General features: G+C 41.6%; 3 protein-coding genes across 3 annotated transcripts in view; 2 read left to right on the top strand and 1 right to left on the bottom strand.

Annotated features, from left to right (window-relative positions):
- LOC137340241 (cytochrome P450 26C1-like) overlaps positions 1-5,624 on the top strand; it is a 19,381-nt gene extending 13,757 nt beyond the window's left edge. The window contains exons 5-6 of the mRNA XM_068002663.1: positions 1,673-2,344; positions 5,256-5,624. Of these exons, the coding sequence (XP_067858764.1) occupies positions 1,673-2,344; positions 5,256-5,624 (1,041 nt within the window). The remainder of the gene's footprint in view (positions 1-1,672; positions 2,345-5,255) is intronic.
- An 11,551-nt stretch (positions 5,625-17,175) lies between these two features.
- On the top strand, positions 17,176-22,943 carry cyp26a1 (cytochrome P450, family 26, subfamily A, polypeptide 1). The gene is made up of 7 exons (XM_068002456.1): positions 17,176-17,708; positions 18,262-18,486; positions 18,877-19,161; positions 19,325-19,474; positions 20,617-20,751; positions 20,938-21,093; positions 21,978-22,943. The coding sequence occupies exons 1-7, from the start codon at positions 17,520-17,522 to the stop codon at positions 22,320-22,322; spliced, it is 1,485 nt and encodes a 494-aa protein (XP_067858557.1). The 5' UTR covers positions 17,176-17,519; the 3' UTR covers positions 22,323-22,943.
- Positions 22,944-22,946: 3 nt separating this feature from the next.
- LOC137340126 (myoferlin-like) lies at positions 22,947-235,184 on the bottom strand. The gene is made up of 56 exons (XM_068002457.1): positions 234,872-235,184; positions 230,181-230,236; positions 229,479-229,570; positions 200,928-201,033; positions 197,958-198,060; positions 187,595-187,761; positions 187,106-187,234; positions 184,935-184,997; positions 184,795-184,845; positions 183,673-183,703; positions 179,975-180,090; positions 178,352-178,478; positions 174,984-175,087; positions 174,815-174,883; positions 165,610-165,653; positions 161,601-161,683; positions 159,329-159,364; positions 156,183-156,307; positions 148,689-148,802; positions 147,536-147,713; positions 144,745-144,869; positions 143,366-143,472; positions 142,203-142,395; positions 140,656-140,811; positions 139,093-139,224; positions 137,672-137,835; positions 135,122-135,236; positions 133,589-133,691; positions 130,819-130,961; positions 130,225-130,398; positions 129,617-129,707; positions 128,773-128,850; positions 125,657-125,838; positions 125,393-125,551; positions 123,557-123,658; positions 122,928-123,089; positions 121,560-121,725; positions 121,120-121,193; positions 120,433-120,489; positions 117,667-117,723; positions 116,888-116,896; positions 115,300-115,398; positions 111,556-111,681; positions 109,592-109,747; positions 107,494-107,585; positions 105,827-105,997; positions 105,203-105,345; positions 83,552-83,691; positions 75,075-75,163; positions 73,700-73,795; positions 50,510-50,651; positions 49,411-49,510; positions 41,566-41,756; positions 39,452-39,561; positions 37,624-37,771; positions 22,947-23,722 (listed from the first exon to the last, which is right to left on the bottom strand). Exons 1-56 carry the CDS (start codon positions 234,957-234,959, stop codon positions 23,687-23,689), a joined length of 6,270 nt encoding a protein of 2,089 aa, XP_067858558.1. The 5' UTR covers positions 234,960-235,184; the 3' UTR covers positions 22,947-23,686.
- Positions 235,185-254,392: the final 19,208 nt, after the last annotated feature.

Consider the following 254,392-nt stretch of genomic DNA (forward strand, 5'->3'; position numbering starts at 1 on the left):
ATGTAGGTCAGCAAGCATGGGGTGATGGGTGAATAGGATTTGCAAGGATTGGGGGGGGAATCAAGGGAGTTTTTTTTGAGGAGGGGGTGATGATGGCAGATTTGAAGGGGGGGACAGTACCTGAGGAGAGGGAACTGTTAACAACATCAGCTAACAGGGGTACAGGAAGGGAAGTTGGGTGGTCAGCAATTTTGGTGGGAATAGGTTTGAGGGAATAGGAGGTGGGTCTCATGGTCAAGATGAGCTCAAAGAGGGCATAGGAGAGAAACTAGAGAAAGATGCGAGGGCTAGGGCATGGGGGAACAGTAGGGAAGTCTGGCTAGGTGGGCTAGGGGAAGGCAGAGGCAGCTGAATGGATGGTCTCAATCTTAGTGATAAAGAAGTCCATGAGCTCCTTGCACTTATTGTTGAGGGTGAGAGTGGAGGAGGCAGGGGAGAGGGGTTCAAGAAGATTTGTAGTGAAGAGAAGCCAGGGGTTATTTTTGCATTTCAGGATGATCCTGGAATAGTGAGCAGTTTTGGCAGAGGAAAGCAGATAATGCTTTGTATGTGGTCCATCACACTTGAAGCCATCTTCATAAAACCTACATACAAAAATAAATCAAGCTTTAATTAGCATTAATGTACTTGTTGTGGAAATGGAATATAAAAGGGTGGGGAGCAAAGAAGCTAACTTTTAAAATAAATTAAAACCAAGATGAGGAACCAAGGCCCGAGTACAGGGCATCACCACGGTTGAAAAGCGTATGGCAGGAAGTTGTGATTGTGATTATGTTAGATGATGCCAACCATGGGTTTAAAAGCCTAAAGGTTGTTTCAGGAAGGCAAGACTGAAGGAAGCCAGGAGTTGTATGGTTTTGAGGTTGTAAGAATGAGTTAAAGTAGGAGACTGTGCCATGAGTCTTGATTTTGATCTGAGGAGGAGGAAGAGTATGTAGCAACTTAGAAGGGACATTCAGTGGAAAACTGGCCATAGTAGTGCCAATAAAATAGAGACAGGAAAGATTACAATGGAGAGAAGTTAGAGGCGAGTCTGTCAATTGCATCAATTAGATTGCACATTTGGTATCAGAGTGTTTTTTAAATCTCAAGTGATCCACAATATCACCATTCGACTGCTAATGATACTGGAGCGGTGACAACTCCGTCAGTTCTTTACAATCCTTCGAGATTTCACTGGTATCACCTTGTCTTGCTCAACCTTCCTTCCATTGGCCGGCCATTATAAAGGCAGCTTCCTACTTGAATTAATAATCGGAGGGTAACATAGAAGGGAGACTTTAATAAATTCCCTATAACTTCGTCAATCTGGGGTTGTCGGGTCTGCTGAATAAATAGTTTCCCGGTGAACGGCCACTAACTACAAACACTGCCCCTTAAATGGGGAGGCATTTCAATATTTTAGACTAATACATTTATATTACATAAACACGTTTTAAAAGGGTTTAGAATTAACCTGTTGAGTCTCCTTTTACTTTATATTGACTTATTTTTCTGCATTGTCAAGTTTTTGGCAATTTTCCAAACGGGGGAAAGTTCAAGGATGAATTGTGCACAAAAGTAGGTAATCGTTTTTGGTTTTGTGCAAGTGTCTGCGGTGGAATTAAAGCCCTCTGCTCTTTCCAGCAGTCTGCGATTCATCTCATCACGTCTCCTTTTTTTATATATCCAGGAATCTGCGGTTGAGTTGATCTTCGCCGCTTTCTCCACCACGGCGAGTGCCAGCACGTCTCTGGTGTTCCTCTTGCTCCAGCACGGCCAGGTCCTGGAGAAGGTAAGACAGGAGCTGGAACAGCACGGTTTGATCCGCAATTGCCAATGCAGTCAGCTCCTTACAACCCGGGATAAAATCCCTCCCCACACGGACAGCCAGCACACCTCCTGCATTGAAAACAAGGCGGCAACTCGGGACAAGGGCGATCAGCAAGACACGGTAACCCGGGACAAACAGACTCGGGCAGAAGGCAGCAAGCGGTCTTTCATCCAAGAGAATTTAACCCGGGACAACGACTGGCTTCAATCCACTACCTCCATAGATAAACCGGTCCGGGACGAAGACTACCAACAAATCCGCATCAGCCAAGACAGAACATTCCAAGATAAAGAATACTTTCAGCCCCTTGTCACTCGAGATAGTGAGTGCCCAGAAGCTCAGTCCCCCAAGGCGACAGTGACAGAGTGTGAGACGGGTCAGCTGTCCCGGGACTGCGACTGCCAGCGCTGCCTGAGCCTGGACACACTCAGCCGCCTGCGCTATCTCGACTGTGTGGTCAAGGAGGTGCTGAGGTTACTTCCCCCGGTCTCTGGGGGCTACAGGACAGCGCTACAGACCTTTGAACTGAATGTAAGTAGCACTTAACGCCGTGAAAGGAGCGCTTCCATCCCGCCAGTTATTTATAAAATCGTAGAACACAGAAGGAGGCCAGTAGGCCCATCGTGCCCGGGCCTGCTCTTTGAAAGAGCTGTCCAATTAGTTCCACTCCACTCCCCTGCTCTTTCCCCATGGCCCTGCAAATGTTTCCTTTTCAAGTTATATCCAATTCCCTTTTGAAAGTTACTATTGAATCTGCTTCCACCACCCTTTCAGGTAGTGCATTCAACATCATAACAAATCCCTGCTTAAAAAAATTCTCTGCACCAAACCGATGGACACAGCATTTTAGGAAAGATGTGAAGGCCTTAGAGAGGGTGCAGAAGAGATTTATTAGAATGATTCCAGGGATGGGGGACTTTAATTACGTGGATAGACTGGAGAAGCTGGGATTGTTCTCCTTGGAACAGAGACAGTTGCGAGGAGATTTGATAGAGGTATTCAAAATCATGAAGGGTCTAGACAGAGTAGATAGAGAGAAACTGTTCCCATTGGCAGAAGGGTGAAGAACCAGAGGGCTTGGATTTAAAGTGATTAGCAAAAGAACCAAAGGTGACATGAGGAAAAACTTTTTTACACACAGTGAATGGTTAGGATCTGGAATGCACTGCCTGAGGGGGTGGTGGAGGCAGATTCAATCATGGCCTTCAAAAGGGAACTGGATATGTACTTGAAAGTAAAAAAAAATGCAGGGCTATGGGAATAGGGCAAGGGAGTGGGACTAGCTGGATTGCTCTTGCATAGAGCTGGCGCGGACTCGATGGGCTGAATGGCCTCCTTCCATGCTGTAACCTTTCTATGATTCTATCTCCCCTCTGGTTCTTTTGCCAGTTACTTTCATTTTAACTCTCCTTTTACATTTGAAAAATCATCCAGTATCACGGCATCAGGCCGATTGTGAGCTCGGTGTCATTCAGTTCAATTTTTAATTTCAGTAATAATTAGCCTTCTCCATTATTATAAAAGGTCTCCGCTTCCCCCACGCCCCAATGAGCAGAGGCGGCTCCCGTTCATTGGGACTGAGGGAGAGTAGAGTCTAGGGCCCACAACTAAACTGAAAGGGTAAACCGTGCACCGTTTGGTGAGACGGATGAAGCTAAAACAAAGAGCTAAAGATGAACACATTTAAACGCGCCAGTCTGCTCGAGATATCTTATCCTGAACTGGAACCATGAACAGGAAGCATAGCCATGTCAGCCAAAATAAAGAAGTTTTATATTTTTAAGAGTTGACAGCGTGTATAAAAGAGGGATTCCAGCAAAGAGAAATCATTTGGACCCTAGATTTTCCCCCAGATCTTAAATGTAGCAAAATCTCTTCCTACTGGGTACTTGGAGGCGCAGACGCCGCCACAAACTTAATCAGAGCTTTGTTGGGTATTTAAACTACACTCATAAATACACACCATAGGCTCTCCCGCTGGTCCACTGTAACTTCGGCGGATGAGCCATGGAAACCCTGGAGAGTTGCACTGCTAAGGATGCCTCTCAAGAAGAGACCCCGGTACCTGCTGTCTGTCTGTCAAGGGTTTAGCCCCCTGCTTGTCAGTTTCCTAATGAATATGTGGGGGGGGGGGGGGAGAGTAAGAAGGATTTCTGTTGATCCAAGGTGACCCACATAGTAATGAGATTAGAACTAAGTTGATCTTCTATAATGGACTCCTTAATCTGATATTGAGCCAGATAGTTCACGGTCCTCCAAGGTGCTATTGATGTTTGACCAACACGTCTAGCACCTTGATAGGACCTGTGTATGTAGATGTATCAGTGGGGGCTGGGATTCCTTCCGCTCATCTCTAGCTTGGCTTGAAGAGTTACTAATGAGTAGGGTGGTTCTTACCGGACAACCAGGGAAAGGGTAATAATGTTCTGAGCTGAATGTCTTCAGGAGTGGAGAGGGAGAAAGGGGAAGAATATTGATAAAGAAACAATCATTTTCAAATATAAATAGGATTACCCTTGATGAACTGCTGGACCAAAAGCTCAGTCTCCACCCCCACAGCTGATCAATTATCAAGTTTGCTTTCTTCCATCTCTTAAACATGATTGGTCTCCATCCTCACTGTTCCCTCACTGCTGTGGAAACCCGAATCCACTTTTTCATCGCCTCAAGCTTGACCTCTCAATTCTAATGCTTTTCTTGAAGGCCTCCCCTCTTCCATCTTCCACAAGCTACACTTCATTCAGAATGCCAGAGGCTGTGTCCTCGGCTTCACACAGTCCAGCCAGCACTGCTATCATCCCCTTTTCTTGGCAAACTCCGTTGGCTGCCCCAGCAAATTGATTTCAAAACTCCCATGCCTCCCTCCCACCATCACCCAGTGATCTCCTCTAGCCCTCGGCTTCTCTGACTCTGGTTCACTCCTCCTTGTTTGCTTCCTGCACCCTGCCACAAGTGGGCATTCTTTCAGCCACTGTGTGCCTGTAGTTTCAAACCCAGTCCTTAAATCCCTCAGCCGTTCAACCTCCTTCTCTGCTTTTTAACGTCTCAAAGTACTTCTCTTGGGTGGTATTGTTGCCCTCTCTCTCCCCTTTTCCCAGATCCTTCTCCCTTCTGCTGCGTGTCCATGTTTTCCTTTGTCCTATAAAACCTTTGAAACGTTTCTCTCTCCACCAGGAGCAGTACTGAAATGTAAGTGGTTGATTGCGTTCATCAATATTACTTCGTATTATCCGCAATAACTGCTGGTTAGTAGCGGAAACTGAACACTAGCAGGAGTTTTAATGAAACATGTTATTTGCAAGTAAAGGAAAAAAGTCACTGCATGTTAGCGTTTAGTTGGATGTACCTTTCATTCAATTGAAGTTTTTAATTTGTACTTGAGTTATGTCATTTGAAATTACACTAAGTTGTCTGCAACTAACGTGCTTCGTCTGATTCCCAGGGGTGCCAGATTCCCAAAGGCTGGAGTATTATATACAGCATTCGTGATACACAAGAGACAGCTGCTGTCTATCTGAACCCAGACACTTTCGACCCCGATCGGTTTGGACCCGAGCGGGACGAAAGCAAAGCGGGGCGATTCAATTATTTACCCTTCGGAGGGGGCGTTCGGAGCTGCATTGGAAAAGAGCTGGCGCAAGTGATCCTCAAAACCCTGGCGATTGAACTAACCAGCACAGCGCGCTGGGAGCTGGCCAGCGCCGCCTACCCCAAGATGCAAACTGTCCCAGTTGTGCACCCTGTCGATGGGCTGAAGGTTCGGTTTCGTCGCGTGGATGGAAAAGGGAATAACGGGTCCACACCAGAATAATAAGAATAATAGGATAAAGTGAAATGTCTCGCAGTCTGCGGGCGGTAGTTGGCTGATGCCCACTCACCGTGACTTCAAACAACATGGTCAATTCTATGCCAGACTATTTTTTTCACGAAAGGTAAATGCCAATCGCTACTTAGTTTGAGTGGCACCAAAGCTCTCTAAAATGGTCACTGCCAACCCATTTTGAGTATAGCAACGAATAGACTTTTCTGACGGCCCAGGTATTATCGAACCTTTTCATCGGTTCTTCCAATAATTCAAGAATAACAATGCATTTGAACAGTGGGATCCGCATATAAACCATTGCAAAACACTGTACTTAATCTATGCACTTAAAATCAGATTATACTAATCTTCTGAAGGTACAATTACAAAAGACCAGATCCACAGTTTTCCATCACAATTATACAGCAATTGGCTAATAGCTTGAGGATACATTCCTCCTCACATTGAAATTCGGTATTGCTGCTCGGTTTCACCGTGGTAACAGATGCTTATTAAATCGCGGACTTTACCAGGTTGTCTTTTTTTGTTCAGCTTTTCAGAATGTATGTCGGTTAATTGTTCAACTAGCAGAAAAAGGGTTGATGAGTACTGTAATCAAAATGTAGTGGGATGAACCTTTTGGACAGTGGGTGTCGCTCGGGTCGGGTTATAGCAGCTATCAATGAAACGGAATTCTGTGAAGCAAAGGTTGAGATAAGCGGGAGGCAGAGCATGGACTGTGAGGATTGTGAAAGGGGAGCGAGGTGAAGGGATGGACTGTGTGAGGATTGTGAAAGGGGAGCGAGGTGAAGAGATGGACTGTGTGAGGATTGTGAAAGGGGAGCGAGGTGAAGAGATGGACTGTGTGAGGATTGTGAAAGGGGAGCGAGGTGAAGAGATGGACTGTGTGAGGATTGTGAAAGGGGAGCGAGGTGAAGAGATGGACTGTGTGAGGATTGTGAAAGGGGAGCGAGGTGAAGAGATGGACTGTGAGGATTGTGAAAGGGGAGCGAGGTGAAGAGATGGACTGTGTGAGGATTGTGAAAGGGGAGCGAGGTGAAGAGATGGACTGTGAGGATTGTGAAAGGGGAGCGAGGTGAAGAGATGGACTGTGTGAGGATTGTGAAAGGGGAGCGAGGTGAAGGGATGGACTGTGAAAGGGGAGCGAGGTGAAGAGGATGCGAGGCAGACGGACGTGCTTTATATTTAAAGTCAACCGCAGCATTTAACAGAACGTTGAATGGAATTTAGGTTTAACGCATTTGCTTTTAGAACAATGAAAGGACTGTGATATAATGCATGGACCAGTATATATGTACGGCGCACAGACAAATTAAACTGATAGATATGCCAAAAATTCGCAAAATACCATCACCGAGAATCACCCGGGAATCTGAGATACCCTATTAGTTTTTTTATTCCTACTGCCAGCCATTTATTCCCGTGCTATTTCACTGCCACATGTTCTCCATTTAACTTCGGGCTAAAATACCCTGTCCGCAATTCCTAAACGATAAATATAATTCTCCAGTCGGACAGTTGTAGATACAGACTTATCTGTACTATGTATAATAAATCGTCACGTGTTATCAAAAGTCTTTTTGACATGTGTGATAGCTTTCTCTATTCACATATTGTGACAATGTGGTTGTGATGTTGCAAATGCTGTCTGTGTGTGTGTTGTGATATTTCATGAATAAATGTAAGAGAATAGGATTAAAGCACTGCTTGAGACCCTGTTGGGACAAGACGTTGCAGTTTTAATATTGTATGTTGAATCTTTTGATCTGAAAAAGAGATGTTACTTTTTATTTACAAAATGGAGACTAATTTTATTTCAAACGTAATGGAATGATACTGTGTGAAATCCGATATGGAGACATTAAAGTCGATAGCTAAGGTAAATGAAACTGATAGTCCCTTTGTGGTGGTTTTTGTATCTGAAATTCTGCGAATATAATATTTCCACATCCTTCATCTCTATCATTCACTCGCTGGTGAGTTGTAAAAGCACTTTATGAACAGAACCTTCACCTTCTCATGTGACTGCAACTCCAAGAGGAAATTGGGACTATTTATTTTCCTATTTCCCTCTTCCTGTTCAATAGCAGCCCTCTGTCACCTCAGTCAAGTGATGGTTCTTTATCTGTGTGCCGAGCTACCTAATGCCAGTGCCATGAGATATAACCGTCCATAACACATCCGCCGCGCATATGCAGCAGGGGAATGCATCCCAATACAGAGTCACCCCTGCCTTGAAATGTACTCTCTTCCCGTCAATAAAGTAAAATTACCCTTAATCGTGAACTGAACCTTAACTCAAACGAATCCAACGTTTAACCATAAACCTAACCCTGATCTGAAAGTTTTTACTTAATTCCGCGAAGATGGACAGTCGGAGGAGGAAGGGAAGGGTTATTTCATGTGACCATATGTCTATTGCACTCTGGAAGGTATCTCAGCCAAGCTTGGCCCTGTCCTCACTCTATTTACACATAAGTACACTTTCCAGCAGGGGTCACTGGATAATGATCAATAGCTGAAATCCTAACTGATTTTCCTCCTCCTTAGCCCGGGGACCTGCGGCCAATTGTAGCCTCTCTGAGATCTGCTAACTGCGCAAATATCGAACCTGGGACTCTCTCGCCTACATGGCACAGGATCAGATCAGGCCACACACAGCCATCGGGGGCTACAACGACTCATGTGGTTACTCTTAATATGTCAGCCCAGCGATTGTCGGTGGACCATGTTGACACGACTGACCTCACTGGATCCCAATAACGAGACATGCGTGCAGGATCTCTGGCCCATTCCCCCATCCAAGGATCATACCCCTGAGGCCAGTTATAGCAGGGCCACTCCCACTGGGTTTAGGTGAGCTAATTGAACATGGACAAGAGGTCCGCCCTGGTCTGTGCGGTACCAAACCAATTGGTGCGTTTTCCCACTGAGGAGACAGCGGGGGCAATTGGGGAACAGTAATTTTAATTTGGATGGAAACAAAGTCAGAGGCGAAATTGGGCCAGGCCTGTACTCAGACTCTCAACTATATAGTAATGTTACTTGCAGTTCCATGGGACGTTTATCCTACATGTAATTGTCCAACTGCCCAACAAGCATGAGTATGTTATTAAAGTGTAACGATCAAATCTACAGTGAATGTATTGTCCTTGCTTTGACTGCCAACTGATTTGTTATATAATTCCACAATATTTCAGTGACGGGATCCAAAAGTAACACCCGCTTTCAACCCTATTCGCTGTGATTTGTCGGGAACTTCACTTTTGTTGCTACAATAATAAATTTGTTTAATTTTTGTAACTGACGTTCTTGATGTTATCTGACATTCATTATTTAAATAATGCATTGGTGTAAAACATTACGGAGTTTTAGAACCGTAATTACTACAATGATTTTCCTTAAGTTTCAGAAACCTGCAACATCAGTACGGTTGAATTAACATTGATTTACTCATCTGTTGTCGCCTAGATAACCTGTATCTGTTGGTACTGGAATTGTTTTTTCTTTAAAATGTTATTATTTACCAATGTCACTTAAACAATTGCATGGGGTAAATAACAGTTGGAATGTACAGCATAGGCTTTGCTAAGATTTGTCAGACCTTTCCTCTAATCTTTGTTTTGAACCCGCAATGAAGTGTCCAGTATTCGAATCATTAACTTCCTGTTAAATGCCGCAGTTTATTCCTTATAATTGACCTTTAACATTCCATGCGTGACCCTGGACGGTGGTTGTTGGACTATTGGATGATGGGAATTTCGCCTTTCAAAGTCACCAGTGGAACTATGACGAATATGTTTAACACACTTTCCTCGCAATACCGCTGATACATCATTCTATCATTTGTCCAGGTGTATTTTACATTTTAAAATATTTTTAATAAAAAGACCACTAAATATCATGCCGATAATATTTTATAGTTACTTAAACAAACTGAAAATTCCGCATTTGCAATTTTGGGATGATACAACACAGACTGTTCAAACATGCAAAAATATTGATCATCTTTGGGGAGCAAAGGGAAATTGGTTTCCGTACGTTCCGCCACCAATCACCTTTTTAAAAAAACGTATATCGTAAGACAGCACCCAAGACACATTCATCTAGCTTTGGATTTACTTCAAACCTGTAGATAACCGGACAGCACCTTTATGTTTTAATATATAATGACACAATTTGGAATCATCAAACGACTGTCATTTAGTTTGAATTTATCACAATATCAAACAAGGGAAAGATAAATGTGACCCCGTACTTACACTTAGCGCTCAAAAGTAAAATAAATTAAGATCGAATTAAAATAGGAACCGTTGTTTCTGTTTAACAGCCACAGGTAATCAATCCCTCTACTAGAATTTACCTAACTGCCAATTTGTTCAAGAGGTAAATGGGATTATTTTTCTGTTTAGCGCATGCATTGTGTTTTCTTTTTTAAAAAAGGTACTTACAAATGTATCACCAATCCTTCTACTCACAGTACAGTGTTAAAATTGTGTTTGGAATTAAAGAAAGAACTTGCATTAATATTTCACGACCTCTGGATGTCTCGGAGCGCTTTACAGCCAATAAAATACTTTTGACTAGTCACTGTTGTAATGTAGGGAAAAGCAGCAACCAATTTGCGCACAGCAAGCTCCCACAAACAATGAAATAAATGACCAGATAATCATTTTTTAGTGATGTTAGTTGAGGGATAAATATTGACCAGGAGATGGGGAAAAACTCCCCTAAGAAGAACTCTTCTTCAAATTGTGCCATGGGGTCTTTTACATCCACAGTGCAGCACTCCCTCAGTACTGCTCTGAGTGTGACTCTAGATTATGTACTTAGGCCTCTAGAGTGGCGCTGGAACCCACAATCTTCTGATTCAGAGGTGGGAGTGCTCCTAGACAAATACAATTGCGAAATTAGTGCATTAAAAGCCTTTTGATTGAAACTTCCCATTCCATGTGTGATACAGTAGTGATAGCCCATCAGTGGAAGCATAAATATAAAACCCTGAACATGTCATTTCAAGTTCCAAGGCTGACACCTGTCACTGAACAGTATCTGAAGAATTTGCCAATGGCCTATTGTAAAGTAAAGAGCATTCCGTAAAGTGTAAAGTATGAAAGAGTATAAGGATTCAATGGACATCGGACTAGCAGTTGATGCATTTGTGAAAGTAGTAAGCAAAACAAACATCTTAATCACTGATGTACGAACCTGATGACTTCTCGCGTGAAGGACTGCCACAAAGCAGAAGGAGGGGTTGCATTATTTATTATTAATTTAACAAATATTTGTAAAAAAAATAACGTTTTACTGACCAGAGAACTGGGTCAGTAATGCGGGAGCTATTTTCTCAGGTGCCTTCTGCTTTTTGCTGTCTTTGGTCTCGGCTAGTTTGGTACTGTAGACCTTGTTTGTCCGAGTAGTTTACATTGTCTGTATTATTGGCTGACCCTTCAATGAACTAGCAGCACGTGTCTTTGTGACCTTGCCATTAAGGTGAATCCTCATGGTCAGCAAGACAGTATATTAGTACTTGGTAGAAATGAATCGGCGAGTGGTTTGTAATGCCGGCTCCTGAAACCTTTAGCCGTGTGAGTGGTTTACATCGGGCCCAATAGCGGTGAGAAGCAGAATGAAAATAAAATTGAATAGGTTGAGTGTGAGTATTTTGAAAAAAAACATAAAATACTGTTATTGTGTTCGTGCACATTACCCAGCAAGCCGCCGGCCCGGCTATATCTATGTAAACAGACATATATGTGTTGAGTTAGGTTATCCTTTTAGTTTCCTATACATTCACATTCGGTAGAGAAGTACCATGGTTATTATGTTTACTTTAGCATGTGCTGAAAGCTGAGGCATGATTTTCACTGTGAAGTGCCTTTTCAACAGCACGATAGGAAAGCTGAGTTGATACATGGTATAAACCCCCCAAAAATCTCCATCAGATCGACTGCCCCACAGCTCACATTACAACTTTCAAAAGGTGTCTGCGATTCCCAGCACAGCATCCACACATTTTTCTTGGTAGACTTCAACGTATAAAATCTACTAAGTAATTACAGTACTGTAGGAAACCAATAAATCATTTCATTTCGCTTTTTAATAATTGTTTAATATTAAACGTAATTGCCAAATAAGGCGAATGAAACATCACGGTTTGTTTGTCTGCAGAAAATGGGAAAGTTTACAATCCAGATAAAGACAATCCCATCGCGGATTTGGTCTGTTCGACGCATTAAGACTCAGACTTATCGACGCATTAAGACTCAGACTTATCTTCTGATAAGCGACGATTTCAGATCAGTGCGGGCAACAGATAATAAGGAATTTCGGTGCTGTCTTGCGTCCAACACCCCCTCTCGCGGATCTGTTTATTTGACGGACAGTGAACTTGACGAAGTTTCTTCCAAAGTTCACGCAAATGTCACGGTCCGTCGTTTAGGTCAGATTCCGGTCAGCTCTGGCTGAGAACGGGAACAAGCCTCGGGGCCAAAAACAGCCACGTGATCCCCTGCTATGGGGAGCAAATAGGAGCGGCCATTCAGTGACAATCCACAGGAACCCCGGCATCAAACTACACTTCACACATTATTGTAAACTTTTATAGACTGAAAAGTCACCCACCTCACCTCTAGGCTAACCCAGGTCAGAGAGGAGCAAACACAATACATCATCGAGCTGAATTCAATAGGTTCACCTGCAACTAATGGGCTCAGAAAATACACATCATCTGTCATTAATACAATCCCATGAATCAAAATACTTGTTTTTATTATACTGCAGATTACCGCGTGTTGTGACAATCCCTATGAACACCGCACGGCACTTTTTAAATGACAAACTCTAATTTCATTCCATATCAGTCCACTAAGGAAGCGACTGCCTTTAGAGATCATCATTGTTATGAATTGTCGCTACAACCCATAATTACGCCATCTGCTGGGACCCAACAAACAAACGACCATAACTGAATGAGCATAACATTGATTAATAAATAACTGGTCCATTCCGCTCTGTAAAGAGAGCAGCCTTACCGCTCGAATGCCGAACAATGAGACGTCTGTATACCTTTTTAAAGACAGATTTGACTAACTATGGTAGGCAGACATTTATAAATTACAGTTTGAGGATCTGCAATCGAATCCCGGCGAACGCATTACCAACTATGCTTGGTTTAAAGTTGTTACAGTTAAATGTGAAAGTAACATTTATAATATGGCCATCTCATTCCATTAGCCATTGATAATTAAATATAAACGAAAGAAGTTTCTAACATATCACCAAAATACGGTTGCTATGTGGCGCACGGAAATCATTGGCCTTTGGGAAGGTTATGCTTGAAGAATCCTGCATTTTCAGTGTTAGTCTAAATAATGTGAAATGAGTTACTACATTGGAATGCTATACTTGGATCAGGTATACGGCGCATAGTAAATATATCATTTTGAAAGAGACGTATTGCGGCGTTAGCGCAAGAGGAACACTAACTGCACCGTGACCCTGCCGTGTCTTACTGCTCTTAACCACACAAATCCCGTGCCGAACCAGATTTTTACAGCGACAAACATATTTCAAAAGATACCTCACTGTGATACTATTTTACTGAGCAATAAATAAGGATTAAATTGTCATTTTTCTTGAATGTGCAATCGAAATCCTTGTGGTGTCCGAGGCACACCATACAACATGGATAAGACTCAGGAAAGCACAAAAAAATGAATTTCAACTAGCAGAATGCGCTTATATAATCATACTGCCCAGAAGGAGGCCATTCGGCCCACCATACTAGTGCCAGCTCTCTGAAGGAGCTATCCAATTAGTCCGACTCCCGTGTTCTTTCCCCATAGCTCTGCAAATGTTTCCTTTTTAAGTATATCTCCAATTCCCCTTTGAAAGTTACTTTTGAATCTGCATTTAGAGCACTGTCTGAAGCTCAAATTTCTGATTTCTTTGATACGGTGTAACTGGTATTTAATGATGTATTACAGTAAACAAGAGATGCAGCATTGTGTATCGTTTTGTGTTAACTTCCAGTCATTCGCAAAGAGTTGGATTCTGTCTGAAGCCTTCCATAGTCATCTTTATTCTTCAGACAATCGGAACTTGGTGATAATGGGCGAAGCACAATCAGAGGTATTTTGGTGCATATTGTGAAAGGCTCATCTATAAGACCATCCCTACTGCTGAATATTCACAGAGCACAACAGCCATTCCTGCTTGAATCTTGAGTACTACTCTTACACAGAGACTGCGCGTATCATTTTATAACATTTTAGCATAGGTGAAAACATGTCAGCCGTGGTGAACCGTGCACTATAAATGACAATAAAAGATATTTTCTGTCATGATTTTATAAAATGCTAATTATTATATGCTTCAACAATAAATGTAGCAATTTCATTAACTTCTCGTTGTCTGTGTTTTGATGTAAAATCGGTCACACCGTTTCCCACACACTAGCCGAGTCCATCCCTCGCTGAGTGTCTCTGAGTCACATCTTCTACATTCAATCACCTTCTCTGCAATTATTAGATTTGCAGAATGGTAAAATATAACAATTGTATTTGATTTGAATAACGGATTGAATAATTGTCCAGAAAGGTGTAACAGTGGGTGTAACTAAAGGATTAATTGGGATGTTTAGTAAGACACTGCATCTGCTGCGCAAACAGATTGATCTGGACTCGTCTTCTCACTGAAACGGAACTCAAACCGACAATTAGCAACTGAATAGCGCTGTAAGTATTGTTACCTCCCTCCCCATCAGCGGTGCAGGTAGCAATATTCATTATTTATTAGTCTGCACACAATTATAATTTGCATTGTAATGGCTGGAATGTGATGGCTGAATGTTACCCCCTGAATACAGAGAGTGATCTGCAGTACACGGTATGTAAGGAATCTTACAACACCAGGTTATAGTCCAACAATTTTATTTTTAAATCACAAGCTTTCGGAGATTATCCCCTTCGTCAGGTGAGTGAGTGAATAAGAGGTTCTCAAATCGCATATCTTATATTAGGCTGGGACACCATCACACCAATCAAAAGGTGTCGTTGGTGTTCAGACAGGTTAGCCACGGAAAACAGTAGGTCCCAGCATGCTGAATACACATTGTGTCAAATTACACACAGAGAGAAAGAGACCCAAAAGGCAGAGAGAGAGAGAATATTAAAAACAGATAACTTTTTTCCCCTTGCTGGTGGGGTTATGTGTAGCGTGACATGAACTGGGACCTACTGTTTTCCGTGGCTAACCTGTCTGAACACCAATGACACCTTATGATTGGTGTGATGGTGTCCCAGCCTAATATAAGATATGCGATTTGAGAACCTCTTATTCACTCACTCACCTGACGAAGGAGATAATCTCCGAAAGCTTGTGATTTTAAAATAAAATTGTTGGACTATAACCTGGTGTTGTAAGATTCCTTACATTTGTCCACCCCAGTCCATCACCGGCATCTCCACATCATGCAGTACACAGTGATCGAGACTTGAACTTCAGGAAGAAAAGCACCTGTTTATGGATGTGGATGGACTGGAAACAGCTGGCCGTGTAATACTGGACACTTTTACATTAACCACTTCCAGCTAAAAGTCCAAACAGCTCTTCTTTCACTGTATCGCAATAGTACATAGTGACTCACTTTAATATCCCGTCACCGTAAATGAGATGTGGTTTCTGCTCAATTATATTTCGGGACCCGCTTCCTGTAAAGCGATCCCTTCCTTTGCCACTCGGCAATGGGAATCCGTGTGCTTAAATACCGCCAGAGAAATACTAATAAAGTGGTTAGGAGTTTTATAAAACAGATGTAAAGCTTCAATAAACCCCCGGGTGTGGGCCTTATTTGGGCTGTGTCTTGATTAAGTTAACTATTTGCAACATCGCTTTTGGTTCAAATAAGCAGACCATCCTTGAAAGGGGTCCACAGAAAACACGATGGTATGTCGGTGCCCGGGAAGCTGATGTGACCTGTTCCGGTAGATAGCACCGGGTCGGCAAGAGTTAACATCTTGGAGCCGTAGAACTAGCGGGAAGTAGAGGATATCTGTCCATCACTGTCTTAATATGTGACAAGATGTGACAAAATATTAACTGATCAGTGGGTTTATTTGGAATGGATTGTAATAACCTGGCACTGTATCGATTAAACAGACTGGGGCGGCTCTCGGGCTCATTGCTCAGTGTGCACACGCTCGAGTTGCTGCAAAGGGTCCGAAGTATTTGTGGCTCTGTAATTAAATTTAAAAGCAATCAGATTAGAATTAAATAAATGCAGCAGTTCAAACAAGGGGCAGCGGAGTTGTATTTTGCCTGCACATTTCGATCATTTCGAGGAACCCAATACCTCCCTTAAAGAGCAGCAACTCGGATTCTCATTCCGCGTTGCAGACGAGTAACCGCGCATATACTTTGCGCCGGGTTATAGCTGCTGTAAACGTATCTATAAAACTGTGGGTGGCAACGGCGGCCGTGTTTACTTTCTGATATAACCTTGCTTTTCCACTGCTTTGCCTGGCTGACCTGGGTTTGAACCTAGGGCTAGCACGGGATCATAATTTTAGGAATTCACATCTGAATGACGTTGTAGTTATTTCTCACAGTTACCCAAAGGCGCGGTTTAATCTGCAGTCGGGGGTGAACGGCAGGCCAGGCTGTTATTTTAGATAACTGTCACTCAGCCCCTGCGCCACGTCAATGCGAAGCTTGGCTCTACAACAATGACATAATTAATCTTTGCATCAGGGCCCTTCTGACCATGGAGTGGTGGGACGAGGAACCAATCCAGAACAAAACTCAACTACTTGGAATCTCAGCCCGGCTTTTTACCGGAAATCATGCAAGAATACTTTTTGAAAAATTGTATTTCTTCATCCTGATTAATGTGTTAGTTAATCTCAGGTCCAGCCTATAGATCACAGCGCGTAATCCTCATGGAGACGAGCGAGTCGAGGTGACCACGGGGAATAAGCAATTTATTGAAATCATAACTTTTTAACTATATTAAACACACTATCGATATGAACAGATTTCAGCTCTGGTAAATTGCCTTTCAGATATATATTCTTAAATATCCAAAGATATTACGTTGCTCATGTGTTGATATTAGATTTCATTAAATGTTTAGGTGCGGCCGGGATCAACGTGACAAGTTTAGTATAATCTTAAATTTAAGACATCATGCTGTTATGAAAAGGTTCCTTAAACTGAGGTTCTATACAACCCACTCTGTGCAATAAATACAACACGTCAGTGGGGTAAATGTAAATGTGACCCACAGTTTATGGACCAGTTGCCAATATCAATTTGCGGGTTATGTACTTTATAGGGAACAAATTACAGACTTAATAAAACAATTAAATTTGCCCGCGGGAGCACTATAAAGAATGGAATATATTTCCCCCAAAGGCAGATATCTCTGTCCTTACATTTATGAGCTCCAATGTGCTCGCCTCCCTTCTGACTTTAATGATCCTTTTCAAACACTTGAGCTCCTCCTTCCAAAAGATTTGATAAAGTGTCTCCGAAGCCACGTATCACGAGAGTAGAGGAGCTCGATCATAAATCTAGGCGATCATAAACCGACTTCCTTTATGGATAGCTCCACTTCTGGCTAACAATGGGTTAAAGATTTTTGGGCAGCGTCACTGAAACAGGCGGAGTCAGAGGGATGGCACAATCTACACAATTAAAGATGAACTTTGTGTGAACTAATTTAACTGACCAAGGTAAGAGAGGCTGAGACCTGGAGTAGTTATAAGGAGGATTGAACCTGGAGTGTGAGCATTTGGGAAACTCACTAGCCTCACTCGCCTCATCCTGAGAACAACAATACTTGCAGGTTGAGACCTGGAAGGACGTCCTGCTGCTGTTAAAATGGTCTTATTTACACTTTGTGCCACTTTCCTGTGCACTTTCGTGCTGCCGTTGTCGCTCTTCCTCGCTGCCGTGAAGCTGTGGGAAGTTTACTGTATAAGTGGAAGGGACCCGAGCTGTGAAAAACCCCTTCCTCCGGGGTCCATGGGGCTGCCCTTCCTGGGAGAGACTCTCCAGCTGGTCCTGCAGGTGAGACCCTCACTTACTTCAAAATAACCCCATTTTTCAAATCTAGGGGCCATATCAAATCCGCGACTCCGTCTGAGAGAAACCGAGAGCAAAACGGTAAACTTGGCAATAAGAGTAGAATTTTTTTAAAGTTTTGAGACGATGAGAACAAATTGCGAACTTGGAGCGAGAACACTTGTACCAACAGGTAGGCACTGCCCAGCTCTGATAGAGGCGCATAGTAATTTTTGAGAATTGCATTACAGTGTGTCGTCATTAATAAGAGCACAGGAATTTAACAGCAAGCGTCGCTGTGCAAAAACCAACAACCCGGTTTGTTTGAATATTTGCCAAACTGATTTATTTTGCACGGTGCGCCAGGTTAACCTTGCTTCAGTTTGATTCGGTTTTGTCTCTTTTATCAAGCTACAACGGAAGTATTCTAAAAGCAGTTTAAAGTTTTTTTTTCCTGCGGTTTAGGAATCGCACAAATTAACTAGCAACCTGTAAACTAAACCCAGAAAGGTCTCTGAGTATTAATCGCAGCTAACCGATAACATGCGTCCATTTACAGAGATATAAGTTCCTCAAGATGAAAGTACGAAAGTACGGCCACATCTACAAGACTCATCTTTTCGGGAGCCCGACCGTGCGGATCATGGGAGCTGAGAACGTGAAGCAGATTTTATTGGGGGAACATAAGCTGGTGTCTGTGCAGTGGCCCGCCTCCGTGAGGACGATCCTGGGAGCCGGCTGCCTGTCCAGTCTCCACGATTCCCAGCATAAACACAGGAAGAGGGTAAGTGCGCACTCTGAACAACGGCCCCACATCTGATCCATTAACTGGGAAATGTTGGAGTCTAAAAGATTTTGTGTATAAAAAGTCTTTCGGAAAGCAAACTTCGTGCCTGAATCTCAAGCTAAACTAACAGTATTAACAGGAAACCCCACAGAACCAGTTGCGTTAACCCATGGTTAGTAAAGTCCAATTGCACTCATTTCTGGAGCTAATTTCCCCCCAAATATAATTAGTTGCCTATTACATAATTTTTTAAAAGTGCCTTCTTTTAAGTAGTGTTTTTAAATACACAACTGTGGTGGTTTGAGTTTATGTTCAGTATAGAAAGGGGGCAATAAGTGCCGGTTTCCAGTTGCAGGGTTAATCGGATGCATTTATTTTTTCCCCCAGGTGATTTTGAAAGCTTTCTCTCGAGAAGCTCTGGAAAACTACATCCCAGTGATGGGCGAGGAGATCAGGGCCGGGGTGAGACGATGGCTGGAGAGCGGCTCCTGCGTACTGGTTTACCCCGAGATGAAGCGGCTGATGTTCGGGATCGCGATGCGGATCCTGCTGGGCTTCGAACCAGCACAGACCAACCGGCAGACACAGCAGCAGCTCATCGAGGCCTTCGAGGAAATGATTCGCAATCTCTTCTCCCTACCCATCGACGTGCCGTTCAGCGGTTTATACCGGGTAAGATCGGGAGTAAAGGTTAGAGAAAGGGAGGGGGGGGGGGAATTAGGGCCGTATAAATGGAGTGCAGGATTTTGCACCCACAGTAACTAAAGGACGGGGAGACTGAAGAATTTCACCTTTAAATCCCGGGGTAACAGGCTGTTCCTTTATTTGGTGACAGGGACTGAAGGCTCGGAATGTAATCCACGCGAAAATCGAAGAAAACATAAGGAAAAAGGTGGCGAAACGTGAAGCCACCGGTCAGTTCAAAGATGCTCTGCAGCTTCTGATTGAACACTCAGAAAAGAGCGACCAACCTCTACGTTTACAGGTAAAGCTACTGCCCCTGCCTCTGCCCCAGCCCCGGGTGAACACGGTCCAGACCCAGGCTCAACCCCAGCAGAACACTAGCCCAGCCCCAGTGCCGGGAGAACATTGTCCAGACCCAGGAGAACACTGACCCAGGCTCAGCCCCAACCCCGGGAGAACACTGACCCAGGCTCAGCCCCAACCCCGGGAGAATACTGACCCAGGCTCAGCCCCAACCCCGGGAGAATACTGACCCAGGCTCAGCCCCAACCCCGGGAGAACAATGACCCAGGCTCAGCCCCAACCCCGGGAGAACAATGACCCAGGCTCAGCCCCAACCCCGGGAGAACACTGACCCAGGCTCAGCCCCAACCCCGGGAGAACACTGACCCAGGCTCAGCCCCAACCCCGGGAGAATACTGACCCAGGCTCAGCCCCGGGAGAACACTGTACAGACCCAGGAGAACAATGACCCAGGCTCAGCCCCAATCCCGGGAGAACACTGACCCAGGCTCAGCCCCAACCCCGGGAGAACACTGACCCAGGCTCAGCCCCAACCCCGGGAGAACACTGACCCAGGCTCAGCCCCAACCCCGGGAGAACATTGTCCAGACCCAGCAGAACACTAGCCCAGCCCCAGTCCCGGGAGAACACTGACCCAGGTCCAGTCCCGGGAGAACATTGACCCAGGTCCAGTCCCGGGAGAACATTGACCCAGGTCCAGTCCCGGGAGAACACTGACCCAGGCTCAGCCCCAGCCGAACGCTGCTCAGTCCCAGCAGGTCTATCCCAAACTCAGCACAACACCGTCCCAGCCCAAGGACACTGCCCAATAGCTCATGCAACTCTTGATTTTATACATCATTTGAACAAACCTAACATACACAGGTTTTCCTTTCTTTCGATGTTTAAAGCCCAGTGACGAGGCTCACTCCGGCTTCCTTCACCCTGCGGCAGCGTGCAATGTCCAGATGAGAAACACACATTACTTTGCGCACCTGGGACCCGTCGGGTTTACGGGTGCAGTTCGCACCAATTCTTTACACAACATTTGCAAACCGGATCATTCACGATCTTCAAGCTGAGTTTCTCTGATACAGGAGTAGAATACCAGCACTCCTGGGACGTGTCTGATGTGTGGGTTTCCCCCCCTCTTTATTTTAGGAGCTGAAGGAATCGGCTACCGAGCTCCTGTTTGGAGGACACGAGACAACAGCCAGCACGGCCACCTCCCTGGTCACCTTCCTGGCCTTACACCCTGAAGTGCTGCAAAAAGTCAGACGGGAATTGCAGGAGCAGGTAAGGCATGGCATTCCACTCAAAGGTCACTTAGCACATTCCCCGCCTCACATCGATCCCCTTGATCGGATTTCTCGTTTTGTGTTGTACTAACGAAAATCCATTAGCAGCAAATTGAGAGTAATTTAAGCGCCAATCCCGGGTTTTGTTTTTGGTTTTAAATGTGGTTTCTCAATGGATTTGCAGGGATTACTGAACAGCGACGCTAAAGAGAACAAACAAATCACCATTGAAGTCCTGGAACAACTTAAGTATACCGGAAGCGTCATCAAAGAAACTCTTCGACTGAGTCCCCCAGTCCCTGGAGGATTCCGCGTGGCCCTAAAGACCTTTGTGTTAAACGTAAGCTGAAATTTGACGGTCATAAATAAGGGTTTTGTACAAATATTGAGCCGTTTGAAACTATCAAAACAGTCACCCCTAAAACAATTTTGTGCATATTTAGAAACCGATTCAAAACTATCCCACAATTATTTATAATACCGCCAGATGTTGTAATGTTTAATAATCGTAAATGTCCCTAAATCAGAAACCATACTCAATAGGTTTTAAGTGGGTATTTAACGTCACCATACAACACTTAAGAATCACGTGTCATGCAACTGTTGCAAACTACAAAGGATTTTCCTTCTGGACTTATCAAGCAACATGAGAAAATAATTAAAGCTTTCATAGTTCAGCCACTAAGATTACACCAAGTGTCCAGGAGGAATCACTGGCTGCATTATGGGATGGCACTGGTAGTCAAGTTCCAATCCCTTGCGCTTTTAGGTCCAGATATAGGGAAAATATGTCTGCAAATGTGTTGTGATTTAACTCATTTATGTTTAAACGACAGACTGGGTGATGAAACGCGGGTGGGTTGGGGAGATTCTGAATAGCAACATTTAACAAGGTCATTTACATAAGAGGCCAATAACACTGGATAATTTGCAGCTCATTTCATGCCCATCGTTTAAACCCACAGCCTTCTAATGGGGACTATACATGGCTCAAATAAGAAATGAGGTATTAGGAATGACTTGGATTCAGTAGTCTCAGACTTTTAAAAGGACATGATATTTAGAAAAGTGAAAAAAAATCATCCCTTCAATTACAAGGTGTATGATAGTATGGATACTAATATCACCACAAACAACTTCAAAATACAATAATTATAGATTGTTAAGTTCTGTATTGTAGATAAATATATTACTTTAAAATAATGAAACCAATTTTATTTCCAGGGATATCAGATACCAAAAGGCTGGAATGTCATTTATAGTATCTGTGACACACATGATGTAGCAACAAATTTCTCTAAAAAGGACGAGTTTAACCCGGATCGCTTCATGGAGGGCTGTCCGGAAAAGGATTCCTGCCGATTCAGCTACATCCCTTTTGGCGGAGGCTCCAGGAGTTGTGTGGGTAAAGAGTTCGCCAAGATCCTTCTCAAGATCTTCACGGTGGAGCTGGTCAGGGCTTGTGACTGGGAACTTTTAAATGGACCTCCTACAATGAAAACCAATCCTACCGTATACCCAGTGGACAACCTGCCCACAAAATTCATACCGTTTCCATACAAAATCTGACCTTTTCACACCCACCAGAACTCTGCAGACCCCACCACCTCAACATTAGCAGGACCCAGATTTTGTAAAGAGTCCACTCTTAGCCACTATAGCAATAAGTATGGGGGGGGGTGGTGGGTGGAAATATCCTTCAGGAAGTCAGTTGGTAGGTTCATGAAACTGGCAGAAGCTTTAATCTCATTTTTAAGATATAAAGTTTCATCCGGATCTTGTAGAGTTGAAAACATTTCCCCCACAATTTATTCAGCTGTTTTTCGCAGTGATGAGAATCAAACTGTTTTACACAGCTCATTTATGTTTTTTTTTAATTAATTCTGTAAATAATAAGCTATTTTATACTGCCAGATTTGTAATCTTCTCAAACCACTGCTTTTAGATTATGAATTATTTAAATACATTGTAGTTTTGTAATGCAACTGCTAATTTATGTTAAGCCTCAGAGTGTAAATATTATAATTTAAAGTACCGGCTGCCTGCCTTGCAAGTACGTTTCAAGCACTAGGCTATGAATCAGGAGGATATATGGGGGGGGGGGGAAAGAGAATGAGAATGTGTGCGCCTGTCCCTATATCAAGAATTTTTAAACAAGGTTACACTCAATAAAAAAGGAGATAAACCATAGAGCACTGGTGAAATGATTTATTAGCAACTAACATTACATTTGTTAAAGGGTATAGGAATACACATTGATTAATAATGCTTTAGTTTGCATTTAAATTACACTTTTTTTGGTCCAAACTCTTATGCAGCAGAATTGGAATGAAAAAACAAACAGGAGCTTTTGCTTAATGCAATACTGCGACACTTTAGATAGTCCTCGGAATGTTAACCGCTGGTTTCTTCGATTCCAGCAGGATACATGCAAACCAAGTGGAAGCATTTGTGCTTTTTCGATTAAGTTCTACTTTAGAAAATATTATTCTATGAAAATCCCATAATCTGCACGTCATGTGTGTTTTAAACCTATACTGTAACAGATTAGCAAACCGACCACCTTGAAAAGCTATGCTTTAAAACACACTTTTCAGCAAAGTTCACCATTCCAAATACACAAAAAACCTGGTATTTCATAACTAGAGAGGCACCTGCTAAACAAACAGCCAATTGCATAAACCCTGGGATAAAACCAGCAGGGTCCTGGTCAGCAGGGTCAGCACATTAACATGGAATCACTGATAAACGGCCCAGTCATGACCCCATGAACCTTGCCTAACCTTGGTAAATGTAGATCTTGTCACCCGCCTAACCTCACTTCATTTCCACCCTTAAGGCCACGAGGTTGTAGACATACAAAATGAATGTTCCTGGACCAGAGCTATACAACAGTGTCGCTGGTGCGGGAGGACCGGCCAATCTTAAGCACCTTAGACAGGATTCACAATTCGCATGGACAGATAGTTCTGTGGAAGACAACACAAGATTATTAAGAGTGAACACTATGAAAGTACTATTTCAATTTGAACTCAAACATCTCATCTTCATTTAATATTTCTCAAACCAGTAACACATTTTCCAGCATATCTGCAGGTCATCTGTTAATTTGACAAGCTCAGACAAAAGCTTATCTAAGACCTGGGTCAAGAATTACACAACAGAACACTATCAGCTGTAGATTGTTATCTGAAGTACTCCTCAGTGGAATTTTTTTTTAAAAAATGAAGAAATAAAGAGAAACATGTAGACTCACCCACAATAAAAGGAATATAGATTCTGGATTCAATTTTACCTTTCTATGACCTCACTGTTGTGGTCAAACAGCATCTTCTCAGCCACTTAGCTCTTTGCCCCTACTCACATTCAAAGTGTGCAGTGGACACTTGGCATTAAGGGTGCACTCACACAGGGCCAATTTCTCTCTGAATTGCACCCACATATGCCCATTTCTGGGGTGCAATGGTGGAGAAAGGGGCAGAGACCCACCACACCTGGTTACCTCTGCTTCACATGTATTTCCAGGTTACAGTTTGGAAAATGATATTTACCAGACCTTGACATCATTCTGGCCCACGTGTTGCTTTCCTCCATTTCTGCTGGTAGCAGGCAGGCACCAAATAAAGTGGCCATTTTTAAAAAACGCAGCATTTTACATAAATGAAGACTTTAAATGGGACAAGCAAGTATTGTAAAAGAGCAAGGAATCTATTTCTGTCTGGTGACTTGAGAAAACTTAAAATTTGCTGTTGCAGTAGAACCTCACTGTGGCCAACAGTTTCTAAGGCCGCCTGGGAGTTTTGTGCTCCCAGCACCCCCTTACTACAACAGGGAGTCCCATTTAGAATCCCTTGTATGCTACTTGGAGGAAGAGAAAGCAGCAGCACTTTTGGATGTCAGGAAAGTCAAAGGACACCTAACCATCATTACTCTGCCATCCTACTATAATGTGACCCATAGAAATTTCTACAGGTTTTTGAGGTGCTCATGTTAACGGGGCGTCTAGAGGACTGGAGTACAAGGGGGCAGAAGTTATGCTGCAGCTATACAAAACCCTGGTTAGACCGCACCTGGAGTACTGTGAGCAGTTCTGGGCACTGCACTTTCGGAAGGACATATTGGCCTTGGAAGGAGGGCAGCGTAGGTTTACTAGAATGATAACCAGACTTCAAGGGTTAAGTTACGAGGAGAGATTACACAAATTGGGGTTGTATTCTCTGGAGTTTCGAAGGTTAAGCGGTGATCTGATCGAAGTTTATAAGATATTAAGGGGAACGGATAGGGTGGATAGAGAGAAACTATTTCCGCTGGTTGGGGATTTTAGGAGTAGGGGGCACTGTCTAAAAATTAGAGCCAGACCTTTCAGGAGTGAGATTAGAAAACATTTCTACACACAAAGGGTGGTAGAAGTTTGGAACTCTCTTCCGCAAACAGCAATTGATACTAGCTCAATTGCTAAATTTAAATGAGAGATAGATAGCTTTGTATCAGCCAAAAGGTATTAAGGGATATGGGCCAAAGGCAGGTACATGGAGCTAGATCACAGATCAGCCATGATCTTATCAAATGGCAGAGCAGGCACGAGGGCTGAATGGCCTACTCCTGTTCCTATATTCAGAAGTGATTCACTCAGAGGTGACAGAGGATGATGCAGTGTTAGACGATAGGAGAAGCAGCACTACCACCAGCCCCAGCACAGCCCTGGAACACAGCACAGACTCTACAGCAAAGCTGCTACCGAGATCAAAGATGCCACTGTTAATAAGAGTATGGAAACCATAGGTAGAGGGAAGAGAAAAAGCAAAGAAAGACTTGTGGGAGGAGGAATGAAAGATAGGGAAAGAGAAATAGGAAAGTTTACAAAATATTTAAGGCAGTGCCCCTTAAGGGTTAGTGTGGTTTTAAAACTTTTACAAATAATCCATGTGAAAATAAGGCAATGTTAACTTACTAAAGCTACAAATGACACCTTCAAATACTTGTGTACACTTTTCAAGTAAAACCAGAGATTATTAGTCCCCATTTTGAAGTTACTTCATATTCTCCCATTGGGCAGGTAGCTGGCCTGCTCCCACTACCAATGCTGCTCTATGAATGGCCACTGGCAGGTACAAGAAAGCAGCCAGGAGCAATTCACCTGTTCAATTTATTTTACACTCTATGGGGGTAATACATTTCTTCATTCAGTATCTAACCCTCTGATAAGAACGATCAGAAAATTCCCACCATGGAATCACTGGAAAAATCTACACTTACCACTCCATGCCAGAGCTTTGGGTCATTAACATGGCAAACTAAGAAATTAAAGTACTGCAGTTCAAGCAAGTCAAATTAGTTGACAGAACAGTACAGTTGTCCCAGGACATACTTAAAATCAGTATCTCACTTATTTAATAGTTCAGTAACTTTGAACCAATAAAATGTATTCATAAGAGCTTGGCAACCTTGATCATCTGACAATTCAAGCAATGCTTGCAGAAAGAAATATTGGTTTTTATATGGAAAAGAAATGAAAAAAAGCCTAGCCTCTGGACGAAAAGGCACAAAGTACAGGATTATAGCATGGACACTATAAGCCAGAGACCAGGAAGATTTGAGAATCAATTCTTGGCCAGTGCCAAGTTAGCTGATAGTGTGGGTAACAATAGAGCATTGCAATTGTCCACAGTGTTTATAGATTAAGGAGATTGAAAAAAGTTCTCACTACAAATCACTTTGCTGTGACTGCTGTCCAGAAAGTGTGCAGATATGGGTCTTAAATAAAGTCAGGACCAAACCCGGCTGTGATGCCTCCCAGAGTCACATAGCATGCCAACACTCACTGTTTAGGCAGAAACATGAATGACAACTGCCTGGGTGAGGTACTGAGGGCTGTTGGCACCCATGGAACTGTACCCCAGCATAAGTCACCACTTTAAGGTAGGAAGAAAATTGGAAAGTTAGTCTTTAGTTGGGTACCAGTGAGCTTTTTGGAAAATACCTCAAGGCAAGTCCTTATCCAGGTGATTTTTTGATGCACAGGCTTCAACCAGAAGATCAGGTGCTGTCTGACAGTGGAAAAGATTCATCAACAGAGAATTTATTAGCACCTCTCATTGTAATCTGCAGAGATCCATGGCACGTTCCACCACACCAGCCTCTACATCCACCAGATCAACTTCTGCCATTTCCTCCGCCATACACATTTTTACCTCCCCTTCCAACTAGTCCCTTCAGGTTACCTTTGTTCAATTTTCCACCACCCCAAATTCCATCTGGGCTTCTCTTGGCCCTTTCCAGTGCAACTGCACCAGATTATAACACCTGTCCATCCATCACTGTCCAGAATCCCAAACACTCCTTTCATGCAAGGCAACAATGTGTATATTTCCTTTGATCTAGTATATTGTATTCACTGTTCGTGGTGTGATCACCTCTACATTGTGGAGGCCAAACTGAGATTAGTGCTCATTTTATTGAACACATCTCTTCTGTCTGCAAGTATGACCCTGACCAGTCTGTGACTTGCCACTAACTCTCCTTCTCATTTTGACCTTAGTCATTGGCCTCCTATCCCATTCTAACCAAGTTCAACATGGGCATCAAAAACAGTATTTAATCTTTCTCCTGGGCACTCTAATCATCTGGTCTGAAGACTGATTTTAATAAGTGTTCAGACTACAGGACTTTATTTTAGGCCTTACATCCCCAATTTTATTAGCAGCAAGAAATGTTGGGAATGGGGAGCGGGTTGGTCAGCATCTTGGGGAGGGGGCAGGTTGACACTTCAGGTGTAAACCTGCTTGTATCCAAGGTGTGGAGATGCCGGTGATGGACTGGGGTTGACAATTGTAAACAATTTTACAACACCAAGTTATAGTCCAACAAATTTATTTTTAATTCCACAAGCTTTCGGAGGCTTCCTCCTTCGTCAGGTGAACGGTATGGAAATGACATTTTCGAATCCTTCGCATTTTAAAATCACAGAACAATGCCTGGTGATTACTGCCCGTTGCCAAGGCAATCACAGTGAGCAGACAGAAAGGTGTCACCTAAAAAGGCCACCGAATATACAAACCCCCAAAAAAAGAGAGAAGGAAGACAGTCAATGACCCGTTATATTAAAAACAGATAACATTTATCCAAGGTGTCAGTGATTTCGGATCTACAGCATTTCCTGTTGCCATTTCAGACCTCATACCTTTCCTGTGCTTTTCACCATCTTAGCTATTTGCATTTTCTTTTCTGCTTATTAAATGCCTTTTCATTGCTCAATGATCTTTCACATCATTTAACAGGTTCCTGCCTCTCTACCAACCAAAAACAGAAAATGACTTGCTGAGTATGTTTTGGTTTCAGGTTTCCCGTATCTGGTATTTTCTTTTTTGTTCTCTACTAAAGCAGTTTGCAGGTCACTGGAGGATTTTTGTCACTTTCCCCTCTTGTATCCTGCAACTTCACATTTGAATTTCTTCAGTCAGGTTTCTGTCCCTGCCATAGCACTGATGAACAACCCTAATCAAAGTCACAAATGACATCCTCTGTGACTATGACCATGGTGCACTAACCCTCCTTGACCTTCTCAACTGTAAACAATTTCACAACACCAAGTTATAGTCCAGCAATTTTATTTTAATTTCACAAGCTTCCGGAGGCTTCCTCCTTCCTCAGGTGAATTTTGTGGAAATTGTTTTCCACAAAATTCACCTGAGGAAGCCTCCGAAAGCTTGTGAAATTAAAATAAAATTGCTGGACTATAACTTGGTGTTGTGAAATTGTTTACAATGGTCAACCCCAGTCCATCACCGGCATCTCCACATCATGACCTTCTCAACAGCCTTTGACATGGTGGTCCATATCATTCTCCCACACCTCTCCTCCATTGTCCAGCTCAATGGAACTTCGCTCGCTAGGTTCTATCTATGCAAGTGTAGCCCAACGATCTCCAGCAATGGCTTCTCTTCCTGCCCCCATACTTACTTCCAATTAAACATTGGGAAGAGTGATGCCATAATCTTCGGATCCCACCATAAACTCCTTAACTTTGCCACTGTTTCCATCCTCCTCCCTGGCCACTCGCCTCATGTTGAAGCAGACTGTTCACAACCCTGGCGAGATTCAAACCCCATATCCTCACCATCACAAAGAATGCCTTCACCCACATCCGTATGTTGCCCGACTCTGCCCCTGCTTCAGCCCATATGCTGCCGAAACTCTCATCCATGCCTTACTATTCCAATGCTCTCCTGGCTGGCCTCCCATCCTCCATTCTCCAACTTCAGTTCGTCCAAGTTTCTACCAACTGTATCCTAACCTGCACCAAGTTCCAGTCATCCATCACTCCTGTGCTTGCTGATCTACATTGCTCCCAATCCCCCAAATTTAAAATTCTCATTCTCGTGTTTAAATCCCTTTCACGGCCTCCCTATTTCTGTGACCTAGAGCCTACAACCCTCAGGACTCTCCCTTCCTCAAATTCTGGCTTCTTATTCCTCGCAAAATCCCTTCTCCCCATTAGCGACTGTGCCTTCATTCAGCTAGACCCAAAGTTCTTGAATTTCCTCTCTCTCTCTCTCTCTTTCTCTTTCTCTTTCTCTCCACATTTCCCTCTCTTCCTTTAAGAGCCTCCTTAAAACCCACCTCTTTGACCAAGCACTTAGTCACCTCATCTCATACCTCCTTTGGCCAGTTCACACTTCAAATGCCTTGGGATGTTTTTCCACATTAAAGGCACTATATAAATGCAGGTAGTTGTTGCATCCTATATATAAAAAAAACTCATTTAATTTTCCAGTTTTCAGCTCTGAAGAGATTTACAGCCAAAACATTAGTCTATTTAACTCTTAATAGATGCTGGAAATTTCCAGCAGTTTGTTTTTATTTCAAGGTAGGGATGTTCTGCAGGCAAAGAGTAGTTTGGCAGAGCCACTTCAGAACATAGTCTCACTGCATCACAAATATTGGTTCATTTTGAGGAATGAAGGGAGAAAGAGCAAAGGGAGGCAAAGAGAAAATATGGTGTAAAGTTACAAAAAATCCAAAGGAACTGAATACATCAAATAGACAAAGATTAAATATAATAAATTGATAATTAAGATTTTCCCCCCTGAAGATCTCCCCTACTGTCATCACCAGATTCTACTGCTTCCAAGGCCAGACTTTTCTATTCTGCTTTGCCAGCAGGGATCAGGGGATTATTCCCTCTGACCTGAAGAACAGCATGCTAGTTCTCAGTTCTGCACAGAGCTCTATCTAGTGGCCAGTCTGAGAACTAGACTAACAAGTCTATGAACTAGATGAGTTTGAACATCAAAGAAGTGATTCAAACACAAGACTGCTGATTGTCTGTATTACTGGGGCAAGACCCACTCCACCAAATAAGGTCACTTAATTATGACATGCGACAAACCAAAATTATTTTCTACCCCATTGGAACAATTTGGTGAAAAACAAATATTCTGAATGCCACTCAAATGGCTCAGCAAGTTTATTCATTCAATGAGTTAGAGTTATCAGACCAGGAATGTCTTGGTCTCAAAACCTCAGTCTGTGCTGTATCAGTTGATCTCAACTTGGGGGAGGGGGGGGGCAGGTGGAGATTTCAATTGGCCTCAGTGACTCCTGGGTTTTGGGGAAAGAGGTGGGAAATTGGCCAGACGTCCCACTTCTGATCACTATCAAATATACACGCATGAATGTCAGGTAAAGATTGGATCATATTTTACCCAAGTTTATTTTTAAGTTTAATCTGTACTTAATATGTTAGAGGTTAAAAATGAAAACTAATCAATCTTTCCTAAAGTTTTTTCTGCTTCAAGGGCCCGCTGTGTCGATCTTTGAAATGGCACAGTCACCCAATTCTCCATCTGTTTAGGAGCTGAAGAAATTCCATAGCCTGTTGTTGGTCCTCAGCTCAGTGATCTTTTCAGAGATTAAAGCAGTCAGGGTGGACGTGCTCTCTATCTGGACTGAACTGCTACGAAAGTCCATGTAAAGTAGACAGGTACTGCTGAGCCCACACTCACGCCAAAAGCCACACGACAGGGAACGAAGGCTGCCTAGCAACGTCTATGACTTGACAATACAAGTTGTTGAATAATGTATAAATTCTTGGTTTGGCCGAGGGGTTGAATGGATTCAACTTGGAATCATTTAAATAAAACTCCTTCAGCATTTGCTGGAAGTTGGGGCCCACAATTTCTATTGACAGAGCCCATCGCACACCAACTCCTTCAGCAGTTGTGGTCTTATACATTATCACACTAAACAGGTGCTGCAGCAGGCCTGCCCAACTTGAAGTGGAAGATCTATTTGCATCAGCAAATAGAACGTTCTGAAACATGCCCTCCAAGAGAAGGGCACGCTATACACTATTTTATCGCAGGTTTGTATATACATCAACCTGATACCTTGCTCCTTTTTCCTCATCTGCAGCAGCAAAACTTGCCAAAGGCACAGAATTAGACATTCTTTTGATCTCAAAGTACAGTATCTGATTGAATTCACAGATATGTGACAACAGCATGGAAATCAACTGGGGTGCATTCCAGTTTATGCCTTGCGGAAGCAACAAAGCAGTTATATAATCCCTATGGTGAAGCTCGAGGAATGATTAACTTGTTTCTCATGTGGAAAAGAACAATTATGAATTTTGCCAGTTTTATTCTGATCTCTGTCAGTCAGAATTGCTGCAGAGACAATCTGAAGTAACCTATCTGATCTTTCCCTAGCACAATGAGGATGAGGAAGATGGGAGGGGTGCAAGGAGGGTAGAAAGGAGGCCACCCTCTAGGAGTATGAAAACCATTGATCTTGAAGAAGTTGCTCTATGCTATAGGCTCCTTTTAAGTTGATGGGACCCCCCCTTTATCTGGTGCTTCCCCAGAAATGGGTCCTCTTTCACCAAATCACTAATTATCTCAATTCCTGATACTTGGAAAGATGCAACCATCTTAGTTATCCCGAAAGAGGGCCAGGAGCCCCAAGAATGTGCCTCCAATAGACCAAATTTTCTTGATTGTTAGTCAAAGGTATCTCCCCAAATTCTAGTGATCAGTTTGAATAGATTCATTGGTCCACACTAATTCAACAAGTTTGAACTGTGGAACACATTCATCATAATGCTGATTTATAAACAATACCTGTGATCCAGGTGGTAGATACTAGCCTGGTTCTCTGCTTTGGTACTGAGAAGGGTTTTGACCAAATCAAGTGAGTTTTCTTGAGAGCTGCTGCAGACCATGAGGTTTGGGAAAAGCTTTACTCAGTGGATCTCATTATTTTGCTTATACCCTCAGTTTTCAGTGATCACCAGTCTCCAATCACCTGTCTCTCCCTCTCAAACTGTTCAATGGTGGTATCTGCTCTTTCCTCATTCTATGTTGGCTATTCAGCTCTTATCTAGTGTACACCCTTCCCCTGGTAGCCAAGGGATTCAAGAAGTGGACCAGGATACAAGATATTATGCAATTATTGAACAAATCGTCCTCCAGTCTGTCTCTCGCTTGCTTTCTGAAGTGCATTCAGATAACTTTGGCCAGTTTCTACTGGCTTATGAACCTTTTCATTTTGCTGAGATTCTGGCATTTTGGGGCGCAGATTGCTCCTGATTTGTGCCACCTTTATTGGAATCAACTATTTTTAAAATCTGGGATTCTTGGAAGGGTCACTGCATTGATAATTAGCATTCTGTCTAGGTTGTTTTATTTAGTGCAAATGCTCCAGTGTGTACACTGAGGGCCATTTTTAAAGAGTAAGATAGGGAGATATTAATCTTTATTTAGAATGTTAAGCATTCTAAATAAAGTTGAAGCTGCAGCAATGCCCAAATGGTCATCCTCCCTAAATGCTGGTTTACTTTCTGGGTGACACAGCTTCATGTTTTTAGACTACAGTTGGAGCAGGGGTTCTCATCCCATTACCCATCTCTCGTTAATTTAAAAACTCTAATTGTCTTGTGCGTCTGGTCAGATTTTAGTCATTTTCATATTCTATTGACTGCCTGTTCCCAAGTATGGGATGACCCAGAGATCTCCATGTCACTAATGGGTGAATTTCATAGATGACACAAGCCTTTCCTATTTGGTGGACAATCAGTCTGATCTTTTACCTCTGCAGCAAAAATTCACAATTGGAGATTCCAAAAGAAAAAGTCACTAAGGTTTGTTGTTTTCTTTCATTTCCAGAAATTCCTTGAAAAATTTCTAGACTGGATATGGCAGAGCACCTTGGAGCCCTTTCTGGTTAGTTTGGCCATAGCAGCTAAACTGATTTTACAGTTCTACTCATTTCTATGGACACTGTAAGCTTGTCTCAGCTGTGAGATGTGGGCAACCTGTGTAAATCTTTTCCTTGAAGGATAGAATTGGTAGACTGTTCTATGGACAGTCCTCAGGCTGATGGCCAGCAATCGTTTGAGAGAGGGACAATTAAAGATTTTATGTTGATGTGCCACTTGACTGCACCACTAGTAACTAAGATCTCAGAACTGTGAGGCATGCGATCATGGAGGAGTGAGCACCCACTTGGACATTCTGCAGGTCTGCCCTAAGGTTTGATTTTATTGGGCTGTGATTTTATAGGAGGCCAAGTTTAGTACACCATCATCCACTTTATGGCTGTTCACATCCACTTGAGTCCTGAAGTTCCCCTAGGCCCCAGCAAGTGCCCTCTCATTTAAGTTTTTGCAGCTAGTCAACATCACCATTTCCTAGTTTGTTAGAGCCAGGTGGACTTGCCTTCTGGTCTGCCTGGTCTGGAATATTCTGGGCAATAGCCCATTCGGAGAATGATATATTCTGAGGGTAAATTTAACATTTTTTAAAAATGTGGTTCCCCTTTTGAATTATTCTGCTCACTGCTTTGTTACTGCAGTATGCTCAGACACCCTATAATCACACTGGGTTAACTGCATTTAGATGGAAATCAGAAGATTTTCTTTTATGGGCCGACCCTGCCATCCCATCACAGCTGTTTCGATCTTTTTACCTTTTCTCTTATAGTCGCTCACCATAGTCCTTTATAAAAAAGTATGTATTTTATGTATCCAGATTACTCTGAACAAATTTCTCCCTTTCTATCTATATTCACATTTATATTTATATTTCAAAGTTTATAGGTGAGACATCTCATTCATCATACAGCTTGGATGTCTGATGTTTACATCATCTGGTACCCAGGAATGCAGAGGCTCTAGCCATCCTTTATCAAGTAGGTAATCGTTCTCGGTTTGTGGCTGTACTTGATAAAGGGTGCTTGATGCAACCCCTACTGCTTTCAGACTAGGAGAGGAAGGGAGGGGGAAAATTGGCAAGATAATAAAAACACAAGACTACTTAACTTTCGTTACTTTTTCTTTGCCTCCCAGCCACAATGCTTTCCCTAGGCACAAGGGCTAAACAGGCCAGACTGTAGGCAGTGCTGTTCCCCAGTCGGCCCACCAGGTGGTGGTCTTGAGTAGTACAGAAGCACCTCCCCCTTCTGTGAAGGGCTGAGGAGCCAAGCACACTTGGACTTTAGGGGAGGTCAGAGTACAACTCCCAGGCTACCATTAAACACCATTACTGGATTAAAAAAAGTGAATGGTGCCATGACATTTACATATTTTCAAAATTAACCAACATTCCAAAAATTCATGTAGGTTAGGTCAGTCTTTTAGATAAATTTGATCTTAAAATTAGGAGAGTGGGGAGACAATGTAGTACCTAAATCTGAATGTCTGGTTACATCATTAACCAGAAAAAAAGTCTTGATGAATTACCAACAGCTTAATTTAAAGCAATAGCATCACATTGTCATTTTAATTTGCTTATTAGAAACAGAGTAAGTTTTTGCCAATGACCAGTCTTGAGCAGTGACTTGCTCAAGGGCCACTCAAACCTTGCACCATAAAAACCATTGCAGTGCCCAACTCTGGTCTCCAATATCAGAACTGGTGCTATTGGTAAGACAGAGGGCCCTGAATTCAGGCTAAGAGACACATGAAGTAACAGCTCTGAAGGTTTTAGGTAAGAAAGATGGGGTCCTAGCGGCCACTGAAATACAGCATTAGTTTCGACAAACTACAGAACTTCAATTTCTTAATTCAGGCTAAGTCACATGGTCAAATACTATATATGTGCCATAAGATCACACTTATTTTTAAAATAAACTATTAATGTAATGCTTGTTTGGATTAACAATTTTTTAAAAAAAGGATATGAATCCCCTTATTTTCTCCCAAAGTCATGTACTGCCTAACCCAAACCCAGGAAAGTAGGAGACTTGCTTCATGGCCTCCACAATTGCTGCTTTAAGCCAATTACTTTGAGGTGACTAAATAAGGCTCAGAAAGATCCTCCCTCCAATTTCCCCTTAACCCCTTGGTGGCAAGGCACCTGGCCTTTGCTTGCCCACTTTACATGGCTGACATCAGGAGAGGTGAATGTGTGCTCCCATCTCCATGGGGCTCCAGGACATTGCACCACTGGCTGTGACTTTTCATCTAAAGATCTAGAACTCTAATTATTTTCTCCCCCACTGTCAACTTTAAATTTAGAAATTATATCCAGGAACTACAGAATTATTTACATTTTAGTCAGTTGCACATTGCAGGTCAAAATTGAAACTATCCAAGTTTGTAAATTAAAATTAGCTAAATTTATTTAAAATAAACAACTATTTATATTAGCACAATGGGATCAAACTTCAGCATTTAAACAGACATACCTTTCCCTCATAAGTAAAAGTAGAAAGAACTTGTGTTATAAACTTTAGACATCGGTATAAAGCAAATCAGATATACCAACAGTAGCACTGTGCTTGGTAGCATGTAGCTAAGAATCATAAAAAATGCCTGAATGTTAATCAAATGTAGGTGGAAAAAATGGATAAGAGTATGCCAGCACAGACAAGTAAACAGCATCACCGAACAGCTATTGAAAAATTCAGCCTTCGTGATAATCAACAGTTAAAGTCTCCCGACTCCCGTACATTTCTCAGCTTTATCAAACACTTAAAAAAAAAATCAGCCATGCTAAGGTCACAAGGCTAAGGAGGGAGATGATGATGATGGTGTACAAACAGCACTGGAAAGTAAGGTCATGAGAAGGGGACTTGCCTTAACACAACATTGAGAGATCCAGCACTGCACAACTAACAGCTGCCTTGGTTTGCCATTCCTGTGCTAGCTCCACTAACTGATTTACTACTGTACCAGCTCTGGTGTTGACACCTTTATGTCCCTCCCTCCTATCCCAGCAGGCCTGGAGGCCATGATGGATGCTGCTGAACTTTTCCTCCGATCACCTTAAAAAGAACTTTCCCATAATCTTTTGTCTTCCATCAAAGTGGAAGACAGAAGGGTTTTTATTTAATTTTAAATTAACAGCCTTGTTGCTCGAACATGGTAGCAATATACAGAATTTATTACACTAGTGAAATTCTTAAACTCCAATCTCTTTTTTTCTACCCAATGAACTGAACATAGTCCAGAGTAAATCAATGTAATTGCTGCTCGTCCAAGATTATTGTAGCGATACTTTATACTATGTGCCATTGGTAATTTGGTGTATTTAATTGAAAATGCTAAGATAATGGGGAACTTAGTTACTGACATTAACCCTTCTATTGCTGAAGGTCCATGAATAGATTATATGTAAAAGAGGCTCCACTTTACACAGCCGGTTAAATATATCCTAACTTATCCCAGCGATGAAAATACGCAAACAAAAAATGCACACACTCGTGTCTCCGTTTTGTGGCTGTATAATTTCTCTCGGTTTTTTTTTAAATTAAAAAATTTGCTAAAAAACTATCTTAAAAGGGAACGTGAAGTTAACATTTGCAGTAAAGCCCTGAATTCCCATTCCGAAGTCCCTAACTTGAATTGCAGCCTGAACTAGTATTGCAACTCAGGCAGTCTCCCAGCCAGATTTTTTTAAAAAAAAGAAACCTGCTCTTGATCATAAAAGAGATCTCAAGGAGACACATCCTGTCTAGCAAAGTAGATTACTTGTTAGTCAATACAGAACATTAGTGGGGGCCGAGAAGTCCGCACTCTTGGTTAAAGGACATCAGAAAAACAGGATGGCAGCAAACAGTGGGGGAGGGGGTAAAAGTACAAGTGTATTACAGCAAAAATCTGGCTTGTTGAGAGTTTTAGTATTACTTTTGATTATGGACCAAACATTACAAAAAAAAACTAGACTATAATGTGAGATGGAAGTGAATGTATTAAGACATTAAGTTTAACAGATTAAGAGTTTATGTTGAAGAATCTAGAGCAACATGATTTTGTGCAGGCTGGGACATTGTACAATGTAAGAGCAATTAAATAGGTTTAATAGCAATTAAATTGAATAAAAATTATGAAAGCTCTTATTTAACTAAATCAAAGCAATAGTGTGATTAAATCACCAGCCTGTGCACTTCTCTTTGCTGCCAAAGCACAACTTAAGCTTCCTTAAACCAATCTCATGCTGTGCTGCTATCTCCAAAAGCAGTCACAATGCAATAGGATTCTTCTTCTCTCTCATTTACTCTAGAGTTGGAGACAATTCTACAAACACAGAATTGCCAGTTGCAGACACCAAGAGAAGCCCCTTTGAGAATTTTTACTTTGTGCCTCCGAACTCTGCTGAGTGTAAACAGCAGCCACTTGTGGCATATAGGTTGCACTCTCCATTTCACATCAGGCCTTAGCTGAATTTGACAAAAATATTCATTATATTCTATACAAGGAAAAGCAAAGCCCGAAATGTTACAAATCAGTGATGAACTGACTTACAAGTGAAAGAGGAAAGAAAAAAAAGTTAATGTCAGCTTATTTATTTTTTGAAAACACAAAACTGTTTACTTGTGCACTCTCACACTTTGATAACAGCATTATTAAAACCCCTCACTATGTACTTACCGGCAATGAATAAAAGAAGATCCCAAGGAACAGAACTACAAACAGCAGTATTATGATCCCAAGAAAGATCCATTTGAATCGGCGCCAGATGATGTATTTCATCGTCTTGCAAGGACTGGTGAACCACAGGAAAGACGTTTCTGGACGGCTGATTGTGAAGAATTAAATCCAGTTAATTTTCCTTTCTAATGGATAAACTGTACACAGTTTACATTAAGCACTCATTTACGGGGGTAAGAAGCCATTACTCAAACAAACCACGGGCATGTTTATTATCCCTTTTAAAAACCATGGTGACCGAGTTCCTTATCTAACCAATGGCTCAGTAAGTAAATGCATAATGTGGCATGATACTGAGCCGTTGTCATGAGGACAGTCTGAGGTTTGATCCCTGATACGTACAGAGTCACCAGTTAACCAGGCAGGAGTGATGGTGCGACAACTGACTTAAGTGTCCCCTGGGATGGGATGGAGCAAAGTGCCATGATTGAATAGCCTATTGAAAAACACTACGTCCAAGTTTTTAAAAAATAAAATTCACAGAAATGGGGAATAAAAGAAAAATTTACAAAACTGGAGTGGACATCAAAAAAAGGTGGGGGGTGGTGGGAGGAGTTGGAAGCTTTCAACAAGCAGATATAGTCAACACCAGATAGCAAAGGGGAAGAAATTGTGTACAACACAGCAACTAGCCACAGATGCTTTTCAACATCTAAGCACTGAATTTCCTTTTCTTGTTTTCAAACCTGTTCCAGCATTGGCAAAATGTGATTTTTGATAAATGCCTATTGCTGGTTTCATTTCCCCCTTCAATTTACTTTGCCTTTCCTGAACAATGCTTGGTCATGAGGGGGATTTGTTTTTATGGATAGCAGCAATCTTCCTGTACCTCCCTTGAGTGGTGATTTATGCATTAGCCGAGACAGCGAGTGTTAGTAGGCTATTCAACTGTAGAGAGCGAGAGCATAACAGTCCAATGCTGTCCTCACCCAACATGCACACATGCATTAACTAGTGCCCCCTGCTGGAAAGGGTCATTAGGAGTGGGAACCCTGACAGATTTTCACCTCCCTAACCCAAGGGTGTCCAAGCTTTTGTCTGCACTGGCTTATTCTTGATCCATGTTGCATCCACTCTACTATCAGCAGCTGATCCTGCAGCCACCTTGCTTCTTTTCATCGATGTACTGCGACTCCTGGTGAAGAAAGGATCAGGCTTGGCTGCAAATGCTCTCCTCCCCTTCCCCCCCCAACTCATTATCTGTGCTCTTGTATAACGACATCCCGGCAAGTAGCTAGCAGGTGTGGAACTGTACCCCAGCGCGAGTGCATGCATTCAGAAGGAGGGGGAACAATGTTGAAGAAATGTTGGGAGAAACAGGGAGGATCAATCTATACACCAGTTCACTTGCAGCAGCATTATTTGAATATAGATGAAAGTTAGAGATTGTAACATCCCCAAAAATAAAAGTACAAAAGGTGAATCCAGTCTAAATTCCATTTGACCAAATTGCGAAGACTAAACTAAGGACTGAAATGTTGTCTTTTTTTGGCCAGTTGAAAGAACATGACTCTCAACTGCACCCGTCTGAGAGTGCAATCAATAGGACACTTGATTGTAAATTCAGACTGCATGAAATAAGAGGAGATAAAAAATCTCTGGTTTGAAAGAATGGGTAAAACCCATCCAGTCACTTCAAATAGCTTGTATTCGATGTTTAAAGCATATAGGCCCCTCTGCTTTCAAAATGTGAAGCACATATAGGCTCCTGTTCTTTCAAAATGTAAGGCACAAATATATGTAAACAAAATCAAGGAGAAAAGGTTACTTTGGTGGCTCCAGTTTTGGGTTCATGTTGGGTTCATCTCTTGCTTTGGCAGCGGGTCTTTCCTCAGCCTCTTGTTCAGTGACAATCTCCAGTGTCATTTCAACTTTACCCTAGAACACAAAAAAAACTTTTAGCAAGTTGTCTAACCAGAACAGGCATTCATAGATAAGTGATACGGTTACCTTAGAGTACAGGACTTCTAGGATTACCTCAACCTTTTAAAAGCAGTATACTATTCAATCTTTTTTAGGCCAACAGCCTGATCCCAAAAGCTGACTAAAGCAGGTATACAATCCATGAATTGGGGGCAGGGTTATTTTAATGATATTCTCAATTAGCTAACCGAACAGTTGATCTAAAATGTTTGCCTGGCATTCAAGCATTACTTTAAGGGTTAATGGAATGCCAATGATGGTTTTCCTATTTCAGTTAAATTCTTTCAACAAAGTGTCATCATTGGTTATGACTGATGAACTGAGCTATTAAAAAGCTTAATGGCAATGCCAAACATATTACTGTGGCTCCTGGCTGTTGAATCATTAATCAGATAACCTTTCATATTCCTTGTACAGATTCAAATGATTGTCATATTTTTCTGTAGGGAAGACATGCTCATGGCTCTCAAATTTTAAAAAGAGTAAAGGTGAGCAGATTGGAATTTTGTTTGAGTGAATGATGTGTACTGTGCATATATATCAGGGAATCAATTAAAATTAGTGAAAAATTGATATGAAGCTGTGTAAAATACACTTGCTTCTTTATAAACAGATGTCCATGCTGTATATGGCAAGAATGTGTGAGGCTTCACTCTCTACTTTTCCCCCACAATTTTAATGCATGCAGGCCCATTAAGTGAGTATTTGAAAAGTTAAAGTTTTCCCTTACTATATACATTGATCTGGTTTCTTTTGTAATACTTTTCAGGTTGAACAAATGTAAATTTACTTTTAGAACAAAATACAGATACTGGAATCTACTTTTTTTCATAATACAATCGAAAAGAGGGCTCCACGTCCAAATTAACTGTCTTGGACCGCAACAAGTTACTTTTACATAAATAAATCAAATATATATTATTTTACATATACACAAATATTTTTAATATATTAATACACTTATAGTCAACTTTTTAATATAAAAATACACATGCACAAAACAATCATTTTTGACCATTTTGTTTGCTAAAAACAGTAAAATCAGATTGTTTTATTTAACAGGAAGAATGAACGACTAACCATTAACACAATCATATTTATCTCATACGCCAGTTATAGGTTTATAAAATAGGAAGTGTTAATTTGAGAAAATTAATTAGAATCATGCTTTACCCAACCTCAGCACTTACTTTGCTAATTAAACAAAGGCTGAAGCATACAGTCCTCAGTCTGGATGGTTTTTTTTCGGGGGTGGGGGGGGGGGTGGGTGGAGAAATGATGAGCAGGTTGCAAAATAAAACTTTCACTGGAAGTCAAACAAAATCTTATCCAAAATTTCCCTAATTACATGTTGCTCTTTTCCATTTAGAATCGTCTCAGGATAGAAAAAATGCTCACATTGGAGAAAGGACATGTTACAATTAGAATTTGAAAGATTCGCTTTTATTTAATCCCAATCTCTGCTGCTTCCTCCACTTAGTCTTGACATTTTTTTTGTATATGCATATCCACTTCCTCATCATGTATGGTTGCTGCAGTACAGCAGCGTTTACCATTCACATATGCCTGCCCTAACATTTCTCGGATTATAACTACTCTGGTGCAACATTAGGAAAATAAACAAGGTCAAAAACAGAGGTTGCAAACCACATGGAGTGATGTTTGCTCTTCAGAGAGAGATACATTAAAATGAGAGTGTTACTCCAAATGAATGAGATCTCTTAGGCCCATTACTAGGAATAGTAATCCTACACTGCTCTCCCAACACCTCATGGAAATTGGTCACAATTTGTAATAAATCTTTGACCTATTCACAAAATTGATCAAAGTCTGTTATATTCTTCATAAAAACAAATGACAAAGGCCCAAAATTCCAAGAAGGCATTAGAGAGATACATGTAAACAAGTTATGAGGCATTACTAAAAATAAAATCCCAATAATATGTTCAAGGTCCTTACAGCCAAAATACGTTTGCCATCTTTCTCTTGGGCACATGGCCACCATCCATTTATAGATTTCTGAGAAAAAAGTGAAGTCACTTTAGGTGCTTTAGTAGGAGTTTCCTTCACATCTGGGAGCATTTTCAAGCTGCATCCTGCAGCTGTTTTGGCTGGACATATTGTGGAATTCAGGTCAAGCTCAAGGACACCTGTGAATCAGAGAAGAACATCAGAATTGTGTAATTATGAATGATGAGCATCAAAAAAACATCCATAAGGTTAGAGGGTTCTGGCACCATTTGCAGTCTGCTGCACTCTGTTTGCCCTCCTACTGGACCATATCAAACTTCCAAACTAACAACCAGATTACTTTTTTGATGCTATTATTCATAATGAACAAGAATGTTTCAAAGTTCATTGGGTCAACTAAGTTCACCAGATAAAAAACAAGTAATCACAATCCCATTGTTTCGCTTACTGGCGTCTCACTGAAGTTGTTTTACCAGCAATGCTGAAAAACAAGGCCATTTTACAGGGAATTTTGCATGAGTGTGTGAGAACAGATAAACAGCTTTCCTCAATGCTTTCACTGATCCAGCATACAATACTAATGCACGTATTCTATTTAGCTACCTAATCAGTGACTTTGACAAGCTACTGATGGTGGTGCCTGGATGATATCAGTACCCTTTTTGTAACCTTAAGTCATGTGTTGCAGGCAATTGTAAGGTAATGGGACAGTGAAAATCATGCTGAACTGCCACTCAGTACTTTTAATTCTCAGTCAAGTTTTCTCCTCCCAATTGTACGAACTCCCCTGTTGAGGTAAAGTTCATGGGATAGGGCTGTGACACCCTTACTGAGGTACAGTTCCCTGGGGCAGAGCTGTGATACCCTTGCTAAGGTGCAGTTCCATGGGGTAGGGATGTGACTCCCTTACTGAGGTACAGCTCCAAGGGGCAGGTCTAGGACTCCCTTACTAAGGTACAGTTCTGTGGGGCAAGGCTGTGATACCCTTACTGAGGTACAATTCCACTGGCTGGGCCTGACTTCGGTACATCATCTGTGACCATCAGCATTGGCCGCCTATTGACTGTGGAGGCCAAGAAGGATATTTTCCTCAACCAGCATCCACAGGTGCATTTCTAACAGGGGGTCACCAACAGAGTGGGAACGCAGGCCATAATTCACTTCTCTAATCCAGGGCCAATGTAACAACTTTATCACTGCCCCAGCTAGGACCTGGGATGTTCCTGATCTGAATGGCTTAAGACAGTAACTTTACTCAGTTATCAGGGGAGCCAATACAGAAACAGAGCAACAGATTCAAGCTGACCAACTCTCCTGCATTTGGCATGATTGTGAAGCCCTCTTGCCCCAGAATTAGAGATATCCTGCTTGCACATTGCTGGTGAATCCCAGCTTAGTGATTTTCTTCTATTTTTTTTTCTTACTGGTGGGTGAGAAAGCAAAGGAACACCGTGAAGGTGTTGCTAAGTTACAGGACCCAGAGCTTTCGTTACCAGCCCAGATTGTGTGTCAGTCCTATTTCCAAAGTGTTCTTTCACTGTCGCATTTTCCAGGTAGAGATTGATAAGATAATGAAAGCTTTGAGACCGTGAATGCAGTGCTTACCCTCACAGCCAGGTGGGCCGTGAAAACAGAAAACAAAATCTGGGGTTGGGAGAAAAAGTAAGAGGTTAAAAAAAAAGAAAAATAGAAACAGAGAAGGAGGGAAAGTGAGACAAATAATTTAGTTCGACATATACATGGCACTGAAGGATGCATTGTTGGCTCCATTTCACCGTGATGCAAATAAGATTTGCGTCACCTTTTCACTGCCTTCTTGCATTATTGTGGGGAAGGCTGGGTTTCTCATATGTACTGAATAGCATACAAGGAACACAGCTAATTGATCTCTCCTGCGATTGAAACAGACCATCTTGTCAGTTTCAATTAAAATGTGAATGTTGCTGCAGCAGACTATCAGTTTCCATCTTTTGTAAGTGATTTCTGATAGGATGTCCTTTCAACCAGTCACCTCGTTACCAGAAGTGGCTTAGATGCTCAAATGATAATTTATGGAAATCAGCAGCTTGGGGGCAAGCATATCCACAGTAACAGAGGAACAAATTGGGACTAAAACACACACGACATCCTCTAGCTCAAGTACAATGGGCACAGCTTGCTTTTAAACTAGGTTTATGATTTGATAAGGCAATGCAGTTAACCTAGATTTGCCCAACGTTGACAGCTTTGAACACCTGACAAATTAGAAAAGATCACAAGTCATCTTACAAAGACCCACCTAGTGACTAGAAACTTAATTTAATCTTTTCAACTATTAATGTTCTTCCACTTTATTGCAATAAAGCTAATGTAGTTTCATCACTGACAAATGCAGTACAGCTCAATTCATTGTGTAAAAATAGGCTGTTTTGCCCAGTTGAGTAAGTTGCTGTTACAACTTACTCATACCATTTTGTTTTCAGCCAATTATGATTTCATTTAAACTTGGTCAGTGCCACAGCAGGAGGATGGAGAAGACAGAGGAAACTTGATAGGAAATTTATTTTAAAGTTAAATGATAAGCATATTAGAAAAATGGGATGAAAAATAGAGTCAGAGCAGAGGTTTTTAAAACTTGTTTAAAATTGATGACTATATCTTAATATACAAGGTTAATGTTTCATAAATAAAGCCACTCCCAACATTTGTGTAGCATTACTACTGATGTACAGTATTAGGGCAAGTTTCAGGTCAGTGTCCAAGCTGACATTTTAAGGAAATGACTACAGAGACTAATTCTCTGAAACTATGAGGTCTGAGGAGGTTTTAAAAAGACATGTAGCTGATAAGAAAACAAGGATTCTTCCTTAAATGAAAAATGGATACAATTACAGCTACACAAATAATCACAACATTGCTCATCATTTTACTAGTGGTTTTAAAAATGGGAACAAAAAAATTATGTAAAGATTTAAAAAATAACAGTTTGCCTCAATACCAGAGTTTCTGTGTATAATATTTGTGGCATGAGACATTTACAGATCATCTTCAATCTCAATAGCTTGCTTGGATCATGATAAAATTGTTGATTTGTGCATACACAAGTGCTACAAAGTCACAATCAAGACTTTACACTACTGTAGGGCACTTCTATGAGCAGATCTGGCCAGGGGATTATCCTGTATGGGCAGGCCAAGAATCAACCTGCCCAAAACTAGACTTCAAAATGGCAATCCAAAAGCAGCACATGCCATTTATATTTGTTGCTGCCAGCAATTTTTTTTTGGGAGGCAGAAGAACATCTTTTCCAGGATTCTTGATGCCTCCAAAACATGGGATCAGTTGTACTACAGGATTACAGCCATTGGCAGCACCCTTCCCAAATAAGGAGGGGGCATTGGAATAGTCAGAACTCTCAATATGACGTTGTAGCATTAAGCAGGGTAAAAATGTCAAACTGGACCTAATTAGGCTGGCTAGCATATCAGAAGCTGTCTTGTTTAGGTCCTTTAATCATGCTGATGGTAGAAGTCTGTCACACAGTTGGTGAAAAAAACCCCTGAAGCGTGGGAAGTTATCAGCTGGAATTAATTATCTAGAAGCTGGGCATTCATGTATCCAGGTTTAGTACCTATAATGATTAGGTCGCAGGGAGGCAAGCAGCTGGTGCTGAAGCTCATCACCTCGAACTGGTGCAGCCACTGTTTAATAGGGTATAAATTGTGTCTATGCTGAGGTCAGGGGGATGGTGGCAATGCATTCACACATCTGCCCGCATGATACTTAGGAGCTCCTGCTGTTTGCCCAGCGAGGGCTCAAATTCAGACTCGTTAGGTGTCTAATGATCACAAAGGACTACTCTCCTTGGGATGGGCGGAGGTAAATGGGGCTCTTTGAAGGTCAAGTTGGCTGCAAGATGACATGCCCAACAATGGAAATAGGAAGAGTGTGAATCCTTTGCAATAGATGCAGTAATTGGATATCAGAGGCAGGCAGTCCCACAGTACTAAAGGGTGTTTGCTGACTGACCAACCAGCCTGCTCATTAGCAGAATTTGGAGGGGTACATGTGCCACTGATAGCTGGGACTCTTCACACTTGGCTCCATATAACACATGCTGAAAGCCGATGCCACTGGCACAGGTCTTACACAATATAAAAACAGTTCAGATTGCAAAGAAAGAGAGACTTGGCAATCAATACAATTTGAGTAAAAGATTTAAAAAAACTTACTCACAGGAATTTAAAATAATGGGCTTCATTCATAAAGCTAAATGCTAAATTAAAGGGCTTCTGAAGTCTTGGCTTACATGATGGAATCAAATACTCCTCACCTAGATCATGAATGGGGTTGAAGAAGCTGTAAAGTTCAATTGTGTTTACATGTTGATTCCCAATAAATGGGAATAATTTATGGAGTTACCTACAAATTATGATAAAAGAGGCTTCACCGAAATGGTGCAAGGAGTTTTGGGATTTTAGTAACCGATCTCCCATCACACTTCTCATCGGTAATCTGGGGTCAGGAACACGGATGCTAAAATGGGGCTGTGTTTAATCTGGCCTGTTCCTTTCAGACCACTTTACTAATCTCCCAGAAAGTGATCTAAATAGACACATCCTGAGGTCAATTAGAAGTTATTGTTGTCAAAGTGAGTTTCTCGAGTTTGGTAGATGCTTGTAATTCCATGGTTCCTGTCCTTGGAGATAGATTAGGTTATCAAGACGAGAAACTAGTCAGAAATGACCAACCTACTTTAAAAAGAAACAACTGAATGGATTTGGTGCTATTTTATAAATATGGCATTTGAGCCCAACTCTGACACCTCCCCCATTATCAGCATCCTAGTGCTACTAGACTCTGGGATCCCTGTACCTAGTTCTAACATTTTAGAATCTTATCTCCCTTTCATAGAGCCTAGTAACCTCACCAGTGTCACCATATCCTGGGACACTCCATTCCCAGTGCTGGCACAGTCCTGTAGCTCTATCCCCAGTGCTCCCACACCCTGCCCCACAGTGTTCCCATATCTGAAGGAAGTCCCACCCCTCCCACTGCTGCCAAACATTGGCACACTTTTCCCCCCGTCCCCCTTCCTAATCACCAGCACTGTCAGACACCAGGAATCCCCATGTAAATTACAGCTCAGCACTTCCCATAACAGCTGTTAAACTCCACAACCTTCCATCTCACCACTACTGGGGAGGAAGTAAAAGAAAGAGGGATTTAAGGAATGTCTGAACGTAGTGCAGGCTGGGGTTGGGGGAAAGCAGATCCCAGGGTCTGGTAGCACTGGAAAAATGGGTTGTAGGAGCACTGGGAGAGATGTTAGAGACTGGCAGAACGTCTAACCTGCTACACATTACCGACCATTGGATTATGCATCCTTAGCTTTAAAACACGCAAGAGATAAAAATTGAATACATTGGCAGAGGTACATACAATAAATCAAGGTCATTTATTGTGTTCACAGAAAAAAAGTGAAGCAACCTGAGGAATTTGATGCCCAAAACAGCTTTAAAAAATCCCATAACACTATGCACCCCTCACTGAACTTGACTTAAGTGCTCACCATACATCTGTGTACTGATACCATGTTGTATGTTACATGTGATAATAGCCTCACTATAAATGAGAACTCTCCAATTCACTATGAGCAACGCTACAGGAGGTCTGCTAGTATGCATCTTAAGAATTTATCTAGTACATGCTTTGTCCATTCAGGCATGTGATATTTGCATTTGATTGACTGAAAGAGCTTCCACCATCCTTCATAAAACACCAACTAATTACAACTGAATAGGTGGACAACGTATCAAATTAATCAAGGGAGATGAGTCAATAAACCTTCCATCTCACCACCACTTGGGAGGAAGTAAAGAGGGCGTCAGGAATGCCCAAACTAAGCTTACTATGTATAAACAAATTCATGAACAGTTGCCAAAATCTACCAATTAACAAAAAACTATGAAATTGAAACTTCTTTTTCAAAATTTGTGCAGCTGCCATTTTGTTTCTTCAGCCTAAAAGACTACATGTGGGTACCAAATACAATTTTCTAACAGCACATCTAAAAGTTACATAAATTTACAAAAAAATATCTGCATTAACCCATAAAACTGTCCAACACTTGTTGGAAATGTATCAATTTTGCAGAGGCCTAATCTCAATCAAATGTCTGAGGCTTGAGTTGGTCTGTGCTCCTGCTGTAACCCTGAGCAACACCTCATATGGTCATTTTTTGACCACTCTGCCTCTGCTGACCTGGCATCCAGCTCTGCTGCTGCCTCACTCACCAAGTCCATCCTGGACTGGCCCACCTTGTCCTGTTCTTGGCACACTGAACATTTCCTGCTTATAGCTAGTCTTCTATGTTCAGTTCTAATTTATTAGACTGACTGCAGTTGTCCCTCCCCTTATGTACCCTAGGTCAGAGGTCCCCAAACATTGGTCTTTATGAGCCACATGGGTGTTTACCATGGAGCTTTGGAGGACACCCATAAAAATCAATGTTTCCATTCTCAGCAACTATGAAACAATTTGCATGGATCACCCTATAGTATTGGGCCCTTTGGGATTGCACAAGACTGGCCCCGTTTACACTGCATGCAACTATGTAAAAGGATGGCTGTCTAAAAAGGTTTCCACCAAATAGAGTAACAGCCTAACAGTATTATAGGAGCTGTTCTGTTCATACAAATTTCATTCCATCATTGTTGAAAATACCCCATTTACATCACAAGGTGGTTTTAACAACAGCGAGTAGAAAGGACAAAGATAGAACCACTGCTAGTGGTATGGGGAGTGAAGTAGTTCCAGCATCACTGTTTGTAAAGCACTTCCCTGGCCATTGGGAAAGTTATTAGAGTGAAAGGAATTTATGTGAAGATAGATTTTAAAAAGCACTGTATGGAAGTTAGTGTGGTGTCAGCCTTGGCTCAGCAGTAGCACGCGCGCCTCTGAATCAGACGGTCGTGGGTTCAAACCCCACTCGAGACTTGAGCACATAATCTCAGTGCAGTATTATGGGAGTGCTGCATTGTTGGAGATACCGTCTTTCAGATGAGGCATTAAACAGAGGCGTCGCCTCCCCTCTCAGGTGAATATAAAAGAATCCATTGAACTATTCGAAAAGGAACAGGAAATTCTCAGTGTCCTGGCCAATATTTATCCCTCAAACATCACTAACACAGTTATCTGGTCATTTATCGCATTGCTGTTTGTGGGACCTTGCTGTGCGAAAATTGGTAGCTGCATTTCTATACAACAGTAGCTACATGTCAAAAGTACTTAATTGACTATTAAGGAAATATCCTGAGGTTGTGAAAGGCACTATATAAATGCAAGTCCTCTCCTCTCCAACAGTGGCTCATATTTAAAGCTATTTTGAAGAGTTTTTTTTTTTATTACCACCACTCCAAAATCAGCATTTTATGGATTTGCTCTGGATTTTAGCAGTGGTACTGGCAACAAACTCATAATATAAATGAGTTTAAAAACTGTAAATCAATAGGTGTTCAACATTAGGAAGAAAAAATAGCTACATCCATTACCAGAGGCCAGCTGGCAGAAAAGTGTCATTTATAAATGGCCAAATACCCATTGGAAGTTATGTTTATATAAATTAAGAACAGCAAGGACATATACCTGTCAAACAATGACCATAATAGCATTACATTATAGAATACAAGACACACAACCAGCAATTAATTGCTGTACCAAAAGAAATTACCTTTGGAAAAAATTATTTTGACAGCATTTGTTGCTGCACTAGAGAAGAGGCAATTATGGCATCACTTCAATTTAGCCACAGCAGGTTAAGCAGAAAGAGATAAACTGACAGGAATTCCATACCCAAATAGTCGTCCATAGAAAATTTATCATTGTCCCATATTTGAATGATTAGTTTCGGAGGTGTCCTGAACTCTGTTTTGTCAAGGCTCCAAAAATTTTCCTGGAACAGAAAAAGAAAGCCAACATGGATGACCCTTTTCACATTAATCTTCTCCCTTTCACCTTTTACGTGAAGCCATCTGTGATGGCTTATACTTTCTGAAAGGGTAGAGGGAACCGGAGAATTGTTGAAAGATATTAGGTGTTACTAACATCTTGTTGATTTGTCGAAACTATTTTATTGAAGCATGCAACTTAATTCTATCACTAATATTTTCCTACATTTGTAAATGCTGCAGTAAAACTAATTTAAAATGTTTTTTGCTAATATGGAGTGCACACCCTAACCCTAAACACCTGGTTTAAACACACACAACCAGCTGTACAGAGTCAAATTAGAGGGAGCTGGGAAGAAAGCTGACATGACTACAAAAGTATAGAGGCTACAAGGTCACTCTAATGATGCATTTTTAGGTCCAAAGAAAGGGAGAGGTCAGTTAGATATGACCCCTGCTAGCCCCAGCCATGGAATACATTTCTCCATGCAGTAGTATTCCCACAGAACACTGCATAAATAATTGCTCACAGCAAGGGTTATACTCACATGGCTGTTAGCATGAATAGAAGGAATGTACACTTACAAACGAGAGGAAATGGTGCAGGGCAGAGGACAATAGACCTCCCTATGGGAACTTCTTTTCCAAAAGGAGGACTGGTTACAAACCAATGTAATTGCCCTGTGGGGATAGCAGCACTCAGCAATTACTGTACTTGAACCTGAACATTCCAGAGAACATGTGTTAAGTCCATGGGTTTGACTCTGTCCTCTATTGAGGAGAGCTGACAAAGTTAAAACAAGTTTCTACCTTGAGTCAGACTTGGATTCTCAGCCCTCCCAACCACATACTGATTTCCTCTCCTACATTTCATGTTCTACATGGCAAAGATGTTGTTAACAATTTAGTATGATAATCTGTAGGATTTAAGAGCTGCCTGAAGAATTTCAGACATTATGGCCCTTCAGTGTGATGAACAATTGTTCTCTTATTCAGAAACTCACCTTCTTGGATATAACACAAAGCTGTTCAGCTGGGAGGTACTCAAATGGGAAAACAAGTCTCCAGTTGAAATTCCCTTCTCCTCCAAGGGATCTGTAGTGCACATCTGTCTTCTGCTTCTCATCTTCAAGCCCACCCATCCAGCTGCAAATAATTCCAAAGAAATCTTGTGATAAAATGCAACCAAACAAAAGCTGAACAAAATGCTGGAGTGAAATGAGTCACAGGGAAAGGGGTCGTCTATAAACCATGTATACCTAAAACAATGACTTTGGCAGCAGAGCAAGTTTGGAACAATGTATGATTGGCAATAGGGAGGGTCCAAAGTACACACTCCCAGTGTAAACTCGCCCCCCACCCCCAAAAAAAATTCAACCCATAAGAGAAACTGAGATGTAATAAAACATTATCTAAGGACATTATTGAGGAGGATTATATGCATGCCATGGCAAAAATCCCCTGTCTGGGCTTTGGGGTACTTACGAGTTTTTTTTGACAGAATGCAATACTCCCTAGAGGGGAGAGGAGACTGGTTCCCAGATCTCTACCAATGGTGTACTCCATATAGGACATGAAAAAGCAGCCAAGGTGATGGGACTTTTCCTCTTGTGGGGAAGCACTTATTTTGGCATGGTGTCAAAGGGAAATCCAGTCACAACTGACAACTGCATAATTGCTGCAGTATTTGAGATCCTGCCAGTATGCAGGACCCTTTTTGACTGACACAAGTAGTACACAAGTACAGAGAAAGATATTTACACAAAGAAAATACCAGTCAGGATCTGAGAGTATAAACAAACCATATCAGAATACTTCTTTCAATTTAGCTTCTCCACTTTTAAGATGCTGACTCATTACTGGAGTACAGTGCCATTGTGTTGGGCACCCTTCAGTATCTTGCACAAGTAATTGTTCTTCATGTGTGAACCTAAATAATGAATGCTGGAAGAATATTCGACTGTGGGGATGCCATAGTTGAGCTTGACCCTTGTATTGTGTGGCTATTGAGTTAGGACCGAATCACTTACTAATAGGAGGAAATCATTGGATAGCAATCAGAAGCAGGTACCCAGCCTGATTTCCACCTCTCTTGGAAGCCAAGTGGAGCACCTCCAATTGCTGTTCAAGATCAGCTAACACGATAGACCAGAAATTGCACTCTGATCTGTATCCCTTTTAGCAGTATACCATATGGCATCTTTACTTAGTGACACTCGTATAATTTTTTAAAATGATACATGTAATTAAGCAGTTAATGAAACCCTGTATGTACACACAAACCGTGGTCACTAGCACACAGTTAGAAATTCTTCCCTTCTTGAAATGACCTCTTTAGTTTACAGTTTTGGCCTTTCTTGCATATATTCAACAGCTGTTGCGTTTTTGTTCGATACATGAACATTCAATCCAGAAATAAACCCTGCAGCTCACGTTGCCCATTGAGAACTATATGAATCCTTTTTGGAGATGGATTTCCATTCTTAACCTAGAGCAGATATTTTGCAATTCTTTCAGTGACTCTCCAGCCTTTATTCCAGCTCCATTACATGGCACACAAGAGCCTCCATCCAATTTCCCCCCCCCCCCTTCTGCTCAAGATGTACTGAAAGCTTGTGTCACTTCAGTTATGTTGCACCTGACAGAGCTGTGATGATTACACTGGACAGGAGTCATGTCGACAAATATGTGGCATATATTTTGTAATTTAAGGCCGCTCAACTGGACAGATAAATCTGTGCATTAATTTGAAGTGGAGCTACTATGGTGATACAGCATGTTGGCGAGTCAGCACACAATGCCAATGATAACATCCTTATCTCAGCTATGCTGCCAAAGCAAGCAACCAGAAACCGATAAAGACCTTTTCCCCACCTTTCCAAACAGAGAGGAGGGAAATCAGAGGGCATTACTCTGGGCTGCTCACACATTTTACAACAGCTGCCTCTGCAGAACACAGAAAAAGTGAGTTTTGCAGGTCCCTATATGAAAGGGTTATCTTGGAATTATTTCTCTAAATCCAACTTAAAATGTAAAATGAAATTTTAGACCTGGAAATAACTGAATAAATGTTATTGTACAAACTTAACTGGCTCATAGCAAATTCCCTTCTTTTCTATTCCAATGGGGCATTAACTCTAATTATATTGCACATGATAACTGACAAAGGAGGTTAAATCCTTGGTTAAGATTTGAAATAAGAACATTGGTGTTTGAGCCACAACACTGCTCAATCATTTCCAGGCCTCTAGTGATTAAACTGCCCCAACCAATTTTTACGAGCTTGGTTAACACTCCTAAATTCACAAAAATGTGATACTAAAGACTAGACATCCCTCATTACTTCCAGAACCTTCAAATAGGAACAGGAGTAGGCCACTCAGCCCCTAGAGCCTGTTATGCCATTCAATTAGATAATGGCTGATCTGTATCTTAACTCCATTTACCCACCTTGGTGCCATAATCCCTTACCTAACAAAATTCTATCAACCTCAGATTTGACATTTTCAATTGCCCTAGCCACAACAGCTTTTTTGGGGAAAAGTGCGTTCTAGATTTCCACTAGTCTGTGTGAAGTGCTTCCTGACATCACCCCTGAACAGCCTAGCTCTAATTTTAAGGCTATGCCCTCTTGTTCTGGACTCCCTCACCAGAGGACAGAGTTTCTATCTACCCCATCAAATCCTTTAATCATCTTAAACACCTCAATTAGATCACCCCTTAATCTTCTATACTCGAGGGATTACAAGCCTGATCTATGCAACCTGTCCTCATAATTTAACCTTTTTAGCCATGGGAATGATTGTCAGTTACCCAAAAATTTAAACAGACAGGACGGCTGGGAACTGAAACCCATTTTTCTGATTTGATGCTTTGTCCAATTAGTTAATGCTGGGCAACGAGAGAGAGTCAGGTTTGAGCAGTAACTACTAATATCACTGCATTTATACAATGAGGGGTGTTGAATTTGTGCAATTTTTTAAAAGTGAATCACCGTTCACTACACTGCAGATTAACCAAATTCATTTAATTTAAAAGATTCACTCCACCTGTCTGAACAGGCAGATAAAACATGATATATCAAATCTTTCTAAATTGGACAGTTAAATTTTGCAAGCATACAGATTTTGCAAGCATACTCGTTACCTATGGATGTGAACAGACATTGACAAATTGTCAAATCCTGTGCTGGTCACTGCTGTTTGTATAGTTTTAGAAACATCAGTAACTTAATATTTCCACATTATTACATCCTGTACCAGATGACTCTTCCTTGTGTTCGGGAATAAACTCTAGCCTAGTTAATGGGTATATTTTTCAGATGCACACAAACTGCAACCAAAGTCACTGCTGTCCAACATCCATCATGAACATGCTGCTGTCAAAAGACCATATGTTACCTAGAATTTCTGGGTTGCAAGTCATAAGCTCCAGTTTCAAAAATTGCACAAACAAATTCATTTGGGTTGGGATTTTTTTTCCTTTAATGTAAAAGATTAAATGCAATTCTGGAGAGTATAATAAATAAGGTACCTGATATGAAATGTATACTAAGATTAGACCTAGACCATTACCAAGGTATTCCCAAACTGGCTGATTTGTGCGCAATGCCACCATCCGACACTAATCCATGAAAACACCCATAAATTTGTTTAAGGTGCAAGTGTTTTTAACATCGCTAAGTCAAGATAAATGCCATGTAGCTAAAGGTTAATTTAATGGTTTTAAAATATATTACGGCAAATTAAACCATTTTTCTAGTGGCAGATTTGACATTTAAGGACTATAAATTTCCAGATAAAAATAAAACACTCGTGCTCGCTGTTACTACACTATTGTTTCTCAATAAACAAGCCAAAATTTTAAAACCAAGAAAAGGAACTATGGTACTGACAATATACAAGTGTTCCTGTGGTGTAATAAATAGCTGCGTGTGTTATGGCCATCATCCATAACAAGACACCAGAGGTACCATTAGCACTCTTAAGTGTTATATAAATCAAATAGGTGCATAAAAAGTTGTCTGGGGCATTCTTCGTGGCATGCAAACTGTATGAAGATCCCATCTGCTCGGCTGACACTACCCGAGTTGAAGGCTTTGGCTACCATGTAAAAAGAAGATTAAACCTACATCCATCAAGATGAAGGATAATTATTGCCTTTGTCAGACACCACCTGTTTCTGCAGCATTCTTGAACTCAAAGGACATGCTGAAACTTTCCTCTGAAGTTCACGTTTGACAGTTGCTCCAGGCATTTCTGTTCATACCTATACTGCAGCCTCCTCCTGCGCTCCACATCTTACAGGCTTATTATACATACTGTACAGGATAGTTGCTCACCTACATTTCCAATGACAACACAATCAAACGTAATGGCGTCTCTTTAAAAAAAATCTTAAATCAAGTACTAAATCCTCTCTTAGGAATGAGCCTATAAAAGTCAAGGGAACATATTTTGCATTCTTTCTACATATAAAAATCTATACCCTAGGTAAGGACAAGCCTTTCCTTCATGGTTACATTTTTGAAAAAAATGTCATACAACTTTGCAAGAAAGCTACCCAATTAGAAGAGCTGTCTAAATTTCAGTCAGGATAAGCATTGACATCGCATTGTAAGTGGAAAAAGCATTCCATACCTGTGCAGAGTATCAGCACGAACCACTGAGAGATTGGATATAATCTAGGCCAGAAGTAAAATATCCCTCAACTCTAATGTAAACCAGCGCCAGAATGCTATAACTCCAACCTCAAAATTACACTCCCGACTGCACTAATGTGAATTTTTCTATTTCCTCAGCCATCGATCTTTACTGCCTCTGTACATGGGACTGAATTTGGGTTAAAGATCTATGTTCACAAGAAACTAGCTTGCAACTGTCCAAAAGTTCAAATTGGACAGATTTCACCCCATCTGTCTTGGCTAGATTCAAAATCCAGGTCATAAATAGACAGAACAAGTTCATTTAAATGCTTAAAAAGCAGAATAATAATTTGGTTCACATCACCAGACCAAAAAAAATTCTAAAAGACAATATTTTTGGAAACATCACTTTGAACATGATTAATGTCCACTTGGGCAGGGTATCAGAGGGGGAGCAGCACATGTGGAACTATACCCCAACAAGCAGTTAATGCTTTTAGGAGAAATTAAAAGAAATAACATTTTAAAAAGCTTTACCATTAAGAATGCTATATTTCAGAAATGCTATACTAATCTCTGCCATTGTTAAAATCACCTACAAAGACTGCTGGTGTTTGTTGGGTTTCCCATGTAGTGTTTGGTCGTCAGCAGACGGGTGTGTAAGCATAAATATATTTTGCATTATTACACCCCAAGATAAGCAAATATCTTTCCAATTCCTGTCCTGAGCAAAGGGGTGTTTTTAGAATTGCCATACCATACAGCAGACCCACTCTCTACAAGTGACTACACTTCAAAAAGTACATCATTGGCTGTGAAGTGTTGAGACATCCTAAAGGTCATGAAAAGTGGCAAATAAATACAAGTTCTTTCTCCTTTGGTGTATTAAGTAAACTTCCTGCTCATAAACCAGTCTTCACTTTTACACTCTCTCTCAAACAACAACAAAAACATCAAAAGGTTAGTCACCTCCCTGTGGTCCCCTTGACCAAGAGGCAATGGAAAAAAATTGGATTCCTGCATTTCCGATGCCCATGGATTCCCTGGTTTGGATAACCGTTGGCTGCTGTGCCAAGAATGCCCTAATTGGCAGCTTACACCCCCTCAACCTCGCAGAGCTCAGACATTCCAAAGCTTTAAATAAACTAGGTCACATCATTCGTTGGCTATATCAGTTAAGTGACAAAAAGGCAACATACAAACATAATCATGTATGGCTCAACACCAGAGACCAAGTAGAGCAGAATTTTGTTCACCATCTTCAAAACAAAAGAACAACCCTAAATTGTTTTTTGGGTAAATGCACTACCTAGAGTAGTACCAAGTGGTTAGAGTCCACTGACATCAGCAGAGGCAAGAGTAGGTGATGCTATAACCTCAGAGTTCCAGGTTAGGGAGATGAGCAAAGAAAAAAAAGTCATAAGCAGATTAGGTTCCCTGATCACCCTTCAGCAACCTCTGCTAAAATAGTACAAGTATGTGGATGTTGATTTAAGGCATGTCTCTGCTTCAATGCACTCCATGGTCGAATAGAATGCCAACATTCACCATTTACACACACTCAGATAATGGCCATATGAGTGAGGTACTGGAAGGCTGCCAGTGCTCGTCAAACCATACTCCAGTATCAGTCATTCCCTTTTTTCCTCCCCTCCACCAGAAAAAAAACCCAGAGAAGGAATGATTACCTCCAGACTACTAGATAATGCAATTGTTGTTTTAAAGGGAAGCCACAGTGCAAATAGCAAACCAATTGTTCAGAGTTGACTCAGTGAATGGCTGAGTCATTTTATCTAAAGGCCTGTAAAATGCACTTGATTAGGGGAAGATCAGTTCAGGTTTAACACAGCCATCACCCAACCACTACTGTGAAGTAAAAAAGGATGAGGTGCTATCAAAATCCTGATTTGACATAGGGCATAAAACAGCTGAGTGTGAAAGAGAACTCCCAGTACAGAGCTGCTGGTCCTTTTACACTCCTGATTGTGACACTTTCACAAGGTGTTAGAACATAAGAAATAGGAGCAGGAGTAGACCATAAGGCCCCTCGAGCCTGCTCCACCATTCAATCAGATCATGGCTAATCTTCAACTTCAATTCCACTTTCCCACCTGATGCCTAGAGTCCAAATATCTATGTGTCTCAGTCTTGAATATAAACAACTGAGCATCCACAGCCCTCTGGGGTAGAGAATGCCAAAGATTCACAACCTTCAGTGAAGAAATTCCTCCTCATCTCAGTCTTATCCTCAGACCATGCCCCCTAGTTCTAGACTCTCCAGCCAGGGAAACAGCCTCTCAGCATCTACCGTCAAGCCTCCTCAGAATCTTACGGGGGGAACATAATTGGATAGGGCTTATTATTGGGCGCGGGCAGCACGATCCACTATTACCCAATGGCCCCTGCGCAAGCAGATCAAGACTTTGAGGCCTGAGGACTTACCTTCAAGCAGCGTTCTGAATCAGCATTGACATGAGGATTCAAAGCAATTTGCACTTTCCACCAGCAGGGGGAGCCCCAATCTCAAAGGCAGGCTCTCAAAAATCTCTGAAAAGGTAGCTGGTACCTGTTATTTGCTGAAAATAACTGTCTGCTGCCTGCACAGAGTCTGAACGGAGATCAGACATCGCACATGCAAAACAGATGCAGTTCCCGTCCCCATGTTCACACCCTGATGAGTTATGTTAAAACATTGAATAAAGGTTGTGCATGACGAAATCCCACATCCTCCAATCTGCCGATCTGAGTTTGTACCGGGCCTGTGAGAGTGCGTGCACCAAGGTTCTTTGCTGATGCACTAGAGGCCTTTGTGCAAGAGGTGTACAGAAGGAGGGACAGGGGAGTGGGAGGGTGCAACAAGAGACCCTCCAGACATATACCCAAAAGGCAGTGGGAGGTAACGGGGGACGAAGTCAATGCCAGGCACACAGCATCATGAACATGGATACTGTCCAGGAAGAAGTTCAATGTTTTGACATGAGTCGTCAAGGTGAGTGAGGTCAACTGTCAAGTGGCGTCTCCTACCAACTGCACCACTAGCCGCATCCACTGCTCCACGCTCTACACCCCCCATCACCCACCTACCAACAAACTCTTTCCATCAGTACTCAACTCTTCCAATCAGATACTTCCTCTCATCTTTACATATTACCACTGTTGCAAGCCACACACCCACAACTCTCAGGCCACACACACTGGCAGCTATTCAACCATGACAGGCACATCACCCAGACACACATCCCGCTTTCTTGCAGGGGAAGCTGGTGCATATCAGGAGGCAGCAAGTGGCAGTGGCATTTAGCCCCTCGAGCCTGTTCCGCCATTCAATGAGATCATGGTGGACCTGTGACCTAACTCCATATACTCGCCTTAGCCCCATATCCCTTAATATCCTTGGTTCACAGAAATCTATCAATCTCAAATTCATAATTCACAATTGAGCTAGCATCAACTGCCGTTTGCAGAAGAGCGTTCCAAACTTCTCCCACCCTTTGAATGTAGAAGCATTTCCTAATTTCACTCCTGCACATCCTGGCTCTAAATGTTAGTCTATGTCTCCTAGTCCTAGTATCGGAGACTGCCATCGCCAGCGTTAGACACCATTTTGGGACTTATCACTTTAAATCAGTGTCGCACACTGATTGTATCCATTTTCTCCTTACTTTTTATGCTTCTGGAGTTCGGTATTTGCACATGTGCTAACTCCTATACCAAATCCAGTGCAAGTCACGCTGGAAATGTGCATGCGCAGCCGAGATGCCATCTTGGATGTTGGAGAGGCCATGTAGCACCGAAACAACGGGCGCTACACGGCCCAATTTAGTGCCCTATACGTTTCAATGAGATCACCTCATTCTTCTAAACTCCAGAGAGTACAGGCCCATTCTACTCAACCTCTCATAGGACAACCCTCTCATCCCAGGAATCAATCTAGTGAATCTTCGTTGCACCACCTCTAAGGCAAGTATATCCTTCCTTAGACAAGGAGACCAAAACAGTACACAGTACTCCAGGTGAGGTCTCACCAGATGCTCTGTACAATTGTGGTAAGGCTTCCTTACTCTTGTACTCCAACTCCCTCACAATAAAGGCCAACATGCCATTTGCTTTCCTAATTGCTTGCTGTACCTGCATACTAACCTTTGTGTTTCTTGTACAAGGACACCCAAGTCTCTCTGAACACCAACATTTAATAGTTTCTCACCATTTAAAAAATATTCTGTTTTTCTATTCTTCCCACCAAAGTGAATAACTTCACATTATACTCCTTCGACCACCTTCTTGCCCACTCAATTAACTTGTATATATCCCTTTGCAGACTCTATGCTCCTCACAGCTTACTTTCCACCTATCTTTGTATCAGCAGCAAACTTGGATACATTACACCTGGTCCCTTCATCTAAGTCATTAATATAGATTGTAAATAGCCAAGACCCAAGCACTGATCCTTGCGGCACTCTGCTAGTTTCAGCCTGCCAATCTGAAAATGACCAGTTTATCCGTACTCTGTTTTCTGTCCGTTAATCAATCCTCTATCCATGTTAATGTATTACCACCAACCTCATGAGCCCTTATCTTGTGTAACAACTTTTTAATATGACACCTTAAATGCCTTTTGAAAATCCCAATATACAACATCCACTGGTCCCCCTTTATCTACCCTGGTTACATCCTGAAATTGACAGCATAGTAACGTTACATCAATTCTAATGTAACAGAAGGAGCTAATACATTGACTCACAAACCAGTGACACTGTTGCAGTTACTGTTATATGACTGCTTAGTTCATATCCTTTAGTTGACAATCACACCACAAAGCAACTAGCTCAAGCAAGGCACTACAGGCTGCACACACTGGACACTCCAATTGTTCAGATTTATGGACTGACATTACATAGTGTGAGATAACATAAAACCTGTTTGTATACAGGGTGCTCTACCTTTAAGGGCTGTAGGTTACATGAAAAGTATAACCTGGTTGGCATCGCTTGAGGCACATCCAACATATAGATCTGAGCAGCTGGGATAGCATAAGAGCTCCATTACACAGCTACTTACATCGAGTCTATAGCACAGACAGGCCATTCAACTCAACTGGTCGATGCTAGTGTTTATGCTCCACACGAGCCTCCTCCATCCCTACTTTATCTACCCTATCAGCATATCCTTTCTCCGTGTGCTTATCTAGCTTCCCCTTAAATGCATCTATGCTATTTGCCTCAACTACTCCTTGTGGTAGTGTGTTCCACATTACCACCACACTTTGGGTAAACAAATTTCTGCTGAATTGCCTATAGGATTTATTAGTGACTATCTTACACTAATGACCTCTTGTTTTGGACTCCCTACAAGTGGAAACATTTTGACGTTTACCCCATTATCTTAAAGACCTCTAGAGGAAAGAGCCCAGCCTGTTTAGTCTTTTCTGATGACTACTTCTCAGTGAATTCCAAAGAAAGCCTTTCTACTGTATCAGAGTGTTTTTTGGACATTAACAACACAAGAGATACATACTACACTAGTGACAGCGACTGAATTTAATCCAAGCAGTGGCTAAGGACATAATTCTAAAACCACAGCAAGTAAATCAAGCAGAATATAAAAGCACAATGGATTCATTATTGCTGTGCTATCTGAACTTCTAGAATTACATTAGGTTCCTTGAATTCCTTGTTATAATGACCAATTGCAAATAAACATGACTTTTATTAGCTTAAGTGTTGAATAACTTGAGTTTTGTAAGATGTACTCAATCAGATGCATGTTTTTAGTTAAGTACTAAACTGTTCTTCGAAACAAAATTTATAACATACACTTTAAATTAAATAGGTTTAAAGTTGACTTCCCAATAGTTGCCTGGTGTATTAAGATCAATTTACTTTTGTATCAAGTGATTTGCACTTGGTCAATATTTTCTGCAAGTGTTTGCAAGAATGCACCAAGTATTACAGGTATAAAAACAGAAAATGCTGGAAATACTCAGCAAGTCAGACAGCATATGTGGAGAAAGAAACAGTTAATGTTTCAGGTCGATGACCCTTCGTCAGAACTGGAAGTAGTTGAAGATTTAATAATTTTTAAGCAAGTACAGAACCAGGGAAGGGGTGGGGTGGGGGTGGAGAAGGAAGGGGAGGGGAGGAAAGAACAAAAGGGAAGGTCTCTGATAGGGTGGAGGGCAGGCGTGATTAAATGACAAAAAAGGGATGACGGTCCAAGGCAAGGAGGGTGGTAACGGGACAAGGAACAAAAGAAGAGTCTAGAGAAGCTATAAATGGCAACATCAGAACCATTACTAGCACCTGCTGGTATTACAGGTACCGTGTTTAGACTACTTTTCCCACTCAGGGCCAGCTCAGATTTATGCTCATGCAGCTTTAAATGTGGAGGAATCTAATGAGTGATGCCAGATACTCAGATAATACTGCCTAGTTGTCATTTCCCCCTAGGCCCCACACACCTACAGTTGAGGGTAGGCAACCACCTTCCCAAAGGCAGTCTGAGACAGCTTGAAGATGGAGGGTGTGACAGAGGAGATGGCTAGTGGTGGAAACAGTTGAGAGTTGTTCCTGCACGCGGTGATCGTGGAGTAGTACAAGGCTAGGTCATAGGGAGGAGGTACAGCTAGAGGGGGTCAGGTTTGGCGATGAATAGCCAGGCCAGTTGCTCGCCACATGCATTCAAGCATATGGCCCACGGAAAGTGCCAAGCAATGACTGCCAAAAAGAGAGCGTCTAACCACCTCCCCATGACAATCGATGGCATTACCATCACCAAGTCCCCACCAACATCTTTGGGGGGGGGTCACCATTGACCAGAAACTTAACTGGACCAGCCACATGAATGCCATGGCTACTAGAGCAGGTCAGAAGCAGTAGTTCAAATACCTTCTCAAGGCAACTAGGGATAGGCAATAAATGCCAGCCTTGCCAGCAACACCCACATTGAGAATGAATGAATTTTAAAAATTCCCTATTTGACTGAAATTTCATCAACAAACTCAGCTGATCAGGTACAAGTGCCAAATCTACATATGCATCCTTAATGCATGATGTGCAATGGACAAGAGTTCTAGATGTAATATAAAAAAAAACTCGATTTCTCAATATAAAAACTCATGCTAATATTCTATAAAAATATCAAAGTAACTCATGGCAAGTCAGGAAAAACATAGTGGGCCCAATTAGCCCCAACAGCAATCATCCCTCCTCCCCCCAGAAGGGCCAAAGATGCATCCTCATCCCACCATAGGGGATTTTCTTCATGATCCCCCAAACCTAAGCTCAGCAAGGTCTCTCTCTCTCTAACAGAACGTCCTCCTTTTCTTCTTGCTACTGCCCCCATTAATTGAGAGTCTATACCACAGAGTCTCTCCCTACTCCTCCACAATGTACATAAGTTTTCTCCAGTTTTCCAAGCTGATGGAGATTTTTCATTAAAAGCCAGGCCAAAATATAGCCCAATATTTCTCTTTACACAAACCCAAAACATTCATTTTATGAAAATCCATATGGGACATAAATAAATGCTGTTCTGTGCAATGCAACTTCACTTAATACTATTATTCAAACAATTTTTGTATTTTTCCTGAATATTCTCTTCAGTTTTTGCTATAGCCTCACCAATTTCTGTACACCATGTTATATTTTCTCCCCCTCCCTTTATTTATATTATTTGTAATATTTTCTACCCTGTTCCTGTAATTTTCCACATTGTTTTCCTAATATTTTCTCATGTTCCTTACAGTTTCTGTTCTTTCCAATTTCTATACTATTTTCTTTCTCTGAAATATTTTCTGATTTCTCTGCTGTTATCCAACCCCCATCATGTGCATTCCAAGCCAATCTCTCCCTATCCCCTCAGCCTTTTGCTCTTCCGTCACTTGTTTCTCTTCCACTTCAGCCTCTTGCTCTCTCTCCTCTGCTTTATATGTGCTTCTTTCCTGTTTATTCATGCTGTTCTCACACTCCCCTCTTTCACATATGCTGACTCTCGTGCTTTCCTTCTCTTATCCCTGCTCCTTCACTTCAGTTTTCCTCTTGTGCTCCTTTACATTGCTCTCTTCCTCCTCATTGAGCAGGCCAATATCAATCCCAGTGAGCAGACCAATGAACAGCAATTGTACAAAGCAAGAGGGAGCACAATGCAGTGTTGTCAGGCTTATTTCAGCACCTGGAAAGGAGGGGTGGGGGAGAAAAAGAGTGGGAAAAGAGACAAGGCTTAGCAGAACATGGCTCACAAACAGCAAGCCTGAGCCTGTTATATGAATGGCCAGTCAGTCTAAAGAAAATCCTGGCATGTAATATTTGCCCTACTCCAAAATGTGCTGGCTTATGTTACGCTATTTTATGCTACCATCTAAAGTTTGTAGTCTACTGAGTGATTACATAGAGTGATACAGGTACATTCAAGTATTTGTAGTCTGCTAACTAGCTGGACCTCCTCATTCAAGGTAGGTGGTAGCAGACAGTGATAGATATGGAAAGCCTCATGACCTCAAGTATCAGGCTCCTGAAAGTGAAGCAGGCCTCCCAAGGGAAACATTGTTAGAGATTTCAAACAGAAAAAGCCACTATATGGGTATATTTAATAATTTTGTATGAATTGTGTCATTGTTACAAAGTTTAGTACTTTGCTTTCAGGTTATTGACAATATATGGTGACAAAACAGTTTTCAAAAAAATTGAGTGATTTCATTAGTTCCTTTCCTCCTTTTTAGTTGTTATATTGATAGTATTTGCTGACTGTTGATTCTGGATGGTAGTTTTTAATATCTCCTTGGTACTGATTAGTAATTTTCATATCAACTTGCTACTTGTTCAATGGTAGATTTCCTACTTGTTTAGGTGCCATGTGTTACTATTTTACGAATAGGACACAAACAAATCAGGTGCAATTGGACATACTTTCCGTGATTCCTGAAGCGTGACCAATGCTCGCTAGAAAAAATATATACATCTCTCTATCTGAGTCAGATCTTTGTTGCATTTCTCACTGAGTTGGGAGAATGCAATGGGGCAAGTGTGATAGGAAGCAAGTGTGACAATTACAGGAAGTGCATGCTATACGCAGAATATTATTTTGATATATATGGCAGTAAAAGTACTTGTATTGGTTTCAAATGATAAAAGTTTCAGAACTATAGTTATTAGCCCACAGCAACTAATACAAGTAGCTGGTATTTTCTGAATGCTTATATTTATAAAAATAAGCCTACTCTCTTTGACCCATTCACGAGCAGATAATAAGCCTTCAAAGTATTTACAAATGGTCTTAGAGTTAAGAAGTGCAACCTGCAGCAAACTCTGGCTTGTTCCAGTAAACTCCCAGCCCTGCAGCATGTGAAATAGGATAGGAAGCTTTGACTGTCAATGCTGCTGTGACTTGTCCTGGGGAAGCCTCTAACATGGGGGGGGGTCAAACAGAGTTCAGTGAACTGATGAACCAACACAATATCAGCTTTCTCAAGGTACTCCTTTCACTTATCTCCAATCCTTGCTCGTTATTAAACTGATGGCTTACACTAAGTAAATAAAAGAATTTTTTCCCCTGCCAAATGACCCAGACAAGGACCAGTACGCAAGATTCTGTCGACAAAAACTTTAGACTGTTGTGCTGCGACAAATACGAATAGGAGTTCAAAAGTTCAGATGAACCACGAACTTTGCCATTTCACAGCAGGCTATTCCACAAATATCAAAAAAGGGAAAAGTGGCTAAAGTCCCACAGGCACTGATGAAATTTTTGTGGGCTAAAGGTAGAGTAAGTTTGTCAACAAAGTAAGTATCTTTCCTCCCAGGGAGTGGGGGAGGGAAAAAGGAAAAGAACTATTGCAGAGCTATGGACAAATAGGGTAAAGTTATTTGCTTTTAGTCCTTACATAGACTTGATCTAGATTTCTAAACTTCCTGCCCACACGCTCAGTAAATCTGTCCAAGTTATCCAAAAAAGAAAATTGAGGTTTTGTATTTCTGCCCTTGCCTTCTCATCGCTGCAGCAGCATTCTTCTCCGCCAGGAAATTAGTGGAAAAATCAAAACAAATGGGTCATGACTTTTTGTGTTTGTTTAAAGCTGAACTGCGTGTCATCCTGTGATGTGGCCTTGGCCCCAACTATGCAAAACAGTACAAAGCATAACTAGGTTGAGAATGAAAGCAAACATGTGTTGTATGTGCCTTTAACTTTATGTGCTATCAAGGAAATTACTCATTCAGGTTTTCAAAGAAATGAAAACATGAAAACACACACATACGTTGACATTTTACTAATGCCAAGACAGGCAGCTACAGTAACCCAGCAGAACAAAAAATCCTGCAAGACAAGCAGCCTAGAACCAATTTGTCAGTTATTAGACAATTTACCATACTGGTGCCCCCAAAAAATAACATTTGCTTAGCAAAATTCTAACAAGGCTTCAGGGAATAGTAATAGTACAGTTACAAACTACAAAACCTTTTTTCAATTAGATCCTAACAGGCTTTAAGTCCAAAGACAGAATAGGCTGGTCACACTACTATAAACTCAGCAGAGGATTAGAAAATCTTTAAAACTGAAAGTTCGATGCAGCAGATACTGTACTCACTCCTTGAACCCAATGGAAAGGAACAAAAGACCACCATATTTTTGGGAAGAGAAGGTGGAAAAGATTTTGTGGACCGATTCCTACTTGGGTAGAAGCTTATATAGAGAACATTATTAAAGATCGCCAGTGTCTATAAATACACATACTCTAGTTAATCCTCATTTACTAATGATCTAGGGCAGGTGAATTTATCCCTCTTGTTGGAGATGGTAAACTGCATGAAGATGTAAGATCAAGAGGCTGAAATTCATATGTTTGTTAATTTTAACAAATAAAACAAGCAAAGATGATTTTCAGCAACCAAATGTTTAGAGGCTGTAGCTTACAGCCCTACAGACACTATTCAAGGCTACCTTTCTGAAGGGGGCTCAGAAGCTGCCACAGACAGTTAGGAATGACCTTCACCTGACTGGGGGTGGAAGAATAGCTCGTTCATCACTAGTAAATTACCATGAAATATAAACTTTGCTAACCTTTGTTTAGTAATAGGCTCCTAGGGTATTCATACTAAGGGTAAACGCAAGTGCATTCTACGTAGTAAAGGAGAGGCCCTAACATCAAACACAATGGAACCTACATTCCACTGAAGAAAGGATAGGAAGTAGACAAGTTGAATTATTAATAGTCTGTGACAAATGCAATTCCGATTCAATTTTAGGGGGAAAAAATTGATGCAAGGAGAATCCCATCACTGTGCCATGCAATGAGGGGGGCTGCAACAAGAATCAATACATTATAAATTACTGAACCACAACTAGCTAGTACTTAAAGATATTTCATGCTGCAAAATAATAATTCAAAAGCTGGATGCAAATGCTTCTGTGCAGCTGTAATAAAGTTCTATGCTGGTGTAATAGGGAGAAAATATGGGACCTCCTAGTGGAGGACCAACTACAGAAATCTGAAATGTAGCTATTGTGGCTACAAACAGTCCAACAGAATTAGGTTTTTCAAAAATTACTTACAATCATAGAAAGGTTACAGCACAGAAGGAGGTCATTCAGCCCATCAAGTCTGTGCCTGCTCTATATAAGAGCAATCCAGCGAGTCCCACTTTCCCCACCCTATCCCAGTGGCCCTGCAAATTTTTTCCTTTCACGTACATATCCAATTCCCTTTTGAAAGCCACAACTGAATCTGCTTCCACCACCCCCTTGGGCAGCACATTCCAGATCCTAACCACTCACTGTGTAAAAAAAAAAGCTTTCCATCACATCAGCTTTGGTTCTTTTGCCAATCATCTTAAATCTATGTCCTCTGGTTCTTGACCCTTCCGCCAATGGGAACAGTTTCTCTATCTACTCTGTCTAGACCCTTCATGATTTTGAATACCTCTATCAAATCTCCTCTCAACCTTCTCTGTTCCAAGGAGAACAACTTTAGTTATATGGATAGACTGGAGAAGCTAAAGTCCCTCATCCCTGGAATCATTCTAGTAAATCTCTTCTGCACCCTCTCTATCCTTCCTAAAGTGTGGTGCCCAGAACAGGACACAATACTCCAGTTATGGTCGAATCAGTGTTTTATAAAGGTTCATCATGACTTCTTTGCTTTTGTACTCTATGCCTCTATTTATAAAGCCCAGGATCCTGTGTGCTTTCTTAGCTGCTTTCTCAACCAGCCCTGCCACCCTTCAATGATTTGTGCACATATACCCCCAGATCTCTCTGTTCCTGTACCCCTTTTAGAATTGTGCCCTCTAGTTTATATTGCCTCTCCTCGTTCTTCCTACCAAAATGTATCACTTCGCATTTATCTGTTAAATTTCATCTGCCACGTGTCTGCCTATGCCACCAGCCTGTTTATATCCTCTTGAAGTCTATCACTATCCTCCTCACTGTTCACTGCGCTTCCAAATTTTGTGTCATTTGCAAATTTGGAAATTGTGCCCTGTACAGCCAAGTCCACTTGTTACCCTAATAACTAAGTAGCTAAGCAATACAGACCAGGAAAGTTCCAGGTTCACTCACTAATCTGCCAAGTTAGCTGATCTCAGTTACAACGGCAGTAGAAGTACTAGTTATCACTGGGTAACAGAAAAACTAATCTGAAGAGAATACCACAGCTGCTACCTTGATGAAAACTCTGGGCATACCATTTTCTTCGAAAAAAAATGTACCCCTGTGATAGGTGAATTAAACCAAGTAAACTTTTATTGATCTGATGGGTAATCTTCAGGAACCAGGGGAAATTTCCCTTAATGAGTTTGTGGGTTGGGGGGGGGGGGGGGGGGCAGGGGGAGAAAGAGGAGGGAAGAGACCATCCATCTCAGATATTTGCTTACCTGATTTTAATCATGTTATGAGCAAATGTTATAACCACTAAAATAGCAGTTAAGACATATATTGGCAGTGGGAGAGGACCCTTGATACAATGGGCTCTTTGTACATGGCTATTTCCTACCTCAAAATCTTCACTTGACATTAGGAATGAATTATTCGTGTCCCCAAAAGTAAAACCGCTAACCCTGCCTGATCTTCTCAGAAGTGTCACACTGTTCGAACAATATTGTCTAGCTCAGTCTGGGATGTTGGCAGGTTTTGAAGGTGCTTTTGAGCTCTCACACCTAATCAGTTTGGTAAAGGCTCTACTCCCACTGAAAATTTTAGTAAGTTGTTCCTGGAGGTTGGTGAATTGAAATCTGGCATTTGACTCAGTGATAAAGGACACCTTAGCAGTCTACACTGACCAAGACATGCATTATGTAATACTGATAGTCTGTGACAAGGACGGTTACTTGCAAGACATCTTATGCAAATATGGAATGTTGAGGTCAAAACTGTCTTAGTAAATTTATAATCTGAAGAGATCCCTGGGTACAAACTTACCTCCCCACAAATCCAGATATTTGGAGGGTGGGAGAGAAGAGGCAGAATAAAAAGAGAAAGAACAGTTACATTTTGTCCACTTGGGTGGAGAACATCTGACCAGATGTTTCTATTCCATTCAATACAGAAGGAAATCTATTCAGTTTACGCAGACTACAAGCAAAGATCACATTACAATTAAAGATCACATTTGCCAATGACTATGATGTATTGGTTAACACATTAGAAGACCTCCATGTCATGAACAGTTTTAGACCCAGAGATGAGATCCATGGCCTATTCATAACAAAACTGGGTTCTTTTCCAGACAACAGTTCATTTGCAGTACACACCATTATTCCTGTCTAGTGAAGGAGCATAGCAGAGTTCAGTCCAGCAATTTATTTATCTGGTCAGGATCCCACCACTGAGAACAAACATGCATTCATTTAGTACTTTTCACATCCTTAAGATACAGAACTTTGAGAGGAGACATCACCTGACCAAAATGCCATTGTTGTTCCAATAGACAACCAAGCATAGTCCAAATGTGGTCACATTAGTGGCCAGGATTGGAAAACACAATTGAAGAAAACACCCTGGATCGCACAGCAGTGTTCTGGAGCTTGAACTGATCCATGATGACTTATCTTAAACTTCGAGATGCATACTCATTTACACCCAAAATTCTTCTGAATCAGACTCAGAACAGGTCATCCCTTAGCTAGAGCTACAAATTCAGATCTGGCTTCTAGGTGTTTAGGACTGCATGGAAAAATCAATCAGGGATGGAGTGGGTTGGACCAACGAGAAAATATTTTATTTGCAGTGTCATCTGCTCAACGCTAGGTTCCATTGTGGTAAATCATTATTTATAATGGATTGAAGTGATGCATTTGCCAATAATAAAACCAATGTAAACATGGTAATACTCTTGCTGAGGTACTTAGCATTATATGAAGGATGGATGGTAATGTTTTATAAAAATTGACTTTAAACAAAGAGATAAAAGCTTTGACCAAAGTCCATTTTTCTCCTTTGGGCATAGGTAAGCAAACTCTGCCAATTAAGTTAATATGGGTGGCAGCCATATTATCTTTCATGTCATAACAATGGGTTTGGAGGAGTGTTTATTGCAATATCAAAGACTCCTTAGACTGTTCAATAACTGATCAATCACAGGCTTATCCTCCAAGTTCAACCATTGTTGAGGCACCATTTCTTGGGTTGGGTTCAGGAATCTTTGCAGTGTATACATGAAGTTAGTGAGCCTGACTCCACCAATATTTTGGCAGAAAAGAGTGCTGAAATAATTGAACAATAACCCCACTACCTTATGTCCCAATATACATCCTTTTAAGTTCCAATTACAATGAACGTCATTTCTATCAACTATTTCAGAACTGAATACAGTTCACTTTCAGCTCAACCGGACCATATATATTTTACAAAGACAATTTTTTCTCCCTTAAAAAAACTCACTCTCAGTTAAGTTACTAATTCTATCGAGATGATTGTACCAGAGGAAAAAAGTGATTCCCACAGAGAGAGAAAGAAAAAAGTAATGATGCTCCTCCTCCTCGTTACACTCTGCCATAAACAGAAGCTTGTAAAGCAGGACACCTACTTGCCTTCTTGCAGCAGTAGAGCAACAAAACAGGCACAATATTGAAAATTTGAATGAATAGTTTTTATTTTAAATAAGTCGACATCTTGTTGGATGCCATCCACCACATATTTAAAGAAAATTAAGGTCTATACGGGAGATAAGATTTACATGAAATTTCTTCACCAGCAACTCCCACCTGCAGCAATTCTGAACTTCTGACTGCAAGGAAATTGCCAGCAAGGTCATGAGCTTTTCAGAGCCCAAGTTCCACAGGTCTTTCATCAGACCATCCGTAAAACTAATACTCCAAATACCAGCATCTCCCCCGGGATCTCATTTGGCCTACATGTGAACTCCACTTTACTTTCACTGCTGGTCTGACAGAGCACGGAGCCGCAGTAGATAGCAAATAAGACTAACAATTCAAACATCAGGTCATGCCTGGGCTTTAGAAGCCAGCTACACTTCTTTGGACCATTTAAGAAATGTTCAACACCAGCCCACATTAGAGTCATAGAGTCATACAGCACGGATAGAGGCCCTTCGGCCCATCGTGTCCGCGCCGGCCATCAGCCCTGTCTACTCTAATCCCATATTCCAGCATTTGGTCCGTAGCCCTGTATGCTATGGCATTTCAAGTGCTCATCCAAATGCTTCTTGAATGTTGTGAGGGTTCCTGCCTCCACAACCCTCTCAGGCAGTGAGTTCCAGACTCCAACCACCCTCTGGGTGAAAAAGTTCTCTCTCAAATCCCCTCTAAACCTCCCGCCTTTTACCTTGAATCTATGTCCCCTTGTTATAGTACCCTCAACGAAGGGAAAAAGCTCCTTGTATCCATCCTATCTGTGCCCCTCATAATTTTGTACACCTCAATCATGTCCCCCCTCAGCCTCCTCTGCTCCAAGGAAAACAAACCCAATCTCCCCAGTCTCTCTTCATAGCTGAAGCGCTCCAGCCCTGGTAACATCCTGGTGAATCTCCTCTGCACCCTCTCCAAAGCGATCACATCCTTCCTGTATTGTGGCGACCAGAACTGCACACAGTACTCCAGCTGTGGCCTAACCAGTGTTTTATACAGCTCCATCATAACCTCCTTGCTCTTATATTCTATGCCTCGGCTAATAAAGGCAAGTATCCCATATGCCTTCTTTACCACCTTATCTACCTGTTCCGCCGCCTTCAGGGATCTGTGAACTTGCACACCAAGATCCCTCTGACCCTCTGTCTTGCCTAGGGTCCTCCCATTCATTGTGTATTCCCTTGCCTTGTTAGTCCCTCCAAAGTGCATCACCTCGCACTTTTCCGGGTTAAATTCCATTTGCCACTGTTCCGCCCATCTGACCAACCCATCTATATCGTCCTGCAGACTGAGGCGATCCTCCTCGCTATTTACCACCCTACCAATCTTTGTATCATCAGCGAACTTACTGATCATACCTTTTACATTCATATCCAAGTCATTAATGTAGACCACAAACAGCAAGGGACCCAGCACCGATCCCTGTGGTACCCCACTGGCCACAGGCTTCCAGTCACAAAAACAACCTTCGACCATCACCCTCTGCCTTCTGCCACTAAGCCAGTTTTGTATCCAAAGTGCCAAGGCACCCTGGATTCCATGGGCTCGTACCTTCTTGACCAGTCTCCTGTGGGGGACTTTATCGAAGGCCTTACTGAAATCCATGTATACCACATCCACTGCATTACCCTCATCCACACGCCTAGTCACCCCCTCAAAAAATTCAATCAAATTAGTCAGACATGATCTTCCCTTGACAAAGCCATGTTGACTATCCCTGATTAATCCTTGCTTCTCCAAGTGGAGACTAATTTTGTCCTTCAGAATTTTTTCCAATAATTTTCCTACCACTGATGTTAGGCTCACTGGCCTGTAGTTCCCCGGTTTTTCCATACTCCCCTTCTTGAATAATGGTATTACATTAGCGGTTCTCCAGTCCTCTGGCACATCCCCTGTGGCCAGAGAGGTTCTGAATATATGTGTCAGAGCCCCCGCAATCTCCTCCTTTGCCTCACACAGTAGCCTGGGATACATTTCGTCCGGGCCTGGGGATTTATCCATTTTTAGGCCTGCTAAAACCACCAATACCTCCTCCCGCTCGATGTTAATATGTTCGAGTATATCACAGTCCCCCTGCCGTATTTCTATGTCTACATCGTCCTTCTCCATAGTGAAAACAGATGCAAAAAATTCATTTAGAACCCCTCCTACATCTGCCGGCTCCACACACAGATTGCCATTTTTGTCCCTAATGGGCCCTATTTTTTCCCTAGTCATCCTCTTACCCTTAATATACTTATAAAACATCTTAGGATTTTCCTTTATTTTGCTCGCCAGTGTTATTTCATGGCCCCTCCTTGATCTCCTAATTTCTTTTTTTAAGTACCCCCCTGCACTTTTTGTACTCCTCTAGGGCTTCCTCCGTCTTTAGCCTTTTGTATCTGCCAAAAGCCCTCCTTTTTTTCCTAATCCATTCTCGTATATCCCCTGACATCCAAGGTTCCCTGGAGTTCTTGGAACCACCCTTGACCTTTACGGGAACATGTTGCCTTGTATGGTCTCAATCTCCCTTCTGAAAGACTCCCATTGCTCCGATGCGGATTTTCCTACAAGCAGCTGATCCCAGTCCATTTTGGCCAGATCCTGCCTTATCCTATTAAAATCGGCCTTCCCCCAATTTAGAACCTTTATTTCCGGCCCCTCCCTGTCCTTTTCCATGACCACCTTAAATCTCACCGAATTATGGTCACTGTCACCAAAGTGCTCACCTACTAGCACTTCTTCCACTTGGCTAGCCACATTCCCTAGAATTAGGTCCAGTACCGCCCCCTCTCTTGTAGGACTTTCTACATGCTGGCTCAAAAAGCTCTCCTGGATGCACGTTAAGAATTTTGTACCCTCTAAGCCTTTTACACTGAGTATCCCAGTTAATATTGGGGAAGTTGAAATCCCCCACTATTATTACCCTATTATTTGCACAATTTTCTGAGATTTGCCTACATATCTGTTCCTCTATCTCCCCCTGACTGTTTGGGGGCCTATGGTACACTCCCATCAAAGTGCTTGCCCCCTTTTTGTTTTTAAGCTCCACCCATATGGCCTCATTAGAGGAACCTGCTAATATATCATCCCTCCTTATGGCAGTAATTGATTCTTTAATTAATATTGCGACCCCCCCCTCCTCTTATACCTCCCCCTCTGTCTCGCCTGAAGATTCTGTACCCCGGAATATTGAGCTGCCAGTCTTGCCCCTCCCTCAACCATGTCTCTGTGACAGCAACAATATCATACTCCCATGTGTTTATCAACACCTTCAGTTCATCCACCTTATTCGCAAGACTCCTTGCATTAAAATAGATGCCATCCAGCCTTGCCCTTACATATTTGCCCTGTCTTCCAAGCTGACTTGTTTTTTTCTCTATATTTGGCTGCACATCACCCCCTATTGTAGCTCCACTCTGTATCCCATCCCCCTGCCAAGTTAGTTTAAACCCCCCCCAACAGTGCTAGCAAACCTCCCCGAATGACTTACTTACCCCTTAACATAGATATCACTCATCTCTTCTCCAGTAATGCTCTTTTCATCCAGAAGGACATCATTGGTATTCCAAATTATGCAGCGAAGGAAATACCTGCAAGAACCACATGAAGCGACCAAAATGACTGAATTCTTGCAAAATCTGAATTATAAATTAGCATTGATCAGTAGGATGTCATTTTTTTCTTCTTACAATGAATGTTTAAGACATTGGACAAAGGATTTGAGAATTTGGTTAAAAGAAAAAAGCCTAGGAATTGCCATGTGTGGTATTAGTGTGTGAATGCTTAAAATTTTTCTAACAAATTTTTCTCAGGTATATTCAGAGGTGTTGGGCCACTTAAAATCACACAGCTTAACACCCCTTAAAACAGTGGGGAATTTGACATTTAGTATTTATTAAATAATATTGCATGAAGTAATTTCTAGGTTCAAATTGTCAAGTTTATCTCTACCCCTTTATTAGGCCCTTACTCCTGCTGGTTGCACAGTTCCATGGTTGTTCTCTGGTACCTTACCCAAGTGGCCATTCTTTATATCAGTCCAGATAATTTTAGCAGGCTATCTGACAATGGGAGGGGTGGGGGAACAAATCACAGCAGAGACTATTTCTGATCTCACCTGACATTCACAATGACACCTGGTGGAAAAGTGTGCATAAGTAGCAAATCAGAAGTGAGACCCATTGCCAATTTTCCCTTCTCCAAGCCAGGGACGCAGAGATCAATTGTTTTGCCCTTAAAGCCATCCCTGCTGACATCAGGTAATTCAGCACAGACTGGGAATTGAACCTGGGAACTTATGATCTGTATGCCTCAGTTATATGCTGCCTTTCCTCATTTGAACCATTAAAATTTCAACAGGCATTATATAAAACATAAGTTAAATGTAGAAAAGGATAACAGGCAATTTAATTTGTTTTCTTTGACATAACAGATTCATCATATTGTATCCATTTTCTAAGTAGCCACAGGACCCACTGAATATGACTCATTAATTATAATTGACCATGGGGCCATGAAGGTTGGAAACATTCCGTAAGAATGAATCCACCAACTGCAGCCAGCATTTCCTATTGCATCTCTAGGGACTGCTCACTTAAACAAGCGTCATGTGTTGATATGTTTTGGCATATGTTGACATGTGTTGACACTTCTCACTGGCAATATCACCCTTTAATGCTGTCAATAGAAAATACAATAGTCACAAAACATTCAGCTTATGCCACATCACCCAAAACGGACCGTTCATAGTTCAGGTTAAATGGCTGCGTGAGTAGTTTGTCAAAAAAGTCAACAAATGGATTGCATAGTCTAACAAGCAATACACATTAATATACAGACTTACTTGACACCAATTCACAGTTAACTTACTTTTTGGGTTTTCGGGGAGTGATGTCAAATGGTGGTCCAAGTGGACCTAGACTCATTGGGAAAACATCAACCCACATCTGGAGCTTTCCCTAATGCAAGAAAATAGTATGAGTCAACATTTGTGACAAACATTACACAGCCTGCCAGAACCAAAAGAAAAGGCAATAATTACATTTACAAAAATGGAGGTATTTACATTGGAGCTTATAATGATAGCATGAAATACTATTAAGAATGTGATATTAGCTGTCTGTTTAGACACAGATCAGAGCTCACGTTCCACTGGAGCACTCAGAATAAGTACTGATGAGAAAATCCATTCGGACTTTCTAGCTCATCCTTTCATAAAATCCTATAAATTCCCTCCCCTCCCCACATCAAAATTACAGAAACTACCTTACTCTTAAATGATTGACGTTTTTGACTCCACTTCATTATTTGTTCATGCATTGTGGGCGACATTGGTAAGGCAGAATTACCCATCTCTAATTGCCCCAAGGGCATCAAAAGTCAACTGTAGTACTGGAGCCACATGTAGGCCAGATCAGTTATAGGTGGCAGCTTCGCTTCCTGGAAGAACACTGTGTCTTAGTTGTTTTTTTTAAAATGATAAATTACCAGGTTTATTCAATTCAAATTCGCACCTTGAAATGGTGAAATTTGAACTCATGACGTCTGGGTTGCTAATCCAGTACTATATCCATGTCCCCCTTTAGCTGCAATCATGGTTTAACAAACTTGCAGTCCAGATTTTAATTTTCTATTCTTAGTATTTTCATTCACCTCCTTTCAAGGCTGAAGGGTGCAAGATTTTCTAGCCTATCCTTACATCTTAGCCTTCAGACACCACAAATTAGCTCTGTGGCCCTTCCCTGCGCAGACTCCAGGGCTTGAATGTTACAGTGTGCCTCTGGTAACAGCGCTGAACACAGCATCCAAGGTGCAGCCTCAAAGAACTGGTCAGTTTCAGCATGACAGCCTCAGACTTGTACTCTACTGATTTGGTAACAGCTCATCATTCTGTTAACATTATTAATTGCTGCTCTGCAATGACTGGCATGCTACATCTTGGGTGTATAGTCACTTCCAGATGAATTTCTGCCTTTCCTCTAGTTAGTTCAACATCCTTCATTCCACCCTTGCCCCATTCCCTGTCCTTATTTACACATTGCCCACTGGAAACATTATTCACTAGCTATGACATGCAACTTTACCTTGTCAAATGGTAGTCTGCTGGTGGCAAGTCATGCATGAACTGGAACTTCCTTCAGTTGAAAATTGGGATCAATCTTATTTGGTTTCCACCAAAATTCCTATACCCTTGCTCACAACTCTATTCCCCCACCCTGGCTGATCACTCAGGCAGAACTGGACAGTGTGAAACCTTCAGCTGACCTTTAAACCTCATCCTTTACATCAAAACAGCCTTTTGCTAATTGTACAACTTTGCTCCCTCTCACTTTTTGCTGCTGAAGCCCATGCGTTCATTACCTTAAGCTTCAACTGAACAACCTCATTGGCATCCCAAACTCCTCCTTATACAAACCTCATCTTGTCCAAACTCCAATGCTCACATCCCGTCCCACACTAGCCCTGTTGTCACTGAGCTCCACTGGCTCCTAATACACTAAATTTAAAATTCTTGTCTTCATTTACAAATCTCTCCAAGGCCTCACTTCACCATACCCTACCTCTGCAACCTCTTCCAGCCCTACACTTCAACTATGCATCATCCCTGCCAGCTTTCCTTACTTGGTGGTAGAGGTTTCAGCTCTCTTGGCTCTACCTCTGGAGTTTCCTTCCAAAAACTCTTGGCCCTCCTACTTTCCTCCCCATTTAAAAAAAAATCTTCCTATATGCCCTAATGTTTGGTCTGTATCTTTTCAACGTGAAGCATCTTAGGACATTTTATTACAAATTCAAGTTGTTGTAACTGCATCTTCAATTCTTTTTGTTCCAATGAGTAATACCTTGCATTTATCTATTCAATTTCATTTGCCTCAGACAAAATTTTCAATTAGCAGAACTAAATTCTTCTGTAGTTTCTTGGCTGCCTAGGAAGACTCAACTGCTCCCCCATCTTGGTATCATATGAAAATCTGATAAATTGCATTTAGTTTCTCAATCCAGGTTGTTACATGCAGATCAGGAACAGTAGGGGCCCAGGACCAATACCCAGGGCACACAAATCAGATAATGCAGCACTGACCAGAAATCGAACCTGGGACCTTGATCTGTGTAGCATAGATTTTTGCCAGGCAGTGTCTTCAACCATTGGCTGAGCTGCTTCTTGTGGACTATTATCCAGTGGGAACTGCTTGGGAAATGTTCTATAGTTTAATGCTGCTAACCTTCATGTGGAGTTACAAACACACACATTACTGAACAGGATTAGAAGAACAAACCCTAGGCAAAATGCAGCATTCCCATGTCTCTTGTTTGGCTGATATTGGCTTACTCATTGCCAGTCAGGACTTGAACTACTGAACATCAAGATTTGTATGGTTCAGTATTGCACACAGTGCATTTATCAGGTGGACCAGCAAGGAGTAGAGAACAAGCCTAACTCATTTGAAGTACCTCATCAGTTGAGATAGTAGAAAACTGACAATCAACAATACATATGGGCAAAGTTGGACAGACCAACACTGAATATAGCATCACTGCCTTGGCCCAGCACAGGGTAGTGTGTATGCTACAAACCAAATTTACTTAAATTTGATTGAATTTGTTCCATTTAAATAGAGTCAAACTGATTTGAATACAATTTGAGACATGTTCCTGCTTTGCTGTATTTTTTTTTGTAATCCAACTTAAGCAGTTTTCAATGAAGTTTGAGTCAAATCCAAGTTCAACTTGGATTAAACCAAAATTGAGTTATTTAAGTGATGTGCACTTCCCAGTTCCTTTGTCTAAATGTTTTTATAATGGCATGAAATCAAAAACTGTGGGACAAAGTTTACTATTTAAACAGAGTTTAGCATTTACTTTTTCAACTTTCAGCATTGCTCTCCTGTAACCAAAGACTCAAAGTCTAGTTCCACAGTCTGAATTCAAACCCCACTCCCATCTGTGTACTGCCTGCTAGTTTGCTACCAAGGTACAGTGCCAAGTTCCTGTCTGCAGACGTGCTGGATTGTTCATCCATTTCCTCCTCTAGTCAAAATGGTGGAGTGGAGAATATTGCAACACACACTTTGCCCATACAGGGAAAGTGGGCAGTTGCAAATTGGTCCCCTTAACTGCTTCTCAGCCTCCACAAATTAGGGATAGCATCTTTGTTAGGGAGGCGCTTCAGCAGTGTCAGATTCAACTATATTTCCACATATGCAGGAAATCATGCCCCTTAAATTAAAAAATCTGGGTTTCCTCAATCAAGATGTTTGTCAACAACTGAAACCCAAGGGTGTCCAAAACATTTAGGAGCCATCTACATTTCAGATTCAGCAGGAACCTTCTGAAGTATCACTGACTCAACCCCAAGTTTCTGCTTGGATTAGCAACTCCAATGCTGAACGAGAAGGATCTGGAGACCTTTAACTGGGATCTCAACCTGCAGGACCACATCTTATGGATGCTGGATAGATTCAAAGCAGGGTAGCCCAGTTCAAGAACATGTTGGTTCTACAAGTCCCTGAACCAAGACTGAACCTTCGCTCAGTACTTAAAAAGCAAAAAAGCGTAGACACCACCTTTTGGCGAGTTCTTTACGCATCTGTCATGGTCGACCTTCACTCAGGAAATATGGCATGAGGTGTATAAACAGACCCCTTCAGTGCCCAAAGTAGACAATATGCAGGGTCCACTGCAACATTGCTCCATGTACCAAAAGCTGATTCCAGAGTAGTGCTCTGTACAGAATATGGATCATGTCCCAGAAAGATTCCAGGTGGATGGACTTGCTTGGTCAATGACTTTTTCACAGGGCTTGGTTCAGGTACAGAGAGCCTGCCATGTAAGGTGAGCACTGCAGATTGAGATAGCCCTCCGACTGTACCAAAGGATTTAGAGAGCACTGTTCTGTTACTTGGAAGACCTTGTGGCCTGCTTTGAGGCAACAGGCAGCCATCTATGCTCTAGACCCAGGTGCTTGAAACGTTACATAAGGTGTCCTGTTCAGTCACTTGGTATGGGCAAGAAAGTCAAGATTTCTCATGGAATTTCAGTTACTTTTAGACCATCTCTTCAATAGCAAGGGCTTATTTGGTAGCAAATCGAAAAACTGCTCGAACATTTCTAGAAAACAATACCTCAAGGCTGCATCTACCATGCACTTATTCGACTATTGGTATTGGCCCAGAACGCAAACGTAGCCATTAAAGGAGCCTGTCACCCCATCCAGAATCAGCACTGAAGAGGTCTTAGTTAGCACAAACTGCTTTGCATACAGGACTCCATTCCTGTATGCAAAGCAGAAACTCAGGTGAGGTGGGGGTTGGGGGTTGCTTTGTTTATTTTGTGGCTGAATAGGGGATGATTGCAAATATTTGGGTTCTGCAGGTTACAAGTCACTGGTAACCTTTGCACTTCTCACCTAGCTCACGACCCCCTTGCTTCCATGGGGTGGCTCGGTCTGACTTTCAAGAGGATCCACAGTTGTTATGGGTACCAGCATCTAATACAGATATCCTTCTGTCACCTGATACTAGTAACCAAGCTTAGGTCCAAGAAAAAGGAACATTTTCAAATTGAGCTATTTTGTGGTCCCCAAGAAAACTTACAAATCCATCCTATTCTTGATTTCAAGGCTCTGACCAGATCTCCCCTAAAGGAAATGTTCAATGTGGTGATACCTACTCTATGCAATTCAGGCAGTGAATCCAGAAGACTGGCTAGTCAAAGAAATCAGAGGTGCCTCTAAAAACGACATTGCCGTATGATAGGAAAATAAACTTCTTTTGAAATCTTTTTCAGGGACAGTTACTAATAAGGCACTCCCCTTTGATCTTTCCTCTGCCACAAGTTGATTTTGAAGTCATTATGGTGCAACTCAGGACCTGCCATTTACACATCTACCAGCATTTAGATAGCAGCTCATAAGAGCTCCATGCACCAAATCCATTTGGATAGCAGTCCAGCAGGTTAATTTCGACATTCCACAAGCTCAGACGTACCATCAACTGAGAAATCTTACCCAGAGCCTCTGCAAGAGATAATGTTGATCGGTACCCATGAAGAGTCTCCGAGCTTTGAAACGTAATGACCTCTCTTCGAGGGGTTTTTCTGATCCTAGCAGGCATGTACCCTTGGTCTAACTGTAGTTCTCAATACTTTGACATTGGTTCAGTTGAACCTGCTAAAACAGTGGTCTCCTCATATGGTCTCTGTCCCAACTAGTCAGGTTTGGCAGGGCTTGAGTCCAGAATTTAGAATGGTGGTCTCAGAAGCAACATGTCCTCCAAAGAGTTCCTTTATAATCCCTTCCTTCCAAGCCCAGCGATGCATCCCTTGGGCTATGGGCCACTGGTGCTCCACAGGATTCCATCTTGTCCATATGCCACCTAGATTAGTGGATTAGTGGGCAGCATAGTTAGCTCTACAACAGTTTCAGCATCTGGTGTTGGGCAAGTCTGTGTGTCTCTTTCCAGACAATATAAGTGGTCCAGTATGTCAACAAGCAAGGCCCATTCTCAGACCTTCCATTGGACACTATACAACTTGTCCATTAGTGCTTGAATCATGGTGATTCAATAGGCCCAATATTTGGGTGGGATAGACGAGATGACAGCCAATGCCCTCAGCCAGCAGACTAGCTTAGAAAGATGCAAGTTAAAATTTCTCATGGGGGTGGGTGGGAGATGAGCAATGAGCAATACTCTCAATAGCTTTCCTTTCAGCCAGTTGAGGGGCAAGATTCAGACTTTGGTGACAAATTAACCTAATTTTGTCTGCCATCCATTGTATCCAGGGATTCCCACCTAATATAATATCACTATTCCACCCATCAGGAGATAGTAATCCTCAGTTTTCACCCCCTCCTCACAAAAGGTTCATGCACTCCGCAGATGCTAATCCCATCCCAATCAGCCACGTAAAGGCGGCAAATCGCTCCATGTCGAATCAACTTTTTTTTTGTGTCTTGTATTTTTAAGCTATTGGGTAAACCAGAGTATCTTGCAATTGGCTAGTCAAATATATCCTTTGTTGCCAACAAAGGCAAGGATCACCAGAGTGAAGATGCACTTTGAAGTAGAAGATGTGGCTATAATCAAGCAAGTTACTTGAAGCAACCAACATACATTCACAAAACACTGGAGTTCACTAGGGATACTGGTCCCATCCTAAAAGTAAGGCTCCCTTCCTGCCTGCTAGAGCTAATTCAAGGTGTTCTCCTAGGAAGGCAATACAAACTTTCCAGAAGTCTATAGAGGATGCATACTGAAGAAACATTTCCTATCTACAAATGGAGTCTACCTTCTTTTTGAAGGGAGCCTCTTCCACATGCTGTGTTCTCTGCACCCCTCAATCCTTGAACAGAAGGCAATGGCCTGTTTCATCTGACAAACAGTCTCAAGGGCAGGGCTTAGCTTACATGGAGCCAGAGTGGGACGAGGTCATAAAGAGACTCTTTTGATGTCAGTGTACCAGGGAGAGATGTAACTTTCCCCACCCTCCCCCCAGAACTTGACTGATCCACGTGTGCATGGAGGATGATCCCTTAAAACTAAGATTAAAGCTCCACTGAAGGCTTTCTGACTCAAAACAAACAGAAGTGGAAATGTAGCAAGCTAATGTCATTTACTCCAAGACAATAGCTTGTTACGTTCAAAAATCCCTATGGGATTGGCAAGGTTGTCACATTATGTTATTTACATGCATCTGTGGAACAGAGAACTATGGTACTATTAATTTTCTAAAATGTATGTTTAGAACCCTCTACCAGTGTTGCAAGTAACCACATGTTCAGATCAGCACACAGATTTTTCTCAAGAATCAATTTCTTCTATCTCCGGCAGGATTTTCCAAGCTGGCATCAAAGGTTCATCCAAGTCATCATCGTCACAATTCTGGATTTTGGATCATTTTCTTCATGAAAAAGGATTTTGGAATTGAGCTTTGTTTAAGAGTTGTGCTTTGAGAACAATGTGGATTTGCACAGGCTTTTTAAAAATAAGCCATAGGCTGCAGCCATTGAAGATGTGTATTGAAGCCAGATAAGCCAGTTTGTGGCAAGTCATAACTTATGCAATGAGGATTAAAGGTCTCATCCCAGGCTCAACAACAAGGATACCGTTTTCCCCCCCGCACAAATTAATGTTCTACTTAATACACACTTCCTGGGGAGGGGGAAGAGGTAGCTGATTTTTATTGACAGGTGAATGCAAATCACTAATGGGGATGGAGTCAGCATCAGAACATTCCTCCAGGCTGGAAGCACAGAAAAAAAAGGGACAAAATGACAAATGTTGAGTCAGGTTTTAAAACAAGAGCCTGCAAGGTGTAGGCATGAGGCCTGCAGCTAGAAGCTAAAAGTTCAGGTTCATTTTTACAATGAATGGTAACCTGAATGAAAGATAATGACAAAAACAAGTCAACCTACAAGTGTGGTTTATGCCTTTTCCCTCCATGCTTTTGAGGAAAGAGATTGAGCTAAGCAAGCAGGATTTGCTTTGACTGTTACTCCATGTTCACTTGCTGTCTGAGATTAAAGCAGTTTAACAATTCATATGTGGCCTTCTCTTACCAAATGTTTTAATCAGCCTTTGAAAAAAGATTGGAGAAACAAGTGAAAAAGACCCCATATCCAGGACTGGTCCCATTGTTACACTGTGGGTTACGTTATTTTATAAATTAGAGATGGGGTAGTATGGGCACACTCCTGAACGCCAGACGCTCTGATTGCTTATTGGAATGATCAACACCACTGTACCAGAGAATATCTAGGGCAGGCCTGAAATTTGTAATACTCATTTAAAAAAATTTTGGTTATTTTCAATTAACTACAGACTAGAAAATGAAGAGCATATAGAAGGTTACAACACAGGAGACTACCATTCAGCCCATATCTGTGCTGGTTTTTTGCTGGAGCAATCCAAAACTCATCCTACTGCCTTGCTTTCTTTCCCAAATCACCCTATATGTTCCTCTGCTTCAAATATTTACCCCACTTTTCACTTAAAAGATGCAAGGATCTCAGCCTTATTAACTCCATGTGGCAAAGCATTCCATGCTTCAACAACTATGAAGAAATTTCTCTAACCCCTCTCCTCACTTTCTTAGTGAAGATCATAAATTGATTACCCCTTCACACTGACTGCCCAACCAGAGGAAATAGTTTTCACCTATTCATCCTATCAAAACCCTTCATAATTTAAAAAAACCTCTTAAATTTCCTCTTGGCTTTCTCTGTGCCAGTGAAATATAGTCCAGGTATCTCTACTCACTCCTCATAACACAATTACTAACTTATATTTGGTCATAATTCACACTTGAAGCACAGTAGGTAAGCTTTCAATTCAAAAAATGAAAAGTGGAACCTGTGAAAGGTTGGGTTGGAAGGTGCTGTACAACGTCCTCATTTCTGTGTGCTCTGGTACGAGTCCTTGCTGTCGCAAAACATGAAGTGCAAGCCGTTCCTCTGGAGGTCCAAGATGGTTATTTAAAGTCTTGTTATTTTCTACATTAAAAAAAAGTAATTGTCATCTAAAAGCTCAGAGGTTCAAGATCAAAATGCAATTTAAACTAGGTTATAGTACTGATTTATTCCAAGAGCGAAGGGTCCTCCTTTAACCTTTCCTTCAAATTGCAGAGCTTAAATTTTTCCTTGGAGCTCATTCCTTTTACATTTCTCACTGCACCAATACATGCATATCTCTTTTGAAGTGCAGCAACCAGAACTGTACACAGCATTAGAAGGGAGGCATGATCAGTGCATTATAAAGCCTCTGTATAACCTTTGTGCACTTGTAGTCTTGTTCCAATTAGGCAACATCCTATTTAATTGCTTCTCCACATTGTCCCGATATTGAAAGTGATGAATCCACAGTCACACCCAAGTCTCCCTGCATTAATTCTTTTCCTTTCATTGTACAACTATCATTCTTTCCAATATACAATACTTCATATTTGTCTGCCTATCTGCATAACAGGTCGACATCCTTCTGTAAAGGATTAACTGCATCTGTATCTTTACTGTATTATGGTCATTTATAAATTTAACAAGCTCCATCCAAGTCATTAATGTAGATGAGAAACAACAAGGGTCCAAGTACTGACCCTCAAAATATTCCACTCAGCAAATCACCTAGCCCCCTCCCCCTCACTCGGGCACTACACAGTGTATGTAATCTTTATAAAAAGGCTACCACAGCCAACTCTTATCCTATTCTCATTCATTATCCATACTTGCCAGCAGGGGTCACTGGGATGGTGATTAGAGGCAGGAACCCAGCTTGATTTTTCCCCTCCTTAGCCCAGGGGCACAGAGGCCAAGCTTCCCAACTAAGATTAGCCAAACTCAGAACAAACTAGGGATTGAATGTGGGGCCTGCTGTGCATGGTTTAGTGATATACTGAGTGGTGCCTTTACCCACTAAGCCATCAGGGGAACTGGAGAAATTCTTTTTATCTTGATAAAAGAAAACTGGATAAACATTAGTGATCTGCATCAAATAGATGACTGAAAGTGAAACCTAATTACATCTGTCTATTCATTGCTCCACACCCTCACCTTTTAAACCCATCAATGTCAACTCTTCCATTGTTATTCATCTGCAGTGTGCATGTCTCATGAAAAATGATTGATGGGATGAATAAAATAAATCAAAACAGATATTTTCCCTCATGCCAGAGATCACAGACTTATCAAGAATGAGTTATTTATCAGCCTACAAGTACAATCTTATTTCTGACAACTTCAAGTTTCTCTCCAATTATTTCTGATTTTCTTCCCACTTCGGTTTGAGCTCCATATTTCATTATACATCTCAGAAACCGTCGATTTGAACAAACTGCAGGAGGCTTTGAAATCTATACTTCTGCTAAAACTATCAAATTATGAATAATTCAATATTATACACCTTGTATCCAGACGTAGGGCCCTTTGCCAATTCATAAATCAGTTTTATTTGTTTTAATAAGCAATCTTACCTAATTGAACAGAGAAAGCATTAAGCAACAAAGGAACTTTGAACCAGTTAAATATGGGTCTCAAAACCAAATAAGGTGGCAATTATTTTTTACTTCACTAGTCTTTCCTGAAGTCATTGTTTTGAGTGCATTTCTCTTTCCAGATCTTTCGCACAACCTTTTCAATTTCATATTATATTCCTGTAAGAGAGTGTGTGTCCAAACACAACAGACTGCAGAGGTTCACACCCTGACCACACCTCTTCCAAGAAAGTATCAGTTCAATAATAGCACATTCCTTCACTTTAGGTGACTTTTATGTAAGCTGATAAATAACCTTGTAAGTATAGGGTTCCTAGATAAATGGGCTCTGGTCATATATTTCATCAGGAAGTCACATATTTTGACATTCCTTTATATAAATTGCCCCAGCTTAGTTAGGCTGACAATGCCACAGCTGGATTGGCTACACAAAACAATGCATGAATACACCAACTGGTGTTGTTCTGCTCGTTTCAGGGACTGATTGTATACTATGCCATATCATGGCATCACAAGTAGACTTATTGTATACTATATAACTTCTGAATGTGGAACCACAAGTAAACCCAATTGCTTAAGGTGTGTAACTTACAAGTCTCACTAAGTATATTGATAGTTTTGCTCTCTATGGTATATTTTTCCTGATATTCATTGGGCCTCTAGTAACTTCTCACGAGCTGGCAGATCAAAGCTACATCAGTGACCACAGGCAATGTACACTGGAAGTTTCCCTGTCTATATGGGCTGTTCCCCAGTAATCAGGTTGAGAGCATGCTATGCGGTGAGGGTAATGAACCCATGTTATGCCACTGGTTGGCACAGCACATTGGACACCCAACAAGGTCTGCCAGCACACCACATCAGTAACTCCTATTGATCAAGCCCGACACGTGCAATGAAAACCTGAGCCGATCACAATGGCACTTTTAAAACTTAAGATTTGGTGGTGATACCAACCAGTATGATCTTATTGAAGAGTGTGCATGCATTCAAGCTAGACTGCTAATCCCAAAAACAAAATGCATCTTTCAATGGCGCATGTTAAGTGACTGTATTCCAATTTGTCTGTCCCACTGCTGGTTTCTGGAAGGAAATGGTTAACTTTCCAGTACTAGAGTACAGCTTTCTAAGGCAAGTAGCACATTTATTTATATGGAACATCTGCAGCTTTCAGACAGCTGCCAAAGCACGAGTTAAAATAAACTGGTGAAAGGAAGCTGCCCAGTTCATGGAGAGGGCAGAAACGATATAGTGCAGCAAGTCCCTGACACTGCACACACAGGCAGAAAGAATCACCCCCAGCTGCCCGCTACAAATCTCCCCCTGGATCAGCAAAAAGAAATGCTCTTCGCAACATTTCACTCTCATTTTAGCACCCATTATCTCTACTTTTCATACTCTCTGGGTTCATTCTCATGTCAAACCGACCTGTCTGGCTTGTGCATCTGCCCACTTTCTCATTACTGCTTGAGAACACTGTTTCGCTCTGTTGAAATCTGATGTTAAAAGATTTAACCAATGTTTGAACTGAATGCATTTTAACAGACTTGGGATTTTTTTTTTTAATTTTAAGGGTCAAAGAAAGAAAATACCTGTGCAAACAACTTAAGATACCCCAACAATAGTACACAATTGTTAAGTAAAGATCCAGAAATCTAAAGTTACCTAGGGCAAGAAAACCACCCACAATACATTCTAAAATATAGTTTAAAATAATCTCAAAACTAATGTAGTGGCACAGTTTTGGTGTAAAGGCAAATTATTAGTTTTTGAAGTTAGAACTTAAGCAGAGATCTCAGTGGGAAAACCCCCCATTAAAACCAGGGTAAAAATATATAAACAAAAGTTCAGAAACTTTCCCTGAGTTCCCACAGTGGCCCCTGCTGCCTGAAGTATAGGTTGTGTGCACTGGTGACACCAATATGAGCCATATAAGCACCGCACAGCAACTAGAGATTAATTGTGTAATGTTCATTCAATTCCACAAGCAGTAAAAAAAAATGCAGCAGAGGTACACTACTGATTCAAATGTAGAGAAATTGCACTTTCGATGCACTGTTTTGTGACTTAAGTTCAGTGTGTAGAGGAGAAGTGGCTTCTGGAGAAGCTGCAAGATACCATGTAATACAGTAAAAGGCAGATATGCAATGTTGGGAAGGTGCTCTCCACCAGATTTTTACTCTGGTTTTGCAGCCACTTTCACTGTAAAACACAGTTTCCATGGTTTTCAAATGGAAATGGTTTCATCAGGGCATTTTCACTTGTTAGGTAGATTTAAGAGAGTCTGTACATTCTAAATCAAGTGACGTGATTAGTAGGCAGCAATACATGCATTAGACACCAATGAAAAAGGAGACTTTGCAACATGCTGCGAATTTGGCAATATGGGGAGGTCAGCAGCATAACGCAACTGCATCACGGGAACACTGCAGACAATTAAAAACTGGCAAAGACTATTAACACTTCCTTTGGATGAAGTATATTATTGTGCCTTGAGAAAAACAAACGTCATTTTGTAATTAACCCGATTAAATTAAAGTTCTGAAGTATAAACAATGTATGTCCTCTTCAGCTGGAGCTACACTAGTGTTTACTTTACACTGTGACAAAACACATCAATGCTTTGCTTTCTTGCAGAATAATAGTATAGCTCAATGGATAAATCCACTGTACAGTATATAGTGTGGTACAGAACGAGAGCATGGGAAGGTCTCCAGTTCAATTGCTAGGATATACTGAGTTGGCCGGAGCAGCTGTCAGGCACAATAGCCTTTAGCGTCCATGAGGTGGAAAAAAGCCAGGATCCTGCCCCAATTGCTATCTTGTGCCCAGTCCCTCATCAGCTAGAAACTGCACTTTTTACAGTCTTCTGCCAACAGATTGAGGCTCAGCTGTGACATCTCCCACAGTTGACTTGCCCAAATACACCTTTTCTGGGCTCACAGGTGAACAGCAGTGTTTTGGAAGAGAAACTAAAGGGTTGCTATGTCCAGTGGAACCACACACATTGATCTGGCACCTTTCAAAACCTCAATGTCCCAAAGTGTTACACAGCCAATTAAGTACTTTTGAAGTGTAGTCACTGTCGTAATTTAGGAAAACGTAGCAGCCAAATTTTGCAAGATCCCATTAACAGCAATGAAATAAATAACTACATTTATCTGTTTGTGATGTTGGTTGAGGGATAGATATTGGCAAGAACACCAGGAGAAAACTCCCCTGCTCTTCGAATAGTGCCATGGGATCATTTACACCCATCTGAGAAGAGCCCGTTTACCATCTCATTCAAGAGATGGAACTGTGCATGACTCCCTCAGCCTAGGTCCCTTTGGGACGTTCTGAGGTTGTGAAAGGTGCTATATTAATGCAAGTTCATTTGTATTTGTTTTTTGGTAGTGTGAAGTTGCGTGGTCCCCATGCTGGCATCCATATGTTTTTTGCTTGCAAATTACAGAAGATTGGTGTTCCTCCAGACCCATCTTTACCCAGTGCTTGTGACTAAAGTCATGCAGTGTGGAACCCGCATGAAACAAGGGGGGGGAGCACTGATATAACAATGTCAAATTTATAATAGGTTTTGCTTTAGCATTGATCATGCATCCCCCTCCAGTTTTCTTCCCTTGACCTTCCTTTCCTGAAGGCTCTGACTCATGTTTGGGTATGGTTTCACTGGAGCTAGCAACCCTTTAGTTTCTCTTCCAAAACACTTCACCTGTGACCCCAGGAAAGGTGCATTTGGGCAAGTCAACTATGGGAGATGTCACAGCTGAGCCTCAATCTGTTCTTGGCAGATGACTAAAGAAGTGCTGATGAGGGGGACTGGGCACAAGTCCCTGGAACAGGATTTGAGCACACAATCTTCTGACTCAGAGGCAAGGATACTACCAAGGCTGACCCTGTAATTTCATGCAAATGCATTAAGCAGTCATTTGCTGTTACACTGAATAATTTCTAGGCTATGCTCCATAAAATAAAGTAGGCTTGAAGCAGAGTGCTCAATTTGTGTAGCAGTTAGGACAAGTTTTTGTTAGTCCCTGGCTATTACTGGGAGCATCTCACTGGAGTTCCACCTCAAATGGATATGGGAGAGATATTTTCTGCTACAAACTCCCTTCTCTCCAGCTTATGGATTCCTCAGCCACTCTTTAGCTGAGGGGTACTAGTGGAAATGGGTCTTAAAAGTGAAATAATGGACCATTATTTAAAAGTTTATATGCAGCTGCTTTCAGCAAGGTGGTGGTAGGGCTGCTAGAAATTGGCCTCATTGCCAAAGGGCTGAGTGGGGAAGGAGTTGAAAATCTACTACAGTTGTTGCTCCTTATACCTATCCAGTGACTCTTAGTGTGGGTGTTGGGTGATAGGATCAGGTTCAGCTATGATGCCTCCCATTGTAAAACAGCATGCAGATATCACTTTCCAGACTTACATATGAACTTGTGCGAGATACTGGGGGTTGGGCAGTGTCCATGAAGCCATATTAGTTGGTATCTTTAAGGAAAGTGAGGGGGCGGGGGGGAAAGAGAAGGGGGTAGAAGAATAAGAAACTTGGAAGGAAAGACAGGAAAGCCATGTTCTGTGAAGAATTCCACTTTAGAGTGGACATTTGAGAGTTCTAAATATATTTACAAAAAATGCAAGATGGCAACTGACTTTCAAAATCACAGTCTTCATGTTGAACCTTTGACACGATCAGCCTTGAAATGGTCAAAAACATCGTAAAATTAACAGGACAGGTCAATGACACTATAAGACGACACAAGGAAGTGTACAAGAGCAGCTCAAGTTAACTTCCTTATGGGAAAACATTAACAACTTCATCAACTGGTTGGCAGAGATTGGACGTTCAGTTGGAGAAGTTACAGAGCAAATATCTACCAAATCCATAAGCCAAATCTGACATTACACCATTGCACTGATGCAATGGTCAACAGACCTTATCTGGCTGTTAATACACAGGCAAAGATCACAGATCTGCCCTGAATTTCACCTTTTAAACTGCTATTGTATTGTAGGCAGATCATGTATTTCAAGATAATTTTGCATATCCAGTACGCAAAAATAAAACCTGCCAAGAATGAGTTTAGCATCAAAAGGCGTACGTAAGATCAGGTTGCAGCAAGCCCGAGGCAGACTTGGTGGCACATGCTCTTTTGCATTTGTTTTATTGAAGCTGCAGAATCTGTGCATGTGCATTCAACAAGCATATGTATTTTAAAATCTATTTTGAACACTAGTATATCTATTTTGAACACTAGTATTTATAGCAAACCAGGTCAAAGAATTTGAGCACTGAGCAGATTCTAAAATGGCATAAGGCTGCAAAGGTTAACCCTTTCACTCACCAGGAGCACCCATCAACGCCACTGGGTCCCAGTGGTTGCGAAACCGTCTGGACTTCACCTCTGTTGCTCAGCTGTATTTAGAATGGTGTGTGCGGCATTTACATTTCTTGAAGTTCAACTATCCTGACAGGTTTAGAATTACATTACTTTCAAATAATTGTCATTTGCAGAATGCTGATCTATGAAGTGTCACAACGCCAAAGTCAGAAGTGACCTTTTCCAATTAAAAAATTTAGGCTAGTGCCATTCACAAGACACTTACTGCCAGTTATAGATTAATGTAAGCAAACAGATTAATCCAATGCCATTCCTTAGAAATGTGTTAACCAATACCCCTTTTGATACAAGGGATGTTAATCTGCCCTCTCTCTCTCTCTGCCAGTTCAGAATGCAAAACACCAATATATACTTGAAATTGTAAACTGACATATTGAAGTGCAGATCAACTCCTGAACTGAAGTGTGTCTGCTTTTGGGCAAGAGATAAAGCATAGGAGATGTCTAGAATTGTCAAGGTTTCAGAGCTATGCTTTCACTGGCAAACTAGTAAGTCACAATGTCTGGGGGATTTCATTGATAATTTTTGAAGTGTGGAATAGCTAGATGGAGGTGATTACAAGTTCTACCAGTTAAGGTGTTCAAAAACAACTGTTTAAATTGTTCATTCATTAATACTAAAAACAGTGTGCTATTAAAGTATTGATGTATTCTTAAAGATTAAGTTCTGAATTGAATAAAAGGACTCAACTTAAACAGAATTCAAAACTCCCATTCCCCCACTCCCTGCTCCGTAGACTCATTTTAATGGTTGCTCCCCCAGGCTGTCCAGTGTCAAGCTGATATTTAGCTTTCCAGCTTGCACCTGATTTTGCTCCAATTTAACAATTCTTTCTAATACAAAAACTATCAGATACAACAAATTTCAAATTAATATTCATTAAAAAAAATCTAAGCTCAAAAGAGAAACCCAATGAGATTCTAATTAGGAACCCAAAGCACATGTTCTAGATTAACATTTTGGTCATGTACTAAAGTGTTGCATTGTCTGAAGTACCATCCTCTGGATGATGCATGATGAGGTCGGATTTGCATGATCCACTGGGCCGAGAGCGCGTTGGAGATCTTATGGGAATATTTGGAGATGAGCACGCAGTTTTCTTAGCATCCTGGACAACGGTTTTCACTCATCCGATAATCCCAAAAAAGATTGATCATGACTGTTGTGGGATATCATTGGCACAGATTGTCTGCCATAATTGCCTACATAACAGACAGTGCACTTCAAAAAGTGTTATATAAATGCAAGTGTTGAAACTGTTGCAGTGTGAAATGGGATCTGTTAGAATGGCTTAGAGCAGTCTCAGTACCTGTAAGTCAAGATTCCAAACTTTTGTGACAAACTCAAATTTCTGATTTTGATTGTGTAACTAGCTAAAGGATATTACTATTTTTCCAATGATACTAGTTGGCATGTTAAATATCTGATTACGTTAGACATGGCAGCATATAGAACAGAAGGCATTGACTAGTTCTGTGGAATACTTCATTTAACAAATGTTATGGAAAACTTTCCCCACCCCCTTCCAAAGGCACTGGCTCCTTGCTGAGGTATGGTTTCATGGGTGATGGATGCCTCCAATACTCTGTCCATGTATTAGCCTAGGCAGCAAGTGCTGGCAGGTTATTTGACTGCATGGGGCATCACAGCAGAATCTGATCCCTACCTTGATCCAACAATCACACAATCACTGCCAGCAGCAGCCACTTTTGTTGTTTTGGGGAGGGGGCAGGGGAGAGAATAGCTAGGATCCTGTTCCTGATCAGTAGCCAAAATGGCATGGATGCTAATTTTAGCATCCTAACTACCAGCCCTGCTGAACTCAGCACCAACCATGAACTTCCCAGTTTGTAGAGTTCCATTTACTCCTATAGCAGGCTGAGTCACAGGACACTTAAAAAATGAATTTTATGTATGCATTGAATCAGAATTCAGGCACCGCTGCCTGATCTGAAACAAATACCCAACTTCTGCACTCAACCTTATTAAGGTTCTATTCTCCCAACAATCAAACTTAACTCAGCTGCAAAATTCAGAGCTGTATCAGTGTTGAGACAGTTGGATGATTTGGGTCACAGTTACCAAACTGTCAAAATGTTTCAAGCACATATCAAAATAAGGCAATGAATAGAAGTTTTGTTGTTCCTGAAATTATTATTGTATTACCCTGAACTGCCAGTGAACCCTTCTTGCTTATAAAAGAAGCAGCTGTTCGTGTGACTAAAAACCATGGTTCACTATAAATTGACCCTGAATTAAAGAGTAAAAACTTCCTCCTTGCTACTATAACTATTCAAACATAGTCTGGAGATAAACAACAATTGAAGTTGGGAGCAAACTGCACTGCAGAAGCAGACTATACTGCCTTGGCAGAATTATAGCATTGCTTGGAGCACCAAGAGTGATACAATGTCAAATGACCTTAAAGTTTTCCCTTACCCAAATGTAATGGGTCTGGCCTGCCAACTTTAGTACAAACAAAGGCTGATTGTAATGACTCCTAAGCATATGAATATAGAAACATTAACCAACATAAATTTTGCACTTTCAAAGCTCCATGTCGGAGCTCTGATGTAGTGTACCTATTTAGATTCTCTGCAAGTCTCCCATTAAATCATCAGCTCAGGAAGAAATGACTTCGGCTCATTTAAAACTCCAGTTCTTTCCCTTTTATTATGTACACTCAGAATCGTTAAATCTCCTGGACAAAATTAGCTTTTGAGATCACTGCTGTTCTCTCCATGTTGTCTTGTTTGTACAACTCAAGACTCCTATCAGGAGTCTACGTGCCTCATTCAAACAGCGTTGCCTCTAATGTACCAGTGGATAGTCTGTAGAAGCTCACTTCTGTTCCCAGGTTCATACTGCCTCATGCCTGATTACTAGTCTGTGTACAGATGGGATTAAATTTGAGTTCCAATCAACCCACTTTTAACACCCTCTATTCCACAGTAGAAGTTTCCAGTTACAGAATCACTGAACCCAGCAAAACAGTAATTGGAGAAGGAAGTTTGAAGCCAGTCAGGTGCTAAACACAATTTATTCTGGCACTTTTTAAAAAGAGAGGGTTTCAACATGAATCTAATCTTTTTTGCACTGTAAAGAAGCCTTTAAGTCGATGTTCTTCAAAGAAACCTTGGCACCCCCAGAGCCAGTTGAATTTCATACATGTTTGGTACTTCAGGGTAAACAAAACCCAACAAATAACAGATTTGTACATGTTTACCCTCTCTATATGCTAAACCAGTAATCTCCAGCCAAACTATTGATGTAGGAAAGCTTGGTGTTATATAGTTAAAAAATGTTGGGCAAGATCCATTTGACTATACAATGCTCTGATGATGCAAGAGTTCCTCACTCTTCTTAGGGAGATTTGTAAAAGGCAGGACCACATCTTAATATCTGAATAAACCTGAAGTTTAGAACATCCAAAGCCAATTCCGAACAATACTTGTTTTTAATTTCTACTTTACAGGTAACTGCAATGTCCCGATTGATTAAAAAGTGTCTTGACCCCTCCCGTCCACCTGAAAGATTGCAACTTGCGTGTCATAACATTACATACAGGACTCAATCTTGGAGTTTTAGCAATAGAGAATCCCATTGCTGTTGTAAAGTAGGCAAATGTGGCAACCAATTAATGCACAAGGTCTCCCAAAAGGCCACGAGATAAATGAACTGATACATTTTGAGTGATGTTGGTCAGGACACTAGGAGAACTTTAATCTAGTAAGATGGGGGAGGGATCTGGTACAAATAACATAAGCCTGAAGGTAAAAGAAATAGGAAATGAGAGTAAAAGGTCAGACCAAGGTAAAGAATAAGGGTAACAAAAGTCAGGTAACAGATGCAGTTATAGAACGCAAGTACAAAATGACTTAAAAATAAAGTGAGTGGAACAATTAATAAAACAAATTAAATTGCCTGTACAGCAATATGCACAGCATTTGAAACAAAACAGGGGATCTGGAGGCAATAATTCGTAGCGAGGAGCCAGATGTACTAGGGATAACAAACATGGCTTAAGATCGAACAGGACTGGCATTTAAATATTGCAGGATAACGTATTTAGAAAGGATAGAGAAGGAAGGGGGATGGGGTAGCTGTACTAATTGATAACAATGGTGGTAGAAAAGAAAAAGGGACATAAGTAACATTAAGATAAAAACAGAATCCATATGAATTGAGAAAGGATCGATCACGTTGAGAGATATTCTACAGACCACCGAATAGTGGAAGGGAGGAAGAAATATGTAGGCAAATCTATGAAATGAGTAAAGGATATGGAATAATCATGGGAGATTTCAACTACCCCCAAATAAACTGGCAAGAGGCAGGGAAAGGATTTTTTACATTGTGTTCAGGTTTCCTTTCTTACCCTGTACGCAAGAAGCCCAAGAGAGGAATCACTGCTGGATCTAGTAATGGGAAATGAACCAGAGCAGGTAAGAGAAGTGCAGGGGAACATCTAGGCAACAGCAATCATAACATAAGGTTTAAAATAATGTTTGAGAAAGACAGAAGACAAAAAGGCCAAAGTAATAGATTGGAAAAAAAGCTAATTTTTTTTTTTAAGGGGATGAGAATGGAACGAGGGAAGATAAACTGGAAAAAAAAATGTTGACAAAAAGATAGAATAGTAGTGAGGAATATTTAAAATGGTGATCAAGAGCGTTCAGGAGAAATATATTCCTCAAAAAAGCAAGAACAAACTAGCTAATAACACACCATGGATGAATAAAGAGATAAGGGCAAAATTGAAACTAAAGAAAGGCATACACTAAGTTCAGAGACAATAAAAGGAGGATGACAAAAAAGGGAATACGAAGGAGGATGGGAAAGTCAAAAAAATTAGGAAAGCAAAGGTGAACTCTGAAATTAAAAGATCAAGGAATATAAAAAGCAATAGTAAAGTATTCTACAGACACTAGAAAAATCTGGATAGGGATAGGGCCACTAAGGGATGTGCAAGATGAATTCATAGGAAATGGCAGAAATATTGAATTATTACTTTGCTTCAGTATTTACCAGAGAGACCAACAAGGTGGGTATGACATTCGAAGAAGAGGTAAAAGATAAGGCATTTAAGATAGAAAGGGGGCAGATAATTGATAAACTAATCCAACTGGAGGATAGAACCCCTGGTCCAGATGGATTGCATATTAAAAGTTAGGGAAGAGTTAGCAGAGGCACTAGTACATATTATATAAAATTCATTAAGGGGATAGTGCCAGACAGCTAACGTTATTCCTATATTTAAAAAGGGAGAGAGAGAGAGAACAGGTCCAGGGAACTATACACTAGTTAGCTCAACGTCAGTAGTAGGAAAGATAACAGGATCTTTACTCAAAGATGGAGTAGAAAAACAGCTAGAAACCAAAAATATAAAACAGTCAGCACAGATTTCAAAAGGAAAAGGTCATGCTTGACCAACCTTATTGAATTCTTTGAAGAAAAAGTAACAAAGAGTAGACACGGGTAATGTAGCAAGATGTAATATTTGGATTTTCAAAAGACCTTCAATAAGGTACCACATAGTAGACTCATGACTAAGGTCAGCATATGGAGTCAGGAGATAGGTAGCAGAATGGATAGCAAGCTGGCCACAAAACAGAAAACAGTAGGAGTTAAGGGTAGCTACTCAGACTCGTAAAAGGTGGGAAGTGATGTTTTACGGGGGGGATCAGTGCTGGGACCACTTGTTCACAATTTACATTAATTTGGACTTGGGAATTGGAAGTACAATTTTAAAATTTGCAGACGACACCAAATTGGGAGTTGTAGTTAATACAAAAAGGAAGAATGCGACAGAATATAGGAAGACATTAATAAATTTGCAGAATGGGCATGTAATTGGCAAAAGAATTTCAATGTAGATAAGTGTGAGGGTGCATTTTGGTAGGAAGAATAAGGAGGCAACATACTACTTGGATAATGCGTCTAAATGGTGCAGAGGAACAAAGGGATCTAGGGATACAGATACACAAACCACTAAAAAATAGCGCCACAGGTTACTAAAGTCATAAAAAAAGCAAACCAAGCACTGGGGTTCATTTCTAGAGGAGTTAAATTGAAAAGCAGAGAAGTTCTGTTGACTTTACATAGAACCTTGGTTTGGCCCACTTGTTCTGGTCTCCATATTATAAAAAGGATAGAGGCATTGGAGAAAGTGCAAAAAAAGATTCACAAGGATGATACCAGAACTGATACTTATCAGGAAAAGCTGAACAGGCTGGGGCTCTAGAAAAGAGACGGCTGAGGGATGACCTGATAGAGGTCTTTAAGATAATGGAAGGGTTTGATAGGGTAGATGTAGCAAACATGTTTCCACTTGTGGGGATGTCCAAAACTAGAGGTCATAATTAAAATGATAGTCATTAACAAATCAAAGGCAATTCAGGAGAAACTTTATCCAAAGATTGCTAAGAATGTAGAACGCACTATCACAAGGAGTTGAGGCAAATAGCATAGAAGTATTTAAGGGGAAGCCAGATAAGCATGAGGGAGAAAGGAACGGAAGGATATACTGTTAGGGTAGATGAAGAGTGGTGGGAGGAGGCTCATGTGGAGCATAAACGTTGGCATTGATAAGATGGGTGGGTAACTCTCCTGCTTCTCTTCAAATAGTGCCAAGAGCATATCAAACCAGGACAATGTCCTGCTTCGTCAAATAACGTGGTGAATTTGAATAGACTAAGATTTCGATTTTTGAAAAAAAGTGCAGACCTGTTCTGATGAAAAGAACCATGTGAAATTCTGCAGAGCAAGGCACTGCAAAGAAGGCACATGGGGATCTTGGGTGAACTGTTCTCGCTGTCCCAATAGCCATTTTGAAACCCCACTTTTAAATAGAAATTTGTATGCATGGTGACAATTTTAAATTGGGGTTTTCAGATATAAATGGTATTTGCACATATCTGCGTTCCCTGTACAAGTATAATGGCAACTTAAATGCCCCTCCATACTACAAGGATGTCTCCAACGGCATGAGTGCCAGAGGAAACCATAGGATAACAGACCCCATATTCGCTTAGCAGAGTGGGTGGTGACTACGTTCTGATCAAAAATGCCACCAAAATTAACAAAACTCAACAGCATTTAGATGGGGAAGGTCCAACCTGAACAGCAAATTCATAAATGACTTTACACCAGATACATATGCATAAGATTCACACTTATGCCATAATGTTAGTTGCATTCAGAACTTCAGAGCAGCTGCACAATGTTGTCAAATCTGCCTGCAGTAGAAGTAGGACAATTCAACACTAACAGGAATCGACAGAGTTACTGAACTACTGCCATTGGAAGTTCAATAATATAAAAGGGATGGCAACATAGGCAAATGCTGCATCAACTTAGAGTGATCGCAGATGGATTGGGTAACATGGTAATATCAATGAACTATGAAATTTTGCAGGTTTTAATGCTAGTAAGCTAAATAGGCTTCCTTTCCTACTGCTAACACTAGCCATTTCTAATAGCAAGAGATACCTAGAAGACATTAGGTGGTATTGTCTTACATGAGGCATCACTACATATAACAGTTGAAATACTAGAATGCTACAACTCCTAATAAGGTATTCCATTTCCCAAAGATAAAATACTAAGAGCACTCCTAAAACATTAATGCACTTGCTAAATTGCCAATTCTAATTCAGACTCCGATGCAAACCAGTTTCCTGGTCATAGGTGAACTGATTTTGACCAGATCACTTGGCAACAGTGAAACAAAGCAGGACATGGATCAACCTATCTAGGGCAGAACTTCCTTCAGAGAAGTTTCTTTATTCAACAAGTTTGAAACCTTTTCTTGTATGTAATTGAATGAAGAACTAGATTGTGGCGCATCACCAGCAATCCTCACTGGTTTGGAATTCTGTACCGTGCTGAACTCAACTCTGCATGATAATATGGGGTTATGTTGCCAACGGAAAAATAGCTTCAAGTATAACTGGAATGGCTTTATTGGATGTTGGCCTTTGTGAGAGATCTTTCTCTTGGCCATTTAAATGTAACATGTTGTATATCTTAGCTATATGACTATTTTGAACTATTTAGCGGTATGGGTGGGTGGGGAGGGAGAGAAGACAGGGTAATCTGCAACCGTGCAGCACTTCACAACTGTTATCGGTTGTAAATTTTACTTTTTCTTAGTTCTGGCGCACAGTGACCTAGGTCAAACTGATTAAAATTTAACCATTAATTCTAAGATACATCTCTATGTGGTTGACTGTACTGAAAAATAAAACAGTCTTGAAGATATTTGTGTCAAGTTTGTTTGGGTTAAAAATCACAAAACAGACCGTAAACCTCTTGCTCCCACTGGCAAAGTGTCATATTGAATATATACATCATTTTACCACATTCCACACAATACAAGGACCAGACTTGGTGGCTCTTTAACTTGATACTACAATGGCTTGAGAAACTGAAAAGCATATTTGATTCCTATTTATAAAAAAAGTGTCCTGTTAGTGATTTCTTTTTCTTAAACTAGATGATGAATTCTAAGCACTGTTCAGAGTTCCTAAATATAAACAAATGATTTAAGGTGGAGATGAACACTTCTTGAAAGGACAAGATCTCTCTTCCAGGCATTGACATGTCATTTGAAGCCATCCAACCATATCCTTGGGATTATTGAGAAATTGGCACAAGTAGGATTCAAGGCAACAGAAATTATATTTTAATTCCTGGAGTAAAATAAAAAATGCAAGAAGAAATTTTAAAAACTCAAATTTTCCTAGAATATGGGATATTTAAAACATTTACAGTTTTTGAAAAGATACTTCAATTTACTGCAGTTATTATTCAACTCAAATACATTAGTCCAACAAAAAATGCTCTATTTAGATCAAGATTTCTACAGATGGCTTATATTACTTGGTCCCAATATGTAACTGTCCATTTACTCTCTGATGCTGCATTGTGAGGCTGAATTCAAACAGACCCAGACCTTGCTGGATCGGGGCATCTCACGACATGTGCCGTTAGTCAGACTTTCTCCTGCATCATTCGGTTCGAAATTTATTTGCCTTGTAAGTTGCTGGAAGTGCAAACTGATAACTGTGCAGCAAGGGCAACAGGGACCTTGGTGAACAATGGGGGCAAACAATTCATCTTAACCAACGAGATTTAAGGATTGATAAACAAACAGAGGAAGGACTGAGAAAGAGAATGAATTAGAGTCAAATCAGGTAGAGAAAAGAAAGCAAAAAAGAGAGGGAGAGAAAGAGAAGAAAAAAAATGAAAAAAAATTAAATCTCCAACAATTTACTACATGCAGGAATGAGACTCGATTGTTTAAATTGTTCCCTTTCTGGGTCAGAGTGGTTAATTGGCATTGCATTAACAATTATGTCGTTAAAAGGGTACTTACACTGTTAAGTACGAGCCCTAACTTTCTGTTGAGAGTTTAATGCACAAATCCAGCAGGTTTTTAAAAATAACGGGGAGGTTGAGGGTGAGCTGCTGTTTGTACAAGGCAAACTATGGAGTGGTGCAAACCAACCAGCAAGTTATGGCAATTTGTAACTTAGTGTATCTCTTCTTTGTCTGAATTTGTTGGTTGATTGATTTGCACGTTAATACCAGCGTGCGTCGTGAACTTGCCGCTATTTTTCCAGGAAGATTTGGACCATTGTTATGTAAAACCGTACCTTTGGCCAGAATTAGCTAATGTGTAGAAGATGGTTGTATGTCCATCAGTAAAGTTATTGAATATTTCTGCAACATAGTATTAAATGGAAAGTAAATTGGTAGTTTAGAATTTAAACACCTGCCTGATGCTGGAAGGTATCTGGATTTGACATCAGGATAGATGTACTGAACTAAATTTCAACCGAGTCATATTTTTGGATGCACAAGAACAAAAACATTTAAAAGCTTGAACTCTGGATCAGCCTCAAGAGTGAAACTAAGGGCCTGTGTATACAGGCAGAAATCCACTTAAAGAAGTCTTCCAACACAAAAAAAATTGGAAGTTCCAACAGAGTCTAGCAGCTTGGACGGTGTCTCAGCTTTCTGCGATCTATTTGCATTTCATCTACTGCATTAATTATAACACCTGCCGTCAAAAGAACCAGTATGGCCCTGGTTAGTCCAGATCATTTTCAGTGCTCGTCAGTCTGCTGCAGGACCTGGATACTCAGCCAGTAAGGCTCCTACCATCTCTGCCAAACAAACCATTTGTGCTATATTGAATTGATCTCCCTCCAATGGTCTAATTACAACCAGAAGGGGCTCTGACAGAGTGCGAAGGCAGCAGATAACATCAGGTCACCTAGCGAGCAAAAGTTCATAGAGGAGCAACTGGGTAAATTATAGTTCACTGACATGTTTTTATTGCTGTAGCCCTGCATCCTATTCCAGTGTACTGGAGTCTGTCTACTTAAAACTACAAAAGGTAATAGGGCTGGATATCATTGGCACTGGTGGCAGTATTTGCCACCTGTGATATTGATCCCTGTCCCAGAGTGCAAACAAGTTACTGACAAGATACGGTCTCCATTCAAAGCAAGCATTTACAGATCAGCTTGTCTGAAGCACAAGAGGGAGAAGGACTGTGCAGGAAGTTTCCCAGAAACACAGCTCTGTTTCCTATTCATTTTAACTCGGCTACTTGATAAATAAAGATTCGGTAATTAGATTTCTCTGTTTTGTCTATGGGTCATGACCTTGTGCCTTTCGGAAACGTGTTTTTTTTCCTTCAATAATTGGTAATCAGCATGCTAAAGGGTTACCAACCCTCCAGGATTATCCGAGCATCTCCAGGAATTGAAGATTAATCTCCTGGACACTGTTTCCTGGAGGAAAATAATAAGGGTATTAAAATTTTTTTCTTCATTTTCTTTCACACTTTCATCTATTAGTTTTAAAAATATTAGAGATGGGGAGAAAATGGTTGTTCGACTGAGTCAAGAATCAGCCAATGAGTCTGTTCACTTTCCAATTGGCGTGGGAGGCGATGTGCCGTGAGGATGGTTGTGTTGGGGGACCAATGGTGGGGGTAGAGGTGGAAGGATTATGCGATGATACCTCCAGGAATAAGTCCAACCAGAGTTGGCAACCCTCTCGTACTGTGATTACCAGCTATGGAAATAGAGGAGCGATTTCCTCAGTTCACTATTTGTAGTAAAATCAAAGGAGCTTGTAAAGATTACATCAGGGATTTTCCTACAAATAGCAAAGAGATCTTCCCAATCGTAGCTTCAACCTACATCGTACATATCAACCTGGAACATGAGCAATAGCTCACCAACTTCAAAAAAAAACTGACAACTTAAAACAGCCCAGAAAATAGGCCTCCAGACATGAAGACAATGCATCAAACCAAAAGTGCAGTGGGAGAAAGGCTAGTCATAACTTAAATTTCAGGTATATTCAACAATCACTTTATTGCAGGAGAGTGCAGTTTGCAGCAATGGTGGATGAATTAGTGAAGTCGGAGGAGGGGGAGTGGCTGCAAGGAGAAAAAAGTGGCAGAGCTGAAGAACGTGATTTTTCAAGGAGGGGTTCCAGAGAAAACCTCCCTTCATCTCCTCTCCCACCCCCCACAGCAGAAATGTTTTGATTTTGGACACCATCTAGTTCATTTTCTGGCATTCAGAAGCCCACCAGAATTCTAACTTCCAAGCCAAATCTATTTGGACTTCAACATTAGAAAGAACTTGCATTTATATAGCAATTTCATGATCTCAGGATATCCTAAAGCACTTCACAGCTAATGAAGTACTTTTAAAATGTGGTCACTGCTGTAATGTAGGCAAACATAACCAATTTGCATACAGCAAGGTCCCACAAACAGCACCAAGCTAAATAACCAGATAAGCTGTTTCAGGAATAAATGTTGGCCAGGTCACCAGAAGAACTCTTACTCTTCAAATAGTCCAGAGTCGTACAACACCAGGTTATAGTCCAACAGCTTTATTTTAAATCACAAGCTTTCGGAGCTTTGCTCCTTCGTCAGGTGAGTGAGGAAGGGTTTCCATAAAAGCATCGCATATCTAGTCTGACTATATATGCGATGCTTTTATGGAAACCCTTCCTCACTCACCTGACGAAGGAGCTAAGCTCCGAAAGCTTGTGATTTAAAATAAAGCTGTTGGACTATAACCTGGTGTTGTACGACTCTGTACATTTGTCCACCCCAGTCCATCACCAGCATCTCCACATCTTCAAATAGTGCCATGGGATCTTTTGCGTCCACTCAAGAGGGCAGACAGGGCCTCGGTTCAATGTAGTCTCTGAAAGATGCAACTGACAGTGCAGCACTCCCTTAGTACAACTGTGCCAGCCTAGACTATGTGCTAGAGTCTGTTGAGTGAGGCTTAAACCCACGACCTTCTAATTCCAAGGAGTGCCACCACTGACCCAAGGCTAACACCTTATAATGACAGCGGGTCACACCTAAACATTAACCTGTCTTTTCCTCCAAATGCTGATCAACCTGCAGTACATTTCAAATATTTTGTTTTTAAAACTTTAAAATACAGGATGTTAGAAATTCCTGTTGGTGCAGCCAACAAAATAAATGGACATTAAAATAACAGACAGGAATGTCACATGAACACATTAAGCATTCAATGGTGATTTCTCCAACAGTAATTTATAGCTTGTATATTATTTTGACCCCATCAGAAAGTTCTTGTACTAGAAATAAAAACCAATATGTGCTGCAATTTTTTTTTTTAAAAAAGGGAGCATGAAACCATGGTTTGCTGGGACAGGCATGGGACGCTGAAATTTATGTTCTCAAGTGGACCTACCTGACCATCTCCAGTTTGGGGTTTATAATCGATGATGCTCTTACCTGATTATTGACACTTATGCTTCTCAGTGGATGTTGCCCAATTACTACATGGAAACAAAAGTGCCTCCATCTAGAATGCGCAAACAAACTGGAAAAACAGGCATTGCACTCACCCACAATTCCTATTTTGATTCCAAACCCTCAGCTCACCTTAAAACTCTTCTGCCTCAAGTTCATGCGCAACCAACAGTGAAAAAAATATTGTATGATTGATGGGTTTGGGACATCCTCCAGTCCTGCTCACCAATTGATCTGGTTCTGAAACTCCTGCCCTACCTTCAAACTGGTTGGACAGTCTCTGTTGATTCTGATAACCTCCAAACCTCGTGTTAAAAAAAAAACTGATTTGTTAAATGTCACCAAGCGGACCTGAATCCAAATGCTGACGGTCAGCTGAAGAGACTTGACACTTGGTATCCCTACCTACTAAATCAAGCATTTGCTCCTCATCCTTAGAGTTAAGGGGGCAGTCCATTCTACCCTACAAAAAAAAGCTGTGGAAAATGAATGGGCTTTAACATGTAATAAGTAGTCTAAGAATTCAGGAGTCAACTTGATTTTACTGAATTAGCACAAGACGACACGAGCACATAGCTTTGGTACCAACTTCAGATCCATGCAGGACATGAAGTGGCATCTGGTACATTTACTGTTTATACAAAGCACATTATGCTGGTGAAACTCCAGTTGAATGCATCTTTGGTCTCATTTTCCCCTCCCAAAGTTGCTTGTTGCCATACAATCTCTTCTATCCAAGATGGCACACTGCTGTGGATATAACTCATTCACCATCAGCCAGCAAGAGGCAGCTGAACTGATTTCACCCCCCCCCTCCCCCACACCATATTTCTTCAAATCACATTTTCCACTTCATTCACACATTTGTGGAAACAAGCTACTGGAACTCAATTTAGTTTAAAAGCACCAAGGACAGGCAAGAAACAACTGCAGGGATCTCCTCCACTAGACAGGTTAAGAATTGCACTATATTTATGATCCAATGAACTAAATAAAACATGGGCAGCAAAATCTTAAATTTATTCAGCTGGTGGGTTTCCGATACATTTTCTATTTATGTCACACATGTATGCAGAAAGCACCTATTTTTCTTGTTCCAATTTTCTCCCTTATCCTCCTCTTGTATCCTGAAGATTGTAGCTCTTGCTGGAGTACATTTCATGGATGCTAGTAGCCTTCTGAAAGCTCACCCAAGTTATGTGAGCTTGTATGACGAGTGCTGGCAGGCTAATTTGACTGGGGGAGGGTGGGCACATTACAGCCCAACCCACTCCTGTTCTGACAAGACATTCAGAACCCGTGCACTTCCCTGCAGCGGGTAACTGGATAGCCATCAGCAACAGGAATTCCAACTGATTTTAACTCTTCCCAGACCGGGGATGCTGAGGCCAATTTTAACATCTCTACTACTACCCAGTTAAAATCAGCTAACACGGCAGAGAATGGGGATCCAACTCAGCAGATATCAGTGTTTTAATCTACAACCTCCTGATCTGTATGGCTTGTACTACACAGTGGGCGAATTTGGTTCAAACAAGGAGAAGCAGCAACGTTTAACCTACATTTAAAGAAACATTTTCTGCTCAAAACATATTCAAAACTACAAGAAATCTTCACTTATTTTGCCTGTGAAAAAAAGTCATTTATGCTTTCGAATTGAAGGAGCTAAACAACTCAGTCTATAGTAATTTTTAAAATTTTCACCTCCCCCCTTTCACAATCACTGTCCCATCCCATGTAGTTTGTGTCTTACTGTTACTGCTCTATACTGAAAGACATTAAGTACTTACCAATTTCATTCAGTATGTATGCCTGACCATTGTAAGAGAGCTGGCTGCTAGAGACAACAGGTGGTGAAAGGCCCTTCATCTTGGCTAAATTCTGCAACAGCTGGGATGGCTTGAGCTGGTCACGCCATACATTTACTCCAGAACTGTTGAAATAAGCCAATTAAGTTAGTCACTTCCAAATCGACTACACAGAAAGAAAACGATAAACATCTGATTAAGAACGAGAGATCACGTCAAAACATCAACCACTTCATGCAATTATTTTTGAAGCACAGTGAATGTTATGTAAGCCAACGAGAATGTTAAAACATTAAAACTGATATCCTGTAGTTTCACTCAATTAATTAACTAACTAGAGGGGGGCAGGGGTAAAGGAAGGGAAAATTTTCCACTAGGGTTCTTGCTCCCACTTATTATTCTATAATCTTTGCTGGAAGAGTGTGTGTGTGTATAATGTGGGCAAAGGAAGAATTGGTATTTCAACCAAGTGCCTATTCATAGCATCACAGCTGAGCCCAGAGGCCCACTTGGACCCTTAGAACCATCTTTCAGGGAAGAACAGTTGAAAATACAAAAACAGAGATAACCATGTACAAATCTCCATTTGATATCTTGTGTACTTACACACTGTACGATTGAGGCAATCCAGAATAAGCTCCAAATCGCGACAAAAGTCTGTTTTCCAGATCAATAACAGTCTCTCCCACCTTTTCATCACGGGTTAGCAAATCAAAATCATAGAGTGAAATTTTGAGATCTTTCTCTGTAGGTAAATTGCAAGTGAGTTCAAACATCCTAAGGAAAGAAGAGAGATGAAATGAGGTGTTAATTTCTCAAATACTGTACTCTTCCAAAGCAAGGATTTGGAATTTCTAGTCAAGGTATCGGCATGCTTCATCACAGCAGCTTTTTAAAAAATTCTTAGGGTCCCTTGATGGCTCATGAGTTTAGCAGGCAATTAGTTGAGCCAGAGTAGGAAGGTACCAGGTTTAATACCTGGTCTGTAATGAGTTGGCTGATCTCAGCTGGACTAAGCTACATCTGACCTTTACATTCAGGCTAGGGAAAGGAAAAAGACAGCTAGCATTCCCACTTCTGATTATTATCTAGTAAATTCCACTGCAAGTGCGCACGTATCAATGTTGCAAGATTAAGAAGATGAGGGTGGCCATTCAGTCCATCTCAGCACATTTTAAGAAACTTTTTCTTTCCTTCTAACCCCACACCCCCAAAATCACAACTCATTTGACTCCACTACTTTACCGGGAACTTGATTCCAGTTTGAACCGACAACCCTTGTCTGACAGTTATACCATACCTTGATGCAGTGTTCCAGATTTACCTTCTCTTGATTGTTTCAACTTGTCCTTTGTCTCCCAGTAGTCTTTGATAAAAACCATCTATCCCTGAGAACTTGACCTTCTCATTAATCTGAAAGTCCATTAGTATACTTGGATTATCTCTATTTGTGTAGTGCGTGATACATTTGCTGAGTATTAAGTATTCTCGGTTTGTCCTCAGTTTTATCACCGTTAGTGTCCTTTAAGGTTTTCGCCTCTTCCCCGCACAATGTGCTTGCTGTTTATAGTAATAACAATTTAGTGTTTATAGCTATTTTCATATCCTGATTTCTCACCATATTTCTAAAAGGTTCCTGTGTTCATCACAGTGAAGTCCCTCATGTTTCTCTATATCTTTGTAGGGTTAATTTCTATTTTATTTTAAACTTTGTTTCATCCATTTGAGGTCATGATTGTTTAGCATGCACTTGCTGGTCTCGTGTTTCTGAATAAATATATACCCAAGGGGAGGGCATATTTCCATTCAGCTGCCAACTTCCAGCAGTTGAAACTTGCCGACAAGGCTCACAAGAATGAATGGTCAGCTGGGAAGGATGACCAATACCCATGGAACATACTCCAGCAGGGAGCTGATGCCTTCAGGGGAAGCAGAGAGGGGAGAAAATTGCTGGAGAAAGGGCAAACAGCTTCCTTTAAGATCAAATGATCACAACAATGGGAGAACAGAACACAGAATGCACAATATTTCCAAGTCATGGAAGTATTTCAAAGTCTTGAAAGTTCTCTCGCACATAGAAAGATTTTACTATCAGATCAAAACTCAGTTTTTATGAACAAACAGTGGCTTTAGTCACAGAAGCACTACCTTTAAAAATGACTCAGGTTGGCAGCAAGTAATAAATACAGCAATATAACCTCACTTCTAATGATAGTTGTCACTCCCAACATTTGCTCTAACCATGAAAGAAAACTCAAAAACTTTCCCATTACCTGCCGAACACGGGGTTCAGGGTGTTAGGAATGTAGTGGTCTCTGTCTTCTATTGATTTTTTACCCAAGCTGATCTTCACATATGGGTCACACTAAGAAAGAAAAAAAAACTTGAGAAAACACCCATTTCAAATATAGTGAAGCATACTAGACAGTCCAAAAACCATCTCATCTCTGAACTATAGAATAGAAAAAAAATAGCCGACATACTGGTATGAAGAAACTCAGTAAATTTGCAATTTGGTGACCTGCTGATAAAAGCCACCCCATTTATGGTGTCTCAATGTCACTGAGGGACAAAGCAGTGGCTAAAGATACAGCCATCACCAGCCTTACTGCATCAAGCTCCCCTGCTCCTCCCAATAAAAGCAGTTTTATAACCAGCTATTGCACGTTTGCTGTGCATGCTGATGTGCATTCATTAAAAAAAGTCTCCCACATCATACTGATTTAAATAGTTATTGAAAGGAACCAATACTCCAGCAAGCAGCTAGAAAACTACTTCAGTAGCTGTCAGATGGCTCAGTGAGTTTAACCAGCAATGAGTCAAGTCATGCAAACTAGGAAATTCCCTAATTCAACCCCTTGTGCACCGGGTTCGGCTGGTGTGCGAGTTAATTATAATTGGCCATAGTGTGCCTAGATTAGGGAAAGAGAAGATCTACTCCTGTTTGCAGAACTCTAGCAATGAATCAATGGGGGAAAAATTAGCTAAAAAACATTTCAGTAAAGGTAATGGGGGTGGAAGAGGGAGGAGGGAAAGGGCAGACTTTGGACTGCTGGAAGCCATCCTTTACTTAAGTTTCAATGTTGGTTTATAGCAACAGGAGAGCAAAGATCAAAACACTGCAGTTCCTGTGACTAGAATCCCCAGCAGAAAGCTAATTCATTCTTTTAGGTAATCTCTGCAATAGAAATGAGAACCATATTATTTATTTCTTGTGTTCCCATTTGCAAGTATAAACAGGCTGGATAGTGGTCAAAGTCCATCTGAGACAGTTTTGAAAGTACTGGAAACATACTTACAGCAGAGCAATCAATAGATGTACTGCAGGGGGTGACTGACAGCTAGAACTATTTTTTTTGGAAGAGGATATTGGGGCAGGGGAAGGTGGTGACCTGGAAAGGTTGTTCCTTACGTTTTAAATTCATCGCCCAGCAGCTGACCATGGAATAGCTGCAGTCGCATCCGTGGATTAATGTGCAGGTGCACAATACTGTCCTTCTGAAGACAGCATGGACACAGTAGGAATCAGTGAGACAGTTGGCAAAAATTCAAATATTTTATCTGTTGGTTTGTTCGAGTTCTACTCCGCTCATCCCCCCAACCCTCCCGTTTGAACAACGACACTTCACTGAGCTGCTGTTCAAAACTATAATGAACCTTCCCAGTGACTCAGGTCATATAGACCAGGAAAGTGCCCAGGCTCAAACCTGCTCTGTGCCAAGTTGGCTGATCTCAGTGAGGTGGCAAATACACTAATTGTTATCAATGTCCCAAGGCAATGGGGGGGGGGGGGGGGGGTGGGGAGGGGGAAAAAAAAGGGGAAAAACAGTGTCAGGATTCCTGCTCCTAATTATTGGCCAATTTCTGGCTCAACATCAGCTGGAGGACAGGATGAGACTCAGTCGAGATATTCTCCATGGTAGAAAACCCCAGCAACACTGTGCCTTTGTAACCACATGCCAACACAAGTCAGCCTCCTTCAGGAGAGACAAGAAATTGCAAGGAACAGCATTCTATTATGTACGTTAAAAAATGGCCCATTTAGTTCATTTGAAACAGCAGTCAGGCTTGTATACTAATTTTATCAAACTCCATCAGTTTGGAAGTTCTGTTGAATTCTGCCAGGAGTCCCAACAGGAAACCACTCCTGGGAAAAAAAGCAACCCTCCCCCATTGTCCTCAGGTATCCAGTTCACAACCAGTCTTCTGGCAGCAAACAAAGTGAAAAAGCACTGTGCAAAAAGGAGACTCTGGGAGGGTAGATCAAGCAACTGGCAGCCAGGTTTCCCTCTTAACCCATTAACAAGCCTCAGGAAACAATTGGATTCTTGAGCAGATACAATATACTTGTTAAATACTGAAGTTTCTTACCTTGCCATTGTTATCTTTTGGTTGCAAGTCAATGGCTCGAACGATGTAAATTCGCACCATACATTCTTGTGCTCCACTATCTGGCAGTTCAGCAAACTGACGTGGAGGAGTTTCAATATTTGGATCATCACTCAAAGGATAAATTTTGAAGGAACCCTACAAAATACAGGCAATTGAAAAAAATTAAATAAAAGTATACTGGGCAGACAAATGTCAGCTTATTGAAACAAATTCAGAATAATTGCAGCTTCTCTCATTTTTGTTCTTCAGCGAAATTCAGGACAAAAAAAAGTCAGCCTTGTTTACACAAATCATTTTGGACCAGTTGCTAGGCTGTGGATTTCCTCTACATTATCAATACAAATGGGCTGGATTACCCTCCCCTCCTTCACCATTTTCTACTTCTGTCTGAAGGAATCAACTCCTTGCTGGGGTACGGTTGGTTTATAGGTGCTAGTCCAAGTGGCCATTATTCATTTGTAAACCTCATCTTGGCAGGTTGTTAGACCTACAACTGTGACGGGGTTGGGATGAAATGAAGATCACAGCCAAGCCCAATCCTGTTCCTTTGATCCAGTTGCTGAATGTGCCTTCTCTGCACCCAGGGAGAATAAAAGACCACCCAGCAGAAAATGTAGCAACACAGCTGGAATATCACTGATTCCCTCTCCAACTCAGAGGCTGACTCAGAGACTGTATGGCCGTGCTATTGGGATGATGAACACTTGCATTGTCCCACAAGTGTCACCCCTACTTGGAGACCTTATGGTCTGACTGGAGCTGGTTAGGCTAGAGAAACAAAGGCGAGGATCCGTTACTGTTGAGGAATGAGCTGGGCCTGTTTATGTACAAGATGGGGTCCACGCTCCTTGTGCGCTACTGCGATTATAGCTAATTTGAACTTTGGGAACTCTAACAGGCCATAATGAAGTTACCAATAGTGCTGTATTAAGTTTGGCAAGATCCATTTGTCCCAGAGCTTTTCCCAGACTGCAGGTCTTTTACCACCCACTGTATCCCTCTGAGACCAGAGACTTAAGTACAGATTAAGCAGAGAGCTGAGACAATGGGATTCTATCTATATATTGCTCCATTTTTTGTTGGATGATGTGACATTTTGAATAAGAGATGCAAAAGTTTTAAAACTTTGTGCTTAAAGTCTTTGTGGAGAGGAGTCGACCATAAGCTTTCTCAATTGCTCCAATTATTCTACTCTGGGTTTGTTGGTGCGAGACATGTGAAAAGATTTCCTAGTTTGTAGCACACTATTTTAAACAGCTCCAAAAATATCATCCACATCTGCCGACAGCAGGTTGCTTAGACATCTGGCCTGGATGAGGGCCTTCTGATGAGTGTCATGGTCCCAAGTCCCTTTGCATTTAGAACTCCCTTTAGAATGGAAATTCTGAATCCAGAGGGATTTAGAACCATGAAAGGAGTACTAGCCATTGGTGAAATATGTTCCCTCAGGGCAGTCTTACCACTTTTTCATAGTGTAGAGAGCCTTATTTTCTGAGAGGAACTGGATAAACCTGGTCTCAAAGTGGAAGGGGAAAAAAAAAGAGTTGAGACATGAAGTGTAATTTCAGGAGTGTAACTAACTAAATTACATGCTTTGAAACTGCTATAGGACTGTTGGTGTAGCTCATGACTTATGGTGGGCTATCTTGTTTTGGAAAGCAGTAGTTTATTCTTCATTTGTGTGGGGTTGAGTACAAGGCAAATCCATTTGCAGACCATTTCTGGCTATCCCTTTGGGTTATCCTTTGAAAACAATTTTGAATTATATCTTTTAAAAATAGGTAGCTGTAAAGCTTTTTGCTGAGTGCAGACTCAAATAAGACAGTGAATTCCACCCGGTACTTGTATAAGTTCAAAAAAAGGAAGTAGGCATATCGAATAGGAAATGGAAGGTAATTGGAATATCATTTGACTGAGCTTTATTGTAAAGAACAGGACATTACCTTAAATTCACCCACAACTGATGGGTCGTCATCATCCTCTGATTTACCTCTGAAGAGTTTAAAGGTGCTGCAGAAATCAGTCAGCCCTTTGAATTCAGGGACATTCTCCAGTTCTGTAGTATACACCTGTAGGGAGGGAAGTTGAAGAAACTGAATTAATGAAAGGGAGAGGGAGACACACAAAAAGCACTCTTATCAACAGCTAGTCCCACTTCACTTTTTGCCTAGAAGGCAAAGTCACCTTATCTAGATGCAAGCTGGCGTGGGGCTGATTATTGGCAACAGTCAGGGCCAGGTGTAATCTGAAAATATCCAGGCAGTGTCAGTTTTAAAATAATCTCTCTTAATTGTGTTGACAGCTACATGTCTACAGGCAATGCAAAATGTCAAACTCTCTCAATTTCAAGTGAAGGCAGAAAACAGACCTTTTGGAATCTGACTGGCAGGGACAATAGTCAGCATAGAAGAGCCTAGGTAATAGATATACTATTCTAATTAGAGCATTTAGCATTGCGTTAGTGCACAATGGCCTCTACTAGGGATTATTTCAGAACCTTGTTACGTTACTAGTAGAAGCTCCTACTCCAAAGCAAAGCTGGTGCATTGGAAATTGAGATGTAGCTCAGTTAAAAAAACCCTACAATATATTAAAAGAGTTAGGAATTGATAAGTGCGTGCAAACTATGTCCATTATTTTTTAAACTGGAAATTGCCTACATGTAAATTTGTCATGCTTTAATTACATCCTCCTGCCAGTGGTGGCACTGTGTTGCCTCAGTTTTGTATCTCCTCAGCTTATGCTGCAGAGGTACACCTATGCGCCACCAATTCTACTACTGAAATTGCTGTAAATCTTGGTATTTAATTACAATATTAATTAGGATAGAATGCATTAATTTAAAATGGAAACACAATTACATATGTTGCTCTGGTCGAATTATACTTCAGTCTCCATTCGGCCAGTCGTGTCTGTGCCGGCTCGTTGGAAGAGCTATCCAATTGGTCCTATTCCTTCCCCGTAGCCCTGCAAATTTTGCCTCCAGGTATATATCTAGTCCTCTTTTGAAAGTTACTATTGAACCTGCTTCCATCACCCTTAAGGCAGTGTATTCCAGGTCACAATTAGTGCATAAAATCAAAAACTTTCCTCATCCCCTCTCTGGTTCTATTAATACAACTTATAATATGTACAATTTTCAAAAAAAAAAACAAACTGAAAAGCCAGTTCCCAAAATTGCAGACTTCACTTTTATGCCATGATAGACTATGGTCTATTTGAAAGTAAAATCCATTGCAGCCAAAAATCATGGACACGATCCAAACTACCTTCAGCTCGCCTCACATTTCCTAGGATCTAAAGCAATTTGTGGAGAGGTTTATGTGTATCCTAATTTTTATTTAAGTACCCTTAAATTTCTTAACTGTTCATGTTGTAACAGTTGCATACATATATCAATTTATAGGACTTTTATTTCAGATTTCCAGCATCTGCAGTATTTTGTTCTATATATGTACATACACAAGCCAAAACTTTGGGATCTTTAAGTACACAGAGTACCTTTGGGCCTTAACCAGTTAAAACATCAGCACAGATAAAGCTTGACCAGCCAGAACTGCACTACCTGTCAATGCATGGATTTTCAGGGTTACTTGGAGCCAATTAGAAAAATTCCTGATCTGAATGACAGCCTACCCTCCATGTCCTATTGGAACTAGGCAGAATGGCCAACCAACAGAGCCCTGCAAACCTGTTTCATTCGGGTATTGGATTACCAAAATTGCCACAGAATTGACTACCAGTCTCAGATGTGTCATCTTGGAACCAACCAGACCAGAGTCCCTGGGACAGATTTTTGTCTTCACCTCCTGAGCAGTAATCTGGTGGAGCAGATCACCCACCCTTTAGGTGATTTTCATTCCAGCTATTTCAATGGAAGCTAATTATAAGTGCTTTTAGAAGGTTCTCCATCAAATTATAAATATATAAATTAATTTATTAGGGCCTTGTGGATTAAAGCATAAACTTTAGGCACAAAACAAACTAGAAGTAGCATTTGGCAATCAATGTAAAAACAGTTATCTTTAAAATCAGAACAAAATTATTAAACTCCGTATCAGGTTGAAAGTTTTTAGAAGCAGAATGTGAATCATGAAGATGAATTCTTAGGTTCCACAACTCATTCAAAAAACCTTAAAAGCAACTAGGTCACCTATAGAGTACTTCAAATACAGCATTTGTCTCATGCGAAAAGCATCAGAAATAGGAACTAGCAAAAGTTCACTGCAAAACTACACAAATTCATAGTTTGTTTTTAAAAAGTTTAAGTTGCTGCTTGAAAATTTTAAAATGGCACAACCATACATGTGAAAATATTGCTACAGACATTAGAAAGTTTCTTTCCATATGATACTACTTGTTTTTCTAGACAGAGGTCACTGTTCAGTATGAGGATATCTAAATTCTCAAGTCTGGTGTTTAGTCACTACATTCAAATTGGATGATTTGAAATTCTGCATTTGAATTTCAAAAACAATTTCAAAATGTAGGACACCAGTTCATTTTGCTGAAACGATGTCCTGCAGGGAAGTAGAGAAGCTGTAAGGAAATTCATATACATCAGTGCAATTCACACTTCTACAACTTTAATTCCTTGCCCTCTTTCTCCCCCCACTTTCATTCATCTAGAACAACATTGAGCAACAAGGTTTAAGCAACACTGAGCAATCTCATTGCATTAGGCTTGTGAGCATGTTTTAACCATTTCCATTAACAAATTGAAGTATTGAGAAAAAACAAAGAAAAAGGACTTAAAGTGATGTGATTGGGCATACAAATAAAAGCACAAGCAACAACTTGAATTTATAAAGCGCTTTTAACATAGTAAAACATCCCAAGGTGCTTCTCAGGAACGTTAAATAAAATTTGGCACCAAGCTACATAAGGAGATATTAGGAACACGTGACCAAAAGCTTGGTCAAAGAGGTAGGTTTTATGTTGCGTCTTAAATGGAGGAGGGGGGTAGTGAGGCAGAGGGGTTTAGGGAGGAAATTCCAGAGCTTAGGGCCTGGCTGCTGAAAGCACAGCCGCCAACAGTGGAACGATTAAAATCGGGGCTGTGCATAAGGCCAGAATTGGAGGAGCGCAGAGATCTCAGCGGGTTGTAGGGGATTTGAAAACAAGGATGAGAATTTAAAAAAAACTATAGTGTTACCAGACTGGGGGCCAATGTAGGCCAGCCAGTACAGGGGTGATGGGTGATCAGGACTTGGTGCGAGTTAGGACATGAGCTCATCCAAAACTCTACTGCTCAAGTTTATGGAGAGTGGAAGATGGAGGCCGGCCAGGAGAGCATTGGAATTGTCAATTCTAGAGGTAACAAAAGCATGGATGAGGGTTTCAGCAGATGAGCTGAGGTACGAGTGGAGGTGGGCAATGTTAGAGGTGGAAATAGGCGGTCTTGGTGACAGAGTATGTGGTCGGAAGCTCATCTCAGGGTCAAATAGGACGCCAAGGTTGCAAACGGTCTGGTTGAGCCTCAGACAGTGGCCAGGGAGAGGGATGGAGTCGGTGGCTAGAGAACGGTGTTTGCGGCAGGGACCGAAGACAATGGCTTCAGGCTTCCCAATATTTACTTGGAGGAAATTTCTGCTCATCCAGTACTGGATGTCAGACAAGCAGCGTGACAAATCAAAGACAGTGGAGGGGTCAAGAGAGATGGCGGTGAGATAGAGCTACTACATTACCTTTAGTGTATCGTAACCTTTCTGAAGGTATTTACCACATCGGTCAAGCTCTCCTATGGATGCATAAAACTTGCTCCACCAATCGATTGATTCATCCTCCTACATATAAAAATGTGAGCAGCACATTAAACTCTCTTTAAATAACTGCATTAAAATACATGCAATAACTGACAGGGCTCAAATATTAACAGCTGCTGCCAGAGGAACTTGGGTCCCAATCTGCCTGTACAGGCTGGTAAATGAGCTTTCATTATTGCTGGTTAATCTAGATCATCTTTACATCAGGGAAGGCCACAGCCAGACTGCACATTTGCAAGCCTTGGCTTTATGCTGAGTTGCCTTAAAGTGGTGGAGCAAATCTGCATATGCAAATCTTGAGTTATCTGTTGGCTTCTGATCTGGCCTTGCAGTATCAATGGGGTATCAGCAGTGATTTACATTAGTATGGCTTCACAATTTAGTACAATATTTTATAATGCAACAAACTTAGAGGGATATTCTGGATGGCACACTTTTCAATATATGAGTATTTTCTCCCTCCAACCTGCTTGCAAGACTTAGTATTTTAAAAATTTCTTCCCCAGTTTTCTTTCCTTCCCCTTTTATTCTAAAAGGATGTGATTCATGCTGGAATTATTTCCCAAAGGCAACAGCCTTCCAAGTCCCAACCAAAATGGCTGTCCTTCATACAAGGTCTGGCCAATGAACCCGTTTGACAATGTGCCCATTACATCCAAGCTCAATCTTTTCCTTGCCAGTATCACCATTTGCAAGCTTCCAGCAAGTTTCATGGGATAGCAAACAGAAACTGTTTCCCTTTTTCTTTGTCTAGGTAATGCATTCACTCATTTTTGCCAAGCTCAATTCATTCAGCAAACACCAGGGATCCAGGTCAGTATAAATTTAGTGCAATGCTGCACATGTATCCAGTAAACCATTGAGGAAAAAAACAGTACATTTTATTGTACATTTGATATTAGGGTTTATAATAATTTAATTTCTCAATCAATAAAAAACTTTAAAAACCCATCTGCACTACCGAGAAAAAGTTACTGAAGACACCCTTGATTGCTTGGAGATAAAGTCTCCATTTCCAAGTCATACAGACCAGGAAGGTTCCAGTTTCAGGCTAGTTCATGTACCTGGGGGTTTCTTGGGTTAGGGAGAAGAAAAACAACAGCCACGGCTTCTGCTTCTGATTGCTAGCCAGGAATTTCTACTACATGCTCATGTTTGGACCCCAGCTAAGGACAGGATTGGGCTCAAATGGCATCCCTAATCTATATTTATCTTCGTGATCAACTGATGAGCTTCAGAGTCAGACAGCTTGCTGACAATCACATGGGCAAGGTGCCAAATGACAACTGGTACCTGGGGAGTGAATACCAGCGAGGAGGCTAAACACAGTGAGGAAGAGGGGAGGAAATTGGGAAAAATACACTGAAAACGGTAGATGCATCAATATCACCTAAAATATTGAGGTGTCAAAATATCCCCCTTCGCATTGGTTAGAAAGGCAATCAACTGATGCCTTTTCAGTTACATCTTGCATTTAACAAAGTAAAACACCAATCAAAATTAGACTCACCTTTACAGCCTGTTCACAGCATTGAATCGTTTATCAATACCAAAGTGCGAGAATGGTGGAAAGAAAGTGGAGGGAAAAAAAAGTCAGTGATCAGAATAGTAAGAGTTTTTCACCAATTCAAATGGCTAACACGTGCATTTCTAGGTAGGAAAGAGTAATCAAAACCATTTCCTGTTTCAGGAGAGAGGGCTTCATTATGGATAAACCCACCATTCCCAAGAGAAGGATTCTAAAGCATGGAGTTTATTACATACCTCTTCAGGAAGTCATCTAACTAAAATTAATTTACACCATTTAACTACATGCTAGATCTTGTGTTAGGATTCAATGCAAAAGACAATTATAGATTAATATTTCTGGTTTTGGTTAGTGTTGTTTTCTTCCTCGTAAGTTCGAGGAATAAAACAAGTATTTTGTAGGTCTGTGCAAAGATGAAGGTATGTAATGAACAAGTATTGGTTAGTATCACCACTATTCAACTCCAAAAGGAAATTCTCTTACAATACAACCTTATGTACTAATCATGCATGATGTTCCGTAAAGCTGTTTAATGATAGGGAATGAAACAGAAATAATCACCCAATTTATAGTTCAGTCACAAATCCAAAAGGTTTCAAATTTCCTCCATGGTATTTAGAGACACTATCCCTTTCTATCAGCCTACACAGTCTGCACTGAAGTTTTTAAACCCACACAGCATTATTAACATCATGTGGCGACACAGTTCTTCATTCTATTTACTGTTTCAAAATACAATACTTTGTACAGCACATACATACCTGGGAAGAACGAAAGACAGCCAGTCCTGCAGAATCTTTCATATCAATGGGCACCATCTTTGACATTTTCAATAAGAAAAGATAAGGATTTTAACAATGCTGTATAGTTTAAAGATGGCCTTTGTTAGACCCTTTTTGTCATAGGTTTAATTTGTAGTCTGTGTAGGCTAACATAGGAGATATTGTGTCTTCATCAAATCAAAAGATTTTATGATCAACTGTGCGCAAATGAAATTTGGGAGTAGACTATTTTCATCTGTACATCAATAGTGAGTCTTTTACCATCACAATCAACATGCAGTGTCTGCCAATAGCTAGCTTTCTGTGGGAATCCTAACATTAACCAAGGAGACTCCACACTAGGGTTTCATTTTATATACACACATCAGTATCAAAAAAACTCACCTATGCCAAAAGAAAATCATGCATTTTAGGTGAAGATCTAAAAAAGTTACAACTGCCTCAAGATTTAAAATGTGCAAATCCATTCTGAAGAGCTTGTTACAATAAATCTCTCATAAGCTTTAGCTTTGAAGATTCTCCTGGCAAACCCCACACAGAAGTAAACCAGATTTGAAGTAAAAAGATGAACCAGAGTAACACTCTTATTGGAACATAACTCCTATTCAAAAATTAACATTTTAGTACCTTTTAGATAATGTTCAGAGCAGCATTGCATGCTAGAAGTTATCGTATGAAGCAACAGAAAGGATTGAAAACAGAAGTAAATCTACAGTAAGAATGGCAAACAACTCCAGTAAACATGGGTCATTGTTACTGAAGCAGGTTATTAGGTTGTTTTGCTCATTGTATTAGAGTGCATCCTGGGAATAAATGGCCTTTATTTGGATTTTAAGCTTTAGCCAATAATCTGATTGTAGTTGAACCCCACGACTCATTCGATTGAAAAGGCCAAGATTAATCTTCCCCTTCCTCCAAGTGCTGACACGTGATGAGGTATAGTTCTCGTATCTTGCCCATTTGTAAGCCTTGCCAGTGAGTGCTGGCAGGTTATTTGACCATGGTGTGGGGGGGGGGGGGGGGGGAAAAGGGAAGAGAAAAAAAAACACAGCAGAGGCAGATCCTGTGCTTACCAAAAGTCCAGGTGTGTGCACTGTGCCAGCTTAATTCACTGGGCAGTTATATCAGGAGCAGGAACTGGCTAAGATCAGCAAACTCAGCACAAACAGGATCAAACTGGCACATTCTGCTGGTATGTATGGCTCAATGCTGCACCACACATTTGGCACCAAGTAAAAAGCAAACTAACTTTGGAGACTCGGGGCCCAGTCATCTCACATATGTATTCTGTAAAACAATTGAAATGGGATTAGATAGAGATTTGATGGATTGCTAAGTAAAAGTTGCAAGCTGGGAGTTTATGTAGGACTGAAATTCATGAATATCCTTGTAGATATATGGTTGGGGAAATGGTGATTTGCTCACGTTCCATAAAAATAGTATTTACACTGAAACCTAAATAGATTAGAATTAGCAGGTTTCCCAATTGACCCAGATTTCACCAAAACAGCTTACATTAGTCTTGTTAATGAAAGTGGAAAAATAAATTTATAACACTGCCTTCTCTCCTTTTCCTGTTTGTCCATGATGCCGCTCAAGATTTCTTGAAGAAAAAAGTACAATAGTTGGAATAGTTAAAAGAAGTTTCTCCTTGAAGCCATGCAGTCCAGGAAGGTCCCAGAATTGATCTGTGCTGAGTTAACCAATCTCAGCCAAGACAGCAACAAGAGCACAAGTGGCCACAGCATCCGCAGGTTAGGAAAGATAAACAAAACACAGATCCGTTACTTATGAGTGATCTCTGCTGGAAGTGCTGCTGGACAAGGACAGAATCAAGTTCAGTTGTGATATCTTTCACAGTCAAATAGGCTGCCAGAAAAGTCAAGATTCCCAAATGAATGGCCACTTGGAATTCTGAAAAGGGAATTGCCCCGTGAAACCATACCCACGTGGAACAGCAACCCCCCCCCCATTAAAATTCCATATCCCAAGGAGCCAGTGCTTTCAGAAGAGGGGGATAGGAAGTATTAATAGCTGAAAGATATACATTATATCAACTATGCTTTTACTTTGTTTCTAAGTTAAAAACAAAGATTGGGGATGGGGAGAGAAGACAGGATCAGATGTAAACTGAAAAAGTTATTTCAAGAGTTTGTAACAAGTTACACTAATAAACCTATTCCTGACATGCAAATAGCTTTATTGATCTAACATTCAGGGGGGAATGGGGTTAGTTGTCAGATCATGTGAGCCAAGAACAAAATGGCTGGCGTAGAGAGGAAAAGCCTTCTGGAGTCTGAAGCATTAAATCTTTACCAATTAAAAAGGACTAGTCATGGACATCATGGTCTGCTGCTGTTTTTATACTGCTTAAATTTTTCATTTTTGGTATAATGGGGTTCATTTTCTTTGGGTGGGGAAAGAGAAAAGAGAACAACTACCTGCAAAATTAATTGCAAACCAGAGTACTATATAGACATAAAATACCAGATTGCTAGACATGACATACTTTTGTGACTCAGGACCCTGAGCTTACAGTTCATTCTAATTTAGGGATCATTCATTTCTCGCAGAAAGTGCTAGTTACTGGCAGACAGTTTAACTACAAGATAAATGAATGCAGGAGAAACTGGCACTCCCATAATTTCATGTGACATACAGTAGTAGAAAAAAAATCCAGTGTAACCACCTAAACCCTGAATATTGTCATCTCTTTGAATTCACTTTCCATACATACATACATACATGCAGTGCCGATGAGGTAGTCATTTTGATAACTGCTTTGGTCATACTGTCTATAAACTGAAAATTAGAATGCATCGTGTGAGTTCCATCTTGTGTGGCTTTGAAAAGTTATATTCTTTACCTACTCCACTCACTTGGCCAATATTAAAATTTTTCAAAATGTTTTATTAACCATACTCATTACAGATTGCACTGATTACATAATGGGCCTAGCAACACAGCAAACATAGGATCTGTAAAATAATGGAAATATATTATGCAATCCATAGCATACAAAAACAAATGGAAGTAGTGAAATAGATTCCAGGCCACTGCAATCAATCAAGACCAGACTCAGGGTTTGTATTGAAAATGTCTCAAGAACTGGAATTCCAAACTCTTATCCCAATTTATCAACAATGTATAACATGAACCTTTAGCTTTCTATAGTGTTTGGATTGAACATTGCTTGTGCGTGGATTATATGGGATTATTAAATTTAAAACAAATCACATCCTGCAGCTTGCCATTATTTCAATCATTACATTATCTGCTCAATTCACAAGAAATTTTTAATCCTGAGAGTTGTTTTCCCACAGAATATTTAAGTCACTACTTTGTTTCGTAGCGAAAAAAATAAATGCTCAGAAAGTTGACTTAAATACTTTGAATGATTATTCAGGTAATGAACAAGATAGAGCAGATTACCTGTGCTTCCAGGAGAGGCTTTTGGTTGTCTTCCACATCAATGACACAATCACGAGCACTTGAAAGTAGAGATGCTGTATGAAATTAAGAAATCATGAATACTACAGCAGTGTGCTAGTAATCTTAGAAATTAATAAGTGGTCCTGCCATGAAAGCGTATCCTGACGAGAGGCAGACTCTGCTACAGTGGCACTGTTAAATAAATTACATTAAAAAATAGTATGAGTTTTAAAAAATGCAATTTCTTGTTTTTTTTTTAAAAACATAGCCCATTTAACAATGACAGTACTTCAAAAAACTCATCTTAAAGCACTTTGGAACATGCTGAGAACGTGAAGGATTCCATATAAATGCAAGTTTGTTCTTTTATGCTGAAGCTAATTTTCCTATCAGATGCATGAGGTTGCAATTTCTTTAGGAAAAAAAGTTTTGGAAAATACCTTTTGATTGCATTCGAACAGTCTCTTTTGCAGCATACGCATCAATCCGATATTCTTGCAGAGAATTAATTGTGCACTGTCCAACCACAGGTTTACGTCCAAATGGCCTGTGGTCAATTACCTTTATGACAATAGGAGGGGTGTACATTTCTTCTTTAGGAAGAAGCTAGAAGCAAGATCAGAAATGACAGCGTATAGATTTTTTCAGGTCCTTACAATAAATTAAATCTTTATTCATTGATAGTCACTCACTACTAGAATGGAAATGATCTTCAAAATATATTTTTGGTGGTAAATTTCCTCTGCAATATTACCTTTCCTAGGCCCTCTGACATCTTAACTGCACAACACGTTCAAATTTGTGACCAATTTCATCCTTTGAGATCCTTCTTCTGTAATCACATCTTTGATGGACTGACTTCCAAATCCCCCCCCAGAGTATTAAATTCACTAGTTAAATAGATTCTGAATTATGTAACCCTCTTCCTAGTCTGTATGGTAAACAACCATCATAAATTTATGAGATTCAAGATTTTAAACATCTCTTTTGAATCTTTCTAAACAATTAGAACTCCTCTCAAGTTACTATGACCAGCGAGCTAGTCGAGGAAAAGACCAAAGTCAGACACAATATGCCCTTTGATTAAACCTTGGGTGAGGGTGTGAAATTCCTCGATAATTTTAGTAAAAAAGTCAACACATCATTTCTTACTTTGTACCGATGTCAACTTTCTTGCTAAAATTATCAAAAGCAGAAATTCTAATTCAATGGTTTTTAGCTACCTCCCAAGTACATGACTGAGGAGGATACTGGACATTTGGCTATTGAGACAGCTATTTTTGCACTGCTTGGCAACAGGTTAATCCTGCCCAATTCTATTTTATTATAACCCAAATAAAAAGGATCATGAAGTGCCATCCATAGGAACGGTTTAATTTATGTTAAAATTAATATTTTAAGCATTCAACGTTGCAATGAACAAGTTACATTCATTGACACTAGATGTCGTTTTATTAGTGGCATACTGACAACAGTGGAAACCCCAAGCTTAAACCAATCTAGAGTTAGCCTGTTCCAGCTTGTATATAGAACGGTCAGTGAGCAGTCCAAATCTTAGAGCTTTGTGCTAATTGTAGAACGACGCAAGTGAAGTGGTGCAAATCTATTGAAATTTTATACAACAATGACAGTACGTTAAGATACCAATTAAATATTTCACAAATCTGGTTAGGTAACAAGTATTCAATTGGTCCACTATTTTTTTTTAAAACTGTGCCTCATGCAAAGGAAATCAAACTACCAATTCAATAATTTAAAGAGATCTATTGCATGCTGTCTTTGGGGTGATTCAGTATTCAAATACATACCACTTTCATAAAGAGAACAGAGGTGGGGAAGTTTGGACATTTCTTAAGACTCTTGATCACGGCCGATTCTAGATACTCGCCGCCACATTCCACAATGAGACTTGGGGAAGCAACAGCAGCTAGCTGGTAGCTCTTCATGTTCCGTAACCCCCATGTTAGGATCTGTAACAACACTTCAGTTAAATAATTTGCACAACACTGCGATTAGTGAATTCATTCACTCAGCCTTTAGTTTGAAGCAGATGGTCTAGCTAGTTATTTCAACAAATACCCTTCAAATTATAAACTTAAACATAATGCCAATTACTAACAGAAAAAATATTGTGTGCATCAGAAACAATAATTAGTGAAATATGTCCAGAAACAATCTGAACACATTTGGAAATTCAACCACATCTCCTTTCGAGCAAACAAACAAGTTGAAAACCGTTCCATAAAATTTTAACATTGATTTAATTTCTACCAATTTTGTCTCAAAGTAACAAGAGGTTCACGAATAGAAAAATATTAAAGACAAAAGCATGTGATATGATTAAATATGCACTAGTGGCACATTAGTAAAATTAACAATGACTTGTGCCACATGAAAATCAAACGCACATCAATGATCTAGGAGAAATAAGACTCACCTCAATTGCAGTAAGCTGCACTACTGGTCTGATGCCATGTGGCACCATATACAGTACACCTGACCTGACTGGAGGAAGAATTGGCAAATTGGACCCATCAAGCTGTTGGAATGAAAAGGGAAAAAAAAATTAGTTCACAAAAATACAATTATGAGCCATCAGAATTGCAGTGTTCAAAAACCATTCAGCCGTAACAAGGCAGTTGTCAGGTTTTAAAACTAGCAATTCTCTTGCAGGGAGAGAATGAGGTTAAGAAAACTGGGCTGGACGTAGAGACCCAAGAGCTAGGGGAAGGCCTGGACAGGAAGGCATGGAGCAAACAGCAGACAAGGACCGAGGCCAGTCTGGAGAACATAAGAAATAGGAGGAGGAGGTCATCCGGCCCCTCGAGCCTGCTCCGCCATTCAACAAGATCATGGCTGATCTTCTACCTCAACGCCATGCACTATCCCCATATCCCTTGATGCCTTTAATATCTAGAAATCTATCAATCTGTTTTGAATGTACTCAATGACTCAGCCTCCACAGGCCTCTAGGGTAGAGAATTCCAAAGATTCACCACCAGTGAAGAAATTTCTCCTCAACTCAGTCCTAAATGGCCTACCCCTTATTCTGAGACTGTGACCCCTGCATCTACCCTATCGAGCCCTGTAAGAATTTTATATGTTTCAATGAGATCACCTCTCATTCTTCTGAACTCCGGAGAATACAGGCCTAGTCTACTCAATCTCTCCTCATACAACAATTCCCACCATCCCAGGAATCAGTCTGGTGAACCTTCATTGCACTCCCTCTATGGCAAGTATATCCTCTCTTCTTCGGTAAGGAGACCAAAATTGTACACAATACTCCAGGTGTGGTCTCACCAAGGCCCTATATAATTGCAGTAAGGCATCTTTACTCCTGTACTCAAATCCTCTTTGCCTTCCTAATTGCTTGCTGCACCTGCATGTTAGCTTTCAGTGACTCATGAACAAGGACACCCAGGTCCCTTTGAAAATCAACATTTCCCAATCTCTCACCATTTAAAAAATACTCTGCATTTCTGTTTTTCCTACCAAAGTGGATAACTTCACATTTTTCCACATTATATTCCATCTGCCATGTTCTTGCCCACTCACTTAGCCTGTCTATATCCCCTTGAAGCCTCTTTGCATCCTCCTCACAACTCACATTCCCACCTCGTTTTGTGTCATCAGCAAACTTGGAAATATTACATTTGGTCCCCTCATCCAAATCATTGATATAGACTGTGAATAGTTGGGCCCCAAGCATCGATCCCTGCGGTACCCCACTAGTCACAGTCTGCCAACCTGAAAAAGACCCGTTTATTCCTACTCTCTATTTTCTGTGTGTTAACCAATTCTCAATCCATGCCAGTATATTACCCCCAATTCCATGTGCTCTAACTTTGTTCACCAACCTCCTGTGTGGGACCTTATCAAAAGCCTTCTGAAAATTCAAATACACCAGGAATCGGAGAACTGGAGGCCAGAGTCTGCCTAGATGGCAGAGGGAAAAAGCCAGCAGGCCAATTATTGAAGGTATTCCTGAATCTGCCAGCAGAATTTAGGATGGCCAGGTAGAACCTGTTCTTTTCTTGCAACTTTGGTGAAACATTTATGCAGATAGAAAGAGGGAAGCAGACTGAAATTTCCCCAAGTGTCCGATTACCAAACAGTATAAACACTGAACAAGTCAAAGCTCAGATATGAGCCTGCAGATTAAAAAAGGGAAGCACAATTTCTGGCTTATTGAGATTAGGGCTGTCAAGACAAAGCTACAGCATGGGGAAAATACCATATCTTATTGTACTAATAGTGTAAAGATATTTACTTTATCTTTAAATATTAGTTCAGCAGCAACAAGGAGCTCCCCAGATTTCTTTCTTCCATTCTTTATTGGGAACCAGAGGAGCCTGGGCGACACATTAGTGTTTGGATTCAGCTTCACCATCGGAGTACAGGTACACCTGCCCAAAAATTCATCTTTTCCCTGTGCAGAACAATCATTATCAAGTTAACAAATTTAACATCTTCCACTTTTCCCTCTACTGAGGCAAAAACACAATACAATGTAATCAAATTAAGTAATACGTACAACTTGGTCTTTGTCAAATATTTCAATCATCACATTCGGTGGATTTTTAATTAGGTTTTCAGGTGTGCCATAGATATCAATATCATTGAAAATAAGGGTCTGGTCCCAGGTTGGGTTCAGAGTGGATTTGATAACTTCAGTTGTTTTGCTTTGATGAAGAAATGAAACATGAGCGTATGGATCTGCAAAAATGAAGTAATAGATTTTACCTGAAAAGTCAAAAACACACTGGGGCGACTGTGCAGTCCAGTACTCTGGGCAAGGACCAGTGTTCATGGGGGAATTGAACTTTGGGAAATTAGAGAGGTGCAGTCAGTGATTATTTTAATTGATTCGAAAATCACAGGCTACATCTCCGCTGCGTCCCACACTGCATGCCCCTCAAGTGCTAGATTGAGGAATCACCCCTATTGATGAGAAGCCAATATAACAAGCTGAAAATGTTTAATATTCCATTAAAAGCAAAAGTACAGGTAGAACTTATGCAATAGAATGGCTGGAATCTAAATGAGCAGCTACACATTTGAGGAGATTCAGATTTGAAAACAAGAGCAATCTTGAATGATTTACAATTATCTTAATTGATGTCTGTAATGGTCTCAAGTTTAATGCTGACATTTTATATAATGCTACACCTTCATTCTCTGCAACTTCTCCTTGGAAGGCTGCTGATTGCAGTTGAAGCACAATAATTGGTCTCAGCACCTCTGAGCTAGGAAGAGTGCAGGGCAGGGAGAACAAAAAAAAGGCTCTCTATCCAGTGACTCGTGTTGCGAAGTGCCTTTGTGTAGCAGTCGAGTGAGGACAGGGTCACGCTCGGCTGGGATACCCCCCTGCGCCTCAGTGGCTAAAAGGCTTGCTGACAATTCACTGTCCAAGCTCACATGAAGAATGATCACTTAGGCCAGATACCACACACCTGCACACATGCCAACCTGGAAAACCCAAAAGCTGATAACTCAAACACAGACCAGAGAATAAATCTATGACGTGGAGTTACAGAAAGTGCAGTGAGGCATGGGCTTGTCACAACTCCAGCTGCAGGTGTACTTAACGCTCCATTTAGGTAGTGTAAGATGGAAAAAAATTGAAGGATTGAAATGGCTTATACTATAATGACAAGAGGCACTCATCTTCACCCTATTCAGCACAGACTGGAACTGCAGATCTGAGAATTCCTAACTACAGTGTAGTGACATTCAATCTTGGAGCAGCGGCAGTAGGTAGGAGCCGGATGTGCTACTGGGGTTTTTTTGTAGTCTGCCAACTGAACAAGCAGACACTGCCTGCAAATGCTGACAATTTGGTGAAAGACAAACAGTTTGTATCCATCATGAGGACAGGCGAGGAGAAAGTTAAATGGGGTGAGGGAAAAAAGGATGAGAGAATTTGCAATTGCTACTGATTTGCACAATGTTTTTCCTCAAAAACATCCCAAACTAATTTATAACAAAAGGTGTACAGCTGGCTAGTAGCTGTTGGCCTCCAGCACTTACTGTCAAATATTTGAGGGGGCACTTCACGACTTACAACTAACTACTCCGTACAGATTGGCTGCAGCACACTAAACACTGCAACTTTATATGAATAGGCCAGGCCAGAGTTTCTACCTGTTGATATTTATCGTTGCTTCCACCTCACTGGACGTTAAAGAGCGGGCATCTTTGGGCTCTGGCATTATCTACAGCTTTTAATCACCCTTATCTAAACAGCAGGTACTTGCTAAACATAACTATTTCCTGCACAAGTTCTCACAATCCAATTCCAGAAGTTATGTTTAGGTCATCTGCAGGTCAGCCTTCAATAACTGACTGGAGTTCAAGGCATTTAACTCTTCCTTTGCCAAATACTTTTTGATGCAGTAAATGTTTTTTTTTAAAAACATACTAGAAAATTTGAAAGATATTAGAGCAATCCTATTGTATTACAAATGAATTTAGCAAATAAAACTTAACCACTGCCACACAATTGGCTAGAATTGAGAATCTGAAAGCACCAATTGAAATTTACAGAATTCTGCATTTGCATTGGACCCCAGAGAAATGCAACAACTGCAGAGAGTTACAACAGTGACACTTGAACCTAGATATTCAAAACCTAAAACACAAGGAACGATTTTCCTCCCAGGTGTCAGGCAATCACAGGGCACCAAAGGTGTGCTGCACCTGTGAGTGGAAGAGTCTGCTCAATTTTCCTGGCTTAGGCCATTTGCATGGCACAGGTCTGCCCTTGGCTGGACCTTACACTGAAACAGGAGCATAATTGGACACCTACGAACCCTATCACCGTCGGGAACTATTGGAGAGCAGCAGCCAGAAGGTCCAAAGATTGTGCTGGGAATCCAAAAATTAGATACATTCTGTCTGTCTATTTTATCTTGAGATGCCGCTGGGACACCCTGGTCTGTAGAGGGTCTCAATGCAAGCCCTAACACCAGCTTTGAGACCTGTGTTTGGGAGGAATGACTGAGGCAGTATGACCACACAAACCCCCTCTTTCTACCTCATTTAACATCCTTGCATTGAGCCTGTACCTACTGCAGCTTATGTTGGGAAACCCTAGAATCCTAGGGTGATACGGTGGAGGCACAGGCCTGACGCAAGAGGTCTTCATGCCCATTTACTCCTCCCTGGACCTGGGAACTGAGCGCTGCCCCGGCTCACCCTATAACCTTTATATTAGTACATGTAAACATCTAGGTCACATGTTGAGAAACATAAGATTTAAACAAAACAAAAACCTTTTTAAAAGATCCTGAAATAAAGGATTGGAGATAAGTGATCAAAAGCATGCCAGAGCTTTTGGTTGAACTCCCACACTTTCTATTTTGTATTTGAGGTTTCATTACAGTAGATCAGCTACTCCTTTCTGTAGTATTAATTACCTGAGAGAATTTACTTTTGATTTACACATTTGTGGTAGCACATCACAAATGTGGGATCGGCCCACAGCCTTTGAACAGATGGAGCTATAAGAATACCCACAGGAAGGGAATAGGGTTAAGAATTTTATATACATCCAAGATACTTTTATAATGTAGACGTTCAGATACAGAACGTCATACAATATTTAATAGTTCATTAAACATCACTGGATGAAGTTTGACAAGCACGTACCTGAAAAGCTGTCTTTGTCCATAGCAACTAGAGCTCTTCCTTGATAAATATAGCAACGGAGGTGATAGATTAAAGGCCCTGGAACAAAACACCAGCATTACCAAAAGGATGCTCTGTTCTAGATTCTTAGGGTGCCATTTACACTCTAGGTTAAGTATCAGTGCGAAGTGTTAGTCCAGTGTGAAGGCCCAAACTGGCTCTGAAGTGAAGCAGAGCAAAAGTTCCTCCTCTGGGGAGTCCTACTCTTCTTTGCTCCAGTGTCAGGTCAAGGCCCTGATTTCAGAGTCAGGCTGCATTTACATTTTAACTGCAACACTAGTGCAAAGAGAAGTTGCTTCATACCAGCACAGCAGTTATAGTCTGAATACGTACCCTAGTCACAAATTTAAAAAAGGTACAACCACCTTTCTTCCCCCCCACCCCACCAAATACACAATTTCAGCAATCATCAGTTTTGGGAAGTGACTGCTACTCAGACACAACCATAGTTATGATTCAGTAGCCACTACTGAGTGATTCACTGCATCTCGCCATCAATATATGTAAATAAATTGAAGAGCAAAAGTAAATAGGGATAGCCTAGTGCTAAAATGTACACTTTATATTCAACATGTACCAGGGTAAATTCAGTAGCTTTAAATCTTCATAAAGTGGAAAAAACAGTAAACAAGACAGATTTCTAGGCAACAGTGCAGTGGGTTCAGGAGAGGGAAGAAAGAGGGTTGGAGAGGGGAGAAGTGCATTAATTTTGGTGAACAATTTCATAGAAAGATCAGTCTTTACTCCTCCACACAGCCATTGGTGGAAGAGAGACAGTATGTTCAGAACTGTAGGGTTTACTTACGGTCAAACACACAGGAAACCATGGGGGCACTTGCTCCAAACACAGATTCAGCAGTTGGTGATTTATCACCATCCTCACCAGAAGCTGGAGCCTTAAAGAGACAAGACAAATCAGGGAAGATGTCTCTAGGGTCATTTATTTTACCCCTGACAACTCCACTCCATAGCCACATCACAAAAAGGAACAATGACATTTTCAGGTGAAACTTTTAAAAGTATTACATAATGTAAAAGCAAATCTACTCCCACAAATTCTGGAATATACACCTGTTACAACTAGTGAACACAATTGCAAAATGTTGCTTGTGCTGAAGTGGCTATGAAATACAATAATCCTTGTAGCACAGCTCACCAGATCCTGCACTTCTTTAGAAACCTGAATAAAACTGTTTGGAATGCAGTATTACATCAATATCATCAGGATAAACAGTACAGAAAATGGCTGATTTAAAAAAAAAATTGCACTAGATTAAACAGTTAACCTTTATGACTAGGACATTTCCTGGGTCTAGTACTCCTCCAGTAATTTAACTACATGAACATACCAGTTTCATGGACAGAAACTGTATTACTAGCTTTTAAAAAAAGAAATTCAAATAGTTTACTTACAAGAGCACCTTCAAGTTTGAAGATTGCTGCAGGCCCAAGTCGCCCAGATGGTGCCATTTTTCTTCTCCATCTTCTACGTCTATAAGTATCTGACTTCCGCTGCTTTAAGTGAAAGTTCCAGCCAATCAGAGATGCATATTCCCACCCTTCTGAACCCTGGTCAAATGATTTGCTCTGAAAGTTGGAAGTCAAAGCCAACAGAAAACACAATATCAGCAACAGACAGGGACATTTTATATCAATATTTGCATCAGTGCTTATAATCTAATGTTGCTATTTTATGTTTTATCACTAGAATTATCTTGGCTTCTGCAACTAAAAGGCACTTCACATTATTGAAGCTGCATTTGCAATTTGTTTTGCACTGGGAACAGCGAACACACATGGTCAAAGTTCACAGGGGAAATCAATCCAAATATAAATCATTTAATGGAAGTGGATTTTTCAGAGAAATATTTCAATGGATTATTTCCAGAATCCAAGAGCTTTAGGATCACACACAAACCTTTTCAGTATGATAAATATCTTTCATACCTCTCGACTTCCTGTTGCAACTTTCAAACAACACATTTATGACAGACTGTCAGAACACACCTTTGGCAGTGGTGCAGTTTGCTGAGTGTCCCTTTTGCGCCTTCTCACCCAACGCCTGCGCCTATGGGTATGATACATTTTCTCTGTTGAGACCCAGGATTTGGGTTTGTCGTCTGGGGGTATTGTTATTCCATACTCCCAGCCTGCATTGTATAGAAGGAACAAAAAAGTCGAAAAACAACAAAATGGATACAAGATTTTAAAACTCACCAACAACCTTACAAAACCTTGAAGCAGTAGTAAGTTAAAGTCACACACACTTTGGAAAGCAGAGTTATTCCATCATGTTTGCTATGTATTAGGAGGGTGAAGTCAGCTCTGTGCAGATTGAGTTCAGGGGAGTACAGCAAAATGTGATAAGTGGACTTAATCCAATTTTGAAACAGTGTAGGAGGTAAAGCCAAGCCTATTGATTTGTCATAGCATGACAGACCGTGACACACCCTGTGATTTCTGTTATCAACTTGAGCATGATTTTACCGCTAAGATTTTTTTCTTTAAAAATTCCACTTTTCTGGAAGTTAGAAAAATCTGCAATTTGGTTGTTAAATTGTATCTTTTAAAAAAGGAGAAACAAACTTGAGTGGAATTCTACATTGTAACAGCTGTAGCCATTGGGATCACAGCTAAACCCTTTCATAAGCTAATGTTGGGTTTGTGCCATGCCAGTGCTGGCAGTTCCTGATGTGCAAAGCCAGTGGCAGCCCCCAAAGTAAACTTACCAGATTTGCTATGGCCAGCAGTTGATTGTCTTACTGGCCATAGTGAATCTGGCAAGTTCACTTTGGGACAGACTAGAGAAGTTGGGATCGTTCTCTTCTCCTTAGAGCAGAGAAGGTTAAGGGGAGATTTAATAGAGGTGTTCAAAATTGAGGGCTTTTGATAAGAGTAAATAAAGAAAAACTTTCTACTGGCAGGAGGGTCAGTAACCAGATGAGATAATTGACAAAAGAACAGGGTTGGGGGGGGGGGGGGGGGGGGGGGGGGGAGAATGAGGAATTTTTTTTTTTAAAAAGCCAGTTATGATCTGGAATGCACTGCCTGAAAGGGTGGTGGAAGCAGATTCAATAGCAACTTTCAAAAAGGGAATTGGATACATACTTGGAAAGGAGAAATATGCAGGGCTATGGGGAATTTGCTGGGGAGTGGGACTAATTGGATAGCTCTTTCAAAGAGCAAGCACAGGCACAATGGGCCAAATGGCCTCCTTCTGTGCTGTGCCATTCTATGAAGTGCATGAGCCAGAAGCCTATGGCTCTAGCATGGCAAAAATAAAAGTTGCCATCATAGTGTGCCTTAGCTCTCAGATACAATACTGCCAACACACTAGTCTATCCCACTAACATTTATGTTCCTACCACTTAAAGGCTGGATTCATGAACAAAATATTGTTGAGTAACAGGTTAAAACAAATCCCACCAGAATTGTTGCATTAGCTCCCTCCAAAAGCAGGGATGCTATTCAACAGTAGTCATTCTTGGATTCAGCATGACTTCCCCTGTCCTGTGATTTTTGGGTACATATCCACATAACACAGCATTAGGGTTAGCTATGGCAGAAAAATCATTTGTTGAATTTATCAACTTCAAATTAAATTTTGCTTTTAGCAGTTTAACAGGTACAGCAAGATTCATTAAATCACTAGTTCCAGGGCTAGTGTGGAACTAAGACCCAAAATTTCTAATTTGGGCACCTACACACATCTATGGTGCTGTATTTATCATTTTATTTTTAAATATAGCTCAGGACAGTTATGCCTACTCAAACATACAAAAGCTGTTATAGGTTTATTCATCAGACCAAGATTAGAGTTGTAAATTTCCCTGCATCACTTGCAATAGTTTCAAATGGAAATATTAAAAAGTCCCTTCATATTAGCATAATTGAGTCATTAAGTACTTTCAATGTCTAATGGTTTCCACATTACTTGAACTACTAGTGAGCAGCCGTCCAAAAATTCCCATTGACAATCTGAGTTTGAAATACTGAGTTTTATAGTGGTTAATTCTACACTCTGCAACTGGACAAAATGCAGGTGGCCTTAGAAACAATTAATGGCAACAGCAACATGCTCTGGCCAACATTAGATCCTACACAAATACATCACAATGCATTTTCTAAAGTATTATTTAGTAAACAGATCAAAGCATTTTGGCATAAACATCAAAATATCTGGGCCAAAATGTTATTTTAATTAAAACTGGTCAGCTGTGTTAACACAAGTGCAACATCTCAGGTCACTTTGTTCATCTGGAGCTTTGAAATCATGCACTTGCAAATTAAGAAATCTTAAAGTATAAAATTTAAATTGAACGGGTTACATTTACTGTGAAATGCCTATACAGAATTGAGGCTGCATAGTTTTGAATAAAAGGATTAACTTGATACCTCAATAACATACCTTGATTAACTTGAGCTATGACCAAATAAAACAATTTTGAGAAAGAACTAACAGGAAAGGTTATTATTGAAGAGTCTGAACTTTAAAGATATGGTTGTATCCTAATATTTCCATTTGAAACTATTGCAAGTGATGCAGGGAAATTATAAAGATTGGTTGAAAATAAAATTGCTTAGATAGCTTATTGCTACTTCAGATGGCCACCAGTGGGACCTTTCTTCCCCTTTTCTCTTCCCTCCTATCCCATTTATTGCAAGTTAATTGGAAGAGAGGAAATTTAAAAATCCACCCTAGAACTTGACACTTGAACAGTAAATACATTTTCCCTACAAACAAAATACATTTCTTCCAACACAGGTATAAATTCACCATTCTCATCCACAGCTCGATTGACATCACATTCCCACTCTTCCACCCAACTCCAGCCAGGTGGACACTCGATCTCCTCTTTTGATGAGGTCTTTTCACCATTCTATTAGAGAACAAAATAAAAGCAAACATTAAAGAACTCTTAACTAAACTGAATTAGAAACAACAACTTGCACCTTTAACATAGTAAAACATCCTAAGGCACTTCACAGGAGCATCAAACAAAATTTGACATGGAGCCATATAAGGAGATATTAGGGCAAGTGGCCAAACGCTTGGTCAAAGCGGTAGGTTTTAAGGAGCATCTTAAAAGGAGGGGGGGGGGGGGGGCGGGTGGAAAGATGGGAAGGTTTAGGAATGGAATACCAGAACTTAGGACCTTGGTAGCTGAAGGCAAGGCCACCAATGGTGGAGCAATTAAAACCAGGGATGCACAAGAGGCCAGAATTGGAGGAGTGCAGAGATCTTGGAGGTTGTAGGGCTGGAGGAGGTTACAGAGATAGAGAGGGGCAAGACCATGGAGGAATATGAAAACAAAGAATGAGAACTTTTAAAATTGGAGGTGTTGCCAGACCAGGAGCCAATGTAAGTCAGCGAGCACAGGGATGATGGGAGAACGGGAGTTGGAGCAAGTTAGGACAGTGGCAGCAGAGTTTTAGATGAGCTCAAGTTTATGGAGGGTGGGAGATGGGAGGCCATATTTAGTTAGTAAAATGTATACTCTCAAAAGATAGTGGTGTATAATTTCTTGAAAACTTCAAACAAGTAAACAATACAGGATAACCAGGATCATTGAAAGACTTGGAAAAATTACATCAGGTTATCCATGGGCATGTGGTGTGCCAGAGCCTGGTTCAGCAGTGGTTAACTTGGCATTTAAATTTCTGCTTGCAAGGGACCATTGCAGACAGCAACACTATCTGAGAGTAAGAGCAACATTGTCTCAAGATCTGCCATTAGTATTGCGCAAATGTTTTGAATGAAAGCTATAGCAGCATTCGTATTCGTGGTATTACATGTCTTACGGCCCAGTAACACTGCAGGGTGGTGCAGCACCTTGTAAATCTGTAACAAAGTGAGTGTGTTCACAGATTGCTAATCAACCCAGCACTAGTCATGTTTTCAAATGACTGAAAAAGAGTTGAAGAGCTAATGGGATTCTCAAATCATTAAAGATACATCAGTGGCAGAGGGGACCAGATGAATGTGGGTTGCACGGTTTGCAGTGTGGGAGCTTACTCAAATGGTGCTGGAACTTGCACTAACACTAGACTGGCAGGATTTCCATGTTCCTACATAATTATAACACTCAAAATCCAATTCAAATAATTGCAGATTAATAAGTTTGTGACCTTGAAACATTGCTTTAATGTTACTACTAAGTATTTGCTGACTATAGATGGAGACCACATTATCACTGTGCGAAAGAACTCTCAAACCATACTCTTTGTTGATAGCTTGCCCTTGATCGCATGATCTAGGTCAAGACTGCAGTGTAATAAATGTACACACTGTAAATATTACAATACACACCACATCAGTGTAAGGCTCCTCTGCTACTTTCCATTCAGCTCCAGGATAGCGGGAGTTATTTTCATAAACTTCATCAATAAATTCTGTGTGACCAGCATCAGCTTCTGTAAGCAAACTATTAACAAAAATAAAAATGAGCCAAGTGATGGTATACTTCATATATGAAATGAAAGTCTTTATCTTTACACTATACAACATGCCTCTCCCCTTTTCATTTGTTCCAAAAGGGCTTGCTCACCATTCCCATTCCTTAATTGAAGTGAATGAGTGCACTGTTCTCTGGTCCCAGCCAGTGGCACTGGTGAGATAGGATTGACACCATTCTTCCACTCAGACAGATTATTCATCCAGATCAAGAGAAGTTGGGTGCAAAGGTTGGGGGGGGGGGGGGGGGGGGGAAAGAGGGCTAGAAAGGTCAAATTTAGAACTTCTCTACAGCATTAGTTCTTAAGTTATTAGAGTTGAGAGAATCCTCAAGTTACAGGGGGAAAAAAATGGATCTTGTCCAAATTAAATATTTCAGTTACCAATGAACTGCCACCAAAAGGAAGTCCTCAACAAATGCAACAATAAAATCAGAAGAAAACCATGGAGGATTGGAGATGAGATGTTAGAAGCTGGTTTTTCAGCTCAAAGCTGGAGAGTACCTCAGCCTCTGGCTAGTTGAGTGTGGAATTTTCCACTCCTGTTCAAGACTGTATAAGACAGAGTCCAACCGTAACAATTAACAACTTGTCAGACTTTAGAAGCAGTGATCTAGATCCATTATTCTGTTTTCCATTTGCAAAATTCCTTTAGAATTGAACCTTTACATTTTTAGTCTGAGAAAATAACTCAGTTCAGTTTTGACAAAGGCACAGAATTAGGTTAAAAATCAATTTTCAGGTTGTGGGCCAGGGGGGAGGGGGGTGGGCATTGCACTTGGTCTTAATCAGCACAGTAAGTGTAGAACAAGAGTACAGAGGTAGTGTTTTAAAATCAGTACAAGTTGAGATATAAAATTATACCCTTCCTCAACATCTATGAAGTGCTCATTAAATGGAAAGATTACTATTTGAGCCTCAATATTTCTGTCCTATGCCACTGGCATCCTGTCCCACACGACCCTCACCCTTTTTCTCACCCACCTCCATTGGCTCCATGTCCTCCTAATGCATTGAATTCAAAATCTTCATTTATAAATCTTCCCAGGGCCCCACCTCACCAACATTATGTTCCAAGCCATACTTCCCTCTCCATGCCACTGTAGCAAAGCTGTCAACCATTTCAGCCCGCACTCTAGCAGCTTGGAGGGGTTTAGGAAGGGAGTTCCAATCTCTCACCTCCATTAAAAGCTTCCTCAAAACCCCTCTCCATTTAAATTTAAAAATCAGTAATTTCTCCTAAATCAGCTATTGTTTCCCATCCGTTTCTCCTCCAAATCAGCATGGCACATTTAATATGCCAAATGCACTGTATAAATGTCCAGTACAATGCACTCAAAACTGCATCAGAAACACCAATGCCTTGTACTGTACTGTATCTTGTGATTTGCTGCCACCAGCTGGCAGTGCCTGGGCATAACCAATTGAAATTTACCCAAGCAGACTTCTCTTAGTAAAACTGGATGATTAAAAAGAGTCAGTGAGTGCCCTCTTCTGGGCAGAGGAGTTAAGTGGTGGAATACCCTCCACTGACCTGGATGAGTGCAGCTCCAACAATACTCAAGAAGCTCGACACCATCCAGGACAAAGCAGCCCACTTAATTGGCATCCCATCTGCCACCTTAAACATTCACTCCCTCCACCACCGTGCACCATGGCTGCAAGTGTGTACCATCCACAAGATGCACTGCAGCAACTCGCCAAGGCTTCTTCGACAGCACCTCCCGAACCCACAACCTCTACCACCTAGAAGGACAAGGGCAGCAGGCGCATGGGAACACCACCACCTGCACGCTCCCCTTCAAGTCACACAACATCCCGACTTGGAAATATATCGCCATTCCTTCATTGTTGCTGGGTCAAAATCCTGGAACTCCCTTCCTAACAGCACTGTGGGAGAACCTTCACCACATGGACTGCAGTAGTTCAAAAAGGAGGCTCATTACCACCTTCTCAAGGGCAATTAGGGATGGGCAATAAATGTTAGCCTTGCCAGCGACGCTCACATCCCATGAATGAATAAAAAAAGTGCAGTAGTGCAAGGCAGCAAGAGAGAAGATATCCCATAAATTGGGAAAAGTACTATGGCGGGGGGGGGGGGAAAGTACTTAACTATGTTTAGCAGAGGAGGGGCACTTAACTGGCACAACCTGCTTTTGTTCAGGGTGTGGTGGGGGGGCATGGTTGTTGGTGGCAGGGGACAGGAAAGAGTGAAGGAAGAGTAAGCAGGGTAAACATCTGAATATGTAGCCATCATATACCGAGCCATAGCGTGGCCAAAGATTCAGGTGCACAGGAGAGTAAAATATTCCAACACAACTTTTCTTCAGTAAAGTACTTTTCTAATTTAGACCACAAAGTATGAAGTATTGGAGCCAATAAATATTTAGATCAAAAGATGTCTGACCTTTTTTCAGGATCAACGAACCAGTCGCCTTCCCATTCCCACCCTCTCGGGGGCATGAAGCTTTCCTTCTTCAGTTTTATTTTACCAGTTACATCAGAAAACTTGTAGCGACCCACAAGCCCACCAGTGCCCCATTTGCCCAGTAGCTGCGCTTGGTTTTCATACTACATGCAAAAGAAGTAAAATTAAAAAGGCATAAAAAGTGGGTAAAGGAACATTAAGTGTCTACCCCTAATTTGAGATAATTGCTAAGTATAGTAAGGAGAGCAATTATTGGTTAACAGAGAAACTAAGTAACTTAGTCATTTTAAGAATGGAAAATGTATCCACGTCTGGTTAACACAAACAATAAATAAAATGCATGTCACACAAAAAAAAAACCGAGAGTTAGAGCACAAGGACAAACTGGAGTCTAAGAGGTAAACTAAAGCAGGACTGGTGGTCAAAATTTTTATTAATAAAAAATTGGCCTTAGCGAATGGTGCACCTGACTTGAGAGCACAATAAAGACTGTAGTTAAATGTATCTTTATTTTCCTTTCCTCGCTTCGAGGAAACAATATAAATACTGCCCATGACTGCAGGGCCAAAAAGGAGAACTGTGGGCCTGAATGGGACAGAGGCAATGCATTGGGAATGACAGTGTACCACACCACAGATTAAAAACATTGTGTAGCACAACTTCAGTAGGGCCTCTCCTTGATGAACTAATGTAACGTAGGAAAGTGGAACCCCATTGATGTTCAATGTCCAATATTTAGATTGAGCCTATATTTTCTGAAGTTCAAAAGAAATAGGGGTGATCTCATTGAAACATATAAAATTCTTGGAGGGCTTGACAGGGTAGATGCTGAAAGGCCGTTTCCCCTGGCTGGAGTCCAGAACTAGAGGTCATAGTCTCAAGATAAAGGGGTTGGCCATTCAGGACTGAGATGAGGAAAAGTTTCTTCAGAGGGATGTGAATCTTTGAGCATCTGCAGCCCTCTGGGGTAGAGAATTCCATTGAGTATATTAAAGACTGAGATCAATAGATTTTTGGACACTAAGGAAATCAAGGGATAGGGAGGGAAAGTGGAATTGAGGTAGGTGGTCAGCCATGATCTTGAATGGCACAGCAGGCTTGAGGGGCAGTATGGCCTACTCCTGCTCCTATTTCTTATGTCCCATGTGAAAATAGCTTTTCTTGCTCCCACCACACAAATTCAGCACCATTCCCAATTGTGTGAGGGGAATGTGGTATAACAGCAGAGAATTTAGTGACCATTATGCACCAAGGCTCTGGAATCCTACCCACTGATAAGAAAAAGTCATCATCACAGTTACAGTAGTGTACAGGTATTTATTATTCTACATTTATGGTGTCCTATCTTCATATTAACTCATTTTGATGCAAAAGGAATAAAAAACATGCTTCTTGTTTACCAATTCAGAAAATACACTGAAGTTTCCTTCAGAAAAGCTGTTGAATTTGCTCTCAACAGCTGAGAGTCCAAGCCAAAAGCGGACACGTAACTGAGTTGGAATTTTGGAATTTTTGCTCTCGCCTTGCACGTACTAGAAGAAAGAACAGAAGGGTTAGGATGCCTGAACATTCCAGTAAAACCCAACACTCAATCGACAATGTACCAATTATCTGGTACCATATTGCGATCTCCAATTATTTTTCATTTAAATAAATCCTATCTTCAAAAATCCATCATTGAAGTGGCCAATGACACTCTGGTATGGTAGTGACCCACACAAACCAGGTTTGGTCTGCGCGGAGCTAACTTATTTCAGCTTGGGTGGCAATGGAGCACTACATTTTTTGGCAGAACTCCTTAGCTTAGACCAGGATTTGGGGAGGGGGAAGATAAAGAGAAGAACTAAAAAGAAACATAAATTGGACAATGTTGCTGCTCAGAAGATTTATCCAGTAACTTGCTGGAAAGTCTATGTGGATGTTGGACAAGGACAGAATAGACGTGGTGATGCCCCGCACTGTAATAACCTGCAGACACTCCCTGTTCAAGCGCAAAGAATAGCCACTTGGCTCAGGGGCTGCCAGGTACCTGTGGAATTGAGCCCAGTGCAAGTCATTATCTTCAGCAGAAAAAGGATGTCTATGGAACTGGGCCTAGCATAAATCACTCACCTGGAACTTCCATCAAGTTCTCCCAATTTCCTACCATAACTTCAGCGGGAGATTGGCGGAAATCCTGGAAAAAAGACAGCGCAAATGCCTATTCACGCTGTTTCTGCAGGGTTTCCACCGCAGTTATGGCAGGAGAACTTTGCCGAAATTCTAACCCATTCGCCTCAGAAGGTAAAGTACAGGGGGAGCAGATTTAAAGGATCTATGCAGAAAACAGCTGAAATATTTTGGCCTCGATAACAAATCTTTCGTAAAAACAATTCAATGATCTCTGAATGAGGCTGTACTGAAAGAGATACTATTTAGGTTCCAACAGTTGCTAAGTGACCATTTTTACCAAGTTTCTACAGAACCATTTAGTATCAGGATGGAACAGAAACTGAATAAATAATGCATTGTCTCCTCATTGTACTAAATTGCACATTATTTTGCCAATAGCCAAAGGAAATCCACCTGTTGAAATTAATTTGGTTGTTGATAGATAGTTGAATATATTTCTTGAAACTTAATTGACTAGCACCAGATAATACAGGGCTTAATCCAGCTGTGGAGTTTGAACGTGTACAACGAGCTACATGCGAAGCCTTGTCCACAGTTCAAGAGCAACAATTGAGTTGTAAAATACACTTTAAAAACTGTCCCACATAGCAAGGTCAAAAAGTCAATGACAATATTTTTGTGCCTGATATTTCAGTACACATTATCCATACAGGGCAAACCTCAGGACCATACCATAGGAATAATTTCTGTAAGACTTTGCAAAACAAAAAGCAAAATAAATGATTTTTGCATTCTTCACAGAGTATTAAATGAATGGCGTTCTCAATGCCAAGCGCCAGTCTCAAATCTACCTTCAAGAATATGGTCTGTGTCTTGCCACAGTATCTGCCGCAGGCTCCTTCGCTGGTAGTTGAGTAAAGGATCTCATGAGCTGGGATTCGTGCATATGCAACTCGTTTCTCGTCACTTATCATCCAGATGATCACATCAGGCATGCTATTTTGTGGCTGTTAGGGCACAACAGAAAAAGAACTTTACCATGGTAATAGGCCCTGTCCTATTAACCTAACCATATAAAAGTTAATCCAACAAATTCTGGCTCCCCTGATGGGTTAGTGGATGAATACACTTCATAGTTATATGAATCTGTACTGCACTAAGGTCCCAAGTTCAAACCCTGGCCTGTGCTGTGTTAGCACTCAGCTGGGGCCGTGATTGGGTTTTTACAATTGCCCAAAGTTGCTCGGATTAAGGGTGGCAAGAAATAAAATCAACCAAGTCAGCAAAGTGTATGCATACGGATGCACAATATGGAATAATCAAGCTTGGCTGTGATACATCGGCAGTCAAATAGTCTGCTTATCCTCCAGGCTCACATGAAGAATGGCCATTGGAGGTTTGCCAGCACCTGTGAAACTATCCAGAATGAGGGGGTGGGGGAAAAGCTAAAATGGGTGAATGCCAAATACTATCATACATCACACACAATGACTTTCATTATTTGGGACTTTAACTATCTTGCATACAAGATCAAAATTCTATTCTCACAATGCCCATTGTATTCGCTGCATTACTTCTAATCTCTGCAGTTTATACTACAACTACACTACAACAACTTGCATTTATATAGCACCTTTAACATAGTAAAATGTCCCAAGGCACTTCACAGGAATACTACCAAACAAGGATTTGACATTGAGTCACAAAGGAGGCAATAGGACAGGTCAGAGGTAGAGGTGCAGAGTGGTTGAGAAGGGGAATTTCAGTGCTTCGGGCCTAGGCAGCTGAAGCCACAGCCACCAACAGTGGAGCAATTAAAATCAAGGATGCACAAGAGGAAAGAATTGGAGGAATGCAGAGATCTGGGAGGGTTATTGGGCTGGAGGAGGTTATAGAGACAGGGAGGGGCGAGGCCATGGAGGGATTTGAAAACAAGAATGGGAATTTTAAAAATCGAAGCGTTCCCGGACCGGGAGCCAATGTAGGTCAGCGAGCACAGGGGTGATGTGCTATGGTAGTGAAAAGGTTTCACGTCGCACTGACGCTAAATTAGTAATGTAAATCCAGAGTCAGGACATGGCTTGGGGTGAAATGGAACAAGACTGCTTGGTGGAGGAAGTCTAGTGTGTTCTGCTCAGACACTAAATCGCTTTACAGCAACATTACTGTTATAGTATAAAACACACCTTGCAATGATCAGAGCAATTGTGGGTACAAAAATTAACAGTAGAAGAGCGACTATGAAATATGTAGAGCAGGATAAGAGTTTGCCCCAATGTATTTTTATTTAGCACTGAATCAACACACCTTTTTCATGACTGCACTAAAATCATATTCTATGCAGACATGAAGACAGAAGAGAACATAATATTTAGCCATTGGAAGTTTGACCACCAACCTCTTCAGCCAATGATTTAAGGCTCTCTAGCCAGTCTTCAATATCAACAATTGTCTCTTTCGGATTCTCTGCCTCCACCCGCAAGCGTTTTGCAGACTCAAGAATACCTTCCAGAGTGTTTTTACGAAGCTTTAGGATTTTCAGGTCAAGCTGCGTTACATTAGGTTTTCCTTCTAACATCGGCAGAGGATGGCTGAAATCAAGAGGGCAGATTCAAGTACAGGACTTGTAGCAGAGGGGTCACCAACCACAACCAAGTAATTGGTTTGCTAAAAATGAACTGAAGCTAAAAGTAGTGAGGAGGGAAGAGCCAGTACTTAATTTTTGAATAGAGGATTAAGAATGCAGTGAAACAGAAGGTAACAATCCTGTTCCAGTAAACAGAATTTTCATTACCACTTGCAGATAAACACAAGAGAGTTAATTAACTATATCTCCCTCCAATGAACAATATCAACCAACGTTTCTGGAGCATGCAGTGGACTCTGGAAAATCTGCACCTTGCTTTTTGGTACTACAGAGTAGAATTTCTCCAAGTCTTTCTCTACTCCCATTAAGTACAGGGGTCAAGTTTGAGATATATCTGTTCTGATTAGATATTTTCAACTGCTTATCTCAACAGGTCATTTCAATGAATGAAATCTTATTTATTAATGTCCCCTGTCTGAATCATAACACTTAATTTACTGTGCTGTAATATTAAAGCAGTGCAGATTGGGCAAAAATGTACAACTGGCTTATAAGTCTCACTGCTATTCAACCAGCCACAAGAGGGGATATTTCATCTCAGGATACTTGCCAAATGCCTCCTGTTAAAAGATAATGCAGTAGCATTTACAGCAACTATGGAGAAACATGTAGCCAATTGTGCCTCAGCTATCCATTATTTTAAATTCTCAGAATGTGGGCAACACTAGCAAGGCTATATTTACAGCCTATCCCCCTTCTTACTTCACAGCAATTATGTTTGCAACTGAATGGTGGGAGCACAACAGCATGGAGGACAAAATTTACCTCAGATACATACGCAGGATTATTACAAGGATCTGGCCATTCATACAACCAAGTTATATCAACTTCCCATCAGGCAGCTGCACACAGCCCCCTAGAAGTATCTAGCAGAGGAAATAGCTTCACAATGCTGGGTATGTTTTTTTTTTTACCTGCAGTCTTCTATGACTTGTTCAATGACTTTCAACCAGATCTCAGCCAAGTGTTCTTCATTAACTTTGGCCTGAATAGCAGTCTTCAGCATTGTTAAGCTGGTTTCCTGGAAGAAGGGAGAAAAGATTTTTTTTAAAAAAAAAGTAAAATGGAATTTATTTCTTCGTTAACCGCTGCAAGCAAAGTTCCAGTAAAATGGTCGCTTTAAACAGTGTTTTATGCCACCTTTATGTTGGAGAACTACCTCCTGAAGCAGTGCTTCAATAATGACTCCAAGTTTTACTACATTGGTAACCAATCCCTTTAAATTACAGGCAGTTTCCTACTGCAGCCAGTTCAATTTTAAAACAACTCTGCATGCAAAAGTTTTTACGTGTGCAATTGCCTTAATGTCACTATTTTACTAGGGCCAGTGACTTCACCAATAGCTAGAGAAGGTCAGCACACATCAATGTTTGCAGATCTCCTTTACTGCCCTATGCAGAGCTAAGGCCAATCATTTCATTCAACCTAACAGCCATCGTTTGGCCACCTCAGCCTCAGATAGCAAACTGCTTTTCTATCAGAGGCAGCATTCCCATTGTTATTGCAGTCTCTTCAGTAGTAGCAGTGCTGCCTTCTTTATAATGTGGAGATGCCAGTGATGGACTGGGGTTGACAATTGTAAACAATTTTACAACACCAAGTTATAGTCCAGCAATTTTATTTTAAATTCACAAGCTTTCGGAGGCTTCCTCCGTCAGGTGAACGATGTGAAAATGAAAGCCTTCTTTATATTTACAGTTGGTTGCTGACTTTGGGGGGTATAGTCAATGGTAAATTGACTATGAATAGCCTATTACACATACTTATCAGGTTATCATCCACTTTTTTGAAAATCCTTTCCTTACTTCAATGAAAATAGAAGGCAGTCAAGTGAACATATTGCTGGAAGAGAGGGTTCACTATAATAAAGTCAGTTTTGAAGGAAATTGATGGCTGTAAGTGAAAATTGAAGGGGCTGGTACTGAGCTGATACTCTAATGGAGGAACAGAACTGACAACTTTTAAACAAAAAAAAAATCAAAGTATGCAAGGCAAAAATAAGATCACAGTTACTGTCAGTTGACCAGAGATAGCTGGAAACTTCACTGAAATTAAAAAGATGCAGCATAGAACATCGGATGCTGTTTTGATTTGGTTGACCTACACAGACATTGTAACTTAACAAAAAGAGAAGAACAATTTATTTGTAGTAGGAGACAGCGTTAGCTGGAAAAATTACCAGGAACTTGTCATTTATATTTACACAAATGTGTCAAGATGAAAAGACTTCAAAATGGCTCATGGTAAAATCAAGGGCGGGGACAAGGGAAAAGAAAAAGAAAGAAACGCTTACCACTCTCTGAACTATTTTTAGGATGATGTTCACCAAATCCAATCTATGACTAATGTCTTCCCAGTACGAGGTCAGCGTCACCACAGGTTTGGTGTTGGCCCAAGGTAGAAAATAGTAATAGTTACCTGACACAAATAAAGAGGATCATAACTTAGAATGACTACCCATCTCTGTTCTGACAGATAGTGTCTTTATAAAATTTGCATCAGAGAAGGTGCCATTCAACCTGATGTGCCATTGTAGGCCATCTACTCTCATCCCATTTCCCTGCCCTTTTATATTTTTCCTTATTGAATACTTCACTTTTATTCTTCCTAATTGGACAATTCTCTTTTAAATGACATGCTATGCTTTGTCTCAGCCACTTGTGGTTGATGTAAAACCCAGAAACCTATTTGCCTTTTTGACCAGCACTCCCACCTTTGAAGATCCATGTATTTGAATCCCAAGGTCTTTGTTCTTTGACTCTCAACAATCTTGCCATTTAGGACAGGTGCGCACAGACTTTTGTCATTATGACCCACATGGAGCCTTGAGGATCAAATGTAAAGTTTAAATCAAATGTTCTGATTTAGGATTTATCCAACAATAAGACAATACTAAAACAATCTTTTCTAAACCTCCAGACCCACAAAATTTGGGCAAACCAGGAAATAATACAGTATGTGGCTCAAGGCTACAGATTGGACAACCCCCAATGTTCTCACTGCTATTTTTCTCAATATGTACCACTTAACATTTCTGTACATTGAACTACACCAGCCATTTACCTACCCACTCTGCTAACTTGTCTAGGTCCTCCTGAAATCTGTTAGTAATTTGCACGGTCACCCAATTTGGTATGAACAAACTTTGACGTCAGTCCTCTGTGCTTACATCCAAATAATTTGTAAAAATGGTCCCAAGACAAAACCCTAATCCCAAGACATTACCCACATCCCATCAACTGGAAAAACATCCATTTACCCCCTACTCTGTTTTCTATCCTTTAGCCATCCCTTTATCCATGCATAGATTTTCTCTCCTCTGATGGGCATTGAATCCTTGCTAGGTTATGGTTCCACAGCATCAGCCACCCAGTGGTACCTTGCCCAAGTGTCATTATTCAGAGTGAGCCTTGATGGCCGGCATCAGCAAACTATTTCTATGAGCAGGATTCTGTCCTCATCCAACCTTCATACTTGCATAAGGAGTCACTGGATAGCATTCAGGAGCAGGATTCCTGGTCAATTTTCCCTGGCCCATGGGTGAATTACCCACCATCACCTGGGATCAGCTAGCAGGAAGGATTGAGAACATAATAGCTAATCTATTTCAGGAATATACCATTTTGTACCATCATAATTGAGGCAGGTAACTGCTGGAAATACATCACAAGATGTGTAAAGATCAATTATTGTTTTGATCTGGTTTCCATAAAGGCAGTGCAAAGAGCAATAGGGTTGATGTTTGGTGCCAGAAGGCAGAGCCATGAGAAATGATTTGAGAAGCTTGGGCTCTTCAGCCTTGAAAAAGGGCTCAGTGGGGACCTTCTGGAGGTGTCGACTATGCTTAACTGAACAGAGAAAGTAAACCCAAAAACAATATTTAGAGATACATCAGGGCGGCAGGACAAGGCAGCACAGGTTCAGGACTGTACAGGTCAAATTTAGGGCAGTTATCAGGAAGTATTTCTTTATATAGATGAAGAACAGCTGGTGCAGGTTAAGAGTGGCTGAACTTGAGAAACAGTTAGATGCTATTATGGGTATTTTGGAAGGATGAGAGCAGGTGGCTGAGGGGCCTTTACCAGAACTTGCAACAAAATATTTGTCAGATTATTTTGCATTAACCAGTATAGATACTGTGGTAAACTGGCCACTGCGAGTCAAATGAACAAATCCCTTCAATACACTAGTTTATTTAGCATATTAGCCACTTTGCTATAGATCAACGGGGAAAGAATACACTTCAGAAAATGTATTTTATAAGCATCAATTGACTCATTTGGTAACACTTAATTTTGAGTCAGATCATTTATTCAAACACCACTCCAAGGATTTGAGTATATAATCTAGGCTGACATTTCAGTGCAGTAATGAAGGAGTGCTGCATTGTCAAAGGCATTGTCTTTTGGAGATGTTAAACAAAGGCCCTTTCTCCTGTTCAGCTGGATGCAAAGATCCCATGACACTATTCAAAGAACAGGGGATTAGAGTGTCCTGGCCAACACTCATCCCTCAATAAACACCTCTAAACACAGATTAGCTGGTCATTTTTCTCAAATCTATCTGCAGGATCTTGCTATACAAATTGGCTGCTATGTTTGACTATACTTCAAAAGTAATTAATTTTCTGTGAAGCACTTTAAAACTTCCTGAGGATGTGAAAGGCACTATACAAGTGCATCCTCTATCATGTAATGTGCTTCTTGTAGGATATGCAATGGACCACCATAAATTCTCAACAGTAGTGACATACCTTTAATCAATAGAGCTTCATCTTAGTACTATACAGCTCAAATTACTCTACAGATACAACCTGAAGTTTGGAGGGACACAATCCAATAATGTACTGCTGGATGGTCATAGTACAAAAATTGGTGTGGCAATTACACTTAACAGACAGCATAACGATGGATTAATGGAAGACAATGCACTTCTAAAACAAAAGCTACAGTTTGCAAAGAATACACATTTTTGCTAAAAAAGATTCATCTGAAGAGGGATTCATTTGTAGATTTAGCACTGATGTGTAATAGAATGGAAATATTAGTCTTTGACTGCCCCAGATTCACAGTACTGATACTCACCATCAAACACTGCTCGACTGTATTGAGTTGTAGAAGCTAAAGGCCTGCATGTTTTGTCAAATTTATTGCCATAATTGCCAATGCTGACTTCAAACTGGATGGCATCTCCAACTTCTCGCTGCATTGTTGCAGCATAAAAGACAGCACTAAGACTGTACTTGCGCCGGCGTTGATATTTCTGGAATAGGAACAGGCTGACTCGGATTAACTTCATACAAGATCACATCAATGACTATCAATAAATCCCACAAATAATCTTTGAGAAGTTGTAAATTGAGACATAAATGGAGTTGAAATGCAATTTTTTCCTCCACTGGATTTCCTTAACCTTGTAGTAATAACCAAGTAAGGAAAGTATGTGGGAACACACACACAATAGTCATGAGAGACTTAAACTTATCAGGGATAAATTGGGATGATTATAATGGGAATAAAAAAAGGAGAGAAAATGTTTCTGAACATAAGTGTTACATGGCTGAAATGATTAAGGTACCTGGGAGGGACAGGGAGGAAGAGAGACTACATTACACTTGATATTGTACAATATTCAGGCAATACTAGAGCAGGTTACAGCAAGACTGCTCTAGGCACTCCACTTGGCAATAGGTGATCACAATATGAAGGAGTTTAATGTCAGACCTGCATTATGAAGAGGAGTACTACATCAACTATCAATTTTCAGAAAGTGGATTTTGAGGGAATGAGGGGGGAGCTGGGCTGAACAGGCTTTTAGAATAGAAGTGGATCACTTTCAGGAATACAATATGTCAACACCAACTAACCATTTACCACTTGGAACACAGTAGAGAAACAAGAGATCAATGTGGGCAACAAGGGAAATACTGTAGGGGATAAGAAGAAAAAAGACTTCAAGTATAAAGCCATAAACCAGAGGACAGGTATGAGTACAAGAATAAGGTTAGGTTCCATTATATGTGGGTGGTTAGTTAGTGTAATTGGCTGAAGCCGGAAAAACTGCTTATGTGAATTTACATTGGATCATGAATGGAACCAAGGCATGGGGTGCAAGTTCATGTGGGTCTTGTAGAAAAAGCCTAGTTCATCATTGCAGCTACTAGACTGCTTTAAAAGTCACAGGTTTATGTAGACTAACCAGAGTTAACTGAATATGCAAGTGTGCCGTAGGACTGACCTGAACCACCAAAACATCATCGCTAGGTATGTCTTCTAACCTCTTCTCTGGACTACCTTCAAGCTTGGTGATTAGTTCAACCAATATTCTACCACGATATGCAACTCCCTCACCCTAAAAGCAAAAGGAAAAGATTTTTTTAGCACCTGTCTTTAAAAAATGTGGGCAAGAAATTGGCCCATTGTTTCAGTGCCACATAGCCTCCCAAAGTGCCAAGATGGTGTCTTGGCTGTGCACGCACTTTTCTAGCGTGATGTGCGCCGGACGCTATCTTGGTAAAGATAGTAGCACGTGTGCAAATAACAAATGCCGGTAGCATGTAAAGTAAGGAGAAAATGCATACAGTATGCAAAGCTGATTTAAAGTAATAGACACCATTTTGGGACTTAACATTCCACTCTATGCACAGTCTTAACCACGACCATCTGAACATATATTAGAGTGCCTGGAGAATCCTCCACCAGCGCTATTTAAAAAAAGGGACCATACAGGATTTACAGGTTAGTTGCTGGATTATTGCTTCTGGCTGCTGATGCATTTGTACCTGTTTTTGGAGGTCTGTTATACTTGAATACTAGGACTAGGGGACTTGGCTTAACATTTAGAGCCAGGAAGTGCAGGAGTGAAGTTAGGAAATGTTTCTACATGCAAAGGGTGGGAGAAGTTTGGAACACTCTTCTACAAACGGCAGTTGATGCTAGCTCAATTGTGAATTTTAAAATCTGAGTGATGGATTTCTGTGAACCAACGGTATTACTCATGGAGGCAGAGGGCACGGCCAAGCTACTAAATAATTACTTTGCATCTGTCTTCACCAAGGAAGATGCTGCCAGAATCTCAGTAAAGGAAAATATAGTTGAGATACTGGATTGACTAAAAATTGATAGAAGTACTAGAAAGTCTAGCTGTACTTGAAGTGGATCAGTCACCCGGTCCGGATGGGATGCATCCTAGGCTGTTGAGGGAAGTAAGGGTGGAAATTGCAGAGGTACTGGCCATAATCCTCCAAGCTGGAGAATTGCAAATGTCACACCCTTGCTCAAAAAAAGGGTGCAAGGATAAACCCAGCAATTATAGGCCAGTCAGTTTAACCTCGGTGATGGGGAAACTTTTAGAAACGATAATCTGGGACAGAATTAACAGTCACTTGGACGAATGTGGATTGATAAGGGAAAGCCAGCACAGATTAGTTAAAGGCAAATCATATTTAACGAGAGTTTTTTGGTGAGGTAACAGAGAGGGTAGATGAAGGCAAGGCAGTTGATGTGGTGTATATGAACTTTCAAAAGGAGTTTGATAAAATACCGCATGGGTAGGCTTATCATCAAGATTGCGGCCCATGGAATAAAGGGGGCAGTAGCAACATGGATTAGAGAATTGGCTAAGTGACAAGAAACAGCAAAAGGTGAACGGTTGTGTCAGACTGGAGGGAGATGTACAGTGGTGTTCCCCTGGGGTCGGTGCTGGGACCACTGCTTTTCTTGATATATTTTAATGACTTGGACTTGGGTGTACAGGGCACAATTTCAAAATTTTCAGATGACAAAGCTTGGAAGGGTAGTGAACAGTGAGGAAGATAGTGATAGACTTCGAGAGGATATAAACAGGCTGGTGGCATGGGTGGACACGTGGCAGATGAAATTTAATGCAGAAAAATGCGATGTAATACATTGCAGTGGGAAGAATGAGGAGGCACAATATAAACTAGAGGGCACAACTCTAAAAGTGGTACAGTGACAGATCTGGGAGTATATGTACACAAATCATTGAAGGTGGCAGGGTAGGTTGAGAAAGTGGTTAAAAAAGCATACGGGATCCTGGGCTTTATAATTAGGAGCATAGGGTACATAAGCTTCATCATGATTTCCTTGCTTAATAAAACACTGGTTTGACCACAACTGAAGTATTGTCCAGTTCTGGGCACTGCATTTTAGGAAAGGTGTGAAGTCCTTACAGGGTGCAGAAAAGATTTACTAGAATGATTCCAGGGATGAGGGACTTTAGTTACATGGATAGACTGGAGAAGCTGAGGTTGTTCTCCTTGGAACAGAAAATGTTGCAAGGTGATTTGATAGAGGTATTCAAAATCATGAAGGATCTAGACAGAGTTGATGGAGAGAAACTGTTCCCATTGGCGGAAGGGTCAAGAACGAGTGGGCATAGATTTAAAGTGATTGGCAAAAGAACCAAAAAAGGTGACTTGAAAAATTTTTAAAAAAAAACACAGCAAGTGATCAGGATCTGGAAGGCACTGCCTGAGGGGGTGGTGGAGGCAGATTCAGTCTTCAAAAAAGGGAACTGGATAAGTACTTGAAAGTAAAAAATTTGCAGGGCTATGGGGATAGGGCAGGAGAGCAGGACCAGATGGATTGCTCTTGCATAGAGCTGGTGCAGACTAGATGGGCTAAATAGCCTCCCCTCTGTGCTGTAACCTTTCTATGATTAAGGGATATGGGTCCAAAGCAGGTGTATGGAGTTAAGTCACAGATCTCATTGCATGGCAGAACAGGCTCAAGGGGCTAAATGTTATTCACCACCTTCTCCTGCAAGAAAGCAGGGTGTGCCTGGGTGATGTGCCTGTCATGTTTGAATAGCTGCCTGTGTACGATCGGAGTTTTGGATGGGCAGCTTGCACCAGTGGTAATGTGTAAGGGAGAGAGGAAGCATCTGATTAGCAGAGTTGAGTATTGATTGAAAGAGTTTGTTGGTAGGTGGGTGATGGGGGTGGGGGGGTGCATAGAGCAGCGGATGCAGCTAGTGGTGCAATTGGTAGGAAATGCCACTTGACAGTTGACCTCACTCACCTTGACCACTCGTGTCAAAGCAGAGCTTCTTCCTGCAATGCATCCATATTCATGGTGCATGGTGAGGTCTGGCATGCAGATTGGAGGATGTGGGATTTAGTAGTGTGCAACCTTTATTCAATGTTTTAATATAAAACACAGATGCAACTGATGAGTTGTGTGCAATGTCTGATCTCCATTCAGACTCTAGACTTATTTTTAAGCAAACAGGTACCGGCTACCTTTGAGATTTTAAGAGACAGCCTGCCTTAGAGATTTGGGCTCCCCCAGCTGATGGAAAGCGCAAATGTCATTCAATCCTCATGTCAAGGCCTGGTTTGCAATGTTGCATTTAGGCTGGGCGAATACCTCGTCCAGCCTGCGATGGAAGCACCGGGCAAGGGTTAATCGTGGAACCCACGCACAATGTTACCTTATCGGATTTAACCCCCTTTATCTTTTTAGATTCAAAGTTGAAGCAATCCAGAAATTCACAACTGAACTGATTTGTAGGAAGAATTAATTTATAATACATCATCTGATCAACAGGATGATTAGGCAGTCTCCTCCATGGCCTCGGTCACTATTTAGAGGAAATGCCTGATTTCTGCTGGGTGACACCTGGAGTGTATTGAGATAGGCTGCTTGCTGTATGGTAATGCAGGCATTGAGTCACATTACAAGGCTGCGGGTTGAGCAGCTCGATAAGTAGTTACTGCAAATAGTGGTGCTCGTACTGTTCATTATTACTTCCAGCTACAAATCACTGATGAAAACAACCCATCTACAACCCTTTACATTCCTGATGTAGATCAGAACTCTCCTCAGGTAACTCACTCACTTAATACAAGCCCTGTATGTCTGGATTGGTTAGAACATAGGAACAGGAGTAGGCCATTCAGCCCCTCGTGCCTGCTCCACCATTTGATAAGATCATGGCTGATCTGTGATCTAACTCCATATACCTGCCTTTGGCCCATATCCCTTAATACCTTTGGTTGGCAAAAAGCTATCTATCTCACATTTAAATTTAGCAATCGAGCTAGTATCAATTGCCGTTTGTGGAAGAGAGTTCCAAACTTCTACCACCCTTTCTGTGTGGAAATGTTTTCTAATCTCGCTCCTGAAAATTCTGGCTCTAATTTTTAAGACAGTGCCCCCTACTCCTAGAATCCCCAACCAGCGGAAATAGTTTCTCTCTATCCACCCTATCTGTTCCCCTTAATATCTTATAAACTTCGATCAGATCACCCCTTAACCTTTGAAACTCCAGAGAATACAACCCAAATTTGTGTAATCTCTCCTCGTAACTTAACCCTTGAAGTCCTGGTATCATTCTAGTAAACCTACACTGCACTCCCTCCAAAGCCAATATGTCCTTCCGAAGGTGCGGTGCCCAGAACTGCTCACAGTACTCCAGGTGCTGTCTAACTAGAGTTTTGTATAGCTGCAGCATAACTTCTGCCCCCTTGTACTTCAGTCCTCTTGATATAAAGGCCAGCGTTCCATTAGCCTTATTGATTATTTTCTGCACCTGTTCATGACACTTCAATGATCTATGTGCCTGAACCCCCAAGTCCCTTTGGACATCCACTGTCTTTAAACTTTTTACCATTTAGAAAGTATCCTGTTCTATCCTTTTTTGATCCAAAGTGGATGACCTCACATTTGTCGACACTGAATTCCATTTGCCACAGTTTTGCCCATTCACCTAATCTATCAATAGCGCTTTGTTTAGAAAGCTTCAACAGAATGCAGAAAAATTAGCAAAGTGTACATTAATCCTTCCTCGCCTGAAAGTGTTGATTTCTGTTGTGGTACAGCTCTGCAGGTGATATGTCTCAAGAAGGTGACTCACTGATGTGGTCACTCTTCATAGTGTCAGCCTAGTGCATGTTAGCAAGCTGATGGAGGGTTGGGAGGGCGGCGGCAAAGGGGGTTGCAAAAAAAAAAATCACAGCCCAACTTGTAGTCTTCAGACAAAGCCAAAGCCAGACTTCCCAGTATGGTTCACTGGACAATGATCATGACCAGGAACCTAGTGAAGTCTGGGATCCCCAGGCCAACTGTAGCATCCCTGGGATAGAGAAGGGAAATCAGTCAGTCAATCTGACTGAGACCAGCTAGTTCAGCAGAGACCTAGCACCTTCCACTCTGACTCAGTGGGTAGCACTTATTCTTGCATTTATAATCAGTTAATATTAGCAAAACAATTTTTAACCATCACTTAGCCATTGCTTCATTTGAGGTGTTGGATAGAAATGCTCATTATCAGGTCCTGGGAACAGGAGGTGGGTCTCAGACAAGATTTCAGAGAACACAAGGAGATATGAGACAATCTGGAAAAAGCCAGGTTCAGGGCTGCGGAGTAGGAGAAGGAGGCTTTGATCTTAGTTGCAAAGAAGTTCACGATCTCCTAGCACATGTTGGAGGTCAGGGTGGAGAGAGCAGGGGAGTATAGTTTAAGGAGATGGTTGGTGGTGAAGCAGAGTCTGGGGGTTATATTTGCTCTCCAGGCTGATCCTGGAGTAGTGGGCAGTTTTGGCAGAAGAGAGTGATGCTCAATATCACTCAACGTGGTCCAGCCAGATTTAGTGATGTATAGCAAAACCAGTTGTATGTCAGATATGCTCAAGTCTGCATCCTTAAACTTGAGGGTCTGAACATCAGTCCATACCAGGGGAGATTGACCATGATGGGAGAGAGTAAAGGTTCTGCTGGGGACAAGGTCATCAAAAGGTGGAGTTGAGCAGATCAATGGCTATGGTGAACGAAGTGCCAAAAGGCTCGGCAGTTCAACTGCCACGTCATCCATGGTCAGATAAACTAGAGTGTGCGCTCTGGGCTCACACATATATAGCTATTGGAGGCCTGCTGGTGCCAGTGGACCATGCACCAGCAAGAGTCATGTGCTTTCAGAAGAAGAGGAAAAAGAACAAACATTGAAAAAATATAATGGCAGGACTCTCCAGACTGAATAAAGAAGTGTAGCAAAGGATAAAACTCTTTCTGAAGAGAATAAAAGTTGAGGCATGATCCAGATTTTTACAAAGCTGAAAAGAAATAGGAAGTGATATGCAAGATTATTTAACTGACAGGGGCAGACTGACTCCATCGAAAGGGCACAGGAGTCTTCAGGATGCTCATGCAATATAGTGCGACAGAACCACTCACAGGGCCACCCAATTTCCCATGTGGCCAGTCCACCCCTGCTGACAGCGCAGAACTGGACTATGCAAGACTTGCAATTAAAATCAATTTTCTCCAGAGTTATGAATGTGCAGAACAGACGTGCAGTGCCAATTAACAATCTTTTAAGAGGGAACTTTCTAATTAAGAACAGGATTGAGGGTTAGAAAATAAGTATCGAGATAATCAATACCATTTAGAACATAATGATCCCTGAACTGCTCAGTTCTTGGAAATGTCCTGTCAAGGAAGGCAACCTTTCAGAGTTGAACACAAGCTGTAAGGAGATGGATAGATATTTTGGATTCCATTCCTTTGAAGCACAGAGAAACTGTGCAGAGCCTTTAAGGGATAAATAAATTAGCACTTACGTATCACCTTATGTCTAAACATTCAAAGGCACTTCATGCAATGTATTACTTTTGGAGTGCAAAAACTGTTCCGTGGACACGTAGATGAAATATGTTGGGAGTCCATGACAACGCAGGCACATTACATGTGAGGGAGGGCAAGAGGCAGAAAAACCCGACACACATACACCATTCCTATACAAGTAATCACACAAGAAATTAAGGCCTGGATATTCCTCCATGGGCACAACCTGGAAGTTAGACCTGAAAACGTTGCCAATGTCGACCCCGTTTTGCTGAAAGTTACGCCCAAGTACCCTTCTAATCTTATTTGAATATGCCCAAACTTAAAATGGGTGTAAATTAGTGTAAACAGTCACGGACCAAGGAAAACAGTGAGGCCCACACCACGTTTCTTAAAGTAGGGAATTTTAAGTTTTAACTCATTTAACCATCATTCATAAACATGCTATGCCTGATGTGCAAGAATCTGCAATCAGGGAAGCTTTTCAATTTTTAAATGCAACATACTTATGCTATTAAAATTCATTAAAGAAATGGAAAATACAGAACAGATCTCAGTGGGGATAATTTCTTTTAAAAAATGCAAAGAAACTGCAATAAAACACAATTAATTTCTTTCCTGTTGTGCCTAAAATTCTAGTTGCGATGTGGAGACCCTCCAAGCAAGTACAATTGGAGGATACTCACATTTGAAAGCTGGGGGCACAGCCAGTTTTGTGCGCAGAGATTAAATCAGGGCCGTAAGAGATCGAGGGTACTTGGGTGTATTGTAGTTACACACATTCGCTCAAAATTCCCTTTTAAGCCATATAATTGGTTTGCGCCCAGATTACATATGTGTCTGCGCAAATTTGGAGGAAATGCCAGGCCTAACATCGGAACTAACTGCAACTGCCAATTAGCAAAGCTTGCTGCAAAAATATATCCCACATGCCCAAACTTTTCCATTGCGTTATTTCAATAAGACTGCCTTCAACGATTCCAAATTAAATGCATGTGTTGACATGCATTAACTTTCATAGTCACACTACCTACCAATTTAGCTCAGACACATGGTAGGGATTTTCTTTGTATCTCATCCCTTACACGGTCACATATTACAGTTAAATCAGATAGCGAGCACCAAACAGATCAGATTTCCAACTAACCTTTCCATGGTTCAAGTCTTCATAGGGATCAGGAAAGCCAGTGTATTCCCTGGGGCTCCCATAAAAGTTTACATAACAAGGCCCAAAAGCAGGAAGAAATCCTACTGCTTCATCTCCGGTTTCCCCTAATCAAAACGCAGAAGGTGATCAACAAAATATACATCACTGGTATTTTTAAAACACACTCTAAATATTGGTTATCAAGTTAGTTTTTAAGCATATGCGCAGGGTGCATATTATGTGCTTGAAATTAAGGAGATTGGTCTGTCTCATATGGAGGGACAAAAAAGTTTTTCATGTTTATCATTTGAATGGGCCAAGGTTGGGGGAACAGTGCGAGAAGAGAAAATAAAGATGCTATAGAGTGATATCTCTTGCATAGTTGCTGTTCTTCCATGGTCCAAATGTCACTTCCACTGAAAAAGCATGGAGTCACACCGATTTCATGGGCAAATCAATGTCCCTTTCAGCAGAAGATATGTAAAGGTTTGAGGCCCCAAGGGGAAAAATCTGAAGCAAAATATTGATAAAATTAAAAACCAAAAATGGTGCCATTGAATCAATAGAACCCATGCATTCTCCTCCAAAATCAACATGAACCCAAGTAGCTATACTGAAGAACAGTTTTTAAAATCAACAGACTTGAAACGATAAGGATTGTTAGCTACCACAGAACTTTTCCAAAAAAAAACTACAGACCAGCATCAAGAGTTAGACACAAAATATTTGAATTCCTTTAATAAAGTTTTAAAATCCAAATTAAAGGGAAAATGCCTGTTGTCCAAACTCTTCCAGACATTAGCTCAAGTTGCATTTCAGGGTATTAAGCAAAGAGTCTCCATCAAGAGTCAAAGTAAAGTTGTAGCTGTCCCTACCCAATTGTACAGAGTAGCCAGTCAGAACCAGAGCATGCGTCATCAGTGATTCACCATACATCAGCCTTTCTGCCTTGTCTAAGTTGCTCAGAGAAACTCCAAATAGCAGCGCTCAAGTATTTTGGGATCGCTGATCCCCAGCTTGCTGCAAAATTGTTTCCCTACATCACAACCAACCAGACTGCCTCTCCATCCTAGATGGAAGTAGCAGCCATTTGCTTTAACACCTCAATTGGCTGGTTGATGTATAAAATCTTCCTTGCATTCAACATGTTATTCAGGAAATCTACTGTGTACGGCTTTCAATAGGGGTTGAAGGATCTGGGATCGTTAACCAAGCACACCTCGTCTTCCATGTTGAAAAGTGGCTTCACATGTTCTGTGTAAAACTGAAGGTGTTAGTGGCCCAATCTTCTGGTAACAGCTAAAATCAGCAGCACTTGTTGGCCATACATTATGTGCTGAATCCTACCTGAAAACTGCAGTAGGGGAGAGGTAGCAAGTCATTGAGAGGCAGATCACCATGAGTCTGTTGCTAGTGAGGGCTGAAAACTAAGAAACGAAGAACAAGAGTATGCGGCAAAATAGGAGATAATGAAATCAGATGTACAGAAGACAGGAGCCCACAGAACTCGATGACAATCAGAAATATGATATAGTTGTTATAGCTTGGGGTCAGGAAAAAGGGTTGGGATCAGATTTTCACTATTAACATCTCCAAATGGACCCTTAGGACCAAGCGTTATTCACAGTGACTGAAAATAGCTCAGGCAAACAAATACACAATAGAAATTTCAGCCACTGGGTGGCACAGTTGCAGTTGGCATAGGCCACGTCAGAGAAATTTCTTGAGGGCACTAAAGAATCAAAAAAAGTGCTAAAGCTGGGGAACGTTATAATCAACTAACTTGTGTTAGGGAGACGTCGCAAGTATTCATTTTCACATGCAGTAGTGTACTCTTAGTCACACACAGTAATGGGCCCCACAGAAAATGAAATGAAGAAAGAAAACAATGCTCTTATTCATGCCCAGGAAGCAACTTATGGTTGAATTGACAATTATAATTCTTTGAAACTACATTTAACAAAAGATCAAATAGTAACCAGTAATTGTGTGTCTACTCTTGAGCTGTCACTGGAGTACATTTTCATGATTTAACAGTTTGTTTCTGTGGATCAACAAGACTTTTAGCACAACAATGCAAAAAGCAGATTTGGTGTATGAGGTGCTTGCAAGCAATTGGTGTAGCTTTCAGCCAAGCAATTAGGACCAGTGTGCATTTTGGCTATACAGTGGAATTCCATATTCCACCCTGGATAATAGAGTAGCAGATAACAGTTTTCAAAATTTTGTTTTGTTTTGGGCAGGAAAATGAAAATAAGTACAATACAAATAAGAAATTATGTAATTTTATTCACCAAATAGAAAGCATGGCAGGCTATGGAATATGGTTATGTCTCATACAAAACTTGGTCCCATAAAAATTCCGGCAGATAATTAGGAATCAGCTAATTATCTACTCGAGACCATTATGTACCAGAATTGCTGTGAGGGACTTCAATTGATCACTGAGTAAATGCACTTTGTGGTATTAAATTGAATTGTACAAACCAGGAAGCTCTCCAGTACAATTGATGGCCTATGCTAAGTTAATCAATCTCAGCTAGGTATCACAACTATCTTCAGTATCACTGGGTCTGGGGGTGGGTGGGGGGGAACCCTAAAATTGGCCAAGGTTCCCACTCGATTGCTACCCAGTAACCCCTGCTGGAGGTATGTGTTTGTGGACAGGGTCTATTGTGATGTTTCCATGATCAATTGGTATTGTACAGGCTCACATATGCAGAATGACCAAGGTACTGGAGGGCTGCCAACAACAAATAGCCATAACCCAGTATGACCACCACATGCAGGAATGAAAGGGTAAGGAGAGAAAATTGGACGGTAGTTTGTATTTTTGGGGGGGGGGGGGGGTAGAAAAATGTTGCCATTTAATGCACAGTTGGGCCTACACTGAAAAACTTGTACACCTAGTATTTCAGATTGCAGAGCCTATAAAAGGAAACAAAGATTGCCAAGCCAGCTGAAGCTCAAGTCCAATAGCCATTGTGTGAAAACATCCATTGCCAAAAGTCTCCGCATTATTTTTAAAAGTCAAATTCACCCATTTAGTAATGTGTGCTTGTACATACAGTCTTTATCCTATCCCATCCCACATTAAATCTTCCTTTTGGCAATGGAGGTTCAAAGATTAGACCAAGAAATAAAACCTTCATTTGCTGGAGAAGCCCCAGTTCCCTCATCATCTGGATTGTAGGGAAACAAAAATAAGTTAGAACAACATTACAAAGTAAAACATCATTAACCAGTCACTAAATGTTGTAGGTACTGCATACAACCAGTTTCAGAATTCACTTGTATTGCATCACCATGGATCACCAATGTATAGCACCACTGTGTAATTAAACGCAGGGCCAGATTTTCCTTACTCTTCCATACTGTGCCGTAGGTAGCTAGTAAGTGAAACCATGCACCTCGTGAGGTTGGGGGGGAGGGGGGTTGCAAGGAAGAGTGGTCATTTCCAGGCTGCTGTTGCACACCTCCACACCATCAGCTCGAGTGTAGGAGGTCTGGAAGAAAGGTTACCTGGCATACTCTTCACAGGGTCTGACCATCTTAGGGCGTCTAGAAAGAGACAATGTGGTTTAGAAAACACTACATATCCTGCTGATATTTATTCCAGTAATCAGCTAATATGAAAACCATAGTAGGTGCTCTGTTTGGTGGGGAGGAGGGAATTTTATGCAAGAGTAGAAAACATACAGCTCGTCAGAAGAATCTATTTATTTTGCAACCTGCTCAGTTTCTTCATATACTTCAAGATGGCTGCTGCTAAACAAAGGTTCATTAGTTTGATCAGTTACCTTATCTTTCAAGTTCACCAAGATGCTGTAATGGCTAAAATAAAGATGCAACCTTTTTTACAATGCTTTATATATTAGTTAAAATGATGTACCAGTTCGAAGGTAAAAATGCAAGTTTAACCATAGACACTAAAGCAAAATATTTAACATGCCAGATACACAATGCGGTAAGCAGATTTCCTTGAGTGAGGGGTGCTCTACAGTAACTTCTTTCTATACAACAATTTGTTGCTAAATCTTAACAAATCTTCTGATCTTTCCATTTAAATAGTGAGCCTTAAACAAAAGCCTGTATTATGGGGAGCATTAACCATTCCATCAGTGGGGCATGGCAGAGAGTGTGACAGCAAGGTTCCAACAAAAAGGTTACTTTACAAGATACATTTCTTTTTTAAAGATAGTTTTTAATACATTGTTTGATAGAAAGAACACTGGACTACTAAATCTGCACCACGTCTGGACAACATAACTTTGATCTTAAGAGCAGCATGTGAAATGCTCCATTCTTCATTTTCTTCTAAAACCAGTAAGAAAGTGGAGCATTGAGATTAAGTACAGAATTCCTGCAAACTTGGTGGATCATATGACCTGAAGGACTGTCCATAGTCTTGGACCTTCCTTATGGACCAAGACAAATTTCAAATGCAGCTTGAAGCATTTATGAATTACCTTCTGATGACAATGCTACACAAACCAAGAGATTTTTTTTGGTGGAGGAGGGGGTGGGAAGGGAGGGAGAAAAACAAAAAAGAACTGAAGCCGTCACATCCTGCTTGTTACTCCTCCAGTTTATTATTCCCCTCCTTTTTATCAGTATTAACAGTTCTGTTTGTGCAGTAAAGGGTGACCTGCCACTAGCCTGCAGCAGCCCTTTTGAGCCAGGTTCCAGCTTTTGGAAAAAAAAAGTACAAAAACGATTGGAACAAGACAGTGACTGAAAGTTCACTTCTGCTTCCCCAAAGAACAGAGGACAGGCAGCAACAGTCTGTTTTAGCAACTTACTGTTATCATTTTGCTGCTCCAGCACATTCATCGCAACTAAAATTTTACACACATACACCAGTGTGTTGCCTAAGAAAATTAGCTATGCTTAACAAGTGCTGTCCTTTCACAAAAATCAATCTGAAACACATTTGGAATCAGTGGAATATACAAAATAATTCAGCTTCATGTCAGGATGTACATGATACGCAAGTTGTCACTTGGCAAATTATTTTTGCATACTCCACAATGGCCTATTGTGCCATTATATAATATTCAACAGGAGAAGCAGATTGGCATCTAATCCAAACAATGTACAGAATGTGATAGTGGTGTACACAGTGGCCACATTTTCAGGCACATCCCTGCTGGATAATGTAAGAAATTCAACTAAGGCCGAATAACAGATTCTGGAAGCTTACATATTCCAGTTTATACACGTTCTACCCAGTCACTGTCCCTCTCCAAATGTGGTCGTCATTCATCAATACCACCACAACTGTCCCCCGTATACATTTAGATCCTTCACTCGAGATTGGGGAAAACTATCTTCTATCTAGAACTAGCAGCACAAGTTTCCAGCTGTAAATAATCCAGGACACCAATAACAATGCAAAGAAAAAAAAAGAGCACCAACCTTCAACTTCACCTCCAGATGAAGCGATCTTGGAGAGGAACAAATATGCTGTTCCAATTGCATCATTTCTGGTCAGTCGATCCCTGGAAGATATTGGTCACATTTTTTACATTACTGGCAGGAATTTAAACATCTTGGGAGGTGATCAATTTTATGTAATAACCCAACGCTAGTTTAAAACTGAAGGAATTTTTCTTTTTCTACAAATTTTCCCCACTTCTCTCCTGAAGGCTGAGTCACTGCTGGAGTATAGATAAGGGTACCAGTAACCCTCCGGGGGGGGGGGGGCGGAGGAAGGGGGGGGGGGGGCGCGGAGGAAGGGGGGGGGGGGCGGCGGAGGAAGGGGGGGGGGGCGGCGGAGGAAGGGGGGGGGGCGCGGAGGAAGGGGGGGGGGCGCGGAGGAAGGGGGGGGGCGCGGAGGAAGGGGGGGGGGCGCGGAGGAAGGGGGGGGGGCGCGGAGGAAGGGGGGGGGCGGAGGAAGGGGGGGGGCGGAGGAAGGGGGGGGGCGGAGGAAGGGGGGGCGCGGAGGAAGGGGGGGCGCGGAGGAAGGGGGGGGGCGGAGGAAGGGGGGGGGCGGAGGAAGGGGGGGGGCGGAGGAAGGGGGGGGGCGGAGGAAGGGGGGGGGCGGAGGAAGGGGGGGGGCGGAGGAAGGGGGGGGGCGGAGGAAGGGGGGGGGCGGAGGAAGGGGGGGGGGGCGGAGGAAGGGGGGGGGCGGAGGAAGGGGGGGGGCGGAGGAAGGGGGGGGGCGGAGGAAGGGGGGGGGCGGAGGAAGGGGGGGGGCGGAGGAAGGGGGGGGGCGGAGGAAGGGGGGGGGCGGAGGAAGGGGGGGGGCGGAGGAAGGGGGGGGGCGGAGGAAGGGGGGGGGCGGAGGAAGGGGGGGGGCGGAGGAAGGGGGGGGGCGGAGGAAGGGGGGGGGCGGAGGAAGGGGGGGGGCGGAGGAAGGGGGGGGGCGGAGGAAGGGGGGGGGCGGAGGAAGGGGGGGGGCGGAGGAAGGGGGGGGGCGGAGGAGGGGGGGGGCGGAGGAAGGGGGGGGGCGGAGGAAGGGGGGGGGGCGGAGGAAGGGGGGGGCGGAGGAAGGGGGGGGGGGCGGAGGAAGGGGGGGGGCGGAGGAAGGGGGGGGGGCGGAGGAAGGGGGGGGGGCGGAGGAAGGGGGGGGGGCGGAGGAAGGGGGGGGGGCGGAGGAAGGGGGGGGGGCGGAGGAAGGGGGGGGGGCGGAGGAAGGGGGGGGGGCGGAGGAAGGGGGGGGGGCGGAGGAAGGGGGGGGGGCGGAGGAAGGGGGGGGGGCGGAGGAAGGGGGGGGGCGGAGGAAGGGGGGGGGCGGAGGAAGGGGGGGGGGCGGAGGAAGGGGGGGGGGCGGATGAAGGGGGGGGGCGGAGGAAGGGGGGGGGCGGAGGAAGGGGGGGGGCGGAGGAAGGGGGGGGGCGGAGGAAGGGGGGGGGCGGAGGAAGGGGGGGGCGGAGGAAGGGGGGGGGCGGAGGAAGGGGGGGGCGGAGGAAGGGGGGGGGCGGAGGAAGGGGGGGGGCGGAGGAAGGGGGGGGGCGGAGGAAGGGGGGGGGCGGAGGAAGGGGGGGGCGGAGGAAGGGGGGGGGCGGAGGAAGGGGGGGGCGGAGGAAGGGGGGGGGCGGAGGAAGGGGGGGGGCGGAGGAAGGGGGGGGGGCGGAGGAAGGGGGGGGGCGGAGGAAGGGGGGGGGCGGAGGAAGGGGGGGGGCGGAGGAAGGGGGGGGGGCGGAGGAAGGGGGGGGGGCGGAGGAAGGGGGGGGGCGGAGGAAGGGGGGGGGACGGAGGAAGGGGGGGGGGACGGAGGAAGGGGGGGGGGACGGAGGAAGGGGGGGGGGACGGAGGAAGGGGGGGGGGACGGAGGAAGGGGGGGGGGACGGAGGAAGGGGGGGGGGACGGAGGAAGGGGGGGGGACGGAGGAAGGGGGGGGGGACGGAGGAAGGGGGGGGGGACGGAGGAAGGGGGGGGGGACGGAGGAAGGGGGGGGGGACGGAGGAAGGGGGGGGGGACGGAGGAAGGGGGGGGGGACGGAGGAAGGGGGGGGGGACGGAGGAAGGGGGGGGGGACGGAGGAAGGGGGGGGAGGACGGAGGAAGGGGGGGGGGGCGGAGGACGAGGAAGAGGAGTTGTATATTTACATTCCCACAGAATGGAGAACAGCTGCATAAATTTGATAATAAAGGATAGTAGCATTTGTGGAAGGTGGGGGAGCTCCATAAACCGAATAAGTGGTGAGAGAATTGGTCAAGGTGGTCAAACCTGGTGAACACTGAGTAGCCCATGTCATTTCTAGTGTATATCTGAACCAAAAAGATTAATTGTTTGCTCTGCAGCAAATCAATTACTTTACATGTAACATTACATTCCAATTCTCAGAATAATATCTAAACATGATTTTTTTCTATATACAGACTTCCCCTCAAATGATTGTAGCCTTTCCAGAATTTCCCTCTTTCACTGCTGCATTAGCAGTGTTTTCTCTCAGATACATATTGTTTTAAAAATGAACTGCTTGGTTACTCAGAACATCTTGCAGAATAAACAAGCAATGCAAAATTTCACCTGTCACCCTTATGAGAGCTGAGTTTTCCCCTGAGTGCAAGTAAAAAGTATTGAGACGTAGCCTGAATTGAGAGATGATGGCAGTGGATAGTTCATTGGCAGAGAGGTTGAGGGGCACAAGAGATACTATTTTTTTTAAATTTCAGGACTACCTAGATGCACTACCATGTTTCCACACCCCTGGTACTGCACTCCACATTATGATTTTTGCATTGAATTTAAATCATTGCACTTGTAAAGACGTCAAATTAACTCTGAAGGACTCCCTACTACAGTCCAGTGAAGCACACCAAAAGGGAATTTCCTTAACAAGGACAAACCATAGAAAGTAAAAGACATTGCAAGTCTTCTCTATACACCAAGGGATACCTAAATGTCAATCACCATTGACATTATGCCTTGATTGTAACTAGTGTTCAGGTTATTTTTCCTATCCATCAAGTTTATACAGTTAGTGGTGATCATATTTTCTCCCTGAACAAAACAGGAAGCACAGAATTTAGCAGATGCAAATTTATTTTCTGTTGATCACCAAAGCAAAATGTACCAGTCCTGCAAACAATTGAGCACTTCAAGGTCAACTGCAATACAACAAAAGCAAAATACTACAAATACAATAAAAGTAATACTGGATTCTTCAACTATTAGTGCAGCAGAGTACAAATTGTTACTTTCAGACAGACTCCAAACTAATCCTGCCAAATAAACATACATTACAATCACCACCATAGGAACAGGAATAGGCCATTCATCCCCTCGAGTCTGTTCCGCCATTCAATGAGATTACAGCTGATCTGTATCCTACCTCCATATCCCTCAATACCCTTGGCTAGCAAAAATCTATCAGTCTGACATTTAAAATTATTAATTGATCTAGCATCTACTGCTTTTTGTGGGAGAGTGTTCCACACTTTGTTGCCTTTGCATGAAGGAGTGTTTCCTAACTTTTCTCCTGAATGGCCTGGCTCTGATTTTATCATGTCCCCGTGTCCTACACTCCCCCACCAGCAGAAAAAGTTTCTCCATCTACCCCATCAAAATCCTAAAAACCTCAATCAATTCAACCCTTAACCTACTATACTCCAGGGAATATAAGCTCTCCTCATACTCTAACCCTTGGAGCCCTGGTTACATGCTGGTGAATCTCCACTGCACTCCTTCTAAGGCCAATGTATCCTTTTTAAAGGTGAGGGAGCGCCAGTGGGTATTGTGGCAAACCAATTCGCTAAATTAAATCACACAAAAATAGAAAGCAGAGTATTGCCAGGTTCCCTTTAAAAAGCAGTTTTCTGCCCCACTACTTCTAGTCCTCCCTGTACCATATAAAGGTGACCCGATCACAAGCATTTCTAGAATATCTATACTTAAACGTTCACTGCTAGTTAAACCACAAAAAAATGGTCAATTAAATTCAAAACATAAAGGGATGAAAGCTCTTGCTTCACACTCACCAATCGAACACTGTCAAGCGTATTCTTTCACACATAGATGGAAACTGCAGAAGGAAGAGAAAAATTAGTCATTTGCTTTTTTAAAGATATTGTTCACTTACTATTGCACTGCAAAACCTAAAGAGGTGTCATGAGATTATTAGGTTTCATCATTTACCAGGTAACTGGTTGAGTGAACATGTCTGGTGCAACCACTTTGCATTCAGTCACATGCCCAACCATAGCACGAACTGTCTACCACCGATCTGCTGCAGGTGTGGATACAAGATCAACACCCACCTAGAATATGATAACCGCCTTTAATATCATATTCTAAACATTACTGGATAGAAGCATCTGAAGGAAGACTTATTTTCTCTCAACCTCCTAAGGGTGAGAGACCTCATCTGGAGTACTGCATACAGTTTTGGTCTCTTTAAGGAAAGATATACTTGCCTTAAATGAAGGTACAGTACTTTAATTCCTGGGATGAGAGGGTTTTCCTATGAGGAGAGGTAGAGTAGAATGGGCCTATACTCTCTGGAGTTTAGAAGAATGAATGAGAGGTGATCTCATTGAAACATAAGATTCTGAGGGGGCTTGACAGGGTAGATGCAAAGAGGTTGTTTCCCCTGGCTGGAGAATCTAGAACTAGAGGGCATAGCCGCAGGATAAGGGGTCGGCCATTTAAGACAGAGATGAGGCGGAATATCTTCACTGAGGGTTGTGAATTTTTGGAATTCTCTACCCCAGAGCACTGTGGATGCTCAGTCATTGAATATATTCAAGGCTGAGATCAATAGATTTTTGGACTCTAGGGGAATCAAGGGATATGGGGATTGGGTAGGAAAGTGGAGTTGAGGTTGAAGATCAACCATGATCTGATTGAATGGCGGAGCAGGCTCGAGGGACTGTATGGCCTACTCCCATTTCTTATGTTATGTTCCTGCCTGCGATGCATAGAATATTTTTCCCCAGTGACTGCAACACAGAAAAAGGTTTGATCTGTAATACAGGTCACTGTGCACTGGACAATTTTCATTCCATACATGCACAACCTTTCTAAAGTAGCTTGCTACTTTTAACCACGTCACATTCTAGTAAGAGGTGACTCTTCAAGTATGCACCCAACTCATGAACATCTCAAATCCACCATTGGCCTAATGTTGACAGCTTTGTTGAAACCTAAGCCCCTTGAGGTGACGCCATGTTGACATGGCTTTTGCTATTCCATCCAAGTTTCTCCTTAGACTTCAACACCATACCCGCCATTATAGCCTCAGGTTATATGCTGTATTGGACCATTTCTCACTCACCCTGTATTGATAGCACAATATTAAATATACAGCTCCTTACACACATGCAAAAAAAACAAAATTTCCCTTTTGCTTCCACTTCACCCCAGAGTTTATGTCTTAATAATCCACAACAGAATTTATATCTCATTAAAAGTCTTGTACATGCATTCACTTCTCATCTGTTTAAAACTACTGACTTGAAATAAAAGCATGACAAAGTTTAACTTTGAAAATTCCTATGTAAACATTCATAATTGAAATCCTGTACATAAACAGCTCTACATAATGTATTAGTTAAATGTCATTATAAGTGCTGCTTTTGTTAGCACTGTGAAGCAAGTTTCAGTTTCTCAAAACTTAACGAACTTCATGCTTTTTCTCCCCCAGCCTTTCCCAGTTCAGGTAAGTTAAGTCAGATTTAAACTTTTAAGTTTAACGTTTTTCCTCAGGTTCATATAGAATTTCTTCCTTCCTCCAGGTTCTCCTGGGCCTTGCCCCTCGCTTTTTACCTTCACCCATTTCTCTCAAGATCCCACACCCGTTACTGCCACTGGGCCCTGTGCCACCAGCAACTCTTTCACTCTTACAACATTGCCAGCCTGATGCATCAATAAGCCCTATTCTTCTGCAAACTCAATGGCCCGACCACGCTCCTCTGGAGCAATAGCCCACTCCTGGTTCCATTCAGCCGCCAACCCTGCAGCCGGCTCCACTATTTGAACCAATTATTTTTGCACGCATAGTCTTGCCGGACGAGAGTCAGTGGCAGAGACAAATCACTCACCTGATCCAGTTCCCATTCAACACCCAATTAGTCAGTGTCCTCATCTTTATTTCCCTCAGCCCACCGGCTTCTTCCTACCACCAATCGCCCGCCTCAACAACTCCCGACCCTGCCACTGGAAAATTGCCCAGGTATGTCCTGTCCACAAAAAGCAGGACAAATCCAATCCAGCCAATTACCACCCCATCAGTCTACTCTCAATCATCAGCAAAGTGATGGAAGGTGTCGTCGACAGTGCTATCAAGCAGCACTTACTTACCAATAACCTGCTCACCGATGCTCAGCTTGGGTTCCGCCAGGACCACTCGGCTCCAGACCTCATTACAGACTTAGTCCAAACATGGACAAAAGAGCTAATTCCAGAGGTGAGGCGAGTGTGACTGCCCTTGACATCAAGGCAGCATTTGACCGAGTGTGGCACCAAGGAGCCCTAGTAAAATTGAAGTCAATGGGAATCAGGGGGAAAACGCGCCAGTGGCCGGAGTCATACCTAGCACAAAGGAAGATGGTAGTGGTTGTTGGAGGCCAATCATCTCAGCCCCAGGACATTGCTGCAGGAGTTCCTCAAGGCAGTGTCCTAGGCCCAACCATCTTCAGCTGCTTCATCAATGACCTTCCCTCCATCATAAGATCAGAAATGGGGATGTTCGCTGATGATTGCACAGTGTTCGGTTCCATTCGCAATCCCTCAAATAATGAAGCAGTCCGAGCCTGCATGCAGCAAGACCTGGACAACATCCAGGCTTGGGCTGATAAGTGGCATGTAACATCCGCACCACACAAGTGCCAGGCAATGACCATCTCCAACAAGAGAGTCTAACCACCTCCCCTTGACATTCAATGGCATTACCATCGCCGAATCCCCCACCATCAACATCCTGGGGGTCACCATTGACCAGAAACTTAACTGGACCAGCCATATAAATACTGTGGCTACGAGAGCAGGTCAGAGGCTGGGTATTCTGTGGCGAGTGACTCACCTCCTGACTCCCCAAAGCCTTTCCACCATCTACAAGGTACAAGTCAGGAGTGTGATGCAATACTCTCCACTTGGTTGGATGAGTGCAGCTCCAACAACACTCAAGAACCTCGACACCATCCAAGATAAAGCAGCCCGCTTGATTGGCACCCCATCCACCACCCTAAACATTCACTCCCTTCACCACCGGCGCAGTGTGGCTGCAGTGTGCACCATCCACAGGATGCACTGCAGCAACTCGCCAAGGCTTCTTCGACAGCACCTCCCAAACCAGTGACCTCTACCACCTAGAAGGACAAGAGCAGCAGGCACATGGGAACACCACCACCTGCACGTTCCCCTCCAAGTCACATACCATCCCGACTTGGAAATATATCCCCGTTCCTTCATCGTCGCTGGGTCAAAATCCTGGAACTCCCTTCCTAACAGCACTGAGAGAACTTTCACCACACGGACTGCAGCGGTTCAAGGCGGCGGCTCACCACCACCTTCTCAAGGGCAATAAATGCCGGCCTCACCAGCGACGCCCACATCCCATGAACGAATAAAAAAAAAACTACTACCCCCTGTGGAACTGTGAGCTTCTACCAGCCCCTCTCCGATGTTAATAGTAACAATAATCCTTCCTAATTCAGACTCTGGGAATGTTTAAAGTTAATTAACTTTACTTATTTTCTAGATTCTTCCTGGAAACTGCTCATAAATGCTCACCATAATAGACATTAGATATAATAGACTATAACCTTCATTGGTAAGTTAAAACAATTAATCTTTAGTAACTTCAGAGGTTTGTAACAGTTGATTCCCTATGATTCATTTTTGAGCCAGTTCTGTTCTGCTTAAGAAATAAGCCCACCAATGTCATGTTTCAGAATTTCAGACCAAGCCTGCACAGGGGGAACTTAATGTAATGTATATTAAAAATGCTATTATGGAGCTAAAAATTTAGCTCTCAAGAGGTTTAAGTTCACAGTAAGCAGGGCTTGCATTCATCCGATGGGGTGTCTAAACCAGCATACTTAAATGAAAGATAGCTTGACATTGCAGTCCTCATTGCTGCTGCAACAAATATTTGAACTGGTCAGGGGCCATTGCCAAGTTAGGGGGTGGTAGTCAGTTTGACTAAACGCAGACACGAGTCAGGTTTTTAATTTTAAAAAAAAGGAACTGCAAAAGCTGGACACAGTCAGACAGAAAAAGGCAGAGAGAAGAATGCAATACTGGAGAGAGGAGGTAGAAAATTAGCTTCAAGTCAAAAAGGTGGCCCATTGAAGTAGGATAGCACAGCATGTTCATTATATTATGGCCCCCCCAAGTTACACTGACAGGAATAAGTGTATCCTGTCAAATGTGCTGTACATTGGGATGGGAAATAAAGCAGTTCAACAATTCACTTCAAATCTAGCCTCACCAAATGTTTGCTTGGTCTGCCTTTGGGGAAAAAGAAACTCGTGAGAAAGATGCCAATATCCTGTTCAGGTCACAAGGCGGCATGATGGTTACACCCCCAGGCCACTATTACATCAGTAAATACAGGGCAGTACAAGTAAATAAAAAGATGCTCAGACTGCTTATTGGAGCAACTGATACCACTGAACCCAAGGAGGTATTGATAGCAGACCCAAATTTATGACAATAATCCAGATCAAAAAACTTCAGAGTTTTAAAATTTCAAGACCATAAAATTGGAACACTGTTTGGCACACTGCGCAGAAGATTTTTTGAATACAAAGTTCTACTGTGATGGAAGCTCAAATGACTCACTTTTGACAACAATTTCATAAACAACTCCACTGCAACTTTTGCCACTTAAATGTCAACACAGACTCCACAACTTAGACTTTGCAAATTATCAGTACACAAAGTAGAGGAAGTCCCACCAAAACTGGTTAAGTAGGGTCACATAAGTAAATCAGTCACAACCATGAAACCTCCATAACTAAAACAGCAAATTTCAAAACTTTATTCCAATCTGAACAAGTGGGAAGGTTCCAGCTCCCAAACAGTGCCCAGCAAAAAAGGCAGCATGAGGCACAGGATAATTATACATTACTACAACAACTTGCATTTATAAAGCACCTTTAACATAGTAAAATATCCCAAGGCACTTCACAGGAGCATTATCAAACAACATTTGTCACCGAACCACGAGGTGGCATTAGGACGGATTACCAAAAGCTTGGCCAAAGAGGTATGTTTTAAGGTCCATCTTAAAAAGGAGAGGGGGGGGGGGGGTAAAGAGAGGCAGAGATGGAATTTCACAGCTTCAGGCCCAGGCAGCTGAAAGCATGGCCACCAATGGTGGAGCGATTAAAATTGGGAATGCGCAAGAGGCAAGAATTGGAGGAGTGCAGAGATCTGAGGATTGTAGGGCTGGAGGAAGTTACACAATAGGCAGGGGTGAGGCCACAGAGGGAATTGAAAACAAGGATGAGATTTTTTAAAAATGGAGGCACTCCCGGACCAGGAGTCAATGTAGGTCTGCAAGCACAGGGGTGATGAGAGAACGGGACTTAGTGCAAGTTAGGGATACGGGCAGAGTTTTGGATGAGCTCAAGATTATGGAGGGTGGAAGATGTGAGGCCAGCTAGGACACCATTGGAATAGTCCAGTCTGGAGGTAACAAAGGCATGGATGAGGGTTTCAGCAGCAACCGAGCTGAGGCAAGAGCAGAGACAGGCGATGTTACGGAGGTGGAAGTCGATGGCCTTGGTGATGGAGAAGATGTGTGGTCAGAAGCTCATCTCAGGGTCAAATAGGACACTAAGGTTGCGAATGGTCTGGTTCAGCCTCAGACAGCAGCCAGGGAGAGGGATTGAGTCAGTGGCTCGAGAACAGAGTTTTCAGCAGGGACCAAAGACAGTGGCCTCCGTCTTCCCAATATTTAGTTGGAGGAAATTTTTGCTCATCTAGTACTGGATGTCAGACAAATGAGACAGTGGAAGGGTCGAGAGAAGTAGTTGTGAGGTTACAGCTGGGTGTCATTAGCATACATGTGGAATCTGACATGTTTTCGGATGAGAACTAGGAGAGGAGCCAAGGATAGATCCTTGGGGGACTTGAGTTAACAGTGCAGGAGCAGGAAAAGAAGCCATTGCAGTGATTCTCTGGCTACGACTGAATAGATTAGAAAGGAACCACGTTATTACACAGTCCTAAAATACACTGAGGGACTGGGGCAATTCTAAACTCTAACTTAAGGGAGAATTCAATGTACATTTGTGCTAATTTGTTAAACTAGAATATTTTGAAGGATTGTCATGATTTTAGGCTGGAAATGAAATTTGTTGGTTCTGAATGGCTGAGGATCATTTTTGCTATTTACACATCACAATGACAAGTGACATGATTGTTTTTTTTTATTTGGGAGTATGTTTTGCTCTGTTTAATGTTGAAAAATTCCTTAACTGGGAGGTTTACAATGGTAGTTTGGTTAAAGAATTCTTTAACCTTACATGCAAAGCAAAATAAAGCCCTGCACTCCAGCTGGCCTTTAAAAAGGTGTTGAAAAGCATAGATGAGGCAGCTGTAAGCCAACTATTCGGCTTAAATGATTAGTGCAGATCAAGGTCACACATTCAGATTTAGTCCTCAAGCGAGACTTGGAGATTAGAAGAACTACCCCCACCTCCTTCGAATAGTGCACGTTTGAACCCAACTCAAGGAAAGACCAGTGATGCTGTGTGGATTAGCTTCTTCAGAAAAGGAGCTGGAGAAATATCAGATTAGGAACAGATTTGGAGAGATAAGCCAAGAATTGGGGTGGGATACAGAGGAACTGCCACCTGCCACTCTGACTTGTTGCCGATCATGGCCCAAATTCTGGGAATGGGGTATTTAAATAACAGGGATGATCCCCATGCTCTTATGGGTTCTTGTAAACAATGGGCCATAATTTGCTGTGACAGGGCATCTACCATCAGTTAGACCTGTCCTTGCACGTTTAGGTTTTTCGTTTTTTTTTTGTGTGGCAAGTTGCTGAAAGTGCGAGCTGATAATGGGGCAGGGAGGGAAACAGGGCAAGCAACTATGTATCTCCTTAACCAATAAAAGATTGAAGGATTGTGAAATGAACAGTGAAAGGATTGAAAAGGAAATGTAAATTATAGTGGGGGAATTCAATGTCAAATCAGGTACAGAAAGTGTAGGAGAGAGGGAAAGCAAGACTGGATTAAGAGAGAGAGAACAAAGCTCAAAGTAAAAAAAAAGTTACATTTTAAATTTGACATATTTAAAATCTCCAACAATATCTGAAGGAATGAAACACCACACTTGTAAAATAGTTAACTTTCACTGTCAGATGTTGATTGGCAGTAGTTAAGTACCCTTTTAGCGATATGCAAGAGTTGAAATGATAAGACTTAACTTTGTGGCGAGTTTAGTTTGTATCTACTGCTCAATGGCGAGGCAGAGTGCAAGATGCCCTTTTCACAAAGCTAACAGTGGAGCGGCACAACTTTTGGATTTTGGCATTTAAATGCACATCTGCTCCTCACCGGAAGTTGCTGTACCGCTTAAGTAACAGTGAGTGCCATTAGCCTCACTGCTATTTTGAGAGCAAAATTTAGCCCATTGTACCTCAGTACTGGTGGAAAGAAACGGATATCAAGAGCATCTACTGCACATTCCACCAGTTTTTCATACAAATTAAAAATCTTCTGTCTGCATAAACTTGACTTCCTGAGGTCACATTCCCTGTCAATTGTTTCCACTATAATGTCAATTTTCACTTTTATAATGGACACTGCCTTTGTAAACTTGCACACTGTAATTACACCCTCCTGGTGCCAAGGTGACACTGTAGAGCCTTCACTGGTTGTGGGAAGGGGTAATTAAATTGTGACAGCTGATATAGGCAGTTTCCATTATAAATATGGACATGGAAATTTATGTTAACGAAAAACTAAGGACAGAATGTAAATGTTAAAGTGAGGACTGAATTACATCTGCTTAATCTGGTCTAATTACCCTCCGCATTCTAGCCCTGTTTCACCTGACGATCACATGACTTGTTCAAAACCACAGGCAATTGATGAATCTTATTAAAAATGTTATGCACACACACTTCCTGTTTAATTAAACTTCCTGTCACAATTTTTTTGTCATGCTTTTGTTAACATTTAATATTGAAACTGCCAATGTAAACATTGAAATCCTATAATGATTTGGTTGCAGGCTTTGGCTACTAGTTGTGTCTGTGGCACATCTCCCAATGTCCAGCTACTTCCTTTGCCATGCTGTTTCTCAGCCAGCCTACAGATAAATAGCAGTTTCACTGAAACTTAAGTTTTATGCAATTACTTTCTTTTGCTTTACTTATCAAAGACTGCAGAAATCCTGCCTCCAATGATCCTCTTCAACCTTTTCAGCCTGTCTGCCACCCAGTCTGAGCGATTTTGCAACTCGCCCAGTCTTCCAATTCCTGCCAGCACCCCAGACCAAGCCACTGCTGACATGTTTCTGTGCTTCAGAACTTCAGTGCTGTTAAACCTGGACCCCATTTCTCTTTGCCAGTCACATTAAGGCACCAGCTGTGCCTCAACACAACTTCCATATGCAATGTGACTAAACCCACAATCCCACTCCTAACTGGCTACTAAGCCACCAAACTTGGCCCCACATCTCCCCTTAAGCTGACCCTGGCCCCCTCCTCTCCCTGCCTTATTCTGCTGGATACAAGTTTACCAACTGTAACTCAAAGTGTTCAAAATTGTTCTTTATTTAACAACTTCCTTATACCCTGCTATAGATAATTTATAGACTTCCATCTTGCTACCACATCTCAAAATGATTTTAAACAAAAATCACCTACATTCTATTACTGTGGCCTCAGGCTTCCTTCAATTCCTGCCCTAGCTGCTATCACCAGCATCCTGATCCAAGACATGCTATGGTCACCTTTACATCACCATGCAGCAATTCAATAGTAATTAAATGGATCAGAGAACCTCAATACACAACTCATCAGTGCACAGAGATCCATCATCTCAGAAAAAAAATCTGGGGGACAAAGGTAAGCATTCGAACAATACAGCAAAAAGATCAGAATGGGTAGTAAAAGGCATGAATGTGGCAGCGGCTACTCCCCTGACTCACCATGACCAATGTCATTGGGCATCTACAAAAACAATAAATCACAGTTCATGAAACTGAGGCAGATCCTACCTTGACTTGAAGGTTGATGGCTTGATTCCACTCAGGATTTGCATTTTTTTCTATTATCTTTGTACAAAGCTACAACAGGACAAAGTCAGTGTTAAAAACACAGGGCAATGGGTAAGAAACTAGAATTCCACACTGAAGTCACAGGAAATGGACATGGCCAGATTCTCACCTTTTTCCCAGCAAAGCCAACTTCCACATATGGGTCCACAAGGTTTTTCTTGTCAGACCCTGCTCCAAATATTGACTTAACAGTTTCTGCAAAGGCATCATCCACTAAATGAATGAGGAAAAGAACATTAGTTTGATTACAACTTACAGTCACTAACTTATTTCATCAGTGCATCAATCTAAGCAGTTAAAGAAAGCCAGATGTAATTGACAAATAAAAGTCTAAAGAATGAGCCAGAAAAAACATCAGTTTAAATGCAGTGGATGCCCTGCAACAGTGCACTAAAATAGGACCTTTAACACAGTTACACATCCCGAAGCATGTCAAAAGGTTGAAGCCAAACTGGGGTAAGAGGGATAGGGGCCAAAAGCAGTATTGAAGAGACAGGGTTTTTGAAGGTGGAGACACATTAGGCAGAGCAGTTGGGGGAAGAGAATTGTTGAATGCAGGTGCAAGATGGCTATAGGCTCTACCACCCATGGTGAAATTGGGAAAGGGGAAAACATATAGTAGACCAGAATTGGTAGAGATTAGAATGTAAACAGTGGAGCTCTGTACAAGTTGGAGCTTATGGAGGTTGTTCAGAACAGAGTGCAAGGAAATATAGGTTGTGGTGTTTAGGGGAGCCAGGCTTGAAAGGGTTAATTAGCCAAGGCTTTAGCTGAAACTACTATACCATAACATGCATTGCTTTTAAATTAACTTACTGCAGCTGCAGTAAGTTAACAGCCATGAGAATCTTGTTATTGCAAACTAAGGGAGGGACATAATAGTATCCCCCACTCCTTCAGACATACTGGAATGCTGAAGCTAGCCAGTACTCCTGTCACCTTCAAGGTCAAAGGGTGATTTATCAGCTGCAGGGATTGAGGAACATTGTGCTAAGGATAATGAAAGATAAGGGGGGCCACAAGGCACTTGCTCTTCTGGACAAATGTGTTGTCTATATGATTGGATGTATTTTGCCAGAGTTCTGTTTTTTGGGGTATAACTGGAGAGAGAGTCTAAGTGTAGAGCAAAGAGTACACACCAGGCAGGTAAATGAGATCGAGAGTACGTGCATAAAGGAACGGGGAACAAGGTCACGGCTTCTACCCAAAAGGACAACAGGGTAATATAATTCTCAATTGTGCTTTGTAAACTACTGCTTAAATACTGCAATGTATTGATTCTTGCTTGCGCTAAATAAAGTCATATGGCTACTAACCATTATGGTGTCAGTCTCGAACAATTGAACAGAGTCAAATTGACTACAATTGTGAGAAGTTGAGCCTGGTTGTGGATCAGCATTTCACCGGTGATTGGGGTAACGCAGAAATGGGTGATATTTTGGGATATGGAAATAGATGAGCTGGAGGACAGCTGGCTCAGTTCAGGACCAAAGAAAACATCACAGCTGTGCACCATGGGTTAACATCCAAATAAACAATCAGAAAGTGGGCTGGAACTAGGGCCTGAGGTGCAATGTTTCTGGCATGAGCCAAACAGGATGGCTTCAGTCTTACCAACATTAAGCTGAAGATTGTGGCTCATCCAGACTTAATGACAGACACGCAGTTAGATGGCACAGCCAGAGAACCAGCAGGGGTAAAGTTAGGAAACAGTATGCTTACAGGCAACCTCACCAAGCAGCAGCATACAGATGAGCAACAGGAGGGGCCAATGATGGACCCCTGGGGCACACAGGTGACTGAACAAGAATGGGAAACCCCATTGCAGGAGATGGGGCTGTTAACATTGAGGGAAGAAAGAATGGAACTTTGGGAGGGAAGTGCCACAGAATTTGAACACAAGAAGGTTGATGTAGCTGACTGCCAAGATGTTGAGGGTGAGAATAGGGACGGATGATATCATGTGTAATTGTAATGGTGGCGTTATCATTTGCATCTTTGACCAGGTTGAATGGAAAGCAAAGTAATTGAATAGGAAGTGGCAGAAGAGGTGGAGATTTGGGTGGTGCTAAATTGAGAATCTAGGGGGGAAAAGAGGTAAAAAATGGGCTAGTAGTTGAAGATGAAGAGTTAAGGATGGCCCATTTAAATAAAAAAAGGCAGGAGGGGGGTATGCCCAAGGACAGGGCAGTTGCTGACAATATCAGCTAGCACTGGGTGTGGGGAAGAGGTGTTTGAGTGGTCAAGAGCTGGGTTGGGGTAGGAAGGAAGCAAGGGCAAGAAAGGAGTTGGTGGGTCTCCTGGAGAAGACGTCTAATAAGTGCCAGGGATGCCGGTCAAGAAAGGCATTGGGGCAGGAAGATGGTGAGGCAGCCAAGCGGATAAAATTTGAAGCAAACAGCTTATGGATTTTATAGTGTAACTGCAGTCAGATGAGAGATGTGTGCCATTTGTGCACCAGGGCCCGAGGCCCTTAGATGCAAGGATACTAAGGTGGGTATCACACTGGAAAAAATCGTAGGGGTGAGAGACCACAAGCAATTTGATCGGGAGGAGGGTACTTATTGCACATGTACACAATAGCAACATTCACAAAACTGGGGCTGAGGTGGGGGAGAAAATTGTTTTTCAGAAATTTCTCATTTCACATCACTATTCTCTTGAATTTTTAGGACAAGGAATATTGTTGCAAAATACTTAATTTCAGAGTTGATTCTTCCCACATCTAAATTTTCTACCCTTCTTCCTTGCTCACCCCTTGTCCTATTTTCAGTGGTTACTTCTGCTGGGGTTTGGTTCCACTGTTACAAGCAGCACTCTAGTACCTTACTCAAGGGGGAATTCTTCACACGAGCTTGGACAATGTGTGTCAATAGGCTAGTCAACCGTGGAGGAAGTGAGGCAGCACAGTCAAACCCAACAATATCCTCAGCCTATGTCTTGTACACATGCAATTTCAGCAGGAGTCACTGGATGGTAACAGAGTTGGAATCCTGCTGAGCTCAGCTACTGGTGATGCAGGCACTCAATTACAGGAAGCAACTGGACCTCAGGAGAATTTAAGATTGAGTACAAGAGGTGTTGCATTCAACAGTTGTTTTATGATGACCACACAAGACAAGGAGGAGGAAGAAAATATATCAAGTTAGATTTCACCACCCACCCCACACCAAAAAAAAAGTCACCTTTGAACTTCTTAGTTTGGCCTGCCCTACTTAATGTGGTTTCACCATAGTGGATCTACAGGATGGCTCCTGTTAATTGGAGAAACTCAGGACACTGAAAGCTATTAAATCTGTTAATCAACCCCACCAATAATTATTTGTTTGATTCAAAAACTATGAAATGAACTTGAAACTCAAATCAGATCACTGAAGGCAGGATACTGCAGTTTAAGCAGGATTTTTCTTGTGGCAATATTTATTCCTAGTTACTAAAATTACCATATTCTTCTATTCAACTAGAAACACAACTTACTCTGTGGAATATCCTCTGCTCTGTAAATCTTCAAAAGAAATGTCACCCATCGAAGTGTGAGGCCTGCAGGGAGCAGCAGGTTGCTTTCAACATCGTCATTCTCTTCATTTGCATCTTTTTTTTCAACCTATTGGAACAGATTTTTTAAAAGTTGGCACATTAATAATCATATAGTGGGCTGCAGTGAAGCATAACATTACTTTGCTGTTCCTGCCTCTCAAACTTCTTAATCTAGCCCATCATGAGGGGCTTTGGCAGAGAGATGTCCCACCATAACACTTGCATCGCCCCATGGTATTCAATGATCGTTTAGGTGCAAGCAGTTGCACCTTCTTTCCCTGTAGCCATTTCATTTTATTGCCACAAATCCAACTCAAGCTTGGTGTTGGATTTTGTCAATGAGGACAGACCAGAGGGCCCTTTATGCCCCTGCCCTTCAGTACAGTGCAAAGACTGTGTCCAGGTTGCAGTTGCCATCCATCAGGACCCCCAGGTATTGATAAACAATTGGGTTAGATGCCCTCATACTTTCCCACTAATACTTTGGAGATTCCTTCTCAAGGTGTGCAAAGCCTTAGTAAGGCACTTTCCAAGGCCTTGGAACAAGATCACATGGTGACCACCCAGTCACTAGAAGCCTTCTGCGACCAGTGGGCACCGCTGGACACTGTCCATCTCATCGACCGCAAAAACCAGATCACGATCCAACACTTTCCAAATGCATTTTTAATTTGATTAGGCCACTTGTAATAGTGCTGCCCTTTTTTTTTTGGGGGTGGTGGTGGGGGGGCGCACTTGAAGTGGTATTTATCCTAGTGAAATTGGGCTCATATCCAGTGCCCTTATTGGCCCAGATCAAAATATTCCTTTGTACTACAATTGGGGGCCAACACCATATCCCACTGGCTATCCCGTTATTCAAACTGGTGAATGGAGCACAACAGATCAAGGTGAGTCTGACATCAAGCGAGAACGAGCCCTGCAATTCTTCAATGTATACTCAAACAGACATTCGAAAACCATCTCTTCTAATGCTATTCAACACAACAGGGATTTCAAGTTTTATTCATTATTTGCAAACCATCCATCTTTAAGTACATCCCTATATGCAATATCCTGAATAGGAATTCCTAAATTAGCATCGCTAACTTGAAGTGCTCAAAAACCATCACTACAGTCCATTATTATAATAATTGTAACATTAACCGTGCACATGCATGGATATCTCTGCAATGCACTCCTTGAATAAACAAGTTATTTGTAGTTGGCCACTCGCCCCATGCACGTGTGCACACTTCAGTTACGGTTCATATGACACACTGTTGTGGTCATATCACAATTTTTTTTGCTGGCCAAATTGTCCAAGTTCTCATTAGCAGTCACAGTAACACAATAATGCCTTACAAAACACACTCAGTGGTGATGCACTAACTGTCAGGGTTTGTATTCTAATGAACGCAGTTATCAGCACTTATGATCCTAAACATTACATGCATCTCATTATTGGCATAGGAACACAATTGAACCATTTATAGAACAAGAGGATATGATATACAACTACTGGGGATAACCCTTATTTTGCTACAAGAATTAATTCATACACATGCCACAAAAAATAATTACCGGAGGCTCATCTCCTGTCGCCAGGACAAATAGGCTGACTTTCATGTATCCCTTGGATCCTGTACTTGTGTTTTCAGGATCATGAAGCAGAAGCCATTTCCTTAGAACAGCATGTCCTGTTGGGTAGTGAAAAGCTCAGGTTAAATGGTTTTAACCAACACCAGTCTCAACACCGCATGACAACAGGTCACAGAACTTAGAGAAAATGCATTAGGTTATGCTCAGCAGTGTACATAGGAACAGGAGTAGGCCATTCAGCCCCTCAAGCCTGCTCTGCCATTTGATAAGATCTGTGATCTAACTCCATATACCTGCCTTTGGCCCATATCCCTTAATACCTTTGGTTGCCAAAAAGCTATCTATCTCAGATTTAAATTTAGCAATTGAGCTAGTATCAATTGCCGTTTGCGGAAGAGAGTTCCAAACTTCTACACCCTGTGTGTGTAGAAATGTTTTCTAATCTCGCTCCTGAAAGGTCTGGCTCTAATTTTTAGACTGTGCCCCCCTACTCCTAAAATCCCCAACCAGCAGAAATAGTTTCTCCCTATCCACCCTATCTGTTCCCCCTAATATCTTATAAACTTCGATCAGATCACCCCTTAACCTTCTAAACTCCAGAGAATACAACCCCAATTTGTATAATCTCTCCTTGTAACTTAACGCTTGAAGTCCGGATATCATTCTAGTAAACCTACGCTGCACTCCCTCCAAGGCCAATATGTCCTTCCGAAGGTGCGGTGCCCAGAACTGCTTACAGTACAGCAGGTGCGGTCTAACCAGGGTTTTGTATAACTGCAGCATAACTTCTGTCCCCTTGTACTCTAGTCCTCTAGATATAAAGGCCAGTGTTCAATTAGCCTTGTTGATTATTTTCTGCACCTGTTCATGACACTTCAATGATCTATGTACCTGAACCCCTAGGTCCCTTTGGACATCCACTGTTTTTAACTTTTTACCATTTAGAAAGTACCCCGTTCTATCCTTTTTTGATCCAAAGAGGATGACCTCACATTTGTCTACATTGAATTCCATTTGCCACAGTTTTGCCCATTCACCTAATCTATCAATATCGCTTTGTAATTTTATGTTTTCATCTACACTGCTTACAATGCCACCAATCTTTGTGTCATCAGCAAACTTAGATATGAGACTTTCTATGCCTTCATCTAAGTCGTTAATAAACAGTGAATAATTGAGGCCCCAAGACAGATCCCTGAGGGACTCCACTAGTCACATCCTGCCTATGTGAGTACCTACCCATTATCCCTACTCTGTCACCTTTCACTCAGCCAACTTCCTAATCAAGTCCATACTTTTCCCTCGATTCCATGGGCTTCTATCTTAGCTAAAAGTCTCTTATGTGGGACTTTATCAAATGCCTTCTGGAAGTCCATATAAACATCCAATGACATTCCCCTGTCCACTACTTTAGTCACCGCTTCAAAAAATCCAATCAGGTTTGTCAGGCACGACCTACCTTTCACAAATCCATGCTGGCTCTCTCTGATTAACTGAAAATTCAAGGTGTTCAGTCACCCTATCCTTAATTATAGACTCCAGCATTTTCCCCACAACAGATGTTAGGCCAACTGGTCAATAATTTGGTGGTTTCCCCCTCTCCTTTCTTTAAAAGCAGAGTGACATGTGCAATTTTCCAATATAGAGGGTCAGTTCCTAAATCTAGAGAACTTTGAAAGATTATAGTTAGGGCATCTGCAATGTGGAGAACATTTACCATTATGTATTTTTAATCCATTTTGAATTAAACCATTCCATCACCACAACCAGGTTACAGGATAGAGATCCGGCCCAGGTGGATTGTAATCAGAGTGGCAGGTAAACCAGTAAATGATCAATGGGAGGCTTTCAAAGAGGACATAGTTTGGGTACAGACTAGAGACATTCCCATGAGGGGGAAAGGAAGGGCATCCAAAGCTAGAGATCCCTGGGTGAATAAAGATAAAGATTAAAATGAAACAAAAAAAAGTAGCCTTGTGATAAATGTTGGGTTCATAAGTCAGTAGTGAACCAAGCTGGATACAAAAAGTATAGAGGAGAACTGAAAAAGGAAATAAGAGGGGCAGAGAGAGTTTATGAGACTAGATTAGTGGGTAACATAACATGGAACCCCAGAAGTCTTTTATAAATATGAAAATAGTAAAAGGGTAGTCAAAGGCAGAGTGGAACCAATTAGGGACCAAAAAGATCTTCTAGTGGATGCAGAGGGCATGGCTGAAATACTAAAGAGGTACTTAAAAGGTTGGCAGTACTCAAAGTAGAAGAGTCACCCGGTTCAGATGGGATGCATCCTATATTGCCGAGGGAAGGGTGGAAGTTGCAAAGGCTCTGGCCAAAATTTTCCAATTCTCCTTAGATATGGAAGTGGTGCCAGAGGACTGCAAATGTTATACCCCGATCAAAAAAGGGGAGGAGGATAATCCCAGCAACGAGAGGGCAGTCAGCCTATCAGTGGTGGGGAAACTGAGAATAATCCGGGACAAAATTAATTGGCACTTGCAAAAATGTGGGCTAATAAATGAAAGCCAGCACGGATTTGTTAAAGGGTAAATCATGTTTGATTAACTTGATAGTTCTGTGATGACATTAACAGATGGTTGATGATGGTAGTGCAGTTGATGTGTACATGGACTTTCAAAAGGCATTTGATAAAGTACGATAATAGACTGGTGAGCAAAATTAAAACCCATAGGATTGAAGGCACAGTGGCAGCATGGATACGAAATTGGGTAAGGGTGAGAAAGCAGAGTATTTGTGAACAGTTGTTTTTCGGACTGGAGGGAAGTATACAGTGGTGTCCCCCAGGGTATACAGGGCATAATTTCAAACCTTGCAGATGGCAAGAAACTCTGAAATGTGGTAAACAGTGAGGAGGATAGACAGACTGGTGAAATGGGCAGAAATATGGCAGATGAAATTTAACACAGACCACATTAGATAGCCTGTCCATGCTTCACTGCATGGTCACTGTCCTGTTGCATCCTTCAATTCAGTGCAAAAGTGACATTAAAAAACTCATCTTTTTGGTCTTAATCCTTGTTTTTCCTCAAAGCCTGAGGCACCAATCACTCTCCAGTACCTATCCAATTGGCCATTATTGATGTGTGAACCTGAGTTGTGGTACAGTCCTGACCAGTTTTAGCAGGCTATTCGACCATAAAAAAGGGACATCACAGCTAAGCCCACCCATTATCCACACATGCATATTTCCAGCAGGAATCACTGGATAGCAAAGAGAGTTGAAACCATGGACAGTTTTTTCTCCCTATTGCAGGAGGCCCCATGGCAATTATAGAGCTCATACCAATTCCCAACTAAGATCAGCTAACTTTGCTGAGACCAGGGATTGATCATCTTATTCTGTACAGTGTATCTACTAACTGGATAAATTCTCTGGGGGCACCATGTCCTCTTTTGCTGCTGATATTCAACAGTTTTCTCTTGCTTTTTTTCCTTCAGCAAGAGAAAACAGGAACGACACACCGCTGAAGGAGGTTGGAATGTTACACACAAGCAATGGGAAGGATGATGTAACCACATAGAAATCAGAGTCACAGAATACTTAGCCTCAAAGGAAAGGGGCCAGATGTAAACAATAACTTCCTTCAAATATCTAGCAGTTTTAGGAAGGTGGAAGAAAGCATATTTTTCCAACAAAGTTTAAAAATGATGCTACCCACCAGGTTCATCATACACATAGCCAATGTCCAGCTGAAAAACAAATAAAATGGTTAATTTTAAATTAAGTCTCACATCGTTTTGCAGACAGGCTCAGCTCAAACAGCATGTGGCAAATGGTAATGTGTTAATATCTGGGAATTGTGCACTGCAGACACACAAGTGCCGGGCAATGACCATCTCTAACAAGAAGGAGTCTAACCATCTCCCCTTGACATTCAACGGCATTACCATCGTCGAATTCCCCACCATCAACATCCTGGGGGTCACCACTGACCAGATTCTAAACTGGACCAGCCACATAAATACTGTGGCTACAAGAGCAGGTCAGAGGCTGGGTATTCTGTGGCGAGTGACTCACCTCCTGACTCCCCAAAGCCTTTCCACCATCTACAAGGCACAAGTCAGGAGTGTGATGGAATACTCTCCACTTGCCTGGAAGAGTGCAGCTCCAACACTCGAAGCTCGACACCATCCAGGACAAAGCAGCCCACTTGACTGGCACCCCATCCACCACCCTAAACATTTACTCCCTCCACCACCGGCACACCATGGCTGCAGTGTGTACCACCTACAAGATGCACTGCAGCAACTCGCCAACGCTTCAACAGCACCTCCCAAACCCGCAACCTCTACCTCTTAGAAGGACGAGGGCAGCAGGCACATGGGAACACCACCGCCTGCACATTCCAAGTCATACACCATCCTGACTTGAAAATATATCGCCATTCCAAGATTTTGACCCAGTAATAATGAAGGAACTCCCTACCTAACAGTACTGTGGGAGAACCTTCACCACACGGACTGCAGTCGTTCAAGGCGGCAGCTCACCACCACCTTCTCAAGGGCAATTAGGGATGGACAATAAATGCTAGCCTTGCCAGTGACACCCACATCCCATGAATTAAAAAAAAAGTATCGAAGCTATCTGCGGAGACCACTTTTAAGTCACTCATTGTCCCATAATTTGTAACAACATGGAACAATTCCGGAATAGGAGAAAACTGAAAACCAAAGGCTTTTTTGAATTGTCAAAGTTAAAAGCAGCTGTGGTGCAGTTATTAAAACCAGAGATAATGTAAAGCTAATATTTAAAAACACAAAAAGGTAAGATTAAAACTTACCTTGAATTCTCCCATTAAAGAGTCTGATCGCAGTGAAAATGAATTGTATACCTAGAGAGAAGGCGATAAATTAAACTGTGGCCTTGGAAACTTTCCACACAGAAGAGTTGTAATTTATTTTAGCACAGAGTGCAACTTACTCTAATTTGGATCGATTCATCAAATAGCTCTTCTGGTGACCGAGTTACATTGTAGAAGAAAATCTGTTGACAGGAAAACATCATTGTTTACAGAGGAACTTACACTGTAGGAATACACAAGAATGAATGCTGCAATATGGCCTGAAGACTAAAAGGGATGATTCCACAATCCCAATAGAGATGTGATTGGAGAAATAGAAGTGGGTCAGAGTTAGGGTCACCGTAACCTCAATTCTCAGATCTGTGCTCCAGCTGAACATGGCTCCGCACCAATAGAATAGGAACACCCCTCAAGACTCATTTCAGTAGAATGATCACCACGTTGACAATCCCCCTTATACTACCACAACATAAAATATATATCTTTTCTTCCCCCAAAAAAATTGTGAAGGGACCTCAATCGTCAGTTTAGATAATACAGTTTGGTGCATGACTGTTCTATAGCTGGTGATGTCCTTGCTACGTTTTATTTGTCCTGTGTAGAAGACTGACAATTGCACAATAGTTAGAAGTACTTCAACTACCATTTTGTATGCTAAAAAGTCAATTTATGTAGATACATCTCTGGCTAAAGTGGTCAATTACATTTCTCCTAATCAATTCTCCCCTGCCCCATATGCTAATTTTGCACAATTAGCACATCAAGTGGGTACTTAGCACTTTTATAATCGGGGTATGCTTCTCATTAGGAGTGGAGAGGTCAATTAGGGATGAAAGGAAAACATTGATTCTGGAAAGCCTGAAAATAGATCTCTTCATAAAAGATTGGAGATTGGTAATCAGAAAGCCTCCCCTGATCCAGGGTGATTAGAATGCAGAACTTGCTACCACAGGAGTAGTTGAGGTAAATAGCATAGATGCATTTAAGGGGAAGCTAGATAAGTACATGAGGGAGAAAGGGATAGAGGAATATGCCGATAGGGTTAGATGTGGCTCATATGGAGCATAAACACCAGTTGGGACGAATGGCCTGTTTCTGTGCTGTAAATTCTAATGATCACCAAAGACCATGCATAAATCCTCCCCTATTCAACCAGAGATCAAATGCATAGAACCACTTGACAGAACTGATATCGCTCTCACTCTCTAATGAATCCACACTTGTCCAAGTGACTGCTAATTCTGTCCCAGATTATCGTTTCTAAAAGTTTCCCCACCACTGAGGTTAGACTGACTGGCCTGATCCTTACACCTTTTGAACAAGGGTGTAACATTTGCAATTCTCCAGTCCTCTGGCACCTCCCCCATATCTAAAGGATGTTTGAAAGATTATGGTCAGTACTTCTGCAATTGCCACCCTTACTTCCCTTAGCAACCTTGGATGCATCCCATCCAGACCGGGTGACTTATCTGGGATGATTGATGAGTGAGGAACTAAGTGAAATTTCATTGCAAAAGTATGCATTCAATCTCAGTAACAAAACTGTTCTTTGGAATGATGTATTTTTATTATGTTTTTTTTTAAAAACCACTTATGCTGTCAGTTTCAGATCATTCTCAATTGGAGGGAAATTAGAACCTCAACCATACCAAACATCTGTATCTTGCTACCTCACACTGGGAAAGGACTGGTAGCCCTCACTGAGCCTCTACATAGAATATTTTGCAGCAGTGAAATGTTACTATTCCTGAGGGGTGGCAATTGCCATTAGCTACACAGGAACATACCTGGTCTGTCTGTTCATTCATGAACAACATTGATGGTAGCTATGGAGAAGTCAGTTCCTCAGACTTACCAATCATCCCAGTAGCAGAAATGTAGTGCCCCAATTACTAATGAACTTTTATTTATATAGCATTGTTCATGTCCTCAAGATGTCCCAAAGCACTTTACATTAAATTGAGTACTTTTGAAGTCACTTATTTATAGGAAGACATGGTAGCCAATTTGCACATAGCAAGGAGATGAATGACTAGTTAATCGGTTTTTGGTGGTGTTAATTAAAGGATAATGTTGGCCAGGACACACAGCATCTATCCTCTTTGAATAGTGCCATGGGATCTTTGACATCCAACTGAAGGGGCAGTGGGACCTCAGTTTAATGTCTCATTAAAAAGGTGCCATCTCTGACAATGCAGTACTCTTGTCAGCACCAGTCTAGATTAGGTACTCAAGTCCTGGATTTTAGCGAATTTTGGTTAGACAGATAGAGACAAAGATTTCTCTGTACCTCATCAAAGTGGGGATTGTTTCCTCTGCGAATCCTTGTTCGATGGGTCTGATTGCAGACTGTCACTTTTACAACAGGTTTTACATTATTACCAGCCAACTGACGAGCTGCAATTATCCTCACCCGAATCTGGAAAGGAAAGATTAAAAAAAAGGCACAATGAGACGCTTCAAAAATATTTAGAAAATAATTTAAAGATCTTTTGCTCAATTTTTGTAAAAAAAGTGAAACCATAACCCTTTGCAACCATTTCCTTTATAAATGGAGTACTGAAGGAGACGTTTGAAGATGGAAGTGCTGCATTTTAAAAACAAGCCTTCCAGCAGCTACAAGTTAGGCAATGGATTATCTGAATTACTTCCACAAGTAATACACATTTACCACAAACTTTCATTTTCCAGCCAGGCTAGCAATGGAAATTTCAACTGAAGGGGCATAAACTAGGCTCAATTTTTGACTTTCCCACTTTATGGAAAGAATGTTATGTACCTGGAAATCCTGAGGTTTGTTTGAAAGAATTCTCTTGCTTTTCTTTTTCCGGAGTCGTTTGCCAAGATGTGCTGCTGTCTGGCCTGGTGCACTGGGAACCCCAGGAGCTCCTGCGCCTCCACTGCCCCCCACTCCATCAGCTGCATCATCTTCATCTTCCTCTTCATCTGTGAATGGCAGCATACTCAATCAAAAAGCACATGGACACAATCTTTTACACACACTTGCCCTAGTCTCAATATCGAAAGGAAGTCCAATATCTTCTGTACTTGTATTCTATTAAATGCCCTGCACATCATGAATCTGAACATGTGCTCACCAGCTAGTAGTAATAAATTGTAAGCTCCAGGCAATGACCATCTCCAAGACAGCCGAACCACCTCCGACATTCAATACCATTACAATCACGGAGTCACCCACTATCAACACCATTGACCAGAAACTCAGCTGGACTAGCCACATAAATGCCGTGACTACTACAGCACCCCTTGCATTGCCCTGGTTAACTCAGCATCCAGACTGGGGATCAAACCTGGTTTGTATGGTTCAGGGATGCAGATTTTACCCATCAGCCATCAGATGAGAACAACAAATCATTTCTTTTAAAAATGTTTTGGGAAAAATATTTGGCAAACCTCCCCTGCCTTTTGTTCATCAGACAATGCAACAACAAAATCAGTATCACAAGACAGCAGACATGACAACTGTGGCCTTTCTTCCAATGAAGGCAATATGTCTTTAACATGGCCAATACTTCTCCAAGGTAGAAGATGGAAGATAAATTCTCAACTATACAGTAGCTCTGCCTTTATAGATTAAACAACTTTCTCCACCTCCTTTCCCAACCTTTAAAAATTCTCTCCCTTCTTTCCTGGTTTCTCCCAGGTCCCCCACACATACTCCCTGCTAGGAAGACAGGTCATTTATTGCCAAGCTTGTATCAATAAACATTCTAGTCAACTGCTTGGAGGCATGGGTATGGCTGTTGGTGATTTGATCTCCAAAATTCCTTCTGCTTAGAGAGTCGGGGAGTCTTTACTCAGTTTGGAGGGTTCCCTCCAAGTCGGAGGGTTCCCTCCCAGTCGGGGAACACTTCAGCAGTCATGGACATTCATCCACCGAACTTCGGGTAAGCGTACTCCAAGGCGGCCTTCGAGACACACGACAACGCAAAATCGTCGAGCAGAAATTGATAGCCAAGTTCCGCACCCATGAGGACGGCCTCAACCGGGATCTTGGGTTCATGTCACGCTACACGTTACCCCACCAGCGAACAAATGTTATCTGTTTTTAATATAATGGGTCATTTGCTGGCTCTCTCTGCCTTCCGGATGTTTCTGCCTCTCTCTGTTTTTTTTCTCTTTTTTTTCCCTGTTTGTTTTTTTGTTGAATGTGTATTCGGGGGTTCTGCAGGTGACACCTCTCTGTCTGAACACGGTGATTGCCTTGGCAACGGGCAGTTGCAGGGGCAGTCTGTAAACACCATGTATTGTTCAATATGTATAAATGCGTAGGCTTCAAGGAGCTCTTGAAACATTTGCCTGAGGAAGGAGAAAATCTCCGAAAGCTTGTGAATTTAAAATAAAATTGCTGGACTATAACTTGGTGTTGCAAAATTGTTTACAATTGTCAACCCCAGTCCATCACCGGCATCTCCACATTATGTTCAAGTGACCATTTTGCATACGTGAACCTTGCCAATGACCCCTTTATGTGGTACTTTTCTGCATTCGGAAGTAACAGGAGATTGCGGCGCGATCCAATTAATTAGACCTTGGCAACTCTCATCCATTACAAGGATAAGAATAAAGATGCAGGTCTTGGTTCACAAGAGACGCTGTATGGGGGAAAGTGCATTCTGACAAAGGTGTTGGGAAAAGGGCTGAATTGTAAACGTGGTACAGTAAGTTGACATGCCAGAATAATGAATCACTGTAGCACCTCCAGGTGATGCAGATTAAAAAGGACAGTGGTGAGCAACCAAAGAAAAGGCTCCGGTATTAGTTACTGAAGGAGCTAGTTACATTTCTGAGTTGTTCATTTATTCCTATTGGGACTAAGAAATAAGAAATGTAACTAAATATCCTTGAACACTATTCACACTCAATATCGAATCCCTAAAGCTAGTCACCTCATTCAACTAAGGGAAAAAAGGAAAGCCCAAGTCAGATTTCTCTTTCAACCCCCCACCCCCACCCCCCGTGCGATCAGTGACACACTGCAGTCCAATCTCACTAATTCTTTCCTGTCTGCCATCCGAGGATGGATCAGTCCCACATTATGGATCATTTCCAACAAAGAACTAGTGAAACTCAGCCATGGAGTTACGACAAACAAGCCAACACAAACCCTTCTGACCAAGCAAAACAGCATCAGCAAACCTATGGTTTTAATTTAGTGCACGGGACGCACTTCAGAAGTACAGCCAGAACTATGAAATCTAGCTTAGAATTATCAACTATTGTTTTAGTTTCAATATATATTATAAAAATCACTTCATTCAGGTAGAAATAATTATGTAGTATTGTTCATAGAGTCCGAGATATGGAAGATCAACTGACACTGGGAAGCCTTGAAGGACAAGGCATTAGGCATCAGGCATCACAATCTGGTTTCCCAGAAATATAGATCAGACACTCATTTAAATATAAAATTTGCCAGCAGCATTTTTAACTCCCAACCATATTCTGTGTGATCAACAATGCAGCTGATTCACTGAAGTGCAGTGGTATTTCAAAGTGAAGTGCAGTTAATGCAAAAACAAATGCAAAGTCATCTCTGGATCATAAATAGAGCTGCTCATTTTATACCAGTAAAGATCAACTGAATAAGTAGGGCATTAATAGTGTCAGTTATGTGAGGAGTCTGCTTATACTCTACACAACATACTGATGTACAAATTTGCACCGTGCTGTGTTTTCCAAAAATGAATAATTTTGCCTAACCAACGATCAAACATTTTCTCTCACCTTGCAAGATCTTATTCAAAGAGAATGAAAAAAAAAATCAAAATTTAAGACAAGAGTGAAATATGAAAAATCTGCATGTCAGGACAGCTTCCTATTATTCATGCTCAGAGTTTTCACAACGTCTAAAATTACAGGAGTGCCTGCAATTCTGCCTTTCAAATTAGCACCACTAATGGCTAACCCATTCCACAAGGCACATAATTGCTCACTTCACTCCACGACGACTACTCTTCCAATAGGCGAATCATAAATTAATTCAGTTTAAGCTAGTTTCTGCTTCAGTGTGTCCTATTAGTTTAATAAATTGAACATTGTGCTGGTGTAAAGAGATCAGTCACAAGTGTTATACGTTGGTAGTTCCAGACTCAGCCTCTTACTGATGTCCTTCCCATCAGCTGGTCATCAAGCAACAGTGTACTGTGTCATATACGGACCATTATCCTAAGAAATCAAACAACCCCATTAAGTGGGACTATGAAAATCAGAGATAATCTCCCAATTTCCCAAAAAGTTTATTTAGTTAACTACTGTCCAAAATAAGGCCATGGGGCCTTCTATAGCTCAACTCTACATCTCTGGTCCTTTGTAAACATCTTAATCCATATATGTTTAAAAGATAACGATTGAGAAGGACATAAGACAGGCAAAGATCAAAGTAATAAATTGGAAAAAAGCTGACTGAAGGGATGAGAATGGAACTAGAAAAAATAAACTGGAAAAAATAAACTGGAAAAATTTACTGAAAGAAATAGAACAGTAGGGGGAAACATTTAAAACAGTGATCAGAGTCCGAGAAACATATCCCACTAAAAAGAACAAACTAGTCAATAATGACACATCATGATGAATAAAGAAATAAAGGCCAAATTGAAACTGAAGAAAAAGGCATACACTAAGTACATAGACAACAAAGGGAATACAAAAAGGTTAGGAAAAAAAGTCAAAATTAGGAAGGCAAAAAGAAACCACAAAATTAAATCAAGGAATATCAAAATATGCTACAGACATAAACAAGAAAAATCAGGATAGGGATAGGGCCAAGATAAACTCAGAGGTAATGACAGCAAAATGGCAGAAATATTAAATAATTACTTTGCCTCAGTATTTACCAGGGAGACTAACTGCTTAACTAGGTGGGCATGATTTTTGATCTCTTAATAAGATGTAAAGATATTTAAGATAGAAAGGGGGAAGGGGGGGGGGGGGGGGGAGAGAAAGAGAAAGATAATTGATAAACTAATCAAACTTGGAGAGGATAAAACCCCAAGTCCGGTTGGATTGCATCCATGCATATTAAAAAAAGTTAGGGAAGAGATAGAGGCACTATAAGATTCATTAGAAAAGGAAATAGTGCAGGAGGACTAGCAGACAGCTAATGTGATTCCTATATTTAAAAAAAGAGCTAGAACCAGTCCAGGGAACTATCGACCAATTAGCATAACGTCGGTGGTAGGAAAGATAATTGATTCCTTACTCAAAGATGTAATAGAAAAACATCTAGAAACCGAAAATATAATAGTCACCGTGGATTTCAAAAGGGAAGGTCATGCTTGACCAACCTTATTGAATTCTTTGAAGTAGCAACAGAAAGGGTAAACAAGGGCAATGCAGAAAATGTAATATATTTGGATTTTCAAAAGGCCTGCGATACAGTACCACATAGTAGGCTCATGACTAAGGTCAGAGCACGTGGAGTCAGGGGACAAGTAGCAGAATGGATAGCGAGCTGGCTACAAAACAGAAAGGGTTAAAGGTAACTACTTAAACTGGCAAAAAGTGGGAAGGGGTGTTCCACACGGATCGGTGCTGGGACCACTGTTGTTCACCATTTACATAAACGATTTGGACTCAGGAATCGGAAGTACAAGTTCAAAATTTGCAGACACCAAATTTGGGGGAATATAATTAATACGGAGGAGGAATTTGACAAAATACAGGAAGACATTAATAAATAGACCTTCACTCATTGCAGGAGGCCACTCTGTCACAATGGACAAAGTTTGGCCTCCACCACCCTCCTCCTAATAATAAAATTCACAAACTTGCACCGTGACCCCGGTGTCCAGACACATTTACCTACCTTGCGGACCCCCTCAGATGTACATCTTCCAGACGGGGGCTGCCGTAGCTGCAGTCATGACCTCCTCGGAGGACGAACAGCATCACCAGCCTCGCCGGCCACCTCTGACACGTGGAGCCCCACAGCACAGTGCTGTGACACATCCACCTGTACAGCAGGAGGGAGGACAACGGCAGAGAGAGATGCATTGCAGAAGGCACTACCCTCGCCACAGGGTCTTCAGACCGAGGCTCAGCTTCCTGGACCTCTGAGCAGCAATGCACAGAGGCTCAGAGTCACTGGAGTCGTGGACATCTGCAGCCTCCTTCATGCAGAGCTGCTCCCGGCTGGCCAGAGCACCATCTTTTTCCTGTCGCTGTCAAAAACACCACTGCCCTCAACTTCTCCTTTGCATCCTTCCAGGGTGCCACCAGGGACATGGCTGACGTCTCTCAGTCGTCTGCACAAAAGAGCCCTGCAAATACACCTACACCCACTCTGCAGTGACACAATGGGTGGCATTACTAATGGGTCTTCATAGTGAACCTCAGGAAAGGGCATTATTGCACAAACCAGACAAGATTTGCAAAGACGTGGCAGTAGTGGTGACAATGTTATGTGAGTTGATCAGAAATTAAATATAGGTAAACACCATGACACACCCTTAAACACCCTTGTGCATCCCCTTCATGCTCATAACACGTTTGCCTTACGCTTCCTACTGCACATATGTGATGCATGCCTTGTGGCTGCAGCACAGGTAGTGGCAGGTTGAGTGAGGCTGACCGTGAAAGAGATGCATGAGAGGGTGAGTATGAGATACAGCCATGAGATTGTATGAGGATTGGGTTGAGTGGTAGTGGTGGGATGAGTACTGGCAAGGTGAGTAAGTGCAGGTAAGATGAGGATGAGGTTTGAGTGGGTGTGAGGAGTGACATGACAGTAGTGTTGGCAGTGCAGAAGGAGATGTGGGGTTGGGGCGGTGATGTGGCAGACGGAGTGTAGGGGAATAAGTGTACTCACTTCGGCTGACCTACTTAAGTCTTTGAAGCACCTCCTGCATTGTATGCAGGTGCGCGATATGTTGGTGGTGCAGGTGACCGCCTCTGCCACCTCGAGCCAGGCCTTCTTGGTGGCAGAGGCAGGCCGCTTCCTCCCGCCCACCGGGGGAAGATCTCTGTCCTCCCCCTCCTCCTCACCCCATCCAATATCATCTGGAGTAAGGCATCATTAAACCTGGGAGCAGCCTTCTCCCTGGGCTGCTCCATGCTGTAAATTTTCCTATTTCCTGCAGCAGTCAGTGGAGGACTGCCCCTTTAAATAGGGCTCCTCCAGCTGACAGTCTATGCTGCGCATGCGCAGTCCGCCCGCTACGCAGCTTTCTAGCGCGAAACCCAGAAGCACAGGTAAGTGGCTCCAATCAGCCTGCGATTCCGCTGGATGCGTTACCCATGCGCCCAGTCGACCCCCTGCTGAGAACCCGCCGCCCTCCTAATATCGGGCCCAAGGACTCTGCTCCGTGCCCATCAAGTGCCAAAGCTGAGATTGTCAACAGATTGCTCAGGAACATTACATGAGTGAATATGATTATCATTATGAGGCACAGACTATTGAAGCTTTACCCACTTCGCACTGCTCCTGGGGATGGGGGAAGAAATGTAGTTGAATTCTTAAAACAGCATAATGTTGGCATAGGAGTCCAGGCCTCCGATTGACTTTTCAACAGTTATCGAGGGAGCAACAAACTGGCACAGGAAGATGAGTCAGTAAACTCATTGGCCAATTGTTAAGGCCACATCATTAAAACAAAACATTTGTTTGAGAAGGGATACCATATGATGGAAAGCTCCGTGAAGAACAGGATGCAAATTTACATCACTGTTTATACAGTTTGTGTAGAAATCACTGATGCACTCAAATACAAATTAGTCTGGATGCAATCTTACTGCAACAGTGTTATCAAAACAATAGGAACTGATATTTTTATGACCAATAATTCCATAAAGTCAACAGAATCTATATCGTGTGGTGTTGACATTTTAGGAAGAAAACACATGCTTACAGTCCAGAACTTAAATATCCCATTAGCCTTTGAACTACCTGGAATGCACAAGTTCCAAATGGACGTAAAATACATATTGGTGTTACAGATTTGATCACATACTAGCTTCTCTCACAGCCCTGTTTGTAGGTTGAATAATCCACATGAGGACATCACTCAAACACGACTTCCCAGAATTAATTAACACTTCAATACGGTATGGAAATCAAAGACAAATACCACTTTGAAAGTCAGATGAGTCAGAGCTGGGTGCTCATCTTAGCTACATATTTCACAAAATCACAACATAATTTGAGGAAAGCCATTCGGCCCATCTTAAATTATTCATTCATAAGCACCCTACAGTCTTGCCCACTGCAGTTGTTTCTAAAATGATTACAGGGTTTTTGCCTCCATTACTCTATCTAGGACTTCATCCCATGTGTAGTTCACTGTGAAGAATTATCTGATCTCAGTCCTAAATTTACCTTTTACCAGTTTGAATTCCCAAGGTGAGGTGAGAGTAACTTCACTTGACATCAAGGCAGCATTTGACAGTGTGGCGCCAAGGAGCCAGAGTAAAATTAGTCAATGGGAATCGGGGGAAAACTCTCCAGTGGCTGGAGTCATACCTAGCCCAAAAAAAATGGTAGTGGTTATTGGAGGCCAATCATCTCAGCCCCAGGACATTGGTGCAGGACTTCCTCAGGGCAGTTCCTTGGCCCAACCATCTTCAGCTGTTTCATCAATGACCTTCCCTCCATCATAAGGTCAGAAATGGGTACGTACACAGATGATTGCACAGTGTTCAGTTCCATTCGCAATCCCTCAGATAACGAAGCAGTCCGCACCCGCATGCAGCAAGACATTGACAACATCCAGGCTTGGGCTGGTAAGTGGCAAGTAACATTCACGCCAGTCAATGACCATCTCTAACGAGAGTCTAACCACCTCCCCTTGACATTACCATCGGAGAATCCCCCTCCATCAACATCCTGGGGGTCACCATTGACCAGAAACTTCTCTGGTCCAGCCACAAATACTGTGGCTACAAGAGCAGGTCAGAGGCTGGGTATTCTGCAGCGAGTGACTCACCCCAAAGCCTTTCCACCATTTACAAGGCACAAGTCAGGAGTGTGATGGAATACTCTCCACTTGCCTGGATGAGTGCAGCTCCAACAACACTCAAGAAGCTCGACACTATCCAAGATAAAGCAGCCCGCTTGATTGGCACCCCTTCCACCACCCGAAACATTCACTCCCTTCACCACCAGCGCACTGTGACTGCAGTGTGTACCATCCACAGGATGCACTGCAGCAACTCGCCAAGGCTTCAACAGCTCCTCCCAAACCTGTGACCTCTACCACCTAGAAGGACAAGGGCAGCAGGCACATGGGAACAGCACCACCTGCACCTTCCCCTCAGTCACACACCATCCCAACTTGGAAATATATCACCGTTCCTTCATCGTTGCTGGGTCAAAATCCTGGAACTCCCTAGCAGCACTGTGGGAGAACCTTCACCACACAGACTGCAGCAGTTCAAGAAGGCGTCTCACCACCACCTTCTCAAGGGCAATTAGGGATGGGCAATAAATGCTGGCCTTGCCAGCAACGCCCACATCCCATGAATGAATAAAAAAAAACTGTGGCCCTTCGTTCCACTATCTCAATTTACTTTAATAAAGTAGTATTCTGGATTCACATTTACCATACCTTTAACTATCTTCTATACCTCTACAAGACTGCCTCTCAGACACCTCCTGTCCAGGATGAAGAGCCCAAGTTTTTGCTGTCTTTCTTCATAACTCAGACCATTGATACTAGGGATCAGCCTCATTGCTCTTGTTCACATTGTCTCAGCGATCAGCATTAAAGACCATACTGAAAGCGTGGTCTGACCAGAACACTGTACAGTTTGATCACAACGTCTTCTGACTTGCATTCAACTATTTTGGCTATACGGTTCAACATTCAATTGGCTTTGTTGATTATGTTCAACAACAGCAGTGCACCATTTAGTGTCAAGTCTGCCAAGACTCCTAGGTCTCCAACATCATCCTTAGCTATTTCAATACTATTCGTGGAGTACACACGTTTCTTGTTTTTCCTTCCTATATACAAAGTACCTTGCACTTGTCCTCATTATATTTAATCTGCCAGTGATCCGCCAAAATACTTACTTTTTCTATCTCGCCAATTTGAGCTGGTTTCTCCAATTCTAAACGCCCCTCAGCTTGGTATCAACAAACACAATCACTTTGAATCCAGGTCATTTATGTAAATGTGAAACAGTGGTGACAATATGGAGCTCTGGGGCAACAGTATCATTATCAGTATCTCTCCCTCTAAATGAGTATTCATTGTTTTCTATCCTTCAAACAGTTTCTTATCCATTCCCAGGGTTTACCCTGAATGATGAGAGCTTTGAATTTGATTAAAGCCTTTCATGAGAGACAGTCTACCTAGACTAAAAAGCATTTGGAAATGTTGTAAGGCTTTCCACAGCCATTTTGGATGTTACTTGCTCAAAGTAGTCACAGACGTCAGTCAGGCATGATTGCCCACTTTAGAAGATAAGTTGGCTACCGTTTACTCTGGATAATCTATTTTAAAAGCACGGAATGGAAGCTAGACTAGTAGGTCTGTAACCGCCTTCAGTTTTATCCCCCTTTTTGAATATGGGCACAACATTAGCTCATTTCCAATCTACTGCTTTCGCCCCAGTGGAGGGTCCGGTGACTCCCTCGTAGTGATGGTCATTGCCTCAGAAATCTCCTCCCGAATATCTGACAACACTCTGGTTATAAAACGTGATTTATATTTATACAGAGTTAGTTGTGCCTCAACCTACCTACAGTGACAATACCGTGGAATTTGATAATGCTCAAGTGTTATTCTAGTAAATGAGAACAACTGGTCCATCCGAGGTTAATTTAGACAAAGCTGAATTACTCCTTGATGGAAAAATTACTCATAAAAGCAAAAAAAAACTTCTATATATTCTCATCTACATTTTGAAGAATTTAGCCATCAGTTCCACAGCTAAAAGTAGATCCTCCAGTCATCTAATTCAATCTTAAATTCTCCACTTTAAAAGCAAATGGCCTGCTGAATTCATGCCTTTTATTATTTGAAAGCTACCTGTACAAGTGAGGCACAATGCTAGGCCAGTATATACTGGCCTTTCTCACTTCCTTTGAAGCTCAGCATGCCATAGCATAAGTACAAATGCATCAAGTATAACGGCAATGATTAGTGACTGGTATCCATTAACAACCAATAAAGACTTACCCCCACCACCAGATTCTTGTGCTGTGGAGCTTCCAAGATCAGATGGGTTAGGTGGCCCAGATCCAGCAGGTGGTTCATAAGTGGCCTGCAGATTTATGCTTCCCTTTAAATAAAACACACATTTTTCAACCAAAATGACAATCATATCTTCATTAAGTAGTTACATTTACAGAAGCTTACTAAAATGCAGTGATGCTAAAATTTAGCTTTGCTGGAAATGAGCATAACTGAAGACATTACACTACTGGAAGAAATTTTTCCAGTAATTAATAAGACAGTTGCCAGGAGGAGGAGAAGCATAAAGCATTCTAAAACAGCTGTACAGAAGATTAATGCTAAATAATTATGGTCAGTGATCTCAGTAGCAAATACTTCAAAGTAGGCACTACATAGAAACAGAAGTAGGCCATTTAGCCCCTCGAACAATTAGATCATGGCTGATCTGTATTTTAACTCCATATCCCTCAATACCCTTGCCTAACAAAAATCAGAGTTTTGAAATTGTCAATTGACCCAAGCAGCTTTTTTTTTGGGGGGGGGGGGGGGGGGGGAAAAAGAGGAGGAGAGAAGAGGAAGGAAAAAAAATGTTCCAGATTTCCACTACCCTTCATGTGAGGAAGTGCTTCCTGACTTCACCCCTGAACAGCCTAGCTCTAATTTTAAGGTTATGCCCTCTTGTCTTGGACTCCCCCACTAGAGGAAATAGGGAACGAACGACTATAAAATCCTTTAATCATTTTAAACATCTCAATTATATCAACCCTTAATTTCCTATACTCCAAATATAATCCTAAGCTATGCAACCCACCCTCACAATTTAACCCCAGTATCATGCTGGTGAATTTGTGCTACACCCCTTCCTGAGGTGCGGCGCCCAGAACTGAATGCAGTCCAACCAGAGTTTGATGCAACTGTAGCATAACTTCCACCCCCTTGACACAAAGGCAAACATTCCATTAGCCTTAAATTATTTTTTGCACTTGTCCAATTTTAATGATTTATATACATGGACCGCTAAATCTCTCTGCTCCATCAGAGTTCCTGGCTTCTCACCATTTAGAAAATACTCGGATCTATCTTTCTTGGGTCCAAAGTGGATGACTTGCACTTCCCCACATTGAACTCCATCTGCCACTAGTAGAATGTCCTTTATCAGATAAATGCAAGTAGGCTCAACGACAGACATCGAGATGGAGGTCATAGAGTAAGGGTTCCAACAAAAATTCCAGGGTTGAATAGTATTTGTTTCAGAGCACAGGGAGTGTCATGGGCCAAAATTTGCAAAATGCTGAAAGTGATCATGAAGTAATCAATGAATGCTAGGGATGTCTTACTGGAATTGGAAACATCAACTTTGTATCATCCCATATTAAAAATGGGACATCTGCCCACAAAAACCTTACTTCCTGTTGACACCCTTGTGTATCAACTGTTTCCATTATAAATTCCTACAGCCACATTTGTATTGGAAACTGCCAATGTTAACGTGTCATGTTGCAATTACACACTCCCACCAGTGGCAGCACTGTAGTGCTTCAGCTCCTTAACCTGTACTGCAGAGAAACTCCTCTGCTCCAATCATCTTTAGTTCTCTTTCCAAATTGCCATAAGTTTTTCTATTTAAGTATAAAACACAAAATCAAAGTATTATATAAGAAAAAAAGACAAACGTAGGACTTCAAAATGGGGATCAAATTGTATTTGCGTGCCTTGGTCCAAATTAAACACTAACTGGCTAAATTACATATACTGGATGCTGAGATGGTTGGTAAACAATAAAATAAGTGCAGTGCATTAAAGTGTAATTATGTGCAACATTTTACCCTGACGCAACACGGCTCTGAAAGATTGCATTACAACACAAACTCCACTAGTGCAGTGCTCCTGCAGGTGGTTAACCACAAACTTACACAATTAAATGTTTGCAGTAACATGTGTGGGTTGTTCTTCATCTCCACCTCACTGAATGTAGTATCATATTGGCCTGAATGATCATATGATTCAAATTATTACATTCCTGCTGCACTGATGAAATTACCCTGCTGTTACTGGGGTGGTCCCACAAATTGGTAGCCAGAGAAATATATATATTTTTTTTAAATGGCTTCCATTAACCCCCCCAGCATTCCCATCCTTGGTTAAAAACCAATTCAGAGTTTACAAAACAGATGGTCTGAATTTACACACAAAATCAAAATAACCTTTAGGTAACCTTAGCAAGTGTAAAGAATGTTTTCACGTATTCATCACCAGTTAATGTTCATTCATCAGACTGAGTTTCTGTACTAACTAGCAATTGAAAATCAATTACAAACTTGTGTATCTCAGGTGACTCCTGGTTTGTTGATAAGAAATGTAGACTAATGCACAAGCAAGATGTTACAGTACCATGAAACACCCCTAGTTTATGCTGCAGAGCTGAACACTTAACTCAGGGAAAACAGGGAGAAAAGAAAGCAGCATGAAAGAAGGGAAAGTCAGAGCCACCACCAACCCATTTAACTCTTGCTTTGATCCCAACCTTTATTTGGTCTTTTTGAACTCAGCAAGAGCAGAAATATATAAAGCAGGAGGACTGTCAGTAGCCAAGTTAATAGTACTGCAGGTAAATGCCAGCCCATTAGCAATAAATATGCCCCACTTATGACTATCTGCCTGCAACATTATAGGTACAAATAGGGTCTAATGAAAAGCTTTAGATCTTATTGCTTTCTGATTTGGATAGAGCGCCTGAATTTTGGGTTCGCTAAATCTAAATTTTAAGGCCATGGTACACTAATGTAATTCAGCAGCAAGTCTTTACCATTCTTCTTTGTGTAAATGAGACTACTCAAAAACCAGCACAGAAAAACTGTTCATTATCCACTGTGCTACAGGAAAATTGAGGATATAACAAATTTAGTCCATACCCAACCCTGACACTAAGTGAACACAACACTGGACTGTGTCATCGGTTCAGAATTGACTTACCCCAGTTGGCTGATTCTTTTCAGTGAGCAATGGGATATTCTTGAAAGGTAATGTCTTTTGACCACTTGCAAGCTCTCTCAAGGATATTGTTGCAGAACCAATAAACCTAAAATGAGATGACAATATTTAGAAAATACTTGAGAAGTGTTGCAATATTAAACCTCAGAATATTTCAGCATTTAAAATGCAGTTAAGAGGCAAGCCATCACTTAGGAGTTTACAAAAGACTGTAGAATGTAATCATTCACCACAGTCACTTTCAAATAGCAATTATTTATCTACTGTAGACAGACTCTGTTTAGAAACTGTCAAGTGACAATGGATCCTAGTTTAACTTCAAAAAAATCATACTTTACCCTTTTTAAAAAATGAAAACATATAATTCCATATTACAAGGTGGTACTCCACGGCATTTCCAAGACTGATGGCTGCCAATCTCAGGAGGTTCAGGCAAGATCAACATACCAGTTCACAAAAAGGATAATATCCACATTAGTTTTCAGCACAAATAGACCTGTGAGCAGCACTGAACTTTCCATTCACTTTTCATCTGCAACACTGCATTGCTCACTTTGTTTCAGAAAGCATTGGCAATTAGAGGAAAACACAACAATTCAATGAGTTTCAAAAATACTGACATTATGGCAATCAGAGCTGAACTAGGGCTCAGCCCCATACACATTTTTAAACTTTTGCACTTCTCCACCTGGCATATGCTCAGTATTGTCAGTACAGGACTTAAACTGCACCAACCCAAAGTTGGCTTTGCAAAGCCATTGGATGCATATGCTGGCTCTCCTGCTTCAAACACCGTAGCATATTTTAGGCCACTCAATTTTTTAAAAAAAGCAAGATTTGTGACACTCCAGCTCAATGCCATTGATCTGACCAGCAGGCTACATCAGTGTTAGGAACTGTAGGATCAGCACTGTTGCTGTCCTAGCAGACTTGTGGATTATAGAGTCATGGGTGGGGGTGAAAGACATCTTTCCAAGCACATGATCTTTGGATTTGTCTCCAGATAAATTCTTGTAAAGGAAAATCAAAAGCACAAATTATTTATTGGATAAGTAGAACCACAAGCGTATGCCCTTCAATCACTACTGGCTCGTCTGCCTTTAGGAGGCTGATATTTTGTGGACTGAACTGGTCTTACTGTTGCCAAGGGAATCAAGATACAAGCCCATGAATAGCCTGCACAATTGTTTCTTCATTCTAGAAAATTCTATTTCACAATTATAAACAAAGTACAGAAGAGTTTGGTTTAAGACAGTAAAATGACATTGAACACCATCAGCCTGAAGCAATGCAGAGGCATTAAAAATAAAGAACAAAGTTGCATTTATATAACATCTTATGTCTCAATAGCCCAAGACATTTCACACATAACTGATCACTTCTAAAGTGCAGTCAGTGTTGTTAATGTTGATAAATGTGGCATAGCAAGGACTAACAAGTTAATCTTTTCTTTGTATGGGGTTGTTTGAGGGAGGAATGTTGGCCATGCCACCAGGACAACCCCCTGCTCTTTAAACAGTGCCAATAGGATTGCTCTTTGTTCTGCGATACAAGTGATGGAATGCTGCCTTCATCTGCAGCTTAAAGTTGCGACTGCACTCAGTGTAACTACTTGTTTTCACCGATCGTAGACCTATATTCAGACCTGTTTCAGTGGTCAGCTTTTCGCATCCTGCATTGGCTTTTCTGAAGCTGATCAGCCGCTGGCTTTCTAGGTCCACCTGTATTACTTTTAAACTGGAGATTAAAAAGGAGTTCCAAGGAAAATGTTTGTACATCTGATCCATTGCAGGATACAAATGAGGAAACAGGTTTCTGAAGTATGACACTATTCTTAAGTGGATTTTAGAAGACATGTTGAATCATAGTCAATAAGCCTAAAACAAAAAAAGGTAGCAATGGAGTCACATCTTACTGACTGGTACTGGAAGACCCACCCCGCCTGGCAGGAACTATGCTTGTGGGAGGTTAAGATGTGCCACCATCCTGATGTGTTTCTGCCCCACCATCTTAACCTACCCGAGAACAGGCACTGGAGGTCACCCACCCCCAGCAGGCAGAAGCCTACTTAACATTGGAAAGTCATGGCCCAATAACGTCATTGGCACCCCGACGGCTTTTTAACTTCAAGTCCTTGGGCTCCAAGCCAACGTTTTGCTCCCACCCACCAGCCCTGATGTTACTTCTACCGATTTCTGGTGGGAAACAGTCCTGCTTTATTCAAATGAGACCCAGGAGTTAAAAAAATGGCTCCACAGTTGTTTTCCTCCCACCCAGAATGTGCCCCCAGTTAAAATCAACACCTACATTTTTGACAGAATACAGAAAGCCAAGTCAGTTACTACAAGAGTCAATTTGTACCCTCAATTCCAGAACAACACAAACTATCTCAATTTTTTAAAACCAGTCACTATCTTTGGGACCCCACCATATGCCCCAACTTTCAGAGTAAGCCAAGTCCATTCCTGCCAAAGCTACACATCTAATCGCCTAAACAGCCCTCTCTTTACCCCATCCCCAAAGCATCTCTTAACGATATTCACATCCATGTCAGAGAGCACAGGAAGCATAACAGCAAGCTGGGAACACTACCATGGATAGGACAAAGGATTTGAAGGTTAGCTCTGGATTGAAAAAGACAACATGCATTCACATGATCTGGTTCAGCTTGACCAAGTAATCAGGAAAAGTGAAATAGAGTTTACAGTGGAAGTCAAAAATGATAGCTTTGGTCTCAATGTTCAGTTGGAGGAAGCACAGGCCAGTTACTGCCCACTTTGCAACACAGAAAAGGACAATGGGGTAGAATTCACTCGGAGCGGCGAACCAACACTCCTCTCCGCTCCATAGGTTTATACTAACCCACAAACTTTCTTCAGCCACTTCCTTGAATAGGAAGCGGAGACGAGCCCAGCGTCAGTTCAAACTAAGCTAGGGCTCCGGGAGAAGAGAGAGGATTGCAATCTCCCCTCGACCAATTAGATCACAGCATTGACACGCTGCGTTCACTGTGCTGGCGTGAAGCGGTACAACGTTTTAAATCAATGTAAAAAAAGTTAGACAGCGAAAAAAAGGGTAAGAAATAATTGAATTAAATGAGACAGAAGGGGAAAAAAAAAGAGTTTAAAAATTTAATTTAAAAATTTTTTCAATGGCCAAAAACTATTAAAATGAGTAATGAGACTCCACATTTAGTTGTTTGGCCATTAAGACTTACTGCACTGTTAAAAATACAGGTCTAAACTAAGTTTTAAGTGTAACTGGTTACTTTCCACTTGGGCAGATAAGCAAGTTTGCACTTTTTCAATGATTTCTCTGTTTTAATTAAAAGGGACATCGCACATTGCAATCATATTACTGGCAAACCAATAGAAGCAAGTTCTGGATTTCCACGTTTCATTGCGCAAGTGCGAATGCATTTCGCCACTAACAGTGAGCGCTGTTGAGCTCTTATTTCGGGAGTGATTTCTGCCCCAATATGAAAGCTATGCAGATAGACTTCCCGTGCAGTACAACTAAAAGTTATACAGCAAATATAGCACACTCTACACAAACACTGGAGAGGCTGCAGCCAAAGAGTTACTGCACTCTTCTCCTCCCTCTTCACTGAAAGATGGTAATTCAGGCTGGGGTATGGTCTTGAGCCCTGCACTTCACTCAATTGACTGTTCATTTGTAATCAGATACTGGCTAACAAGTCATTAAGGAAAGAACATGCATTTCTATAATGCCTTTCACAAGCTCAGGATGTCCCAAAACACTTAAGTCAATGAATTTGTTTAAGTGTAGTCACTGTTGCAATGTAGTGTTTGCACATAGCATGGTCCCACAAACTGGAATGAGCTAGGTGACCAGGTAACCTGTTGCTCGAGAGGTAAATGGTGGCCAGGACACAGAACTCCCCTGCTTTCCTTTGAAAGCTGCCATGGAATCTTTTACATCCCATGGCACTAACAGAAGAGTTGGAAAGAGGTAAAAATATTGGTGGATGGCATGTGAAGATCTCATTGTGACAAATGACAAGCAATTGAAATTGCAGCACATGAAATAGAGCAAGAAAAAGTTATGGAGAGATGCCTGTTGCTGAATCTGAACAAGAGTCATTTGAAACATTAAATTTGAAGTACAACTTTAATAGTGCAATTCTAGTCTTTTATTTTGTATATTTTAGCTGATGTGGGAAAGTTACCACCCTGCCATAGGTTCTCTGTGCTTTCACTGCTAGGCTTATTATCTTCATTAAGAGTATGTAGCATATGGAGACATGGTGGAACCATAAGTTAGGTACAAGTTAGATGCAGCTTGGAGGGAAACAAAAGGGGGTAGAGGAAATGTGTTCAAAGCAAAAGAAGTGAATCAGGAATTGGAAGCAGTTTTACCCACAGGCTACATGCAACGACTGTCATGTTGGGTGCATGTGGTAATAAAAATACGCTTGGAATGTGGGCGACACAAGCTGGGCCATCTTTATTGCCCATCCCTTGTTACCCTGAATACCTATGACTTAAGACTACGTAAAGCTGCTGTAATACAGCCAGACAGTGGAAAAACCACACCCAGGTTATGAGATAGGTCATTAATCAGCAAACATCACTTTATAGCAGAATTCAACCCAACAATTCAATCCAGCAGAGACTTTTCCTGATGTGCAAGTTATTTGCAGTACAAGACAAGACATACATGTATGCATATAAACAAGCAAAATCAAAAACCACATCTTTGGAAAATCTGTGGCTTCACGTGAGCAGATATTAGTTGTAACAGCACTATATGTTAAGATTTGCATAAATTGGGCATTACAACTAAAAGGTTCTTTATCTTTCTTCCTTTTCCCCCCACCTCAGATATCTGATGTAGAATGAAGATGATTGCGCAGGTCATCATGATCCACATCCTTGAGAAGTGTGACTTATGAAAATTAAAACTATTACTGGCTTACCTACAAAAACTATGGCAAATACAAAAAAAAAATCTAATGTAGGGCATATTACAGCCTATTGCCCTAAATTCCAAGTCACAGTTTAAAATTTACCTGATAACTTAAGTATAAAATTCTTATTTACATTGCTTAATTCAAATTATTGAATAATTCGATTTTGTTTGACGCAAAAAAGACAACTTCATAAAAGGAATGCTGCCTATTCCTAAATGTTCAAAGTTAGAGAAAAGAAGGATCATTTTCTTGTCCAGACTGGTCTCAAGTGGGAATAGGCACAGGATTCAATAGCTATGTACTGCAGAATGAAATCATATTTTCAGTGACAACAGACAAGTTTTTTGCAAGTTGCAGTAAAGTCCTGTTGAACAGGTTTTGGGTGCCTGAAGGACCAATTCCCTTTCTTACAGGCTCAGTTCCCTTTTACAATTTGCCCAAACTCCAATTTTAACAGGTGCTTTAACTTGATTATCTTCAAAATGAAAATGGTGACAGGATTTCAGAGACAGAAATAAAGAGAAAAAGAAAGGTGAACTATAAAACTGGCAACAGTTTATTTTGATGAATTAACTGGAAACAATGAGTGCTCACATGTAACCATTTTCCTGTTTTCTTGTGGTCCTATTGTTTTTGAATGGAAAATTTTCCACAGATGTGACAGCAATTTTCTTCTTTGCATCAGTGATGAAAGGTCAGGATGTTTGAAATTTAGGTTTTCCTGTGAGCAGCAAGAGGAATAAAGAGCAGTCACAGTTAATGTGGCTCACCGAATCCAAGTGCGCCCCATAGCTGAAGTGGCTCAGGGTCATCCTGACAGTGTATCCCCCATGACTAGGATTCTCATAAATCTCTTTACATTTAGCATTTCAAAGCATTATCAAATAGCAGAGGGAGTGGATATTGTAGGTTTGCCATATGTGAGCAATGAAAAGCATTTTAAATGTAGAAGCAGCAGCAAATTTGCACTTTTCTTCACCACCACCCCAACAAAGTCTCAATGGTTGTATGAACAGTCTCACTCCACCATTTATTTCCCAACAATAAAACAGCACGATTGTAGAATGGAAGTGTATCATTTTGGAAGCACCATCACTGTTTCCCTGATGTAGATCAGTCAGCTCCTTGCACAAATTGTCCCTATGATTCCTCCCGAGGTTGCTGTTTACCTGCTTGCTTTGCAACATTTGTATGGAGCAGGTACATACAAATGTACATGTATGGCAGGAATTCTGCTAGGTATTAAACAGTTTTGAGTGAACTTTGCCAATGCAAAGACAGCAAAGAAAGGATGCAGTACTAGCTCATTAAGTGTTCATATGCAAGCTTTGATCAGAAAATCTATCCTATGTAGTTAGTGTACATTAAATTATATTGAATCGAACGGAGATGTTCATTAAATGATCAATTCCATTAAGTCTTGATGGTTTCAAGTAGTATCGGATTGTTAACAGGTCAGTAACAGTGAATAGAATGGTTTGTTTTTAAACTGAACTTGGTCACAAGTTGTGCTTCCAGGAGTCCCAGTCGGCAACGGTCAACGAATGTCTCAAATTAATACAAGACAATCATAAAGGGGCTACAGTCCTACCCTCCCAATATATAGTTTCCTTTCTTCTGGTTCCATACTCACTCAATAATAAACTGACTGCGTCAATCCACCATCAGTACCAACACTTTTACTATTGTAGACTGCTTCATGATTACATATGGCTCAAGTGCTGGTGGTGTTGAGGCACTTTGAAACCAATTTCCAATTTGCTTCATTCTCAATGTGATGTGTATGAGTAGGTGAGCATGAACACATAGGGCTGTCCCCCATCCAGTTCAGCCAACCCAGGTTTTAGACATTTACAGTTCACTTCCTATAACAGCTACAATAGCAATTGGTTTTATTAATGCTTTGTACCTTGCATAATTAAAGAACTCTTCAAAAAAATCCCCATTATCTGCAGCTTTATATTTGATTGCATAGATAGTCAATGTCTACAGGTTACTTTCTGAAAACAAGATTAATCAAATTCTTCAGGTAGGCAACTAAGATATAGTTCAGTATTATATTGCTTAAGAAAAGTCAGAGGAAATCATACTTAAACTGTACAACGCTCTGGTCAAGCCACCTCGGAGAGTGTCGAGTTATGTTCAGCGACAGAGACAAAAAAAAGTGGCAAAACTTGGACCTTTCATTCTTGAAAAGGGATGACTGGTGACTTCAGAGGGAAGTTAGTTGAAAAAAAAAGTTATAGAAAGTCAAATTGAGAACATTTTAAATTAAACTGACATTAGGACAAGGGGGCACAGGTTCAAACAAGCAAAAGGCAAATGTACAAGAACTTGCATTTATAGAATGTCCCTAGAGTAATGTCCCAAGGCGCTTCACAGAGGTGTAATCAGATAAAAATGCCAAACCCAAGGAGGAAATATTAGGAATATAGTCACCAAAAACTTGGTCAAAGAGGTGGGCTTAAAGAAAGAGGGAGGTGGAGATGAAAGGGGTTTAAGGAGAGAATTCCAGAAGCGGGAGGGTGCACCAAAAGCCAGGGTCTAAGGAACAGAGGTTCAGAGGTTGCTGGGGGGGGGGGGGGGGGGGAGGGAGGGAGGGAAGAGATTGTAGGTTTGGAGGAGGTTACAGATAGATTATTAAATAATTTACATAGTGTGGAAGATGGGAGGCCACCCCGGAGAATATTGGAACAGTCGAGTCTGGAGGTAACAAAGGCATGAGGGTAGCAGCAGTAGATGAACTGAAGCAGGGACAGAGTTTGGCAATGTTAGAGGTGGAAGTAGGTGGTCTTTGTGATGGAGGATATGGAATCTGGAAGCTTAGCTTGGGGTCAAATAGGACACTGAGGTCATGTACAGTCTGGCTCAACTCGAGAAAATGGCAGGTGGAGGATAATTGAGTTGGTAGCATGGGTACAGAGTTTGTGATGGGGGCTGAAGACAAAAGTCTTATGTCTTCCCAATGTAACTCAAGGAAATTGAGATTCATCCAGCACCGGATGTTGGCCAAGCAGTCTAACACAGATGCAGTGGAAGGGTTGAGACAAGTGTTAATGAGGTACAGTTAGGTGCTGTCAATGTACATCCATTTCTTTGGTTGTTGCCTCCAAGGGGCGGCATGTAGATGAGCAAGAGGAGGGAACCAAGGATAAATCCTAGGGGGATTCCAGAGGTAACAGTTGGGAGGCAAAAAGAAGCCATTGCTGGAAATGCTCTTGCTATGTTCAGATAAGCAAGAGTGGAACTAAGAGCAGTCTCACCGAGGAGAGGGACTGGAGGATAATGTGATCAACCATGTCAAAGGCTGCAGAAAGATTGAGGAAGGATAATGCACCACAGTCACAGACAATGTCATTTGTGGCTTTGATTAAGGTCATTTCTGTGCTGTGGCAGGAGCAGAAATCTGATCAGAGATTCAAACATGGAGCAGTGGAAAAGATGGGCATGAATTTGGGAGGCAACATGTTCAAGGATTTAAGAGAAGTTGGAGAGGAGGTTGTAGTTTGCAAGGACAGTGTCAGATTTTTGAGGAGGGGCTGATGAAAGGGAAGGCAGCAGAACCCAGAGGAGAGGAAACCATTTACAATGTCAGCTTGCAATGAAAGTTCTTCACACAATAAATCTATGGAAACTACTTCAGTTAGAGTACTAGAGGAGAAAACCCTGGAATTATTTGAGAAACAATTGGATGCCATGATGGGGCGGGGGAGGGGGGAGGGAGGGCCGATGTCCTTCAACATTTGCAGATTGAAAAATTTTTTAGAGTATTTATTTGGCTCACAGCTTTATTCTGTAAGTGGACCACTTTACTATTGAAAATCCAAATTAGAATGGAGGCCTAGCAGAGCCCATAGTAACCAGTCACCTTCTGTTTAGCATTGGAAACAGGTGATCAAAAAGCATCCCTCCATTTCCCCCAACCACCCCAATGCCATGATTTTAAAAAAAATCAAGTCTATCAAGGAATTGTGCACCTCTTTAAAAAAAGTGCAAGATTCTTCTGCCAAAATATTCAATGACTTGCAGGGAAGAATTACACATCCTAATGCATGTTTAAGGACCCATTCATACGGGCCATGGTTTTAAGGGTGGGGGCGGTGGGGAATGAGAACTGGACTCCCTGCTCAGTCAGTAACAGTGGTTTTAACAGGTGATGGTTTAGTGTGGACAGGAATGGTATTAATCAAGAAATTAGAAATGTAAGGAATCTTACAACACCAGGTTATAGTCCAACTGTTTTATTTGAAAATCACAAGCTTTCGGAGGCTTTCTCCTTCGTCAGGTGAGTGTGGAATCCGAATCCCACACTCACCTGACGAAGGAGAAAGCCTCCAAAAGCTTGTGATTTTCAAATAAAACAGTTGGACTATAACCTGGTGTTGTAAGATTCCTTACATTTGTCAACCCCAGTCCATCACCGGCATCTCCACATCAAGAAATTAGAAAGCGGAGGATTTGCTCAACCTTCCTAACAGCATTGCATGAATGTGGTGGTGGGAGGGGAGGGAGCCAGAGGAGAAGAAATTTTGTGCACTGCCATACACCATCTATAAAAGGCATCTTTACTTCAATCACCACCAGTCAAGGTAAACAGTGAATCCAAGAAACAGTTACTGTCTCAGGACTCATCCTTAAGTCACACTGGTCAGCCTGCTTGCTATATTAGCATATCATTTTCACAATTAAATATGTTGCAATATTCAGGCAGTCCTGCCTTTTATAACAAAGCCAAGATCTAATGGAAAGATGGTCACAAAATATGGAGGTAAATGGATGAACAAATTTCTTGTATTATTTGCTGTGAATATTCAGATTTTACAATTTCTAATTCAGCCAAATGTAATTTAAACAGTGAAAAGGTATTGTTTATACTGGTGCAAGATTCCCATTACATTAAGAGCATAAGACACAAGTATAAGCTGAAGGACGAATTCAAAATCTTTATGTCTGCTATTAAACCCCAACGCTGAATCATTTATGTACTTTTGGTTAAGTAAAACAATCTGCAGCTGTGGTACTGTGAATCAATCATTAGCCACATTAAACTCCACCTATCCTGTTTGGAACAAATGCATCATCTTCCTGTTGGGTCTAATTAGTCTGTCTTTATACATAAAAATCTAATATATTCCTCCAGCCCCTTCTCGGTCCTGCTCACAGCTATTAAACAAATTTCCTCCACAATGTTTACTGTACCAAGTTTCTAAAGAAGGAGGATTCTTGTTCTAATTAGGTTAGAAAATCAAAAAGTTCAAGATAACAGTACTTTTCAACTATACATTTCTTCACAATTTTAATTGCTTCAGTATTGAAATCAGTATGTTTTTATCACCTCACACACAAATCTAAGTTTTGAAAATAGTGCATTTAGGGCTTAAAAAAATAATGCTTTGCTGAAGCCTTTAGAATTAGTCTTTTCTAGGGGACAGGCAGGAGAGAGAGAGAGAAAAAAGGAAAAACTGTGGAGAGACTCGATGATTCAGCACCTTACGATATTTCTCACAAATGGACAGAATAGATGTGATGAATGGGTCATTTTTGACTTCATTTTTAAAGGACCATTATTTGCTGTCAAAATAACACTGAGGCTAATGGCGCTCACTTATTTATGCGCAATGGTACATCAACTTCAGGCAAGGGACAGATGCGTGGTTAAATTCAAATGTCCAAAAGTTGCTGTCCGAGTTGTGCTGTTTCACCATTAGCTTCATGAAAATGGCATCTCGCTGTCTGCCTCACCATTAAGATGCATTGAACAGTGTGAAGTTGCTGAATTTGCACGGTAGATACGAATTAAACTCGCCACAGAAAATTGAGTCTTGTCCATTTCAGTCCAAGTTCCCTTTTAACAACGCAATAACTTAATTACTGCTAGTCAACCTCTCTGGCACTGAATATTAAACTATTACAAGTGTGGAGTCTCATTCCTTCAGGTTGGAGATTTTAGAAATGTAAAATGTTCACTTTTTTAAAAAACTTTCCCTTTCTCTGTCTTTCTTCTCTCTCAATCCAATCTTTACTCCTTTATTTCTCTTTCTGTACCTGATTTGACATTGAATTCACCCATTCTAATTTACACTTCCTTCTCAGTCCTTGTGCTGTTAATTTCACAATCCTTCAATCTGATTGGTTAAGGAGATACACAGTTGCTTGCTCTGTTCACTCAGATCCCAGATGCCCCGTTTCCCTCACTGCCCTATTATCAGCACCTTGTCACGCAAAAAATTTTAAAATCTAAACGTTCAAAGGCAAGTCTAGCTAACGGCAGACACTGTTAGATGCCCAGCCATAATAAATTCTGGCCCAGTATCTTTATAGAATCTTGTGGCTCTTGACTCAAACTTTGTAAATAAGGGGCCGGAATTTGCTGAAAACTGGTACAAGTCATTATTATGGTGCGGAAATTCCGGGAAATTATGATACAAGTGACTTGTCAATATTATGCCGTGTCATATTTCCTGGGACTTGTGCGCAGCTCCACAGAGACCCTCGCGGAAAGGTTGAACAGCTAATTATCATAGGTCTGCCCACATTGAAATCAATGGAGAGATAGAGTTTGCTAAATTATCAGGACTGTGATCACCACAGCACTTGGACCTTTACAGAATGATGCTGCAGAGCTCAGTTTGTTTGGTGCAATCACAGGAATCATACTGTTTAAATTCATTAGTGTTGCTCTCATTAGGTGCTTTATAAAAATTAAGATCACTGGTGCAAAGCAACAGTATTATATATATCCAATTCCCAGCCTTAAACTATTCTTAAGATTGCCACAGGTTTTCAACAGTTTACCTGAGATTACAAAAATCAATTAAATGTTTTAATATGTCCAATTAAGTCACTTGTCTTTAAATTATAGTCCCTGAGTCATATGGGCTACATGAGGTAATCAGATTTCTGTGCTTGGTTGACTTATTGGCACGTTGTTGCCAAAACTCACCCACTGACATCCAATCCTACACCAAGTATCATTTCCCAATCACTCCCATCCATCAGCCCATTTCATTAAAAATCTTGATCCTTGTTCAAAAATCCACTCCAGGTCTCATCTTTATGCCTGTAATCACCTGCAGCTCTACATGCCAACATATGCCCTTTGTCACTCTAGCATCCTATGTCGATCCTCCCTCCAAGGGTAAGCTGATGGTGTAGCCTACGTGCACCATGTCTAGATGTGACAAACTGGACGGACCAGTTTCGTCTTTTCCCATCCTTTTTTGGTATGTTTATGCACCCCCCTCAACTCCACCAGTTGCAGACCATCTAGTCACATTGGTCCTGCGCTTTGGGACTCCTTTAAACCCTTTCACTTTGCTACTCTTCGAAAAAGGAGCCTCCTCAAAAACCTCACTCTCCTTGACTGCTCAGCATCAGTTTCTCCTCTATTGCACATTAAGACATTTCCTACATTACAAAAGGCACTGTATAAATAGAAGCGGTTTCTGTAAACTAATAAAACATTTCTACAGTGATTGCATTCCTCTTTGGGATAGCTAGCATGATATTTCAGAAATTAGGCCAGGGGTCCAGAGAGACACATCACGTGCAAATAAGTTCCTACACAAATATTTGAAAACCAATGTATTAGATCTACATTAAGTACTGCAAGCCATCCTGCACTGTTCTACAGACTGGAATTGTCAATGTCTTCTGAACAAGTAGTAAATCATTAAATACAGGGTCAGTTCAGCCCTAAACAGCATTACTTTCAACAGTGAGTCACAGCTAGTCTAAATATTTAGCTCTGTGACATAACAAAACAGTTCCTCCCGAAAGAATTTTATAAAAGCTCTGTGTATTGCTAGCAAAGAGGAGCTGCTGCTCTTTGCGAACCAACGTTAAAACAGGCCACCAATACATAACTGCTGCTGTAGAGCAGCTGGATATTACACAACCAAGGAGAAGCAACCCCAGGACGAACATTATCCATTTAGAATTCCACCCCCCAATTACTCTTAAATATGAGACTAACATTACAGCTAGTGTTGGTCTTTAGTAACTACTTGAAAATATATTACTTTGCACACATCTAAAAAGTTATCACCAAAAGTTTAGGCTTTCAGTATTAAAGTCACGTTTCTACATTCTGCATAGGAGCAAAAGCAGAAATAGACCAGTCAGCCCCTTGAGCCAGTTCCACCATTAAATTAGATCACTGCTGATCTGTACCTCAATTCCATTTATCCACTTTTACTCCATATTCCTTCATACCCTTACTTAACAAAAACCTACCGAGAGTTCCAGATTGCCATTGCCCTGTGAAGAAATTATTCCTAATTTCACTCCTAAATGCCGTAACTCTAATTTTAAGGCACATCCTGTGTGCCCTGGAAAACCACATGTGCAGAAAGTACCAACTGCTCAGAGTTTGAGCTTGAGGGGCGGCTGGTGTCTCTATAGTGCATTTGGGAAGCTGGGAATTACGGATAGCACGTTTCAAGAGGTGGTCACCCCACAGCTACAGAGAGTTCAGAAGGAGAGGGTGTGGGTGACCACCAGACAGACTAGGAGGAACAGGCAGGTAATGCAGGAATCGCCTGGGAATGTGACACTCAAACCAGTGTTGAATGCCAGTGAGTGAGATGACACCTCAGGGGAGTGCAGTCAGAAGCATATCCACAGCACCATGGGAGGCACGACTGCACAGGGGGAGTACAGGAAAGTATAGAATTTTTTTTCGTTCCTGGGATGTGGGCATCGCTGGCAAGACCAGCATTTATTGCCCATCCCTAACTGCCCTTCAGATGGTGGTGGGGAGCTGCCTTCTTGAACTGCTGCAGTCCGTGTGGTGAAGGGTCTCCCACAGTACTGTTAGGTAGGGAGTTCCAAAATTTTGACCCAGCGACGATAAAGGAACGGCGATATATTTCCAAGTCGGGATGGTGTGCGACTTGGAGGGGAACGTGCAGGTGGTGGTGTTCCCATGTGCCTGCTGCCCTTGTCCTTCTAGGAGAGAGGTCAGGGGTTTGGGAGGTGCTGTCGAAGAAGCCTTGACGAGTTGCTGCAGTGCATCCTGTGGATGGTACACACTGCAGCCATGGTGCGCCGGTGAAGGGAGTGAATGTTTAGGGTGGTGGATGGGGTACCAATCAAGTGGGCTGCTTTGTCCTGGATGGTGTCGAGCTTCGAGTGTTGTTGGAGCTGCACTCATCCAGGCAAGTGGAGAGTATTCAATCACACTCCTGACTTGTGCCTTGTAGATGGTGGAAAGGCTTTGGGGAGTCAGGTGAGTCACTTGCCGCAGAATACCCAGCCTCTGACCTGCTCTTGTAGCCACAGTATTTATGTGGCTGTTCCAATTAAGTTTCTGGTCAAGTGACCCCCAGGATGATGTTGGTGGGGGATTTGGTGATGGGAATGCCGTTGAATGTCAAGGGGAGGTGGTTAGACTCTCTCTCTTGTTGGAGATGGTCATTGCCTGGCACAGATGTTACTTACCACTTATCAGCCCAAACCTGGATGTTGTCCATGTCTTGCTGCATGCGTGCATGGACTGCTTCATTATCTGAGGGATTACGAATGGAACTGAACACTCTGCAATAATCAGCGAACATCCCCATTTCTGACCTTATGATATTGGTGGTGGGGGGGGGGGGGGGGGGGGGGGGGGGAGGAAAGGGGAAGGTCATTGATGAAGCAGCTGAAGATGGTTGGGCCTAGGACACTGCCCTGAGGAACTCCTGCAGCAACGTCCTGGGGCTGAGATGACTGGCCTCCAACAAACACTACCATCTTCCTTTGTGTTAGGTATGACTCCAGCCACTGGAGAGTTTTCCCCGATTCCCATTGACTTCAATTTTACTGGGGCTCTTTGGTTCCACACTCAGTCAAATGCTGCCTTGATGTCAAGGGCAGTCACAAATGCATTTGTTATAGGGGATTCAATAGTCAGAGAGATAGACAGGCATTTCTGCAACCGCTGATGAGTCCTGAATAGTGTGTTGCCTCTCTGGTGCCAGGGTTAAGGATATCAGAGGGTGCAGGACATTTTGAGGGAAGAGGGGGGAACAGCTAGAAGTCATGGGAACCAATGACATAGGAAGGAAAAGGGTTGAGGTCCTGCAGTCAGTTTTAAGAGCTAGGGAGGAAGTTAAAAAACAGGACCTCAAAAAAGGTAGTAATGTCTGGATTATTCCCAGTGTCATGCACTAATGAGTATAGGAATAGTAGGATAAGACAGGTTAATGCATGGCTACAGAAATGGTGCAGGAGGGAGGGCTTCAGATTACTGGGGCAGGAGGGACCTGTACAAGCCAGATGGCTTACACCTCAGAGCTGGGAACAATGTCCTCGTGGGAGATTAACTAGTGCTGGGTGGGGGGGGGGGGGGGGGTTAAACTAATTTGGCAGGGGCATGGGCACCAGGATGAGGCATTAGAGAGGAGAAACAAGGTGCAGAGGACTGGGAGACATAAATAGCAATAGAATAAACAATAGTTAAGAAATAGGAGGGATCAAACAAGGGGAAAATACGAGGCAGTCTAAAATGAGTTTGGAGTGCATGTGCGTAAATGCACGTAGCGTGGTAGATAAGTTTCGTGAACTGCAGACACATGTCGCCACATAGGCAATAACAGAGACCTGGCTCAAAGAAGGGGAGAATTGGGTACTGAATATTCCTGGCTACAAGGTTTTCCAGAAAGATAGGGGGCAGAAATGAAAGGGTGGCAGTATTGATCAAAGATACTATTATAGCACTGGAAAGGGATGATGGAGTTGAGGGGTCAAAGACAGAATTTATTTGGTTGGAATTAAGGAATAGAAGAACATTACACTACTGGTGTATACTATAGGCCACCGAATAGTGGAAATGAGATAAAGAGCAAATTACAGAAAGATGCAAGAATAGAGTAGCGATAACACAGGACTTCAATTATCCCAATATATACTGGGATAGTAATTCCTGAAATGTATACAAGAGAACTTTCTTGATCAGTGCGTTTCCAGCCCGAGGAAGGAATTGGTGCTGGATCTAGTTCTGGGGAATGAAGTGGGGCACGTGGAACATGTTTCAGTGGGGGAGCATATGGGGAACAGTGATCATAATATTAGGTTTAGAATAGTTATGGAAAAGGATAAGGAACAATCAAGCATAAAAACACTTAACTGGAGGAGAGCTAATATCTTAGTTAAAAAAGGATCTTGCCCTGGTGGATTGGAATCAAAAATTGGCAAGCAAAACAGTAACCAAACAATGGGAGGCCTTCAAGGAGATGGTTTGGGTACAGAGTAGATGCAATCCCAGGAGGGGGAAAGGGAAGGACATCCAAAGCAAGAGCTCCCTGGATGAAAAAGAGATTAAAATAAAACAGAAAAAAAGAGGCTTGACTAATGTATGGTTCATAATACAGTAGAGACCATGCTAAATACAGGAGGTTAAAAAGGGAAGAGGGGCAAAGAGGAGTATAAGTTAGCAGCTAACATAAAAGGGAACCCAAAAGTCTTCCACTATTTATATGTTTCTAAAAGAGTAGTCAAAAGGAAGGGTGGGCCTGGAGGCAGAGAGCACAGCTGAGGTACTAAATGAATACTTCACATTGGCAGCATCCTCTTCTCCAGTGAAGACCAATGTAGCAGTGATATTGGATAGGATAAAAATAGATAAAGACAAGGTACTTAAGAGGTTGGCAATACTCAAAAGTAGAAAAGTCACTAGTCCAGATGGGATGCATCCTAGGTTACTGAGGGAAGTACAGGTAGAAATTGCAGAGACTCTGGCCACTATCTTCCAATCCTCCTTAAATATGGGGGCGATATCAGAGGATCACAAACATTACACTTCTGTTCAAAAAGAGGGGAGCATGATAAACCTGGCAATTACAGGCCAGTCAGCCTAACGTCAGGGGTGGGGGAAACAGACAATAATCCAGGACAAAAATAAATAAAATGAAAGTCAGCATGGATTTGTTAAAGGAAAATCGTGTTTTGATTAATTTGATTGAGTTCTTTGATGAAATAACAGAGAAGGTTGATGTGTATATGGACTTTCAAAAGGCATTTGATAAAGCACCACATAATACACTTGTAAGCAAAATTAAAGCCCATGGGATTAAAAGGGACAGTGGCAGCATGGATACAAAATTGGCTAAAGGACAGAAGGCAGAAAGTGGTGAACGGTTGTTTTTCAGACCGGAAGGAGGAATAAAGTGGTGTTCCCAGGGGTCAGTATTAGGACCATTGCTCTTTGATGTATATTGATGACCTGGACTTGGGTATACAGGGTATAATTTCAAAGTTCAGAAAAACAGATTAACTGATCATTCATCTCACTTGTGGTTTGTGTGTAGAAGTTAGCTGATACATATCTCCTAGATAACAATGACTGCAACTCAAAAATAATTCATTGGATGTGATACATTTTGGAGCATCCAGAGGACAGGATAAGATACTATGCAAGCACAAATTCTCTCTGGCGTTTTACTCACAGCTACAGCAGAGACACGAGTGCTGGGATTCCACTCACATCTTCAATAAAGTTTGCCAATCACACACCCAAGGGGTTTGAGTTTTCTGAATTGGAAGAAAACCATTGCTATATTTTACTGCAGTACAGCTATTAGTTGTACTGAACAGTAAGGACTGGAATTGTCTGTGTGGCTGAAATCTGGCCAGAAAGCACAGTACAAATACCTTTCAAACCGGACAAGACAAAAAAAAGTGAATAAATGCAGTACTGGGGTTTCAGTTCCAGATCGCATACCCCTGACCATGCATCATACAGGAGGCAGCACACAGGGGTGGTGGGGGGATTTTAAACCCCAGGAACAGGTGGGAGTTGAAAATAGTTGTTTTTTTGGGATCACAACCGCATAATTTTCCGACTTTGCATTCCCAATGCAAAGCCTGTACTTTTCCGCGCCGACGTTAAACCTGGAAATAAAGCCGGATCGCGACCCAAAAATACAACTATTTTCAACTACCACCCGTCCCCAACCCACCCGTTCTTGGGGTTTAAAAATCACCCCCACAATCTCCAAATGTAGCCAGAACGTTAAAAATTTTCGTAAGGCCAATGTAACTAGACTGAATTGTAAAATGCTTTTCTGCTGATGCCAGAACTGGCTTGTATTCTGTCGGCCCGAAGGGAATGCGACTCATCCCAGGTCATAATATGGTAGAAAAAATGGTTTGTTTTGAAAACATGCCGCTCCCCCATAAAGTAGGGTTCAATGGTGAAGTGAGGGAATCCTCGAAATCAATGTCAGCTCAGACCCGCCTAGCGACCACACCATAGTAACAGCCATGTCTTTTGTTACTCTCAGCCTATCAGCTTTCAGACACAATTAAAAAGCCAATTTCCCCCCCAAGTATGATTGTTGCACACTTAAAGTCCCAACCTCCATTACATAGTTATTTTTATCAATTGATTAAAGATGGCAAAATTACAACTCGCAAACAGCCACCTTAATCATAAAAAGTGATTGGTTGACAAACTGGTCAAACGTAGAACCAATTAAGTGAAAAAACAATCTAGCATCAGGAACGCCGAAGAGATTAACGTCAGAAAACAGAGCGGTTAGAAAATCAAAACAAGCGAAATGAAAGCCCCAAAAGGTTATAATCAGGCTCGCTTACTTCAGGAGCTGAAGGGAGTAAACATAGCACTTGCACAATTTCTCAAAAAAGTTTGCATACATTAAAATAAACCCGTTTCTGAAAACAAATCTTGTATTAATGTTTTGTGCTCAGACCGCTCTTCATGGAGATTTCTCTATATACAAAATTATTTAGAACAACGGAGGGCTAAAGTCAAAACAGATTCAGCTTTTCTTTCCTCCATGTGGAATTGCTTAAAAGTTCAACTGAATTTTTTGGCTTCATGCATTGAAGAAAGTTCAGTGGGCTCCGAGCCAGATCCTTTGCGCAAATTTAACTGACAGACAGTTTAGAAACTGATATATATTAACATATATGCAGCACAAAAAGAGAAGACACCATTACATTTGTTCTGTGAAAAGTTCACCATTCTGCTAACACATGTACCTATTGCAACTGTCAGGCCAAAGTAGATTTCTAAAATCAAGCAGGAGCGAGTTTTTACTTTTCAGAAAAAGACTGCTTCATCTTCCGACATTCCTAACATTAAGAGGCGTGCCCATCTCAATACTGTTGCTAGGTTACTTGCATTTTGGAAATGCAACAACATGTGCAATACTAATAGCAACTTTGCTCAACTATTCAGCTTCTTGGAGGTGTTGTATGGAGGGTAGTTTATCTTCCATCTTGGAATCCTAATTGTCACTACCTGGAATGTTAATTTAGCTACAAACTTACTTTATGTAACTCCATTTCCTGAGCTAAACTTAGCACAGTGGCTGTTTTCAGATACATGACACAGCTGAGCGGACTTGTTTAAAAACAGATTACGTGTCTATTCCACTGAAGTAAAATCCCACTGAATTTTTGTAATAAATTATGGAGTGGACAACAAACTGGCCCAGTTTATGTTCTAATTGTATATAACGTAAATTATATAAAGGGGACAGGAAGGGGAGAGAGAGAGAAAGAAAATATGAGTGAGCATGCGAGAACGCATACTGCACTATTTCCGTACCAATGAGTAATGAATAAGTCAACACACAATTGTTCCCTAACCCACAATTTACCCCACCCTTCAAGGATCAGCACCTCGTCTTACAATGGCCAGATGACTAAGCTTGCTCTATATACACAAGCTACAAAAGCTCCAGCACCATAATTAGCCATTCGAGCTCAAAATTTCATGCAGGTGTAAAAAAAAATCAAATTTGGAAAACAGACTTTCTGCAACAAACATATGAACTATTTTACTCAACCGGCACATTTAATCTAGCATTCCTAATTAACCCATTCCATTTTAAAACTTAATATTTTCTCTTCGAAGATGGGAAGGTGCAGAAAGGAGTTAATATTAGAGTGTCAGTCTTAAAAGGTGAATACAGCATTTCAGGAAAATTAGGCAAGTTGGAAGGGACAAAGGAAAGGCTGCCATAAAGCATATCATAAAAAAGATGTTTGTGTACAGAGAAAGCAACATTTGTTTAAAGATAAAATTTGTGGGTGGAACTTTGGGATACCTTTAAAGCACATTCAATACCAGTTTACTGGATCCATTTTAATGAAGCAGATATAGTAGTTTTTTTCGTTAAGTTGCTACTTCTGACTAAAGTCCAAACCATTTCTGGATTGCAGAACATGCCTCTACAAAACAGCAAACAATGCACAACTATAGTCCAGAACCTCTCTGAACATGTTGCAGTGAGTCATAAGACAGACTAAATGACAGCCGATAACAGTTAAGAAAATAACTAGAAGATTGCATAATTTCTAGTGGTTAAAATGAAGTCAAAGCCTACTCAACGAGTTATTTTCTTCACTTTTCTGAACATACAGAAAAGTTGGAAGATCCCTTCCCCTCTGCACAAACGTCTTTGTGTGTGAGGTGTGCTTCATTTGCATAAGTGTAGATGAGAATTAGCTGACAAGAGCTTTTAGCTTATTTCATTGTCCTAAATGTTTGAAGGAGGATTTCACCAAGATACTTATTCAGAGAACATAGTGCAGTTCCCACTCCTACCTCAACCCAGAAGGCTTAAGTTATTCTTGAAGATGAAACATTCCTCAATCACAAGATTTTCTACTTATAGGAAACTCCATTCACTAGATTCCTGTAATCCACTATGTAATAATCAGGATTTCAAGAATATAGAAATCAGATATTCTGACAAAATTAAGTTTATAAACTGCAAGTACTGAAAGGGTTACTCAGTGACTAATGAGACAGGAATGTCTGATCTGTATTTCCACCCACCCTCAAATTGATGCCAATTTCAGACAGAAAATGGAGGCTGAAGAATAAACTTAACTTTAATACTTTAACTTTGGCAGAACACTCATGTAGTTAAATAATGACCATTATTGTAGTAAATAGGTTCTCCACCTCAACCAAGCAGAAATGGTTTGATTAATATCCTGAAAAATTCCAAGCAGTTTGTTAAAAAGTCAAACATGATTGAGGTAAAATGACAAACGTATTTAGCTAGACCGCATAACAGACTATAGATCTACATTTGGCAACGCAAAGCAACGATCATTTATATGATGCTCATGTGCAGGAAGACATCTCAAAGCCCTTCCAAGGAAAAGGACGCAGCAGACATCAGGCATGAAGTGGAGGGAATGGAGAGGCAAGGATGGGGACTGAAAGTACAGTTGAAGGAAATGGCTGAGGCTTGGCAAAGGGGTGGGAGTGGCACCCAATATTAAAAGACCCACGCAGAGAATTCCAGAGGGTAGGTGCGCAATGGCTGCACAAGTGACTGGCAATGGTGGAATCGGGATTTATGGAGGGGGGGGGGGGGGGGGTAGTGTACAGAGGAAAGGAAAAGAAAAGAGAGGGAGAGAATAAGTCCAGCATTAGAGGAGCAGAGGCTATGTGTAGGGATGCAAATCCAGGAGGATTTTACGAAGGTAAAATGGGATAACAAAAAAAATATATTCCAAACCAAAAGAAACTGGAGCACAGGGAACTAATCAAGCTTGGAGAGTGCAGGTTGATGGAAGCATGGGACATAGTGCAGGTGATGACACAGGCTGCAGCATTTTGAATGAGTGGAGTCTTAAAGCAAGAATGCCAGCAAGACAGGCACTGGAGAAGTCAAGCCTTGAAGGAACGAAGGTATGGACTAGGGTTTAACAGACGAGGAAAGACAGGTCCAGAGGCAAGCAACATGCAATGGCAGAAAAAAGTTTTGGTAACTGAGTGGTTGCAAGAAGGAAGCAGAGTTTGCAGTCATGCAGAATGATGCCAAACACTGCTTCAATTTTACACATACAATTTATGTTGTGCTCTGAAAACATTTTGCTTTTTATAAATTCATAAACTATTAAGAAAATTAAAGTTCAGGCACCATAATTGGAATGCTTTAGTCTGTTGCACAATGATTATGTGGTCATTTCTGTAATTAACTGCTGAAACACACAAATGATACCACACCTAAAAGAATCAGTACCCACTTTACTTGCATATTAGAGTATTAATAAAACTACACTGCCAGGTACATAAAAACAGAAGGTACCCTCCAGGCAAGTAATGTCCCTTCAAGGACTGTTCCCACTTGGAACCAATTGCTCATTTATATTCATCACACATCTTCAGAATTCAAGTCTGTACAATGGGTATGGTAGCATAGTGGTTATGTTGCTGGACTAATAATCTGGAATAATGAGTTCATATCTCGCCACGGCAGCTGAGGAATTTAAATTTAGTTAATTAAATAAAATCAGGAATAAAAAGCTAGTATCAGTAATGGTGAACGTGAAGCTACCGGATTGTCGTAAAAATCTATCTGGTTCACTAATGTCCTTTAGGGAAGGAAATTCACAGTCCTTAACTGGTCTGGCCTATACACTGTGGGTCTGGAGTCACAATGTGGTTGATTCTTATCTGCCCTCTGAAATGGCCTAGCAAGCCACTCAGTTGTACAATCCCGCTACAAAAAGTCATAATAAAACCGGATGGACCACCCAGCATCGAACCACTAGGCACCGGAAATGACAAAGGCAAACCAAGCCAAGTCGACCCTGCAAAGTCCTCCTCACTAACATCTGGGGACTTGTGCCAAAATTGGGAGAGCTGTCCCACAGACTAGTCAAGCAACAGCCTGACACAGCCACACTCAGAATTATACCTTTCAGCCAACGTCCCAGGCTCCATCACCATCCCTGGTTATGTCCTGTCCCGCTGGCAGGACAGACCCACCAGAGGTGGCGGTACAGTGATATACACAGTCAGGAGGGAGTGGCCATGGGAGTCCTCAACATTGACTCTGGACCCCATGAAATCTCATGGCATCAGGTCAAACATGGGCAAGGAAACCTCCTGCTGATTACTACCTACTGCCCTCCCTCAGTACTCCTCCATGTTGACCATCACTTGGAGGAAGCGCTGAGTGTAGCAAGGGCACAGAATGTATTCTGGGTGGGGGACTTCAATGTCCATCAGAGTGGCTCGGTAGCACCACAACTAACTGAGCCCTGAAGGATTATACCTGCAAGACTTGGCCTGCGGCAGGTGGCGAGAGAACCAACACGAGGGAAAAACCTCGTCCTCACCAATTTACCTGTTGCAGATGCATCTGTCCATGACTGCATTGGTAGGAGTGACCATCACACAGTCCTTGTGGAGACAAAGTCCCGTCTTCACACTGAGGACACCGTCCAATATGTTGTGTGGCAATACCACCATGCTAAATGGGATAGATTCAGAACAGATCTAGCAGCTCAAAACTGGGCATCCATGAGGCACTATGGGCCATCAGCAGCAGAATTGTATTCTACCTCAATCTGTAACCTCATGGCTCAGCCTATCCCTCACTACCATTACCAACAAGCCAGGGGGATCAACCCTGATTCAACGAGGAGTGTAGAAGAGCATGCCAGGAGCAGCAATAGGCGTACCTAAAAATGAGGTGCCAACTTGTTGAAGCTACAATACAGGACTACATGCATGCTAAACAGCAGAAGCTACATGCTATAGACAGAGCTAAGCAATCGCACAACCAACAGATCAGATCAAAGCGTTGCAGTCCTGCCACGTCCAGTCGTGAATGGTGGTGAACAATTAAACAACTAAACAGGAGGAGGCGGCTCCATGAACATCCCCATCCTCAAAGATGGCAGAGCCCAGCACGAGTGTAAAAGACAAGGCTGAAGTGACGAGTAGATGATCCATTTTGGCCTCCTCCCGATAGCTCCACCATCACAGAAGCCAGTCTTCAGCCAATTCGATTCACTCCACGTGATGTCAAGAAACTGCTGAGTGCACTGGATACAGCAAAGGCTATGGGCCCCGACAACATCCTGGCTGCAGTGCTGAAGACTTGTGCTCCAGAACTAGCCGCACCTCTAGCCAAGCTGTTCCAGTACAGCTACAACACTGGCATCTACCCGACAATGTGGAAAATTGTCCAGGTATGTCCTGTCCACAAAAAGCAGGACAAATCCAATCCGGCCAATTACCGCCCCATCAGTCCACTCTCAATCAGCAAAGTGATGGAAGGTGTCGTCAACAGTGCTATCAAGCGACACTTACACACCAACGCTCAGTTTGGATTCCACCAGGACCACTCTGCTCCAGACCTCATTTCAGCCTTGGTCCAAACATTGACAAAAAGAGCTGAATTCCAGGTGAGGAGAGTGTGGCTGCCTTTGACATCATGGCAGCATTTGACTGAGTGTGGCATCAAGGAGCCCTAGTAAAATTGAAGTCAATGGGAATCAGGGGGAAAACTCTCCAGTGGCTGGAGTCATACCTAACACAAAGGAAGATGATAGTGGTTGTTGGAGGCCAATCATCTCAGCCTCAGGACATTGCTGCAGGAGTTCTTCAGGGCAGTGTCCTAGGCCCAACCATCTTCAGCTGCTTCATCAATGACCTTCCCACCATCATAAGGTCAGAAATGGGGATGGTTGCTGATGATTGATCAGTGTTCATTTCCATTCGCAACCCCTCAAATAATGAAGCAGTCCGTGCAACATCCAGGCTTGGGCTGATAAGTGGCATGTAACATTCACGCCACACAAATGCCAGGCAATGACCACCTCCCCTTGACATTCAACGGCATTACATCACCGAATCCCCCACCATCAACATCCTGCGAGTCACCATTAACCAGAAACTAAACTGAACCAACCACAAATACTGTGGCTACAAGAGCAGGTCAGAGGCTGGGTATTCTGCAGCGAGTGACTCACCTCCTGACTCCCCAAAGCCTTTCCACCATCTACAAGGCACAAGTCAGGAGCGTAATGGATTACTCTCCACTTACCTGGATGAGTGCAGCTCCAACAATACACAAGAAGCTTGACACCATCCAGGACAAAGCCTGCTTGATTGGCACCCCATCCACCACCGGCTCACCATGGCTGCAGAGTGTACCATCTACAAGATGCAACGCAGCAACTCACCAAGGCTTCTTCGACAGCACCTCCGAAACCTCTACCACCTAGAAGGACAAGGGCAGCAGGCGCATGGAAACACCACCACCTGCACGTTCCCCTCCAAGTCACACACCATCCTGTCTTGGAAATATATCGCCGCTGGGTCAAAATCCTGGAACTCCCTAACAGCACTGTGGGAGAACCTTCACCATATAGACTGCAGTGGTTCAAGAAGGTGGCTCACCACCACCTTCTCAAGGGCAACTAGGGATGGGCAATAAATGCTGGCCTTGCCAGCAATGCCCATATCCTATGAATGAATAAAAAGCTGCATGTTACTACAGCTATTTATATAATATTTAACAAATATTCCCAAGTTGCTTCACAGAGGGAAAAAAAATGGATACCGAGCCTTAGTGAGGTAGTTGGAAGTGACAATGCTTGCTCACTCATAGAAATAGGTTTTAAAGGAAGCTTTTAAAAAAAAGAGGTGGATGTTTTAGGAGAGAGTTCTGAAGAGTAGGGCCAGGTCAGCTAAAGACTCTGCCACACAGGATGCAAAGTAGGCCAGAGTCAGAGGACCAGAAGGCATGGGAGGGGAGCAAGGCAAAGCTGTGGAGTGATGAGAGGAGGACAAGGATTTTAAATTCAATACATTGCTGATCTATATTGCCCCTCTATCCCCAGAGATGGGAGTGATGGACAAGCTGCATTACTGAATGCAGATAGCCAAGTTCTGGATACATTGGAGTTTATGAAAAGTGGAAAAGGGCACTGGAAAAAAATTGGGAGGTGATGAAAGATGGACAACGATACTAATGATAGTACTGCTGTAAAGATGAAATCAAGCAGTTTTGGTGATTGATAGGATATAGAAGCTGAGGTTTGGGTCCAACAGAATGCTTAGGTTTCAGATAGGGTAGTTTCTGGCAGGGACCAAAAACAATTCTTTTGGTCTTTCTGGCCCACCCATAACTTAAATATCAAACAAGCCATTTGACAGCACCAAGATAGCAGTGAGGTCAAGGGAAACAGTGAAGGGTACAGTTGGATATCAGCATACATGTGGAAACCAATTATAACAGCAGATGCTATCACTAAGGGGTAGTATGTAGATAAAGAAAAAGGATGCACAGGGGTATACATGCAGAGGTGGAAGCAGAAGCCATTGCTGGAGATGCTCAGGCTGCATGAAGATGTGTCGGAGTGGAACCAAGCAAGGGCAGTGACAAGGAGAAGCAGTGGAGGACAGTATTGTCAATCACACTAAATTCAGTGAAAAAGTTATAAAGTACACAGAGGAGTAACATGCTGTGATTACAATCAGATGATTTTGACTAAGTGGCCAAACGGAGACCTCATCTGTCTGTTCAGGTGGATGTATCAATTCCCATAACTACTATTAAAAACAAAAAAGTAGGGAGTTTTCAGTGTCTTGGTCAACATTCCTTCCTCAATTACCACCAAAAACAGATTAATCTTTTAATGTTTGTGGGATCTTGCTGTGCACAAATTGGCTGCCACGTGACTTTACACAAAAGCAATTCATTGGTTATGAAGTGACTTGGGATGTCCTGCAGATGTAATAAGGCATTATATAAAAAAGGCAAGCTCTTTCTCTTCCAAGAGGAAAGTAAGGTTAGAGATGGAATAGTAGTTGGAGAGGTAGGACAGGCAAGGAAGGGGTGTTGATGGCAGTTTTGAAAGGGAGAAAACGAGTGCCTGAGCAAAGTAGCAGCTTATGATGTCTGCAAGTATACAGATCGGTAAAGGTAGTGTGCGAGGTGGGGATTGAGGAAGCCTAAAATGGGTCTTGTGGAAGTTTGCGGAGGAGGAAGAGTGGAAAGGTTAAAGGTAGGGGGAGATGGTGGCCGAGTCAGGTGGCCTGTTAGAGATGAAGGAATCTATGTAAATCCTCACATTTGGTGTTAAAAGTGAGGATGGAGGGGACAAAAGATAGCAATTTGAGGAGATAGTTTATTATGGAGAAAAGGAACCATGGTTTGTCTTGACTCTCTAGGATGATCCTGGGGCGAGAGGCATAGTACTGCTCGACAGCTTGTTTTTCTGGTTTGTGTTTGAATGCCTTGTGCACTAACTCACTAGTTTAGTGTCTTAAAGCTCAACATAAGCAAGCAGTGGTTGATAAGACTAGATGTGCTCCAGGTTTGCTCAAGTCTGTGGCCCTCTGACTGTAGGGTGTACTGGGGACACAGCAGGGGCAGAAGATGGTGAGCGACTTGGTGTTGAGAAGGGAGCTGTTAAGTAAGTTGACTGCAGTAATGGTGTTGTGATGGGTAGAGGGCTGGAGAGTTGAGAATTTGAGAGCGAGTTGGTGAGGAAGCTGGGTGGGGGCGGGGAAGAGTAGTGGGATTGGGAGACATGGATGCTAAGGAAAGAGGAAGTGATCTGAGATAGCCTCATCAGTGATTGAGACTTGGTGATCATGGGTGTGAAAGAGAACACTAAACTTAAGATATTGCTTAGCCATTGAATTGAAATACATGAATTTTAAATACGAACTAGAAAAAACATGAAAATCAATCAATATGCAATATTATCAATTCAGCCTCAATTCCAGAACACCCATGATAGAGCCATTCTACAGTTGAAAAACAGAGTTAGGGATGGCTCTGGTAGTTATTATGGAGTACTTTACTCCAATTAAAAAAATTATTGCCTTAGGCCCAAATTTAAATGTCATTGTTACTGAACACCAGAACTTTCATTTCACCAGTTCTAAGTCAGAGGACATTGAGGAAAAGAAATCACATCTCTATGAATATCACAAAGCACTGCTTATACAATGGACTGCTTTGAAATGGAATCACTTATGTAGGTGAATGCAGCAGCCATTTTGCACAAAGAAATGTTCCATAAATAGAAACGAGATGAATGACCAGTTAATTCTGTTTTTGGTGGTGTGGTTCAGGATACCTGGAAAATTCCCTTCTCGTCTTTGAATAGTGACCCGGGATCTTTAAATGTACATCTGAATCACAAACAGGCAGATAGTTCTTGGTTTCATACATTATCCAAAAATACACCACCTCTGACAATGCATCAATACTGAAACATCTGTCTAGTTTCATATACTTAAATCCTGGAATGGGACTTTAATTCTGACTCTAGGAGGCAAGGCGGCTACTAAGTGACCTAACCTGACACACAAGATGTGCAGTTCAAATTGAACCTGACGGCTGATTATGGAACTGTAACATGGTAAGTGACCACAAAGCAGTCAGTGTGCTAAAATGCCCTACCTTTTAGGATGAAAGATGCAGGTGTCAATCAACTGTAATCTGACTGTGCTGGTTAAAGACAATATTCTGACAGTACTATGGAATAGGATACTGGATTTTTTTTAAAAAACCAAATCTGCGTAACAAAGAACACACGTACCATGCCCACTGAAATTAATGGGTTACCAATGTTGCTTTATGTGGAAAGAGACATTCCTATACATTATACAGAATCTACATCAACACCACCACTGGACACAAAATACATCAAGGAAACAACATTTGAAAACTTTGGCCAATTGTTGGATTAACACTGAAATAGGTCTTTCACGACAGAGCTCCAATACCAGAGAGGACAATGGATTGCAGCAAATCATTATTTTAAAAGCAGCAAGTAGGAAATAAATACATGAAGTTAACCATTAAAATACATACTTGTCTTTTCCGATTGTCTCATAGTCCTTAACCACAACAACAATTGATGAGGAAGCATTTAAGGGCTCTCCCTTCAAATCAAATTCAATTTTCTGCAGATAAAGAAATAAGACAATGGTCAACACATTTTAATCCCTAATAAAGTCTATTATTTAAGAAACTTAGGATGATCTTCATATTAAGAGATGCTGAGCAATTGAAATGTTTTAAAGGCAAGTGGTAACAGGCAGAAAAATGGGAACATCTGATCAATACTTAACCCTGATGTTGAAAAATTTGGAGCAATTAATGGATCAATTTGTAAAGTTTATTTCAGAGAACTGTTTTTGCTAGTCATGTTCAGGATGATGGCAATGGACCAAGAGATCCAGATGACATAACAAATCAGAACAAAGCTGCAGCAATGTAGAATCTAACTGATCCCCAAAAATAGATTATATCCTTAGCATCACTCCACAATATCAGTTACTATACTTGAGTATATTCAAGGCTGAGAGATAGATTTTAAGACTCTAGGGGAATAAAGGGATATGGGGATCAGGTGGGAAAGTGGAATTGAGATTGAAGATCAGCCATGATCTTATCGAATGGCGGAGCGCACTTGGAGGAGCCTTATGGCCTACTCTTGATGTTATGCTCTATATGGAAAGTTTTTTTTGGAAAATTAAATAAGGGTTAGTTTTGGTCTAAATATTCTCTTACCTCATTCCACACTGGGTTCAACTCATTGCTAATTGACTTGGTTTTCTTCTTTTCACCTGAAAGAAGAGTTGAAAATTAGGCACATCTGCAGTGAGCAGTTCCTGATAAACAGCAAGACACAGTTAATTTTATGATCTAAAAGACTAATGCTAAAAAGGTCTGAATTTTCCCACCCTTTCAGCATTTCCACCCTGCTCTGATCATTCTGGTATCCCTTTTCGCAAATGTAAGAACAAAAAAAAGTTATTCTGCACCCAGAACATTAGCACTTCGAAAACAGACCAAAGAGAAGTCTATTTGCCTACCAATGACAATATTTACCTCACATCCCTGTATACAAGAATGTATCAACACAACTTGACACATTCATATGCAGGATCCTGGCCAAAGTGGTTAGAGTTTCCAGGATACACAATATTCTTAAAATCATATGGAACAGGTTGGGTATGGGAAAAAAATCCTTACAATCAGACCAGGAACTGTACCAGAACCAAACTGCAGTTTATTTACACACATTTTACTTGAATGCATAACTTACTTCCTGCTATGGTGTTCATTTTCTCTAGTGATTATTGAACACTCCCCAGCAGCAAGGTACAGTTTGTTATTCATTCGTGACACCTGAGATATATCTATATCTCACTGTTCCTGTATTAGGGTAGAATTGCAGGATTCACCAAGATCCTCACTCATGGGTCGATTAATGCCTGTGGATAGTCCCATTACAATTATGCTACTACAGGAAAATACTTAACAGACCAGCTGAATTACAGATGGAAGGATGCAGCAAAGAAAACATAAGAAAGCCACACAGATCATATGATATTTATGAACAAGAAAGCAAGACAATGGCAAACATCTGTAGAATCTCTAAATAAACTTCTTTCTAGTAACTTCTCTACAGACACAATTTTACATTTCACTATGTACAACACAGTGTACCATGGATTACCTATTTTGATTCTTTGCATTGCCTTTATCCTTTTAAGCTAATACTATCTTGTGCTTGGCAACTTGTATACAAACGATCTCAATCTGCCCATATTAATAGATCAGAGAAAAAAAATGTAATAAAATGGTCAGTGTGCCCTGCAGACTCTATATTTCTATCAATAGATAATGTTGTAGTTGTGTGAAATATAAATGGACTATTCTTAATAACATAATGTAAATTAAAGCTGGGACATCATATTCTGCAACTTTCAATAACCACAGTATGACCAAGAATTCTAATGAACCTCAGGACACAATGTCTAGGGGTGTGTACTAGAATTGCCAAACTTGGGATACAACAGTTGACTAAAGGGTGACCAATCTTCCAGACCAGACAGTTTAGCAATAAAGTTTTGCAAGTATATTGTAGGACAGCATTATCTGCAATATGCACAGAGAGCAATGGTGTGGCAGTAAAAGGGAGCTTTGTTAGAAGATACAGATAATTGTTAAAAGTATCCAGATGATTTTTTTTTTTAAGTCTCTACAAAAAAGATTCTTATATTAAAAAAAAGTCAAAATGGATTCACCACATCTACTGTGACTTGAGGGCTAGTTGAAGAATAAAATTGGCACAAGATGTGTATTGAGTCAGAATTCAAACATAGCTGGAGAAAGGCTGGAAGGCACTACAATCTGACCTGAATCACAGCATGATGCTTTTCTTATTTAATCATCTCCTTCTAATTTAAGTTTAATTCATTAAACCTTTTTTTAAAAAATAGAAAAAAGGTGTTGGATTTGAATCATAAATGATTGTTGAGATTAACAGTTGAAACAATGTTGTGACATGCTGAACCACTGGTGAATTGGAAGGGCTACATAGCAGCAATGTATTGCTTAACAATACCTAATCCAAAACAAAGGCCATTGAAAAATGAATAAGAGAATCAACCTGTGAGCAGTATGAACACAGGCTGCACAATTAAACAGATCAAATCTTTCAGGTTATTCATATTCTGGAAATAAAGTGGACATATACTTAAACTTGAGACATTTAATTATTTTTCCCCCCTCCAAGGCCCCTAGTGGTGGTGGAATTCTGATCCATTGAAATTGGAGTCTTGCATCCAAAGAGGAAAAAAGTGCTCATGGCAAATACATATGTGCATATTAAAAGTTAGCTTCAGTGAACCAGAGGCAAGTCAAGAACACAGCAACAGATTTAAGTTTCCTAACTTTGTGTAAAACAGAATAAAGCCATGTTCAGAACACTTTTAAATTGAGCAGACATTTAATTTCAGCAAATGCCCCTGTAAATGGGCTAAGTTGCTTTACTTGTAAAGATAATTCAGTTTCCAAACATTTGAAGACAAGGGTAGAAATTAGTCTTGGGCAGTAGTGCAAAATGGGTGGTACCGCACGGGCCGCCCAATTATGGGCCCCTCCCAATAGTTCTATTAACTTCAATAGAACTGACTAAATACCAGACGAGGCCTATAACAGGCAGACGAAGTGAAACGGCCCAAGACAAATTCCTACCTGAATGTCACTGTGCCTGGCAGTGAAAAGCTCCCTCCCCCCATAGTTGTAAACAACAGAAGAGTTTCAATTCAGATTTGGTTTGAGCACACACAAATAAGAATGGAAAAAAAAGGCAGGACAGTGAAGTAAAACAGTTCTTTCTCAAGTATGGAAAACTCTTAGGTTATGAAGTAAGATGTTGATTTATCACCACTTATCCAATAGATTTTTGGAAACATTCTGAATTCTTAAAAATTGCAGACACCAGTAATTGTTATTTCACATTTTGTTCATCCCAGTTATTACAGAATGACAAACATTTAACGTTGCAGTTGACAAGCTTTCGATTTTATGATCACTGATATGTTTGAATCAAAATTGGTCACAATACTGAAAACTGCTGCAGCCACAAACTGATAGAGGAACATAAGAGAGTGTACTGGGTAGATACATCCTCAGACCAGAAACATTAAGGTCAAATCTGGGATTTGGAGAGGGGAACTAAATCATTTTTGGGCAGAGCAGGGCAGGGCAAAGAGGGGAGGAGAGATGGAAGAGATAGTGAACACATTTCTTCCCCAGAGATTGTGTCTATGACTGGAATCGTTTCAAAAATGCTAACCCAACCAAGTATTTCTACAAGTATTTAGTTATAAGGCAGGCTTCATGAACAGTTGACAATAGTTAACATAAGTATGTTTACACAAGATTACAATGTAAATATTGTAAAGAAAAACACCAAAAAAGGAAACATGCAGTAGCCATTATTCAAGGCATTCAATTTTTATTTTACAAGATATTGGAAGTCCTCATGAATACTTAAACGTTTTTTTTGGAGGGGTAATTCATACTCCGCTACCCACAAATATTCTTGTAGAAACATATACAGATGATCAACTCCCAAAAATCAGAAAAGTGAAAGTCTTAAGTACATTTCATTTAGTTGAAATAAAACCTTTTAAATTTAAAACTGAAATGTATTTTTGCCAATTTTCTCTCTTCCCTTCTAGGGTAAAGTTTTAGACACTTGCCCACCTCCAGTAACTCTCCTAAATGGTTATTATTCATGCATGACCCAAGAAGAGGGGGTATCTCAGCTAAACCAGATCCTGCTCTCATGTCATATCCCCACAGACACTTCCAGCAGAGGATTCTTGAACAGCAATAGGAGTAGGACCCCATCTGATTTTCTCTTCCCAATCTGGGATACTGAGCCCAATTGTAGCACCCCAGCTGGAGATCAGCTAACTCAGCACAGGCCAGAAACCAAATCGATATAGCTCAGGTAATCACTAAGTCAACAAGCAAATGTGCACATTTGTCATTTAAAAAAAATACTCCTTTGTTCCTCCACCAAAAAAAGCACTCAGCAAAGTGATTTGCAGTCTACAATACTACAGAATACACGTTTATTCTGGTAGACTGCTGTTTGTGTACATATTAGGTGAAGACAGAACAAGTTTGTTGATATTAATACCTAATTGTAGGTCTAGCTTCAAGCGGTTTACACCAACAAACTGGGACAAAAAGTACTTGTACGGGAGCATTCTTTTATGCACTGAATGGCATTTAAGAACATTAAACATATCCAGTTAACTAGAGGAAGTTGAATCACATTGGTGCGTTGTCGTCTTGTTGCTGGTATAAAAATGAAAGTTATATTAACCAAATGGAGGGTCGAAAAGCTTTGTAAATTTCTTTTTAAAAAGTCATGAAAAATATAGGATTAGAAGTTGTAGAAATAATTTAAGCATTAAAAAAGTTAGAAAAATCACCAGTTATGTCGGACTTAAACTGCAGCAGTCCTCAAAAAGGAGTGAGTCACTTCTTAAGGACGAATTTAAGCAGTTGTTTTCCAAACTTAACTTTCCAATTAACAAAAAAAAAAGTCAAAACGACCACACCTTAAGGCAACAAAAAAAAACAATGGTACTTCACTTGAATTAGAGGAAGAGGGGAGGGAGAAATGGGGGTGGGGGAGACGTTTAAAGCAGCGATGGTTTAGTTAAATCGACCCCCGCCCCTATGAGGGAAAGAATATCTTTGGGCGGAGGAGCGGAGACTTCACCGTACAACCTTAACTTTGATAATCACCAATTAAAACATTCTCTTATCAAAAGCAACGGAATAATAGAATCATAAGTAGTTTTACTCCAACATTCTCTGGCTCTGTGATGTACAACTAGTTTCTATATTTTCTGGTGCACAGTTCGGTTATATTTTAATACACTCACCTTTAAAAGTGACCGACGCTATTGGGTCGGGTGTCCCAAATTTTGAATCAGGAAGATTACTAGCTGACTCTACTATTAAACGAAACATCTTGACATCCCCCCAAGCAGCAGAGACAGATGTTCAAGGCAACTGCATTCAGTCTGACATCTTTAACAAATGTGACGGCTCCCCAGTGGTGAAAGGAGAAATGATTCAGTGGCTGCTAATGAGTTCTTTAATAGGAGATGGAGAGGTTGAGGCGGATTGGTTATCGCACCTGTAAACCGATACCTGCGTCACCTACCCAAGGACTAACACCGAAAAACAGGCAGGAGAGTCTGTGCTATAAAAACCGTTGCCACGTAGCGCAAAAGTGGAAAAGAAACTTCTTTAAACTAATGGAAAATTCATGGACACGCCTCGGAAAAGTTTTGCTTCATTTGCTTAAGCGTCACAGCTGAGGAGTGAATGTTTTTGGTAAACGGACAACATATCGCCCAATAACTAGTGACAAGGTCAATCAGTTAGAACTAGTCCCATTCCACTGCTGTCAAACTGTGGGGATTGGTTAGGGTTCAGGTTACAACCAGACTTTTGTTTTTCAACTGTGCCTCAAATGTTCAGGGAAATCAGGGCTGTAGTTGACCGCAACTGCACAATATCTATTAAAATTCTAGAATTAAACATGATCATATTACAAACTCTGATCAGGTCATAAATCAGCGCATTTCCGCACAAAACCACAGAATGATAAAATATTGATTCAATGAAATCAAGGTTACTGCTGAGTCCTATCATTTCCAGTTCTGCACATCACACACACACTCATTTGCTGTTTAATCTCAAAGGGAGGAAACTTGAATGAATGGCAGTGACTGTAGCCAATAACATCAAGAAATAATTTGCCAATGGGATAAAGACTACAGAATGAGAATTTATAGATGATCCTTTACTACAATAAATGTCACTTGTGTGGACCAAGAACTGGTAGGATTGGAAAATGCCACCAGGAACTTCCTATTTTGTTTAGGCTCATAATTGGTGCCTATTACGTTTTGTTCTGTTCTGTTCACTTTCTGCATTTTAAGTTACTTTCTAAGTTGAGTTGTTCACCCTGATAGCCTGGAAAATATCTTTACTGACCCTGATATCCAGGTAGGTTTCAGCAATGTTCCTGGGATAACAAACAGAAAATATTTCTTGAATACTTTTTTGGCTACTGGATCTATCAGGTGTCCCCACTGGACCCTACTCACATCTTTGAAAGGTTGCAGAGCTTCACACCATCAGACTTTGTTTCAGACCTTGAATATCAAGTGAATTTATTGAGTGAAGGATGAACAAGTAAATAAATGATATTAATAATTATATTTTCAATGGATACTAAATAGCTCCTTGATTGATAATAATAATGTTTGGAATCTCTGTGCCAAGCTATTATTTTACAAATGTAAGGAGTCGTACAACACCAGGTTGTAGTCCAACAGCTTTATTTGAAATCACAAGCTTTCGGAGCTTTGCTCCTTCGTCAGGTTGTTAGCCTTTATATATATATATGTATTTTTTTAAATAGTCTTACCAATCCTGGAGGCTAACTCGCCTGATCTTTTGCTGTAAAAGAGTCAAACCATTTCAATGATTCTAACAGTTCCACTCTTAAATATTTAACTAACAGTTATGGATTTGAATAACTGTCCACTGAATTCATAAGGATCTGCCAGTCAGACACATAACAACTAATCACACAATACTGTTTATGTTTGAATTATGTGGCTTGATTCATCTCTCAAGTCTATAGCCTGAGACAACTGAACAAATCTTCACATTTGTATCCAATCATTTTGACTGCAGTTGGTTTTTAAACTCGTTTGGCGTAAAGGGACTGCTACAAGCTAAAACCAGTCCAAAATATTTTTGTCACCGTGCCTCATAATTTGAGTGTAAGATGAAGAAGTTGCAATGTCTATGTTGCCTTCAAGTGACCAAAAATCTTGCAGAAAACTGGAGGCTTATAACAACAGATTAAGCCATTTGAGGAGATGTAAGAGTGAAAAGATGAAGACACCCATTTTGGTACATTATTGGGGAAGAAGCACCAAATGTTTTTAACAATTTCAAATTTGAGGAAGCAGAGAATCTAGTGGATATAGCGAATGTTTTAAAATACTGCAACCATTAATAAAATGCAGCATATGAAAGGCACTGATTTTTTCATATAGGCGCAGAACTGAATTCAGGACTTTCAGTAAGCCTTGTGAGTATTGGGGACTCACAGAATGACTAATGAGGAATGGAATAATTTGTGGAATACCAGATAAATCTCTAAGATAAGGGCTCCTTAAGGAACAATGCCTGGTGTTAGGTATAGCAGTACAGATTTGAAACCATAAAAGTACAAGCCAAAGAGCAGATTAAGAAACAAATGAGAGATCTGAAACATGATCCATCAAAGATAGTGGAGAGAGAAAACAGATAATTACATTTTTAAAAATTCATTCATGGGATGCGGACATTGCTGGCAAGGCCAGCATTTATTACCCATCCCTAATTGCCTTTGAGAAGTTGGTGGTGAGCCACCTTCTTGGACACATGGACTGCAACAGTTCAAGAAGGCGGCTCACCACCACCTTCTCAAGGGCAATTAGGGACGAGTAATAAATGCTGGCCCTGCCAGCGATGCCCAAATGCCATGAATTAATAAAACAAAACATGGATAGTGTGGGATACAACATAGACCTAAATGTTTCCCAGCCTTTCAGAAATCAGGCATTAAAATAGCAAAAAGAACCACTATGCAAGATGTTGAAAACTGTACAACAGGTGAAATCAAATACACACTATATAAGAAGTCACATAAAGAATTGTATGTAGAAGTAGTAGTTTCAAATCAAGCAAATAAGAATGATTGGGTGCTACCATTAGTAATGAATTAAATAACCATACCATTTAAATTGGAAACAGGACCACAAGTGAATGTCATATCTAAGTGAGAAAACCACACTGACCTAAATTGGAGGAAATCAAGATAAAAGTGACAGGATACTTGGAGCAGACATAGGAATGTGGTTGCCAGCATTACATATAAGATCTCCAATTCTAGTAATGATAAAAGATGTACAGCCAATTTTAGGTCTGAGTGCTTGTGAGGAATTTGATCAAGTGAAAAGCATACTCACTGTAAAGATATAAAGTGAAGTGGGGTAGGAAGCACTTTGAGAAGAATAAAAAAAATTGGTAAACAAGCTACCCCAGTAATACACACAAGCAGAAATATCGCATTGCACTGCTGGAGTTGAAAAGTAAAAAGGGAGCTTGATAGAATGAGGGACTTGGGAATCATTAAGAAAATAGATAAATCATCAGAACAGGAGAAATCATCAGTAACTTGATAAAAGAATGGTTAATTGTCAATTTGATCCAGAGAGCTAACAGGGATATTAATAGGGTTTTTAATGCATGAGAAAATTATTTCATAAAATATTTTGGCAAGTTAAATGCATTTTAGGTTTCTGACAAGTGAAACTGAAACAAGTTCCAAGTTATGCATGTTCAATACTCCATATTGGAGGGGCAGATTCTTATGGCTTCCTTTTGCCATTGCTTCAGCTCTAGAACTATCTCACAAAATTATCCATATAATGTATGGACAAATTGATGGTGAGAACACATAAATGGATGACATAATAGTGTGGGATTCATTCAGAAAGGACTTGAAATTACTGCAAGGGTCAACCTGAAACGTAATAATGACAAATGAGTATTTGGAGGGACAAAGCTGACATCATCGCTGGTGAAGGCATTAAGCCTGCAAAATTTAAAGTCTGAGTTATTAAACACATGCTACATCCACAGTGCAAGAAAGAAAGCCAGAGACTCTTAGGCCTTAGCTTGGGCACAGAGCTGTCCATCAAACTCTCCCACAGAGGCACTTTGTGGAATATCCCCTTCTATGAGAAACTCTGTTACTCCATATCAGTCCTCACAGGCATCTGAACTGTCAATCCACATACTGCAAACAAACTTGCATCTGACTGAGCTACACAATAGATGCGAGACATAAATCCAAAAGCACATGTTACTCTGTCCTTTACTTTAAATTGGTTGCTTTCAGGATAAAGCCAGCATTTAAGTGGTTTCTACTTACTTTGCAATCAAAATGCAATTGCATTTGACAAATACAAAGTGTCTGTGAATAGTTCCTCCATAATGTCAATTTCCAACCATAAAGATTGTGGATTCTACCCCAACCCAGAGGAACCAACCCTGCAGTAAAATAAATTTAAGGTGGCCAGCTACAAATCATGGATATTAAAAAATAGACACTTTCGTATAATTTGGAATACAACACTTCAAGCTCCACTGGCTGTTGACACAATGACAACCAAGAAAAGTTACTGACCAGGATGGTATAGCAACGGACTCGAAGTGTTGCATGGAGTAACAGAGATCCATGCCAGATATGAAGCAATATCTCCTGAACCACCAAAGCAGTGGTGGGCACCCCAATGTCCCTTGTACAGAGATGTGCAGATTCAGCCAGGGTTACCAATTCTGGCACAGAGGATGGCACGAGGCTTCACTGTGACCCCTGCCATTTGTCTCAGATCCTCCGAGATGAACCTCAAAGCCTCTGCATAAATGTCCTAACATCCATTGACTCCTGCTGGAAAGTGCATGTGTGTGAGAGTCCAGTGAGGATAGGATTGGGCACGGCTGTGATATCACCAATGATGGAATAGCCTGCTGATACTCAGGGCAGAATTTTTCACCCGATTGACACTGGCTGCCCAAAATAACTTGGGCAAAGTGGGTCAGGAAATTCTTCAGAAAATGGCAGCTCCACAATCAACCCTGCTATTTTCCGCTGAAAGTGATGTCAAGCATATCATTTGTCTGTTGAAGCTCTGAGTAGAAAGAGATAAACATTATCTTATGTGTCAAGGGAAAATCTGATCCTGCATTAACAGAGAAGATTTATGTAGCAAATTTTTTTAATATGACTTTAGGTTAGAGTAAATATGGATTTAAATTGGCTTTGGTTACCAGTGGTTGAAAAGACTTCCTACTCTAGAAATTCCAAGGGTACAGTTGCACTGTCAGAACTGTGGTGGGAGCAGGACTTCTGTCCATCATTATGTTGTGGTGTTGAACCCACTATAAATCATGGCATTAAGCAATTTAAATATCCAGACATGGGGAAGCAGTGCAAATCTAGCCTGGATGAATGCAGCTGCAATAGCACTCAAGAAGCTCAACACCATCCAAGACAGAGCAGTTCACTTGCCAATGGACTCAATATCCAGCTGCCCATCACCAGTACAGTGGTTGCAGTGTGTATCATCTACAGAATGCAATGCAGCAACTCAGCAAGCTTACTTTGACAGCATCTCCCTCGTGATCTCTACCACTGAGAAAGACAAGAGCAGCAATGTCGTGGGACTGCCATCACCTCCAAGTTCCCCACTATTCTGACTTAGACATATATCACCTTTCCTTTAGCGTCACTGGTTCAATATTCTGGAATTCCTGACCTAACACTCATGGGAGTAACATGAGTACAAGTTCAAGGAAAAAGCCCACCAAGACCTTCAAAGGGCAACTGAGGATGGACAATAAACACAGCCTTTCCAACATTGCCCACATTCTGAGAACAAATTTTAAAAGTCCATGACACCCACTGTGATATATATCATAAATCCATCATCAGTAACCAGCAGAAATTTCTATGTTAAGATTAATCCTTCCTCTTGGAAAATCACACATTAACTTGCCTGCCAATATGCCAGCATTTAATATTTGCGAGTCTCAGGTCCTGTCTGAAGCTGATGAGGCAGAGTGGGGAGGCTTTCAGAAGAAGCCACACTGTCAACTGTCAACAATTAACTAACATCCTGTTTTTTTTTAATCCACTGTCATAGAAGGTCGCTCACAATAATCTTGAGTTGCAGGCTACAGGCAGTGCACCATCCAATGTTTGACTCTTCCATAGGAGGAAGAAGTGTTGCAGATCATGGCGAGGCTGTCAGCAGATAATGTTGAAGATGGTGAACTGAGAGAGCCTGTGGTAGCTGCAGGTTTATCAAACCTATCAGGAGCTTACCATAATCATAGCTTGCATACCAGAGCACCCACGCAAGAAACTTGATTGGGTTCATTCAAATACAACCTATGAGACTTGGAGTAACTAGCTTACACTGCTAATATATTTTCCTTTATTTTCCCCTTTAGATGAGTCCCAGTGAGATGCCATGAAGGAGGATGCAGGAGAAAATGAAAGTGGGCAGCATCCTTCTGTTTTCCCCTATCAATCCCTCATCGTCCATGCCGTCACTCACCAGCCCAGAGAAATCCATCCAGGGGGATCTAGATAGCTGCAAAGAGGATTGATCACTGGGTGAATCACAGAACACGAGGATGCTAAGGGAGCCACAAGTGCCAATGGAGGCTGACAGTGTTGAAGTGTTGGAGGTGTTGCAGAAGTCAGCCCCTAGCCTGAGAGCTGCAGGACCCTGATTCACAGATCCTCCTTTAAAAAGGATGCTGGATGAGCAACACATTTATGTAGAGGCTCTGAGGATCATCTTAGAGGACCTGAGATAGATGGCAAGGATCATGCTGAAGTCCAGTGCCATCCTTTGTGCCAATATTGAAGAAATTATGCAATGCTACCCAGAGCAAGTAGCAGTTCCAGGAACCTCTGCACTCAGCCTCTATACCAATAGGTCTCCAGATCAATTAGCATCTCCCACTTGGAGGCATTGACCACTGGCCATCAAGCCTTAGAGGACTGAATCTGGAGAACAATGGTAATTAGCTTCCTAAAGCTTTGGGACACCATCTTTCAGAGTCTGTGTAATCTAAATGACAGGCAGATCCAGGACCAAGCACTTTTGGTAAGGCAAGAGTCTCCCCTCAAAGCTCTCCTCTCTCTTGCTCACAGCTCATGTTAACTTTCCAGTCACCACCCTCAAATCTCTGCCCACCTAAGTGGCAGGATACAAGACCAGGCCACTCATGCACCAATGGTAATGATGCATCCTGCAGAAGAGTCCTCCAAGGATTCAGAAGGCCTGAGAAAAGAGCCATCTCAGTCCCAAGAAGCTCATTAATACAACAATGCAATTAAGTATCTCTAATGTCCCTGGCCCTCAGGTTGCATCTTGATGGGGCACCAGGAAAAGTTTACGAATAGTAGAGAGGCACCAATTGGAAGCACAGTGAAAAAAGGTAGCATTTATCATAAATATTTATGTGTACATTTAAAAACAAAGGAATCATTTGTTATATTTAATATGTCCAGTAAACAATTAAGTTACTGTTGTAACTATAAAAATGCAGTCAAAACAGTTATTAAATAAAGTGTTCAGAAGTATTTCTGTTCTATATTCACTATTCTAAACAGTATTTCATTTATAGAGGACTGACAGGGGAATGAAGCTTCCTTGCTTGGGATATTGTTGCAAAGTTGACATTAAGGAGAAGAGTATTCAAGTCAGTATAATGTTGCAAGAGAGGGCCATGGCTGTTTCTAGGTTGGAGAGGGCAGTTTATAAGTTGTTGTCTAATCTCTCTGCTTCTTCCTTCTGCCCCTGCTGATCAAATGGCTGCTGAGGTCTCTCTACTCACTCCACTTCCTCTTCTGAGATCCCCATTGGAAGGCCCCTCATCAGGAAAAACTAATGGAGGACACCGCTTGCCACAATCATTCTGAAGACCCTGACTGGTTTGTGTTGTAAGAGTGAGAGTGCCATCACTGAGCCACGGTGTAAGTCTTGGCTCGGTGCTGGCACTCCTGTTTGAGTCAGAAAGTCATGGGTTCAAGCGCCACTCCTGGGCCTTGAGCACATAATCTAGACTGACACTTCAGTTCAATACTGAAGGAGTACTGCACTATTGGAGATGCCGTCTTTCAGATGAGATGTTAAACCACTTAAAACTCCTTGAAAGGAAGGAGGGAATTTGAGGCGAAAGTGCTTTCACTGAGTGAATGGCTGACCTATTAGAGGCTAACTGTAAGAGAAGATATTTACTGTCTCAAGGTTAACATCTATAACAAGAGGCTTCTTTTGGCATAAAGATAGTATCATAGTTATTAATCTTTAGTTCAATGTTTAATATATTTAGTTCAGTTTCTGAAATTGACAATTAGATTCTGCCCGTGTGCAGGAATATTGCCTCACCAACATGCAGGCTTCCAAAACTCTTGAAGACTATTTGATTCTGTATGTAGTACATTCTAAAGAAGTTTAATACCTTGTGGATTAATTCAATCTTTATTATTTTGTAAACATTTACATCACAGTATTTTGCTGATTTTTTTTGTTTGTGTAATTATCTTACTTGTGAATAAATCTATTAATTTTAGCCTGAATGTAATGGTAGGACAGTTTGGTATTGACCATCTTTTGGCATCGACACGAGAGTATGGTGGGCACCACACAAGGTCTCCAATGCATTATGCCATAAAAGGTCAATGTTAGTCCTGTTGCTAGCTATGCTATTCCATTCATGACATGAGTGAACTGCTGAGAGTTTGGTGAGTGTGGGAGTTCGGTGAAATGGAGGAAGGAGGTGCTGCTTTGCCTTGCTTTTCCTAACTTTTTCTGCAGAGCGGCGGCGGACCTGAGCAGCAGAAGACTGAGAGTGGGGATAAAAGCAGCAGCAGACCTGCAACAAGAGAAAACTACTGTGTGACATTACAGGTGAGGCAGGAGAGTCTGAGAGGTGAACGCAGTGTAAATTTAAGGCAAGTCATGGCAGCACAGCTCGCACCCGTGATATGCTCCTCCTCTACTATGTGGGAAGTAATGGACACTACCAGTGTCCCTGGCGACCATGTGTGCAGGAAGTGTGTCCAGCTGCAGCTACTGGCTAACTGTATTTCGGAGCTGGAGCTGCGGGTGGATTCACTGTGGAGCATCCGTGATGCTAAGACTATCGTGGATAGCACGTTCAGTGAGGTGGTCACAACGCAAGCAAAGATTATGCAGGCAGAAGGGAAATGGGTGATGGCCAGGCAGAGTAAAAGGACTAGGCAGGTAGAGCAGGAGTCCCCAGGGGCCATCTCCCTCTCAAACAGATATACCGCTTTGGATACTGTTGGAGGAGATGGCTTATCAGGGGAAAGCAGCAAGAGCCGAGTTCGTGGCACCACGGGTGGCTCTGCTGCACAGGAGGGGAGGAAGAAGAGTGGCAGGGCTATAGTGATAGGGGATTCAATTGTAAGGGGAACGGATAGGCGTTTCTGCGGCCGCAAACGTGACTCCAGGATGGTATGTTGCCTCCCTGGTGCTAGGGTCAAGGATGTCACGGATAGGCTGCAGGGCATTCTGGAGGGGGAGGGTGAACAGCCAGTAGTCGTGGTCCATATCGGTACCAACGACATAGGTTAAAAAAAGGGATGAGGTCCTGCAAGGTGAATTTAAGGAGTTAGGAGATAAATTAAAAAGCAGGAACTCAAAGGTAGTGATCTCAGGATTACTACCAGTGCCACGTGCTAGTGAGTATAGCAACAGGAGAATAGACCAGATGAATGCGTGGCTGCAGGGATGGTGTAGAAGGGAGGGATTTAGATTCCTGGGACATTGGGACTGGGTCTGGGGAAGGTGGTGAGAATCCCTATGTGGTCAGTTTTCGGTAAAATATTAAAATGTCTACGTGGCAAAGAAGCAGAATGCAAAATGGTTAGAAAGGGTTAATTAGTTAGTAACTGAGATTGGTACAGGTGGCCTGGCCTCCTGCTGGGCCATATGTTTGCGTAGTCAGCAGGTTTGCATGGTCTTATCAATGTAGAGTCTTTGATGTGATTCAAGGACTGGTCTGAATGTCTCCATGTTTATGGCAGATCAATATAGGTAACGAGCTTAGCCAAAGTTGAAAGACATTCCAGGTTGGGAGATAAGGAACAGAAGGGACAGGGAAGAACATTCCAAGTTGGAAGGTGAGGAAGTATCCCCTTTGATGTCTAACAGCAACATGATCAGCACATGGACGATTTATGATTGGCCGGAAATAATGTAACCTCGCATGGCAACCTATGCCCGGCTTATGATTAGTGTTGACCCTCGTTAAGTATGTTCCAACTCTATTGATTTGTATAAAAACGTGTGGATTTCTGTATGTTTTTGTTCTTGCTCTGCCAGCATAGAGGGACTCTATCAGGAGTCCAAATCAATGCTGCAGACTAAGAACCCTGCAATTAAAGTTGTGTTGAACTTTAAAATGTATTCGACTTCAGTTTTTACTGAACCAGACTGAGGGGAAAGAATCCGGATCGTCAGTGGGATCTATACATATGGGACAGGTTACACCCAAGCAGGACCGGGACCAATGTCCTCGCGGGGGTGTTTGCTAGTGCTGTTGGGGAAGGTTTAAACTAGAATGGCAGGGGGATGGGAACCTGAGCAGGGAGACGGAGGAGGGGGAAACAAGGATAGAAACAAAAGACAGAAAGGGAAGAAGCAATAGTGGAAGGCAGAGAAAACAAGAGCGAAAAACAAATATGGCCATAGTGCAAAATAATACTAAGATGAATAGCAATCTTAAAAAGACAAGTCCAAAGGCATTGTGTCTTAATGCGTGGAGCATTCGCAATAAGGTAGATGAATTAACAGCGCAGATAGATATTAACAGTTATGATATAGTTGCGATTACGGAGACATGGCTGCAGGGTGACCAAGGATGGGAACTGAACATCGAGGGGTATTCAATATTTAGGAAGGACAGGCAAAAAGGGAAAGGAGGTGGGGTAGCGTTGCTAGTAAAGGAGGAAATCAATGCAATAGTGAGGAAGGATATTGGTTCGGAAAATCACGATGTGGAATCTGTATGGGTGGAGCTAAGAAACGCCAAGGGGCAGAAAACGTTGGTGGGGGTTGTCTATAGGCCCCCAAACAGTAGTGGAGATGTAGGGGAGGGCATTAAACAGGAAATTAGAGATGCATGCAAGAAAGGTACAACTATAATCATGGGTGACTTCAATTTACATATAGATTGGTCAAAACAAATGAGCAATAATACTGTGGGGGAGGAATTCTTGGAATGTGTACGTGATGGATTTCTAGACCAATACGTTGAGGAACCAACTAGAGAACAGGCGATCCTAGATTGGTATTGTGCAACGAGAAAGGATTAATTAACAATCTTGTTGTGCGGGGTCCCTTAGGGAAGAGCGACCATAACATGATAGAATTCCTCATTAAGATGGAGAGTGAAGTAGTCGAATCCGAAACTAGGGTCCTGAATCTAAATAAAGGAAATTACGAAAGTATGAGGTGTGAGTTGGCTAGGATAGATTGGGGAACTTTACCAAAAGGGATGAAGGTGGATAGGCAATGGCTAATATTTAAAGAACGTGTGCAGGAATTACAACAATTATTCATTCCTGTCTGGTGCAAAAATAAAACAGGAAAAGTGGCTCAACTGTGGCTTACAAAAGAAATTAGGGATAGTATTAGATCCAAAGAGGAGACATATAAAATTGCCAGAAAAAGCAGCAAGCCTGAGGATTGAGAGCAGTTTAGAATTCAGCAAAGGAGAACAAAGAGATTGATTAAGAGGGGGAAAATAGAGTATGAGAGTAAACTAGCAGGGAACATAAAAACTGACTGTAAAAGCTTCTATAAATATGTCAAGAGAAAAAGATTAGTGAAGACAAATGTAGGTCCCTTACAGTCAGAAATGGGGGAAATTATAATGGGGAACAAAGAAATGGCAGAACAATTAAACACATACTTTGGTTCTGTCTTCACAAAGGACACAAATAACCTCCCGGAAATGTTAGGGAACCAAGGGTCTAGTGAGCGGGAGGAACTGAAGGAAATCAGTATTAGTAAAAAAAAGTGCTAGGGAAATTAATGGGGCTAAAGGCTGACAAATCCCCAGGGCCTGATAATCTACATCCCAGAGTACTAAAGGAAGTGGCCCTGGAAATAGTGGATGCATTGGTGGTCATCTTCCAAAATTCTAGACACTGGAACAGTTCCTACAGATTGGAGGGTGGCAAATGTAACCCCACTATTTAAAAAAGGAAGGAGAAAAAACAGGGAATTACAGACCAGTTAGCTTAACATCAGTAGTGGGGAAAATGCTAGAGTCTATTATAAAGGATGTGATAACAGAACACTTGGAAGGCATTAATGGGATTGGACAAAGTCAGCATGGGTTTATGAAAGGCAAATCATGCTTAACAAATCTACTGGAATTTTTTGAGGAGGTAACTAGTAGAATAGATAGGGGAGAACCAGTGGATGTGGCGTACTTGGATTTTCAGAAGGCTTTTGATAAGGTCCCACACAAGAGGTTAGTGTGCAAAATTAAAGCACATGGGATTGGGGGGAATATACTGGCATGGATTGAGAATTGGTTAACAGACAGGAAACAGAGAGTAGGAATAAACAGGTCTTTTTCCGGGTGGCAGACAGTGATTAGTGGGGTACCGCAGGGATCAGTGCTTGGGCCCCAGCTATTCACAATATATATCAATGATTTGGATGAGGGAACGGAATGTAACATTTCCAAGTTTGCAGACGACACAAAGCTGGGGTGGAATGTGAGCTGTGAGGAGGATGCAAAAAGGCTCCAATGTGATTTAGACAAGTTGGGTGAGTGGGCAAGAGCATGGCAGATGCAGTATAACGTGGATATATGTGAGGTTATCCACTTTGGTTGTAAAAACAGAAAGACAGATTATTATCTGAATGGTGATAGATTGGGAAAACGGCAGGTGCAGCAAGCAGTTAGGAAGGCGAATGGTATGTTGGTGTTCATTGCAAGAGGATTTGAGTAGAGGAACAGGGATGTCTTACTGCAGTTGTACAGGGCCTTGGTGAGACCACATCTGAAGTATTGTATGCAGTTTTGGTCTCATCTGAGGAAGGATATCCTTGCCATGGAGGGAGTGCAATGAAGGTTTACCAGACTGATTCCTGAGATGGCAGGACTGACATATGAGGAGAGATTGGGTCGACTCAGTCTATATTCACTGGAGTTTAGAAGTATGAGAGGTGATCTCATCGAAACATATAAAATTCTAACATGACTAGACAGACTAGATGCAGAGAGGATGTTCCCGATGGCTGGGGAGTCCAGAACCAGGGGGTCACAGTCTCAGGATACAGGGTATGCCATTTAGAACAGAGATGAGGAGAAATTTCTTCACTCAGAGGGTGGTGAACCTGTGGAATTCTCTACCACAGAAGGCTGTGGAGGCCAAGTCATTAGATGTATTCAAGAAGGAGATAGATATGTTTCTTAATGCTAAAGGGATCAAGGGATATGGGGAAAAAGCAGGAACAGGGTACTGAGTTACACGATCAGCCATGATCATTTTGAATGGCAGAGCAGGCCTGAAGGGCCGAATGGCCTACTCTTGCTCCTATTTTCTATGTTTCTATAAGGGTGCAGATTTCTGTCCATAGGAGGCCCAGGCTGCTTATGCAGACTGCCTTTTTGCCGTGAACACTGAATTTAACTGCTATGAGAAAGCTGTAATCATAACTACATTGGGAAAGAGTTAGGGATGTGAACCTATAAATCCTACTGGTAGTTGAGTCACTTTGAACGACTTGTACCAGAAAGCAAGACATTTTGGTTTGTAATTGCAAAACTTCTAAAAACTTTGACTTGAAGCTAGTGAGGCATGACACTGAAGGAAGATAAGTAATTTCGACTATTGACTCACTTCTTCAACTGGCTTAGATCAGCACTAGAAGAAAACGTGTTCTGTAACAAAATATGTAGGCCATCAATTTACAGGAGTACTGCAGACATGCAAGAAATCCCTGGCTAGGATTAGTTGTGGTGGTTGCAGAAGTTGCTAAAACCAGTTCATACTTTTTTTTCATTCACCCAATGCTTTTCCCTCCATTGCTATCTGGATGGCCGGTAAAGCTAGCGAACATGCCAGGATGGAACTAATCTTAAGGTTTATTTGGTGATTCAGTGATCCTGCACTCCATGGGAAACTGTGCCAGCAGGGAGCACAAGTCAGAGATAGGGCTACAACACTGAAGCTCCAATTCTCTGAACCTCGCTTCCTCTGAGAGCAGCTCCTCACTGAGAGCACAGAATTATCTCCTCTTTCCTTGAGATCCTAGTGGCAGTTGAGCTACGTCAAAGGACAAGGTGTCTATCCTTGAATCAGAAAGCAAGACACCTTCATCTGTGCCCCGAGGCTAAGCAGAGCAAAAATCAGCCAGAGTTCCGGCTTCTGATCACTATGCAGTCCTAAATAAAGTGCCTATTTTCTTAATACCATCAGACATCTGAAAGCATTGCCCACGGTGAGTTACAGATTTTACGAAGTACAAGGATGTTATGACAAGTAGTATTACCAGAGACACTGATGTATTAGCAATTGTCGTGAATGGTGGTGGACAATTAAACAACTAACGGGAGGAGGAGGCTCTGCAAACATCCCCATTCTCAATGATGGCGGAGTCCAGCACGTGAGTGCAAAAGACAAGGCTGAAGCGTTTGCAACCATCTTCAGCCAGAAGTGTCGAGTGGATGATTCATCTCAGCCTCCTCCCGATATCCCCACCATCACGGAAGCCAGTCTTCGGCCAATTCGATTCACTCCACGTGATATCAAGAAACGGCTGAGTGCACTGGATACAGCAAAGGCTATGGGGCCCGACAACATCCCAGCTGTAGTGCTGAAGACTTGTGCTCCAGAACTAGCTGCGCCTCTAGCCAAGCTGTTCCAGTACAGCTACAACACTGGCATCTACCCAACAATGTGGAAAATTGCCCAGGTATGTCCTGTCCACAAAAGCAGGACAAATCCAATCCGGCCAATTACCGCCCCATCAGTCTACTCTCAATCATCAGCAAAGTGATGGAAGGTATCATCGACAGTGCTATCAAGCGGCACTTACTCACCAATAACCTGCTCACCGATGCTCAGTTTGGGTTCCGCCAGGACCACTCGGCTCCAGACCTCATTACAGCCTTGGTCCAAACATGGACAAAAGAGCTGAATTCCAGAGGTGAGGTGAGAGTGACTGCCCTTGACATCAAGGCAGCATTTGACCGAGTGTGGCACCAAGGAGTCCCAGTAAAATTGAAGTCAATGGGATTCAGGGGGAAAACTCTCCAGTGGCTGGAGTCATACCTAGCACAAAGGAAGATGGTAGTGGTTGTTGGAGGCCAATCATCTCAGCCCCAGGGCATTGCTGCAGGAGTTCCTCAGGGCAGTGTCCTAGGCCCAACCATCTTCAGCTGCTTCATCAATGACCTTCCCTCCATCATAAGGTCAGAAATGGGGATGTTCGCTGATGACTGCACAGTGTTCAGTTCCATTTGCAACCCCTCAGATAATGAAGCAGTCCGAGCCCGCATGCAGCAAGACCTGGACAACATCCAGGCTTGGGCTCATAAGTGGCAAGTAACATTCGCGCCAGATAAGTGCTAGGCAATGACCATCTCCAACAAGAGAGAGTCTAACCACTTCCCCTTGACATTCAACGGCATTACCATCGCCGAATCCCCCACCATCAACATCCTGGAGGTCACCATTGACCAGAAACTTAACTGGACCAGCCATATAAATACTGTGGCTACGAGAGCAGGTCAGAGGCTGGGTATTCTGCGGCGAGTGACTCACCTCCTGACTCCCCAAAGCCTTTCCACCATCTACAAGGCACAAGTCAGGAGTGTGATGGAATACTCTCCACTTGCCTGGATGAGTGCAGCTCTAACAACACTCAAGAAGCTCGACACCATCCAAGATAAAGCAGCCCGCTTGATTGGCACCCTATCCACCACCCTAAACATTCACTCCCTTCACCACCGGCGCACTGTGGCTGCAGCGTGCACCATCCACAGGATACACTGCAGCAACTCGCCAAGGCTTCTTCGACAGCGCCTCCCAAACCTGCGACCTCTACCACCTAGAAGGACAAGAGCAGCAGGCGCATGGGAACACCACCACCTGCACGTTCCCCTCCAAGTCACACACCATCCCAACTTGGAAAATATATCGCCGTTCCTTCATTGTCGCTGGGTCAAAATCCTGGAACTCCCTTCCTAACAGCACTGTGGGAGAACCGTCACCACACGGACTGCAGCTGTTCAAGAAGGCGGCTCACCACCACCTTCTCGAGGGCAATTAGGGATGGGCAATAAATGCTGGCCTCGCCAGCGACGCCCACATCCCGTGAACGAATAAAAAAAAATGGGGTTAGCAATGGGAAAAGAACTCCCTTCAACTCCTCTGATGCAGATTGCATGCTGGAAATTCTGTTAACTGCAGACTGTGCAGATGCAATTGAAAACTCTTTATAACTGTTGAAAGATAAGCTAAGGCCTTTAAGTAAAAACTTTATTGAATATTGAAGGTATTAAAAGACACAAAAGACAATTTGATGGATAAATTTAATCATGTTATCGTGACATGCAATTTTTTTTTAAATGTTGTTTATTTTGGACATTAGGAATTTCAGTTACTGAGAACAAAACTGGCAGTAGAAACCTTTTTAAGAAAGCATTTTGAGTGATTTGTCGGGAAAACAAAATACAGCACCACTTAGAGGCATGACAAATAACTTACAGGTCAGTGTTATCATGTAACATTGGAATTCCCATTGGAAATGTTTACAATGGAGTGCATGTCCTATTTAAGAATTTTAATATATTACATATCAATTGCAGTAATAAAGCTACTCCTGCCATTTCAATAGCATTATTCGTGTAATATTTGGTGCTACTTCAGCATGAAAGTGTGCACGCTGATTTTTTTAAAAATGGCCAATACGCAGTACAAAAATCCCTGGTACTGTAGTTAATAATAGGAGTACTGAATTGTGAAAGTTCAGGAAACAGAAAGGAGTCAGAGCATAAAAATAGGTTTGGTGGCTAATGAATATGAATAAGTGTGGTTTGTGGATGCTGCTGGATACAAAGGGAGGCATGTCACCAACATGTGATCTTACCGAGTATCAGCAGAAGAAATATCAGAACATAAACCTTGCTCCATAATTATTTACCACGTACTCCACTCCCACCACTTGTCAATCCCCTAACTTAAGGAACACGAAGTTGCTTGCCCTAACTCCCCTGAAAAAAATCAAGCAGTTATGTTATACCTCTTCCCAACAAATATTGAACCAGGGCATCAATAAATTCTTCCTTTAATTCCTCAAGGATCAAAGACCTATCTAATGTATCCCAGAAACTTGATGGATATTTAATACTTCAGGTTTCTGTGTAACACGTTCTTTACTAATTTCTATATATGCTATGGGTTACAGCCCCATTTTCTATGACACAAATGTCGAGTCTTCCTTTGTGAAAACTGACGAGCAAAATAAAGGAAAATCCTAAGATGTTTTATAAGTATATTAAGGGTAAGAGGATGACTAGGGAAAAAATAGGGCCCATTAGGGACAAAAATGGCAATCTGTGTGTGGAGCCGGCAGATGTAGGAGGGGTTCTAAATGAATTTTTTGCATCTGTTTTCACTATGGAGAAGGACGATGTAGACATAGAAATACGGCAGGGGGACTGTGATATACTCGAACATATTAACATCGAGCGGGAGGAGGTATTGGCGGTTTTAGCAGGCCTAAAAATGGATAAATCCCCAGGCCCGGACGAAATGTATCCCAGGCTACTGTGTGAGGCAAAGGAGGAGATTGCGGGGGCTCTAACACATATATTCAGAACCTCTCTGGCCACAGGGGATGTGCCAGAGGACTGGAGAACCGCTAATGTAGTACCATTATTCAAGAAGGGGAGTAGGGAAAAACCGGGGAACTACAGGCCAGTGAGCCTAACATCAGTGGTAGGAAAATTATTGGAAAAAATTCTGAAGGACAAAATTAGTCTCCACTTGGAGAAGCAAGGATTAATCAGGGATAGTCAACATGGCTTTGTCAAGGGAAGATCATGTCTGACTAATTTGATTGAATTTTTTGAGGGGGTGACTAGGCGTGTGGATGAGGGTAATGCAGTGGATGTGGTATACATGGATTTCAGTAAGGCCTTCGATAAAGTCCCTCACAGGAGACTGGTCAAGAAGGTACGAGCCCATGGAATCCAGGGTGCCTTGGCACTTTGGATACAAAACTGGCTTAGTGGCAGAAGGCAGAGGGTGATGGTTGAAGGTTGTTTTTGTGACTGGAAGCCTGTGGCCAGTGGGGTACCACAGGGATCGGTGCTGGGTCCCTTGCTGTTTGTGGTCTACATTAATGACTTGGATATGAATGTAAAAGGTATGATCAGTAAGTTCGCTGATGATACAAAAATTGGTAGGGTGGTAAATAGCGAGGAGGATAGCCTCAGTCTGCAGGACGATATAGATGGGTTGGTCAGATGGGCGGAACAGTGGCAAATGGAATTTAACCCGGAAAAGTGCGAGGTGATGCACTTTGGAGGGACTAACAAGGCAAGGGAATACACAATGAATGGGAGGACCCTAGGCAAGACAGAGGGTCAGAGGGATCTTGGTGTGCAAGTTCACAGATCCCTGAAGGCGGCGGAACAGGTAGATAAGGTGGTAAAGAAGGCATATGGGATACTTGCCTTTATTAGCCGAGGCATAGAATATAAGAGCAAGGAGGTTATGATGGAGCTGTATAAATCACTGGTTAGGCCACAGCTGGAGTACTGTGTGCAGTTCTGGTCGCCACACTACAGGAAGGATGTGATCCCTTTGGAGACGGTGCAGAGGAGATTCACCAGGATGTTACCAGGGCTGGAGCGCTTCAGCTATGAAGAGAGACTGGGGAGATTGGGTTTGTTTTCTTTGGAGCAGAGGAGGCTGAGGGGGGACATGATTGAGGTGTACAAAATTATGAGGGGCACAGATAGGATGGATACTAAGGAGCTTTTTCCCTTCGTTGAGGGTTCTATAACAAGGGGACATAGATTCAAGGTAAAAGGCGGGAGGTTTAGAGGGGATTTGAGAAAGAACTTTTTCACCCAGAGGGTGGTTGGAGTCTGGAACTCACTGCCTGAAAGGGTTGTGGAGGCAGGAACCCTCACAACATTCAAGAAGCATTTGGATGAGCACTTGAAATGCCATAGCATACAAGGCTACGGACCAAATGCTGGAATATGGGATTAGAGTAGACAGGGCTTGATGGCCGGCGCGGACACGATGGGCCGAAGGGCCTCTATCCGTGCCGTATAACTCTATGACTCTAGTTTTATCCTTTAACAGACTCACTTGTTCTTTGATCCTCTTTCTTTCATTATAATAGTTTCAAAACTTTTTTGGATCCCTATTTGTCTCTATTTCCCTAATTTTTTCTAATACTTAACATAGTGGTTACCAATTAATAATTTTCCCTCGTCAGTTCCATCCATACAGTTTCAACTGCTGCTACATCCGCCCTTTCTAAAGCTGCTATATCATTCCTTGTCAATAATGCAACTCTTTTCTTTCTCTTTGTAGGTCTATCCTGTGAAATATTTTTGCCCCTCCAGCTCTTGGCTGCCTTCTGCCTTCAGCCATGTTTTATAAGATGCCAATGATACCAATATTCTTGCTAGTTGCATACATACCTCTAATTCCACTACTTTAATCCTTTTGCCCC

The sequence above is a fragment of the Heptranchias perlo genome, chromosome 21, assembly GCF_035084215.1.
Source record: "Heptranchias perlo isolate sHepPer1 chromosome 21, sHepPer1.hap1, whole genome shotgun sequence".
In the NCBI taxonomy this organism is placed as follows: Eukaryota; Metazoa; Chordata; class Chondrichthyes; order Hexanchiformes; family Hexanchidae; genus Heptranchias; species Heptranchias perlo.

Bases quoted from the DNA above. Each gene is read 5' to 3' on its own strand.
- cyp26a1 (XM_068002456.1), top strand. From the start codon at position 17,520: ATGGTCTTATTTACACTTTGTGCCACTTTCCTGTGCACTTTCGTGCTG. The intron at 18,487-18,876 runs GTAAGTGCGCAC...TTTTTCCCCCAG, and splicing joins AGCATAAACACAGGAAGAGG to GTGATTTTGAAAGCTTTCTC. The intron at 21,094-21,977 runs GTAAGCTGAAAT...TTTTATTTCCAG, and splicing joins TAAAGACCTTTGTGTTAAAC to GGATATCAGATACCAAAAGG.
- LOC137340126 (XM_068002457.1), bottom strand. From the start codon at position 234,959: ATGTTTCGTTTAATAGTAGAGTCAGCTAGTAATCTTCCTGATTCAAAA. The intron at 125,839-128,772 runs GTACGTGCTTGT...TCATTTTTGCAG, and splicing joins GGACAAAGACAGCTTTTCAG to ATCCATACGCTCATGTTTCA. The intron at 123,659-125,392 runs GTAAATATCTTT...TCATTCCAACAG, and splicing joins AACTAATATTTAAAGATAAA to CTTGATGGGTCCAATTTGCC.